The sequence below is a fragment of the Bos grunniens genome, chromosome 7, assembly GCF_055505025.1.
Source record: "Bos grunniens cultivar Pamir isolate PY7600 chromosome 7, Bosgru_T2T1.0, whole genome shotgun sequence".
Taxonomy (NCBI): Eukaryota; Metazoa; Chordata; class Mammalia; order Artiodactyla; family Bovidae; genus Bos; species Bos grunniens.
Genome location: NC_141171.1, coordinates 37,573,428 through 37,861,785, shown reverse-complemented (window position 1 = coordinate 37,861,785; position 288,358 = coordinate 37,573,428). Strand labels below are relative to the sequence as shown.

The following is a 288,358-nucleotide window of genomic DNA, read 5'->3' as shown; positions in this document are numbered from 1 at the left end:
GCCCTTGTATTTCCTTGGAGCCCCATCATTAACAGTTGGGAGAAAGTTGGAAAGGCTGTTTAGAGGGCTGATATTGTCTGCCATGTTTGAGTCTGTAAAAAGTGAAACTCTCTCAGTTGTATGCAGTCTGGGAATCGAATCAGGGTCTACTGCATTGCAGGTGGATTCCTTCCCATCTGTCTGTAACAACCTCTTTCTCAGTGTCCTGGCTGTTTGCAATAATAGCAGAAACTACTGGGTTGGGAAGATCCCCTGAGAAAGGAAAGGCTACCCACTCCAGTACTGGGCTTCCCTGGTGGTCAGACAGTAAAGAATTTGCCTGCAACGCAGGAAGACCTGGGTTCGATCCCTAGGCTGTCCCCTAGAGAAGGGAATGTCTACCCACTCCAGTATTCTTTCCTGGAGAATTCCATGGACAGAGGAGCCTGGCAGGACAGAAGACCCCATGTGTCCATGGGGTCACAAAGAGTCGGAAATGACTGAGTGACTAACATACTTTTTCACAGGGGTATTAATTTTATTTAGGGGACTTCATTTGTGGGGTTGAAGATTAAGAATTTTGGTGGTCTTCCTTCTAGGTGACTCAGGTAGAGTGTGAGGGCTGGTTTGCCAGATTACCTCAATCTGGAGGGGACACAGTTTCCTACTTCATCTTGGTCCTTTTATTAGAAGGGAAGGGACCTGGTTCAGCCCACTAATACAGAGTTAAAAGTTACCCATGGGGGATCAACAGCTGAAAGAAGATGAGAAATGTTTCAAAAAAATAATCTGAAGTTGATTGTAGTAGTCATGAATAGGTTCATCAGATTTTTGTGGGCAAGTTTGAATTTTGTCTCAATTGATATGCTTTGAAAAAGCCCTAGAAATTGCTTGATGAAGTCACCTAGCAGTTGTCCAAAAGTGAAAAGTGCAAGTGAAAGTCACTTAGTGGTGTCCGATTCTTGGCAACCCCATGGACTATACAATCCATGGAATTCTCTAGGCCAGAATACTGGAGTGGGAAGGTTGTCCAAGCCTAATCATATAATAAATTAGTGGACTCCCAGTTGTCATTCTAGAGACCATTCATGATTTTTCCAGTTTTTTATCCAGGTTTTCATCCAGTGCTGGGGCCTGGCCTTCACTGACAAGCATATGAACTAGCTAATATAGGTCAGAGAAACCAGGTAAGTAAGTTTGAATGACTGTATTAAATTCCTCAGCAAATCTGTAAGGTTTTTCAGTTACTCGGGAAAATCGTTAACTGAACTATGAAAAATTGAACTATGTTCAATTAACCAGTTCAAGTAAAATTGAACTATATTCAGTTAACTAGTTCAAGTAAAATTGAACTGTGGCTTGAAGTTCAATTTAAGTCCAGGGAATATAAGAAATTAAGTGTTTAACCGCTGGATCCTCAAGAGGTTTAATTTTAAAGAGATAGGTTTTGATAGGTTCAAAGGAAAAGCAGGTATAGAGAGTTTCAGAGAAAAGAGAAAGGCTGGTGAGAGATTTAGCGTGGGGGACTTGCGAGTACAGAGGAGGTATGAGTTACTCATATGAGGGAAGGAGGAAGACAGCGCTGGAATGGAACCAATGTAGAGAGAGTGCATGGTGCCAGAGGCAGAATGGGAGACAAACCAAGGAAGAAGAATCCCAGGCTTTGGGAAACATTCTGTTTTTCTTTGTTTGCCTCAGTTAATCTCAAAATCTTATTTTGCAGAGAGGTAATTTCAGACTCCTGATAACATTGGGAACCCTCAAAATAGACCTACTACTCAGTTCTGGAAATTTTTTGAGCTATTGTAGTCCAATGTGGTTTTAAGGAAATTAAGTCTGAGGATTTCAAAAGTTCCTCTAAATGGTCATTGCTACTCTAAATTGCCTTTGGTCAGGTTGGTCCATTTTTGAAATGTGGATGAAGAATTATCCAGTTTTTATTTATTTTTATTACTTTAAAAAATATTGTAGTTAATTAATTTATTATTTGCTTGGCTGCACCGGGTCATAGTTGCAGCATGCATGCATGATCTTCAGTTGTGGCATACAAACTCTTCGTTGTGGCATGTGGGAATGAGTTTCCCAACCCGGGATCAAACCTAGGCCCCCTGCATTGGGAGTGCAGAGTCTTAGCCACTGAACCACCAGGGAAATCCCAAGGATGATTCAGTTTTTAAATATAAAATCATCCAGAGTCCCTATAGTGAGGATACCCTCACAATATTCAGGTAACTGATATCTGAGAATAACTCACAGGTTTTTCTGTAAAGGGACAATTTCAAAACAGCTCGAACAACTCAGTTCAAACAACTTGCAAGATGATATCATCCAATTCTAAGGAAATACCTTGGTCCCAGAGAAGCCAGGCTAGAGACATTCTGAGTTTCCAGAGAAGTGCCCCCGTTCCTAAAGAATATGCTGACAGTGGAACTGGCAGTTTCAGTGAAGCAGCTTCTGTTCCCAAAGGAAAGGGCCCACAGCCTCTCAGCCAGCTTCAACTGAAACACTGTGATCTCAAAAGTCAGACCAAAGGGCCAAGCAAGGACTCACATACAGAAACAAGACCTTAACCGCAAAGATGAAAGCTTTAAGTAGACCCCCACTCCAAAGCCTGAAGAGTGTCAAAGGCAAAGAGGTTGTCAGCTTGATCCAGGAGAAAGATATACCTTTCAAGTCCAGGGTTGGTGAGAAAGACAGCAAGTGGCAGTGGGCTCAATTGTGGGTGCTGCCCCTGTTTGCTCCCCAGTCTCAGAGTCAGCATGGGTCATCTCTGGCCCCTCTATGGGCCACCAAAATGTTGACTTAAAGCAAATAGACTGCCAGATATTTCTCCAGCCAAGGTGGGCTTATTCAGGATCAGCAGAGAATTGCAATTTGGGGTCTGTGGGAATTTACTGGGGGAAGCCATGTACAAGTCTTTGCATTGCAAGGGAAGAAGAACTCTTTTATAAAGGGGAAAAGGAAGCTGGGATGGCTACAGTAAACAAAGAGTCCATGGCTTTTCATTGGGTAAGTCTTTGTCAGGAAGGAAGAGGAATCTTTCTTCTTCCCTTTGGGCTCTGCTATCATCATCAACAGAGTGTGAGTCTCCTGTGTTTGGTCTCCTGACTATTTATTTGAGATTTCTGTTTATTAATTTTTTACACTGGAAATAAATGCCCAGAAGGTTCCCTCTTCTACTTAACTTTGACCTCATTACTGGCTATCAGATCAGATCAGTTGCTCAGTCATGTCAGACTCTTTGCGACCCCATGAATCGCAGCACGCCAGGCCTCCCTGTCCATCACCATCTCCCAGAGTTCAGTCAAACTCACGTCCATCGAGTCGGTGATGCCATCCAGCCATCTCATCCTCTGTCGTCCCCTCTTCCTCCTGCCCCCAATCCCTCCCAGCATCAGAGTCTTTTCCAATGAGTCAACTCTTCGCATGAGGTGGCCAAAGTACTGGAGTTTCGGCTTTAGCATTATTCCTTCCAAAGAACACCCAGGTCTTATCTCCTTTAGAATGGACTGGTTGGATCTCCTTGCAGTCCAAGGGACTCTCAGGAGTCTCCTCCAACACCACAGTTTAAAAGCATCAATTCTTCGGTGCTCAGCTTTCTTCACAGTCCAACTCTCACATCCATACATGACCACTGGAAAAACCATAGCCTTGACTAGACAGACCTTTGCTGGCAAAGTAATGTCTCTGCTTTTGAATATGCTATCTAGGTTGGTCATAATTACTGGCTATACTGACCCCTATGTCCTCAAGTCCTGGCTGGGAGCCATTATTTGTGCAAAGAAAATTCGTCTTGGAGTCAGCAAGACTTGATAAAGCAAAGCATAGTGGTATCAGAAAGATCTGGGCTTAGTTTCTGGACCCATGGGGCTTCCCTGGTGGTCCAGAGGTTAAGACTCTGCTCTTCCACTGCAGAGGGTGTGGGTTTGATCCCTGCTTGGGGAACTAAGATCCAACACGGTGCATGGTGTGCCTAAAAAGTAGAAAACAAAGCAAAAAAAAAAAGACCTCAATTTCTAGACCCTCGATGGCCTTCCTCATGCCACATAACCTCCCTGAACCTGTTTCTTCAACTGCAAAATGAGGATAGTAATTGTGGCAGACAATGTTGGTGGCCTACCCAACAGCCATTCCTCTGTTTTTCTTGCTAACAGAATCCCAACTCTATTCTTGGTATGTGACCAGCCTCAAGAGGAGTCATGATTTAAAACTAGACTGGAGCCTTCCAATTCCTGTTGATCAGTGTCAGTTAGGGGTGAGCACCTGGCTCAGTTCTGGCCCAGGGGATGCAGGTAGAAGACTGCTAGCCTTCTAGGAAGTAGTATCCTTTTCCCTTCCCACAGAGAGTGCTGTCATGTGAGGAAGGTATGCTTTGTGAGCTGGGGCAACCACAGTGCAAACATCAGCTCCAAGCCTGCAAATGAAACCCTTGCTGAGGGAAGGCATGAGTGGGAAGGAAAACCCAAGTCTCTGAGGACATCATGGAGCTTCCAAACCAATTCTAGGTCTAATTTCCTAGACTCTTTGGTGAGTAAACAACAAATACCTTTCGGCCATTGTTAGTTGAGTTTTCCTCTTGATTGCAGCCAAACGTGTTGTAACCAATATAATGATGCTTCTGGATGAGGCAGTGTATGTAAGTCTATTCTTGTGCATGATGTAGGCACTCAAATGATGTTAACTTCCTCACCACCTTTGATCCTTCATCCTGCCCATCCTTCTGAGAGTCAATTCCTAGGCAGATTGATAAGAAGTCCAGGTATCCCCAAGGAGAGAGGGGTCTGGGGTTCTCGAGGAGGAGATAGGGGTCTGGAATTCTCAAGGAGAGGAAAGGACAAACTTTTTTTTTTCTTTTTCTCTACATTCCTTAGTCTTAGTCACATAAAAACTTTTTTCTTCAGGCCTGGAACTGATGATTACACAACAAACAAGTAAGCCTGGAACTGATGATTACACAACAAACAAGTAAGCCTGGAACTGATGATTACACAACAAACAACTCAGTTTAAACTCTGTACTAGGGATTATACAACAACAATGGATCCTGCTTGAGGACAGCTTCTTCCTGAAAACCTTCTGACTAATCTGATATCTTAGAATGTATACTATGGGAGTGGGTCTGGTAAAATTTTACAACCTTGAGACATTCTTTTGATTTATTCTAATAATTAATTTAAAAGTGTATAACTCCCTTGCTAACACTAGCAACGGGGGCATTCTTCGTCCCCGGTTGATGTCTATGTCAGAAGTTTTCTCTGTCCCTTTCATACTCTAATAAAACTGTGCTATACAAAAGCTCTCGAGTGATCAAGCCAGGTCCCTGGTCTTGAAGCAGAATCTTCTTCAGAGATCACAAATCCGACCCTGTTCTCTGTAAGCTATCACTACTGAACCCCAAGCCCTGGTGAATCCAGGAAAGTACTTTCTGTTCCAGCTTCCAGACTGACCGTGCTCCTGAAGACACGCCACTAGGCAGACTGGTTACTCCTGGTGACCTGGGTGCTCACCTGGGTGCTCCCTGCTTTCCAGTCCGTCTCCCTCCTCCTCTCTGAAATGGCAATTTCAAATCTTGATGTTCCTCTCTCTGCCCTTCACCTCCCCTCCCCTTCTTGGCTCACAGACAGAAGAAACAACTCATCTCCTACCTCACAGAGAACAAAAGAGCCAGCAGAGGGGGGCTTGCCAATCTTTTCCAACAACCCCCGTGAAAACTTCCTCCTCTCTCATGCCGGCCCCTCACATGTCACATGTCACATGCTCTGCCTACTGCAGGCTGTTTTTTTAGGTCTCCCCTGGCCTTTGTATGTTCTTTAGGACATTCCACTACAGACTGTACCAAATATATTCAAATGTGTTTACTTCCCATATAAAACACACACACACATACATACATGTTTGCTGTAAAACTTTAAAATAATTTAAGAAAGTTTTTCTTTAAAAATTACTTAGCTACAAATAACTTGTCTAATTTGTGATTGACTGTGTGTGTGTGTGTTTTTTGAGCACTAAGATGCTCATCAGGCTTCCCTCGGTGGCTCAGGTGGTAAAGAATCTGCCTGCCAATGCAGGAGATGCAGATTTGATCCCTGGGTAGGGAAGATACCCGGGAGAAGGGAATGGCAACCCACTCCAGTATTCTTGCCTGGAGATCCCCATGGACAGAGGAGCCTGATGGGCTACAGTCTATAGGGTCACAAAAGAGTTGGACACGACTTAGCAACTAAACAAAGATGGTCTTTGGGTGTATTTTTCAAGATGAGAAAAATCTAACTCCCAAATTGTTTTTAAATACAATGCCATCTTTATGAAAGTTAAATATTATCAAAAGAAAGTTGACATAATACTCCATTGTACATACATTTAATTAAACATATTTTGATTCTGCAGTTAAAAAATTTTTTTTGAGCCAATCCTTTAACTTTTAGTGCTCAAAGATTTTTTTTTTTTTGGTGAGTCCCTGAAAAGCCTGCAGCCTCTAGGTAATGGATCAAATGCCAGGTGCCACTTCCTGGGTCTCAACCCCTTACTCGCCTGCATCTTTCACACTTTCTTCTTTGCTGTTTCTTCCCAAATGCATTTAAATGTGTTCAAACTGCCATCAAGATAAACCCCAACCAACTCTAATAAAACCTGGCCTAACAAAGTCACGCCTGGCAAATCCCATGGACCGAGGAGCCTCGTAGGCTGCAGTCCATGGGGTTGCTAGGAGTCGGACACGACTGAGCGACTTCACTTTCACGTTTCACTTTCATGCGTTGGAGAAGGAAATGGCAACCCATTCCAGCGTTCTTGCCTGGAAAATCCCAGGGACAGGGGAGCCTGGTGGGCTGCTGTCTCTGGGGTTGCACAGAGTAGGACACAACTGAAGCGACTTAGCAGCAGCAGCAGCAGCAGCAACACAGTCACACCAGGGCCCACTGCAACTAACCTTTCTAACTCTACCTTATGTCCCCACTCAAGCTGACTACAGAGTTGCTTACACTATATCCACTTCCAGATGGCCCCTCACCCCCATTGCTCTCAGGGTAAAGACCAAATCCATACCTTCATCTATAAACCTTGAGCTGGTGGGGACTCTGCTGAGCTCAAGGACTCTGCAAATTGTTTCCCACACCCCCCAATTCTACCTCCTCTGAGTTTCTCAGACACAAGCTTTCTCCTGCTTTCAGAAATCTTTGCCCTTGCTTTGGTGCCCCATGTGTAGCACCTTCTTCCACTCACTTCCTCACCTCTGTAGCTCACAGTCCTCTGGGCACCCTCCCCTGGTGTTTCAAAGTCAGACTCCCTGTTGCTATTGCTTCATGATGTTTGACTCTTAATTATGTATAATCCTTCATTCATTGTTTCTTTCCTCCTTGGCTCTGTGCTGTGTGCTCATTCGTGTCCGATTCTTTGTGACCCTATGGACCCACTAGGCTTTTCTGTCCACAGGACTCTTCAGGCAAGAATACTGGAGTGGGTTGCCATGCCCTCCTCCAGGGGATCTTCCCAAGCCAGGGACTGAATGAAGGTCTTTCGCATTGCAGGCAGATTCTTTACTGTCTGAGCCGCCAGGGAAGCCTAAGAATACTGGAGTGGGTAACCAGCCTATTCCTTCTCCAGGGGATCTTCCTGATCCAGGAATTGAATCGAGGTCTCCTGCATTGCAGGTGGCTTCTTTACCAGCTGAGCTACCAGGGAAGCCCATTAGTTTGGTAGGGCTGCCCTAATAAAGTATCACAGACTGGGTGGCTTCAACAACAGAAATTGCTTTTCTCACAGTTCTGGAGACTAGAAGTGCAAGCTCAAGATGCTGGCAGGTGTGATTTCTTTTGTGGCCTCTCTCCTTGGCTTGCAGACTGTCTCACTTTCACTGTGACCTCACATGGCCTTTACCCTGTGCTTCTGTAACCCTAGGGCCTCTTAAAAGGACACCAGCCTTATTTGAACCTAATCACCCCTTTACAGACTTTACCTATAAATACTGTTAGTTCTGAGGCACTGGGGTTTGGGACTTCATCAGATGAATTTTGGGCAGACACCATTCAGCCTATAACAGCCAGGGACTGTATCTTTCTCCCCAGTGTATCCAGAGTACCGTGCATAGCAGCTGACACAAAGTAAGACACAAGAACACATTTCTATCTAGCCAACTGCCCAGGACTAGCTGTGTGACAGTTCCTGGGTTCCTTCTGTTCTCTTCACCTTAGTAGCATTATCTATGATATCAGGTGGCCGAAGGGGGTTTCGAAGGACAGTCTGACAGTTGACCAAGCATCCTTAATTTCTTCAGTGGAATCTTTCCCCACTCACCACTAGAGGGCAGTGTTATTTCTTATTGCTTCTTCCTTGGGACAGTGCCTTCAACTGTCTTGCACAAGCAACCTCAAAGTGAAGATGCTGAGGTCAAGGACAGCCAGCCTCCCAACTATCAGCTGGGCGTTCAGCCCTGGGCTTGAATTTCAACTCTGCCACTTCCTGGCTGAGGTATCTTTTCCGAAGTCCCTTCGAGAGTGTTAGTTTCCTCTGCTGCTGAATGGGCAATGAAAATGGACAAATCCCCGGGCACTGCTAGGTGGCATGCCTCATCCATGATGTTATAGGGGGCAGGTTTCCATATAGAGTTTCCAGGATAGAGACCCCTAGAAATGAGAATGCCCCACTTGCTGCCATCCCAGGGGCCAAGTTTCAGTCTGCTGATGGGTGGTGAAAATGCTGGCAAGTCTATCTGGGGTTGGACCTATCTGAGTGCTTGGACTGCCCAGAGACAGCAGATGTCCAGAGGGAGGCAGGTGGGCAGAGTCTGGTCCCACCCTCTGCCCTTCTTCTGTGAAGTAGAAATGCAGGACGATTTGGGGGCATCCTGGCTGGGTATAAGAGAGATTCTGGTTAATTTCAGTTTCTGGGGTTCCGAGTTTATTACAGTATGAAATGCCCAAGGAGGTGCAAAAGAAAGTTCTGAGTCGAAAGTATTTAGAAAATTAGTTTCTTGCTAAGTGTATGTTGTAAACATACGTAAAAAGGCAACCAGATTCCCTGATGAGCCACACAGAGAGACCCTCGACTGTTCTCTGCCCCCAGATGAGAACCAGTAGTCAGACCTCGAAGATCAGCTTCCCAACAATGCTGCCACCCTTGGGGAAATGAAGTGGCCATGACAGAATTTAAAAATAGGCTTAGCTGAGAACCACAACTGGAGTCAGAAAAAAGAACAGAAAAGGCAGTGGAGGGGAACATCTGTTGCCACAAGAAATCCACCCCAGGAGCTGAGAAAAGTGGCCTTGAGATCAAACAGCTCTGAAAGTACCCTTCTTGGGCCTCATGGAACAGCATTACCTAACAGGAAGGGAAGGAGGTGTTATGCCTGCTTAAGGACCAAGGATGCAGAAGGTCATAATTTCACAGCCTTGTCTAGCTTCAGTAGTTATGGCAAGCAGATTCTTTACCACTGAGCCACCAGGGAAGCCCAGTTTTAGGTATATGGAGAAGGAAATGGCAACCCACTCTGGTAATCTTGCCTGGAGAACCCCATACAGAGGAGCCTTGCAGGCTACAGTCCATGAGATTGCAACGAGTCAGACAAGACTTGGCGACTTAACCACCAGTGCTTTTGCTTATGGTTAAGGTGATGGCACCCCACTCCAAAACTCTTGCCTGGAAACTCCCATGGACGGAGGAGCCTGGTGGGTTACAGTCCATGGGGTCGTGAAGAGTTGGAGGCAACTGAGCGACTTCACTTTCACTTTTCACTTTCATGCATTGGAGAAGGAAATGGCAACCCACTCCAGTATTCTTGCCTGGAAAATCCCAGGGATGGGGGAACCTGGTGGGCTGCCGTCTGTAGGGTCACGCAGAGTTGGACACGACTGATGTGACTTAGCAGCAACAGCAGCAGCAGCTTTTTCTTAAGAAAAAAAAAAGGAATGTAATGTATTAGGAAAAATTCCATTAAGAATGGTTACATTTTTAAGTAAAATTTTTGTAGAAGGAAGTTAATAGCTTTCAATCAGCTGTTCCTTAAAACTGGCTTAGGTTGGATATTACATTACCCAGCATGCTGGAAGAATGGAACCTTACTCTCCGTGACAAGCCTGACTGCCCTGGTAAGGGTACATGTTGCCTGAATTTCCCAGGACACATTGCCTTATAATGTTCTGAAGTATTGCTGGGTCATTTTTAGGGTGCTGCTTCTTCAGAGTAAAGGGAGTTTATTTAGGAAGATTGCCAAACAAAAATCTATTCTGAATGCACAGGCCTGTTGGTGGTGGTGGTTGGTGGTTTAGTTGCTAAGTCGTGTCTGACTCTTGCCACCCCGTGGACTGTAGCCTGCCAGGCTCCTCTGTCCATGGAATTCTCCAGGCAAGAATACTGGAGTGGGTTGCCATTTCCTTCTCCAGGGGATCCTCCTGACCCAGAAATCAAACCTGAGTCTCCTGCATTGCCGACAGATTCTTTACCAACTGAGCTACAAAGGGAACGCTAACTGTCCTGTTAGCGTCGTTCTTCATTGCGGAGTCATGGAGAAGTATGACAAAAGCGGCAGGCTTACCTGCAACAACGCGGACCTGTGGACTGCCTGGGCTGCTTCTACCCCTGCCCCAAGCGTAACTCCAACAAGCGTGGCCCGAGTGCCGCTCCAGCAGCGCCATCGTCACCGAGTCTGGGGAGGTCATCAGCATGCTGCCATTCGATGTCCCCGACTAGGAGCTGCCCTTGGGGTGGATCGGTTTTTTCTTTTTTGCATTGAAACCAGCCTCTTTCTCCTAGGTGAATTTTAGGCCTGGGAGAAAACGTTTTAAAAAACATACTTAAGACTTGTGTTCTCCGAAGCCATAGACCCACACAGAATGCGCCAGTTTTCTCTAACCTTCCTGTTGTGATGTCTGAAATTCCTCCCCCCGATAACTCAAGAGCGTGCCCATGGATGGATCTCAGTACCAGCACCTCCATCGCTACCCTGCTCTGAGATTAAAAATTTCTTTCCTCTTTGCTGGTACCTTAGGAGATGGAGTTTGAGGATTTTCAGAATTCTGTATCTGGGAGCTTGTTTTGACATAGAAGAACATAGATTCAGACATTTCTAATAGCTAGTTACCCTTAGAATCTCACATATCACCAGTTTTAAATCAGAATTGCTATTTGGATTGATTTGGCACTGTATACCCATAGTTTCATTTATTATCATTACTATTTTAATAATTTAAAAATGAAATTTGGTAATACTTGGCAACATTTTTATTAATAATTTGTATTTTACTTGTAACATGGAAATAGTAAGACTTGAATATCCTAAAGGTCATTGGTTTACATTGTTTTTTCATTTCAGGACCAGTATTTCAGAATTTTTTTTTCCCAAAAGGAGGAAACTTGAATTATTCTGTGGAAGTATGTTTTGTGTGTTGACTAACAGAGTGTATGGATACCCAACTGAGTAGATACATGATGTGGTTTTTTTTTTCGATTCTGATTCGTTGTTGGAGCTTTATAGAAACTTGTACTCAGCTTACTTTGCATTTGTTTTTATGAGTCCTGTTTAACTCAGTGGTTCTCATCCTTCAGTGTACATCAGAATCACCTGGGAGGCTGGTAACATGCTAGATTTTTCTGCCCCACCCCCAGAGTTTCTCATTTGTTAGGTCTGGGGCAGAGCTCAAGAATTTGCATTCCCCAGGTGGGGTTGATGCTGCTGTGTGGAGACTGGAAACATAGTTTCCAGAGTTTATTTTTCCTGTTTAATCATTTTCAAAAGTACTTATTACTGTACAATCCACATGCCAGGGAAGGTTCATGATAATTCTGGACTTGTTACTTAACAGTATGTTTTGGGACTAAAGTAACAAAAATCCTGCAAGTTTGCTGTGAGGCCAGTATTCCTATGTGTGCAGCAGGAGAACTGACTTTGTTTTTCACAGAATTTCCTGGATTTTCTAGACTCAACTTTGTACTCTGTCCTCCCAATTCACTACCTTTAACCATCACAGTCCTGGGAGGAAGAAATCAAATCACCCTAGTCAGGTCCTTTGAAATGCCCATCAGGAACATACAGCCCTGAGACCAGTCCAACGAAATGGGGGCCTTTTTTTTTTGGTTTATATTATGTTTTGTTTTGAGAATAATTGTTATTTTGTAAATGACTGACCAAGTGAATTGTTTCCTTATTTATTTATTTTAGAATCATGTAATTTTAAAGTCGAAAAGGAAACTTACGGGTTGTCTTTAACTAGGGATTTGTCAACAGGTAATAACCAAGAGTCTGCTCTGTGCCAGGCATGGGGAGGGAGCTGTGAGTAGAACTCAGCTGGCCCTGTCCTCAGAGTCTATAGACTGAAAACAGTCTTCCTTTTTTTTTTTTTTTAAAACAATTGAGGAAATTTAGACTCAGATTAAAATGACTCAGTTAAGGACTAACAGAAGCCCTGGCAACCCCAGGGTTTTGAACCCTAAGACTAGGTCAGTTGTTGTCATGACACCACATAGGTCCCTAATGGACCTGATTGTAAAGCTCATCCAGGTGCTTCTAATAATGTGCATTCCTTAGCCCCACCCTGTACTTTGGGAATCAGAATCTCTAGGGAGGAGGCCCGGGAATCCATACTTTAAAACCAGCACCCCCAAGTAGGTCTCAAGATCAGGTAAGTTTGAGAAAACTGCCTTATTATATATTTTTTTAATTTAAAAATATTTTTATTAACATACATGTATTTGGTCACTTCAAATCTAGAACACTTAGAATCAGCATGAACATGGTAAACTACTTTTCAGTGATAAACTTTTGAAATGGGGGAGTAGATACTGAACTGGTTCATATTAACCTCACCGTTCAATCTATATCTGTATCTTGTCCAGTGAAAACTCATTTTCATATTAAAAAATAATCGGGCAAATGAACATTAAACTGCCCTTCCTTTTTGTCTCCTCTTGTTCTACTGTCTTAAACATTAGATGAGTGGATCTGGTTTAAAACATGTGTTGGCAAATTACATTGGTAAGTTTTCCAAGTAAAGCAAAAAATAAATAAATGCACATATTTATTAAGCAGACATCTCATACTGCTGTTAAGGAAGCCTAGTAAAACCTTTGGTGAAGTCTTTTTTGTGTGTGTGTGTGTGAATCAGTTTATTTCATCTTGATCTAATGCTAATTCAATGCATTTTTTTTAAAGCCTCTTGCACTAAATGATTATTGCAAAAATAAATTGATGTGAATTGTCAGAAACTTATTTTGTAAGTGTCTAGTTCTATCCCAGAGTGAACAAATCTCTTTAGTTCTCTGAATTCAGATTAACAAGGAATAGAGCTGTACCATTTGATTACATTAAGGAAATTGTCATGTCAGTGTAATAGGATTTTTTCTTTCTGCTTGGTGATCTTTCAGTGTTGACTGTGTGTCTTCATGAATATGTATAGAAATTGTAAGGAAAGTGGTTCCACATGTTGATTAAAATATTAACCAAGGGATTTAAAGTCACTCAGTACTCCTTTACACAAGGATTTATTCCAATGCAAATAGAATGTCATAGATCATTGATTTGCAGAATAGTTTACCTGTATCTAATTTGTAAGAGAATCCATACAGCGTCTGAGACAATCCATCCACACCCAACCCCAACCCCCAAATCCAGTATCCTGGATCTCTTACAGGTATGAACGTTGGGATGTGAACTCAGAAAAATCCCGTAAGCTCTCCTTTATGTATTTATTTGCTTGTCCTGGAAAATGAACAATGCCAACTTGGACATTTTGTAGCTATCATGGATTGTAGTTCTATTATGCATTGGAAGTGTAAACACTTATGTGGGCAGGACTGCAGTGTGTGGCCACGCAAACAATCGGCTGCTTTGTCCAGGGGTGACTTTCATGTGGACGACGCTGCCACCACTCCCCTGGGAGCGCAGTAAAGCGGCTCTTCTATTATAGCAGGTGCCCTTGATGTGTGACTTTCTTGATTGTCTAGTATTTATGGACATTTGGTATGTTCTCAGCATTGAGTGCTTTCTGTTAGCATATATCCTGTATAAAATAGGATTCCCTAGTGGCTCAGATGGTAAAGAGTCTGCCTGCAATGCGGGAGACCCGGGTTTGATCCCCGGGTTAGGAAGATCCCCTGGAGGAGGAAATGGTAACCCACTCCAGTATTCTTGCCTGGAGAATCCCATGGACAGAGGAGCCTGGGGGGTTACAGTCCATGGGGTCGCAAAGAGCCGGACGTGACTTTCACTTTTCATTTTGTATAAAATAATTAAACATCCTACATCTTGCTTTTCCGCCTTCTACTGTTTTTTTTTTCCTTCATTCTCTGTGGTGTCTCTAATGACATACTACAATTTCCAGGTTAGTTTGAACAGTACTCCAAATATATTATGTTGCCAAACCAGTTTTCATACTTTCTTTTTCATAATTTATGCTTTAATCCTAGATATGGGAAATTCTTTTTCATATTCACAGATTTACTAAAATTTTGCTTTTTCCATAATAATTTTATTTTCACTCTGTGGAAGGAATATGATTGTTTTATCTTCAATGTTCACGTCTAACAAATAGCTTATTTTGTGTTTATAGTTTGTAGTTTTGGCAGCATTTCCCTCCTCACTCTCTATGATTCTTTTAAAATTGGCCAATGCTTAAATCAGTTATAGTAAATTCAAAGAGATCAGGGACTGACTTTAATTGTTTTTTCTTTGATAGTGAATTCAATGGCCCTGAGTGCTTAATAGATATGCTACTTAGTGACCATTCATTTGTTCGTTCAACAAGTAGCTATCTGCCAGTTACTTTACTACAGATGGTGACTGCAGCCATGAAATTAAAAGACACTTACTCCTCGGAAGGAAAGTTATGACCAAACTACATACCATATTAAAAAGCAGAGACATTACTTTGCCAACAAAGGTCTGTCTGGTCAAGGCTATGGTTTATCCTGTGGTCATATATGGATGGGAGAGTTGGACTGTGAAGAAGGCTGAGCGCCGAAGAATTGATGCTTTTGAATTGTGGTGTTGGAGAAGACTCTTGAGAGTCCCTTGGACTGCAAGGAGATCCAACCAGTCCATTCTGAAGGAGATCAGCCCTGGGATTTCTTTGGAAGGAATGATGCTGAAGCTGAAACTCCAGTACTTTGGCCACCTCATGCAAAGAGTTGACTCATTGGAAAAGACTGTGATGCTGGGAGGGACTGGGGGCAGGAGGATAAGGGGACAACCGAAGATGAGATGGCTGGATGGCATCACTGACTCGATGGACGTGAGTCTGAGTGAACTCCGGGAGTTGGTGATGGACAGGGAGGCCTGGCATGCTGCGATTCATGGGGTCGCAAAGAGTTGGACACGACTTAGCGAATGAACTGAACTGAACTGAACTGAAGGATGAAATGAATAAGAAAAAAATTTCTTAAACCTGGGATATATGAAGTAGAAAGAAAACCCAGTCTATTTAAACTGTGTCATTTCTTGGATCCAAGGTCCCTATTCAGTCTGCCTACCTCTCTATTTTTCAGAGTCATCCTTTGTTTTATTAATCATGTCCATTCTTTTAACCTGTACTTACTGAGAGAAACAGAAAAAGTCCTTCTACTCATCTCTCTGGAAGTGGAAGTCCCTTGTGGTCTTCGATATGGAGGTAACGTTCATCTCACAAAAGGAATTGTGGGTTCCTATCCATTTTTTCTTCTCTGGAAGGCTTTGTTTCAGATGACTGTGGTTTCCTTAAATATTTGCTGGAACTTACCAGTGAAACCATTGGACCTGAGGTTGGCTGGTTGGTTGGTTTTGATAGAAGGTATTTAATAATATATGCATTTATAAAAGCAGTTATATTCTATTTTATTCTATCTTAATGCCAATTTTGGAGAGTTTTATTTTTCTAGGATTTATCCGTTTAATCCATATTTTCAAATTTGTGAACATAAGTTAGTTCAAAATAAACTCTAATTATCATTTTCAGTATAAAATATTTCCCAGATTTTAGTTATAAACTGTTCAAAGGATAGTAGAAACCAATACCCTTTCAATAAACTCTGTTCCCCTCTAAGTTAGCCAAAGTCGGATTTTCTTGCTTATAAACAAACTATCCTAACGCACGCACATCCTATGCAGAAAATGGAAAGATGTCTATTTAATGGCAGCAATTTTTTAAAAACCAAACTCCCACTAGAAATGTTTCCCCTCTCTTTCCCAAGTTATACCTGAAACCTGAATTAAGAGGTCTGAGTCAGACCTGTTTCTTGTCAACATACCTCTAACCAGTATGCTCCCTGTAGCAGTGGCTGAGAACGTGTTGATACAACTCACAGAATGTTTTCACTGAAATGGAATACAAATGACCTAGCTTTGGGGAGTTACTACAGCCCAGCCCCAGAGAGAGGAGAGAGAAAAAGAGACAGGGAGGGAGGCAGGGAGGAACGCCGTTTTTTTGATCTACTTGAGATTCAGAATTCTCTTCTAGTTTGAAATTTTTTCTAATGTATTTGGCATCAGAGTAGCATTAAATTGTATGATTTCTACAACTTTTGCATATATTCTTGGAAGATGAGGCATTTGCATTTTGCAGTTTTTAATAATTCACTTTCCTAAAAAGCTTTGCAGAAAAAGTTGTATGCTTGGTTTTGGCTCCCTCTGGTGGCCAGTCATATATACTTTAAGTTTTATGCAGAGAACAAAACTGAGACGCCACTATTGAAACAGATTTGGGGTTCCCAAGAGTTGACTCATTGGAAAAGACTGATGCTGGGAGGGACTGGGGGCAGGAGGAGAAGGGGATGACAGATGATGAGATGGCTGGATGGCATCACTGACTCGATGGACGTGAGTTTAAGTGAACTCCGGGAGCCAGTGAGGGACAGGGAGGCCTGGCGTGCTGCGATTCATGGGGTCGCAAAGAGTCGGACACGACTGAGCGACTGATCTGATCTGATCTGATCTCCCCGCAAAGTTTATTGCAATTTCTCCATTTAATGTTTCCAAATTTATGACAGTCTTTCAGTTTGGTAAACACATTTTTATTCTGTTGTTTTCTTTTGCTTCTAAGTTATAACTGAAAACAAAGGCTGTGCTGTGCTAAGTTGCTTCAGTCGTGTCGGACTCATTGTGACCCCTTGGACTCTAGCCCGCCAGGCTCCTCTGTCCATGGGATTCTCCAAGCAAGAATACTGGAGTGGATTGCCATGCCCTCCCTCCAGGGGATCTTCCTGACCCAGGGACTGAATCCACATCTCTTACATCTCTTGCATTGGCAGGTGTGTTGTTTATCACGAGCGCCATCTGGGCAGCCTGAAAACAAAGGCTACATTTAGCAAAAATATCAAGTTTAGAAAATATTTCAAATAAAATGTGTGACTCCATCTATGTCTCTTTCTCAAGCTGTCTGTGGTGAAGGTACCAGTTATGCAGACTGATGCTGTTGCCTGTTCCCATGGCAATGCCTCCTTTGGCCAACAAGCTCCTTAGTCATTCACATGGCAACCATTTAAGCTTTAGTCATCTAAACTCACCATCTCTTCATCATCTAAGCAATGTTTCATCTTTCTTAGAAAGGATAGAGGTCTCCGAACACAGATATCTTTGACATCCTGATTATCTTCCGTGCCTCAAATCTTCATAAAAATCTCTATTTTCTTCTTGCCCCCACTTTTCTATGTTCTCTCCTACCAAAGTCCAGTCACTTGGAATGACCTCTGGATCCAGTTTCCCTCGATTCATCTGGAGCCCCAGTGTATTAATCTTTGTGATTTCTCTTTCTTTTCTGTATCTCTGCACTCTTAGTCTTTGTTGGCTTTTCATGATCAGCATTTATACATGCGTACGTCAGCTACGGTTTTCAACTGCAAACAGTTCTGGCTAATTTAGGCCAGAAAAGGGCCCACCACATGTGAGGTAATGAACTGAACAAGAGCCTGCCTTGGAAAGAGCAGGTGCTCTGTGGAGCTGGGGATCAGTGCACAGAGGACAGTGTCCTCAGGACAAACTGCTAAGAGCTCACTGAGCTGGGAGAGAGAGCTGAGTTGTCAGGAGTCAGAGCAGCCGATTAAGGAGCCAAAAAGTTAAGTTAAGTCATTATCACTTACTGTGATGGTAAAATGGTGGTGGTGGTTGTTTAGTCGCTAAGTTGTGTCCGACTCTTGAACCCCATGGACTGTAGCCTGCCAGGCTACTCTGTCCATGGGATTTTCCAGGCAAGAATACTGGAGTAGGTTGCCATTTCCTTTTCCAGTGGATCTTCCTGACCCAGGAATTGAACTCAGGTCTCCTGCATTATTGCAGGCAGATTCTTTACCAACTGAGCTACAAGGGAATATGCAAGGGGTATGTTCCCTTGTACGGTCATATGCAAGGGGCTAAAACCAAACAAAGCACCAGCCTCCTGCCACCCCATTCTCTTTTCCCCACCGTGGAGGATTAGGTGGATCTAGGCAGTCTTGGGGGGCATCTTACTGTCCACAAATCCTGAACAAGAGTCTCCTACAGCTTTATGGACCCTGGGTTGGGTAGGGGATAGTGGGTGAGGATTAGGAGTAGACGAATACTGGGTATTGAGCCAGAGTGGGGAAATCTATCTTCAGGATTCCCTCCTCCTCCCAGGAAAGAGAGTTTGGCAGAGGTCTGCTCAAGTCCTCAGATAAAGAGACTAAGGATTGAAGGCCCTGGGGCTAGGAATGCAAATGTGCAAAGCACAAGGTCTGAGAGGCTCTGACTCCAAAACCCAATTCTCCAAGCCAGGCTTCAACAGTATGTGAACCATGAACTTCCAGATGTTCAAGTTGAATTTAGAAAAGGCAGAGGAAACAAAATTGCCAACATCCATTGGATCATCGACAAAGCAAGACAGTTCCAGAAAAACATCTACTTCTGCTTTATTGACTATGCCAAAGCCTTTGACTGTGTGGATCACAACAAACTATGGAAAATTCTTAAAGAGATGGGAATACCAGACCACCTGACTTGCCTCCTGAGAAATTTGTATGCAGGTCAAGAAACAACAGTTAGAACTGGACATGGAACAACAGACTGGTTCCACATCGGGAAAGGAGTATGAACAAAGCTGCATATTGTCACCCTGCTTATTTAACTTATATGCAGAGTACATCATGTGAAATGCCAGGGTGGATGAAGCACAAGCTGGAATCAAGATTGCTGGGAGAAATATCAATAACCTCAGATATGCAGATGACACCACTCTTACAGCAGAAAGTAAAGAAGAACTCAACAGTCTCTTGATGAAAGTGAAAGAGGATAGTGAAAAAGTTGGCTTAAAACTCAACATTCAGAAAATTGAGATTATAGCATCTGGTCTTATTACTTCATGGCAAATAGATGGGGAAACAATGGAAACATTGAGAGACTTTATTTTCTTGGGCTCCAAAATCACTGCAGATGGTGACCACAGCCATGAAATTAAAAGACGCTTGCTCCTTGGAAGAAAAGCTATGACCAACCTAGACAGCATGTTCAAAAGCAGAGACATTACTTTGCCAACAAAGGTCCATCTAGTCAAGGCTATGGTTTTCCAATAGTCATGTATGGATGTGAGAATTGGACTATAAAGAAAGCTGAGCACCGAAGAATTGATGCCTTTGAACTTTGGTGTCGGAGAAGACTCTAGAGAGTCTCTTGGACTGCAAGAAGATCAAACTAGTCCATCCTAAAGAAAATCAGTCCTGAATATTCATTGGAAGAACTGATGCTGAAGCTGAAACCCCGTTTGGCCACCTGATACGAAGAACTGACTCATTGGAAAAGACCCTGATGCTGGGAAAGATGGTAGGCAGGAGGAGAAGGGAACCACAGAGGATGAGATGGCTGGATGGCATCACCGACTCAACGGACATGAATTTGAGTAAGCTCAGGGAGTTGGTGATGGACAGGGAAGCCTGGCGTGCTGCAGTCCATGGGGTCACAAAGAGTTGGACACAACTGAGCGACTGAACTGAACTGAATTGACTGTGTACCCAGGCCAGGAGGGCAGGGAGGGCAGCCTTCCCCATGAGGCACCCAGGGAGAGCTCTTGTAACTACCCATGGTCAGGCCTGAAAAGTCACGTGTAGGTTTTTTTTTCAAACAGGAGCTGGACTCCTCATCTTTGTGGGGGAGAATCAACTCTAAGCATTTTTGGTTTTTGGTCCTGGTGTCAGTTAGTCCCTGGGTTCAGAACCTACCCAGTACAGCAGGCCCATCAAACAGCATAGAGTGGGAGAAGGGGATTAGCTCAGATAAAATCAGGGGCTGTTGCAAAAAAAGGTGAAAGAGAAGCGAGGCAGGTTAACTCAGTGTCATCACACTACCCATGTTCAAGTCTCTCCCTTCTTAGAAAAACCAAAGCAAAACCTGTTATAGAAAAGTCTCTGATCCTGTCTATTGACCCCTCCCCTTTTCCCCAAAACTAAGCTTCTAGAAATAATATTCAACACTCACGGTGTCCATTTCCCAGTCACTTATTTACTCATTTCTCAACTCACTATCTGAAATCAGTTCTGCCTTCCCCCTAGTCAACCAAAATTCCCAAGGACAGCACTGTGGTTAAAGTCCATGGACCTTTGAAGTGAAGTGAAGCCGATCAGTCATGTCCGACTCTGCGACCCCACAGACAGTAGCCTGCACCAGGCTCCTCTGTCCATGGGATATTCTAGGCAAAAGTACTGGAGTAGGTTGCCATTTCCTTCTCCAGGGAATCTTCCCGACCCAGGGATCAAACCCAGGTCTCCTGCATTGTAGACAGATGCTTTACTGTTTGAGCCACCAGGACCTTTAAATCTTTTATTCTGGTATTTGACTCTACTGGCTCTGTTCTGCCTTTGAACCACCTCTGCTGCTGCTGCTGCTGCTGCTAAGTCACTTCAGTCGTGTCTGACTCTGTGAGACCCCATAGACGGGAGCCCACCAGGCTTCCCCATCCCTGGGATTCTCCAGGCAAGAACACTGGAGTGAGTTGCCATTTCCTTCTCCAATGCAGGAAAGTGAAAGTGAAGTCGCTCAGTCGTGTCAGGCTCTTCATGACCCCATGGACTGCAGCCCACCAGGCTCCTCCGTTCATGGGATTTTCCAGGCAAGAGTACTGGAGTGGGGTGCCATTTCCCTTCCTTCCTCTCGACTGTTATTTCCTAGTCTCTTTTGTGGTCTTTTTGTTATTCTTTCATCACAGAGTTTCTGTCTTCAGCCCACTTGCATACTCTTTGTTAGATTCAGTCATTCTCCATCTCTCAGCAGGACCAAGGTTAGGAGTCCTAGGTCTTGAATTAGCACATGGGATCCAAGTCCTGGCTTGACCCACAGCTTACTGAATCACCGTGGGAAAACCACTCAGACTCTCATTGTGAGTTTCCTTATCTGAGAGTGGACCTGCCAGCAGGGTTGTTGTGGGATTTAATGAAACAATGCTCACAAGGCATTCAAAACAATGCTGGGCACACAGTAAGCGTAGCTTGATAAATGGTGGCTATCATTGTGTATTCAGAACATCTACCCTGCCCCATGCTCACATCAATCCTGGTACTTCTTTCTTTGTATTGTCTTTTTTTAGACCTCACATTCATTACATCAGTTTGTAACTTCCTTATCAGGAGGACAGTGTTTTTTGTTTTTTTTTTAGTTATTTATTTATTTTATTTTTGGTATGTGGGACCTCATTTCTCCAGCCAGGGATCATACCTGTGCCCCCTGCACTGGAAACAAAGAGTCACAACCACTGGACCACTAAGGAAGTCAGTTCAGTTCAGTTTAGTCACTCAGTTGTGTCCGACTCTTTGTGACCCAATGGACTGCAGCACGCCAGGCTTCTCTGTCCATCACCAACTCTTGGAGCTTGCTCAAACTCTTGTCCATTGAGTCCGTGATGCCATCCAACCATCTCATCCTCTGTTGTCCCCTTTTCCTCCTACCTTCAATCTTTCCCAGCATCACGGTCTTTTCCAGTGAGTTGTTCTTTGCATCAGGTGGCCAAAGTGTTGGAGTTTCAGCTTTAGTACCCGTTCTTCCAATGAATATTCAGGACTGATTTTCTTTAGGATTGACTTTTAGGTTTGATCTCCTTGTAGTCCAAGGGACTCTCAAGAGTCTTCTCCAACACCACCATTCAAAAGCATCAATTCTTCGGTGCTCAGCTTTCTTTACAGTCCAACTCTCACATCCATACATGACTACTGGAAAAGCCATAGCTTTGACTAGACAGACCTTTATTGGCAAAGTGATGTCTCTACTTTTGAATATGCTGTCTAGGTTGGTCATAGCTTTTCTTCCAAGACACAAGCGTCTTTTAATTTCATGGCTGCGGTCACCATCTGCAGTGATTTTGGAGCCCAAGAAAATAAGTGTCTCACTGTTTCCATTATTTCCCCATCTATTTGCCATGAAGTGATGGGATCAGATGCCATGATCTTCGTTTTTTGAACGTTGAGTTTTAAGCCAGCTTTTTCAGTCTCCTCTTTCACTTTCATCAAGAGCCTCTTTAGTTCTTCTTTGCTTTCTGCCATGAGGGTGGTATCATCTGCGTATCTGAGGTTATTGATATTTCTCCCAGAAATCTTGATTCCAGCTTGTGCTTCATCAAGCCCATCATTTCACATGATGTACTCTGCATAGGGAAGTTGGGACTGTGCTTTTTTGGACACCAGAGCCTTAGCACAGAGGCTGCATAAATGCAGCACAGTGCTGCATAAATGCACGTTGGATGAAGGTGATAGACATCATGGATTATGTATTAAGGGGAATATGAAAGTAAAGTTGGCATGGTTAGGAAAGGTCCTCTGGATTTCCTAGAGAGTAACATAAATTCTTTTCATTAAAATGCTTGGCTATCATTTTAATTTTTTCAGTCCCACCTGACAAATATCCCAAATCCTTGTTCAAATAAAATTCAAGAATCTATCAGACAAAACTTTTCCTTTCCGTTGTCTTCCCATCACCATAATCACCACTACCACCATCATCACCATCAGTATTGTCTTCAAGTGCCTGATGCAACCACTGAGTAATAATCTTGAAAATTTGTTCAATAAGAATCTCTGCTGCAATTGGGTTCGCCGGGAAATAGAATTTGAGCTTCAGTTGGTATGTAGGAAGTTGGTTAAGAAAGGCTATTGAGTTCAGCACCTGGAAAGGGGTGGGAAGAAAACAGGACTAGCTGGAGGGAGACGGAGGACCGTGATGCAGGCAGACCAAGCACTCAGCGGGCCCCAGGAAGCTCTGGAGCGGAAATGGTGCTCTGACCTTGTCCCCGTTTGACCTCAGGGAGACACAGAGGTGTCCCGGAGCAGGAGAGGAGACATTGCAGATGTGCATTCATTGAGAAGACTTTGGTTTGAAATGGGCCATGGTAGGAGCATTTACCTAATAGAAATTGGAGACAGGCTGCCCTGAGAAATGGATGTGACCTTAAGCTGGATGGGGCTCTTTAGGAGAGGAGATCTCTGGAGAAGGCTGACAGCTTAGAGCAATAGCAACCTTCCCAGCAGCTATCCCAGGAAGGGGATACAGCCCACCTTCCTGGGGAAGGAAATGGCCTACTCAGCACATCACCCCCAACAATCCCGGTGCTCTAGTGATGCTGCTCTGAGAAAGCACAAGGAGATGATGATGTTTCTAAGTTTTATATGTGTCGTTTTGACAGCAGTGTTTCATTTATAATTCAAAAAGTTGCTAATAGTTAATAGGTTTTTTAAAAATAATTTTTTCCTAAAAGAGCTTTATAAAACAGAAAAATTACAAGAACATTACAAAGAATTCCCATGTACCTAACACCCAACTTCCCCAGTTATTAACATCTTAGGTTAATATAGCATATTTATTACAGTTAATGAGGCAATACTGATACATTACTATTAACTAAAATCCATACTTTATTCAGATTGCAAAAGAGAAACTACTTAATTCTAGATATAGAACCGAGAACGGACAGGTGTGTGGTTGGAACAAAGGAAACTGGGCGAAGAGTCAGACAAACCCCTTGCTGTTACATGTGACTCTAACCAGGCAGGTTGGGCCGTCTCTGGCTATATGGCTGGTTAGAAGCTCTGCTTTGTCTTTAATAATACTATGCTGACTGTTCTGGGGGATAGCAACTATGCCGTCTGGTCAATTTACTAATCTAAACAGTGTAGAGAAAGCTTTTAAAATCTTGTGTAAATAGCAGGTAGTTATACTGGAGAGATGTACAATTGCATTCTTTTCAATTCAAGTAGTATTCATCATTTATTTTGGACCTTTCCTTGAACACAAAATCTTAAGTAAATTTTGACAGTAATTAATAAATTAATACTACTTACAAATTACCGTGAGAATGGTGTTAATACTTGGGTCACTCAAAGAACTTTTATTTATATGTGACCTCTTTTAGTAATATATTAAAAAATAATCTGAATGCACAACAAATTCACTTTGTTTTCATTATATTTTGAAGAACGACTTTCTTATTTTTATATTGATTAGAAATTCAAGCAGTACAGAGTGCAAAGTAGAAGGTAAAAAATTATAGAAAATCTTACCAACCAGAAATAATACTGTAAACATTAGCCGAACCAAATTCCAGTAACCTCTAGATGGATATTTTTCTAGATCTCAATCTATATGTAGTGTTTGAAAGCTATATATGGCTATACAGAATCTTTATCAAAGTGGATAAGGAAGGAAAAGAAATGGAAGAAATTGCTCTTTTTAAAAAGTTGTTTCTTTAACAAAGCTATGTGTATTCCTAAAATATTCTTCTCAGGCAGAGGTCACAAACTCAAGTGGCTTTAGAAGCAGTGGCAATATGACTTGTGAAGCAAGCAATGGATATTAAATTGCTAGTATTGTTTTCAAAATAAAAATCTCTCTGATTACATTGCCTATGTCATCACTGAGTAAGTCAAAGAAAATGAGGGAGCAAAATATTTTCATAGTCCATTAGCCATATTCAGATGACAGCTCTCTAGGTTGTTACCCTTGCAAAAATTAAAAAAAGATTAAGAAGTTATAGTTAATTTATTTTTTAAGTGATATAGTTCACTTAAGATAGAATTGATTGATACCATGTCATGAAAGATTAAGAAATCTGTACTCCTAAAATTTTATTTCACTTATCATGTGCATTATATAAATTAGTTCTCTTAGCTATATATTAATTTTACATTTTCAAACATTAAAATATTTAGATTTAATTTTGTAAACATAATTCCCATTTTAACTCTTATTTCTAAATGGATTTAATGTTCACTACATGTTATCGCATATTCATTCCTGTGTTCTTTATTTTGTTAATCTTTAGGTTGGCTTATTTTTAACTATCTGCTTTCCCAAAAGAACTCTGAGAATTACAAATACAATCATATTTGAGAATATTTGACTTTTGCTTTAATAATTGGATAGCATCATGGCTGAACATAATACGCCTTTCTCAAGACTTGATAAACATTGCTGTGGAGCAGTCTGAGACTTGTTGATTTCTTTTCTCTTTGATTTACTTTCCTCACCTAGATTACTGAAGAATGTCTCCTTTTACTCAGAGTGTGATAATTTCACCAGAATTTTTTTTTCCCCTCCAGTATCATCATTCTATAACAGGTTCTTCCTGATAAAAATTTTCTCTTTCATCAAAGTAAAGAGTCAGTTTCCCCCACATGATAGGGAAATTGTGTTCTAGTGTATATCTGTTGTGCCTATTTTACAGAAGAGAGATAGACTCCCCAACCCAGTTTTCGTTTGCTGTTGAGACTGATGGTATCATACACACACTCTAAGAAGACATGAAAAGGTTTGTTACTCACATCATGTGGCTTTCTGGGGTGAGCAGAACAGGCTCCCAACAGGTCCAGCAATGTCTGGAGGGAGCAGGGAAGGTGGCTGGCTTGGAGTTTTATTGTGCTTGGGATGGGGGGTCGGGAGGACAGTTCTCCCACACAGGTGGGGTCTTGCGTGGTTTGAATGTCCTGCCAGAGCCAAAGGAGGGAGGGATGGGCCATCTTCATCAGTTTGCCCAGATGTGGGTCAGAAGGGAAGAGGGCTTGAAAGCTGTCAGCAGTCACATAAAAAATGGAGTCAGACTTGTCAGACTCCTTATTACAGTGATTGAATGTATCTTTGTGTCTACTTTTGTTCGTTGTTGTTTTTCAGTTGCTAAGTCGTGTCCAACTCTTTGCAACCCCGTGAACTGAAACACACCAGGCTTTCCTGTCCCCCACAATCTCCCAGAGCTTGCTCAAATTCATATCCATTGAGTGGGTGATGCCATCCTACCATTGTCTCCTCTGTTGCCCCCTTCTATTTTCCTCAGTCTTGCTTTAGGGACGCAGTTATTCCCAGGTTGACTTTTCTTTGCTCTCAGCATCTACTTTGTGTTTGTCTTTCTCCTTTGCATTTGCTATGGTTAGCCCTTCCTTTCTGTCAATATTTCAATTTGCAATTGTGCCTACTCTCTTCCAGTTTCTTACTTATGTATTAGGAAATGATGCACTTTTAGTCCTCAACTTCTTTCTTTGCTTTTGCAATGTATTTTACATCTAATTGTGCTGTTTCATCAAGTTTGTCTTTTAGCTCTTGTTTCACTGAATTTATTTTCGTAGTAAGTTCTATCTTGAGCAATTACATGGCAGATGGCATTTTCTTCTATTCCATTATATCTTATTCTAGACTGAACTTTTCATCTGTTTCTTGTATGCCATATATTTCTGCTTTTTCTGCCTTATTGTTCTACTTTTCCACTCCGCCCGGGGCACCAGAAGACTAGTTCCTGGATGTTCCTCCATCTCCCATAGCATCCTGCATCTGTCTTCACAGATACATATTCTCTAAGGATGTCCCACGATTCTCCTTGGCTGGCAATTTACACAGCTCCCCAACTTCTCTTCCTCCCCAAGTTGGAGGTTATTAGGAGGGTTCTCCTGGCTTGTAGATGTCTTCTTTCCCTAGCACTGTTTCAGCAGTTTGGGGATCACCTCTAGGATGCATGTTAGGCAATACAGACGCTCTTTCTTGTCTTGGCAGACATTTCTTTCAAGTGTGTTATTAAATGCTGCCTGGTGTTTCCCTGTTTGCTTGCTGTTGATGGATGGATTTTTTTTTCCTATTGCCTATTTGTGGTGTTTACTGTTTTTATTTCCTTTACTAGTCACTGAGTAAAGGGGAGTCTGCAGTTGCGCCTCTGTAGACATGTTTATGGAGAAGGCAATGGCACCCCACTCCACTACTTTTGCCTGGAAAATCCCATGGACGGAGGAGCCTGGTAGGCTGCAGTGCATGGGGTCGCTAGAGTCGGACAGGACTGAGCGACTTCACTTTCACTTTTCACTTTCCTGCATTGGAGAAGGAAATGGCAACCCACTCCAGTGTTCTTGCCTGGAGAGTCCCAGGGATGGGGAAGCCTGGTGGGCTGCCGTCTCTGGGGTCGCACAGAGTTGGACACGACTGAAGCGACTTAGCAGCAGCAGCAGACGTGTCTATATGGGAAGCACCATCTAATTCTTTTCAGACTGTGCTCACTGGTGAAAATTACTGAAGAAACCACTCAATGTTTCACACATCCTATGTGTAAATATCAATCCTGAGAATGGCACAGGTCTCTGAGAGGTTGAGAGAAGAAATTAGGTGCAAATGAAAATGGAGGGGTGATAATTTCAGATGATTTTCAACTTTAAGCTTGAGAACAGATTAGGGAAGGGAACTGTTCGTATACCACAAAGTATATTTTTATTACTTTTTAAAAAAAGTTTCCCTCCCATTCCCTTCCCCAGTCTCCAGTTAAGGGTGGGTGAATATAAATACTGTTTGTGTGAACAAATGTGGCCTGCACCCTTGATATTATTCCTTCTTTTAAAAAAATTGTACTTAAATTACTTGATTTCTTTACGGCTGCAGTAGGTCCTTGTTGCTGCGTGTGGGCTTTCCCTAGTGGCAATGAGTGGGGGCTACTCTTCGTTGCAGTGCGCAGCCTCCTCCTTGCGGTGGTTTCTCTTGTTGCGGAGCATGGGCTGTAGGTTCACTGGCTCAGTAGTTGTGGCGTGTGGCCTCAGCAGTTGTGGTATATGGGCTTGGGTGCTCTGCAGCAAGTGAAATCTTCCCAGACCGGGAATCAAACCCCGTCCCCTGCATGGGTGGGGACGTGCTATCCACTGTACCACCAGGGAGTCTGATACTATTCCTTCTTTTCTCTTTCCCCCTAAGCTTCTTGCTTCCTTCTACACCACAGCCTGGTATGCAAATACTCAGGCAATAGTTTACGTTTATGCTTTCTTGATTCCTATCTTACATTAAATAGGAACAGTCACATAACCAACTCGTAAACTGGAATATGTGACTTTAAAACTTCATTCCCCTGAGAATCTGGGGAGAAAATGTGGAAACATTACATGTTTACCATCTAGGAGGCTGTTTGTCCCTTATACCCCAACTGATTCACTTACACTTATGAGGCAAGTGCTGAAAACAGAGCTAAAAATAGGGCTAGAAAGTGGCACTGAGGCTGGTGTGGGAATGGGGAGGTGGCAGGAAGGAAGAAAACTGGGCCAGTGGCTGCTGCAAGTGCCTGTTCCAAGCAGCTGAATATGGCTTTAGTATTTGCTCGTCACCTGGGGATGGGGCATGGGTGGCAGGCAGTTCTTGTCCTCTGCCCTGATGCAACTCTAAACAACCTTTGATAGTTACCTGAGAAACTCAAGGTGAGTTGTAGGATTACAGGCTTTTACATAGTTAAGGACCTGGGCCAGATCCTTAGCTAAGCCATTGCCAGAATAATCTGAGGTTGTAACAAAATGCCTGTACCCCTCAATTTGATAATATAGATCAAGAGCTTGCTTAAAAGGTCATTTCAGCTAGACTGGACTCCTTGGGCTCAGATGCTGTTCTAACGGTTGAGTAGGTGTTACTCTTCCTCCAAAGATAATTGTTCACATTTCTGGCTGGAATGGTTTTGGGCTGGATTCCTTGATGTACTCAGGGTTTACATAAGTTGGAGAAGACTTCTGGGGAAAAAAGGCCCATATTTTGGCTCTACTTCATTGAGTGATGAAGATATAGGTCATGCCTAGTGGGCAAACTGAGGTTACATTGCAGGACACTGCCATGGGGCCGTTGAGAAGGAAATTATCAAAAAGGAGGGGCTCCAGGGTCTTCCCTGGCTGTCCAGTGGTTAAGACTTTGCACTTCCAGTGCGGGGGGTGAGGGTTCGATCCCTGGTTATGGAACTAAGATCCCACACGCTGTGCAGCACAGCCAAAAAAAGGGGGAGGGCTCTAAATGGGACAAAGTCATACCTAGTTCTCAGAACACAGGGCAGCGGTGTAACCAACCTCACTCCAACCTATGTTCTGATATTTTGGTAAAACAGCTAGGCATACGTGAATTGAAAAAGCTGCATCAATTAAGATGAAGCACTCAGGGCCCAAGCCAATTCTTGTGTTGAGAGTCCATTCGAGGAGTAAAACTGTCTTCCAGCTATATATCTCCACAGATACATTCAGCCCACTGTGTCCCAGGCTTCAGGCTGTTGCTGACTTTCTAAATAATGTGACCCATGGGAATGCTGAATTATTCTTGTGATCTTAAAGCCCCTGCCACTTGCTTCCAGCCTTGGTAGGGCAGGGGCTGGGGAGATCTTCAAGGTGGGTGTGGGCAGGGATTGGGCCGTGGGCCCTAGGACAGTTCCTACCCAACTTGTGGAAGCTCTGGATTTTCCAGTGACTGTCTAGAGGCTCCAGGTGACATACCTCAGGAGCTCAAGGGTGGCGTGAGCCATTGGACAAATTTGGACCAAAATAAGATGGCAGATTAGAAAGAGTTTGCAGACAAAAATTTCCTCTCCACTGCTATCTTTTGGCTATTGCAAGATACAGTACCTTGAAATAGTTTCTCTCAGAAATAAACTAGGTTTTGAAGCTGTAATAAGCTGGATAACATGGAACCTTGTATTTGCTTCCCTCCTTCCTTCCTCTACCCTTGTTCCTGAAAGTGAAAGTGGCTCAATGGTGTCTGACTCTTTGCGACTCGATGGACTATACAGTCCATGGGAACTCTCCAGGCCAGAGTACTAGAGTGGGTACCTGTTTCCTTCTCCAGGGGATCTTCCCAACCCAGGGATCAAACCCAGGTCTCCCGCATTGCAGGTGGATTCTTTATCAGCTGAGCCACAAGGGAAGTCCAAGAATACTGAAGTGGGTAGTCTGTCCCTTTTCCAGTGGATCTTCCCGACCCAGGAATCAAACCTGGGTCTCCTGCACTGCAGGTGGATTCTTTACCAACTGAGCTATGAGGGAAGCCCCTATGATGGAAAGGACACTTGTTCCTACTTTCCTACAATTACAGCCCCCAGGGAAACACTAGCATGTAGCTCAGTCTGTTACATGCTGAGTTATAATACAAAATATAATTTTATGTTTTATAAAACAAATATATAGAATATAAAACAAAATATACTTTGTTCTATAAATATATTTTATTTATATTATAATAATATAAAAACAAAGGTGAATTTGGCAGAAGTTTGCAATAGCATCAAGAGTATGGAAGAAACTTTGGGGCTCTGGGCAGGTTTAGTAGACATAATAGATCAGAGGCAGCAGATCTAGGCTCTGGATCCATTCTAAAGATGGGTTGACAAGTTTGGGGGTTAGGAGTAAAGTGTGATTCACACTATGCCTTTGCTACCTTACAAGTACAGGGGGCCATTAACTACAACTGGAAAATAAATAAAAAAAATAAAGAGGAACTTCTGCTGCTGTTGGAAGCAGTATGGGAACCTGCTGCAGTGGCAGTAACGTACCCTCTGATGGGGCCACCAGAGGGTGAACACACCTTAGGCGAAAGAGAACCATCTGGCTGACCAACTGGCACAGGAAGCAGCCGCCCAAGACAATATAGCAACCAAACTTATGGTAACACCTGTGGTGTCTAGCCTACTAACTGCCCAAGCAGTCTGAGTCTATGACAAGGAAGAAACCATCTGGGCACAAACTGAGCAGGGAACAGTGCGGGAGGACGGATGGTGGGAACTCTCAGATGCGAGACTCTTCGTCCCCTCTAGGTTGGCATTTCAACTGGTGACAGATCTCCATCAATCCGCCCATTTAGAGAAAACAAAGACTTGTGAGATTTTAGCCCTCTATTTTGTCATGCCACATCTAATAGCCTTGTATGCAGATGCTGCCCATGGGTGACCTGGGCCAAGAATAACCCAGCCCCAAAAGAGACAGCGCCAACTGGAATACAGTTAAAGGGGACCGCTCCATTTGAACATCTAGAAGTGGACTTCACTGAGGCAAAGCCATGCTGAGGATACAAATATTTACTGGTGATGATATGTACTTTTACGGGATGGGTAGACGCTTACCCCACCAAGACTGAAAAAGCGAAGGAAGTGGCCTGATTCTTGCTGAGAGACATTATTCCTAGGTTTGGGTTCCCTCTGAGTATAGGATCAGATAATGGGCCCGCATTTGTGGCTGACTTACTCCAACTGGTCTGCAAAGCAGTAAATATTAAATGCAAGCTACATACAGCGTATAGGCCACAAAGCTTAGGAATGGTTGAGAGAATGAACTGGACCATCTAGGTGACTTTGGCAAAATAGGTGCAAGAAACTGGTGCCCCCTGGATGGACGTGCTGCCATTGTGTTAATGAGGATCAGAATGACCCCCCCCAGTCACACGGGTGTTCTCCCCATGAGATAATGTTTGGGAGGCCTCCCCCACTTATTTGGGAAGAAAAGGGAAATTTATTACAAGGAGGAGGGGTTGAGGTGTGGCAGCAGCTGGAACAGTTGGGGAAGGTAATCCATGATATCACTCCTTATGTTTAAGAAAGAATTCCCTTTTCTTTAGTTATTATTATACACCCATACTCATCAGGAGATTTAGTATGGGTAAAGGATTGGAAATGGCAGACGTTATCTCCCACCTGGAAAGGGCCATACGCTATTGTACTAACCACTCCCACTGCAGTTAAAGTTGCAGGTATCACTCCCTGGATTTACCACACTCAGCTCAAGACAGCAGCGGAGGAAAAGGGACACCTTACCAGTCATACTAACCCAGAGGAACCACTGAACACCCGACTCATCTGTTGACGACTACAGATCCAGGATGGAACCACTGCAGATGATTCTGCTGTTCCTGATTGGCATGACCACCCTACCGGGACTGCAAACTCAGGATAATGTGTTCCTGTCCTGGGCCCACTCGTATGTGAACTTCCATAACACTTCTAACTGTTGGGTTTGTGGGGCCATGCCTTTGTCAGTGATGGATGGACTTCCTTGGTGGGTGTCTCCCCTCCACAGAGGGGACTTTTGCCCCCTCTGTTCCTTTTTGAGACAACAATGAGAAACGTTTCTTTCTTTGGTAACTCATAAACTGTCACTTCTTTCTTGGTGCAAACTGGACTCTAATCTGATTGATCAAGGCCATGGGGTGACATCTGAAGTAAATGCAAGCTTTACAAAAGTAACAAAAGCCTATACTTTTTACTTAAAAAAAAAAAAGATAAGAACTCTATGGCCAGTAAAAAGGACCAATCCATCAGGTACTTTGAACAATTTTACCAGATATGGGATGAGTATTTTTGGATGACTCCAGAAAAAGGCCAGCCTGTTGTCCCTGCCCCTATCTGTTGGGAGGAAAGGGAACAGAATATTGGATTTGGTGACCGTCCTGTAGATCCAAAATAATTAAAATATGTGGGATACTTGTCCTCAGAGCAATGTGAACAAGTATTAGAGGTCACCTATCGCCCAGATTTACCAGCTCACTGGCCTGGCTCAGACTGGAAGAACAACCCTGGGATCTGATGGATGGCCCCTAAAGGCACCCAATGGCTGTCTGGATCGAATTTATGACCTTGGCTTCCAGCTGGTTGGGTTAGCTGCTGCACTTTAGGATTTGCCTTTGCTCATGGACATATTAAGCCATCCTTACAACAAGCCGCAGTAAATTTGCCTTATTTACATGCGTGGTGGGCAAGGTCCATGTTTCAGTGGTATGATTACATAGCTGCCTTGTTTGTACCATCTATAGGAACAACAGACATTATGATTAAAGTAGAAGCTCTAACTAACTTCACGAAACACACAAAGGCAATCCAAGGCAAAGGCAATCACGCAAAAGCAATCCAAGCTTTAAATGAAGAACAGATACAAATGAGAAAGGCAGTGATTCAAAATCGGATGGCTTTAGACATACTTACAGCCGCCCAACGAGGGACTTCTGCTATAATTACAGTTGAATGTTGGGTATATATTCCTGGTTTATCTGGCAGTGTATCAGCCACTCTAGATAAGCTATGTCTAATGATAATCCTCCTTTTTGGACGTCGATATTTTCTTGGATCAAAGGTGATTGGTGGAAAAATCTTTTTGTAATTATTTTGTTAATCATTATGTTAATTTGGAGGCCTTGTATTCTCCAGTGTATAACTCAATGTGTAACCTCCAGACTGATAGCCCTGCTGCAGTTACGTAGTCCCCGTGTACAATACATACCCATGACTGATCCCCATCATTAAAGATAAGATGAGCATCAGGAGGGGGGAATGTTGGGGCCAGTGTGGGAGAAGCAAGAGAGACTCCATCTTGAAGCCTGTCATCCATCCTAAAGACAAGATGTGAAATGGGCATGAACTTTGCCCAAGAGTGAGGAAATAGTTGCTAATGAAAACCAGGTCTCCTGGACATCTCTCTCTCTACAGATGACAAATGGAGATTGTAGTTGAGCTCAGGCTGCCCCTGTTAGATTAACCAAGGAGACAGCCCCCTTGATGTATAATCATTGTTTCCCCCCTTTTACCTTAATTGTTTGTTCTCCTGGCACCTACTTGTTGTAAAACTCAGTCATATACAACAGAGAGGTTGCTAACATGTAACCTGTCACATAGCGGGGGGTATAAAACTGGGCCTCTCAGAAACATCAGGGTCCTTGTTGGGAACTGATTCCCCTTGGACCCTCTGGCATAATAAACTGTGCTTCACCGCCTTGAGTGTCCTCCGAGGTGTGTTTTGCGACTCCAGATTCCGCAACAATCTAGGCTCTGGATCCATTCTAAAGATGGGTTGACAAGTTTGAGGGTTAGGAATAAAGTGTGGTTATGGAATTACGCTCCAAGAGGTGCATATCCTGTTCTCTAGCATGTGGCAACATGAAGACAACTACAAGGGCTTGTCCATGTAGTTTTGGATATGGATGCCTATACTCCAGAGACTGGGGCTTCTCTGGTGGCTCAGATGGTAAAGAATCTGTCTGCAGTGTGGGAGAGCTGGATTCAGTCCCTGGGTTGGGAAGATCCCCTGGAGAAGGGAATGGCAATCCACTCCAGTATTCTTGCCTGAAGAATTCCATGGACAGAGGAGCCTGGTGGGTTATAGCCCATGGGGTCACGAAGAGTCAGACATGGCTAGCGACATGACTTAGAGCGACTAACACACACACACTCCAGAGATTACAGAAATATTTTGGCTGACAGTCTCATTTAGGGGGTGGAATTATTCACTGCATCAAGCCTTTATAGGAAAAAGTAGTGATAAGAAGTGATCACTGCAATCAGTGAATATGAAGAAAAATAATGAGAGGCCTTTCTGCATCCACTGGACACTATTTTGCTAAAACCTTGGAAGTCTGTGCTTTGTTTTATGAGGGAAAGTAGAGTGATTCTTGTACATACAAATCAGGCTGTTTAATTCTCACCACAGCCCAGGGGAACAAACGTTATTCTCACCTCCATTTTGCAGATCAATAAAAGGAAATTGGTGCAGTCAACTGTTTTGTTCCAGGTTACATGAATTCAGTGCTCAGACGATGTTGGATTCATGATCTCTGAAGAAGAATTAGCTTCAGGACCAGGGACCAGGCTTGATCACTCAAGAGCTTTTGTGTAGCAGAGTTTTATTAAAGTATGAAAAGGGAGAAAGCTTCTGACATAGACATCAGAAGGGGGATGGAGAGTGCCCCCCTCCCTAGTCTAAGCAAGGGAGTTATATACTTTTTAAATTGGTTATTACAATAAACCCAAAGAATGTCTCAAGGTTGTAAAGATTTTACTAGACCCACTCCCATAATTTACATTTTAAGATTACAGGATTAACCAGAAGGTTTTTAGGAAGGAGAAACATGTCCTCAAGCAGGATACATTGTTGTTATATAATCCTTAGTACAGAGTTTAAATAGTTGTTTGTTGTGTAAGCATCAGTCCTGGGCTTAAAGAAAAAAACGTTTTATGTAACTAAGACTAAGAAATGTAGAGGAAAAAAAAGATGTTTGTCCTTTTCTCTTCCTTGAGAATTCCAGACCCCTCTCTCCCCCTCTCAGAGACCCCAGACTTATCAGCCTGCCTTCGAGTTGACTCTCAAAACTGCCCTGATGCTCCTTGGCTGAAAATCCCAGCTATTGTTTTGATGGGAACTGAGGAGGAGATAAACTTCACCTCTTCCTCCTAGAGATTCAAAATAGTTTTAGTTGTTAGCATCTCTATTTTAGGCAATAAATCAAGACATAAGGGAAATGATTCAAAAGTTGAGGGAACTGGAACTCTATTAAAATGGTGTCGGGTAAGGTAATCTATGTTTGTATCAGAGACCTATAATTTATGTAGATTCACATGCACTTTTTTTTTTTTTTTTTCCAGATACTGCATGAATTGGAAAGTGTGTGGAGTGTTGTGGAACCAAATGTATTTGTATGTGTTCAACACGCTGTATAATTGACTCAATTATCCATGTGGGGATTATTCACTTTTAATTTGCAATCTGGCTTCTCCTTTCAGTTAGGATGTTTCAGGGCTGCTCTAGGAATGCCAACTAATTTAAATAATTTAAGTAAAACATAATTAGGTACGGAAATTAAATTCAATCTTTTCTCAGCTCCTGAAGATTCTGCAGCTGAAATGTGACTCTAATTCATCCACTGTCTTTTCATTCTCCAATGCCATTTTGCTACAGTGAATTTTACTGCTTTCCATAGGTTATTGCAATAGTTCCCTATCTGGCTTTCCTGCTTACCTCTTCCCTGTCCAACAACCATTCTGCTGACAGTGATTTTCAATAAACAAACAAATGCAGCTCTCATCACAAAACTTTCTTTGCTTGAAAACACTTAAGGCTCCCCATTTCTCACCAGATTCAATGTACATGCCACAACCTAATATTTAAGGCTTCTTCATGCCACCTGCCCCAGGAAGCTTTCCTGATCATACCTCGGGGATGTCTTATCACTCCTCCCACCTCTGAATCCTCATAATGCACTTGGTATTTTCCTCTAAGGGAGACTAAGGTATTCCTGAAGTCGTGCTGTCTTTCTACTCTCCCGTGAGTTCTTTTTATCTAATTAAAAATTATTTTTTTTGAAGTTTATTTGCTTTACAGGGTTACTTTCTGCTGTACAGCAAAGTGAATCAGCTATGTATAGACGTGGATTGCCTCTTTGCCACTGCAGAGCACTGAGTAGTGTTCCTTGTGCTATACAGCAGGTTCTCACTTGTTATCTACTTTTTTACATAGTAATGTATACCTGTCTACCTCAATCCTCTAATTCATCCCAACCCCCCACCCCCCTTCCTCTCTTGGTGTCCATACATTTGTTCTCTACAGCTGTGTCTCCATTTCTGCTTTGCAGATAGGTTCATCTGTACCATTTTTCTAGATTCCACATATATGCATCAATATTAATTGAAGTCTTGATAGCTTATGGTGAACAATATCAGATTCATGATCTCCAAAGAAGATTTAGCTTCGGGACCAGGGACCAGGTAAAGAGCTTTTGTGTAGCAGAGTCTTATTAAAGTATGAAAGGGACAGAGAAAGCTCTTGAGTGACTGAATGCAGTCCCCAAAAGAGGAGCCTTGTCAGGGGTTTACGCCGACCTGCCAACGCCAAGACACACCCAACGTCCCTGCGAGGGGAGCAGCCAGAAATGGACGAAGTGTGTGGACTGAACTTTCCTTTCTTGGTCACCTTTTCCTGGTCTCTTTGACCATTTCGTAATTGCATGGGGAATTAGAACTACTAACCTAATCTGTCAGATCATAGACTTTCAAGGGACTTGTGATCCATGTTGTTACTCTGTACTTTTACTTAGACTCCATGTATGGAAGTGCCTAGCCTTCCTAGGAGCCAAAAGTTACAAGAGCGAGGTGGAGCTCTAGCTCCAGGAACTTCTCTCAGGGTAGAGGTCACTCTCTTGGCTGCCTGCCTCAAGGGCCAGTGACCTAAAAGTGAGACTTTTTCACAGCTGTGCCTCTGATCTATGTGGATAAAAGCCCTGCTGGTGACCATGAGGACACAGATCGGGAACTGCAGAATCTGGTCAGATTGGAAGTGCAAGGGGTTTCTTCCTTTGGTAGCACTAGCTCTTAGTGGGCCAGAGGAGGCTCTCTGGTGGTTTTTGTCTCAACTCCTTAGATATTCCTTCTGTGGAATCTGTGGAAATGAACTGGAAGGATTGGCCCTAATAGCTTGAGGACAAAAATCACTTTTTCCTCGCTGGCCAACCCTTTCGCTCTCACATATAGTGATGTGGCAACACTCAGAGGAGATATCCTGGTTGTTGTTCATTCCTTTATGACTCACTGCTTCTACTGTGGTCAGGACTGACTCAGGAGTGCACACAGGCACAAATAAGATGGAAGCTTCCCCCAGTAGTCCCTTGGAAAATATTCTGGGAAAGCTACTCTGCTCTACCCCGGGTCACATCAGAACAAAAGGGCATATCAAACAAAGATCTTGGTGGTAAGGAACTAAATCAACTTGGGATGCCATCAGGTCTAGCCTTGGTGCATCTCCACCCCACCTCAGTGGTAGAATCGGGAGGGATGAGCAAGGCACCTGCGTTGGTAAGCGACAGACTAAGTCCAACAAGGGAAGGAAATCTTCAGTGGAAAGTCTGTCTACACCCCCATCTAGACGAGGGAGGGATGCCTCTGGTGGAAAGAAGCCACAGCTGTGGATGCCACTTTTTTCTCTCTTACAGATTGGAGCTAGCAGTTCCAGAACCACTTCTTTAAAATTTATTTTAAAAAACTGGGACAAGTTTGATCCCCAGAGTTTAAAAACACATGTCTCATCTTCTTCTGTGATACTGAATGGGCACAGTATCCTTTGGAAGATGGGGAACGTTGATCTGTTGAAGGGTTTCAATCATATTACTGTTTTACAATTAGATTGGTTCTGTAGAAAGCAAGAGAAATGGGTAGAAGTAACATATATGTTTCTCTTTATCTCTCTGTGAGACATGCCAGGCTTATGTCCTAAGAGTACAGATTTGGGTGTGAAACCTTCAGCTCTCTCCTCTTCTCTTACTTTGCCCCTGGATCTGGGGCTCGCAACTGAATAGGCTGAGAATCAGGACACCTTTCCAGGAAGGGTTGCTTCAGTCTTGGTAGAAATTCAAACAGTACCAATTCTGGTCAAACTATCTAGAAGATCCAACAAGTACACAGAAGCCTTTACAGGACTAACTTTATGAGCTTACTTGGAGATGTATGTCTTGGGACAGATGCTAACTCCTGACTCAAGAGCTTGAGTTTTGGGGGAAGCTACTGCTTTTGGAGATAAATGGTTTGAATGTGAGACAAGGGGAAACAGGGTAAATGAAATAGCCCTCCTCCCTCAGTTCATTTTAATCGCTCAGTCATGTCCAACTCTTTGTGACCCCATGGACTGCACCACGCCAGGCTTCCCTGTCCATCACCAACTCCAGCAGCATACTCAAACTCCTGTCCATCAAATTGGTGATGCCATCTGACCATCTCATCCTCTGTCATCCCCTTGTCCTTCTACCTTCAATCCTGCACAGCATCAAGGTCTTTTCCAGTGAGTCAGCTCTTTGCATCAGGGGGCCAAAGTATTGGAGTTTCACCTTCAGTATCAGTCCTTTCAATGAATATTCAGGACTGATTTCCTTTAGGATTGACTGGTTTGATCTCCTTGCAGTCCAAGGGACTCTCAAGAGTCTTCTCCAACACCGCAGTTCAAAAGCATTAATTCTTTGGCGCTCAGCTTTCTTCATAGTCCAACTCTCACATCCATGCACGACTACTGGAAAAACCATAGCTTTGACTAGACAGACCTTTGTTCGCAAAGTAATATCTCTGCTTTTGAGTATGCTATCTAGATTGGTCATAACTGTCCTTCCAAGGAGTAAGCGTCTTTTAATTTCATGGCTGCAGTCACCATCTGCAGTGATTTTGGAGCCCCCAAAAATAAAGTCTGACACTATTTCCACTGTTTCCCCATCTATTTCCCATGAAGTGGTGGGACCAGATGCCATGATATTCATTTTCTGAATGTTGAGCTTTAAGCCAACTTTTTCACTCTCTTTCACTTTCATCAAGAGGCTTTTTAGTTCCCCTTCACTTTCTGCCATAAGGGTGGTGTCATCTGCATATCTGAGGTTATTGATATTTCTCCCGGCAATCTTGATTTCAGCTTGTGCTTCTTCCAGCCCATCATTTCTCATGATGTATTCTGCATAGAAGTTAAATAAACAGGGTGACAATATACAGCCTTGATGTACTCCTTTTCCTATTTGGAACCAGTCTGTTGTTCCATGTCCAGTTCTAACTGTTGCTTCCTGATCTGCATATAGGTTTCTCAAGAGGCAGGTCAGGTGGTCTGGTATTTCCATCTCTTTCAGAATTCTCCACAGTTTATTGTGATCCACACAGTCAAAGGCTTTGGCATAGTCAATAGAGCAGAAATAGATGTTTTTCTGGAACTCTCTTACCTTGGACGTTACCTTGGACGAGGGGTATCTCCTCCCCGCCACCTCTCCTGATGTTGAACGTGGAGTTCCCTCATCCAAGGTAAGGAGCAAAGGCTGTGCTTTTCTGGAGCAGCCATGAAGAGATACCTCACGTCCAAGGTAATAGCGGTGGAAAGAAGAGAAGCAAAAAGCAAAGAAGAAAAGGAAAGATATAAGCAAGGAGAGATAAGAAAGCCTTCCTCAGCGATCAATGCAAAGAAATAGAGGAAAACAACAGAATGGGAAAGACTAGAGATCTCTTCAAGAAAATTAGAGATACCAAGGGAACATCTCATGCAAAGATGAGCTCGATAAAGGACAGAAATGGTATGGACTTAACAGAAGCAGAAGATATTAAGAAGAGGTGGCAAGAATACACAGAACTGTACAAAAAGATCTTCACGACCCAGATAATCACGATGGTGTGATCACTGACCTAGAGCCAGACATCCTGGAATGTGAAGTCAAGTGGGCCTTAGAAAGCATCACTACGAACAAAGCTAGTGGAGGTGATGGAATTCCAGTTGAGCTCTTTCAAATCCGGAAAGATGATGCTGTGAAAGTGCTGCACTCAATATGCCAGCAAATTTGGAAAACTCAGCAGTGGCCACAGGACTGGAAAAGGTCAGTTTTCATTCCAATCCCAAAGCAAGGCAATGCCAAAGAATGCTCAAACTACTGCACAATTGCACTCATCTCACACGCTAGTAAAGTAATGCTCAAAATTCTCCAAGCCAGGCTTCAGCAATATGTGAACCGTGAACTTCCAGATGTTCAAGCTGGTTTTAGAAAAGGCAGAGGAACCAGAGATCAAATTGCCAACATCCGCTGGATCATGGAAAAAGCAAGAGAGTTCCAGAAAAACATCTATTTCTGCTCTATTGACTATGCCAAAGCCTTTGACTGTGTGGATCACAATAAACTGTGGAAAATTCTGAAAGAGATGGGAATACCAGACCACCTGACTTGCCTCCTGAGAAATCTGTATGCAGGTCAGGAAGCAACAGTTAGAACTGGACATGGAACAACAGACTGGTTCCAAATAGGAAAAGGAAGTACGTCAAGGCTGTATGTTGTCACCCTGCTTATTTAACTTAAATGCAGAGTAGATCATGAGAAATGATGGGCTGGAAGAAGCACAAGCTGGAATCAAGATTGCCGGGAGAAATGTCAATAACCTCAGATATGCAGATGACACCACCCTTATGGCAGAAAGTGAAGAGGAACTAAAAAGCCTCTTGAGGAAAGTGAAAGAGGAGAGTGAAAAAGTTGGCTTAAAGCTCAACATTCAGAAAACGAAGATTATGGCATCTGGTCCCATCACTTCATGGGAAATATATGGGGAAACAGTGGAAACAGTGTCAGACTTTATTTTTGGGGGTTCCAAAATCACTGCAGATGGTGACTGCAGCCATGAAATTAAAAGACGCTTACTCCTTGGAAGGAAAGTTATGACCAACCTAGGTAGCATATTAAAAAGCAGAGACATTACTTTGCCAACAAAGGTCCGTCTAGACAAGGCTATGGTTTTTCCAGTAGTCATGTATGGATGTGAGAGTTGGACTGTGAAGAAAGCTGAGCGCCGAAGAATTGATGCTTTTGAACTGTGGTGTTGGAGAAGACTCTTGAGAGTCCCTTGGACTGCAAGGGGATCCAACCAGTCCATTCTGAAGGAGATCAGTCCTGGGTGTTTTTTGGAAGGAATGATGCTGAAGCTGAAACTCCAGTACTTTGGCCACCTCATGGGAAGAGTTGACCCATTGGAAAAGACTCTGATGCTGGGATGGATTGAGGGCAGGAGAAGGGGACGACAGAGGATGAGATGGCTGGATGGTATCACAGACTCGATGGACATGAGTCTGAGTGAACTCCGGGAGTTGGTGATGGACAGGGAGGCCTGGCATGCTGCAATTCATGGGGTCGCAAAGAGTTGGACACGACTGAGTGACTGAACTGAACTGGAACTCTCTTGCTTTTTTGATAATCCAGTGATGTTGGCAATTTGATCTCTAGTTCCTCTGCCTTTTCTAATACCAGCTTGAACATCTGGAAGTTCATGGTTCATGTGTTGCTGAAGCCTGACTTGGAGAATTTTGAGCATTACTTTACTAGCATGTGAGATGAGTGCAATTGTGCAGTAGTTTGAGCATTCTTTGGCATTGCCTTGCTTTGGGATTGGAATGAAAACTGACCTTTTCCAGTCCTGTGGCCACTGCTGAGTTTTCCAAATTTGCTGGCATATTGAGTGCAGCACTTTCACAGCATCATCTTTCCGGATTTGAAAGAGCTCAACTGGAATTCCATCACCTCCACTAGCTTTGTTCGTAGTGATGCTTTCTAAGGCCCACTTGACTTCACATTCCAGGATGTCTGGCTCTAGGTCAGTGATCACACCATCGTGATTATCTGGGTCGTGAAGATCTTTTTGTACAGTTCTGTGTATTCTTGCCACCTCTTCTTAATATCTTCTGCTTCTGTTAAGTCCATACCATTTCTGTCCTTTATCGAGCTCATCTTTGCATGAGATGTTCCCTTGGTATCTCTAATTTTCTTAAAGAGGTCTCTAGTCGTTCCCATTATTTTGTTTTCCTCTATTTCTTTGCATTGATTGCTGAGGAAGGCTTTCTTTCTTTCTTTTTTTTTTTTTTTTGAGGAAGGCTTTCTTATCTGTCCTTGATATTCTTTGGAACTCTGCATTCAGATGCTTACATCTTTCCTTTTCTCCTTTGCTTTTCACTTCTCTTCTTTTCACAGCTATTTGTAAGGCCTCCCCAGACAGCCGTTTTGCTTTTTTGCACTTCTTTTCCATGGGGATGGTCTTGATCCCTGTCTCCTGTACAGTGTCACGAACCTCTGTCCATAGTTCATCAGGCACTCTGTCTGTCAGATCTAGTCCCTTAAATCTGATTCTCACTTCCACTGTATAATCATAAGGGATTTGACTTAGTCATACCTGAATGGTCTAGTGATTTTCCCTACTTTCTTCAATTTAAGCCTGAATTTGGTAATAAGCAGTTCATGATCTGAGCCACAGTCAGCTCTAGGTCTTGTTTTTGCTGACTGTATAGAGCTTCTCCATCTTTGGCTGCAAAGAATATAATCAATCTGATTTCGGTGTTGACCATCTGGTGATGTCCATGAGTAGAGTCTTCTTTTGTGTTATTGGAAGAGGGTGTTTGCTATGACCAGTGCGTTCTCTTGGCAAAACTCTATTAGCCTTTGCCCTGCTTCATTCTGTATTCCAAGGCCAAATTTGCCTGTTACTCCAGGAGTTTCTTGACTTCCTACTTTTGCATTCCAGTCCCCTATAATGAAAAGGACATCTTTTTTGGGTGTTAGTTCTAAAAGGTCTTGTAGGTCTTCATATAATCATTCAACTTCAGCTTCTTCAGCATTACTGGTTGGGGCATAGACTTGGAATACTGTAATATTGAATGGTTTGCCTTGGAAACGAACAGAGATCATTCTGTCGTTTTTGAGATTGCATCCAAGTACTGCATTTCGGACTCTTTTGTTGACCATGATGGCTACTCCATTTCTTCTAAGGGATTCCTGCCCACAGTGATAGATATAATGATCATTTGAGTTAAATTCACCCATTCCAGTCCATTTGAGTTTGCTGATTCCTAGAATGTCGACGTTCACTCTTGCCATCTCCTGTTTGACCACTTCCAATTTGCCTTGATTCATGGACCTAACATTCCAGGTTCCTATGCAATATTGCTCTTTACAGCATTGGACCTTGCTTCTATCACCAGTCACATCCACAACTGGGTATTGTTTTTGCTTTGGCTCCATCCCTTCATTCTTTCTGGAGTTATTTCTTCACTGATCTCTTGTAGCATATTAGGCACCTACCGACCTGGGGAGTTCCTCTTTCAGTATCCTATCATTTTGCCTTTTCATGCTGTTCATGGGGTTCTCAAGGCAAGAATACTGAAGTGGTTTGCCATTCCCTTCTCCAGTGGACCACATTCTGTCAGACCTCTCCACCATGACCTGTCGGTCTTGGGTGGCCCCACACAGCATGGCTTAGTTTCATTGAGTTAGACAAGGCTGTGGTCCGTGTGATCAGATTGGCTAGTTTTCTGTGATTATGGTTTCAGTGTGTCTGTCCTCTCGCAACACCTACCGTCTTACTGTAATAACCTATTGAAAAAGTATATAGCTGCCTTGCTTAGACTAGCAAGGGGGCATTCTCCATTCCTCTTCTGATGTCTATGCCAGAAGCTTTCTCTGTCCCATTTTATATTTTACTATAACTCTGCTACACAGAAGCTCTTGAGTGATCAAGCCTGGTCCCTGGTTCTGAAGCTAAATCTTCTTCGGCAATCAGGAATCCAACATTGTTCACCGTAAGCTATCAGTCTCTGCAGGAATTCACCTGCCTTACTATATACAGTACCTAGCTCAGTGCCTGATCCCCAATGAGGGGGGCAATGAATACTTGCCCATTTAACTGCTGATGAACCCCGAGGTCAGGAATTTTGGTCTTCTGTATCTTGAGTGTCTAGCATAGTGCCTGGCACACAGTAGGTGCTCAAAGAATACTGCTGTTGCTTAGTCCTTCAGTTGTGTCCGACTCTGTGTGACCCCCATGGACTTTAGTCCACCAGGCTCCTCTGTCCATGGTGATTCTCCAGGCAAGAATACTGGAGAGGATTGCCATGCCCTCTTCCAGGGGATCTTCCTGACCCAGGGATCTAACCCAGGTCTCCTGCATTGCAGGCAGATTCTTTACCACTGAGCCACGAGGGAAACCCCTCAGACAACACTACTGAATGAATAAAGGTATTAAGAGCACAGGTTTCGCTAGGGCACTGCAGAGCTCTAGGGGACAGGAAGGGCTGGTGGCACCGGTCATTCGCTGGAGCCGCCCTGGGCTCCTTCGGAGAGCGTTCCACCGCTCGCCCAGCTGCAGCGCAGGCCAGACACTGCAGGCGGTGCTTAAACTTTTCCTCCCCCACCAAAAAAATTTATTTGTATATGTTCAGTTCAGTCGCTCAATTGTGTCCGACTCTTTGCGACCCCATAAACTGCAGCACGCCAGGCCTCCCTGTCCATCACCAACTTCCGCAGTACGCACTCCTAAATATATGTTTATACACATACCTAAAATACCTAAATATCATAAATAAAATAATACCTAAAAATATTCACACTCCATATCCAGGTATGTGTATATATAAAATAGGTAAATATATATCTACAAGTAAATTAATATGTGTACAGCCTTAACTCGGAACTGCGAGAGTGGCGCGGAGTAGGACTACTGAGAAAACCCCTTCGCCCCTCCAGGACTGCAGGAGCAGAGCGGCGCGGCCCGGGCGAGGCTTGGCCCTTCCGGCTTGCCGTCCGCCGCCGCCTCCGCCATTGGTTGGGCTCCAGGCATCTGACACGGGCGGCGGGGCCAGGGAGCTTCAAGGATGGCGGCGTCCGCGGCGCTGATTCTGCGGGAGAGCCCCAGGTAGCCCAGGCTGGGCGCGGGGGGACAGCGGTCACCGGGGTGGCGCGGGCAGGGCCGGCCCGAGGATGCTGCTGCTGTCTGTCGTCGGCGCGCCGGGCCGGCGGAGTCGCTGTGTGGGCCCCGGGGGAATGCGGGACCCTGGGCGTCTCCACCTGCACCGTGGTTCACTTGCGTGGGCTTACAGTCTGTCCGACAGCTGAAGTCAGTGCGTCAGTGTCTGGTCACTGTCACTGTTCCCCGAGGCTGGTATCACTGGTACCCAAGCCATCCTGGAGTAGTTCTGAAATCACGTGAAGAGGTGTTCCCTTTCCTTTTTCAATACTTTTCAGACTTTCTGATTACGAGAAAGACTCCCATTGGTCCTGAGTGGTCATTAATACTTAACACGTGTTAATACATCTTTTCAATCAAGATCGAATAGGCCCCAGGCCAGGAGTTTTTTGGCTGGTAACAGCATCTGACCACAATTTGGTAACATTGCTTTTGTTTCCCCTTTATTTACCGTTTGTTCATTTATATATTTAGTTCATATCTATTAATGGTAGGTAATGTCGGTGGTCTATAGTGGTGATATAAAGTTCTGTTTTAAAATTAGGCAAAAATGATTCCATGTAATGAAAGATAAATAATAGTGCACGTGGTGTGTGGATGCAGAAAAGTGCAGAAGTATCACTGAATCTGGAGAATAACTTCTTTGTGCATGGTGTTAGTTGTTCAGTCGTGTCCGACTCTTTGCACCCCATGGACTGTAGCCCACCAGCCTCCTCTCTCCATGGAATTCTCCAGGCAGGAATACTGGAGTAGGTTGCCATTCCCTTCTCTTGGGATCTTCCCAACCCAGGGATTGAACCTGGGTCTCCTGCATTGCAGGCAGATTCTTTTTTTTTTTTTTAATTTCTTTTTTTAAATTTTATTTTATTTTTAAACTTTACAATATTGTATTGGTTTTGCCAAATATCGAAATGAATCCGCAACAGGTATACATGTGTTCCCCATCCTGAACCCTCCTCCCTCCTCCCTCCCCATACCATCCCTCTGGGTTGTCCCAGTGCACCAGCCCCAAGTATCCAGTATCGTGCATCGAATCTGGACTGGCGACTCGTTCCATATATGATATTATACGTATTTCAATGCCATTCTCCCAAATCATCCCACCCTCTCCCTCTCCCACAGAGTCCAAAAGACTGTTCTATACATCAGTGTCTCTTTTGCTGTCTCGTATACAGGGTTATTGTTACCATCTTTCTAAATTCCATATATATGCATTAGTATACTGTATTGGTGTTTTTCTTTCTGGCTTACTTCACTCTGTATAATAGGCTCCAGTTTCATCCACCTCATTAGAACTGATTCAAATGTATTCTTTTTAATGGCTGAGTAATACTCCATTGTGTATATGTACCACAGCTTTCTTATCCATTCATGGGCTGATGGACATCTAGGTTGCTTCCATGTCCTGGCTATTATAAACAGTGCTGCGATGAACATTGGGGTACATGTGTCTCTTTCAATTCTGGTTTCCTCAGTGTGTATGCCCAGCAGTGGAATTGCTGGATCATAAGGCAGTTCTATTTCCAGTTTTTTAAGGAATCTCCCCACTGTTCTCCATAGTGGCTGTACTACTTTGCATTCCCACCAACAGTGTAAGAGGGTTCCCTTTTCTCCACACCCTCTCCAGCATTTATTGCTTGTAGACTTTTGGATCGCAGCCATTCTGACTGGCTGCAGGCAGATTCTTTACGGTCTGAGCCACCAGGGAAGCCCATCTTGTGACGGGACAAGAATCTTTTTGAAGAGAGTTGTCATTTTGAAGTTTTTCCTTCTTTGATTGCGTTCTGACAGCCAATTCCTTTTCTCACACCAGTGTCCTGGGTAACACACCACATCAGTAAACCATATCCAGTGTGGTGCAGTAGAATTGTTCTTATCACATAATTTAAAGTTGATTACAGTTTAAGCATTCCCTGGAGAAGGAAATGGCAACCCACTCCAGTATTCTTGCCTGGAGAATCCCATGGATGGAGGAGCCTGATGGGCTACAGTTCATGGGGTTGCAAAGAGTCGAACATGACTGAGCGACTTAACTAACAGTTTAAGCAGGATTTTAAAACAACTGTGCACTTAGTGACCCCGAATTATATTGTATGTTAATTTTTTTTTTTTTTTAATTCCCGTATCTGCAAAACATCAGTCTTTTTATCTGTTTTTGGTGTAACTGCCACTTCCCTCCCCCTACTCTTTTCAGAGTTCTGTTTTGAGTTACATGGATACATAAACTCCCACTCCTAAATTGATATTGTCCCCCACAGAGTGCAAGTTTTCCCAAGTAGTTTGTCTGGCCCAGAAGAAAGAGAAAATTTGCCAAATAGACCTTTTCAACAGAGATACTTATGGGGTATCTTTTGGAAATGTCCTGTCTTCTTCGCTGGCCATCATCTGTTTTTCTTTATTTCACTCAGACTTAGCTTAATAGCAATCAGTTGTTGAAATGAAAACTTACAGTCACCTGTACTTAGAGCAATGACAGTACCACTTGAGGAAAACATATTTTAAACTTTGTTTTATGAATTTCTTTAGCATGAAAAAAGCAGTATCCCTGATAAATGAAATAGATATAGGAAGATTTCCACGACTGCTCACCCGAATTCTTCAAAAACTTCACCTGAAGGTTTGTATGTTTGCAATATTATCGCTTATAATTTGTTCTTATGATTCTACTGCAAATCCAGGTTTCCACTTGAATAACTTTTTGCATGGTTTTTTTCTCCAGAAATACTGGAGAACACTGAGTCTCCAGAAAATTTGATGAATATCCTATGGTCAAAAGTTTGGGAAGTTCTGTTTTCATTCAAAACGATTTTTTTTTTTTTAATATTATGGAACTTATCAGAGTATATTTTATGGTAGCATTAATAGTGAATATTTAAGGGTGACTATTGTGTGTAGAATTTTCCATATGTATTTTTTTTCCCATATGTATTTGACCATGGAATTGTTTTATCATGGTATTTATTTTGGGATTAAGACTCTGTGGAACATGCTTTGGGAAAATTCTGATATCACGATTTCATTCTTCCTCTTAAAAATAATTCTGTAGTCTTGCTGTCAACCAGTATATAATCTTTCTCTTCCACTTTTATTTCAAGGGTGTGGTTATCTTGAAAATATTGATGATTAGTAATTCACTACTTGGTCACCAATCTTAGTTAACTTCTTTATCAGGTTCTAGAAGAATTATGAAAATCAGACATAAGAAATACTTGATTCATTACAAGAAACTAATCCAAATGAATCTTTGAAATATAACTATTCATTCAGAGAAATAAAACCTGTAGCCTCTGGAGTTTGGTGTATTTGGAACATCACAATGAAAATTTATTGGCAATGGAGAAGAAAAGAGTTAAAGACTATTGATATGTCTTTTTTTTAAATTAAAATATAGTTAATCTACAATGTTATATTTCAAGTGTAAGGCAAAGATATTGATATATATATGTATTGTTCCAAATACACCAAAGAAGTTAACTTTTGATTTTTATCTTTCCAGATCTTTTTTCAAGTATTAATAAATACAGATGTGCCCATGTATGTGTTTGCATGTACACATAGAACTGTTTGGTTTGTAAATAAATGTTTTCACAAGTGGCATTGTACTGTGTGTATTGCCCTGCTGTTTACCTTTTCCGCGTATCACTTTTACCAGAAATCTTTCCTTGTCAGTCCATATAGTACTTATTCTTTATAAGTATTGGTTTTACTTTTTACCTGTATATATATATGTTTATGTGTGCTGTGCTTAGTCACTCAGTTGTGTCCGACTCTTTGCAACCCCACCAACTGTAGCCCACCAGGCTCCTCTGTTCATGGGATTCTCCAGGCAAGAATACTGAAGTGGGTTGCCATTCCCTTCTCCAGAGGATCTTCCCAACCCAGGGATCAAACCCAGGTCTCTTTCCTTGCAAGCAGATTCTTTACTGTATGAGCTACAGGGAAGTTCTATGTTCTGTGTTTATGGTGTATGCTTTTTAAATATATAGAAAATTAACATCCACTTTCCATTAAAAATTTAAGTTTCTTAGACCCTTGATCTCTGATTTTATAAACCTGGGTCTTAAATTTTTCTCCCATTGAGAGCATAAAAATGAATATATCTCTTTAACTTTTTCAGTGCCCAGATATGTGTGGGTTACTTTTGGTATAGAGGAAGAAGTTAACCTGCTGCTGTTTGGAAGCAAATACCATGACTTACATTTAATTTTTATCTGCCCAGGGTTGTTGTTAGATCAAGATGTTGAATATGTGTTTGGAACTTTGTTTTAGAGCTGTATTCTGCATTTGTTGTTCTGTTCACATATTTTAAGCTCCACCTTATTTTAAGAATGCATATCTCATGTACTAGTGGTTGGGGGGAGATAAATGTTCCCTTGTTCTCCTTAACTCCAAACCACTTTATGAATATAATGCTACTGGAGATCTTGAGAATGTCCCTTTTTTTGCTCTCTTTTTAAGAAATCTGCCTTTCTTGTACATATTGAGGACACTGAAGTTTATTTTTCTGTGTGCCCAGTCACTGTCTTTATTTTGTCAAAAACACCTCATTTGTTGTATGTTAAAAGGAATCAGTTCGACACACTTGGAAGTTAGATTGTACATATCCACTGAATTTAATGCAACATGTGGTTCAGTGATTATATGTGAGTAATACTGTTATTCTGTTCCTTATATTGATAGAACTCTGGTACTGTAGGTCATTATTTCAAGAAGGTATGTGGTAGTCACAGAAACTCTGGAACTTTAAAATCAAAACATTGGTCTTGAGGTAAGTGACTGACATTTTAGCCAAATTGGGTTCATGCTTTTCTTAGTCAGAAAATAGGTAGAAGGGACTGGAGTTCCGGTGACTGACCTCCCCAAACCAAAAATGTGACAGTTCTGAGCTGCGCTTCTAAGAGTTCTAAGCTTCACCTCACTGCTGCTTCGCTACAAGAATGCAGTTGTAAAATTGTATCTCATCCTAAGCCATCAAGGCAGGGACTCATGATACTTCTGAAACTTCTCCATGTAGCTGTTGGGGAGAGGCAGCAACTAGGAAAGTTGTTTTTGGTATGTGGGGATAAAGTATTTTTATTTGAAAGCAGTTCTAATAGTGTACATTTTTCATGTGTGAAAAACCAGTCTTTGGATCAAGGAGATTATTTTGGAAATGGAAGGAAGACTAGCCATGAGGTTGTACTCAGATGCCTCACTTCTGTTTTTCACATATTGCTTATGAAAGTAATGTATGTAATGTGTAAGTTTTGGAAAATATTAAAATTATCAAAAAGATTTCTTGATTTATGTGTACTCTTGTAGTAACCCATGCTTTTGCAGAACTCATTAAAATGGAAATTAGTGGAATACTTGTTTGTAAGGTCTTTCTAACTAGAGCATAGAACACCTGAGGACACGGACCATCTGTGTAGTGCATAGAAAATACTCAGTAAATGTGTTTGGTTGTTCAGTTGCTAAGTCATGTCCAACTCTGCGACCCCATGGACTGTGGCACGCCAGGCTTCCCTGTCCTGATTGTTTGTTTTACTTGTTTGTATTTCTGCAGTAACAGTTGTGATTTCTCTCTTTGATTTCTTATGTTGTTTATTTGGGTCTTCTCTCTGTTCTTCTTGATGAGCCTGGCCAGAGGTTTGTAAATCTTGTTTACCCTTTCAAAGAACCAACTCTTGGTTTTATTCTTTTTTTTTTCTATTAAAAAAAATTCTTATGTATTTTCTCTCTGATCTTTATTAGCTCCTTCCTTCTGCTGACTTTACATTTTGTTCTTCTTTTTCTAATTCTTTTAGGTGGTGGGTTAGATTGTTTATTTGAAAGTTTTATTGTTTCTTAAAGAAGGCCTGTATCACTGTGAACTTCTGTCTAAGAACTGCTTTTGCTGCATCCCTTAATCCACTGACTTTTAACAAAATAATACTAAGGCTCAAACTAGTTGCCACCTCACTATCTGATGGGAATCTTGCTGCTAGGTAATGGAGGATGTAGATAAAGGTTCTTAAGGTTAACAGATTTTATCTCTTTAATCCTGCCTCTTATAAATGCTGACAGGGGCTTAATGCTGGGTAAGGTCATATATTGGGAGAGGTTTTGGGGTGTGTTTAGGGGAGGAAAGAAAGAGCTAACAAGGGAAAGGAACTCCCAGGTATTTTCTATCTTAAAATGCTATTCTCTTAAATGAAGATTTTGCTTGGGCTCTTAGAAAAGTTGCTGGGACCCATTATAATTGGTTAGTATTAGTACAGAGAAGGTGCTCTCTCCCACAATGTTTTATTTATTTTTTAAAAGATTTTATTTTATATTGGAGTATAGTTGATTTATAGTGTTACAAGTGAATGATGAAGGTGAAAGAGAAGAGTGAAAAAGCTGGCTTAAAACTCAGCATTCAAAAAACTGAGATCATGGCATCCAGTCCCATCACTTCACGGCAAATAGATGTGGAAAAAATGAGAATAGTGACAGACTTTATTTTCTTGGGCTCCAAAATCACTGCAGATGGTGACTGCAGCCATGAAATTAAAAGACTCTTGCTCCTTGGAAGAAAAGCTATGACCAACTTAGATAGGATATTAAAAAGCAGAGTCATCACTTTGCTGACAAAAGTCCATCTCAGTTTAGTTAAGTTCAGTTCAGTCGCTCAGTCGTGTCCGATTCTTTGCGACCCCATGAATCACAGCACGCCAGGCCTCCCTGTCCATCGCCAACTCCCGGAGTTCACTCAAACTCAGTGTCCATCGAGTCGGTGATGTCATCCAGCCATCTCATCCTCTGTCGTCCCCTTTTCCTCCTGCCCCCAATCCCTACCAGCATTAGAGTCTTTTCCAATGAGTCAACCCTTCGCATGAGGTGGCCAAAGTACTGGAGTTTCAGCTTTAGCATGATTCTTTCCAAAGAACACCCAGGACTGATCTCCTTTAGAATGGGCTGGTTGGATCTCCTTGCAGTCCAAGGGACTCTCAAGAGTCTTCTCCAACACCACAGTTCAAAAGCATCAATTCTTTGGTGCTCAGCTTTCTTCACAGTCCAACTCTCACATCCATACATAACCACTGGAAAAACCATAGCCTTGACTAGACGGACCTTTGTTGGCAAAGTAATGTCTCTGCTTTTGAATATGCTATCTAGGTTGGTCATAACTTTGCTTCCAAGGAGTAAGCGTCTTTTAATTTCATGGCTGCAGTCACCATCTGTAGTGATTTTGGAGCCCCCCAAAATAAAGTCTGACACTATTTCCACTGTTTCCTCATCTATTTCCCATGAAGTGATGGGAGTTCATCTAGTCAAAGCTATAGTTTTTCCAGTAGTCCAGTAGTCATGTACGGATGTGAGAGTTGGACCATAAAGAAGGCTGAGCACTGAAGAATTGATGCTTTTGAAGTGTGGTGCTGGAGAAGACTCTTGAGAGTCCCTTGGATAGCAAGGCGATCAAAGCAGTCAATCCTAAAGGAAATCAGTCTTGAATATTGATTGGAAGGACTGATGCTGAAGTTGAAACTCCAATACTTTGGCCACCTGATGTGAAGAGCTGACTCATTGGGGAAGACCCTGATGCTGGGAAAGACTGAAGGCAGGAGGAGAAGAGGGTGATGGAGGATGAGATGGTTGGATGGCATCACTGACTCAATGGACGTGAGTTTGGGCAAACTCTGGGAAATGGTGAAGGTCAGAGAAGCCTGGCATGCTGCAGTCCATATGGTGACAGAGTTGGACATGACTTAGCCACTGAAGAACATTTTAGGGCTTTACTTTGTAGTATTGTGTTTTCTAAATGTCTATTTTTCATGTTATTATTTTCCACCTCCTATACGTCATAGAACTTAAGATTTTTAAAAAAAAATGAAATTTGTTTGGCAAGATCCAAATAATGAACTGTTCTGTGATTTTAAGATATTGAAATTTACAGACACATCAGTTTATTTCAATGGTGGATTTACTTTTTTCTTTCAAGTTCTCATTTTCATATGAATAAATGAATCGGCTGTTGAGTATCTGCATTTTGAATACCTGAATGTATGCTAATAGATTGCTTTTTGTGTTGTAGGCTGAAAGTAGTTTCAGTGAAGAAGAGGAAGAAAAACTTCAAGTTGCATTTTCTCTAGAGAAGCAAGATCTTCACCTAGTTCTTGAAACAATATCATTCATTTTAGAACAGGTATTTTTATTGCCCCCGAACGGCCTAACCATGATTTTTATTTATTACATGTTTGCATTGCTGTGACATCTATAGCATTTTAGCTTATTTTTCTAAAGTGTACAGGTAAAAGCTGTGAATCTGTTTTATCAAAAATTTTGATGTGGTAAAAAAGTATTTGAATGTGTGTTTTTTTCTCATGGGATTGCATTCTACAACACAGTCTTAGTGTTGAATAGCATGAGTAAAGTATTAATATTTGACATTGTAAATCAAGGCTTCACTGACTTAAGACAGTTGAAAAAGATTTAAATTTATTGTTACTTGGTATAGTAATTTGCAAAAATGCACACATTTTATTTAAGAAATTTAATAATTGATTCTGAGAATTTATTTGACTAGGATGATAAATAAAACATTTAGAAAAGAAATAGTTGTCAAAGGACGTTTTGTTATATAGTATTTCTTCCTACCGAGCTGCCCTTCTGCATCCCTTCTTTACATCTAAATTCAGTTCATTGTTTAAGTTCCCTTCAGATCACATCTCCTTCCACTGCAGCCTGGACCCCTTATCCTCACAGTCCTCCCGTTATTTTGATTCCTTTTATGCTTGACTCATCATGGTTGAGCCCATTGTTAGTCTTTTCATGAGTTCATGTATGTCAGTTACATCTCCTTCACTAGGTTTTGAATTTGCAGGGGGCTAGGATCACGTTTTTGGTGCATTGTAGCACATTGTAGGCTAAATCTATTAAGAATCTTAAAGTAGATTCTTAATAAATTCCTGTTGCTTGATTAAGTAGAAGAATACTTGTGAAATAAAAATTTAAACAGTACTGCAGCTTTTGGGCATTCTAGTGAACAGATACAGTTGAGGACAAAATGCTAGGCTCTACTACATGCAGACTTACACACATTACAGATCTGTCCTCAGTGGACCTTCCATAGAAGAAAAGGATAACCAGACAGGACAGAGCAGCATGGGGTTTATGAGAAAATTGTTTCATCATAATGTAAAAAAATAGAACAGGTATCACTGTGAAAAAAGTTTTCAATTTTTTATTATGTATTTACCTAGGAAATTGGTAGATGAAGATGGTTTTGAGAAAGTGTTCTTGGAAAAATTGTGTTAGTTGGGAAACAAAACCACTGTGTACTTATTTGAAATAATTAAGTGAAATAAGGAAATTAAATTTTAACTAGGATACCATTTACATAACTGGAGCAAAGAAGTTTTTCTGATAAGTAGATTTAGTATTACTTAAACCACAGGCAAAAATGAAGTTTAGTGTGAATAATTTGGGCCCTTTAATTCTGAATTTTCCACCCTTGGTTGTGTATATTGTTATTGGTAAAATAATAAAAAATTTATGCAATAGAAATATAAAATTTTTAAACATTTAAATTATTTGAAGTAATGTTGTATTTAATTATAGCTCAAGGTCTCTGTGTGAACATTAGGGATATATGTAGCTTTTTTCCTCTTTACCAGGCAGTGTATCACAATGTGAAGCCGGCCGCTTTGCAGCAGCAGTTAGAGAGCATTCATCTTAGACAAGACAAAGCAGAAGCTTTTGCCAGTGCGTGGTCTTCTATGGGTCAAGAAACAATTGAAAAATTCAGGCAGAGGATTCTTGCTCCCCACAAGGTACAGGATATATTATTCAAAGGATATTTTAAAGTAATGTATGGCATAAATTATTATACCTAAAGTTTTTAAAGTGATAATTTTTGTAAAGAGGTAAATCAGGCAATAAAAAGTATGTATATGATATTCCTATAAAAGTATTTCCATGCATATTTGCTACCACAATGTGATTTAATTTTAATTCCCAATTTCAAATATGCTTCTGTAACTTTAGGGTAGGAATGAGACCATTTTTTCCTTCTGAGCCCTTGGTCAGAGTTGGTTATTCCGTTAACTGTGTATCTTATGTATAAGACTTATTATAATTTTTAAAAGCATTTATTTATTTATTCGACTGTGCCAGGTCTTAGTTGCAGCATGCAAACTCTTAGGTGTGGGATCTAGTTCCCAGACCAGGCATCATACCAGGGCCCCCTTAGTTGAGGGCTTAGAGTCTTAGCCTCTGGACCACCAGGGAAGTCCCAGACTTATTATTACTGAATCACATGCCTATTTGTTTTTGTGTGTTGGTATTAGGGCTTAGCAGAATGCCTTGTATGCACAAAGTGCTCAGCATTTGTTGAATAGCAAATAGTAAGCAAAATGAACTCTTTGGGAAAAAATATAAAATAATAGCAGTACCACAAAGCTCCTTAATAACCTCTGCGTGTGTGTGCATGCTAAGTCGCTTCAGTCATGTCTGACTCTTTGTGACGCTATGGACCATAGCCTACCAGCCTCCTCTGTCCATGGGATTCCTCAGGCAAGAATACTAGAGTGCATTGTCATTCCTCCTCTAGGGGATCTTCCCCACCTTGGAATCAAACCAGCATCTCTTAAGTCTCCTGCATTGGCAGGCGGGCTCTTTACCACTAGCACCACCTGGGAACCTCCAGGTTACTCTTGATGGAGATTAAGATGATCATATAGATTTTGCCCCTTTTTCTATTAATATGTTGTTTTACATAATTGATTTTCAGATTTTCAACCATTTTTGGGATAAATTTAACTTGGTTCTGGTATATAATCCTGGTTGTATATTGCTGTATTTGCTTTACTAATATTTTGGTAAAGATCTGTGTTCATGCGGGATATTGGTCTGTAGTTTTCCTGTGATGTCTTTTTTGGCATCTGGTTACAAAGTGAGTTCCCCTCTCCTCTTTTATTTTCTGGAATTATTTGTGAAGGTTTGGTATTAGTTTGCATTTTCACCAACATTATATGAGAGTTCCAGTAGTTCCAAATCCTTGTCAGCATTTGATATCATCAGTTTATATTAAAGCTATTCAATTAGGTTTGTAATAGTATCTTATGTTTTTAATTTACATATCCCTAGTAACAAAGTATGATGATCTTTTTATGTACTTGTCATCTATAGAGCTTCTTTGGTAAAGTGTCTGTTCAGACCTTTTATGTAACTGTATTTCTACATTATGACAGATGAAGAATGATAGTAATATAAATATAAAGGACAATTATAAGTGTAAATCCCAGCATATCAAAATGCATGGGCTTTGGTTTTGTTCTTGGTTTTTTGGGTGTTACACTTTGTAGAGGGTGTTTGGTTTCTTTCTGTTAAGTTTTGTGAATTTTTAAGTCCTCTGTCAGATACGTAATTTGCAGTTATTTTCTCCTAGTCTATAGCTTTCCTTTTCAGTTTCTAATAGTATCTTTTGCAAAGTAGAAGCTTTAAAATCTGATGAAGTTTGATTTATCATTTTTTTTCTTTTATTAATACTGCTTCTGGTTTTGGATCTAAGAATTTGTAGCATAATGCAGTGCCACAAAAATTTTCTCTGTTTTTTTTCTTCTAAGTGTTTTATAGTGTTTCTAAGTGTTTCTTCTAAGTGTTTTGTGTTTTACATTCAAGTCTAATATCCATTTTGAGTTAGTTTTATGTAGGATATAAGGTATAGGTCCAAGTTCTTATATTTTTTCTGATATTAATGTCTCATTTGTTTCGGTGCAATTATTGATAACATCCTTTTGTTATTGAATTGCCTTAACTCCTTTGTCAAAAATCATTTGACATATTTGTGTGTCTCTTTCTGGACTCTCTTTTTGGTTTCATTGATCTATTTGTCTGTCTTTATTGCTGGTATCATGCTGCTGTAATTACTATACCTTTGTTGTAAGTCTTAAAATCAAGTATTGTTAATCTGCTAACTTTGTTCCTTTTAATAATTGTTTTGGGTATTCTAGTTTCTTTACCTTTTAATGAAAACCTTTAAAAAAAATCTGCAAAACACCCTCTGGAATTTTGATTGAGAACTGCAGATGGTGATTGCAGCCATGAAATTAAAAGATGCTTACTCCTTGGAAGGAAAGTTATGACCGATCTAGATAGCATATTGAAAAGCAGAGACATTACTTTGCCAACAAAGGTCCGTCTAGTCAAGGTTATGGTTTTTCCAGTGGTCATGTATGGATGTGAGAGTTGGACTGTGAAGAAAGCTGAGTGCCGAGGAATTGATGCTTTTGAACTATGGTGTTGGAGAAGACTCCTGAGAGACCCTTGGACTGCAAGGAGATCCATCCAGTCCATTCTAAAGGAGATCAGTCCTGGGTGTTCATTGGAAGGACTGATGTTGAAGCTGAAACTCCAGTGCTTTGGCCACCTGATGTGAAGAGCTGACTCATTGGAAAAGACCCTGATGTTTGGAGGGATTAGGGGCAGGAGGAAAAGGGGACGACAGAGGATGAGATGGCTGGATGGCATCACCGACTCGATGGGCATGAGTTTGGGTAAACTCCGGGAGTTGGTGATGGACAGGGAGGCCTGGCGTGCTGTGATTCATGGGGTCACAAAGAGTTGGACATGACTGAGCGACTGAACTGAACTGATGTTTAATTATAGATCACTTTGTAGAGAAATGACTTCTTAAGAGTATTGAGTATATCTCCATTTTTGTTAGGGTTGAACACTCTTAACCTTTTTTTTTCCCCCTTTGGAGTTGTTGTGAATGGTCCTGATTTAAAAATTTGGGTTTCCATTGTTTACTGCTAGTATATAGAAACACAATTGATTTTGTTTATTGTTATTGTATTCAAGACCTTGGTAAACTTACTCTTTAGTTATAGCAGTTTTTTTGTTTTTCCTTGTGATTTCTCTACAGTCAGATTGTCCATGAAGAGAGAGTTTTCTTTCTTGCTTTCCTGTTTGCTCAGCTTTTGTTTTTCTTCCCGTATTGCACTGACTAGGACTTCTGGCACGATGTTGAATAGGATTGGTAACTTTAAACTTTGTTGTGCTTTGTTTCTAGTTTTAGAGAGAAGGCATTCAGTGTGTCACCCTAAGTAAGATGCTAGCTGTGGGTTTTTACAAAATGCCCCTGTGTTGTTTTCATTCCTTTCCTTTTCTTTTTGTTGACTTCTGCATTCAAGAGCTCTCAAGAAGGATGTGAAGCTCCATATCACTGCTTCATTTTTCATCATTTAAATTTCTGCTTTCTCCTATCCTATTTTAAAGGTTTATCCAGATTTTGTTTTCCATTCTTTGTTCCTGAAATTTTTTTAAACATCTTCATTAAAAAAAAAAAAAAATCCACTTGCCTTGGAGTATTTTCCTGTTTTATATTTATATAATTTTCTTCTGTTTTTCTTTCTTGTATTTATATAAGTACAGTATACTTGTATAGTTAAAAGTGGTTTTTTTTCCCACTTCTTTTTTGCTTCTTTTTTGTTTTTAATTTTTACAAAACCTTGTGTCAAGGGCTGACTTTAAATAGATCACAATGAGGGAGCTGCTGTCCTAGGTATGAAACCCTAACCTAGAAGCAGGTCAGCTACAGATGGTTTAGCACCAAGTTGCCCATGAATGCATGGTGTGTGATGGGCCAGGGGGTAGCCACCTTTCTGGCCATGCTTTGTGTCCCACGGTGAAGGGCTGTCCACACCAGACCCCAGTCCCAATGTGTGGTGTGGCACACTGTGCCCCAAGGGATGCTGGGTATGCAGACAGGCTTGCTTAGGATGACTGAGGCTCCCGGGGTGCAGCCATATCAATTGACCCGGGGTCGGCTTCTGACCTAGAAGTGATCATAATGCTACAGATGGTGGCTTCCCCCTATTGGCTCTTCAGCCAAGCACATATGCCAAATGTCTGAACCTGTGGTTCCTCTCCTACAGAGTGGGGTTACCATGGCAACAGCACATCATTAGTAGAGTAAAATTTACCTATCTCATAACAGTCTAAGCCCAACTCACGTTCCATATTAGTGAGTGAACAATCCAACACTTGGTGAATCCTGCCTCTCAGTGATAGGAAGAGCTGACAAAGAAGGATCAAAAAGCGACATTGCTGTGAATGCTTAGCCACTGCAAGCCAGTTATCCCTGTGTTAACTTTTCTGACACTTCCTGCTTAAAACCCCAAAGGTCAGAAGGATGTGAAGCTCTGCTTTCAGGGTCTTTATTCATACTGAAAATCAAGATCAAGCGAACTCTTGCCCTTCTTCTCCATGGGAGGTTTCTGTCCTCCCTGAGCTCATCTTAGGACTCTTTTTCACTTCCAATAGTAAGTCATTGTTTAATATCTTCTGGATGATAGTTTGTTACTCTTTAAAGAATAATATTTCTTCCCTGTGTTATGTTGTATTACATTAACTTCTGTCTTAAGAAGTGGTTTGATCAGTTGTCATACAAATTATGCAAAAAAATAGTTGGAAGAGCATGATTAATTGTGCATTGGTCCCTGAGAATGTAGAAAATTACCTTTTGCCAATACAGAGTATATGAGAGGATAGCTAATATCAATGCATTATTTTAATGCCTTCAATGCTTAATTAAGATTGTATAATAATAGCAAACATCTCTTGTGTTTATTGTGGGCCAAATATTCTACTCAGTGCTTTATAGTAATAGCTTGTAAAACTCATTAATAGTTCTAGTTTATATTTAAAATTAAACTGAGACTTAGATTAAATAACTGATCCATGGTCAAGCTGCTAAATAAGTGGTAGAGTTGGGATTTGACAAAGTAGTTAACATTTCTAAACCACTGTGTTTTTCTCCCACCTAGATGTTAGCAGCAGAATTTTTCTGTCAGGCATTATGCACAGTGGTTTACACAGTAGGTATGTGTTTTGTATTTTTGAAAAAGAAATAAAACTTGAAAGTGTGCCTTAACTGTGTTAACCCAAGTGGTCCATGGTGAAGCTGAGATGGTAGTCAGATTGGCCCCTTTCTTAATTAAGCCTTGTTCCTTTTATGTCATGGCATCTCTTGCAGCTATAATGTTATCTTTCTTTTTTTTTTTTTTTGCCCTGATGACTATTTAGGATATGGGACTAAAATAGCCATAGATGAAAATAAATCATGTCATATATTAAATTATAACAAAAATATATGGCAGTAGTTTACAGTGCGCAAAGGTTGTATTTACAGAGACTGATTGTTGTTTTATAGTAATTTAGAGGGTCTCAGGAACTGTCTGTGCCATGCTTGCAGTGGAACATCTATGAAAGTAATTATCAATTCAGAGAGAGTCAGATTCAATTAAATAACAAGCTAAAAAATCAAAAAGAGCTTATTTTTAATTCAATTTTTTAAAACACCTCTTTCATCTTCTGTTACTTAAATCTGATAAGTGAGAAGCTGATTAAAAATTAATCTGATAGCTTTTTTCAGGATATGATTGAAAGGATTTTTAAATTTTATCCCATCTCCTTTTTCTTTTTTAATACACTTTGTCTTAACCTCTTCAGAGACTGAAATGTTACCACAGCTTATTGGAATTTGTATTCTTCCCTCTTTCATCAGTGTTGATTATGTTAGCAGTGTCCTTCTACCAGGGTTTTCTGTTTGATTTTTGTTACAATGCCTGTGTGGTAACAAATTTATTAAATTATGAATACTCTTTCAGACAGAACTTGAATACTGTGTTTAATTGTAGTCCTAAAATTCTGGTAAGAGTTTCTTTATGTATATTCCTACTATACAAAATGTAGCCTATATGTCAAATATTATTGAGACACATCTCTTTTTTTTTCTGAGACCTTAAGGAAAATAATTGAGTTGTTTTATGATTTTTAAAAAAATATTTTTGTATTAGAGTTCACTTGTTCCTTAGTAATAGATTTGATAATGAGAAATATATTTAAGGCATATTTTTAGCACTGTGAGTAGCCTGCTCTTTAAAGCCTACATATCCCGATTCTTTTTCTTAAAATGCAGTTGTATATTTATTAGGGAGTTTTTAAAGATATATTTGACAGTTGTATTTGCTTTGAATGCTCAAAATGTGTGTAATGTGATTTTCTCCTCCTGTTAATAGTGTTCTTAACTTTACCAATTATATGACAAATTTATTTATAATATTTACTCATCTCATTATATAGTGAAAATTCATCATGGCTTCTCTCACGTTCTTGAGAAACCTGCATTTAGAAATGGATGGGTAATGTTCTTAAGATAATAATGTTCTAAATAGTCTTTTAAAAAATTCTCTTTAATTCTCTTCCCCCCATTGTAGTAAGATTTACTTCACTGTTAAGTTTAGCAACTAATTGTTTGCTTTATTAACTGTTAAATATCTGTTTTTTAAATGCAATATAAGAAATTAGAAATTTCGATTTGACCTTTTAAAAATTTGATGCATTCTTTTAGTTTTATTGTTTTCTTTAGTATTCGTGTTTCATTTCTTTTGGAATTCTAAGAATGGATGAAGGGCTTTACTATAAAGAGAACAGAAAAAGCATACTTCATAGAGCTAAATCTAAATATATAGCTATGAATGCATATCTGAGTGCTTTTTTCAAGATTTATGTATTTATTGGCTGCATTGGATCTTAGTTGCAGCACATGGGCTCAGTAGCTGTGGTGCACTGGCTTAGTTGCTCTGTGGCATGTGTTCTCTTAATTCCCAGACCAGGAATTGAACCCGCATCCAGAGTCCACCTGCCAGTGCAGGAGATGCAGAAGACACGGTTTGATCCCTGGGTCAGGAAGAAGGATCCCCTGGAGTCTTGCCTGAAAAAATCCCATGGACAGAGAAGCCTGAATGGCTACTGTCCATTGTGTTGCAAAGAGTTGGGCACGACTGAGCGACTAAACATACAGGCACCCCTTAACCGGAAGGCAGATTTTTAACCACTGGACCATCAGGGAAGTCTCCTTTTTCAAGATTTAAATGCTTCTTAACATTATCATCTGCATTTATAGGAGAGGTATTTTGTTGTAATTATATCCATATACAAGTCAGATTTCTCCCTCTTTGTTACTTTAGTTGTTGACATGTTAAGAATCAAAAGAAAACCATAGTTTTTCCATGTGCTGGAATTGACTGAACGTCAATGTTAGGTTTAAATGCTCCTATATTCATTTGCTGTTTTTTATTGAAATATAATTTACCTGCAAAAAATGCAGATATTTTAAATGTTTAGTTTGATGAATTTCAGAAATTATATATGTCCTTTTAGTCATTATTCTTATCAAAAGAGGAGAAAATTTTCATCACCTGAAACGGGTCCAGTTTTAATTTTCTCCACCTTCATACTCACTTTCCATCACAAAAAAATTTTATGTTCTTAGTCTTATTAATAGTATAAATGAATTTAAATAAATGTGTCTGTATAGTATCTCTCAACATAATGTTTTTTTGGATTCGTTTGTGTTGTTAGTTGTATCAGTAATTCTTTTGTTGCTGAGTAATATTTCCTTGTATGAAAACAATTTGTTTATCTGTACTCCTGTTGATGGACATTTGGATTGTTTCCAGCTTCTGGCTATTATGAATAAGAGTACTGTTAACAAATGGCAACCCACTCCAGTATTCCTGCCTGGAAAATCCCATGGCCAGAGGAGCCTGGTGGGCTACAGTCCATGGGGTCACAAAGAGTCAGACATGACTGAGTGACTAACACTTAACATTTGTGTACAAGTCTTTTTGTGGACATATGTTTTCATTTCCCTTGAGTAAATGTCTAGGAAGGGGGTGATTGACCCTTTAGCCAAATCTAAGGCTTTCTATATGAGTTTCAGCCACCCCATGCTGCATGGATTGGGAAGAGTCATAAAAATATAAAAAGGCAAAGGAATGTGAATCTGTCATGTTGTGTGGATCCCTTCCCTTTAACTTCTGCTTGCTTTTTAGTTATTCTCCAGTGCCTTCAAGTCTCTCTTTAAGCTAGCTTGTTTAGAGGTTGTGCTTTGTATTTGCAAGGGAAGTTTATGTCATATAAACTATTTCCTACCATTATCAGATTAGGAACTCCAGAAGTGCTTCTTTTAAATTGTAAGTCTTATTCTGTCCCTCCTCTGTTCCACATCCACCAGTCTTCCCATGTTGCTTATGATAGAAGTCCAAGTTCTTACAGTTGCCTTTAAGACCCTACGTGATCAGTAACCCCCTCTTGGTCTGCTATCTTGTTGACCTTCACCTGGCTCACTTGGGATAATTTTATTCTTTTTACCTCAGAAGCTCTTGGGTGTTCATGTGGTTGGCTTCCTTATCTTTTTCAGCCCTGTGCTCAAATATCATGTTTATCAGTGAGCCTTCTTGTAATCATCATAGTGAAAAGTGCTTCTACCTTTATGGTAATCTCTTACTTCATTTTTTTTCTACCATACTTATTATTCTTATCTGACCCACTATGCATTGTACTTACTTTATTTTTTTTTTATTGTCAATCTCTACTACTAAACTATAAATTCCTGAAGGACAGGAATTTTTGTCTGTTTTGTTCACTACTGTATTTTCACTACTTTAAATGACCCTTGGGACTTGGTTCTCAGAAATTGGTTGTTGGCTGAATAAATGGACAGTATCCCTGCTTTTACAAATTGTGCTATTTTGAGGTTCTGTGTATAAGGTTTTCTCTTAAAGAGGAATATCTGTGTTTATAGGTGGAGGAAAGAACAGTAAAGAGAGAAGGGTATGGATTATATTTTGTGTTTCCTAGTCCTCTTTTGGAGAAGACAATAGTACTCCACTCCAGTACTCTTGCCTGGAATATCCCATGGACCAAGGAGCCTGGTGGGCTGCAGTCCATGGGGTCGCTAAGAGTCGGACACGACTGAGTGACTTCACTTTCACTTCTCACTTTCATGCATTGGAGAAGGAAATGGCAACCCACTCCAGTGTTCTTGCCTGGAGAATCCCAGGGATGGGGGAGCCTGGTGGGCTGCCGTCTATGGGGTCGCACAGAGTCAGACATGACTGAAGCGACTTAGCAGCAGCAGCAGCAGTGCTTTTTTGTGTTTTCAATTTGGTGTACTTGAAACTTTTTGTGGTTCATTTATCTCATGATTCTTGAGTTTCACTGGAAACTATATTCAGTCATTTATATTTTTCCTCTTTAAAAGTGGGAATGTATATAATAAGAATTGCTTTAGCTTGGAATGAAAATTCTCCAGGGAAAAAAGGTGATGTCATTAGCTGTTGCTGCAGCAATCAGTTTAAAGAACTTTAGATCTAAAAGACCCTTAATCAGTCTAATTTGAAACAGAAATGTGTTCTATGCTTTATAAATAATTGACTAAAACCAGAGCCATTAACAAATTAAATAAAGATTTTACTAATGCCAAAGAACTGGGCTATTAGCAAAATTACTCTTATGTCATAGTATTCAAAGATGTGCACTTGCTAAATAGAATTGATGTACTTTTTCAGAGTGTGCCAATAGTGAGAGCATTAGTTGAATGACATTTCAGTGTCCTCAATCTTGTACTGTTGTGTTATATATCCATGGTATGCAGAGGTGGAAAACAGGCTGAAAGATAATTCATTGATGTTTTCCCTCATCACCTTATAACTTGGATATGATGACCAGTTAAGGTATTTTGGCCAAGTCTGTGAGTCAAGGAATATAATTTTAAGTTTCATACCACCCTAGCAGTGATGCTATGTTGACTTTGGTAACTTGGATATGATGACTAGTTAGGTATTTTGGCCAAGTCTGTGAGTCAAGGAATATTGTTGTAAGTTTCATACCACCCTAGCAGTGATGTTATGTTGACTTTGGGAGCATCTAAACTTGAGGGTATAGGTTAGAGAGTATCCCTATGTTGCAATATTTGTAATGAAGCATTTATACCTCTTATGATGTCAGTACTGAATTGCACAGTGGTCATCTCTGAGATCCTGACCTTGTCTTTGTATGCTTATAGATGTTACAGCGTAGAATTCTTTCTCAGGGAGGCTAGTAGTAGTGGGGCTTCTTTGAAGCTTATTGCCTCCCCTTCTTGCCAATGACTAAAGGATGGCAAGGAAGTTGAAGATGTTCTCTGAATGCATCTATACGGTCCTCTGTTACAGCTTTTCGTATATTTCATCTGTCTGTTAAGAAAAAATGTTGTGTGTTGTTGTTCAGTTGCTCAGTCGTGTCTGACTCTTTGTGACCCCATGGACTGCAACACGCCAGGCTTCCCTGTCCTTCTCTATCTCCTGGAGTTTGCTCAAACTCATGTCCATTGAGTCGGTGATGCCATCCAGCCATCTTGTCCTCTGTTGTCCCCTTCCCCTTTTGCCTTCAATCTTTCCCAGCATCAGGGTCTTTTCCATTGAGTCAGTTCTTCCCATAAGGTGGCCAAAGTACTGGAGCTTCAGCTTCAGTGTCAGCCCTTCCAATGAATATTCAGGACTGATTTCCTTTAGGATTGACTGGTTTGATCTCCTTGCAGTAATAAATTATAATTTACATAGTAAAATCTATATCCTTTTAATTGTACTGTTCAGTGAATTTTGATAGAGGTATATCTATGATATCATTGTCATAATCAAAAGGCAGAGCTTTTACATCATTCTCAAAAGTTACTTCATGCTCCTTGGCAGTTCTTTCTTCCTCTAACCCTGGCCCCAGGAAACCACTGATTTGCTTGGTGATGTTTGTTGGATTTTTAATCCATGGAATCATATACATGTACTTCTCTCTGGCTTTTTCCAGTGAGTATGATTTTGAGGTTCATTCTTGTTGTTGAATGTGTTAATAGTTTGTTCTTTTTTTTAAATCGTGGGTTGGTATTTTTTATTGCATGGTATTCTATTATATGAATATATCACAATTTGTTATCCATTCACCTGTTGATGGTATTTGTACTGTTTTCAGTTTGGGGTTATTTTGAATAAATCTGTTAATATTCTCATACCTTTTTATGGGCATATATTTTCACTTTGCCTGAGTAATTTCTTAGGGATGGATTGACTGAGTTGTAGGGTCAGTGTGTATTTAACTATGAGGAAACTGCTAAAGAGTTTTCCAAAGAAGTTATGCTATTTTACATTCCAGCCAGCAATTTTTCACATCCTGGCCAACACTTGGTATTGCCATTCTTTAAAATTTTAACATTTTAATGGGATAAGGAGATTGAATATCTTTTAATTTGTTTATTGTGTTTATGTGTTTATTGGTTTATTTGTTTTCTTTTGTGAATTATGTATTACAATCTTTGCCTGTTTTTGTAGAGTTTTTTTTTGTCTTATTGTGGTAAGAATTCTTTATATAGTTTGCATACAAGTCCTTTGTCAGGTATATATATGTATTGTGAATATTTTATTAGTCTGTGGCTTACCTTTTTCTTAATGGTGACTTTTGAAGAACAGAATTTTTAGTTTTGATGAAGTCCAGTTTATAGCCTTTGTCTTTTATGGTTCATTCTTCTATGCTGCTGCTAAGTCGCTTCAGTCGTGTCCAACTCTGTGCGACCCCATAGACGGCAGCCCACCAGGCTCCCCCGTCCCTGGGACTCTCCAGGCAAGAACACTGGAGTGGGTTGCCATTTCCTTCTCCAATGCATGAAAGTGAAAAGTGAAAGTGAAGTCGCTCAGTCGTGTCTGACTCCTAGCAACCCCATGGACTGCAGCCCACCAGGCCCCTCCGTCCATGGGATTTTCCAGGCAAGAGTACTGGAGTGGGGTGCCATTGTCTTCTCTGTCATTCTTCTATGGCTGTCTCTAAAATCTTTGCCTGTCCTAAGATCACAAAGGTTTTCTTTTCATGTTTTCTTCCAGAAGTTTGATGGTTTTAGCATTTGCATTTAGGTCTGTGATCCATTTTGAGTTCATTTTTGTGTGTGGTGTTTGTTAGGTGTTAGTCGCTCAGTCACGTCCGACTTTTGTGATCCCACCAGGCTCCTTTGTCCATGGAACTCTCTAGGCAAAGATACTGGATTGGGTTGCCATTCCCTTCTCCAGGAGATCTTCCCCACCCAGGGATCGAGCCTGGTCTCCCACGCAGGCAGATTCTTTACTGTCTGAGCCACCAGGGAAGCCCATTTGTTAGGTAGAGGTTGTTTTTTGTTTTGTTTCTTGCAGATATCTAGTTGTTCCAGCATCATTTACCTTGGTGCTTTCATTAGAAGTCACTTCGTGAGTCTTTAGGTCTATCCTTTGCCTTTGTCTTTATTGCTGTAGCTTTATATTCTTCAAGTTAGGTAATATGATTCCTCCAAGTCTTTGAAAAAAAAATTGGTTTAACTCTTTTAGGTCATTTACATTTCCATTTAAAATTTAGAATCAACTTGTCAGTTTCTATTAAAAAAAAATTCCTGCTGGGAATTTAATTGGATTGCCCTAAATCTGTAGATCACTTTTGGAAGAACTGACATCTTAGCAATATTGAATCATTAAATTCATGAACATGGTATATCTCTCCATTTATTGATATCTTCTTTAATTTATTCAAGCAATGTTTGTAGTTTTCTAATGACCAGAATTTTCACAAATTTTGTTAAAGTTATCCTTACTATATAGACTGAATGTGTCTCTTCAAATTTCATATATTGAAACTTCACCCCCAACGTCATAGTATTAGAAGGTGGGGCTTTTGGGAATTAATTAGTTAATAGGAAGGGACGTAATCAGGGAGATTAATGCCCTTATAAAGAGAGAACTCCCTTGCCTCCTTCTGTCTTGTGAGGATACAACAAGAAGTCTGCAGTCTGGAAGAGGGGCCCTCACCCAACCTTCCTGGCACCCTTATCTTAGACTTCCAGGCTCCACAACTGTGGGAAATAAATGCTTGTTATTATTAAGCTATACTGTCTGTGGTATTTTGTTTTAGTGGCCTGAACAGACTAAGACACTGTGTATTTGCCTGATTTTGGTTGCTACTATAGATAGAATTGCATTTTTGTAATTTCCAGTTGTTTGTTTCTAGTATGTTGAAAACTGCTGATGTTTTATGTTAATCTTTTGCCATAACTTTCTTGAAATCAGCCATTAGTTTTAGTAGCTTTTTTGCAGATTACCTAAGATTTTTATGTACATGTTATGGCAAAGTTGTTTTTGCATATGCTTGTCTTCATCACATGGCCTGGAGCAGAGATTTTAGTTTGATGATTTTTATGTCCCCAGCATCTGTGATGGTATAAAGGTCAGGTTCATGCTCTTCTGATTTTCTCCTTTCTGGCTGCATCTTTTAGTCAGTCATACTCATTACTGTCTTCTCATTTCCACAACCTCTAAGTTTTGTATTGTGCGAGGACTCAGTCCCCAGTGCTCTTCTCTTATTCTTTTGTACTTGCCTGGCAATCACATTCAGGCTTCTGAGTTTAAAAACTATTTTCTAATAAAACATTTTTTTCTCCAGCCTATTTGATAATTTCATTGGATGTAGAATAGGCATCTCAAACTTAACTTTTAAAAAATAAACCGCTCTTCGGATCGTTCCTCTTGAAACTGTTCCTGTAGTTTTCCCGTCTCAGGTAATGGTTAAGTTTTTTTTTTTTTTAATTTGCACAGGTCAAAATGATCTCATTTTGCTATTATTATTTAAAAATGGATAGAAAACCAGGATGAAAGTATGGTTCTACTGAAAAGAAGCATAGGTTTCATCAACTTACAGAATTCACATAAAGATGGGAATCTTCTGAAAGCGACAGGCTTTTTTTCAAACTGTATGCTTGTTGAGTTAAGGCTGATATCTGATGTAGATAATAGTTAAGAAAACCACATATATAAAATGCTGGAGATTGATTTGTCTTAATGCCAAGGTATTATTTACTTTTAGCCATTAGGGATTGGAATTTACTTCATTAGTTTTTGAATTTTAGATATTCCTCTGGTTAGAACAAAAGGAGGAAAGCACTTCTATTCCTTCTGTTAAATTACTTGGTAATTTAATCCCCATTTACAATTTCATTGTATTTGCAAATTTGTTCTAAGTTCTAAACAAATAGATTTTTTTTTTTTGGAATCTGACTTTGTAAATTGGGCATTGCCAGCTTAAAGATGGGGAGTAAAACTTGGCATCTCCTGGAGGGCCTCCTAGTGACAGGTTGTTTAAAATGTTCCTGATTTGATTAATGGACCTAAATACCTGATTTGATTAATGGACCTAAATACCCTTCTTCATTTCTTCGACAGCGTTTTCTTTTGAAGGAAAAAGGTAAAAATTTGAGGTATAAACATCAGTGCCCCTATTGTTCACTGGTTTATAGTAATAGAACGTTTCCAATAAAATGTACTTCTAAATTGATGCTGTCGTCTTGTGTCCTTTGGCAGACTCTGTAGGTACATATATTGCTTAAGAAAATAAATCTCTTATTGATTGTAATGGAAATACTAGAAACTTCTCTATTTTAGACAAATGTAAAAGTACTCTGAATCTGTTATTTTAAAGGTTTAATTATATACACATTCATATACACATGCCATTATTGAGGGATCATAATTATGACCTCTTATACATTCATAAATTGATTTTCCCAGCAGGTATTGCTTTCTTGGTGATACAGGTTTATAAGGAGAAATGCTTCTAAAAGCTAACCTTATTAAGCAGATTACATTGAACTGAAAAATGCCCTTCTCCCCTGTATGAAAGATTTAGAAAAAGTTCTTATTTTATGTTTCATTCAATGTGTATAATTTTAGAAAACACAGAATAAACCAACTAGAATTTTTTTAAAGTGGGGAATTTCCTATAATTAGTCAGTAGATTGTATAGGAAGAAATCACTGAGGTTAAGAGAAGTGGTCAAGGAAATTGGGGAATAAGTATTTAGCTAAGCTTAAAAAATAGATTAATGTTCTTGTATTAAATGTTTAGTCAACTTCCAGTTTTTACATAAGTATAAATAATAATGTATAGTTTCTGTAATAAGCCATATATATATTGTATATGGAATATCTGCTTATAGTATTTACTAGTTATAAATGTGGATTATAGCAACAGAATATAGATAGTGCTTTCTCTTTTAGCAGTTACAGTTCTGTTTTTATGTATTTTCATGATTTATTATAGTAAACAGTAATTGTTTCATGAATACACACACACATAATTCCTAAAACTCATTTCAGTATTTCTGAGCAATATTTTTCCTACTTTAGATGGCCTGACCTGTTAGAGGTTTAGTGGGTAATAAAATCAATATGGAGGGTTTTTGAATTAGTATTTTAAAAGTGAAATTTAATAGAATATATGTATCATTGCTCTGGGTAAAAAATTGTCTTGTGACGCTTTTGTATATTTATATCAATTTGCAACATAAAAAAGTGTTTCTTACTATGTGATATGATCCAAGCAGAGGCTACTATTATAGGAAACCAGTAGTTAAAGTATGGTGATTAACTTTACGTTTTCATTTTAAGAGAGTAATTTTGACTGATTTTGCATGTACTTGGAATTGTGATTTACAAAGCAGTTACCAGAAGTTAAGCTTGGAGTTGTTACCTGGATGTTAGAGGGAGAATGAAGTCTTTATACCTATTTTGAACTGACATCTTAGTGACATTGTCAGATAATAAGTAATGTAAGCGAGATGCCTAAGAACTATCATTTAAACAGTTTTGGCATGGGTTAGAAAACATTAAAAATATTAGTGGCTCATTTTCCTTGTGTTTTATGTTATGTAGGTGACATTTCAATGTACAATGTTGATTAAGGTGGAAAGACCCTCAGATTTAAATTTGGATGTGAGATGTCTAATTATATTCAAATGATTCCTGGTATTTTAATGTACATATGTTCGATATACACAATACAGAATTTTCTTTTAAATAGAAGCAATGTAGTTTAGCTAACTTAAGTAAAAATTCAATCTAGATTTTGTTTCCTATGTAATTAAAATATTGATAACTTTCGTATTTGTTTCTTAGTTATGCGTCTCAGATGAATACTTAAAGTGTACTATAACATTTTCACCTTGATAAAAGGCTTTTGTTTTATTCATATTTATATCACCAGTGTCTATTATAGATCCAGAAAATAATATATGTTTTAACCAGTTTAAGAAATTTCTTCTTTCTTCAACTTTTCTTTGTCTTTTAGGACATTGATGTTTTTCAAGTGTACATTCCTCTTGTGTCTATCTTTATATTTTCTGTTAGTTTCTTCAGGATCAAATTTAGTTATACTTTGGCTAAAAATGTGAATGGTATTTGCAGGATATCACACCTGGAGGCACAGCTTGTCTGTTTGCCACTGCTTGGTGATGTTAATTTTGATCTCTTGGATTTAGATGTTTTGCTTTTTTTTCTACTGCATAATTATTTTTTTCTTTTGTACCTAAAAAGCAATTGTGGGCAAGAAGCTTTGTGACTATTCATTTCAAATCAGACCTTCTCCACTTAAATTTAGTATCCATTGATGATTTTTACTAGAATTAATTTTTGTAACTTTTGATTTTGATATAATTTCTGGCTTAGAGAAAAGTGGCAGTAGTAACAAGCATAAGGAGCCTCCATCTACTCTTCTCTTCCCCAGTTGTTTACTTTGACACATTTTATCTGTAAAATGGGGATAATAAGAGTAGTGCTGGTATTGTCTCCTAGTTTCACTGGAGAGATTTTGTTAGGTTTGTTTTTCTTATTGCTCTGTGTAACTGTAAAATATTAAAAAAAAAAATTGTAGTTCTCCTTTATTCCCTCTTCATTTGAGGTTTCTGGATACTGCTCTTTTTATATGAGATTTTATGTATGGGTGTGTGTATGTGCATATGTCTACATATGAGCGGCTTAGTGGCTGAACAACAACTACATATTTCTTTTTTTTAACTTTTTAAGTTACTGTTTCTTGTGGGCATGGGATGAATGCTTTTAAATCACAAAACAATAGAAAAGGCTCTAAAATTTAAGAAAGTCAGTCAACAATGTTTGTAGTTATGATGCTTTTATTTATTTATTTTTTTGGAAAAAATATAGCATTTAATGATCAACAGATACAAGACATGCACAGGAATAAATACAAGTAGCAAAAAACCAAATGAATTTTTTTTAAAATTATTTTTTAAAATATAAATTTATTTATTTTAATTGGGGGCTAATTACTTTACAATATTGTATTGGTTTTGCCATACATCAACATGAATCCACCATGGGTGTACACGTGTTCCCCATCCTGAACCCCCCTCCCACCTCCCTCCCCGTACCATCCCTTTGGGTCATCCCAGAGCACCAGCCCTGAGCATCCTGTATCATGCATCAAACCTGGACTGGCTATTCGTTTCATATATGATATTATACATGTTTCAATGCCATTCTCCCAAATCATCCCACCTTCTCCCTCTCCCATGTTATGATGCTTTTAAAATTACCTTTGCTGGTATTTTTTATTTGCTTCAGTTCAATTCAACATATAGAGTGTCTACTCTATTTAAAAGATACTATTAAAAATACTATAGGAAAAATTAGGTAATCAAAATGCCTTATATTTATAATGCTTTGGAGTTTCCAAAACAGTTTGAATATGCATTTTCTTATTTAGTATTGCCAATAACTCAGGAAAAAAGCAGATAATTCAGATAGATTTATTTCCACTTCCTATGAGGAAACTGAGATCTTGAAAGATTGTGACTTAATTATTAGGGCCACCTAGGTAGTGAGTAGTGGCTTAAGTATGAACTAAAGCATAAGCTTTAAGTTCAGTGATCTTAATTGCCCCATCCCACCTCTATGCAGTGACTAAGTATACATTCATTTGTGCAAAGACCTGACCATAGTGGGACCATATTTTAATTTATTCACTTAATATTTATCTTTGTCGTTTATCTTAAGTGCTTAAAGGACAGGTATACGATTAGTTAAATGAGATCAAAACAGTGTCTTATAGGTTCATATGAATACCTACAGGATGTTTTTCAATTAAGACTGTGTATCAAAATGCTTGGATATATGAGAGTAGTTGTGTCGTGTTTTTTCCTGTTATGTTGGAGAATCTATTGCCTGTAGATTCTGTTGAAAATAATTGTTGTTCAGTCTGCTAGGTTGTATATGAGTCTGTGTTTACCCCGTGGACTGTTGAAAATAGTAGTGAGCTGGTGTTAGAGACTGTTTTACTATAGTTAGTATTAAAAATCAGTACATTACGGATCCTTGCTTCATGTGTACCATTAAATTGATTTTTTTACTTATGGTATTATGGATTATGTCTCTGCAGTATCTTTGCTCTTTTTACCCATAACCTCTTAAAGGTTCAGTGCCAGGAAGAACAGAACTGTATCTTTATTTTCTCATCACATCCTCTCTCGAATAGATAATACTTTCATTGCTCTCTTTCCAATTTGGCTTTGAGTCATTGCTGTGATTCTAGCTGTTGAACAGTCTTTCAAGTTAGCAATTAGTATTCCAGTTAAGTAAAAATTGTTTTGAGTCTGCCATTCTTACCAGTGTAGCTGAGGTAGTTTCAGTAAATCAATGACTAGAGTCGAGTTGTCAGAGGTATATGACAATTGCATGTCACAAAACTACCCTAAGTATTGATACTTTGGATTTGCTGGAAATAAGATTTAAAACTTTATACTTACAGTTTTGATGTTGGAAAAATCAGTAATATGTCATGTTCAATAAAGCTGCATTTATGTTGCTTAATATTTTGAAACTTAAACTGCTTTAGTCTCTTTGCTGTCTTTGCCTTCCTGATTAAATTTTGCTGTTGTGTTAATTAATAAATTCAAAGGAAGTATTCTAATTAGTTTCTGTCATAACTGGGAACCATAGTAGGTTAGAATACTTTGGAAAGCATGATAACACCTGCTCACTAGTAAGTAGATATCAATTCTTTTTCTGGCTCTCTTCCCGTCTCACTAACTGTGTCTAAATGTGTGAACCTCTTACCATCTGGGCACTTCAGTTTCCCACTAAATTAAAAAAAAAAAGTTTTACCTTGTTCTACTTATTGCAAAGAGTTTTGAAAGATAATGGGAGGTCATTTAGAGTAGTTATCACATATATATGCTATAACTATTTTTAAACACCATTGGCTTTAAAATACACTGTTTTAAAATAGTAATTTACTGTTTAAAAACCATTGACTCCTTTAGTGTATTTCATTGCCTAGTCTCAGAACTTTTATTTTTAGAACAGAATGTATTTGAAGACCAGTTTTCGGCTTGAATTTGACAGGCATGGCATGAGGCCAATCTAACGAGCCCAAAGGGAGAATGTGCAGAGCGTGCAGGTTGAAGGAGCCCAGGAACTGACTTTCCGCAAAGTCCAGGCTATCCATGTTCATTCCTGCTGACTGGAGATTTGCTTTAAGTTGAGTGTTTTCTTCCTTCTGTACCATCTGATTCCAATCTACACTTGTCTTTTGTAGCTCGAGACGGTTGGATGGCAGCTTAACCTTCAGATGGCTCACTCTGCTGAAGCAAAACTAAAATCTCCTCAAGCTGTGTTACAGCTCGGAGTGAGCAATGAAGATTCGAAGGTGAGAAAGAGTATCCCATTGAAATGATGTATTTTGTTTCCTACGTCTTGTACTTTATTGTTGGCAGGGTCTTTGCTCTCTGGATTGAAAATTAAAAAATAATTTAATTAAAAGTAGACAAGGATTAACAAAATGACAGATCTTTATTTGTGCAAGTTTTGATGTCAGATTTACACTTCACTTTTTTTATTTGAGAAACCAGATTCGCTTACAAGGTGGTGTTCTTGTAAGAACATGTTATAACATATTCTTTTGAATTCTGCAATGGGAAAAAATTGGTGGTAGTCATAATAAAATTACAACTTTAATGTTTTAGGTATTTGTGAATATTTCTGGTTTTGTGTTTTAACCTGCATACATATGGCAGAGGGAGTATTGTTGTCCAGCCAATGCCTGGAATATGAAGGTGACCTGAATTGTGTTTGTGTATGTATAGTATGTTTGTGGCTATGTTTAAATCTCAGCTCTTACAAAATAGAGTTTTGGATTAGTTTTATACTGCATGGTGATTTCTTCCTTAGTATTAATTTCAGAAAACTTCAACATGTTATCAGAGGTTAAAGAGTTGCTATGGAATAGTTTTTATTGTTATAGCATTTAAAGAAATGTATATTTCACATGTCAACCAGAGCTATTTTTACATACATATATTTTTTACTATAATTGAGTATCCTTAATAGCGAGAAGAGGGAGTGACCTTTTTTCCTCAAATAAATGAAAATGTTCATTTTAAGACAAGTGAAATAGAGGTGAGAATGAGTTAGGAAGATATGAAGAAGAGATTATTATGACTGTATGTGATCGGATAATAATGAAAGAAATATTATTTATTGAAATAATGGGCATTGAAGGGTGTGTATATTATTATTTATTTGTTAGCACTTTCACTGTTTATTGGGTTGCCCAGAAAGTTCGTTTGGATTTTCCCAGATGAACTTTTTGGCCAACCTACTATTATGGATTGTATGTTTCTGTCTTTCGTAAGAACTGGCATAAGTGCCTATCTCTAGTTACATGTCAACAGAATTTTGAGGCATTTGAGTTGGATCTTAAGACACACAAGCACATACATACATAAAATTTGTTAATTTATTACAATGTTTCCAAAGAGTCATTTCATTTCACACATTTTCACCAGAAAATAACATAAACGTAACAATTAAGTGTTGAATTGACTGGTATGTTAAATATGCTCTGCAATTTAGTAGCTGTCTAACCTTGGGCAAGTTACCTAATCCTTATGAATTTTAGTTTCTTCATCTGTAAAATAGGAATAGTATTTTCTGCCTCACAGAGCTCTAAGGAAGATCAAATACTCATTGTTTGTGAAGTAAGTACATTATGTTCTATAAATGCTGGCCGCTGCCATCTTCATCATCATCACCACTAAAAGTTTTTTTGGGCTAATGAATAAATAAATCTCTTTGTTTTAAACCAAAGCTGTTACCAATTTTATTTCTTAAGGAAATTAACCTTTCCTCTTTTCTTTCAATCTTTCTCCCTTTTATTTCTTGATCATGTTTTTCATATGTGTGCTTAGTGGGCACAGGGAGGTAAAGGATGGCCTGGGAAGTCCTTTATTTTTTTTTCCCCCTGTGAACTAAGGAAAACATTCCTTTAGGTTTAGGGTACTAATCTGGAGCTCACTGGTACGGACTGGGACTGCTCCATGAGGGAAAACACGCACCTATACATTCACACACACATGTATGTGTTCTCCAATGTACCTTCACTTTATTTCTCATGACTCTTGTATGTGAAATCTGAGTAGCTATGTGGAATTTATAGGTTGGAAGGGTACTGTCTTTGACCCTCTATTGGGTATCTTTTAAACATCATCACTTTGGCAGGGATGGACTTTGGGATGCTTGACTTTGGATTGCTTTAGTCCTCCCAGCTTCTTTATTATGTCTTCAAAATGTGTCTGTGTCAGTTACATTTTTAGGCAGTAGGCATGAACGAGTAATGCTTCAAGTAAGAGAGTCAAGTTTTTAATTCATATTATTCAGGAAATTTCTACATATGTGAGATCCAACTCATTTGAGACATAGGCTTGAGTACATTTGTATTTTTCTGTTTGTTGCTGTTTTAAAATTTTGAACAGACATTTGATTACCCATAGGCTAAGTTGTAGGGAGAAGGCAATGGCACCCCACTCCAGTACTGTTGCCCGGAAAATCCCATGGATGGAGGAGCGTGGTAGGCTGCAGTCCATGGGGTCCCTAAGAGTCGGACACGACTGAGCGACTTCACTTTCACTTTCCACTTACATGCATTGGAGAAGGAAATGGCAACCCACTCCAGTGTTCTTGCCTGGAGAATCCCATGGACAGAGAAGCCTGGTAGGCTGCAGTCCGTGGGGTCGCACAGAGTCGGACACGACTGAAGTGACTTAGCAGCAGCAGGCTAAGTTGTAAAGAACCCTCCTGCCAGTGCAGGAGACCTAAGAGATGCTGGTTTGATCCCTGGGTCTGGAAGATCCCCTGGAGGAGGGCATGGCAACCCACTCCAGTATTCCTACCTGGAGAATCCCATGGAGCCTGGTGGGCTACAGTCCATAGGGTCACAAAGAGTCGAACACGACTGAAGCGACTTGGCACTCATACACATGCATGACTTATACAGCTAGAGAACGATTTTCATTAACAGGCGCCTGGGAAGAGAGCTGCAGCACACAAATATACAAGTTATTTTCTTTTTGTATGCAGATTTAAGTGAACCTCTTTGTCTGTATTGCCTGTCTCTCCTGTGGCATTTTTATGGATTTGGCCCCTATTCCTTATACCTTGTAAACAGTAGACATGTAATGGAAGGTACGGTTATGATCAACCTAGACGGAAACATGCCCTCTCCACGTGATGTGTGCCCCATCTCTAAAGGGACAGTGAGCTACCACACCACTGTGCCCTCCATGAACTGATGCTGGGAGGCTTTGCTTTTTCTCCATGTTTTTATGATCTCTCATTCTGTTCTTTTTTCTCTTCTGAAATGAGAATTCGGAAATTCTAGACAGGTTAGAATATTAGGTTAAAGGAACTATGAGTATGGAATGTGTTTTAAATACCAGATTGGTTAAAGGAAGGGAGAACTTTTATTAAAAGGAATATTGAAAGTTATCATTGGTTAGTGTATGATGCAGAGTATCATGAAGAACAAAGTTGTCGTGCTTAAGAAATTGTCATTTTTTTTTTTTAAACAGGAAACAGGTAAAATTCTTTCATATGTATGCTTTATAGTGTAGTTATTTTGAAAGTACACATTATTAAAATAATTCTGAGAGGATTAGAATCAGTGCAAATTATAAGAGAATATTTTGGTAGTATTTACTTTTAATCTGCTAAACTGAAAACTTACTGTAATTCAGTGTAAAGTGTGGTTTCTAAGAATCTCTCTCTTCTTCCCTTCCAACATACACATGAAAAGGGTAGCCTGCAGTGAAGTTTTAATTGCTATCACTTTAGATAACATTGTTGTACTGACCTCCTTTCTCTTAGAACATTTCTGTCTCAAGGCTTTCCTGTTTTGCTACTAATTTTATCATGGAAACTGGATGATCCTAGCTTTTCTTATAGTATGTTGATAGATATTCTAGTCGTTTTCAGTTAATTTTCATAGTGTTTGTCTATTGCATTTAGCAAAGTAAGATTATTTTCCTGTTCCACACATAGCTCAAAACAAGTTTTCTGAGTTTTTTGGCTTTTTTTTTTGGTTTATTTCATTAGGGGGCAGTAGAGCTCTTTGCTTACCTAATCTCTGGCACTCAAAATGTTATTTGAAATAACATTCAAAGTAATTTGTGAAGTCAGTAGTTGTGGGAAATGCTAAGTGTTTACATTTCTAATCTGTATATAACAATAGAGTTCTCTTGTTTCCATCAACAAAATTAGTGCCTGTTAATCAGATATGTACAGAACAAATAAATGAAATCATTATGATTTCAATGTTTGCTAATTTATATGTGATCATTTCCCAAAATGAAATTTATTAAAAAGCCTTCCACACTGTTGATTTTTTGGTTACCTTCTGTCACTTGTATTAATTTCTTTATGAGAGAAGAGAATACAATATTCCCAAAGATAGTTGAATGACTGTATTAGAGTATAACTAATTCCAGACTAGTCATAGACAGTTGAAATTTCTTTGTTTATAGAGAATAGCAATTTATACGTAACAGATCTGGTAATTTTGAATGGCATCAGCACTTTAACTTTGAATATCCTAAAAACACTAAAATATTTGAATTTTATTGTTAATCTTTCATTTTCCTCAGTAAATTTGCTGTTGAGAACAATCATATTTTGTTAATACAGCAATTCTAAATTCTTTCTGTACATCTTTTAAGAAAGAATCCTTGTGTTTCATTCTTTTTTTCTTCTTTATTTTGAAACAGCTGAGATAAAATCATATTGACAAGAAAGCTTTCTAGACTTTTATCTAACTGTTCAGTTGGATTGTGCTCACATTGTAGAAGGTTAATTATGATCTCCAGTGAACTTAGGACTTTTAATACTAATTTTAAAAATTAGAGGTCTTCATTCTTATTTGCAAAATGTATGACAAATTCTATTTAGATTGAGAAAAGGGGGAAAAGCCTTTTTTTAGTGCTTACTCTATGTAGATGTGGGCTTGCCTCTTTTAATATTTAAAACATGTCTTCCACGAATAAATTCTTATTATTATCTGTATTTTATAGATAGATGGAGAAATGGAGACATGTATAATTAATTTATTTTCCTAGATTATTCCTAACTAATAAGGCTTCCCTAGTAGCTCAGTTGGTAAAGTATACACCTACAATGCAGGAGACCTGGGTTAAATCCCTGGGTCAGGAAGATCCCCTGGAGAAGGAAATGGCAACTTACTTCAGTATCCTTGCTTGGGAAATGTCATGGACAGAGGAGCCTGGCAGGCTGTAGTCCACGGGATCACAAAGAGTGGGACATGACAGAGCGACTAACACACAATAAACAAAGTTGGGATTGGAAGCCAGGCAGTTTTATTTCTGAGTCTTATGCTATACTTATTGCTAGGATACTGTATCATTTTGCTTATTTAATAATTTAACACTTATCCTGTAATATGTATATATGTTTCAGGGTGTTGAGGGCTTTTCTAAAATGCAGTGATTGTTTTATTATTGTTGTTCTTCATGAAGCTATAGTTATGTGGATTCTAAATTTCCTTTGCATTTTCTTTTTATTTGATTAAGTTGAAACAATCTTACACTTAAGTCAATGAAAGACACTAATATATTCCTTTGTATAGTAAGTAAGGTTGTATGTTTTGATGTTATCCCAGTCAGTAGAGGCTGTAGGTATTGACAGACCTTACTGTAAGGGCTGTGTGACATCATTGATGTTGATGTGTTATGAGCAAAGAAATAGGGTATATCATTAAAAACACATCCTTAGCTGTGTATATATCAGGTTTTTCAGTAAGAGAAAAGCATATGTGGTTCAAATCATGAGCTGTTTGTATTAGAAGTTTATTTTGATTTCCTTAAGGACAGTGTTCATAGTGACTGATTTTGAAGGACCTTCAAATTTTTCTGAGCTGCTTTGATAAGCAGGTCTAAATTTTACAAATGCTGTATTTTTATTAATATATGTATAGTGAATATGTTTCAACATATTCTCTTGATAATTTAAGTTCATTTTTTCTCTGTTACAGTAGATGTACATATATTTATAACTGACATTTTGGAAAATATAGGAAAAAAGCCAGTTAAAATCATGTATAATTCTAGAACCCACTTCACTTTTCACCCATAGGCTTGTTATTTTTGCTGTATGACCTTCCAGTTGCTTTTTCTTATACCTTTGTTATGAGTGATTTTTAAAAAAAATAGTGATGCTTTCTTTTGGTTTGGGAAAAAGAATTGAAGTTTTGTTATTACTATTTAATACTAGATGTGGTATGAGAAGATAATCACTTTCATCAGTCAGAATTTTTTCCCTTTTTACACAGTATACTATCTTACGATCTGAAAAGTTACTCTGTAAAGTCTTGGGTATTTTACTCACTGATTTTGACCAGAAATTTATAAAATGAGCTTTGTCTAATGAGCAGGTTTGTATCAAGATACTAACTTTTATTTGTGTCATTTGGGATGGTTTTATTCAGGGTTCATAAAAATTTTGAGATCGGTCGGTGGTTTTACTTTTGACATGAAATGATTGATGAATATTGCTTATCTTTTTAAAAGATTTTTTGGGGTCTTTTTTAATTACCTAAGTTGTAATTGTTTATTGTGAAAATTTTAGAGATATAGAAAGAAAAACTCAGATTTACCACGACTATGCAGACGTCTTTTATTTCAGTTTTTGTTCAATAGATACTTTCTTTTGCAAGTCTTCTTTGATTTTCTATTCTGCTTTTTTCACTTAACTCTGTAACAGATCTTTTCCATATTCAAATGAATGAATGAATGAATGAATGAATGAATAAAGCATCTTTGGAATTTATGGTTATTCTTCAGAAGTATAATTGCTGGGTGAAGGGTCTAAATAAAAAAAAAAAAGATCTGACTATAATTAGATAATAGGCTTTTCATAATCATTTTAGGAGCATTTTAGGTTGCCTTTGAGAGATTTAAAATTTTCTAGAGAAAGGTATAACATTACTATCTCAAAAAGAAGTTCTTTGATAACTAGTTAATTTTTATACTTTGGATAATTTTAGGAGACCAGTGAAAGCCCAGGTATTTTTATAATATTATAGAGCCCTCTCATTTATAATTTCTTTATTCCAATAGTATACACATTAAACAAGCTTTTGTTATATGTGTTCTATATTATTAAATAACATGTGGAAGCAATCTTATGAAATATTCTAGCAGCTTAGAGAAAATAAAACAGCCCCTGTTTGGTAGACAATTGAACATGTACTTTGGAACAAAAAAAAAAGCTTGATTCTTTGAAATCATATTTACTTATTTAAATATTTCTAAGACTTTGTAGCTCTAGTTTTCTGATTCCTAATTTTGTTTTCTATCCTTTTTCATTGTGATGAATTTCTCAGTGATAGTATCCTTTAAGGTGTCATGTTTTCTAAATGAGAGCAATACAGAGATGTCTTTCCTCAATTTAGTGTTTTTTTTTTTTTTTGGCTTATTTTTAAGTTTCCTGATAATGTGACTTTCTAAAAGATCTTAAGTATTCAAGTATATTGAAGTATTCACATTATATGTGTACAACTCCTTGATATCACAAAATGAACCCCTTTGTATGTGTGTGAAGAGTGTGTATGTGTAACCCTTTATCTGTATTTTAGGCTGCCTCATGGAAAGTCCATATTTATCCATAATAAGACTTTCTAAGCTAGCAAAAATATTGTTTTAGACACTATATATCTTTGAGTGAAAACAAAGTATTAGTACAAAGAGTATGGTGATAGTTAGATAAAAATGTCTTGTAGGAGTAAATCCTTTTAAAAAAAGAATACCCCATTCATGCATTTCATAATTTAAAAAAAATCATCTTTTTACTGAAATTCTTTTCAAAAATTTTGTGAAATTCCAAAGTAGGGAAACAAATAGTATTACCCTCACTTGCCTTTCCTAGCTTCTGAACCTCTTTATTTTTTGAAATCCAGTGGCAATTGATAATTGTAGAATTCCTCAAATATAGTATGTTTGAGTACCTTTAAATTTTCTTTAAAATATTTTTATGGGTTAGAAATAATACTAATGTAAATGAGTGGCTTAAGTATTTTGAAATAAAAGTGTTAACAATGAATTAGACATCTAAACAAATAAAATGCTGGTAAGTTCAGTAAGTTAAATAAGCAAACTTCTAAAATATCTCAAATTCAATTCAAGAAACACTGTTAAACACATTTATTATTCATGGGATGGGCCTAGTGGTAAAGAATCTGCCTGCCAATACAGGAGAAAGCAGGAGACATGGGTTCGATTCCTGGGTTGGAAAGATCCCTGGAGGAGGAAATGGTAACCTGCTCCAGTATTCTTGCCTGGGAAATCCCATGGACAGAGGAGCCTGGTGTCCTGGAGCCCATAGTGTCGCAAAGAGCTGGACACGACTGAGCACCTGAACACGTACACACGCATGCATGGGATACTAGGCAAGGTATTTTTGATATAGACAGATTTTACTTTCCATCGTGGGGCTTACGGTCTAAAAGGGAGTGCATATTCTAAGCCTGTAAGTGTAAGTTTAGTGACTGTTACAAAGAGCAAATACTGAAACTGTGGAAACTGACAGGAAGGAGTTGGAGACTGCAACAGAAAGGGGAATTTGAGGTGGAGGAAGAACACATGAAAAAGGAGAGCCTTATCTTTTGGGCTTGTTGAGTATGAGATAGCTGAGAGATGCAGGTAGAGATTTTTGCATGGCAGTTGGTGAGGTAGGGGGCGGGTGATACATCAGAAATTGAACCTTGGAAATCATTGAGGTTTTGATTATAATTTCAGTTATGAGATGGAAGAGCTTAGTTGCTTAGGGAAGGAGTATAGAACCTTATGAATTCCCAAATTTAAAAGGCAAATAGAGCTGGAGGAGCTTTTCACAGTGATTGGGAAAGGAGCAGCCAGCAACTGAAGGGAGAGAGCAGTTCTTGGAGGGTGAATTACTTTACATGCTGTAATAGGTAAAAGAGAGAATGAAAGTTACTAATTTAACCCTCACAGCTGGGAATTAGGTACTAATATTTTTTCCTAGTTTGTAGATTGAGAACCTAGTCTCAGTGGTTAAATATCTTTCCCTAGATTGGAGACCCAGGTTCAGTCCCTGAGTTGGGAAGATCCCCTGGTGAAGGGAATGGCTACCCACTCCAATATCCTTCCCTGAAGAATTCCATGGACAGAGGAGCATGGCAGGCTACAGTCCATAGGGTCACAAAGAGTCGGACATGACTGAGCAACTGACTCTTTCACTTTCAGATTGGATTTTAAAAAGTGATGTAGGCAAGATTTGAACTTAGGTTCATCTGCCACAATAGCCTGAACTTACAGTCACTACATAGCAGTTAAAAAAAAAAATGAACTTAGCACCATAGGGGTCACTGGTGATCACCGTGTGGGGCAGGAGAAGGAGGTGTTTCAAGATGGAGGGCGATATTGAATACTATTCAGAGGTCAGAAAAGAAGAGCAGACATCTACATGACTGTTGGATTTGGTTAGATGGACTTCGCTGATAACCTTGACAATTGTAATCTCAGTAACAATTGAGAGGGAAAAGAATCCTGATTGGAATAAATTGAGGAAAGAAAATGAGATAAGAAAGTGAAAGCAAAATAGAATAGTCAGTGTAGAGGAATGTGGATTCAGTGGCAGAAGATATTAGAGAAGGTTTGTATGCCAGTGCCACATCTATTGGGGGAAAAATTGATGCTCCTGGACAGAGAAGGGTATGAGTTCCTTAAGAAAGTGAGAAGAGAACCAGAGCACAAATGGAATGGTTGGACTGTGATGAGAGTAGGAACATACTATTTGTTGTAACAGAAAAAACAGAGAGAATGGACCAGGTAGGTCGTTTTGGTGGTAGGAGAGAAAGCTGTAACTGATTGCTTCTGTTTTCTGAATGTAGTTATTTGTTGGGGGAGTGGATAGGTCTTGGAGTTTTGAGAACAGAGGAAAAGGTATGAAGTAGTTATTTTGGATCTTGGGAAAATGAACAACCTAGTTATTTTAGACTATTTCACTGTTACCTACCAGTGCTCATTGCCCATTTGAGCTTGTGACCATGAATTTGAAATGAGAACTGTTGGAAGGGTATACACTTTCCTTCATCCATTTTTAGTTGCTCTAGTGCAGATGTGAAGTAGGTAGATACTTAGGTTTAATCAGGGTTTCATCTTTGCCAAGTATATCAGATGAAGAGAGAAAGGGACAAAGGACTGACTTTGCATACAAGGGAGTGATTTTGGTGATGGACCATAGATTCTAAATCGGGTCAGTTGGAAAGTGAGGATTTGGTGTATGTTGGGGGTGACATGATGGCGAGTGAGAAATTGCCTGATGATACAACTGGAACCCTTGCCACACCCTCGTCAGAGTCATTTGGGGTACAGAGGACCCTCAGACGCCTTGGTTCCAGGATCATGCAGGAATTTTTTGTTTGAATCTTTAGACCTCTGAATAGTATTCAACACCGCCCTCCATCTTGAAACACCTCCTTCTCCTGCCCCACACGGTGATCACCAGTGACCCCCATTATGCTAAATTCATTAACATTAACTCAGCATCATCAGTTCTATGTTTTAATTCTAGAGCTGAATGGTGTTTTTGAGGATCTGAAGATAGTTGTTCAGTTAGTGCACAGAAAATAGCCAATTTCAGTCACCATATCATTTAATGGAGAATGGTATCCATAGGCAGTGGGAACATAACTAGGGCCATAGATGGAATAGGGTTGGTAGAGCAATTATTGTGTCACTTATCTCACCTCCTGCTACTAGCAAATACAGAGAGAATTAATATAATCTAATTTTTTACAAACCTTGATAATCTGCTTGTTTCAGGAAGGTTTGATCCCCATGTCTAATTAATGAGGTAACATATCATACACAGTTTTTAAAACATCATATTAAGCTTTTAAAAATTCTTTTGTTGGTGTTCTCTGGAGTTTACGTAAACTTTACGTATATTCTGTAACTGTGCTGTTAAAACTTCGGTGAAACTCTGTACGTTTGTTGTTGTTATTGTTGTGATTAGTTAACCAAAACATATAGCTGACAGATTACACATAATGGCTGAAGATGAAATGTAATAACAAGTAAATGTGTAGACAGAAATTCTTACTTATTAATTTCATCTTTAAAGGGCAATTTACCCAAACTTATTTTAGGGAATTTTAGTTTTATCTCTTTTTTTTTATTCCTTTGTATTTTGCTGGATTTACTTGAGTAATTTACATTGTAGAAAAATCAGAAAATGTAAGAAAATAAAATTCGTCTATAATTCTATCTAAAGATAATAATTTTGAATGACATACTTAATTGGCATATAGCTTTCCAAATCTATCAATTATAAAGTATTTCCCACCCCCTCATGGAATATTACATTATAAATATCTTTTTCAAGAGATGAAGTTTTAAATGGCTGTGGAATATTCTATTTTTTGGTAAATATGGTTTATTTTGTCTAGTAATTCTTTAGCAGTATATTTGCTTTAAAGCCATGTTTAAGCCGGTTGACAGATACTAATATATTGGCTGAAGTGAGGGAGGTAGATCATGGAAATGCTATCCATGTATTAGAGACCATTTTGATAGCTGCTACAGTATTTACTTTTTATTGCAGGATAAACTGTTTTTTCTAATAATCATGTTTCAACATATAGTTTAAGGTGCCTTTTAAAATTGTCTATGTGTGATTACTAACTGATGACGTTCTCAAATGAAGAGAATTTGCTTCCTCCTTTCCTTTCTTTTCCCCTCTTTCCCCTTCTTTCTTTCTTTCTTTTTTTTAATAAACAAGCAAAAGTGCAGTTTCTTTCAGAGTTACTCCATTTTATCTGAAGGAGTTCCAACCTATCCATCTTTAAAGGGCAATTTTATCCAAACTTAAAATACTGCCACTTCTTTGGTAAGGGCAATATAATAAGAGCTCTGAAAATCACCCTTTAATAACTATCAGCAATAAAACAAATAGAATTATTCATATGCAACTTTATTTATAGAATGAGCAAAGGCTGATGGAATTTTCCAGCAAAAAAGAGACCTTAAGTGGATTTGGCAATGGATTCTTAGATATAATCCCCAAAGCACAACAAAATAGATAAATTGGACTTCATCAGAATTAAAAATTTGTGCATCAAAAGACATTATGAAGAAAAAGGAAAGATAACCTAAAGAATGAGATAAAATATTTGCAAATTATATATCTGATAAAGAATTTCTATCTAGAATATGTGAAGAACTCCTAAAACTCACCAACAAAAAGATAAACAGCTCAAAGAATGGGCAAAGGACTTGCACAGACATTTCTCTAAAATAGGTATACTAATTGTCAACATGCACATGAAAAGATACTCAACATCGTTAGTCACTAGGGATACACAAAACAATGAGATATCACTTGACACCCATTAGGATGGCTATAACTAAAAAAATAAAATAAGTGTCGGTGATGATATGGAGAAATTAGGGCCCTCATATATCACTGGTGGAAATGTAAAGTGGTGCAGCCACTATGGCAAGTCGTTTGTTACTTCCTCATAAGTTTAAATATAGAATTATCAGATGACTCAGCAGCTTCACTCCTAGATATATACCCAGAAGAAGTGAAAACAAGATTCAAATAAGTACATCTATGTGCATGTTTATAGTAGTACATAATAGCATCCCAAAAGGTGGAAACAACTTAAATATGCCCATCAATGGATGAATGAATAAACAGGTAGTATCTGATCTGATATACATAAATGGAGTATTATTAGCCATAAAAAGAAATGATGTCCTGATTCATGCTACAATATATTCAGTTCAGTCGCTCAGTCATGTCCGACTCTTCGCGACCCCATGAATCACAGCACGCCAGGCCTCCCTGTCTATCACCAACTCCCGGAGTTTACTCAGACTCATGTCCATCGAGTCAGTGATGCCATCCAGCCATCTCATCCTCTGTCGTCCCCTTCTCCTCCTGCCCCCAATCCCTCCCAGCATCAGAGTCTTTTCCAAAGAGTCAACTCTTTGCATGAGGTGGCCAAAGTATTGGAGTTTCAGCTTTAGCGTCTGTCCTTCCAATGAACACCCAGGACTGATCTCCTTTAGGATAGACTGGTTGGACCTCCTTGCAGTCCAAGGCACTCTCAAGAGTCTTCTCCAACACCACAGTTGAAAAGCATCAATTCTTCGGCGCTCAGCTTTCTTCATAGTCCAACTCTCACATCTATATATGACCACTGGAAAAATCATAGCCTTGACTAGACGGACCTCTGTTGGCAAAGTAATATCTCTGCTTTTTAATATGCTACCTAGGTTGGTCATAACTTTCTTTCCAAGGAGTAAGCGTCTTTTAATTTCATGGCTGCAATCACCATCTGCAGTGATTTTGGAGCCCCCAAAAATAAAGGCTGACAGTGTTTCCACTGTTTCCCCATCTATTTCCCATGAAGTGATGGGACCAGATGCCATGATCTTCATTTTCTGAATGTTGAGCTTTAAGCCAACTTTTTCACTCTCCTCTTTCACTTTCATCAAGAGGCTTTTTAATTCCTCCTCACTTTCTGCCATAAAGGTGGTGTCATCTGCATATCTGAGGTTATTGATATTTCTCCCAGCAATCTTGATTCCAGCTTGTGCTTCTTCCAGCCCAGAGTTTCTCATGATGTACTCTGCATAGAAATTAAATAAGCAGGGTGACAATATACAGCCTTGATGTATTCCTTTTCCTATTTGGAACCAGTCTGTTGTTCCATGTCCAGTTCTAACTGTTGCTTCCTGACCTGCATATAGGTTTCTCAAGAGGCAGGTCAGGTGGTCTGGTATTCCCATCTCTTTCAGAATTTTCCACAGTTTATTGTGATCCACACAGTCAAAGGCTTTGGCATATATATATATATATATATGTACCTTAAAAATCTTTTTCTTAGGGGAAGAAAAGCCACTGACTTGTATACTTTAAAAGGATTAAATTAGTACATTTTAGAGAGACAGAGGCTGACTAGGAATAGTTTAACCCTCTCAGTTTACTGATAAGACTCAGACCCAATGAGGTTAAATGATTTATCACTTGATTAGTGGCATAGCCAGATGAGACCCTAGTCTGACAGAATTGGGGGGCGGAACATAAGATTTAAAGTGAGATGATTGAGTTTAAATTCTAGACTGTGGTCAAAAATCTGAGTTTTTCTGCAGTAAATTTCTCAATTTGAACGTGTGGTTGGTAATACCTGCCTCTTAAGATTATTGATAGAATTACATGAGATATCTCTGAAATGCCTATTAGAATGACTATCACATAGTAGGAACTTAGTGTAATTGAATTTGAATTTGAAGTCGTATAGTTTAACATTGTGTAAGGAATATAAGTTATTCTGGAAAATATTTTTAGGAAAAGATTACTTTAGAAGACAGTTGAGTACTGGCTTGATGGCTTATATAGTATTTTGCTCTTACTTAAAAAATTGTTCAGTGTTACAATATTGTCCTTTGTAACCAGGCTGTTGGAATTGAGATTGAATTATCTGTAGCCATCATTTTTTTTTTTTTTAACAAATTACTGTTTCTTTTCTTTTAATTAGTAGAAAAGATTCCCGAATGAATATAGAGGAAGAATGCCACTTCCTTAATTACTCATATTACGTTATAGTCTACTTGAACTCCCTGTGGGATTTTTTTTTCGCCCACAATGACGTTTTATAGAGTATGTGCTCTGAAAGAACAAGCCCACAGGGATAGTATGGCATTGTGCCAATTACAAATGTAATTTTCTATTATATTAAACCATCTTTGCTTTTATATAACTAGTCTCAATTATAATACTTTGTATTTACTTGGTAGCTTTTAACTACGAGGCTCAAAACTCTACAGAGACTCAAAGCACTCCAGTGAGGTAGGCATACTATAATCATCCTTTTTAGTTAAGAAAAGAGGAGGATGATATTATTTGTGAATGCTTCAGTAACAGAAGAAATAATCTACTAAAAATCTGTCACTGGTTATAGGATTTGTTGTTCAGTCACTAAGTCGTATCTGGCTTTTTTGCAGCCCCATAGAGTGTAGCCTGCAAGGCTCTTCTCTCCGTGAAATTTCCCAGTTAATACTGGAGTGGGTTGCCATTTCCTTCTCCAGGGGATCTTCCCAACCCAGGCATCTAACCCACATCTTCTACATTTTCAGGTGGATTCTTTACCACTGAGCCACCAGGGAAGCAGTTATAGGATAGTCTTATTTTTAACAAATGAAAATTTCTTCTTCCTCATGTAAATAATGTTTAGATTTTTATCCACATTTTATTTGTTTGGGTATTTTCTCTACTTTTCAACTGATTGTACTGTATGTTGACTTTCTTTGACTCTAAAGTACAAGAAAATATGAACACTGTAAGCGTGTACCTAAAGTAGTTTGATTGAATGATTTAGATTTATCAAATATTTTGCTGTAGACAGGTAAGTAATTTATAGATTTATTGACAAATTTATATTTAGATATAACTTGTACATTTCTTAGCTTTGAGATGGGTATTGTGTATTCACTTGTGAGTTAGTTATAGTCAAGTCCTTAGGTATTTTAGGTTGGCATGCTAATGACTAATAATATAATAAGACTGCTGCCATTAAGTGTATTTACACTTCTCTTTTATGGTACATATGTTCTTTATGAATTAAGTACTACCTATAGGACTATTCAGAGAAGGCAATGGCAACCCACTCCAATACTCTGGCCTGGAAAATCCCATGGACGGAGGAGCCTGGTGGGCTGCCATCTGTGGGGTCGCACAGAGTTGGACACGACTGACGTGACTTAGCAGCAGCAGCAGCAGCATAGGACTATTACATAGAATAATAAGAACAGTTTAAAAATATGTTTTAAAATGGGATCTAATTAATGGTAATTCCTAAAAAAAAAAATAAAGATTTCTCATAGAGAAATTTTGTTTATTTAAGAAGTAAACTCATAAGTTGCCTTGGGTCAGTTCTTATGAGAGGACAACTAATTTCTTTATGAAATTATATGAAATTTGCAAGTGGCCAAGATATCTCATTGTCTCTTTTGTAAGTACTGCCACTTTATATTTTTCTGAATTCTAGACGTTCTAGGTAGATCGAGCTCATCAAAGCTGAGTGTCTTGATGGCTGCAGTGCATAGAGAGTAAGCACTATGTCTGGTAGTACCACATTTAAACAGTTAAGAAGATAATGATAATAGATAACATTTATTGACCATTTAATATATGCCAGGTATCCTATGTGCTTTTATACTTTGTCTCATTGGACCCTTGAAATTAATAAACAATAAGTCACGTTTTTAAATTTGCTCAGAAGGACTGAAAATAATGTACAGTTTAATAAAGTAGCCACTCTGCTTCCACAGTGATTCCTTTGCCATCTGTCTTTAATGAGGTCCATGAGTAGTGCCTATTCTCATAGTCATTATGGTTTTATCTTGTTCTTAAACAATTTTGTTTTGATAGTCATGAAACTCTCCTGAGGGTAGGTGATTTATCTCCATTTGCCATGTGTGAGAGGTGAGAGAATGACCTTGATACAGGATTGCATTGAGAGTTGTTCCTGTTCTTTTCTGGCAGGGCTGTCTGGGTGAAGTACTCATAGTACTCGGGAATCAGGGCATTGCTGGTAGTAAAATAGAATCTGTACTGGATTTTTCTAGATTATAACTGCTCAGTTGAAGTGCGAGTAGGTAACAGGTTAGCTGATTGACCTCTTCTCTCTTGGGGCAGTCAAGCAGTGTGTGGGGGACCTGGAGGCCTTAGCCTGTCACCTAACCTCAAGCTGCCTTGTTGGTTAACCACATTGTAGAGTACAATGAAAAACCTGTATATGGGTCAAGAAGCAGCCATTAGAACCGGACATAGAACAACTGACTGGTTCAAAATTGGAAGAGGAGTACGATAAGGCTGTATATTGTCACCTTGTTTATTTAACATACGTGCAGAGTACATCATGTGAAATGCTGGGCTGGGTGACTAACAAGCTGGAATCAAGATTGTTGGGAGAAATAACAGCAATCTAAGATGTGCAGATAATACCACTATAATGGCAGAAAGTGAAGAGGATCAAAGAGTCTCTTGATGAGGATAAAAGAGGAGAGTGAAAAGCTGGTTTGAAACTCAGCCTTCAGAAAACTAAAATCATGGCATCTGGTCCTGTGACTTTATGGCAAATAGAAGGGGAAAAAGTGGAAGCAGTGACAGTTTATTTTCCTGGGCTCCAAAATCACTGCAGATGGTGACTCCAGCCATGAAATTAAAAGATGCATACTCCTTGGTAGGAAAGCTATGACAAACCTAGACAGTGTATAAAAAACAGAGACATCACTTTGCTGGCAAAGGTGCATATAGTCAAAGCTGTGTTTTTTTCCAGTAGTCAGCATGGATGTGAGAGTTGGACTATATAAGCCTTCTTTATGAAGGCTGACTGCTGAAGATTTGATGTTTTTGAATTGTGGTGGTGGAGAAGACTCTGGAGAGTCCCTTGCACTGCAAGGAGATCAAACGAGTCAATCCTAAAGGAAATTAACCTTGAATATTCATTGGAAGGACTGTGCTGAAGCTCCAATACTTTGGCCACCTGGTGTATAGGGCCAGCTCATTGGAAAAGACCCTGATGCTGAGAAAGATTGAAGGCAAAAAGAGGGATGACAGAGGATGAGACGGTTAGTAGGTCTCACTGACTCAATAGACAGGAATTTCAGCCAGCTCTGGGAGATAATGGAGGACAGAGGAGCCTGGTATCACAGGGACTTGGACGTGACCTAGTGACTGAACAATAACAACAAAGAAGTGTAAACATCATCATTTTTTGTCAGTGCTGGAATGTGAGTTAGGCCTCAGGAAACTGTTTCAGAAATGTGAAGCCGTAGAAATTATATAATATTTTATCCTTTTTAGTATATAATTCTCTCCTATTTAATTGCTGATGAGATGTTGAATTTAGAGCTTGAACCTTTATACTTAGCAGCTTAACGGTAGCCACTTTGCATAAAAGTATAAACATTTCCTAACCGGATTGTGTTTACCAATCATTTGTGTCAGTTGATGGAGGACAAACTTGACCTGTTTACTTGAGAATGCTTTTCACCTGCAATTTTCTTTTTGGGGAAGTTTGGTTTACAAGTAGTTTTAGCTAATTATTGAAACTCTGTGACATAAAAATTCTTTCAGATAGTTTATAATTAATTTGTGTTAAGCAATTCGTAATTCAGGTTGGCCCAAGTCTTTACATTCAAAGAGTGCCTTTATTAACCCACATAGTTTCCCCTAATCCTCATTTCTCTCAGGTTCTCCTATAAAACTTATTTTTCTTTTTTGCATATTAATGTTAAAAAGAGTGATGGATGGTTTCTTCTGTTTTATTTTTTTCTTTTACATATACAGAGGCTTATGGAGAGATGGATTTTACGGTCTGTAAGGTCAGTGGAGAAGATGGTGATCTAATAGAGATAAGACTCTAATATGAGGAGGGAGAGGAAATTCCTTAGGAAAGTACCACATGGGCTGTCGACATAAGATTTCTTAGTAAGTCAGTTTCAGTCATATTATTTTTCTTCAGAAGTTTGTTGGAACTGTTTGCTGTTTCTTTAGTTGGTCATTTAGATTTGGAGTGCATTTTTGTCTTTTAGCCCTAGAATCACCTTAGCACACATGAGATGTCAGCTAGCATTGACTGAGAAAACAAGATTCACATTTTCCATCTCACACTCACACTGACTCCAGGACTTACCCTTGTTCAAGGAATGGTGGATCTAATTGCTTGCATTTTTAAATTAGTATTCTATCTCTGTTTGCAAAGTGTATAGTTGAAGTTATGTAAGTGAATTGTGGTTAAATTCACATAAATATGTCATTGTGTTTTATTAACTGATGACTCGTATGTGCTTTGTCCCTTTTATGTTTTACTCACTTACGCATTCAGATTCTTCAGGTTCTCTTGTCTTAGAATTTAAAAGTACTACTATGTACATTAAAGAAGGTCACCTACCTGTTACCAATCTCTTACTGATTTATAGGATTAGAGCCTGTTAGAGAAAAGTTTCTTAAACATAAATTCACTGATAATCTATATTTGTCAAGTAAGTATAATCTTATAAAAATCTTGTAGGTAAACACATATTCAGTGTGTCCAAATGAAAAATGGAAGGGATAAGATAGTATAGATGATAGGTACTAACTTTAAAATTGACTGGGAGACATGTGACTGTATTGACCTAGTTGGTGCCAATTTGAAGAATTCTAGTATGATTCCCTGTTTTCCTTCAAGTTGTATTGAGTAGGGTTCTGTTGCTGCAAGCCAAGTTGTTTTAATTGGATTTAGATTCAGGCATGACTATCTCCCATGGCTTCTGTTCTTGTAGGCGCTACTTATACTGCTTTGTACAGTAGGGGCTTGCCTTTATATTCATAGTATTAATCACCTATTAATTTTTCATTTTAGGTCATTAAAACATGTCACATTCATTAGTATCGTAATTAGAAAATCAATTATCCTCCTAACTTAAGGACCAAAAGATTTGAGAACAACTGTGGTATTTAATTTCTTATATTTAAAAAGGTCTGACTGAAGATTTTAATTTTAATTTTGTCCCCTTGTTAATATTGTTGTAGGGAGGTTTAGTCTTTGTTACTAAATACACACCTTATTAAATCAGTGTGTGTCCTGGGACAAGACATTTTTCTGGATCCCAGTGATTTCTACCATCCAGCTAAAAACTATTACATTTGATAGATAATAGAGAATAAGGTGGAGGACTTTGGAGTTGGCATTGACATGTAGTAAAAAGATCACAGACTTTGGGATCACATTCTTTACCTTTTGGGGACTAGTTGAAGAATCTTGGGCAGGTTACTTACTTGATTGAAACTCAAGTTCTGGTCTGAAAGTTTGGACAATAATAGCAATCTCCCAAGGTTTTTCTGGAATTAAATACAGTGTATGTGCACTCAGTCGTGTGCTCCTTTGCGACCCCATGGACTGTAGCTAGCCAGGCTCCTCTGTCCATGGGATTTCCCAGGCAAGCATACTGGAATGGGTAGCCATTTTCTCCTCCAAGAGATCTTCCCAACCCAGGGATCAAATCTGCCTCTCCTTTGTCTCCGGCTTTGGCAGGCGGATTCTTTACCACTGCACCACCTGCTGCTACTGCTGCTAAGTCGCTTTCAGTCGTGTCCGACTCTGCGAGACCCCATAGATGGCAGCCCACGAGGCTCCCCCATCCCTGGGATTCTCCAGGCAAGAACACGAGTGGGTTGCCATTTCCTTCTCCAATGCATGAAAGTGAAAAGTGGAAGTGAGGTCGCTCAGTTGTGTCTGACTCTTCGTGACCCCATAGACTGCAGCCCACCAGGCTCCTCCATCCATGGGATCTTCCAGGCAAGAGTACTGGAGTGGGGTGCCATTGCCTTCTCCGCTGCACCACCTGGGAACCCCTTAAATATGGTAGGAAGTGTAAAAGCATCTGTTACAGTATAGCACATTGATATCTTCATTTCTTAAAGAGATCTTTCCAGTTTAGGGCAGGAGAATCAAAATGCCTAGCTCTTTATAAGGCCGTTATAAGCTGTTTATAAGGCCTTTTTATTGTTAAGTTTTGCCAAAAGTGGAACTAGTTGTGAAAGTAGAAAGCATAAAGAAAATAATTCCTTCTTATCCTTTTTTTTTTTTTAATATTCTTTTTATCTTTTGGATAAATTTAGGGACAAAATGTTTAAGGGAAGATTAGGTCTATTAGAAGACCTTACTGAATTTTGTTCTTTGGTGCTGGTGACCTTTCGCTAGCAGTTTGAACCAAGTGAAAAAGGTTAATAAAGCTGTACAGTAAAACAATCTGACTAAAAATAAAGCTGCATGCTTAATAGAAAGCCTGTGCCTTTGCTTATAAGTGGGAGAATATAACTTTGAATGTTTGATGAATGGAGAACTTTCATAAGAGTTGTGACTTTACCTGTTCAATTTTAAAATAAAAAAGTTCAAAATGTACAGATCAGGTAAGAGTATAAATTATTATGGGAAAGTGTATATAAAATAGAAATTAGAAGGTTATGGTCAGCCTAATGTTACATCTATAATGAAGATATAAAAAATTAAGTGAAAGTATCTTCCAGTTTTGTATTTTTAACCAGAGAAAAGTTATTTTCTGTGACTACTTTTATTTACAAAAAACAGCCACTGACTTGCTTCTAAAAAATTTAGATTATTTAAGTCCTGTAAGAACTTCATCTGAAATAGTTTTAGCAGCATGCAGTGTCAGTAATTATCATGTGAACTCAGCATGACGTTTGGCTCTTCTGAAATTGGTTTGAAATTTGCTTGTGCAGTTTTACCCAGTTACGTTAGTGACCTTGAAAGACAATACCAGTCACAGCAGTGTTCTGTGAAAGAAGTTTCAGTAAACTGCAGTTAATTTAAAATTACTTATGATTGTCACTTAGTCAAGAGAATTGTTTAACATGGCATTTCCCTCAATTGAAAATAACATAAGCTAAGAAGTAGATTTTAAAAATATTATTGGTGAATTTGCTTCCATAAAACCAGGAGAGTAAAATTGTAATGTTCTGTGGTTGGTATAAAGAAAATGTTTAAACTTAAAATGTAAATTTCAATTTCTCAATAATGTTCTGCAGAAATACTAACCCTTAAAATATACACTAAAACGTGGGAATAGGGGACACATTTTTCTTTTAGCCTCTAGTTCCGGGAACTGATAAGAACTTCACAGTACACCCATTTCCCTCAACCCCTAGCCTTTTGCTCTTATTATCCTACATTTTTCTTAAATATGTTATAGGCCTTTCACTATACTAATATATTTGTTAAAACAAATAATTGTCTTTACAGAAATTTAAAGTCCCAAGTCAGTTGATTTAAGCTATGGAGATTTTTTCTGGGTGGGCCTGGCCCAATCAGCTGTTCACTTTAAAAGCAGAAAACTTCCTCTGGCTGGTAGCTGAAGAGAAATCAGAAAGATCTGAGGTGTATGAAGGACTCTGTGTGTTGCTGGTTTGAGGATGGAGACACTGGTGAGAAAGAATGAGGGCAGCCCCTAGGAGAAGAGAGTGTTTTCTGGTTGACGGCAAGGAAACAGGGAACACAGACCATTAGCTACAAGAGCTAGGTTCTACCATCAACCTGAATGAGCGTGGAAGCACATTCTTTCCTGGAGCCTCCAGGTAAACGCCCTACCTGCCTGACACCTGATTATACCCAGTGAGAGGCCAGCCAAGCCTGTCTCAACTACCGACCTGTAGAACTATGAACTAGTAACTGCATCTTGTTTTAAGCCGCTCAGTTTGTGGTAATTAGTTATATAGCAAAAAAGAAAAACAAATATACTTTATAAGGCCTTTTGTCAGTCTGAACATTTCTATGAGGCTCTGTCTTAGCTGTTTCAGAAGTCTTAACATAGCATACAGCCCTACTCTGGATTTGATCTTTACCTGAAAGCCGTTTCATTATTTGAGAATACTTTTGTCACCTGGAGGTGCTTGTAACTTGGCATAGCTTTACTGTTTAACCCAACAAGTCCTCGCTCTTTTACAAGTCCTCACTCTTTTGGAGCTAATAGTTCATTCTTTTTTTTTTTTTTAAAGATGTATTTTATTTATTTTTGGCTATGCTGGGTCTTCGTTGCTGTGCAAGGGCTTGCTCTAGTTGTGGCGAGCTGGGGCCACTCTCTAGTTGTGGTGTGTGGGCTTCCCATTGTGGTGGCTTCTCCTGTTGTGGAGCACAGGCTCTAGGCACATGGGCTTACAGCGGTTGCAGCACACAGGCTTATTTGCTCCTACCCATGTGGGATCTTCCCAGACCAGGGATCGAACCCATGTCCCCTGCATTGGCAGACAGAGTCTTAACCACTAGACCACCAGGGAAGCCCTAAAAGTGCATTCTTTAGTTCATCTCTTTCTTCTTGTGTGTTACATGCAACGAGAAGCCCAGTGGCACTTTTAGTCATTGAGTTAATTAGGAACATTTCCCACTTTCGAACATTTCCCATTTTCTTCTCCAGGGAATCTTCCTGACCCAGGCATTGAACCTGGGTCTCCTGAGTTGGCACATGGATGTTTTATCCCTGGCCACGAAGAAAGCCTTCTCGGCCTTTGAGGTTCCCACTAACACTGTACTCAGTGCCCTTAAGGCTTTAACTCAGTCTCCACCTCAATTCAGAGAAGGCAATGGCACCCCACTCCAGTATTCTTGCCTGGAGAATCCCATGGACGGAGGAGCCTGATAGGCTGCAGTCCATGGGGTCACTAGAGTCAGACACGACTGAGCGACTTCACTTTCACTTTTCACTTTCATGCATTGGAGAAGGAAATGGCAACCCACTCCAGTGTTCTTGCCTGGAGAATCCCAGGGACGGGGGAGCCCGGTGGGCTGCCGTCTGAACAGCCGGCATGACTGAAGCGACTTAGCAGCAGCAGCAGCAGCCACCTCAATTCAAGAGCAAGCATCTGAAGGTAGAAGTGCGTGACATTTTTATGACCTTGACACAGAAGTCACATAAGCATAATTTCTGTTGTTCTCTACTGGTTGAAGCAGTCACAAGGTCTGCCTTCAGCGGGGAGGGGAACTGACCACACTTCTGTACGGGTGAAGTGTTGAGGTCATATTGAAAAAGGGGCTTCTCGGGTAAAAGATACTGTGTTTATATTTGGAGAATTAAATCTACCACAGAGCTCAGCATTTTAGCTTGCATTTTAAAATTGCATTTTATTTGATTTGTAATGGTCTTTCAGAATATAATGCTACCAACCCTGTAGCCCATTTCACAATTAAAGATTTATAGGAAAATCTAAAGTTTTATTTATAATAGTCTTATAGCATATCCAATACTAACATCAGCTAACTGGTACATTCTTTAATTAAAAAATTAAAAATTAAATTTAATTAAAGTTATTATCTGGTAATTCAAGCTGAAATTAGTCAAAGCTATGGTTTTTCCAGTAATCATGTGTAGATGTGAGAGTTGAACCATAAAGAAAGCTGAGCACTGAAGACTGGATACTTTTGAACTGTGGTGTTGGAGAAGACTCTTGAGAGTCCCTTGGACTGCAGGGAGATCAAACCAGTCAATCTTAAAGGAATTCAGTCCTGAATATTCATTGGAAGGACTGATGCTGAAGCTCCAATATTTTGGCCACCTGATGCGAAGAACTGGCTCATTGGAAAAGACCCTGATGCTGGAAAGATTGAAGGCAGGAAGAGAAGGGGACAACACAGGATGAGATGGTTGGATGGCATCACTGACTAGATGGACTTGAGTTTGAGCAGCTCTGGGAGTTGGTGATGGATAGGGAGGCCTGGCAATCCTCCCTATCCATCCATAGGGTGCAATCCATGCAATCCATGGGATGACAAAGAGTCGGACACAACTGAGTGACTGAACTGAACTGAGCTCAAGCTGATTTTTTCTTGTTTAATGAGTTTAGATTTTTAAAGAAAAGTATTCTCTTAACCGAGTCAATCTGTAACTCTCTTTTATACTTCGTGTTACAGATTTCAAAAACTGTAGAATATAAACTGAACAAATACAAGTTCTGATGCATGATTTTTCAGCTTTTTTTTTTTTACAATGGTGCCTTTTTCTTTAAGAGAAGTTTCTAAGTGTAGCTTATTATTATTTTGTATTACACATATCTCTTCTCACCAAAGTCAGGCTGATCGTCAGCTATGGTACCTACTGAAACCTTGAGGGAAGGTTCTCTCAATCTCTTGTGGCTTCTCTCATTTCTGGACTTTCCCTGGTCGAAAAAGTCCAGGACTTTTGCTTTCAGCTCTAGTGGGCCTAGGAGGCAATTCTGCTCAAACGTTTCTCATCACAGTAAGATTTAACAAGGAACTTCTGAAGAAGTAGATAAATGATGGAGGAATAATATTTAGCAGGAGTTTTTGAATCACTGTTGAACACACATCTTAAAAAAACTATTACTGAAAGTGAATGGTGCTCCTGATGAGAGACAGTGACAGTTCATCTCATATTATAGTGCCTGCTAGATTTTACTGAATCGTTAAGCAAACACAGGGAATCCTCTTTGCACCTTCAGTCTTAAACAGGCTGACAGAATGAATCAGTGTTGCTTTGATTACATGAATTAAATAAAATCTCTGCAGAGCATGTCATTTAAACAGAATAGTTCGGTCTAACGTGCTCTCGGACCTGGACACATTCCTAGTTCTTTGGCTGTCGCAGTCTGTCCTGTGGCCTCTCTGATGCACGTCTTTTATGCATGCTGAATTATGTATGTACAGAAAAGCGCATAAAAAGCAAATTTACAGTTAATCACAAAGCTGACATCTGTGTAACTACCATCCAGCTCCATTCCAGATATAACTTATTGCCAGCTTTCCAGAAGTTTTCTCGGCCTGTCCTATATAGTTTCCTCTTCTTTTTCCCTCTTACGTAGTGTACCTTCTATAATATTGTTTGTTTTTATTGACTGTTTTATTTTTGACATTATTTAAAAGGTATTACATTATTTTCTTGTGTTGCTTGCTTCAAAATTATGTTTTTGATGTTTATTCTTATTGCTGTGTACACAGTTTGTTCATTTTCATTGCTGTATAGCATATTATTATATGAATAGATCACATTTTATTTATTCATTACAATTAAAACATTTTATATTCATTACATTGTTGATAGGCATTTGGGTTGTTGCCAGTTTTTAGCTATTATGAGTACTGCTGCTATGAACATTCTGATACATGCCTTTTGTTGCATAGGAGCATCTGTTTCTGTTGGTATCTGCCTGGGAGTGGAATTGCTGGGTGTTATGATATATGCCAAAGTCACACTTAAAATTGTTTTGAGACAACATTTCTTTCTCTAGACATATTTTGGGTTTGTCAGATTGTGAGACAACTCCTTTAAGACTATAGAAGGCTTTTTATTTAGTTGAGAGGGTCTTGTAGGCCCCTTCATTTTTCTCGTAGAGACATTTACAAGGGGTTTTTACATTTTGATTTGGCCTGCAGTCCCAGACTATATGTTTGGAAAATGTTTTGCCAGCTGAGAGACTGGAGGTAAGAAGCACTTGTTATTTTTCAACCCAACAAGTCCTGGCCCCTCTTTATTCCTTCTAAATTTTGCTTGTGAGTTGATCACATTTTTCTTTAGCTCATCTCTTTTTTGCCCTGTTACCTTATCATACACAGCTGGGAACAGCCAGCTGACTTTTAACACTTGCCTGGAGATCTGAGACAAATCTAAATGTTTATTAAGTAACTTTTTCATCTTCGGAGTACTATAGGCAACACAGTTTTTGCCATTTATTTTGTTACTACATGGCATAAGTTTCCATTTGTTTTCAGCCTCCAGCGAAAATTTTTGTAACCTTTTTCAGCTTTTGCTAAGAGTTTGCTCACCATTTTTTAAGCCTTAGGCCACTGTTTGATTTCAAAAACAGTATTATATACGTTATGTTTAAAATTATGGCTGTACCTCTTTCTGGTACCATCAGTTAGCTATTGCTGCAGAAGGAACCACTCCAAAACAGTGGTTTAAAACGGTACCCACTTATTTCTGTTCGTGGGTCTGTGTATGGGCAAGGTAGTTTGAAGCTCATGTGTCAGCAGTTTGCTGGCAGCAGGCTAGTTTACGATGGCTTTAGTCACCGTGCTGACTCAGGTCACCGTGCTTCACGTCTTCCACCATTTGGCAGGTTAGCCTGGGCTTGTTCGCTTGATTCACAGGGAGCATGAACTGGCACAAGGCCTCTTGAAACCTTGGGGCTGAACCAGCACACTGTTATTCTCAACATATTCTATTGGCCAAAGTCAGTCACACCTACAGGCCAAATCTAAGGAGTAGGGAAATAGATTCTAATTATTGATAGGAGATGCTGCAGAGTTACATTTTAGCAATAATGTCTGTAGTAAAGGGTGGAGAATTGGAGTCATCTTTGCAATCTTCCGAAGCATATACATGTTTAATTTTAAAGTAGTTGTAGTTTATACTCATATCAACAGTGTGTAAAAGTTGTGTTCTACATGGTCATCAGAACTTAGTAATGCATCTTTGTTACTTTTAGCTATTTTGGTGATTGTCCAGTGGTATTTTATTGTGGTCTTAATATTTCTTTACTTGAATTTCTAATAAGATGGTTTTCCTTTTTTCCCCCTTTTATTGGCCATTTGAGTATATACTTGTTTTAAAGGGGAGGGGAGAAGTGCCTCCAAAGGCTGAGTTTATTTCTAGGCTGCTCCTGGATCCTCGACTGTAAATCATTACTTTGCTGTTAGCCCTCCAGTGCCTTCAAGTAAATGTTTTTAAATTTTTGCTTTTAATTATCTTTTGGTAAATTTTCTTAGTTAATCCTTAGTGGGAGGGTTAGTCTGAGTCTCCCATTCCTAGAAGTAGAATGTTTGTATTCCTGTGTCTTTGGAGTTTTGACTTTGATGAATCTGGGAGCATTGGGGGTGCACATCTAAAGTTTTAAGGGTTAATGTACAATACGGAAAGACCTTTTGTAAGTGAGGTATCATTTGCCTTGCAAACAGTGATTTTTTTTTTTCTTCCTGAGGCCTGACTGATTTGTTGGCAAACAGTTTTGTTGTGTTTGACATGTAACAGGTGCTAACGTCTTTTGCAATCTTGTCTCTGGGAATAGAGGGTCTAGGTCACTATGTTCATTAATTAAGTCCAGGAAATTTTATTTCTCCTGTGGCTAATCATTTACATTTGACGTGAGTCTGTCTTTTGTGCCTCTAGCTTCCTCACTTCTACCTTTGTTCTGTGTACTTTATTTTTCATGTGGCAGTCAGAATTTTTAAATGTAATTCAGATTATGTTATATCTCTGCTTAGTATACTCTAAGGGCTTCTCTTAACTCAAAGACCCAAAGGCCTTAGTATAGCCTGTAAGATCCTATCAGATATAACCCCATGTGTGCTAACTCGCTTCAGTTGTGTTCAACTCTTTGCAACCCTATGGACTGTAGCCCACAGAGGACAGGCTTTTCTGTCCATGGGGATTCTCCAGGCAAGAATACTGGAGTGGGTTGCCATGCCTTCCTCCCGGGGATCTTTTTGACCTAGGGATTGAACCCAGGTCTCCCGCATTGCTGCTGAGCCACAGGCAAAGCCCTCATGACCCCATGCTGCCTGTTTAATTAACTTCATCTGATACCTTTCCTGTCTGTTCCTTCTGCTCTATGCACAGAAGTTGCCTTGTTTTTCCTGGTACACTTCATGGCCTTTGCACTTTCTATTTCCTCTTTTAGAATGCTTCTTCCTTTGTTAGCTACATGGATTGCTATTTCCCCTCTCTTAGGTCTCTGCTCAGATATTTTTCTTGAAGAAGGCAATGGCACCCCACTTCAGTACTCTTGCCTGGAAAATCCCATGGAAGGAGGAGCCTGGTGGGCTGCAGTCCACGGGGTCACTGAGAGTCGGACACGACTGAGCAACTTCACTTTCACTTTTCACTTTCATGCATTGGAGAAGGAAATGGCAACCCACTCCAGTGTTCTTGTCTGGAGAATCCCAGGGACGGAGGAGCCTGGTGGGCTGCCGTCTATGGGGTCGCACAGAGTCAGACACGACTCAAGTGACTTAGCAGCGGCAGCAGCAGCAGATATCTTTCTAGAGAGAAACCTTCCCCAAACACCTTACAAATAATTGCAGCATCTCTCCCATCACTCTTTATCCCCCTTAACTCACTCTGTTTTTCTTTACATTACTGTCATCTCCTAACATAACTATTTATTACTACTTTTATTTTCTGTGCCCCTGTCTTAGAAAGTAAACTCCATGAGAGCAGGGACATGCCTAAAACAATGTCAGCCACACAGTAGACCTTCAGTTAATCTTATGTGTGGATTTAAAAGCAATATAGTTATTTTAATTAAGCAGTTACTATTAAGAGAGCTTGTTGTATAAACAGCTATTTTATTGAACAAAATATGTCTAATGGTAAATAGAAAATTCAAATTTTGCATGTTAACAAATCAAACATTTTGATTATTAATAAATGGAGTTGCGGATGGACTCATATGAAAGGTTTAATAAATTTAATATTTAAAATAGTGTTTTCAAAGTCATTGGAGGGTCGTTTTCTAACTCTGTGTGCCTATACCCTACTTCCTCTCTTCTTCAACAAACAACAAATCTCAGAATGAGGTATGGGATGTAGGTTATATTTTTATAAGTTGTACAAGTATTTTTTGTGTTCTTTGTTAGACACATCTGTTTGAGTACCACTGGTTTAAAGTAAAACTATAATCATTGCTGAGTTAGGGACAAATCTATATCATAGCAACAGCAGCTGCCTATTTCCTGAATGTTTACTATGTGCCCTTGCTTAAAATATTTCATCTGATTTACTCTTCCCAGTAACTCTGTGAAATAGATATTATCTCCATTCTATAAATGAGGAAACTGAGCAGGATCATATGGCTGCTGAGTCAGCTAAGCTGAGATTTGAACACAGGTCTGACTCCAATTTAACAAAGTGTTTAATATGTATAACCCTCTCTGATTTAGAGACAAAATTATTTCAGCAATTGATTTTCTATATAAAATGGGAAAAAGGTCAGAAATGAGGATATGACATGTAGAAAACATGTTGAAGCTAAGCAAATATTTATATAAATTTCATTTTTTGAAGAAAATCAAGAACCAAATTTTGCATTAAAATAATAAAACTTGAAGATTCTGATCAAATTATAGTCTTTATATTTTAGATGAATACAATTATATATTTCTGTTAACAAAATGTGTAGTCTTTTTTTTTTTTAACTGAAGTATAGTTGATTTACAGTATTAGTTTCAGGTGTATAACTTAGTCATTCAATATTTTTGCACACTATACTCCATTTTAGGTTATCATAAGACAATGGGTATAATTCCCTGTGTATACAGTGTATCCTTGTTGCTTATCTGTTTTACATAAAGTAGTTTGTATCAGTTAATCCCAAATCCCTGATTTGTCCCTCCTCATTTTTCCCTCCCCTTTGGTAACCACAAGTTTGTTTTCTGTATCTGTGAATCAGTTTGTGTTTTGCATATACATTCATTTGTATTATTTTTCAGATTCCATGTATAAGTGATATTATACAGTATTTGTTTTTCTCTGTCTGACTCATTTTTGTTGTTGTTGTTCAGCCTCCTCGTCATGTCCAACTCTTTGCAGCTTCTTTTACTGAGCATAATATTCTCTAGGTCTATCCAGACTGCTGCAAATGGTAGTATTTCATTCTATTTTTTTTAATGACTAATATTCCTAAAATCTATATTCTTAATAAAGTATGAATGTTTGTTCAAAAAGCATTATGTACCAAGCTCTGTGATAGGTGCTGAGTGGATAGAAATGTATATTCAAGTTTTTCTTTTGAATAGACTTAAATTTTTCTTTTGGATATAATAGATAAAGGCTTGGAAACAATACACTTAATTGGAAAATATGTTAAACACCTAAAATGGTGCCTGACATACTGCTGCTGCTTCTACTGCTGCTAAGTTGCTTCAGTCGTGTCCGACTCTGTGCGACCCCAGAGACGGCAGCCCACCGGGCTCCCCGACCCCCGGAATTCTCCAGGCAAGAACACTGGAGTGGGTTGCCATTTCCTTCTCCAATGCAAGAAAGTGAAAAGTGAAAATGAAGTCGCTCAGTCGTGTCCGACTCTTCGCGACGCCATGGACTGCAGCCTACCAGGCTCCTCCGTCCATGGGATTTTCCAGACAAGAGTACTGGAGTGGGGTGCCCCTACTAGAAACTTACAAATAAGTGTTGAATTAGGGAGGTTTATTCATAGTGCAGTCTGATATACCATGTGTGGTACTGATTTTATATAGATTCATAGGGACATGTCTGCTGTGGAGTATATATTTGAATTAGGCCTTAAAATGTGAGTGAAAAAAGAAACGAATAGTCTGAGTCAGGGAAGACTATATCCAGTGACTAAATTTCAGTAAGATGAAAACCTATATCTGTTGCCCACAAAGATTTACCTCCCTTGTAGCTTAAACTAAAAACCCAACCAGTTAGAAGGCATTTCATTTTCTGTATGAGTAGATTATTTCAATAACATTGTATTATGACCTTAAAGGGAATCACTGACAAAATCGGGATATTATATATATGTATAAAATTTGAGAAATGTAGATGCCTACTGTAGGCAGAAATGTAGATTGCTTTGAGAAATGTAGATGCATAACCCAATTGCACCATATAAAATGTAGTAAAGCAATCAGGATGCTCTTTAATCCCTAAAAGAGAGGATTTGCCTAATATTGTTGGCCTAAAAGAATTATTTCATAAAACTTTGAACTTTATTGCCAAGTGATCATTTAGAATTTTCAAGTGTGTAGTGAGTATGCTCCTTTCTTAAGACTTCTAGGACAATTCAGGGTAGAATAATGATGGAGCAGGGATTGGAGGCTGTAAAGTACCTAATGTGATGTCTGATAGATTCAGTTCAGTTCAGTCGCTCAGTAGTGTCCAACTCTTTGCGCCCCCATGGACTGCATCACACCAGGCTTCCTTGGCCATCACCAACTCTTGGAGCTTACTCAAATTCATGTCCTTCCAGTCGGTGACGTCATCCAACCATCTCATCCTCTGTCGTCCCCTTCTCCTCCTGTCTTCAACCTTTCCCAGCATCAGGGTCTTTTCCAATGAGTCAGTTCTTCATATCAGGTAGCCAACATATTGGAGCTTCAACTTCAGCATCAGTCCTTCCACTGAATACTCAGGACTGATTTCCTTTAGAATTGGCTGGTTTGATCTCCTTGTTTTGCAAGGGACTCTCAAGAGTCTTCTCCAACACCACAGTTCAAAAGCATCAATTCTTTGGCGCTCAGCTTTCTTTATGGTCCAACTTTGCTCTTAAATGGTAATGAATTATATAAGTCAGTTCCAAGTGCCATTGGACAGCAAAGAGCAAGTTATCTTCCTCTGTCTGTCTGCTTCCCACCTTAGACTCTTGATCCTATCCTCTGCCCATTGAGTACATGAATTAGAAATAGAGTATGGAAGAGATGGGGGCAGGGTGTTCAGGGCTGGTGCACTGGGATGACCCTGAGGGATGGGATGGGGAAGGAGGTGGGAGGGAGGGCCAGAATGGGGAACACATGTACACTCATGGCTGATTCATGTGAATGTATGGCAAAACCCACCCCAATATTGTAAAGTAATTAGCCTCCAATTAAAAAAAAAAAACTAAAAAGAGAGTATGGAAGAGATTATAGTACTTAGGTTATATGTGTCTCAGATTTATTTTGATTTTTCCTGTTGGTCACTGTTGAAGGACAAACTATGAATGTTTTTAAAATGTAAATTTATTATGAAAATTTAGTTTAAATTCACTTATTTATATTTCATACTTTTTCTGGCATTGAGCTAGTCAATTCATTGTATACTGACCCTCAAATGGTAACTTAGCATCCAAATATCAGATCCTGCCTCAAAACGTGAGAAAGACAAGGTCCTTGCACTCTTTAATTAAGTGTGGTAGATAAGGCTGGAAAGACAGGAAAGCACCTGAAGATGGATGAGTCTCTTAGTAAGTGTGAGGTAATAGATCTGTATTCTTTAACCACTCTTTGAATTGCTTCAGATATAAAGATTTTGTTTGAAGGAAAAAACCTGTAAGAAGGACTGCTCTCTGTGAAAATACATAATAATACTGCAGATGCTGATCTCTTGATATCAGAAGCTTCTTTAACTCACTTTTAAGCCTCTGAAGTTGCCTTTGTGCTCAGGGTCTTGGAGCATAAGAGCCCTCTGAAAGCCCATGGCTTTAGTCAAGGACGCGTGCGTTCTTTTCACTTTGTGCTTAAGTTGGGGAAAGTGAGTAGGGCACTGTTTTAGGTTCTGCTTCACTCCCGTGGGAAGCAGCTTGCTTTAGTGCATTTGTTCTCACTTGCCAGTTGGAGGGTCCGTTGTGTGGTGAAAATATCTGTAAGATTGTCAACTGTTCTTTCTTCAGAAGGCTTGCATCTTATTTTGAGATTGTCTTTCTTTTCCTTTTTGTTAAATGTTAATATCCTTCTCTTTTATACAGTAATGCTGATGGTAGATAGTAGGACTTAAAATACATATAAATTCTTAGAAAGTAAAATGTTGCTAGCCACATGAGGACCACCGGTGGAGTGTGTGTGTGTGTGTGTGTGTGTGTGTGTTGTTCTGGTTTATGAATCTGAAAATCCGGAAAGTGCTATCTTAGTAGAAAGATCGTAGGCTTTGCATTCAGCAAACCTGGTTTAAATTTTTTCTCTGCTATGGTTGTTATCTTTTTTTATTTCTAAAATGGGGTGTGAATACCTGTCTCCTATGGTTGTTGTGAGGATTGTCTGAGATAATATAAATGTAAATGTAGTGCCAAGTGAATAATAGGAGCTGAATAAATTTAGTTTCTTCTTCTTTTTTTTTTTTTAGTTTCTTCTTTCTTAACTGGTTGGGCGTAGAGGGAATCTCAAGTAAAGTTACCACTTAAATTGAATGTAAATCCAAGAGGAAAAAAATGAAGCAAGGAAAAAGCCTTGGCATTCTACAGTTTGATGAGCCTCTTAGTAAATGGGTATGAGATGGTACCTTGTACATATTTGGAGTTTAATACATATGTATTGATTTTAAAATGTTGAATAGTGGAGTTAATACATGTTTGAGTCATAAAGAAAAATCCAATTTTGAGAAAAGTTGGAAGATTTAAAATTTTATTGTTGTAGTGAAGTGAATCAGGTGGTGGTCAAAACACTGTGGTGAAGAACCCATCGTTTATATTGCTGTGCTCAGTCTCTCAGTTGCGTCCAACTCTTTGTGACCCCATGGACTGTAGCCTGCCGGGCTCCTCTGCCCAAGGGGCTTTCCAGGCAAGAATACTGAAGTGGGGTGGCATTTCTTACTCCAGGGGATCTGCCTGACACAGGGATCAAACCCACCTCTCACATCTCCTGCATTGGCAGGTGTATTCTTTACTACCAGTGCCACCTGGGAAGCCCCATTTATATTACACATTTTAGGAAAGTATTACAAAAATTTCCAATCTCATTATTATACTTATAACAGTAACTTACAGTAATTCACATATGTGTTCTTTTTTGTTTTATTTATTTATTTTTTTGCACTGTGATTCAGTATTTTTGTGGATTATATTCCATTACAGGTTATTATAAGATATGGGTATAATCAATTCCCCATGCTATGCTGTATATCTTTGTTGTTCATCTATTTTATATATAGTAGTTTGTATCTGTTAATCCCATACTCCTAATTTGTCCCCTTCCCTCTCCCCTTTGGTAACCAGAAGTTTGTTTCCTATATCTGTGATTCTTTTTCTTTTTTTAATATACATTTATTTATTTTAATTGGAGGCTAATTGCTTTACAATATTGTATTGGTTTTGCCATACATCAACATGAATCGGCCATGGGTACACACGTGTTCCCCATCGTGAACCCCCCTCCCCTCTCCCTCCCCATACCATCCCTCTGGGTCATGGGTCATGCCAGTGCACCAGCCCCGAGCATCCTGTATCATGCATCGAACCTTTTTGTTTTTTGTTTTAAAGTGGTTTCACACGTTATTACCATTGATGTTTCTAACTATGTATGTACTATGAATGTTAATACTTTATTAAGATTAATAGATGAGAGAAAGCTGAAAGACGGTTAAGTGACTAGCATAGTTAGTCATGGTTAGAAAGTGATAATCAGAACCAAATGCTAAGATAGCTAATATCATTGTCTTTCATTTTTGTTGCTATTATTATGACAAAGACAACTTTATGAGGACCCAGTGCATTTTAACTGTTTTATTTTCTCTTTGTCTTCTATGGAACATTTTAATCCTTATTTTATAAACTCAGAGTCTGATAAAAAAAAAAAGTATGATTTCCCCAGGGTCACATTAATGACCTTGAATTCTGAAGCAGAGTATATCTAACCGCTGAAGTCCCTGTTTGCACTGAGTTGCAGTGACAACAGTTGATGCCATGGCAGTTGGATAAAATCAGTCAAAGGAAATGTTCCTTGGTGTAGACAGTTGAAATAGATGACCTAGATACCCTTTTTCAGGTTTATGAGCAATTGTGTTTCTTGATTATTTTAGAGAACCTTTTCAAATTGCTTTAAACACCCGGAAATTTCTGTGTAAAATAATTTTCCTGGACCAAACATATGCAAAGTAGCTCTCATTTAGTGACATACATATAGATATAAATATGTATATACAGTGTCAACTGTATCTTGTATGTAAGATATATATGTATCTTACATACATATCAGAGAAGGCAATGGCACCCCACTCCAGTACTCTTGCCTGGAAAATCCCATGGATGGAGGAGCCTGGAAGGCTGCAGTCCATGGGGTCGCTGAGGGTCGAACATGACTGAGCGGATTCGCTTTCACTTTTCACTTTCATGCATTGGAGAAGGAAATGGCAACGCACTCCAGTGTTCTTGCCTGGAGAATCCCAGGGATGGGGAAGCCTGGTGGGCTGCCGTCTATGGAGTCGCACAGAGTCGGACACAACTGAAGCGACTTAGCAATAGCAATACATACATATAGTGTGTATGTTTACAATTCAGTTGAGCTTTGGTAGCCATTGTCTCTATATGGCAACCCACCCCAGTGTTCTTGCCTGGAGAATCCCAGGGACGGTGGAGCCTGGTGGGCTGCCGTCTATGGGGTCGCACAGAGTTGGACATGACTGAAGCAACTTAGCAGCAGCAGCAGCATAGGCTATGATCTAACCTAGTAGCTTTTTTGGTAAATTTCTTTGCTCTAAGAAAGAATGTATTTGTTGGAGGTGGAGAGTAACCATGCCCAAGCCCAGCTGGATGGATTATGTATATTCATCGTTCTCCATAATTGAAGTTGGTTAATTTAGAACTAATTTTGGTTAAAGACTTTAACGTATGGATATCACAGCAGTATAATGAGCAGCAAAAATGTGCACCTTGATATCTGAAAGGACAGTTTGTACGCTCTCATCAAATCTGCCTGAGATTTAAGAAGCATACGTCTTTTGGAAGAGATACTAGTGCGTGTCCTGATCAGTGTTTAATTATCGCAGGAGGACAACGTGTAGGATCTAATTTGGAGCATCTATTTTAGATGCAGCACCTTGTCTCCAACAGTCATTCATCTTCCCCCGCCTCGCGCCCCTTCTGTGTGTGTGTGTGTGTGTGACAAAAATTGAGCAAATGTTGTTGGAGTGAGGGGGCCAGGCAGCTGATGGTAATTTGGCCTGTTCATGTTGTTGCTGAATTGCTAAACTGTATCCAGCTCTTTAAGACCCCATGGACTGTAGCCTGCCAGGCTCCTCTGTCCATGGGATTTTCCAGGCAGGAATACTGGAGTGGATTGCCAGTTCCTACTCCAGGGGCTCTTCCCTACCCAGAGATCAAACCTGTGTTTCCTGCTTAGTCACTCAGTCATGTTCTACTCTGGCCAATTTATATTCCTCCCTTAATTCCTAGAAATCTCTGCCTCCACTGGGACTCCTTACTACTTCTTCAGAGGTTCAGATAAGAAAAGAGGAATCTTTTTACTTAAAGAATCAGTTAAAGGAAATAATTATTTACTTCAGTGAGAAAATTTTGAAATAATACAGCAATTAAGATATATACAAATGCTTTTAATGTCAAAAGATAGACCATATCTGTTAGAACATCTTGTCTAGTGGTCTGCTTAGATCTTTTTAAAGTATATTCCTAAGTTTTATTTTTTAAATGTTGTTTTTTTCTTCTTGAAAGCATCTTATAATAAATAAACACACACACTCTAAACAAAAAACCCTTGAACCAATGTGAGGAGAAGGTCTTAATTATTTTGTGAATAACTTGTAGTTTATGGTTGGGTTTATTATGTGACATTACATTCTTGAACTAAAAAGTACTTTCACCAAATAGTGCTATTTTACTTTTAAAACCATTTTTTTTTGGTATAGAATACTTTCTGTGTTTTCTAAGATAGATTAAATGATGTATTTATTTTAATTCAGAAACTAAATGATGTGCAAAGAAAAAAACCCACCCAGTTTCTGTTTGAATGAAATTTATGTTTAAGTTTTTGGTTATGTCTTGTATGTGAGTCAATGACTCCTCCCACTGAAGTAATGGATTTATAGCTACACAAGGGTTGATTGAGATTACTCTATTTTCCCTCACTAATAGAAACAAACTGTGGGTTAATCTATATTTTAAATTACTGATTAAGTTTCCCTCTACCTCCAAGTAAGTGTGGGTAATAGATAACGGTTTGTACAAAGCTTTGGGTAGATCTGTGATGAAATTTCATTAATTTAGAAAAAGTCCTAATGAGCATACCCAGGTTATAAAATCTTCATGTCATGACTGCTAATGAAATGAAAACAGTAAGTTAACTAGTACCTGTCTAGCTTTTAAAACTCTGATTATAAAAGCTGTCATTGTTTACAAATGACCACAGATATCTTTATTTCAAGGAAATTTTGGGATGCTTCATTTATTTACTCATAATATATAAAGTAGTAAAAAAAAAAAAAAAAAAAGGAAAAAAAGTGTTTTTCTGGGCTTTACTGCTTACTAAGAAACTCAGTTTTATAATTTTGTGGGGGAAAAGTATATACATTCTTAGAAGGGGTTATGTTGTACAGATCAAATACAACATTTTACATATTATACAACCACTTAATAAGCTATAACATACTCTTGGTAAACTAGAATGAACAAAAGTTGCAGTCTGAATGCTGGAATCTTTAAAGTTCTTGGAGGCTAGACTGAAGCACCCCCTACAAACTTGGAAATGAAGAAAATACTTTACCCTCTGAGAGTTATCTTCTGTGTACACAAAATGAATCATGGCTAAAATATGGAAAGTCACTGATAAAGTCAATATTTATCTTAGTCTGTAGCTTCTAACTTCTTCAGTTTATCAACATATTTAAAGAAGTATGTGCTCCTTTGAAGCTGATGAAGTGGCTTTGTACTGCTGAAGCTCAGAGAGATTTCTGAGACAAGAACTATAATTGTCAGTGCATGAGGAGAGGAAATTTAACTCAGGAAAGTCTGAATAATCTTCTTCCATTGTTGAGGGAGTTGCCTGTGGTGAGAAGGATATTTCAGGCCATTAAAATACCCTGTTCATCAAGCTCCCCAGGTTTTGTTTCTTGGCTCTAAGGACAGTCTTCACTAGGAATACAGTTGACCACATCATAGTTTTGGTAAATGTTCAGTTCAGTTCAGTCGCTCAGTCATGTCCGACTCTTTGCGACCCCATGGACTGCAGCATGCCAGGCTTCCCTGTCCATCACCAACTCCTGGAGTTTACTCAAACTCATGTCCATCAAGTCGGTGATGCCATCCAGCCACCTCATCCTCTGTCGTCCCCTTCTCCTCCCACCTTCAATCTTTCCCAGCATCAGGGTCTTTTCAAATGAGTCAGTTCTTTGCATCAGGTGGCCAGAGTATTGGAGCTTCAGCTTCAGCATCAGTCCTTGCAGTGAATATTCAGGATTGATTTCCTTTAGGATGGACTGGTTGGATCTCCTTGCAGTCCAAGGGACTCTCAAGAGTCTTCTTCAAAAGCATCAATTCTTCGGCACTCAGCTTTCTTTATAGTCCAACTGTCACATCTATACATGACCACTGGAAAAACCATAGCTTTGACTAGACGAACCTTTGTTGGCAAAGTAATGTCTCTGCTTTTTAATATGCTGTCTAGGTTGGTCATAACTTTTCTTCTAAGGAGTAAGTATCTTTTAATTTCATGGCTGCAGTCACCATCTGCAGTGATTTTGGAGCCCAAGAAAATAAAGTTTGTCACTGTTTCCACTGTTTCCCCATCTATTTGCCATGCTGTTGCTACTGCTGCTGCTAAGTCGTGTCAGTTGTGTCCGACTCTGTGTGACCCCATAGACGGCAGCCCACCAGGCTCGCCCATCCCTGGGATTCTCCAGCCAAAAATACTGGAGTGGGTTGCCATTTCCTTCTCCAGTGCATGAAAGTGAAAAGTAAAAGTGAAGTTGCTCAGTTGTGTCCAACTCTGTGCGACCCCATGGACTGCAGCCCACCAGGCTCCTCCATCCATGGGATTTCCCAGGCAACAGTACTGGAGTGGGGTACCATTGCCTTCTCCACTATTTGCCACGAAGTGCCTCTTATTACTAATTAGCTATTCTTATAGGTCTTATGTACATATATATTAGTTTGCTAAAGCTGCCATTACAAATAGCCCAGAGTAGGTGGCTGAAGCAACAGATATTTATTTCTAGTAGTTCTGGAGACTGGAAAGTTCGAGATGAAGGTGCCAGTAAATTTAGTTTCTGGTAAGAGTCGGCGAGGAGATCAAACCAATCAATCCTAAAGGAAATCAGTCGGACTGATGCTGAAGCTGAAGCTCCAATACTTTGGCCACCTGATGGGAAGAGCTGACTCATTGGAAAAGTCCCTGATGCTGGGAAAGATTGAAGGCAGGAGGAGAAAGTGGCAATAGAAGATGAGATGGTTGGATGACATCATCGACTCGATGGACATGAGTTTGAGCAAGCCCTGGGAGATGGTGAAGGACAGGGAAGCCTGGCGTGCTGCAGCTTGTGGGGTCGCAAAGAGTCAAACATGACTTAGTGACTGAACAGCATCAAGAGGGCTCTTCCTGGCTTGTATACATCTGCTTTCTCACTAGGTCCTGCATGGACTTTTCTCAGTGTATGTGCTCAGAGAGAGCAGGGTAGCTCTCTGGTGCCTCTTAAAAGGACGCTCATTCTTTCAGATTACGGCCCCACCTTTATGGCTCCATTTAACTTTAATTACTTCTATAGGGGTCTCATCCAGCTACAGCCACACTGGGGTAGGGCTTCAGTATGTGAATTTGGGGGCATAAACATTTAGTCTGTAACGCTTGGTTACCATGTGTCCGTCCCAGAGACCCGCCCTTATAGCTTTTTTTTGTTTGTTTTTAATCATATTAGGTTTGGGGACTTCCACTGCTAAGAGTGGCAAACTCTGGTGGCACACTTGCTATGCATATCACTTTTTTGCTCTTTGGAAGCTATTCTGCATCACTTGTGTCACACTTACACACTATATGGCTGGAAAAGCCAGCACATTAAAATATTTCTGCTTCAGGTTTGACTCTAGAACCTGTAGCTCTATGAACTTGAGTCTGTTTTTATTGGTCATGATTCTTTAAGAGGAAAATATGTTAAAAACTGTAAAGTAAGATGCAAAGATGAGGTTTTTTTTGTAAAGATGGGCAGTGTTATTTTCTTATTATTTGTAGACTTAAGGACTTGAACCCAGGCCTCCTAATTCCAAGAGTAGAACTCTATAAGTGATCAAATATGCCTATTTCCCCAGAAATAATTGTAATTCTCTATGGCCAGTTCATCTGGGGAAAGTCCTCTTTAATTTTGTTTATACCATCTCATGCAAATAAACCAAAATGCTGTGCTTTGTTTTGTGAATTTTATCTAAATTTAGCTGCTGGTGATTAGTGCTCAAAATAGTAATGATATGTCTAGAGCTTATAGAAGAATAATCCAAGACTGGGAAAAAGCATCTCTTAGCCCAGCCACTTTATATATTGCATTGAGAAGTCTGTAAAATGTTAAGGCAGTATCCCGTATTGGCTTACTAACTGGCACTTTTATAGAGAGAAATCTGATTTAAGTTAATATCTCAGGCTGGATAGAAGTGGGGAGAAAAGCAGAGAAAAGCTTTTGATTATTACAGGAGTAGGAAGCATATTATTTAACTACCTCAGTGATAGCAAGAGTGAGCGAGGTAGGGAGAGGGAGAGATATTATATGAGGAAAAATTCTATTTTGATGCTAGTTATATTTTGCAGGAATGTTGATGCTGCCTTTTTTTCCTTTCTCTAAACTTGCTACCTTGAATTATAAGGCCTTTTTAGCTTTTTGGTTCTACAGAAGCATAGGACTTCCCTCAAATTTAACATATTTGCTCAGACTGACTACTTCATGGTATCTGTCCTAGGTAGAAAATATTTAAGTGCTTTTTCTTTAGTCCTACAGTTTTAGGGTGATGCCTTAGGAAACAGAGCTGAGTTCCCATTTGGAGAAAAGCTTTATTTGAATAAATAAACTCTATCTCTGCACACTTAGCTTTAAATACTCACTTGTCATAACTTAAAATTGAAATGGGCTTCCCTGGTGGCTCAGCTGGTAAAGAATCCACCTGCAGTGTGGGAGACCTGGGTTCGATCCCTGGCTTCAGAAAATCCCCTGGAGAAGGGAAAGGCTACCCACTCCAGTATTCTGGCCTGGAGAATTCTATGGACTGTATGGTCCATGGGGTCGCAAAGAGTTGGATACAACTGAGCAAACTTCACTTTCATTTTCATAACTTAAAATTCAGAAGAATACACCCTATAATTGAGAAGTATTTGAGTTCCATTTGTTTATACCTGTAAAGAAATAATACCTTAATTTCTGTGAAAGTGAAAGTCACTCAGTCAAGTCTACCATGGAATAGACTATACAGTCCATGGAATTCTTCAGGCCAGAATACTGGATTGGGTAGCCTTTCCCTTCTCCAGGGGATCTTCCCAACCCAGGGATTGAACCCAGGTTTCCTGCATTGCAGGCAGATTCTTTATCAGCTGAGCCACAAGGGAAGCCCAAGAGTACTGGAGTGGGTAGCCTATCCCTTCTCCAGGGGATCTTCCCGACCCAGGAATCAAACTGGGGTCTCCTGCACTGCAGGTGGATTCTTTACCAACTGAGCTATGAGGGAAGTCCACTTAATTCTCTAGTTCTTCCATTTCCCTAATATTTAAATGTATATTATTACTATGCGATAGGGAGAGCAAGTTAGAAGTGAGGAAAATGAGGTGAAAAGGAGACAACTGCTTAAGTGAAATGGTGGAGTTGAAATTAGAAACCACCTCTTTTTGGATTATCTTCCTTTACTCTTCCCAGTACTAAAAATCAAATCAGTTCAGTTCAGTTCAGTCGCTCAGTCATGTCCGACTCTTTGCAACCCCATGAATCGCAGCACGCCAGGCCTCCCTGTCCATCACCAACTCCCAGAGTTCACCCAGACTCACGTCCATCGAGTCAGTGATGCCATCCAGCCATCTCATCCTCTGTCGTCCCCTTCTCCTCCTGCCCCCAATCCCTCCCAGCATCAGCATCTTTTCCAATGAGTCAACTCTTTGCATGAGGTGGCCAAAGTACTGGAGTTTCAGCTTCAGCTTCATTCCCTCCAAAGAAATCCCAGGGCTGATCTCCTTCAGAATGGACTGGTTGGATCTCCTTGCAGTCCAAGGGACTCTCAAGAGTCTTAGGTCTTATTATGTGATGCTTTCTTAGATCTGTGACTCTAGGTTCTCTTCCACATCTAAGATTCTGTCATTACTTAGTAATATTGAAAATAAAGAAAACGTATTTAAATATTTTTCTAAAGTAGGTGGTTATATCAAATGTTTGAATTACTTATAAAATTATTGTAAAAGTATCACATATTAAATTAAATACAGTAAAGTTATATATATATGAAGTTATATAAATACAGTAAAATAAAATACAGTAAAGTTTTATAATATACAGTGAACTCTGTGCTACAGCACAGATATCCTGAAGATATCCCCAAATGTTTGTTTATATGTTTGCATATGCACATTTATTCACATATGAGTGCATATTTATGATTTCCTATTTCAGTTCCGTTGCTCAGTCATGTCTGACTCTTTGCGGCCTAAATGATTTCCTAAATTGGCATATAAATTTATGATTTTTGAAATTAGCATGTAAAGTTTGCTCCTTGGAAGTAAAGCTAAGACAAATGTAGACAGCATATTAAAAAGCAGAGATGTCACTTTACCGACAAAGTCCGTGTAGTCAAAGCTGTGGTTTTTCCAGTATATGTACGGTTGTGAGAGTTGGACCACAAAGAAGGCTGAGTGCTGAAGAATTGATGCTTTCAAATTGTGGTGCTGGAGAAGACACTTGAGAATCCCTTGGACAGCAGGGAGATCAAACCAGTCAATTCTAAAGGAAATCAATCCTGAATATTCACTAGAAGGACTGATGCTGAAGCTGAAGCTGCAATACTTTGGCCACCTGATGGGAAGAACTGAATCATTAGAAAAGACCTTGATGCTGGGAAAGATTGAGGGCAGGAGGAGAAGGGGATGACAGAGGATAAGATAGTTGGATGGCATCACTGACTCGACAGACATGAGTTTGAGCAAGCTCTAGGAGATGGGGAAGGACAAGGAATCCTGGCATACTGCAGTCCATGCAGTTGCAAACAGTCAGATGTGAATGAACGACTGAACAACATAATATGGATAATGGTGCCTTTTTTTTGAGTTCCTGTCTCTGAAGATATTGTACCATTCTAATTCCTAAGAAGCACTTGAAATTATGGTACCAGGAAATACAGCCTCTATGGCAAAATTTGTTTTCTAGCCTGCTGAAAGTGCTGCAAGTGTCTCAGTAGTGTCTGACTCCCAGGGACTGCAGCATGCCAGTCTGTGGAATTCTCTAGGCAAAAATACTGGAGTGGATGGCCATTCCCTTCTCTAGGGATTTTCACAACCCAAGGATCAAACCTGGATCTCCAGCATTGCAGGCAAATTCTTTACCACCTGAGCCACTAGGGCAGTGTGCTTTCTAGCCTAGATAAGGCTTTTTGTAGTTGGTTCTGCTTTTTCTAGTAACCTTAAGGAGAACTGGTTTGATAATAGGATTTTAACACAAAGTTTGATGCCCTGACTTTTTCTCAGGGGGGGTCAGGTACAGTTAATTGATGAAAGCAGTCACCAGAATGTATTCAGGGAAATATCTCCCTTTCCTAAGAGTTCAAAAACGTAATATTGTGTCTTAATGCTTCAGTTGCATGGTATTCTATAAGGCACCTAGACCAGAGACATACGGATTTCAGATATTCTATGTTAAAGGGATACAAAGTAATGAAGTTTTAAAATGTAATCTTGTCTCCATGTTTATATGTGTAATTTTATAATCCCAGAAACAAAATAATTGAAAGGAACCAATATATAAAGAACAGTGTTTTGCTATAGAAATTCCTAAAAAAGGTGAGCTACAGTTTGCCTCTCTTTCCACAGAGTTATTTTCTGAAATACTGGTTATAATTAAGCATTAGCAAATACATTACTATGGGCTTCCTAAAAAAGAAATTCTCAGATCCTGTTTTATCTTTTGCTTCTTAAATTAATTGAAGAAAACAGAAGAAAAGGAAAGGAAAAATATAAACCCCTCCTCATACCCTGATTTCATGATTTTGAAAATTATGAAATTATTTTAAGGTTTTATTATTTAAAAGGGTATTAGTTACCCTAAAAGAGTTAATTAGTCACAAGTATTTATTAAGGATCTATTTATCAACACTATGCTGTGTCTTGTTGAGTTTGCAGAAACATAGAATACATAATTTTTATCCTTGGGAAGTTTATAATCTAGTAAGGAAGATTAAATAACACCTTTAATATATTATTAAGCATTAAAATAGTAAGACAGTGAATATTGTTGGAGTTAAAAATTTTTTAAACCAAAAAAGATTTTATAATTTAATTCAGCTTCTCATTTTACTGATGAAGAAATAGCAGTCTGGACTAGTTACCTCAAAAATCTGCCCAGAGTCACACTCCTGGGTCATGCAGAACCAGGGTTGGAACCCACATTTCCTGACTGTAGCTGAGTGTTTTCTGTTTGGAAACACCTGTGAGCCTATGTGGAGTGGGCTACATTCAAGACATGTGGAAAAAGTGAGATGCTGAAGGGAATGGGTAGGTGGTGGAGTGTTCCCTAAGGCAGAGAGCTTAGGAGATTTGGGAAGAATAAAGAGAGCAGCCTAATGAGAGTGGAAGGCATGTAGTAGTAATTGTTAGTAACCTGGGGTTGGATTAAGGAGATCCTTGAAAACCATGTTGTTTTTATGCTGTAGACACTGGAGTGCCTATATAGACTTCTCAAACAGAAGGACTTGATACAAATTGTATTTGGGGAAGATCCTTCTGTGATGGTGAGCATGAAGGGGGCAGAAAGGCAGGGTAGGTTGAGTTATGAGGTTGTGATTGTAGGAATGAAATAGAAAATTCAAATCCACAAGACATACCTGGGGGAAAAGCAATAGATTTTAGTTTAATACAGAGAATGAAGGAAAGAAGAACATAGAAGAATAGTATTTCCATGGATAGAAACAATCACTTGGATGAGGACTAAGATGAATTGGGTTTTTTGTGTGTGTGAAATTAAGTTGTAAAGGACTTTGGAAATCATCTGTGCTGAATTTGAAGATAATATTAGGTTATATAGGTGAATATATTCCTTTGGGAATTAGAAATATAGCAGTAAATTGAAAGGACCAAAGTATAGATTTTTAGAATCTTGTCTGTATGATCATGTTGAAATTGTTAAGGTATATGAGCTTACTAAAGAAACGGATAGAAATAAACAGTAGAAGATATTGAAGGGGCGAGGGAGAAGTAAAGCAACTAAAAAGGAGACAGAAAATGTGGAGGGAAAATAGTTAAGAGCACCATCGACTTCAGTCCCACATAGACCTAGGTTGAAGTTCATCCTTTACCATCCTTTATATTGAGTAAAGAATCTTATTTTATAGACTCAGTTTTTTTCTTATGTAAAATGAAATAGTAATAGTACCTACCTTTTTAGGTAAGAATTACTGTGATCATTAAATAAAGTCAATAAAGAGCTTAGTTCAGTGCTTGACACTCAAGTATAGTCAATAAACCTTATAAGGTAGAATCTACCTTATAAAGAATCTTCAAAGAATAAAGGAATGCCACTGGGTCTGAAAAATAGAAAAGAGACTAACAAATAATTCAGCTAAAAGGTGAATTTTGGATAAAGCAGTATAATAGAGTCATTGTATAGTTATAGCACATTTCTATGTAGGTTGTATAGTGGTAAGTCAGCTTTGAAGTATAATTAAGTATATTTTGAATCAAAGAATAAGGACCAAGGAAGCTTTTCTTACTTGTTTGTTTTCTTGATATTAAAAAGATTAATGCTGAGTGCTAATGAAGGCTTACCGTAAATGTATTAACATTTAATCAAAATAATGGTTTTAGGTTTTCATTTGAGAGTTTTCTTTAATCTGTGGACAATCAGTAATGAAGTTTTTTTGTTGTTGTTCTATTTCAGGGTTAATAATCATTTGTACCAGTTGTGTACACTTAGAAACTGACAGGTTATCTGTGTACATTTTTCAGTTATACAAATAAATGTTTTTGAGTGGAAGGCTATTTATACTGAGGTTTATAAAAAGTGGTATGGAATATGATTTAAATTTAATAGCAATGGTGGTGGTTTAGTCGCTAAGTTGTGTCCGATTCTTGTGACCCCATGGGCTGTAGCCTGCCAGGCTTCTCTGTCCACAGGATTTTCCAGGCAAGAATACTGGAGTGGGTTGCCATTTCCTTCTCCAGGGGATCTTCTTGACCCAGGAATTGAACCCTGGACTCCCCCATTGCAGGTAGATTCTGTACTGACTGAGCTATGAGGGAAGCCCTTAATAGCCGTAATATAGCTGAATTTGTAATTGTCAGGGCTCTATTGCTTAGAATGAACTTTTAGCACCAAATTCCACTGGAATAGAGGTGAGTGAAATAGGAGAAATGGACATTTTTTTCCAGTTCCATTTTTATCCTATATTTTCTGGAATATATGGATTAACTTTTTCACAGTAGACTCTAGTGGTTCCTCACATTGTTAATAATATTATCTAAATGAGATTACAACTTGTGACATTTTCTATTAGTAATTCTTTCATAAATGTTTCAGAAATCATGAGCTTTTTATCTTTTTGTGGCATCTAATCATACAGTTTGTTTGAAAAATAAACATAGTAAAAATAAAACAAAAAAGAGAAATTTTCCTGACTAAAAAACAGTGAGTTTTTAAAAACTATTTTCATAAAGTCAGTCCTTTTGATTTGGGACATTTAGGGGGATTTGGAGAAGGCAGTGGCACTCCACTCCAGTATTCTTGCCTGGAAAATCCCACGGACGGAGGAGCCTGGTAGGCTGCAGTCCATGGGGTTGCGAAGAGTCGGACACAACTGAGCGACGTCACTTTCACTTTTCACTTTCATGCATTGGAGAAGGAAATGGCAACCCACTCCAGTGTTCTTGCCTGGAGAATCCCAGGGACGGGGGAGCCTGGTGGGCTGCTGTCTATGGGGTTGCATAGAGTCGGACATGACTGAAGTGACTTAGCAGCAGCAGCAGGGGGATTATGTATTTTGTAATATCCTATTGGCTGACTGTGTTTTTATTCTTGTCATATAAAAGGGAGTTTTTTGTTGTTATTTTGAGGAGAAAATGGAGAAATGTTTGTTTAAACATCCTTATTATTCTTGCCATTCATCTATTTTAATCACAAATTAATTTTATTTCTCAACTTTACTTCTTTGTTAGATAAATTGAGATCTTTAAAAATATGGCCTTTTTACAGACCAAGATTGTGTTTTGTATCTTTCATGTTTTGAGATTGTATGAAACAGCAAAATAAAGGGAATTAGAACTAAGCTAGTAATTTGTAACTAATGTGAAAGAAATTAGTAGAAGTCACTATAGTGTAAACCTATGCAGAGCAACTAACACACACATACGTACAGTGTGTATTACTTCTGAGTCACGAATTTTAAAGGCATGGAGCACCGTTAATCATGAAAATCCACATAAAGAAAGAAGGAAATAATAATAGGAGGTCTGTTCAGTTGAATTCAACAAACATTTTTAGAGAACTATCGTTCTGGAAAAGCACTGTGATCCTGATGCTGCTGATCCAGGAACATACTTTGAGGACCACTGTTACAGGTCTTGACAGACCTATTTGAAGTTATCCAGATGAGACTGAGAAGGAAGGCTTTTTAACTTAAGAAAGTGATCTTCAACTTTCTGGGCATGCGTGGTCTTGTTTACCACAATGGTATTGTGTTATGAACCTGGCCACCATCTCAGTATGTTTTCATCTAAACTTTCTATTCTTTGTTCATTTATTCAGTAAATGTTCACTGAATATCTAATAAGGGCTAGGCATATTTAGAACTGGAGATAAAGAGTAAGACAGACATAGCTCACATAGCTCTTGCTGTCATGGAGCTTACGTTCTCCTGGGGGCCATATATAGATAAATAGGGAATCAGGCAAATGATGTAGTTGCCAGTCGAAGTGTGTCTATGAAGGGCACAAACAAGGGGAAGAAGGCTGAGTGTCAGAGACCAGACTCTGTTAGCTATGGTGGTCTCTGAAGAGATGACATTGAAGTTGAAACTTCAAAAGAGAAAGAACTAGGTTTACTGATAGGAGCGGGGTATTATTTTAGTAGACACAGTTAAATATTTATAGACCCTAAGGCAAGATGAAAATATTCTAGGAACTGAAAGTAGACTAGCCCGCTTGTAAATTTGGGGAAGAGGTAAGGCAGAAAGAGGAGAGAAATTAAGGGCAATCCTTGGCTTTCTGGTTTATGTAAATGGATGAATGGTGGTCTTGTTTATGGAAATGAGAAGTGTGTGTGTGTAGGATCAGGGAGAGCTCAGCTGTGTTTTGAAACTTTGGTCAAAGAAGCAGTCAGATAAGGTAATTAAAATCATTGCTACATTAAAGTCAGATTATACAGTAAGATTACACAGAAAGGGCTTTCATTATTGCTAGGAAGATTAAGAAATTCCCTAATTTTGGGGGTGTTTAAAGCAATATTGGTACCCACAAAGATTAAAAAGTTTAAAAGTCAAGTGAAAGATTAAAATTCTTAATCAAATGGAAAAAAGGCAGATTGTCCAGAAGGTAAGTGAAAATATAAAATAATATGTAATCACATAGATTTGGTAAGAGAGGCCTTTGGCTCTTCAGAGAGTATAGAAAATAATTACCATAGATACAGAATATCTAACATGATAGTTAAAATATGAAATGTTAGTATTCATAGAGGATACTAAAGGGACAGTGTCAGAATTGAAAGGAAAAAACAGTTTCTATGACCTAAAAATCTTAGCAGACTCCTTGAGAATAAAATGTAAATGCCTAAAATAGTTTTTAAAAACTAGGTTTAGCTCAGTCAATGCTTTAGAATTTCAGTGACTACTCATTAAAATGAAAATCAGTCTTGTTTTTATTTTTCATGTGATATTTCCCAGATCTCCAAGGGACCATCGAAGGATTTAAATAATCCATATCCTTATGAAAGTGAATTATAGGCGTCCTTGAATTTAATAAGGGTAAAGACTTTCCAAGTAGTCTTTAAACTCACAAGTTCAATTTAAACTTGTGACTTTCTTGCAGAAGAAAGCTCTGTTCTGAGAGAACACTGTTTACATTTAAAAGAAATAGACATTGGTGTTTTGTTCACAAGAGTATGTATTCATCATACTTAACCACAATGCCATGAAATTAAAAGACGCTTACTCCTTGGAAGGAAAGTTATGACCAACCTAGATAGCATATTCAAAAGCAGAGACATTACTTTGCCAACAAAGGTCCGTCTAGTCAAGGCTATGGTTTTTCCAGTAGTCATGTATGGATGTGAGAGTTGGACTGTGAAGAAGGCTGAGCGCCGAAGAATTGATGCTTTTGAACTGTGGTGTTGGAGAAGACTCTTGAGAGTCCCTTGGACTGCAAAGAGATCCAACCAGTCCATTCTGAAGATCAGCCCTGGGATTTCTTTGGAAGGACTGATGCTGAAGCTGAAACTCCAGTACTTTGGCCACCTCATGCGAAGAGTTGACTCATTGGAAAAAACTTTGATGCTGGGAGGGATTGGGGGCAGGAGGAGAAGGGGACCAGAGGATGAGATGGCTGGATGGCATCACTGACTCGATGGACATGAGTCTGAGTGAACTCCGGGACTTGGTGATGGACAGGGAGGCTGGCAAGCTGCGATTCATGGGATTGCAAAGAGTCGGACATGACTGAGCGACTGAATTGAACTGAACTGAACCACAATGCCAGAACACATAGTAAACATTTTGTCTATAGTTGAATGATAAGTGAATGAATAAATATAAATTTTAATTCGTTCAGTTTTGGACTTTCTGGAAAGCTGATAATCTACAAAGCAGTTCATTTGTGGTATGTGAGGAGATCTCTTTCCCTTTAGTGTGGTCAAGTATTGTCCAGTAGTAGGGCTATACCTAGGCTTCCCTGGTGGCTCAGATGGTGAAGAATCCTCCTGCAATGCAGGAGACCTGGGTTCGATTCCTGGGTTGGGAAGATCCTCAGGAGGAGAGCATGACAACCTACTCTAGTAATTCTTGCCTGGAGAATTTCATATACAGAGTAGCCTGTTGGGCTACAGTCCATAGGGTCGCAAAGTCAGACATAACCGAGTGACTAACACTTTCACTTTTGGTGCTATACCTAAATAGTATTAGTGTTGATGAGAAATGGGGTAGAACATTTTTGAGATTGTATTTCCATGCATTACAGAGGAGACTGGTCTTATTTCAAGCCAAATGTAAATTCCTTTTAGAATTTGTATAAATTTTAATTATTTTGATCAGTTTCCTATTTACAGCTAATAATATATAGTTGACTGTCTTGTTCCTACGTTCCAAATATGAAAAGATTAAATTCATGATGCTTTTGAGAAGAAATACTATTGGAAGTAGTTATATGGATAATAAGATAGCCCAGGACCTCATTTTACTTGAATTATTTTTGAAAGTTCAGTAGATGTATTTATTACTCTAGTCACGTGTAAAAAAATGACAGCTATTCCTACCTGGTCCATAGTTCTACATTAAAAAAAAACCTAGCATGTTAGTTCTTTTGTGTTTACTTCCTAGTTATGTATCCATACTTCCTTTATTTTGCTTAGTTATGTATCTGACTTTTTTTCCCTTGAAGCTCTTGATTAAAATCAACTTTCCTCTAGAATAATTAAAATTAACTTGGGCTCCTTTTTCTCATGATCTTGTTTTTTAGTAATTATTTCTCAAAATTTGTTTCCATGAATTTTGTTAGTTTTATATAGCCATATTTTACTGGTTGTCATTTCACCTCCAGCCAGCCTTTCTGGATTAATGTTGCTGGTTTACCCTCACCTCTGGGATAGAACCTCATAATCATGTAGATGTAGAACAGTACATAAAGAACACTCTTTAGTGTTTAGCAGCATCAACTTTTATTCTAGCAGCAGTGAAGAGAATCATTATTTACCAAAAGAAAATAGATTGAGCAGAGATCTGTTAGAATGACTATGTTTTGTGCTATTATTAGATTTTAAAAGTTACATGATAATTCTCAAGGATTGAGCTGCTTTTAATGTTTTTTAATGAGAAAACATTTTATGGGCTTTTAGCCAGGGAAGTTTATATATAAATGGTAATAGAGGAACAGTGTAACATTTATGAACTTGGAGGCAGTCTGATGTAATGGACTCTGGGGCTTTGGGATCAGATGCTTTGAGTCCTGACCCTTTCACTTAATAGCTTTGTAACTGTGGGCCAGTTACTTGACCTCATTGGACCTCAACTTCTTGTTTTGCAAAATGGAAATAATATTTATTTACCAGAATCTTGAGATAATTAAATGCAAGTATATACATAAAATGCCTAATGAAACTTTGGGCACATACAGATTTTTCTGCAAAGACAAATAGATCCTATTGGTAGTATAGAAAGGGAGGTGTGAAAATATTTCTTCATGATTTACTAGAGGTTTATGCTCATAGATCTCTATACTATCTTAACCTAATGATCCGTAATGACTCCAACAAGGAAGTGTGTTTTAAGAAGGTGTGGAATTTTTACTCTTTTGTTCACTTTGAACAGAAAGTCAATTTGTGCTCTAAGGTCTCTGGGAAAGATGGAGGATGGGCAAGGGGAGTTTAATGGGCCCCTGGTTCCACTTCCACCTTCATTTTCCTGTTTTACCTTTTGTATTTCTGTAGAAGATATTGTTTGAACAAAAGAATCAGTTCAGTTCAGTTCAGTCGCTCAGTTGTGTCCGAATCTTCGCGACCCCATGAATCATAGCACGCCAGGCCTTCCTGTCCATCACCAACTCCCGAGTTCACTCAAACTCATGTCTATCTAGCCGGTGATGCCATCCAGCCATCTCATCCTCTGTCGTCCCCTTCTCCTCCTGCCCCCAATCCCTCCCAGCATCAGGGTCTTTTCCAATGAATCAACTCTTCGCATGAGGTGGCCAAAGTATTCAAGTTTCAGCTTTAGCATGAGTTCTTCCAAAGAAATCCCAAGACTGATCTCCTTTAGGATGGACTGGTTGGATTTCCTTGCAGTCCAAGGGACTCTCAAGAGTCTTCTCCAACACCACAGTTCAAAAGCATCAGTTCTTCGGCACTCTGCTTTCTTCACAATCCAACTCTCACATCCATACATAACCACTGGAAAAACCATAGCCTTGACTAGACGGACCTTTGTTGGCAAAGTAATATCTCTGCTTTTCAATATGCTATCAAGGTTGGTCGTAACTTTTCTTCCAAGGAGTAAGGGTCTTTTAATTTCATGGCTGCAATCACCATCTGCAGTGATTTGGGAGCCCAAAAAAATGAAGTCTGACACTGTTTCCCCATCTATTTCCCATGAAGTGATGGGACCAGATGCCATGATCTTCATTTTCTGAATGTTGAGCTTTAAGCCAACTTTTTCACTCTCCTTTTTCACTTTCATCAAGAGGCTTTTGAGTTCCTCTTCACTTTCTGCCATAAGGGTGGTGTCATCTGCATATCTGAGGTTATTGGTATTTCTCCCAGCAATCTTGATTCCCGCTTGTGCTTCTTCTAGCCCAGCTGGAAGAACGATATACTCTGATGATGTTTCTCATGACGTACTCTGCATATAAGTTAAATAAGCAGGGTGACAATATACAGCCTTGATGTACTCCTTTTCCTATGTCTAGTTCCATGTCCAGTTCTAACTGTTGCTTCCTGACCTGCATATAGGTTTCACAAGAGGCAGGTCAGGTGGTCTGGTATTCCCATCTCTTTCAGAATTTTCCATAGTTTATTGTGATCCACACAGTCAAAGGCTTTGGCATAGTCAGTAAAGCAGAAATAGATGTTTTTCTGGAACTCTCTTGCTCTTTCAGTGATCGAGCAGATGTTGGGAATTTGTTCTCTGGTTCCTCTGCCTTTTCTAAAACCAGCTTGAACATCAGGAAGTTCATGGTTCATGTATTGCTGAAGCCTGGCTTGGATAATTTTGAGCATTACTGTACTAGTGTGTGAGATGAGTGCAATTGTGCGGTAGTTTGAGCATTCTTTGGCATTGCCCTTCTTTGGGATTGGAATGAAAACTGACCTTTTCCAGTCCTGTGGCCACTGCTGAGTTTTCCAAATTTGCTGGCATATTGAGTGCAGCACTTTCATAGCATCACCTTTCAGGATTTGAAATAGCTCAACTGGAATTCCATCACCTCCACTAGCTTTGTTCGTAGTGATGCTTTCTAAGGCCCACTTGACTTCACATTCAAGGATGTCTGGCTCTAGGTGAATGATCACACCATTGTGATTATCTGGGTCATGAAGCTTTTTTTGGTACAGTTCTTCTGTGTATTCTTGCCACCTCTTCTTTTTTTTTTTTTGCCACCTCTTAATATCTTCTGCTTCTGTTAGGTCCGTACCATTTCTCTCCTTTATCGAGCCTGTCTTTGCATGAAATGTTCCCTTGGTATCTCTAATTTTCTGGAAGAGATCTCTAGATCACAAAAGAATCAGTGTTTTTTAAAAAAGTTTGGAAAAACAAGAACAGACTCAAGCACACTATTCCTTGACTTCCCTTTCTTTCAGGTGCTACTCTGTTTTCTCCTTAGCCTTGGTAGCAAGGAGGAAGGAGGAGTTTCCCAGGCTGTCTTCTTGGTTTAGTTCTCAGCCAACAAACCATCATAGAAGAAGGTTTCTATGCAAAGAGGGCACTCCTGGTGGAAAAGTTCCTTGACCTGCTTAGCTCTGGGACTGATCTCCACACATGCAGAGGCACATTGTGGGCCATCATCAGAAATTTTTCCAACTTTGAAATAACTAAAACAGACATCTTGCCTCTGATTACTTTCTCCTAATTGCCCTTCTTGAGAACTCTGTTGTTGTTTAGTTGCTTAGTCGTATCCAGCTCTTTGCGACCCCATGGAGTGCAGCACACCAGGTTTCCCAGTTGTTCACTATCTCCCAGAGTTTGCTCAAACTCACACTCATTGAATCGGTGATGCCCTCCAGCTGTCTCTTCCTCTGTCGTTCCCTTTGCTTCCTGCCCTCAGTCTTTCTCAGCATCAGGGTCTTTTCCAATGAGTCACTTCTTTGCATCAGGTAGCCAAAGAATTGGAGAAGGAAATGGCAACCCACTCCAGTGTTCTTGCTTGGAGAATCCCAGAGACGGGGGAGCCTGGTGGGCTGCCATCTATGGGGTCGCACAGAGTCGGACATGACTGAAGTGACTTAGCAGCAGCAGCAGCAGCAGCAGCAGCAGCAGCCAAAGAATTGGAGCTTCAGCTTCAACATCAGTCCTTCCAATGAATACTCAGGGTTGATTTCCTTTAGGATTCACTGGTTTGATATCCTTGCTGTCCACTGAACTCTCAAGAGTCTTCTCCAGCACCACAGTTCAAAAATCTCAGTTCTTTGGGACTCAGCCTTCTTTATGGTCCAACTCTCACATCCATACATGACTACTGGAAAAACCATAGCTTTGGCTATATGGACCTTTGTTGGCAAAGTGATGTCTCTACTTTTTAATATGTTGTCTAGGTTTGTCATAGCTTTTCTTCCAAGGAGCAGGCGTCTTTTAATTTCATGGCTGCAGTGATTTTGGAGCCCAAGAAAATGAAGCCTGTCACTGTTTCCATTGTTTCCCCATCTATTTGCCATGAAGTGATGGGACCGGATGCCATGATCTTAGTTGTTTGAATGTTGAGTTTCAAGCTAGTTTTTTCACTCTACTCTTCCATCTTCTTCAAGGGGCTCTTTTTTGTTCCTCCTCACTTTCTGCCATAAGGGTGGTGTCATCTGCATATCTGAGGATACTGATATCCAGCTTTTGCTTCATCCAGCCCGGCATTTCACATGATGTGCTCTGCACATAAGTTAGATAAGCAGGGTGACAACGTACAGCCTTGACATACTCCTTTCCCAGTTTGGAACTGGTCCATTGTCCATGTCTGGTTCTAATTGTTGCTCCTTGTCCTGCATACAGGTTTCTCATGAGGCAGGTAAGGTGGTCTGGTATTTCCATCTCTTTAAGAATTTTCCATAGTTTGTTGTAATCCACACAGTGAAAGGCTTTAGCATAGTCAAGCCTGCCAGGCTCCTCTTGTCCTTGGGGATTCTCCAGTCAAGAATACTGGAGTAGGTTGCCATACCCTCCTCTAGGGGCTTTTCCCAATTCAGAGATCAAACCCAGGTCCCCCACATTGCAGGTGGATTCTTTACCATCTGAGGCACCAGGGAAGCCCCATGAAGCAGAAGCGAAAATTTGAATTGACCCTTACTGTTTTCGTTTTCTTCTTTATCTAAGACTCAAATCCGTCACTTACTCTCTTTTCAGTGTCCTAGTCTTCCCTGAACTCACCAGCAAGAATTCTGCTTCTGAATAAATCTATCTGACTTTACTTTGCCATCAGGCATTAAGTGTTGGAGAAAATAATACACTGACTAATGATGATGAGTTGCCTAATAATTTCTTGAGCTCTGAGTTCCTTCTCTACCAGTTACTTCCCTCTCCTTCATTATTCTCTCTGTTGGCGTCATACCATCGACATTTAAGTGTGTTCAAATGAATCCAGGCATCAAATGGAAGTAAGGAATCCATCTGCTATTTGAGATCCCACCCTCTTTCTCATAGTCTCACAAACTTTTTCAACACAATGTTTATTTTCATGGTCTTTAGACCATTCCAGTGCTGTTTCTGCTTTGTAAATTTATTTTACCTTCCTGCTTAATAGTGTTTAACAACTTTATCTTTACTTTATGAGAGTCTCATATCCCCAGTGTTATATTCATATCATTCTGTTTCCTCTTTTCTCGTTATATGTACTCCTTCACTTCATCAGACATACCTAAATTTTTTCTTGCCTCTCTGGGTTTTACAGGTTCTGTTTCTTCTACCTAGAGGACTCTCTCCTTGACTTCCCCAAGTCTTTGAGCATACTGTTCAGTTATCAAAATATCATTTCTTAAGAGATTTTCCGTGATCAGATCTGACCTGATGTAGTCCTCCTACTTTATACCTTTCTCTTTATAGCCCTTGTCACAATTCTAGTAATTTATTTAATGTCTTTCTTTGTATATCTTTTAATCTTAGCTTCTAGAGAGTAGGTATTTCATTGGTTATGGAGCCTGATATTTGTAAGGAGCTCTAGAAATATTTGTTGAAGAAATGACTGAATAAGTGAACAACTTTATTTCTCCATAGCTCTGTAGATCACTGACATTAAGAACTTCTTTTTATTGACAGCATAATAGGTTTTAAGTGGAAGTTCAGAAGTTAGCTCCTCTACTGGAGGTACTAAGCAGTGTACTGTAGTGTGTAATGGCTGCATAGCATGTACATTCTTTCTTTACCATCCTCTGCTGCTTTTTGCTTTTTAAAAAGCTAGAAATATGTAATAATTTCCAACTTTTTTATTAGGAAGCTGAGTATTTTGTTACTTTTAAATGAAATCATGTGTTTATGGACTGCAATTTAAGTGTATGCCCCTAAATGAAAAGCTAACATATAGATAGAAGATTTTTATCTATTTAAAATTTTTTCCCTAAAAATAAAATATACTTTAAAAGCAGTTAAGAAATGTATATATCCAAAAGAGACAACAGTAATTCTGTTTTATTCCTATATTTTAGACTTTTATTAGACTTTTTCAGCCCCTAATACTCTAGTAAATAAAATGTTATAGAACTTTTGTAATGAAGAACTATTTGACAGCTGAAAGTATAGCTACAAGTATGTAAGATAAATTAATGAGTATATAAAGGAGTGGATAGCAGTGATGTTGTACTCATTTTGTAAATTTCTCATTTCTGCCCAAAATGATAATAGTATGTACAGTTAAGTACCATTGAATATTGCACATATGTAGAGATTGCTTCCATGTATTATGGATTAGTAAATAGTGTCAGGTGAAATTCTGAAGATATTTAGTGTTTAAAAGTAACCATTATATTATTTCCACAGCTCCCTTATTGCTGTAAAAATAATCGCTATCAACCTATGTACATATGACTATGACGAAGAGGAGTGACAGAATTTGAACTATCACCCCTAAGTAGACTAAATGATCTCTAATTACTTCATGTATTGGCATTTACATGTAACTGTATTCCTAGCATATTCTAATTCAGACTCACAATAGAAATGTAGGAATGAATGTAGTTTATTTAACTGAGTTGAGAAAACATACTGTAGTAATTAAATTCTGTCTTTTTTTTTTAAACATAGCTTTTCTGTAAGTTAAATTGCTGGCTTCCAAGTACTTTAAAACGACTGTATATTGTAAGTCAATTTTTCCTCTTAAATATTTCCTTTATATCTTATACTTTATTTTCTTTAAATTATAGCTCCATGTCTTGGGTGAAATTCTAAGAAAATAATAATAGACTCTTATCCTGTAATAATAAAAAAAAGTAGTGTGGTAATATAGGAGCCAAGTGACAGCTTTTCCCTCTAAGTGTATAGATCCATCCATGTTCTGGATGGGTTTCTTTACGAGTGAGATACATCTTTTTGTCAGATTACAACAGAATGTTGACTCGGTCAGTTTCCAGTAGCTGTAATGGAAACTAACCTAGATGAACATTGGTACTTAATTTGCAGTAAGTGACTGGCTACCTTACCCCCCGCCCCCATTATACTCATGGTGGAGAAAGAAATATTAATAACTTGTCCACGACCTGCCATAATCTACCCCAGAAGGTCAAATTTTGATTGTCTCCTGCTTATTGTTTGCCCAATCCAGAGATCGAACCAGGTCTCCTACATTACAGGTGAACTCTTTACCATCTTAGCCACCAGGGAAACCCCTTATTAAGCTTATTTGACTTAATTATGTTGTAGAGGCAGAATATGTTTGGAGGGGAAAGAGATTGAATTTATTTTTCAGGAATTCTTTCTACTGGCATTGGAGCCAAGAGTTGATTCAGAATAATCAATTCTTGCCTATTTTTTTTTGGCCATGCCATGTGGCATGCAGGATCTTCCCTAACCAGGGATTGAACGTAGGCCCCCTGCACTGGGAGTGTGAAGTCTTAGCCACTGGGCCATCATGGAAGTCCAGTTTTTACCTGTTTTTTACCAATAGTTATGTGATTTGGGAAATACCTTTGTTGTTTTTAATGAAGATGATCTATCAGTCATATAGTATCATGTTAAAAACATTATTTGCCACATAGTGGTTTAAGCCATGCTTTTATGAGAATAATAAATCACATTTATCAAGGGCTGTTTATATGTTAGGGTTTATTCTAAGTGCCTAAAGTCTTACTTCTACTGTGGAAGCCAAAATGCTACAGATCATCCCTCTCACAGCTGTTGATACGGCTAGAGTTATGGCACATGATTTATGCTCAGATGGCTAGAAAACTCTGCGTGAAACTTCACATCTGAAAAAAGCAATACAGAGAAACAGGGGACAGTTACAGATGAAGCACTGGGACCAGCAGTGGGAGTGGTGCCAACATTCTCAGCAGAGGCTTCGTGAGCCAACTTTTCTTTCCTTCAGCGTGGATTTTGGTGGCAGTTCTAGCCTCCTAGTGCTCTTTAGTTCCAGCTTGTTTCCCAAGTCTATTTCTTCAGCTTGTTTATGTGTCCTTTTCTGCTTAACTTAACAGAAATTGCACTGTTCTTGCAGCCAAGAACTCTGGTACAATTATTAGTGGCAATAATTGGGCTTAATCTTTAACTATTTGGAAATATATTCCATTTGTTTTGGTAGCCACAGCTGTCAAAACCCTGAGTTTCAGTTAACACAATAAAAGGGAATTTGAAAGGGGGAAAATATAAGTTTTAATTATTTCAGTAGTGGTATCAGAAGGAAACAACGAGCATCTAATTAAGAACACTTCTCAAGAAATTGTGCATATATTTTCAGCACTCTAAAAACCTTCGCATTGTTTTTGTAGTTGTTATTTTTGTTCGCATCATTTTTATTTTCCAAAGAGGTAATTTGTATTGGGGATGTATTTCTGATATTCTGAAAAATGTCCCTTTGATTTTCCTTTGAAGAATCCACCCCTTCCTTGCTCTTAAGGGTAAGGCCACACCTACCAGCTGACTCAGACATGGTGTGTGTGACCTACACCTAAGCAGGCAGCACACTGTGTCTCGTTACAGGCACCGAGGGCTGATTGGATGAGTATATATCAGTGTGCATTGAAAGATGGCTGTAGCAGCTTCAAGTACTACAGTGCCTCACACATCACATACAATTTGAGAAGGAGGCCAACATATCAGAAAGTAGAACTGAGAGGATGGGGAGAGAGAGCCATGTGGGACATATGTAGTCTATAGGGAGTACTTGCTGGAGAATAAAGTCATCACGAAGGAAAGCAAAATCGAACATTGTGGAGTCCTGATGATACATCTTGAAGCCTAAATCCAGCTATGCCTGAAGCCGTTCCCATTTCTACACTTTTAATCCTTTGAGCCAGTACATTACCTTTTTTTGCTTATGCTAGTTTAGGGGGTAGGTATCTGTCCTTGGCAACCAAGAGTCCTAGTTTCTTTGGAATGTAAATGCTAAATTATCTTGAATTGGAGTCATGGATTTTTGCCACCATATGTTTAAGGTTAACTTTTTATTTATAAGTTGCATATACCTTTTGTACATGAAATATTAATAAGAAAAAGCAACTAATACTTGAAGGTGAAGAACTAATCCAGAAAGAAATGAGCATGAAAATTCACACCTTAAATTCTAGAAAACTTTGAGCTAGGTGCATTTTTGCTTTCTGTATGACTTCCTTGTAAAATACAAGTTGAGAGACAAAAACTTAAAAAGAATATTTTAAGTCCTATAAAATGTATATTTTAAAAAGTCAAATTAGGTAGTGTGATATTTTCACAGTCCGTCGGTCGATGCCAGAGGGTTTGGGGAGGAAAAGACAAAAAGTAGTTTCCCCCCTCCTTCCTCTCCAAAAAATAAAAAAAATAAAAAAAATAAAAAGTCAAATTAAACACATTTCAAACATTTGCTGAATTTGATTCGTGATAAGCACTTTGCTACATTTTATGCTCTATTATTGCCTTTTATATAACTTTCTAAAGTTTTGACATTATAACATTGTGGTTTTCTGTCAAACGTCATGACTGAAAATATGGGCTTACAGATGAGAGTCATGGCTATTTCCAGATTTTTGCACATAAATATTTTAAATAGGAAAATGTATATATTAATATTGCCTTTAACAGTCCAAACTGTATTCAGTATCCTTATATTTTCCCTTTGCTAATTATCCTTAATCTGAAATTGGAAGTAATTTTATTTCCTTCTTGCTTGGAATGGATAAAGAAAAGAACTAATGAAAGCACTCCAGGAGGAAGATGACCTCACGAGCAAACTCTCAGAAACCCATGTTAGTAGAGATTGTTTTGGGTTTGTGTGTCAGAGATCTGACACACATTAACTTAATCAAAATTTACTGGCTCAAATAGCTACTAGGAAACAAGGGGTGAATCTCTAACCTAATCATGGCGGGATGCAGGGGTTCAAGCGATATCACCAGGGCTTCGTCTCCACATTGTTCAATTTTACTTTCCTCTGTGATGACTTTGTTTTCTGGCAACTGCTCCCTGTGGACTGTGTGTCCTAATGTCTGTCATTCTTACAGTTCCAGGCTTCAGATGAATGTGAATGACTATTCAATACCGTGACAATTAAATATGTGGGGGTGGGGACCCAAATAACTATTGACCTTGCTTAGTTCTCATGGCCACCAGGTTTAGGGGATGGAAGGCCCCATGACTGATGGCTTTGTCAGTATCGCACTGAATGGAATTGTAATATTTCCCAAAAAGAAAAGATGCTAGTCAGACAGGTATGGATGTCCTCTTCCAGAAGGGTTCATCTGCTTCCTATTGCAAGCTATTCTGGTTACTCTTGTTTCACTATCTAACATAACCATTTTTAAGTTCAGTTGAATTAAATTGCCTCCTTTTGAAAAGATGAAAATGCTACTTCTGGTAGGATTTGGTTATTTATATCCAGTGCAAATTAGATCAGAAAGGTTTCTTATAGCGTGTAGCTGGTATCACCTATTCTGAAGGGCTGGAAATTTTGATTCTGAAAAAGAAAGTAAGTATTTTGAAACTTAGCAATGTTGCAAAGTGGTAGAAAGCATGAAAGCCGTGTGGACCTGGGTGTGACTTTGCAACTTCCTAACTATGTGCCCTTAGGCAAGTCACTTAGTTTTTCAAATCCTCATTTTTTTTAAACTATAGGATAAAAATAATACATATATCATAGAGTAGCTATGAAAAATAAATGAGGCAAGTAAAGCATTTAACACAATACCTAGCACATAGTGGGTACTTGGTAAGTGATAGCTTCCTGGATATTATGATTCCCACTAGTAGTAACAATAGTAATAAATACTGTCCTTGGCCACCCTTGTTCTCAAATGGTTCCCAACTACCTAGGATTAGGAGTTTGAAAAGGTTCTGTAGTTCAGTTACATTAAGGTTCACATCAGATTTTACAAATGAGTCAGAAAGTCTAACTGCTGTTCATAATATTGGTTCTATGGGGAAAATGGTCTTGAAATTGAAGAAAATATATTTTGTATAAGTCATTCTTCAGAGGAATTTGCTTCTCTTTGCTCTGTTGTTGTTGTTTATATTTAGTTTTTCCCTTTATGAGGGCCAGACAAATAAGTAAGGATCAGAATCTATTTCATAAAATACTAGAATTAAAGTGTACCTAGCAGAATGAAATATATTTGCAGAGACTGTTGATGGCCATAAGAAGTTGTGTCATAGCCATGTGACTTGTTTGTGGAGGTGTTGCTTGATCTGAAGCCTAATTAAGACACAGATGAAATTTCAAGGCTTTTTGCTTTGTTTTTGTAGTCAGGTGTTTAACATTTGGCTTTAAAAGTCCTGTCATAACTTGTGGCCCTTTACAGTGATGGGGTGATTGACTCATGAGGAAAAGTGGTTATGGTAAGCAGGCAGAGAATTCAACTGCTTTGTTATTAATGAGAATAAATTCATAGATGAATAATCTAAGACACACATAGCTAAAATGATGATTTTCTAGTATAAAAAACTTAATAGCCAACTCTCAATAGCCAACTTAGTAGCCAACTCTATCTTAATAGCCAACATTCCCATCTCTGGTTAATTTACGTGATTATCACACAATATTAAGAAGTCAGAGTTATGGAGTTGATATTGTAGTGGCTTACTTGTAAGAAAGATATTTTATTTATGGCTATAGACAGTACATGGCATACTTCTGTTCAAGGATCCTTCCTGCTATTATTAATCACAGAAATACTATATCTCTGTGTGTGGATGGCTTCTCACCACCTAATATAATGATCAGAAAAATAGTGATATACTCTAAATGGTGATTAATTTTTATCTTTATATATAAAGGATACCTTTTCTATATATATAAAAGGATAGATTTTCAAATTTACCAGGGAAAAGGAGACACTAAGCAAAACCTAAGAAATAATGGATATTATTTGTGTGACATATGATTTTCTAAATAAAGCTTAGAAGCATCACTATACCTGTTCTATAAATATGTGCAAAAATAACATCTTGATAATAGAAGTTTTCTTTTTATAGATTGTCAGTAATTTATACCAGAAGTTGATAATTAAGGAAGGATAATTGTTCTGCCAAATAAATACCTATCCTTTTTTAATCTTTCTTGCAGTAAACACTTGTCAAAGTGTTAGTCCCTCAGTGATGTCTGACTCTTTGTGACCCCATCGAGTGTAGCCTGACAAGCTCTTCTGTCCATGGAATTCACCAGGCCAGAATACTGGAGTGGGTTGCCATTTCCTTCTCCAGGGTTATCTTCCTGACCCATGGATTGAACCCAGGTCTCCCGCATTGCAGGCAGATTCTTTACTGTCTGAGCTACCAGAGAGGTCCAAACACTTGTGGTATTTTTAATACGTGGGGTTGTTTGCCACATTTTGCAGAGTCTAGTTCACAATCATAGTCTTCAGTTTTAGAAGAGACCATAAAAGGTCATTCCATTCATCCCCTTCCACTTGATGGTAATGTACTTTGTAGTTTAATCTGAAATTAACACCTTAGGCAACATTTTTTTTACTTTCTAAAGTGTCATTTGATTTCACGTACACAAGTTTTTTTTTTTTGTCTTTCTTGGCAATAAGAATTATAAATGTTATTTTTATAGAAATAGAAAAATCTGTGAAAGAACTCTGCTACTTTTCCTATCTTTTCTAAAAGTGCGTTCAAATGTAGGCACCTATGGAAAGAGCCAGTCAGCCTTTGAGTAGAATCCAGTTCAGATACTGAAGCACAGAGAGATTACGTGATTTGCCTGTGTTATATATTGAACTATTAGTAGAGTAGAATTGAAATTGTTGTGTGCTGGAACCAAACTTGGGTCTGCTTGCACTAAGGCCAAACTGTGAACCCCGGGTTGTGGCGAAGTGCAGTCTTTATTGTAGGGCTCCAGGCAAGGAGGTCAGGACAGCTAGGCTAAAGACACGCAAACTCCCCAGGAGTTTCAGCAAAGCATTTTTAAAGGTGAAGTGAAGGAGGGGCATCCCAGGGTCTGTGGTCATCTCGTGCACAATTCTCTGATTGGATAATTGTGAGGTAAAAGGGGTGCTATCACAGGGGTTAGCATTATTAGCCCTTAGGCACTGATTGATCTGAGGAGGGGTGGCGCGGGAGGAGCTTTGTGGTCACGATCATCAAGTGGTTCTTACTTCTTTTTGTGGTGGTTTTAGCATTTGTCAAACAACTCAGAAAATGTGCATCAGATACTCTTATCTAGGTACTTCAGAGAGTAACTAGAGCAGAGGATAAGGGTGAGGTTCTGTCTTGGGAACGCCCCATAAGGTCCTGCTCCATTATCATAGACTCTAATCCCCAAGTCAGTTCAGCTCAGAGCCAGAGCCATGGATGCTTTCCTCGTGGTTATTGTGTGAAAGGCTTGATTACCAGAGATGTAAAGAGAGTTGTCTCAGATGGATCTCTTTGCTTCTCTTCTCTAACTTTCTCTTCTCTCTCACACGCATAGTCTTAGCTTGAGACATACATATGTATATATGTATATATCTGCAACCACATATATGCATTACCTTTTACAGTTTTGATGAGTTTTTTTTTAAACTTCGTTTCACAGCCTTAAGTCAAGTTATCCTCAGAAATGTCCATTGCTTGTCTTAAAGAGAAAGACATTAATAGTAGTCATAGCTGGAGAGATAAGAGGAACATAGAAGGAGCAGGGTAATTTCAAGTACATTTTGGTATTTTCCTTGCTGTATATTAGAGGTGTATGCTTTTAGTAGGTGATTACCTTTAGAAGTCAGTCTCTTGCCTTTGACTGAATATAAAGAATTGTAAATATACAGTATTGACACTGATTGGCTGCTGTGGAAATCATTTTACTGTCATGAACTGACACTCTGACTACACTGCAAAATTAAATGAGAAGAATGACAGCTTGCTGTTTGGTTTTAAGTCTTTAAAGCAATTGCCAGGAAGGTTTTTGGTTTACACAGAGTTACACATTCAGTATGACAGTAATTCAAGTCTATGTCCCAACCACTAATGCTGAAGAAGCTGAAGTTGAATGGTTCTATGAAGACCTACAAGACCTTCTAAAACTAACACCAAAAAAGATATCCTTCTCATCATAGGAGGCTGGAATGCAAAAGTAGAAAGTCAAGAGATACCTGGAGTAACAGGCAAATTTGGCTTTGGAGTACAAAATGAAGCAGGGCAAAGGCTAACAGAGTTTTACCAAGAGAACGCATTGGTCAAAGTAAATACCCTCTTCCAACAACACAAGAGATGACTCTACATGTGGACATCACCAGATAGTCAACACTGAAATCAGATTGATTATATTCTTTACAGCCAAAGATGGAAAAGCTCTATACAGTCAGCTAAAACAAGACTGGGAGCTGCCTGTGGCTCAGATCATGAACTCCTTGTTGCAAGATTCCGACTTAAATTGAAGAAAGTAGGGAAAACCACTAGGCCAGTCAGGTATGACGTAAATCAAATCCCTTATGATTACACAGTGGAAGTGAGAAATAGATTCAAGGGATTAGATCTGATAGACAGAGTGCCTGAAGAACTATGGAAGCAGGTTCATGACACTGCACAGAAGGCAGGGATCAAGACTATTCCCAAGGAAAAGAAATACAAAACAGCAAAATGGTTGTCTTACAGATAGCTCCTAGGAGGAGGCCTTACAAATAGCTGAGAAAAGAAGAGAAGCAAAAGGCAAAGAAGAAAAGGAAAGATATACCTAACTGAATGCAGAGTTCCAGAGAATAGCAGGGAGAGATAAGAAAGCCTTCTTAAGTGAACAATGCAAAGAAATAGAGGGAAACAATAGAATGGGAAAGATTAGAGATCTCTTCAAGAAGATTAGAGATACCAAGGGAACATTTCATGCAAAGATGGGTCGATAAAGGACAGAAATGGTATGGACCTAACAGAAGCAGAAGATGTGAAGAAGAGGTGGCAAGAATACACAGCACTATACGAAGAAAGGTCTTAATGACCTGGATAACCATGTGGTGGTGTGATCACTCACCTAGAGCCAGACATCCTGGAGTGCAAAGTCAAATGGGCCTTAGAAAGTATCAGTATACTCCACAAAGCAAGTGGAGGTGATGGAATTCCAGCTGAGCTATTTCAAATTCTAAAAGATGCTGCTGCTAAAGTGCTGCAGTCAATATGCCAGCAAATTTGGAAAGCTCAGCAGTGGCCACAGGAGTGTAAAAGGTCAGTTTTCATTCCAGTTCCAAAGAAGGGCAGCGCCAAAGAATGCTCAAACTATTGCACAGTTGCAGCACTTCACATGCTAGCAAGGTAATGCTCAAAATCCTTCAAGCTAGGCTTCAACAGTACGTGAACCGAGACACTCAAATGTACAACATGGATTTAGAAAAGGCAGAGGAACCAGAGATCAAATTGCCAACATCTACTGGATAATAGAACAAGCAAGGGAATTCCAGAAAAATATCTACTTCTGCTTCATTGACTATGCTAAAGCCTTTGACTGTATGGATCGTGACAAACTAGGAAATTCTTAAAGGGATGGAAATACCATACCTCCTTACCTGCCTCCTGAGAAATCTGTATGCAGGTCAAGAAGTAACAGTTAGCATCAGACATGAAACAACAGATTGGTTCCAAATCGAGAAAGGAGTAAGTCAAGGCTGTATATTGTCACCCTGCTTATTTAACTTCTATGCAGAGTACATCATGCAAAATTCTGGGCTGGATGAAGCTCAAGCTGGAATCAGGATTGCCGGGAGAAATATCAATAACCTCAGATAGCCAGATGACAACACCTTTATGGCAAAAGCAAAGAGGAACAAAAAAGAGCCTCTTGATGAAGATGAAAGAGTAGAGTGAAAAAACTGGCTTGAAACTTAACATTCAAAAAACTAAGATCATGGCATCTGATCCCATCACTTCATGGCAGATAGATGGGGGAAACAATGGAAACAGTGACAGACTGTATTTTCTTGGGCTCCAAATTCACTGCAGATGGTGACTGTAGCCATGAAATTAAAAGACACTTGCTCCTTGGAAGAAAAGCTGTCACAGACCTAGAGAGTGTATTAAAAAGTAGATACATCACATTGACAACAAAGGTCCATATAGTCAGAGCTATGATTTTTCCAGTAGTCATGTATGGATGTGAGAGTTGGACCATAAAGAAGGCTGAGCACTGAAGAATTGATGCTTTTGAACTGTGGTGTTGAAGAAGACTCTTGAGTCTCTTGGACAGCATGGGGATCAAATCAGTGAATCCTAAAGCAAATCAGCCCTGAATATTCGCTGGAAGGACTGATGCTGAAGCTGAAGCTCCAATACTTTGGCTCCCTGATGGGAAGAGCCGACTCACTGGCAATGACCCAGGAGGAGAATGGGATGACAGAGGATGAGATGGTTGGATGGCATCACCGACTCAATGGACATGAGTTTGAGCAAACTCCTGTTTTCACAAACAGGGAGATTGTGAAGGACAGGGAAGCCTGGTGTGCTGCAGTCAGTGGAGTCCCAAAGCAGTGTTGGATACTAGTGAGCAACTGAACAACAGCAACAAAGTTGCCCTGCCTGTAAGTAGCAGAGATGGGACTAGAACTTGACTTTTGCATTCTCAGTCAAATTCTCTTTCTACTGCACTAAATTCACTTTCTTGAAAGTGAAAGTGAAGTCGCTCAGTCGTGTCCGACTCTTTGCAACCCCATGGACTGTAGCCTACCAGGCTCCTCTGTCCATGAGATTTTCCAGGCAATAATCCTGGAGTGGATTGCCATTTCCTTCTCCAGGGGATCTTCCCAACCCAGGGTCAAACCCGGGTCTCCTGCATTGTAGACAGACACCTTACCGTCTGAGCTACCGGTAATATGAATGGTTCATATTAGGTAAATTTACAATGAGTCTTAAGTTATTGTTTCTTTCTTTTTTTTTTTTTAAGTTATTGTTTCTTATCTCATATTCACTTAGATATTTTCTCATCCCTTCTTTTCTGTACCTTCTGCTTTAAGTTTTCTTTTGGATCTTATTCCTGATTATGTTGATTATTTAGAGAAATATCTGCCATCATTCTCTATATTATAATCAGAAGGAGAGTTGGAACATAAATGTTTTCCCTCTTAAATTCATTTGAATAACAGAATATGTTAAGTCAATTGTAACATGCAAACAGAACCCTCATGCGGTGAAACTGCTTACATGCTTAATAAGGATTCAACACCATAGTTGCAAAATTGAACATCATTGTACTCCATCTTAATGTTAATATTTGCTCTTACTCATAAAGGTTGTTTGTATGTAAACTTTTCATTTACTATAGAGGTCGTAGTATAGGATATTAAAGAAGACATTCGACTAAAACTTCATTTTTCTTATGAGCTCCCACGTTCCCATAGCAATTTTAGACAACACATGCTGTTTTACTGGAAGAGTAACTAGAGGATATAGTCTGATCACTCTGTACCTCCCATGGTAAACCTTCTGTTTGTTTTGTGAATTTAGTGGTTAAAGATGCATGATAAAACTTGTCATCTCTGTTAGATGCTGCTAGATCAGATGTTAATAAAATGGCTGCCTAGCTTCTGTAGTTCTTCTTTTTATTTCATTAAATAATCAGTTTCCTAGATGGTCATATATCTGGTGTGTCCAGAATCTTCTTTCTCTGAAACACTCAAATCTACAACGTAAGTTTTAAATTCCAAATTAAAGGGAGGAGGAGGATTATTCATAAGTGAAAATGTTCTTCAAACTTATGAAAGAAAACAGAATTTTTCGTGGAAATTTATTTTCACATTTCTGACCATTGTATGGTTTTCCTAGCAGTACAAAACAATTCCGTGCAGTCCTCTCATTTAATTGTTGAAGCAGAAAAGTACATTAAATCTTAATTAGCCGTACTACTGTTGGGGAAAAAGTTACATATTCAGTTAAGATGATTTGTTGAGAAAATACACATATGTATACATATACATTTGGATATGTGTGTATTTGTATATGCACATATATGTATATATACACACATGCATATGTGTGTGTTTTGTTTGTATGTATATACTTAATATTCCTTTCCAAATACTATTCTGTTTCATACCTTGGAAAATATAAATAACAAAAAAAATATAAGGTGAAGATAAATTTAAGTTGTTAAACCACTTTTTTTTTTTTGCCTTTAACATCACAGATATTAAGAAAACTTGAGGACTTTTAATTTGGTTTAAAAAATTTTTAGCATCTATTTGTTTTTTATTTTGTTTTCTTGACCTGCTCAATTACATATTTGCTTCCTGTTATTCTCAGGGTTTTTTATTTCTCTAAAACGCTTTGATTTCCCCTCCACTGATTCTTTTGCCTCTGTTGTTTATGTACATCACTTACATGGTAGTATCTAAAAGACAAAAAGCAATTTAGACATAAAGTTGAATAACATTTTATTGTTCTTAATTCTGGAGATTGTTTATTGAGGTTATTATTTGTTGCCCAGTTATCTGCATGTCAGGTATTCAGGATGTCAGTCACCAGACACTTCACATTGAGTTCTGGTGGGCTTATGGTTGTGTATTTTGCAGAATTCATGAAGGCATTTTCTACAGATTTATCATGAATTTATGGTCATTGGAACTGTCTATACTTCCTAATCCATTTGTTCCACGGAATAGTCTTCGAGTCAGAACAGCAGTTTCCATTTCCCTTATGGGTAAATGAACCCACACATACATTTATCATTGATCTCTAGCACTGGAAAATGTAGAAAGTGGATGTTTGCTCTGTATTCGAAGGAGGGAGAATATTTGGGGAGAGCTTTTCTGAAAGCAGAATTGGTGGAATAAAAATTTATATTCACCCTAAGGGAGATAGACTGTCAAAAGCAAACTAACCTCTTTGGTGGATGTTTGAATCAGGGATTATAGTCCAACCACAGTAGAGTATTTGGTTTGACTTTTCTTTGAGAAGCAGGGGAAACCTGTGGTTTTGGGCTGGCAGGCATGAGGACGCAATCACCCTCTCCTCTCCCTTCCTTTCCCCCAAATTATAAATAGAAGTGTGTCCAAATAACTGCAGAGATACAATCTAGCTTCTCCCTTTTCCTGTTTTAATATGCTTTTTTATTTTTTAAGAATTAAAGTTAGCAAACTTGAGAGAGAATCTAAAAGTACTTTTTCATTTTTTTTGACTTTTAGTTGAGTTACTCGAATTAGATGCAATTATTGCATTGCCATGTCTATTGTATTATATGCAGTCTAGAATACTTGTTCTTTTTACTCCTGTAATCTTGGAATAAACACTTCATTTTTAGCCATTACAAATAACAATAGCTGTATTTTTAATTAATGTGAATTGTATTTTATTTTAACTAATAGTTTAGATATATCTATATATCCAAGTCAATCCACTGAAATGAATAATCCTCTATATCAGGAAAGGACATCAGTAAGATTCGAGATTTCTTGACTTCCTTGATCCTTCTTATTAGTCTTTCAAGAGATTGCATAAAGATGATACAGGTGTTTTATTCATCAGGTTTTCTTCATTGATTTTTTGGAACATTGCATTATCAGAGAGAGAGGGAGGGAAATCAGTAGTTTTTCTGTATCACATTGCCCACCTTTATCATTCCCATTCTTTCTTTTGGCCATTATTTATCAGGGACCTACTGTGACCCAGACATTATACAAAGCTCTGACAATAAGTGACCATAATCATTTCAGCCATTATGGACCATTAGTAGAGAAGGTCCATAAATCAGGATTCCTGAGTCTCACTGCCTGGGTTTTACTCTTGGTTGCACCACTTCCTGGTGATGTTGGACAAGTCTCTTCATCGTTGGTTTTGATTTCCTTCTTGCTAAAATGAATATAACAGCTCTAAATGAGAAAAATGTGTGGATTAAATGAGGTAATACATGTAAAACATTTAGCACAGATGTTAGGAGAGGAAACTTACAGTTTAGTATCTCTAACCCTGTTTAAAAAAGTGATTTGACTAGCTTTATTTATTTGGTTATAATGTTTCTATTTCACTTTTAGAGCCTTTTCCCAGTGTAGTGCCCTCTGAAATATACTCTGGTCAACTTTTCTGTTTCGAAAAGCTCCTGAAAGTCTATCATGTCTTGGAAGCTTCCTCATTTAACATCTCTTGGCCAGACATTTCTATCCATGTAACACTCATGACCCTTGTCACATGCTGGCAGTGATGTACAGTTACTTCTTCCTTGACATGTTGCTTCTTTGGATTGTTCATTTGCTTATTTGAAGTGTGACTCCTGGGTATCTTTTTCAGTTATTTATTATCTGTTTCTTGTTGTAAATACCTTGAAGGGAGGAAACCATAGCAGTCCGCACAGTAGACATTTAATAACTGAAATAAGTTGAAACAATTTCCATTCTCAATAGAGGAGAATATAGCTTTCTTTCACCAGGCTGTGTGGTTGAGAATAGGACTATCAGAACTGTTCTACTGTCTTAGCCTTTAGATGCAGGGGTGTACCAAGTTCAACTGAACCCTTTGTAAAATGAATTAACCTCTTTCATTCTTAAGCGTCCACAGTTTAGACTATATTTTACGGTTTCAACTGTGTACTGTTTCTCCAGTGTAGCTCATTTGTTGGATTAAGCTTTGTGAATTTCTTTTATTGTGAATAGTAATTTTCTAAATTTTTTACTTTTGTTTTGCTTTTTGATTCTGTTTTCTGTGATGTTAGCATGCTCATTTTTGACTTCTTTCCCATAGCCCCTTGCTTTCTTCCAAGTCTTACTCTGAAGCCTTTTGAAGCTCTACAATTAGATTACATTTATTGACCATCCTATCATTAAGCCATATTTTCTTTTTTCCTTTTTATTTGCAATTTATATATTATATGCTTTATTTTGACTCATTTAATAAATGATTAAGTCTCCTGCTTATAATTCTGTATGGAAAATTTCATTTTCATTTATTTTTCTTCCTTCTTGTACAAAAACTGGAGATCGAGTGTAAAACTTTCTGGATAAGTACATCCTGAGGTTTTGTATGTGTGTGAATGTATACTCAATTGCTTCAGTCTTGCCCGACTCTTTGCAACTCTGTGGACTGTAGCCCACCAGGCTTTCTGTCCACGGGGATTCTCCAGGCAAGAATACTGGAGTGGGTTGCCATGTCCTCCTCCAGGGGATCTTCCCCATCCAGGGATCAAACCTGCATCTCCTGCATTGCAGGCAGATCCTTTACTGCTGAGCCACTGGGGAAGCCCACAAGACTTTGTATACTTGGCCCTTAATATTTTCATTGCTTTTTTTTTTTTTTTAAAGAGCAAAAGGTTGTCACCTGATTACCAATCATATAAGATGCCTGTTTGATGTGACAAATCTGTCTGTTAAGACTGATTTTCCACTTAGTATTTCCTGGCAACACAAAACCAAGTATAGAGCACTCTGTGCCATTTTTAGTTCTTAGAATGTAGCATGCGAGACAATTCTCATTTTTAAGAGCAAAAATAGACTAGGAGAATCAAAAAGACTTATGTGTTATTTCTCCATTCATATGGTTAATATAGGCTACTGTGTGTTGGTATTATTGAATCTCAACCCAAATTTCTTATCTCCTGTTGAATTGTTATGAATTCAAATAAAAACACTAAGAGAAAAAGTTAACATTAAAAATACAGAGGCAATTGGTAATTAGCACAGGGAGTGAAATTTTACCTTAAGTCATAGTATGCTCATTAAAACATTTAAAATTTTAACTTCCTCAAGGTACCACTTAAAGGATTTGTAATTTTGTACTTAAAAAAAATTTCTTTTTATTGATCGATCTGTTTGTCAGTCTTTATTGTTAGCTACTCATTCATTGAAATAGTGACATATTAACTAAAAAAATAACTTCTCGGGGACTTCCCTTGTAGTCCAGTGGTTAAGAATCCACACTTCCAGTGTATTGTTCTTGATATTTCATTCCAGACATTACATATATCAGTAGTTTGTTGCTTTTTTGTTGCTGAAAGTATTCCATTTTATAAATGTACCAGTTTGTTTATTCACCTGTTGAAGGATACTTGTTTTCCTTTTTGTTGTTCAGTTGCTCAGTCGTGTCCAACTCTTTGCAACTCCATGAACTATGGCATGCCAGGCTTCCCTGTCTTTCACCATCTCCTGGAGCTTGCTCAAACTTATGTCCATTGAGTTGGTGATGCCATCCAACCATGTCATCCTCTGTCATCCCCTTCTCCTCCTGCCTTCAGTCTTTTCTAGGATCTTTTCCAGTGAGTCAGCTCTTGGCATCAGGTGGCAAAATTATTGGAGCTTCAGCTTCAGCATTAGTCCTTCCAATGAATATTCAGGGTTGATTTTTCTTAGGATTGATTGGTTTGATCTCCTTGCAGTCCAGAGGATTCTCAAGAATCTTCACCAGCACTACAGTTCAAAAGCATTATTAGTTCTTTGGCACTCAGCCTTCTTTATGGTCCAGCTCTCACCTCCATACATGACCACTGGAAAAACCATAGCTTTGACTAGATGGACCTTTATCGGCAAAGTGATGTCTTTGCTTTTTAATATGCTTTCTTGGTTTGTTATGGCTTTTCTTCCAAGGAACAAGCATATTTTAATTTCATGGCTGCAGTCACCATCTGCAGTGATTTTGGGGTCCAAGAAAATAAAGTCTATCACTGTTTCCATTGTCTCCCCATCTGTTTGCCATGAAGTGATGGGACCGGATGCCATGATCTTAGTTTTTTGAATGTTGAGTTTTAAGCTAGCCTTTTCACTCTCCTCTTTCACCCTCATCAAGACTCTTTACTTCCTCTTCACTTCCTGCCATAAGGGTAGTGTCATCTGCACTAGCTGAGATTATTGATATTTCTCCCTGAAATCTTGATTCCAGCTTGTGCTTCATCCAGCCTGGCATTTCACATGATGTACTTTGCATATAAGTTAAATAAGCAGGGTGACAATACGCAGCCCTGACACACTCCTTTCCCAATTTGGAACCAGTCCGTTGTTCCATATCCGATACTAACTGTGGCTTCTTGACCTGCATACAGGTTTCTCAGGAGGCAGGTAAGGTGGTCTGGTATTCCCATCTCTTGAAGAATTTTCCACAGTTTGTTGTGATCCACACAGTCAAAAGCTTTAGTGTAGTCAATGAAGGAAAGATAGATGTTTTTCTTGAATTCCCTTGCTTTTTCTATGATCCAGTGGATGTTGGATCTCTGGTTCCTCTGCCTTTTCTTAATCCAGTGTGGATTAAGACGCTGGATTATCTGGAAGTTCTTGGTTCACGTATTTTTGAAGCCTAGCCTAGATTTTGGCAATTATAAGTAAAATGACTATCAACATTAAAAAAAAGAGAATCCGCACTTCCACTGCAGGGAGCATGGGTTCGATCCCTGGTCAGGGAACTAAGATCCTGCATGCCATGAGGCACTGCCAAAAAAAAAAACAAAATAAAGAAACCTTCTAAGCACTTGATGTTATTAAGATTATAGATATATAATCTTTATATACACACACACATATGTATACACACACATATATATATGTAAATACATACAGATATGCTGCTGCTGCTAAGTTGCTTCAGTCGTGTCCGATTCTGTGCGACCCATAGACGGCAGCCCACCAGGCTCCCCTGTCCCTGGGATTCTCCAGGCAAGAACAGTGGAGTGGGTTGCCATTTCCTTCTCCAATGCATGAAAGTGAAAAGTGAAAGTGAAGTCGCTCAGTCGTGTCCGACTCTTATCGACCCCATGGACTGCAGCCTACCAGGCTCCTCTGTTCATGGGATTTTCCAGGCAAGAGTACGGGAGTGGGGTCTATGTTTATTTGTGGTATTTGTAAATTTTTTCCTCTAAGAAGAAGAATATTTATTTACAGAGTTATTGTTGACTGATTGTTGGAATGACAACAGAGGAAGATTTGAAATACATTCTAAGTATTACTATAGAAGATATACTCAGTACTTTAACAACTGTCTAAAAACCACCTAATAAATGAGTGTGTATCCGATGGCAGGTATTCATACTACAGACTTATTATTAGATAGAGTTATTCATCCAAACATGTATGAATAACTATCATAATTATTGTATTCACACCCCATACCCATATCAAATCTGTCAACAAATCCTGTTACCTTACTTTCAGAATATGTGCTAAATGTAATTATTCTCACTACCACCTACTTCAAATCAGATTTCACTTTTTTTTAGAGATACCTGACACATTTTATCAAAATTGGGACCCTGTTTCCCATCTCCACATTCTTTCCCCTTATTTCATTTTATTTTTTTTAGTAGAGCTTTCCACTTTTTGATATTATATCTTTTTTAAAAAACTTATTTATCACCTGTGATTTATTGTTTGTTTCCCATTAGAATGTAAGTACCGTGAGGGTGAGGAATCTGTCTTATTAATCCAGTGGTCACTAAATGTAGAACAGTGCTTGGCACACCTTAGGTATTTAAGAAAATGAATACAGGAAGGAACAAGTGCTGTGGAGACACAGAAACTTGATGTGAGCCATCTAACAATTTTCTGCTTAGCATATTTTTTTTTAATTAGGGAATGAGTGAATGAATGAATGAATTCAAAAATTAGGCTTTGGTAGTCCACTTCGGAAAAATTATTTGTCATTATCTACTAAAATTGAACATACATATACCATATAACTCAGAAATTCCACTTCTAGGTATATACCCAACTGAAATGCAGATATATATTCACCAAAAGCCATGAATGACAGTGTCCATAGCAGTGCTATTCACGAGAGCGCAAATGTAGAAACTGCCCATATAAACAGTAGAATGGATAAATTGTAGTATGGTCATATAACAAAATACTATACATCGTTGAGAATATATGAAGTATAGTATTGTTAGATTGTGAATGAATTGTATAAATATAATGTTGACTGAAAGAAGTCAGAGGCAAAATAACACATATTATATAATTTTACTTATATAAAGTTCAGATCTGTTTTTAGATGTCAGGATAGTGTTTATCCTTGAAAGGATGGCCCTGGAAGGGGAATGAGGAGGGACTTTTAGGGTGCTCTGGTGTTTTATATCTTAAAGATAGTACAACATGCCGTTAGTGCAACATGACAGTCCTAGCCTTAAAAGAATTAACTTAATGAAGGAGCAGCTAACATTAGGCTAAGTGAAATAACTGATGTATAAACTGCTTTGAATGAGCAGAGGATGAAATAATTTCTTTTTATTTAATAGTTTCCTCAAAAACCAGGTAATTTAATGACGAAGAGGTTAAACTCTTTTTAACAGATATAGTCATAACTTATGGCAAACTAGAACATTCCTTAAGAGAGAAAAATTTTATTTCAAAAGTTACAAACTGAGTTTTTAAATGTTTTGAATCACAGCAAGTTGGAAGTGATCAATAAAAAATGTAAACACTATTACAATACAGTGTCAACACTAAGAAAAATAAAATTTTATATCAATAATATCATTGATGAACCAATGGAATGTCAGGTGACAAACATGGATGAGATAGTGTTGGCACAACCATCATATTGACAGAGATGTGAAGGTCTGCTGCTGCTGCTGCTAAGTCGCTTCAATTGTGTCTGACTCTGTGCGATCCCATAGATGGCAGCCCACCAGGCTCCACTGTCCATGGGATTCTCTAGGCAAGGGTACTGGAGTGGATTGCCATTTCCTTCTCCAAGGCATGCACACATGCTAAGTAGCTTCAGTAATGTCTGACTCTGTGCGACCCTATGGATAGCAGCCCACCAGGCTCCTCTGTCCACGGGTTTTTTGAGGCAAGAATAATGGAGTGGGTTGCCATTTCCTTCTCTGATGTGAAGGTCTGATATTTGCCAAATACTTATGCAGGGAAATTAGAACTTGTATACATTGCTGGTGTCAATGTAAATTGGTACAGTCCTCTTTGAAAAGCAGCTGTATGATGCCTAGTAAGTTTGAAGATGCACAAACCCTATGGCCCAGCAGGTTATCCTTCCAGATGTCAACCTGAGCAAATATTGTACATATATGGTGGAACTGAGCAGAACCCTGCAGGACTCCCCAAAGTACAAAGGCTTCTGTTTGTCCCTGGCCTCTTGTTTGTAGAGAAACAGAAATCTCTCAGTCATCCCTGAGTCACAAAAGAGCAGGCTTGAGCAGTTAATGGTTGGGACAATAGAGTAATAGACTCAGTGTCTGATGCACATTCCTTAGTTGTTTTAAAGATGCTATCACCACCATCAGAGGGAAAAAGCTAACTACACCATGACCAAACTGTAACTGGAACATAAGCTGCTCCATTGTAAGCAGTACTGAATCTATAGCTAGCACTATTTGAAGAACTGATCTTCAGAGAATGAAATTAACACAATTGCTCTTAATAATCTATATGTTTGTGGGCATCAAAATAATTATACCTTGTTTTGCCTGTATATATAAGAAGGCAACTAAAATTGTGAGCAAAGAGGCACCACAGACCTGTCTTCCACTCTAGTTATACAACATCATATGTCAGTGTGAAGAAATTATGGAAGATGGACTTTTCCCCCTAATCGCATAGAAATGAAATGTTGTCTGACAAGTAGGGATTTGTAAGTAGCTCTTTTAGCTCTTTGCCCCTTTCCTGTTTGTCAATTTTTGTCCCTGTTAAGCCTTAAGTATAAAAATGAGATCACTAGGTAACATTTAACCTAACTCCTGATTTACATTCTACTAAATGCACACAATACCTTGCCTAACCAGTTGATTCTTTCCCTCGACTGAAAGAAGTAGGAGTGAAGAATTAAGTAGTTAATTAAAGAATGCCTTGCTCTCTAACTCCAGCAGCCCCCTTAGCAATCCTGCAGGCAGACCACATGGGCATAATAACATCTGAAGAAAGATAGTTAACTGTCAGCCATCCTGCACACAATGGAAAATGATGCAGAACCTAACCATCTGCTTCAATGATTAACTGAGATCACTTCCCCCTTTTCCCTTTAAAAATCACATAGCTGAGCAGAATCTTTAGAGTTGGTTTTGGGGACATGAGTCCACCATCTCCTTAGTTGGTAGGCTTTCTTATTAAAGTAACTTTCTTTCTGCCAACATTTGCCTCTCCACTATTGGCTTTTGAGCAGTGAGCAGCTGAACCTGAGTTCAGTAACAATAGGATGATTGTTACATTTGCAATAGTGACAAAGTGAAACCGTATTATGGCCTATTCTAGCTGGTTAAGTAGGTTTCTTTAAAAGTTGACATCATATAACAGTCAGAATGGTAACATGACAGTTCCATCTTGCCAAGATTAATAAATTTCAAAAATCAGTGCATATTAAAAAGAAAAATTGCAAAGAAAAATTGTGTAAAAATTTAAAATACAGTAGTATTAATTTTTAATGTAATGAAAATATTTGCTAAGTCATGTCCAACTCTTTGAAACCCCATGGACTGCAGCACACCAGGCTTCCCTGTCCTTCACTGTCTCCTAGAGTTTGCTCAAAGTCAGTGATGTTATCTAACCATCTCATCCTCTGCCATCCTCTTTTTTTGCCTTCAATGAAAGTATAAAGACTAAAATATTCTCATACCTTATAAAGTATCTCTACTGAGAAAATACTGTACTACAGTTTCTTTCTTCTGCAAGAGTATAACTGGAGGTATGGGGAAATAAAATGAAGTATAAAAGTTTATGTTATTTGAAATTGCCATTAACTAAGCAAATTCAGTTTTAATGCCTGATACATTGCTAAGAAAACTCAGCAGCAGCCACAGGACTGGAAAAGGTCAGTTTTCATTCCAATCCCAAAGAAAGGCAATGCCAAAGAATGCTCAAACCACCACACAATTGCACTCATCTCACATGCTAGTAAAGTAATGCTCAAAATTTTCCAAGCCATGCTACAGCAGTACGTGAACCATGAACTTCCAGATGTTCAAGCTGGTTTTAGAAAAGGCAGAGGAACCAGAGCTCAAATTGCCAACATCCTCTGGATCATCAAAAAAGCAGGAGAGTTCCAGAAAAACATCTATTTCTGCTTTATTGATTATACCAAAGCGTTTGACCGTGTGGATCACAATAAACTGGGAAATTCTGAAAGAGATGGGAATACCAGACCACCCGATCTGCCTCTTGAGAAACTTGTATGCAGGTCAGGAAGCAACAGTTAGAACTGGACATGGAACAACAGACTGGTTCCAAATAGGAAAGGGAGTACGTCAAGGCTGTATATTGTCACCCTGCTTATTTAACTTCTATGCAGAGTACATCATGAGAAACACTGGGCTGGAAGAAGCACAAGCTGGAATCCAGATTGCCGGGAGAAATATCAATAATGTCAGATATGCAGATGACACCACCCTTACAGCAGAAACTGAAGAAGAACTAAAGAAGCTCTTGATGAAAGTGAAAGAGCAGAGTGAAAAAGTTGGCTTAAAACTCAACATTCAGAAAACGAAGATCATGGCATCCGGTCCCATCACTTCATGGGAAATAGATGGGGAAACAGTGGAAACAGTGTCAGACTTTATTTTTGGGGGCTCCAAAATCACTGCAGATGGTGATTGCAGCCATGAAATTAAAAGACGCTTACTCCTTAGAAGGAAAGTTATGACCAATCTAGATAGCATATTCAAAAGCAGAGACATTACTTTGTCAATAAAGGTCCGTCTAGTCAAGGCTATGGTTTTTCCAGTGGTCATGTATGGATGTGAGAGTTGGAGTATAAAGAAAGCTGAGCGCTGAAGAATTGATGCTTTTGAACTGTGGTGTTGGAGAAGACTCTTGAGAGTCCCTTGGACTGCAAGGAGATCCAACCAGTCCATCCTAAAGGAGATCAGTCCTGAATGTTCATTGGGAGGACTGATGTTGACACTGAAACTCCAATAGTTTGGCCATCTGATATGAAGAGCTGACTCATTGGAAAAGACCCTGATGCTGGCAGGAGGAGAAGGGGACGACAGAGGATGAGATAGTTGGATGGCATCACTGACTCAATGGACATGGGTTTGGGTGGACTCCGGGAGTTGGTGATGGACAGGGAGGCCTTGTGTGTTGCAGTTCATGGGGTTGCAAAGACTTGGACATGGCTGAGCGACTGAACTGAACTGGACATTACCAGGAAATCATGTTATGTGAAAGAGCTTGGTAATGATTATTTAGCTTGCTATTTTTATTCATTAGTGTATTAATATAAATTTATGTAAAGGAATTTCTAGTGAGGCTCAAATCACATACATAGATGAAGTTTTTCAGTTGCTTTTCAAATATGTGGAAATTTTAAAATACATCGATTTTGAAGGTCAGAAAAGTTTGATGCATATCTGTTTGTAACTGCATTTTATATACACACTTGCATGCAACAATTCATGATATAAGATTATATTATACAGTGATATTTGAAACTTTAAATATACATATAAGATAATGAAGTGTAGTGGCTAAGAGCAGAGACTTGAACTGCATTTGAATTCTAGCCCTGGCAAGTTGTTATAATTTACCCATTTAAGCCTTGGTTTTCTTAGGTCTTGTTAAATAGAGATAATTTCTACTTCATTTTGTTGATTAAATGAGAATTTGTGTAAACTACTTAGTACAGTTACACAGCATACTCAGGAAGCCATTGATATTTTAATTCTAACTTCTTTCTCCTGAAAAACAATTAGATAAATATGATTTGAGTTTCTGATTTAGCTCTCAAAGTTGATGAGATTCATAATGTAACTCAGAGTAATATAAATAGTACCTGGAGTGAAACAAGCATCTGTAGCAGTGGTTTGATGGAAAAATATAGCTAGAGTTTCAATTTGAAAAGCCCTAAACTTTGTCCTTTGGTTACCAGACTTACTGTGGATTTCAAAATCTGCGGATGCTCAAGTCCACTGTATAAAAAGGTGTGGTATTTCATGTAACGTACACTCTTCCTCCCATACACTTTAAATCATCTCTAGATTACTTTTAATACCTAATAGAATGCAAATGCTATGTAAATGGTTATGAATACAATGTAAATGCTATGTGAATAGTTGCTGGTGCATGGCAAATTCAAGTTTTGTTTTTGGGGACTCTGTAATTTTTTTTACAAGTGTTTTGATCTGGAGTTGATTGAACCCACAGATGCAGAACCTGCTGATATGGAGGGTCAACTGTACTTTCCCCTCTTAAAGTTCTAGGAGTAAAAGTGGTAATCCTCTCCCCAGGCACCCTTCTATCTTGTGAGGAGTAAGAATGAATATACCCGCATATCTAAGCCTGTGGTGGTGGCCCTTTTTGCTTGGGGCTGGGGCTTTTTGGGGCTTATAAGAGGAATGAAGATTAAAAAAAGAGGTTCCAGTGACAGGAGGCACTGAAGTGCCATGTTGTCCTGGCGGAAAGGATCTTGGGGTGAGGAGGTGAGTAACGGAAGATATAAAATGGTAGGCCAGGGCTATAGGTGCAATAGAAGCTCTGATTTTTAAAAAATAATCATTCCAACTGTACACTATTGCAAGAAATACTCTGGGTATTTTGTTGAAATTATGATAGATAATGAATATATCACATTTTGGACTTCCCTGGTGGCTCAGATGGTAAAGAATCCACCTGCAGTGTGGGAGACCTGGATTTGATCCCTAGGTCGGGAAGACTCCCCTGGAGGAGGGCATGGCAACTCACTCCAGTATTCTTGCCTGGAAAATCCCCATGGACAGAGGAGCCTGGTAGGCTACAATCCATGGCGTTGCAAAGAGTTGGACATGACTGAATGACTAAGCACGGTACAGCAAATCACATTTTCTCATCCCAATCTTCTTTAAGAAAATTAAATGGATTTCTAATTGTTTTAACATGAAATTGTTGTGTAAGTTAGAACAGACATTGAAGGCTATCAGTAAACCCAATTAGAACTTTATAAGAAATAAAGAATTGTGTAAATATATCTGATATTTAACTTGTTTTAGGGTGTCTATAATAAAATATCTGTCACAGTTCTTTGTGGTCAGTGTTTTCAGGAATAAACTTGGTGTATCATATTGATTTCTCTTAGAATATTGGGTTTGTATCTTTTATCTCTATAAACTACACTATGATTAAAGTTCCTTCTAGAGGATGTGAATTTAATAAATATGTTAACAAATAGCTATCTATGGAGATCGTATACTTTATTTCTTGTTATCTTTTAGAGACTCGTCGTGATATTACTTGCCAAGGAGGCTTAGGATATGAAAGCACAGTGTACTCTTTTTATTGTGAGAAGTTCAAAGACCTTCTGAATATATTAATGATTAGCACCAAGCACTCCTTGATATTTATTCTACTAATAATGAGTTGTAAAGATGCCAGAGTCAAACTGAGAGGTGAATGCCAGGCTCCTTCACTAGCTGGGTGATTTGCTATTTCATATCCGTTTCCAGCTTTATTTTAGTTTGATTCAAATGTGGGCCTCTACAGAATGGCCAGTTACCACCGGCCTTGACCCTTTGGGTCACTGTGAAAATACTCACTGAATATCAAAGGTCTGTGTAAGGATATTTAATCTGTATGGGTTCTGTCTCCAGAAGGTCTGTGAAAGTCCTGAAATTGCTACATTTTGTGTATGTGCACATACACATTTTTTTTCTGAGAAGATGTCTGTGTCATTTATGAGTACTGTCAAGTCTGTAACCCAAGAAGGGTTAAGTACCAGTGGGTTCATTTTGAAACCTTTTCAGAAGTGTCTTATATAGAGTAAACGTTTGCCATCTCATTTCCTTGATATACAGCATGTACCTCTGGAGAAATGAGGATACCACATGTGTTTATTTATCAATCTTATTTTAATTTTACAGTCCAGAACGTTTGTGGCCTTTTCATAATGGTATTTCTTTTTATGTGCATTCATATTTTAATGCAAATGCAGTGTCACTGAGTGAATGTGATTGATAAAATGTGAATGATGCTTTGCATAGTTTTATTATTTATGTACCTGAGTTCATTATTAAAGGGGGAAAGAAGGAATTTATCATATTTTGCATGCAGTTTTTTCATGGAGTAGAACAATTTTAAAAAAGTTTTGGACTGTATAAAATTTTCATATTCAGAAAATATCCTTTTTTTTATAAAGAAAATACTGGCTTTTATGGAAGTGCTAAACCCTAACACGTTCTGTAGAAATAGGATCTTATACAGAAAATGGTAGTATCATATATAGACTAAACCATGGTTGATTATTATGAGGGTATGTGAATATTTTGTCCTATTTGAACTGGACTTGGTGATAGAATCAGAATTCTTTAAAACTTAGCTGTTGCTCCTTGGATCTTTGTGTTGCCTAAAGGGAAACAAACTTCCTAGAAAGTGGAACTCTAGAGTTGAAGATGAACAAGAAGATTAGAAGATGTAATTATGATCTGAGATTAATTAATATTTTTAATGAGACAATGAGTAATTTATTTCAAAATTCGAACACCCAAGGTCATAAAATTTATCACTACATTAATGAGCAAATGTGGAGTTATTTTGCTGACTTAGGAATTAAAATTTTAAGGACAAGATTTTTATTCTGTCACCAAACAGAGCACAATGGTTGTGTTAATTAGTGAAAATACTAGAATTAGTAGGGGTGTTGACTTGTTACTGGCACTTTATCATATTACTTCATTTGAGATAAATAATACTGCCATTTTGATGAGGAAACTGAAACAGAGTAGCTTGTTCAAGGTGTTCTTTGAGACCTTTAAAACCAGGCAGTAATAGGTGCTCAGTATTTGTTAAGTTGAATTGCATTGATATCTGTGAATCTCTGCTGCTAAGTCACTTCAGTTGTGTCCAACTCTGTGCGACCCCATAGACGGCAGCCCACCAGGCTCCCCCATCCCTGGGATTCTCCAGGCAAGAACACTGGAGTGGGTTGCCATTTCCTCCTCCAATGCATGGAAGTGAAGAGTGAAAGTGAAGTCACTCAGTCGTGTCCGACTCTTAGCAACCCCATGGACCGCAGCCTACCAGGCTCCTCCATCCATGGGATTTTCCAGGCAAGAGTACTGGAGTGGGGTGCCATTGCCTTCTCTGGTGAATCTCTGATCCCTTCCCTTTTCAGTGTTTCCATTTCCCCATTTATCTGTGGTTAAATCAAGGTCTAGGCTCCCAGGCCTTTATATATATATACGGAAATGTTCCCAGTGAAATATATGCCATCCTGTCAGCGAGCTTTTCTATCATTTGGGAGAAATGTGACCTATATTACATAACTCTGTGTAAAAGGTGAGTGCAGTAGATTTCTTATACCTCTGTTTCTTCTTATTCATCACCAATTACTAGACTGAAAATTGGTTGAAATACTGAAGGTCTTTTCTATATAGCTTTTTTTTTTGTCACTAGAGATGTTTCCTTATTTTTCTTAATAATTTGGGTAGTTAAGCCATCTGTAATATAGTTTTTACTTTGATTTGGTTTCTTTAGAGAGAGTATATTTTGTAGATATACCATAATTCTACTTTTGCACTCTCTAGTTTTGCTGTAACCTTGTTTTAAAATAGTGGTTAGTTAATTCTGTGAATGATATCAAATTTGTGTGTTGTGGAATATGAGAAAAAGAAATGAAAATGTTGTATAATGAGCATTTTATAAAGATCTAAGCCTATGAAGAAAGTCTATATAATAGATAATACCTCAGCATATTTTAAATGTTATAGCTAGTATTAGTGCCTTATAGTCAAGTTCATTTAGTTGAAGGGAATATGATAGAAAATACTATTAAGTGATACCCTACTCCATCTAACTTTTATAGAAGGGAGCAGTTTTTAAAAGTTTGTGAAGATATCATATTTTGTTTATGCAGGTGTGTGCTTAGTTGCTCAGTTGTGTCCGACTCTTTGTGACCTCATGGACTGTAGCCTTCCAGGCTCCTCTGTCCATGGGGATTCTCCAGGCAAGAATACTGGAGTGGGTTGCATGCCCTCCTCCAGGGGATCTTCCCAACCCAGGGATTGAACCCAGGTCTTCCGCACTGCAGGTGGATTCTTTACCGTCTGAGCCACCAGGGAAGCCTATGCAGATGTAGTGCTGGTGCTGTATTTAAAAATAAATGGCTTTTTTCCTTATTCTCATTTCCTTATAATCACTATTTTAATATGGCCTAATTGTTTAGGTCAATCTAGTGTGTGTTTTTTTATTTCAAATGAAGATTTCCTCTGTGAAGGAAATTTTGGTTGAGTATTAGAAGATAGACTGAGTATATAGAAGAAAAACAGTATTTTTCCTGTTTAATATAGAGCTCAGACTGGAAAAGTCACTTCTGAAGTTGCCCCTGGGGAAAGGAGAAGCCTTATCATTTACAGAATTGATGCCACAGGGACAGTTGTTTTAAAGTAAGGCAACCCAGACCATTATAGCATTAATAACTTTTCCCAGTTAGATTAGAGGTTTAATCATAAAAGAACACAGTGTCTAGTATTTTTGACACAAGGTTTTTGCATATAGAAGAAGCATTTTTTAAGGCAATTCTTTTTCCTTAGATTTATATTTTTAGCCATTATGTAAAAGTTTTTATTGTTGGAAAAGGAATAGATAGCAAACTGATCAGAAGATTTTACATTGAGGGGAAAATTTGAATTTTTAGTGTAAGTTTTGTAGTATTTGTTAGTAAGATTTTCTGTTGATTCAGGAGATTTTTTACTTCTGCATGATATACTTTACAAGAGTGAGGAAAGGCTGATCACATAAAATACACATAGCATGTATATAATATTTATATGAACCAGAAAGTTTTGTTCTTATGCTTTCAGTAGAAACATAAGACAAATCTCATGTTCTCATTGAAACAATTTCCAAAATATTAGGTTGTGTTTTTAATTAAGACTTGTATTTTCACCAAAATTATTACAAACTTCATAGTTAATCACCAGTAAATTTTATACATGTCCAGATAGAACTTTCTAAAGTGGATATAAATTAAATATAGCAGCTCTATATTTTATTTAAGTTTTTATTATAGCTTATAATTTCTGTGCTGTATCTTTAGTACAAAAAAGATGAACATTTAAATTAGGGCTAAGATTCAGAAAGATGCAGAGGGGGGTGCAGATGATAGATTTTAATAGATCCTTTTGAAGGTCCTTTTGAGTAAACATAGTCATTAAATAGCCATGTAAAAAACCCAAAGATGTGTATATTTTTATGAAAGAGTTTTTAAATTCTGAGATATAAAAGAAAAAAAAATCCACTCTGATTCTACCACCCAAAATCAACTGCTTAACAGTGAACTTACAGATTTTGATTCCTGTGTAGATTTGGGTTGTTTATAAATTTTCACAAAAATGGTTTTGCTTTACACAGTTTCTGAAGATACTTGCTAATGACAACATAACACAGTTTTCTAAATAAATTGACCCAACTTGGTAGACAAAACCTACAGTATTTTTATTTGAAAGTTCATGAACAGAATATGGGCTAGCTTTAGGAAGGAGTTTTTCTGATTGAGGTTTGGGAAACATTTTCAGAAAATAGGAAAAGTGGAACCATATTTCCAGGAAGCAGTATCTTGATGAGAGAAGGATATAAGAAGGAATAGATACCGTAAGAACCCATTAGGCCCAATCTTGGGTAGTAAAGTATTAAAGACTCAAATAGAACTTCCATTCATTCTTTTGTGGTTAGAAAATTTTAGCTAGCCTTGAGTAGGTCCTTGACTCCTCCCTGATGTGAACCTACTTAGAGAGCTTTGTGGACTGAATTCTGTTCCCCCCAAATTTATATGCTGAAGCCATAGCCTCTAATATGATTGTATTTGGAGATAGGAAGGGGCTTTAAAGGGTTAAATGAGGTTGTAAGGGTGAGTCCCTAAACCAATATAAGAGATGTCCTCATAAGAAGAGGAAGAGACACCAGGATTGCATGCACACAGAGAAGAGATCATGCATGTGACAGAGAAAAGACCAAGCGAGAAGACAGCTGTCTGCAAGGCAAGTAGAGAGGCCTCAATAGAAACCAACCATGCTGGCACCTACATCTTGAGCTTCTAGAACTGTGAGAAAGTAAATGTCTGTTGTTCGGGCCACCCAATCTGCAGTAGCTTGTTATGATAGCCCTAACCAACTAATAGAGAGTAAAATTGCTTTGTCTTTTCTTTTTAAAGAATAATGGGTCCCCAAAGAGATCAGTTGCTAATCTGTGGACCCTGTAATGTTATAAGGAAAAAAGATCTTTGTAGTGTTAAGTTAAATGTCTGGAGATAGATTATTCTGGATCGTCTGGATAGGCCCTAAATACAGTAAAAAAATGTCCTTATAAGAGAGGGCTGAGGGAGATTTGACACGAGCGGACATAAGAGAAGCTGGTGGTGTCCCTCAGGTAGAGACCAGAGTGATGATGGCCACAAGTCAAGGAATACTGTCTGTCAGTAGAAGCCAAAAGAGGCAAGAAATAGATTCCTGGAGGGAGCATAGCCCCCCGACACCTCGATGTTGGCTCCGTGTCACTGTTTTCAAGTTTTGTGAGTGAATAAATTCCTGTTGTTTTTAGCCATCAAGTTTGTGGTAATTTTTTATAGCAGCCATAGGAAACTAAAACAAATAGCTAGTAAAAATACCAAATAATTTTTAGCATCTGTTGAAGCAGTCTTAGGATTTTGTGCCCTGTGATATTTGCTTCTTATTTTATAAAGTAGGGAATTATGTTGGTTATTTTTCTCTTGTTGAGCCATCATCTTATTCTTGGGTAAACTCAATTTATATTTCTGATTTTTTAAATATACTAGTGAATTTGATAATATTTTGATAGTTTACTTAGAATTTTTTTTAATTAAGGAATGAAATTAGTCTCTATTTTTCCTTTTTTATACTGTTTTTTGTCAAGTTTTGGTCTTAAGGTTATCTCAAATTTGTTGAATGTGTGGCTAGAATCCAGATTATCCTAATTTTGAAAGCCAGACATCAAAGCTGAATCTTCTGATGTAGGCAATTGTGAGAGCTATTGTTGGTTCTTAATCAGTAGAAGCCTCATGAAAGGGGTAGTTTAGAAAATAAGACATAACAGTGCACTTAATAGTTGTCTATAGTTATCTATAAAACAAGAGTCAAGTCTTACAGTCTCATATAAGAAACCCAGGAACTGAGTTTCTTGAACATATTCCACTGTGTTCATGTTCTTTAGGAGACTTACATGGGTTTTGAAACATTCCATTGGGAAGCCAAGGAATTCTAAGCTACTTAGGAGTGAATGACTGCAAGGTGACCGTACTTATCTTTGCCTTTTGATTCTTTTTTTCCCTTTTGTTTTTGGAGAGAATCATAGGAATTATAGGCATCATAGAGTCATAAACTTTGGGAATGTTAGGGGATGATACAAAAATGTCTGTGTAGATCAGAGTTTCTGAACTGTGGCCTTGGATTCTGTGAGAAAAGCAAGAGAGAGAGATTACTGAGGATCCATGGATCCATATGTAACCCAAGCCTTCAGTTCGGTTCAGTTGCTCAGCCATGTCCAACTCTTTACGACCCCATGGACTGCAGCATGCTGGGCTTCCCTGTCCATCATCAACTCCCAGAGCTTACTCAAACTCATGTCCATCGAGTTGGTGATGCCATCCAACCATCTCATCCTCTGTCGTCCCCTTCTCCCAAGCATTTATCTCAACACTAAATAAATAATATTAACATTCACCTGTTAGTCCAGATTTTCAAATATGCACAATTATTTCATTAAAAAATCTGTATCATCAAGTGAACAATCATATTTTAAAATTTGTGGTATGTTTGGTTGTTAATATTTTGAAGTACCGTTAACCTGCCTACTATCCCATGATAGTTTGTAAATTTTTGGTTTGTTTTAAAGGGACTGTCTTCTAATTAAACACCAATTGCTTTATCTTACTGTTGAGGATGTTCATGGTTAGGCTGTCACTCTTGTTTACACTGCTAGTCAGTCAAACTCCTGGTCAGAGCCTCTGTGTTCAAGATTCCTTAAAAGTTTTATGAAGAAGCGTTCCTAGATTTGTAGTACTAACTATTAGTCTTTAACTGAAAAAGTAAGGATATCTGCATCTTTTGACCTTGGGCTGTGCATAGTGAATTTTATATTGCTGCATTTTGAAAGTTAATGAGATATCTTCTGCTTTTATAAAATTATTCCTAATTTTTTTTTTCATACTTTCAGTTTAGTGAACTCTTTGAGATGGTCCAGCTGATTGTTTTGGATGTAATGTTTTAGTTCTAGGCACCATTCTTTGTTTAAATGGATAGCAAGTCAAGAAGCAAATAAGGGTGAATTTTTGGAGTCTTTTGTTTATTTTTCAGAGTTTTTCTTACCAGAGAGAAAATAACTAGGCAGGAAGACAGTTCAACGCCCCTCCAAAAACAAAACAAAACAAAACAAAACTGTGTAGCAGGTTTGTGAGATGTACTGAGTCCATTGATCTGTGCATGCCCTTTAGCGAGAAGGTGGATATGGGCAAGCCTCAGCGCATCAGCCAGCACTGATAAGTGTGTGATAATTCCAAAGAGAGATATGGTGAAAGGGAGAAAGAAAATGTTAATGTTCCCTGGGATACTGAGGAGGGCATAGAGCACAGTTAAGAAATTATGATGACTTACTCTCTAGTGATAGTTAAGTCCAATTGAAACCTCTTTGTTCTCGTGAAAGTATTCCCAAAGTTGTAAAGAATAAATAGTAAGACAGCTTATGTGGATCTTAAAAAGGTTAGTTTTGAGTATTGGAATTAAATTTTTCTTGCACTGTCTTCTTATTAATGAATTATTACAGTTCTTTACATATTCTAGATACAAGTACTTTATCAAATTTGCAAATATTTTCTCCCAGTGAGTGGTGTGTCTTTTCACTTTCTTTATGATGTCTTTTTCAAAAGCGGAAGTTTTTAACTTTGATGATCCAGTTTATCAAATTTTTCTTTTATATGATTGTTTTTAGTGTCTTATCTAGAAAATTTTGCCTAGCTCAAGATCGAAAAGATTTTCTTGTATGTATATTTTCTTCTAGATGTTTTATAGAGGAAAAGGTAGTCTTTCAACAGGGAATGTTGGAACAGTTAGATGTTTACATGAATTAACCTTTTCTCCAGATGATTTTGGGTTTCACCTTTGTCTAAAATCAATTTGTCATAAATGAAAGAGTTTGTTTCTTGACTTTCTCTTCTGCTGCATTGATGTAGAAGTTCATCTTTAGACCAGTTCCACGCTATTCTGATTATTGTAACTTTATAGCAAGTTTCTTCAATTGGGTTGTGTAATTCCTTTGACCTTGTTCTTTTTTTTCAAAATTATTTTGCTTGCTTTACATTAGCATTTCCATATATAAATTAGAACCAGCTTGTCAATTTCTAAAAAAAATATACTTATTGTGATTTTGTTAGAGATTGCATTTAATCAGATGAAGTGGGGAAATTTTCCACTTTAACAATATTGAGTCTTTCAGTGTATAAATATGGAGTGTAGCTATGTATTTTCATTTTCTTTAAATTCTCTTAATCATGTTTGGTAGTTCCTAGTGTGTAGATCTTGTGCTTTTGTAGCTAAATTTATAGCTAAGGAATTTTTTTAAAGCTCCTGTGAGTGGAATTATTTTCTTAATATCACTTCTGAATTGTTGGTAGTATATAGCACTAAAATTTACTTTTTAATTTTTATTGGAGTATAGTTGATTTACAGTGTTGTGTTAGTTTCTGCCATAGAGCAAAGTGAATCAGTTACACATATCTACTCTTTTTTATTCTATTTCCAAATATATTATTACAAAGTATTGAGTAGTGTTCCCTGTGCTATACAGTAGTTTCTTATTAGTTATTTAGTATCTCTATAGTAGTGTGTATGTGTCAATCCTGTTCTCCCAATTTATACTTTAATATTGACCCTGTAGCCTGTGACTTTGCTAAATGCATTTCCTGGTTCTAGTGTTTGGTTTTGAAACTTTCTTAGGAGTTTTTACATATGTCTGAGAATACAGACATTTTATTGTTGTTGTTTTAAAGACGATTTTGCTTAATGTTAGGATTGCTGTTGCACCAGTTTTTTAAAAATTGGAGTCATGATATAATCACCATTATATTACCTTATGTCAGTAATTAAATTTTATAGACTTTATTTTTATAGCAATTTTAGGTTTACCAAAAAACTGAACAGAAAGTAGAGTTTCCATCTATTCCATCTCTCCCTGCATAGTTTCTCCTATTTTAATATCTTGCTTTAGTGAGTCCTTTTGATTCAACTGATGAACCAACATTAATACTTTATTATTAACATAAACTCCATACAGTGAGGTAACGTTTGCTTTAAGTAATCATATATCTTCTTTGAATTAAGAGAAGAAAGGAAAATTTTTGCATACTCTTATTTTTACCCATATTTTACTCATACCCATCTTTTCTGTAGACCTGAGTTGCCTTCAGTCATTCAGACTGAAGAATTTCTTTTAGTGTTTCTTGTTATTCAGGCCTGCTGACAACATATTCTCTGTTTTTGTCTGAACATGTACTTATTTTATTTTTATTATTGAAGGATTGGACTTCCTGGAAATAGAATTCTTGGTTTCTGTACTTTGACTGTGTTGTTGCAGTATCGTTGGCTCCATAGTTTCTGAAGAGAATTCAGCTGTCAGTCTTATCATTTTCCCCTTAATGGAATTTCTCTGGCCCCTTTCAAGATTTGTTTTTTATCTTTGACTTTCAGCAGTTCGTGTTATTTTTAGTATAAATTTTCCTTGTGTTTACCTTAGCCTACTATATTTTCCATCAAATTTGGGAATTTTCCATCCATTATATCTCTGGATTTTTTTTTTCTCTTTTATCACCTGTCCTGCTGAGATTCCAGTTACATGTATTACATGTACTATCTCATAGGCCTCTGATGTTCTGTTCATCTTACTTCAGTCTTTCTTCTCTTTTACCTTTGGCTTGGGTAATTTCTATCACTCCAACTTCAGTTTTACTGACTCTTCCCCTACCATCTCCACTTTGTTGTGGTGCTCATTTGGGGGTATTTTATTTCAGTTACTATACTTTTCAGGTCTGGAGTCTCTCTCTCTTTTTTTAAATTTTTTTTGTTTCCTTTTTTTCCCTTGAGATTTCCTCTGTATTCACTCACTAATAGCATGTTTTCCTTAAATTTCTTGATCATAGCTTCTTTGAATTACTTATCTGCTAAATTCACCATCTGAGACCAGGGTATACATTTTTGCTGAGTATTAATTCACATGTCTGGAAATTCTTGCTCCTATACTGGATATTGTAGGTTCTATGTTGAAGTAACTCAGCCTTCTGTCATAGTCTTTAGAGGACCTTGAGTTTTCAAACCAGTAGGCTTGCTTGATGGAGTAGGAAATGGCATCCCACTCTAGTATTCTTGCCAGAGAATCCCGTGGACAGAGGAGCCTGGGCTCACAAAGAGCTGGACATGACTGAGCAACTAAGCATACAGGCTTGCTTGAATTGAAATTGCAAATATTGTCTTCTGTGCATTTTACAGCTTCCTGTTAGTGTTGTTCTTGTTGTTTTTAAATAGCCCAAACCCTTGTAGGTCTCTCTTGTGACTACAAACTTTGGCCATTAGCCCCAAGATTTGGGCTAAAATGGTGCTCATCATTTGTATTGTTTCTTTGCTTCTAAGGGTTCCCTCCTAAATGATAGTAGCTGTGATGACTTTGGGCTCTCTCCTCTGATAGTTAAGTCTGTCCAGAGTCATCTTTCTCACACTCAGACTACAAATAACTGATGAATTAACTCAGTGAATAGTATCATTACGAAGACAAATCTGACTTTTTTCTCTTTCTTCTTTTTATCAGGCTTTATGGGCCTCCTGTGTTCGTGTGTAATTTTGATACCAGCCAGGAATTTGTGTAGCTTACGTTCTGAATTTGGGTCTGAGGTTGACTTTCTGTCAGGATTTCCTCTTTAAATTTTCAGTTGCTTTTCTAGCCCTAAACTCTTAATTTCTAACATGTTTAGCTAGAGTGGCTGCCTTTTCCCCCCCTCCATTTTCTGCAACTATAGTTGTAGCTGTGAGGCTTGATCAGTGCCTGGGAATGAGTAAGCCATGAACTCTTAACCATTCTACTTTCATTTTTCAAAATTAAAATGAACTCTCTTCAGCCTTATATATGCTTTTGAATACTTTCCAGTGTCTTAATGTAGTTTGTTTGTTTGTATTAATCTTATATTTTATCAGTGTTATCTTTGACACTTAGTGTGACCAGAAGTTGAACATATTAATCTCTATTGATTTTAATGATACTTTTTTTTTAAAGCCACTAAACATTCAGTGAAATTTGAGTGAAGTTTTAAAATATTCATTTACACCTCAGTTCTCCCAGGTTCATGTTGACAGTTTATATACTTTCAAGGGACAGCAAATTTATATTTTAGCTAGTAGACTCTTAAGTCTCTGTAAGGTGTGTCTGTACGTGTGTGTTTGCGTGCATGTTCAGGTGTGTGCGTGTGTGTTTAATAGTCTAATTAATTAAGGTCATTGTTCATTCTTCACCTCTGTCAGATTTCTAGGCCTGTGATTGGAAGTTGCTTGGCATTGGTCTTGGTGATATTAATTGGGGGAGTTAAAAAACAGTGCAAATATTCTTATTCCTAAAGGAACATTTTGTGTCACACTGTGTTGTTGGACACTTTCTTCTATTAGCAGTTCAGTCGCTCAGTCGTGTCCGACTCTCTTTGTGACCCCATGAACTGCAGCACGTCAGGCCTCCCTGTCCATCACCAACTCCCGGAGTCCACCCAAACCCACGTCCATTAAGTTGGTGATGCCATCCAGCCATCTCATCCTCTGTTGTCCCCTTCTTCTCCTGCCCTCACTCTTTTCCAGCATCAGGGGCTTTTCCAATGAGTCAGCTCTTCGCATCAGGTGGCCAAAGTATTGGAGTTTCAGCTTCAACATCAGTCCTCCCAGTGAACATTCAGGACTGATCTCCTTTAGGATGGCCTGGCTGGATCTCCTTGCAGTCCAAGGGACTCTCAAGAGTCTTCACCAACACCAGAGTTCAAAACCATTTTTATATTTTCTCTAAGGTTAGCCGTGTACCTACTAATATGCAATCAATTTATTGAATTGATGCTAAGTCACTAGAGTCGTGTCCGACTCTGTGCGACCCAATAGATGGCAGCCCACCAGGCTTCCCTGTCCCTGGGATTCTCCAGGCAAGAACACTGGAGTGGGTTGCCATTTCCTTCTCCAATGCATGAAAGTGAAAAGTAAAAGTGAAGTTGCTCAGTCATATCCGACTCTTAGCGACCCATGGACTGCAGCCTACCAGGCTCCTCTGTCCATGGGATTTTCCAGGCAAGAGTACTGGAGTGGGGTGCCATTGCCTTCTCCGAATTTGTTGAATTACTCCCAGTTTAAATCAGTAAACAGTATGTTACTATCCTTAGTATTTGATGTAGATTAATCCTCCCATTCACATGTGGGAATGTGCTTTTCTGATGAAAGTGGGCCTTTTGTCTCTCTAGCTTGTCTAACATGTTACCTCTATTAATGTAGTTTCATAAAAAGTGTTACTTTCATAAAAAGAGCTACTTTCTATTTGTGGTGCATGGGATTCTTATTGCGTTGGCGTCTCTTGTTGTGGAGCATGGGCTCTAGGTGCGTGGGCTCAGTAGTTGTGGCAGGTGGGTGCAAGCTTAGTTTACCCCTTCTCCCCCCAGTTTGCGGAATCTTCCCAGTCCAGGGATTGAACTCCTATCCCCTGCACTGGCAGGTGGATTCTTAACCACTGTACCACCAGGGAAATCCTGCAAGTTCATATTTTAAACTTTTACTTAGAATGAAACATCAGTAAGTTTGTGGTTTTTCTAACAACTGTAGAAGAAATTAATTCCAACATTAATTTTCATTTTAGAGCATGCTTACTTTATGCAAATTATCTGTAAATGGAAAATAAATATGGAGATGAGCAAGTAAGTAACAGGAATCAGCTTAGACATGATTGTGAGGTATGGTGGGGACACTGAAATGCCCCAAATGATGGAGGGATTCCACTCTGTCTCCCTCTTTCTTTCTTTCCCTTCCTCCTTTTGTCCCCTTCCTTTCCTCCTCTTCCTTCCTTTTCATCCTTCTTTATTTAATTAGTGGGTTATTTAAAATACTTGTTCTAAATCTTATTTCTTTTCCTAAATGACCCTTTGAGTGTGCTAGGATTTGGATATTTGTCATGAAGAACTTTTGGTATAATATTACCTTAAAATTACTCAAGGCAAAAACCTAGGATTTATTCCTTATGTCCTTTTTTCTGTATCTCCGTTCATTTCTTAGCTTTATTTCTTCTTTCTTCAGATTTTGTCTTGAATCTACTCTCATCTTTTTGTATCTCCTGACACCTATTTCAAAGTATTATCATTGTTTAACTTTCCTGACTCCTACTGGAGCCCCTCTAATTTGTTTATACACAGTTTATGCACAGTTTAAAGTTGACTTTCTTAAAATGTTATTTAAATCACATTACTCCCTGCATAAAACACTTTTCAGTAACTCTGTATTGTCCTTAGTATAATAACTGGATTCTTTTCTGTGGCTTATGATTGAGCCCAGTTCTCTAGCTCCCTAGCCTGATCTTGTTCATTGACCACAATCACACTGATGTCCTTCTAGTTCCTCAAATGGTAGTATTTTTCTTCTGTAGTTTATTTCACATCCTTTTTCATCTGCCTGGAACTCTTTTTCTGGCCTTGCACATGGTTTACTTCTCTCACTTTCTCAACTCAGATGTTATATTCTTAGAGAGGCATACCCTGAGCACCATGTCTGTCCCAGTTCATTGTTAGTTTCCTGCCTTTTTTTTTTTTTTAACCAGCTTGCACTTACTTTGCCTATTTTCTTGTATTTTTGTCTTTCTAAAATTTAAATTTCATGAGAGTAAAAGACCCTAAACACTCTGTCAGGTTCATGATAAGCGTTCGGCTTTTAACCAACTGCTTGAGTGAAAGTTAAAGTTTTTGGGCAAGTAGCTCAGCTTAAGCTAGAGTCTGTGTGTGGGGGAGAGGAGGGGATTTGTAAAGTGTGATTAATTAATTGAAAGAACCTATAAAAGGTAATCATCTAGTCTTACATATTGGATGTGACCATAATTTAATTTTACCACTTAAATTTGGCATTCAGAATGTAACACTAGACTATAAATGTATCTTAAAACTTTAAGTGCTAGTGTTCCAGACTACTTAACAACTAAAAAATTTTTTGCTTGAAGGTGAAAGAATTATCATTTTTAAATGATTGTGCGTAAATTAGCTTGACCATTTTGTATTCGATCTTCTCATTTGTAGCATTTTGTGTCATGTATGCTTATCATTTATTACTTATCTTGAGGCTGTCATGTAGTCTGTTTCCTATGGACTACTAAGAGAGTTTTTATAATTCAAATGATAAATAATTTTCTAATTTTCACTTTTTTAGAAGCTGAGGAGTGGTTGGGTTTGAAATGGATACAGACAGTTGAATATATTAGTGTGATTTGGTTGTGGGAAGGATCTTGAAGTTGTGGGATCCACCCTCTCATTCATTCATTCAAGATGTGGAATGTTGAGTTCCTAAGGTTTGAGGAGAAACAAGAGGTAAGCCCGATAAGACATAAGTGATCTTCCTTTCTTACCCTCACTCTGAGTCACTTGAATTTGAGCAAATTCATCTTCTGCCCTTTTTCTGAAAAGTACTGACTCTTCTTGCTATGGGTAGAAAAGTTGGAAAATTGCAGCATATAGCAGAAACACTTTAGGTACTACACAGCTCTATGCAGGGCACTTGCAGTTCACGGTTTAATTTCATAGCTCTGTTGCTGCTTCTAGCTTTGGCTGATGATATGCTCAGGTTTCCCCTCTGTGCACTCTCAGAGAAGCTGCCGAACAGAATGCTTCTGGGGCTGTTGTTGTTGTTCAGTCATGTCCAACTCTTTGCGACCTCATGAACTGTAGCCTGCCATGCCCCTCTGTCCATGGGGCTCTTCAGGCAAGAATACTGGACTGGGTTGCCAGAGGTCCTGCCAGAATGCCCCTAAGCTGCTGCCACCACCACTTACCTTTTATGTAAGGTAAATTCTAAGCTCAGCTCCATTATTAATTAAGGAAGTTTAATAATAGCACCACCAACAACACCATAACATTATTGTGAGAATTCATTGAGTTAACGAATAATAAAGTATTAATATTTTTCACAGCAGCTGGCACTAGGCAAATATCATTTGTTATGGCTGTTATCATCATTAAGATAACCATTCCCCTCCTCACCACCTCCCCCCACCCCACTGCCAGTACCATTAAGGATGCTATCAAGTGGTCATAGGGGAGAAGACTGCTTCTCTAAGCATTCTGGAATAATACGTCTCTTGTAGGGTATGTACTCCTTCCCTGACTTCTACTCTTTTATAAATCATCCTTTTAACTTTGTCACATCTGTCAGATTAGAACATTCTCAGAGGTTCAAGACATACATTATGCCCAACCTCAGTGTCTCCATGCCTCACCATTCTGGAGATCCATGCACAGTCATGTTAATGGTAATAACTCAGGTATATTGGCTCATGTTCTGCATGAATGATGCAAGGCATCCGCCTTCCTGTAAGAGTAAACTTCCCTAGTTTACTCTGATAGTCCCCAGGGCTCTCTCACGAGTGCACACAGGCTCCACACTTTCCTTTACTCTTGTCTTCTCTTGCAGTTGCGTGAGGGCACACCCTCACCACCACCTCTGTAATGTATGCCCTGTGTAGCTGCTTTCTTATTAGAGACGCTGTCTCTTGATAATCTCACAGATATAAATTCTGGAGCATGTAAAATGGCATTACATTTATCATAGTTTATCATAACTATGCTTGGACTCCATGTTTCACAGAGTCCTTTCTGAAAACAACTTTTGCTATAGATTCATAGACATAAACATAGTCTGTAGACATAGACATTCCCATAGGTTCGGTCTTATCTTTTCTCTACCCTCCCCTACCACCCTGCTCTCAAGTCTGCTTCCCTTAGGCTTCTGGTCCCTGTGCAAGTCAGGTCAGTACACACAGCTTATATATGTCGCCAGCTCTACTATCCTGCTATAGACATCAAGGTACCTTTGAATTCTAAAGTAACTTTAGCACTTAAATTCTGTGTCTGTTCATGAGAATAGTAGTTGTATGATTGATTATAATCCCTAATATGGTATTAGGGGCTTTACATATAGGCAAATTGCTGATTTTGACAGTTAAACATTAAACATTATTTTCAGATTTTTCTCTAATTTCACATCTATTTCACACAGATTCACATTGTTTCTGTGCCCTAGGCCAAGGTACAGGTAAATTTACTGCTCTAACGCATACTCTATCTGCCTCCCTCTAACTCTAAAAAGCCTTCCTGGTTGACAGCAGTGGTAAACGGGATCCATTTATATCTGTATTACAATTTCACTTATCCTTGGCATAAGTTAGAATGATACTTGAAAAGTGTCTACTTAAGTACTGAATCCAGTCCACAGACAGAAGATGTTTTCTCTTTATTTCAGGGCACTGAGCCTCTTACCTAATTTTCTCATTAATGGAGCTTTGCATTTTCAATCAACATGTCTTGGATTCCTTTGAGAAGACATTATTATTCCTACTAGTAGTTTTAATAACTTTCTGGCAAATTGTGATTACTCATCCTCTTTATTCTCCAGCAGTTCATTATAGATATTTTTCAGTTTGCCTTTTTCTATCTTTCAGAGTTTCTTTGAAAGACTCCTTTATTTTATATCTTTAATTTGGTGCTATCAGCACAGAAATGTTGTTCAGTTCATAGTCCCTGATAATTTAACATAGAATAGTCAGTCAGTTCAGTTGTTCAGTTGTGTCTGACTCTTTGCGACCCCATGGACTACAGCACGCCAGGCTTCCCTGTCCATCACCAGCTCCTGCAGCTTGCTCAAACTCTTGTCCATCGATTTGGTGATGCTATCCAACCATCTCATCCTCTGTCATCCCCTTCTCCTTCTGCCTTTAATCTTTCCCAGCATCAGGGTCTTTTGCAGTGAGTGAGTTCTTTACATCTGGTGGCCAAAGTATTGGAGGTTCAGCTTCAGCATCAGTCCTCCCAATGAATGTTCAGGACTGATTTCCTGTAAGATTAACTGGTTTGGTCTCCTTGCAGTCCAAGGGACTCTCTGGAATCTTCTTCAGCACCACAGTTCAAAAGCATCAGTTCTTTGGTCCTCAGCTTTCTTTATGGTCCAACTCTCACATCCTTACATGACTACTGGAAAAACTGTAGTTTTGACTAGACAAAGTGATGTCTCTGCTTTTTAATATGCTGTCTAGGTTGGTTGTAGCTTTTCTTCCAGGGAGCAAGCGTGTTTTAATTTCATGGCTGCAGTCACCATCTGCAGTGATTTTTGAGCCCAAGAAAATAGTCTGTCACTGTTTCCGTTGTTTCCCCATCTATTTGCCACGAAGTGATGGGACTGGATGCCATGATCTTAGTTTTTTGAATGTTGACTTTTAAGCCAGCTTTTTCACTCTTCTCTTTCACTTTCACCAAGAAGCTCTTCAGTTTTTCTTCGCTTTCTGCGTAAGGATGGTGTCATCTGCATAGTTGAGGTTATTGATTTCTCCCAGCAATCTTGATTCCAGCTTGTGCTTCATCCAGCCCTGCATTTCACATGAAGTACTCTGCATATGAGTTAAATAAGCATGGTGACAACATACAGCCTTGATGTACTCTTTTTCCAATCTGGATCCAGTCTGTTGTTCCATGTACGGTTCTAACTGTTGCTTTTTGACCGGCATACAGATTTCTCAGGAGGCAGGTCAGGTAGTCTGGTATTCCCATCTTTGAAGAATTTTCCACAGTTTGTTGTGATCCACACAGTCAAAGGCTTTGATGTAGTCAATAAAGCAGAAGTAGATGTTTCTCTGGAACTTTCTTGCTTTTTCAATGATCCAGCAGATGTTAGCAATTTGATCTCTGGTTCCTCTGCCTTTTCTAAATCCAGCTTGAATATCTGGAAGTTTTGGGTTCACGTACTGTTGAAGCCTGGCTTGGAGAATTTTGAGTTATTACTTTGCTAGCACGTGAGATGAGTGCAATTGTGTGGTAGTTTGAACATTCTTTGGCACTGCCTTTCTTTGGGGTTGGAATGAAAAGAAATTCCATATTTATGTTTTGTGTCATATGCCTCCCAGACGCAGGTCCACTATTACTTGTGTGGAGTAGGGAATGTGACCCGAAATACTAAGACCACCCACTTATGTGATTTCATTTCTTTTATCTTCATTTCCCAAGGTATTGGCCTCAGGATTTTTTTTTTTTTTTTTTATCTTGTGATACTTCAGGGCTTAGCTTTCTGATTTGATTGGTGATGCTGAACATTCATAGCTTTTCAGTTAATAAGCAAGAAACTTTAAAAGTCATTATCAGTGCCTTTTGTCATGAAAAAGACAAGTAGAAGGAATTAGTCTTTCTCACCCTAGGATGTCAGTGTGTGTATACCAGTGGGAACCAGACAGCATGTCTAGGTAAAATCACTTATCACAATGCAGCTACTTTTTTACTATGGTAATTTTAGCTCAACTAGGTCATGTTATAAATGTCAACATAGTGAGAGAGGGAATAAAGTGTCATCCGAATAATACACACGTGCTTACATTTCAGTGGAACTTAAAATCTTTTATGGGAATCAGGATTAGAAGGGTGTTTTTTTCATTGTAGCAATAAATATGAATATAGTTACTGTCACTGTGACTCTCTTCTTAACTGTTCAATTTGGCCTCATCCCTGGTTACCTTAAATTAGAAAGAAATTCTCAGTTTTGCCATGGGAGGTTAGTATAGATAAGAGTTTTTCAGCCAAATCATTGTAGTTGCTTGATAGAAAAATACATTTCCAATTCACCTTTAAAAACTGTGTTAAGGGAAATGAGATCTAATGTAAGCCACAGAACCACCACTTGATATTATGTTAACATTATTCATATTCTAGGCCAGAGTTTAAAAAAAAATTTTATTCATTGTTGATTTTGTACAACACTAACTAGATGTTAATTTTAAATTATTTAGGCAAAGTAATTGAAGAAAGGAAAATCTCATTTTTCATGTTCATATATAGTAATTTTTTCCATTATTTCAAGAGAAAGAATTATATATATAAAAGGTTCAGTAAAATAGATTTGTCAAAGAACCTTTAATAGGCCGATACTTCTTTTTTTCCTTCAAAGTTTCAATTAAACCCAAGGAAATAATATAATCCCACTATGATTTTAAATGAATCTTTTCATGGTTGCATAAATTGTGATTTGTCATAAATTGTAGGATTGTGAATGACAGTTATGTCTGGATTCTGATCCTTTTGCTTTTCTGATTCATGCTTATTAAAATAGGACCTCTAGGATCACTGTGATTAGTTACATGTTATATCTTTGTTAGTTACATGTTATATATTATAACTTAGCCTTGATTATAAGCAAGCTTTAACTATTTAATTCAGTTTAATCTTTGCATATGTAGAGAAAAAATTCTTCACTGCAGTAAATAAGCAGTAAGACATACCTTATATTTTGAAGATTAACTTAACTTGAGAATCATACTTTTGATTTTGACTTCCAACTTCTGATAGGATTAAGGTTGATTGTTTTATCTTCCTGTGAAATAGTATAAAATAAATGTGTACTTATGGATGTTGCAGTTTAGAGTAGAAGAATTTACTTTATAAGAAACTAATTTGTCTTCACATTTAGGCATAAAAATGCCAGTATGTAGAGGACATTTATAATTTATTAACTTAAAAAATATTTTTATTATTTCCCTTTTTACTATTTTTTTTATTCCTACTTACAGAATGAGATACAGATAGTGAACTTATATTTAAGATTGATCATTTGTTTTGAATCAGGTACAGACTAATAATGACTCTATCTAACGTAGATATTTTGGGTTCAATCTCTAGGTGATGGATATTCATGTGTAATAAAACTCACTGCTTGATTTAGCATTGATTGTCATTGTTGTTGATAATCCTGGCAGGAGCAGCATTGATTGAACAAATGTGAAGATTGAATTTGCCTTTTCCTAGCAAGGTAGTCACAGAAGCAGGATGAAGTATAAAGCTGACAGCACCACAGCATTAAATCTATTCAACTGTACTTCAGAAAAAAGAAATGGCAGTGATTAAGGGTACCATTCAATTCAACAAGCATTTATTGAGCAGTTCTATAGCCCAACACAGTGTTAGCTGCTAATAGATACAAAAGGAAAAGACAGTATAATTTGCCCTAAAGAAGTTTATCATGTAATTTGGGAGACAAGTCATTCATATATGAAACAGCTGGAGAACAAAATATGACAATATATAATCACGTGTGGATTTGTTTGTGCAACAGAAATACAAGCACAGTTATTTGTCCAGCACGTGAAAAGAAATACCTGTGTGATGTGAAATTCTGTGTGGTGACATAAAGTTAAAATAGCCTTCTCTCTTTGCTTCTAATATCCTAAAAACTCATTCACTCTATTTTTGCAGTAAGTCTTCTATATATTCTAAATACAGTTCATTTTTCCAATATCTAGGTATTCTGGATCGTATTTTTTAGAAAGTAGGCCTCAAAGAGCACAATCATCTGCTTAACTTTGTGTAATGAGACCATGTAGCAAAGCAGCCTCATTACGTTCTGTTTATGTTATTTTTTTATTGCTTTCTCAGTGGTAATGGTCTAGAAGATTTTTGTTGTTGTTGATAATCATGGTAAAAACAGTTAACGTGAGATCTACTCTCTTAACAAATTTTAAGTGTGTAATACAGTATTGTTAACTGTCTCATTATGGTTTTGATTTGCATTTCCTTGATGACTAGTGATGTTTAACATCTTTTTATATACCTATTGGCCATTTGTAGTATTCTTTTTAAAAATTTTTATTAGAATATAATTGATTTACAGGGTTGTATTAGTTTCTGCACTACAGCAAAGTGAATCAGTTATACATATAAATTGATTTACTCTTTTTTAGAGTCTGTTCCCACATAGTTTATTTCAGTGTGTTGAGTGCAGTTCCTTGTGATATTATATAGTAGGTTCTTATTAGTTATCTATTTTATGTATAGTAGTGTGCATATGTCAATCTCAGGCTCCCAATTTATCCCCCCCCCACCACACATATTTTCCACACCTTTGACTCTGTTTTGCAAATAGGTTCATTTGTACCTTTTTTTTTTTTTTTTTTTTAAGATTCCACATATAAGTAATATGTGATACTTGTCTATCTGACTTAGTTCACTCAGTATGGTAATCTCTAGGTCTGTCCATGTCGTTTGTAAGTATTTCTTAGAAAAATGTCTATTCAGATCCTTTGCCTTTTTCTTAATTAGTAATTTATAGTTTTGGGGTCTTGTTTTCTGTTTCATTGTTTTTGCTAGTAAGTTAGAGTTTCTTTTATATTTTGAATATTAACTCCTCAATCAGATACATGGTCTGCAAATATTTTTTCCTATTCTGTAAGTTGCTGTTTTCACTTTTTAATTCCTCCCTTTACTGTACAGAAGCTTTTTAGTGTGATGTACCTGCATTTGTCCATTTTAGCTTTTGTGACCAGTCTTTTGGGTGTCCTATCAAGAAATTATTGCCAAGAAGCGTTTTTTTCCTGAATTTTCTTTTAGTGGTTTTACATTTTTGGGTCTCATGATTAAAGCATTACTTCTTTTCAGTTGATTTTTGTATACAGTGTGAGATAAGGATTCAGTTTTATTCTTTGGCATTTGGATATCCAGTTTTCCTAACACGGTTTACTGAAGAGACTCTCCTTTTCTCCTTAGTACTCTTGTTGAAGATTGGTTGACCATATATGCATGGGTTTATTTCTGGACTCACTGTTCTCTTCCATCAGTCTGTATATGTGTCTTTATGTTAGTACCTTGCTGTTTGAATTACTGTAACTTTATCATATATTTTGAAATCAGGAAATGTGATGCCTTCAGCCATGTTCTTCTTTCTTAAGATTGTTTTGGGCCTCCAGGGTTTTTGTGTTTCCATACGAATTATAGGGTTGTTTGTTCTATTTCTGTAAAGACGGCATTGGTATTTTGAAATGCCATTGAATCTGTGACTCACCTTGGGTAGCACAGACATTTTAACAATATTAAATGTTCCGAGTCTTTCCATTTATTCGTATCTTCTTTAATTTGTTTCATCATGCTTTGTGCTTTTCGGTATACAAATCTTTTACCTCCTTGGTTAAATTTATTCCTAACTATCTTATTCTTTTTGATGGTATTATAAATGTTTTGTTGTTGTTGTTGTTAGTTTCTGTTTTGGATAGTTCCTTTTTAGTGTATAGAGATGTGACTGATTTTTGCTTTTTTTTTTTTTTTAATCTTGCAGTCTTATTCAATTTCTTTATTCTCTTCAGTTTTTTTTTGTGCAGCCTCTAGAGTTTAGTCATTTGGAAACAGATAATTTTACTTTTTCCTTTAGTATGCTCTTAAGATACTTTTAAGACTCAGCTTTGACTGGGAAGCACTCTCTCTTCTGTGCCTCTCCTTAGGTATTTCTCCATTGTCCCTCCAGACCTGTTGTACATTTATCATATGTCATTGTATTTTAATAATTTTTAATAAATTAATCTGTCTGATTCATTAGATTGACATTTTTTTTTTTTTACCATATCACTAGAACTTCACTTATTTCTCAGTACATCGTAGACTCTTAAACACTTATAGGATGAATAAAATATATGAATTTGTTATTTATTAGAATACTAGTCCTTTGGCCACCTCATGCGAAGAGTTGATTCATTGGAAAAGACTCTGATGCTGGGAGGGATTGGGGGCAGGAGGAAGAGGGGATGACAGAGGATGAGATGGCTGGATGGCATCACTGACTTGATGGACGTGAGTCTGAGTGAACTCCGGGAGGTGGTGATGAACAGGGAGGCCTGGCGTGCTGCGATTCATGGGATTGCAAAGAGTCGGACATGACTGAGCAACTGAACTGAACTGAACTGAAAAAATCTGTTATTGCATTTAGTTCTTACAGTAAACATGGGGTACATTCCTATCGTTAAATGTCCAGTGGATATGGATCTTTAAGATCCAATGATGTATACAAGTTAAAAATAAAAAGCCCACCTCTTTTACAGCCCCATCTCTACCATATACTTTTCTCCAAGAAAACTAATATAAAAAACCGTGTTGTTCATTTCTCCACACCATCAACAGTTCTTGAAGTTACTTGAATCAGTTCAAATATCAATGTGATATGTAGGTATAATATGTGTGTGGTATATCATCCTCATTAGAAACAGCTTTTCTTTTTTTTTTTTTAGAAACAGCTTTTCAAGTGTTAAATGACATTGCCTTCCTCCCAGTTTACCACTTAATGATTTCAGATACAGTTTTAAATTGCATTAAAAAAATTTTTTTTTTAGTCCTTAATTCCTTTTTTTTTAAGGTTATTTCTGAGGCTGGCTTGGAATAGTACTCCCTATTACTCCATACTCTTAAAAATGGTTTTGCCAGCTCTTCAGTTCAGTTCAGTTGCTCAGTTGTGTCTGACTCTTTGCAACACCATGGACTGCAGCTCTCCAGGCCTCCCTGTCCATCACCAACTCCTGGAGTTTACTCAAACTCATGTCCATCGAGTTGGTGATGCCATCCAACCATCTCATCCTCTGTCGTCCCCTTCTCCTCTGGCCGTCAGTCTTTCCCAGCAGCAGGGTCTTTTCTAAGCCAGCTCTTAGAGCCTTGTAAAATAAGATCAAGCTGATTCTACAGCCTATTTGTGGTAGATATAGTGCTATAATTTTGGCTAAATATAATTGACATGAAATAACTATAATTGAAATAGTTAATTGCTAGTTCATCTGGAATTTTCTGTTGCAGTTTTTCATAATAAGAGTTTTTTAGTGTCAGCTACTTTATTTTTGGCCCAACTGTATTTCTTAAGTTCTTAAACATCAGATTATTTGGAGAATCATACCCTCTCTGGCAAATGGGAATTCTTCTATTTTATTGTTTTGAACTGTATTTTCCTCAAAGTCAGTATTTCAGCAATGAAGGTATCTAGGTTTTCACTTCTTAGGTGGTTTTTCTTGGCAGTGAATATAAGAAATTCTCCAGTTCAATTCAAAAGAGTGAAATTTAAAATTTGTGTTTTTGTTAACTATGCTTTCCCTAATCACATGGTTTTTGGCTTTCTTCTAACTGTAGTATGGTGGTTTAGTCACTAAGTCATATCCAACTCTTTTGACCCTATAAACTGTAGCCTGCCGGGTTCCTCTGCACATGGGATTTCCCAGGCTAGAATATTGGAGTGGATTGCTATTCCGTTCTCCAGGGGATCTTCCTGACCCATGAATAGAACCTGGGTCTCCTGCATTGCAGGTGGATTCCTTATCAACTGAGCCACCAGGGAAGCCTTAGGGTAGTAGTCTTAAAAGCTCTGAAATCATATCTAGGATACTGTGTGTTGCAATATATAGTAGCTGCTGCTGCTAAGTCGCTTCAGTCGTGTCCGACTCTGTGCGACCCCATAGACGGCAGCCCACCAGGCTCCCCCGTCCCTGGGATTCTCCAGACAAGAACACTGGAGTGGGTTGCCATTTCCTTCTCCAATGCATGCAAGTGAAAAGTGAAAGTGAAGTCGCTCAGTCGTGTCCGACTCTTTGCGACCCCATGGACTGCAGCCTACCAGGCTCCTCCGTCCATGGGATTTTCCAGGCAAGAGTACTGGAGTGGGGTGCTATCGCCTTCTCCGATATAGTAGCTACAACTTCACTTTTCTCAGTTTATACATAGTATGGTTAGTATCTATTATAATTTTAAAATATGTCAAGTTTTTTCTCTTTTTTTCCCCAAAAGTTCTTGGATATCATAGTCACTTCTGGCTGTGTCCTTAATTCCTGTCTATAGCATTATTTTATAAACATAAATGAGAGGATTAAAGGAAATGTTTTTTTAAAAACAAACATTTTAATTAGTATTTGAAAATTCAAGCAGTTTCATCAAATGTGGCTCCCAGTAAGTTCCTTCAACTTAATCAGAATTTTATCAGCTTATTAAGGTCCACCTTAAATGGACCTTCAAATATTTTTTGAAGGCTTTCCATTCTTTTTGCTTTTTCATTTTGTTTTCTTTTTGCCCTCCAAATCTCTCCTTTCTCTTCCTGTGTTTTTTTCCCGCTTATCTATCTTTCTTTCTCCATCTTACCTCTTCCATTTCCTCCCCTATTTTTCTGCATTCGCCTCTGTTCAGCTCCTTTCTCACATTGATGCACTTCATTCATTTGCCGTCTGTCCTCCCTTTGTACAATGTAAGAACGTACATGCCCTGTCTCGTGTCATGATCTCTTTTTGTTTGTCTGCCCTTCCTTGTGCTCATTTTTATGAAACAAAGTTGAAGGGGAATAGGTTTGGATGGGAGAAATAGAGGTTTGTTTTACAAAAATATGTGTTATTAATTCCAACAAATCTTGTGAGAATTGTTAACTACAAGTATATAAAATCTACTGTGATCCTTGCATGAAGAGTTATGTTAGTATTGCATTTTTGGTTGAAAGCCATGATTCATACAGACTGAGAATATGTTTGACATTTAAAGACACACTTTACTGTTCCCTTCTCTTAAAGAGACAACAGTTAAAAACATTGATCTCTATATAGAAGACATTGTTAAAAATCAACTTGTTGTTGCAATGTGTTGCTATAGGATGCTAGAATTACTTTAAGCTTGAAGCAAAACCAGAACCAAATACTTGGAAAGCTAAATGCAAAGGCTTCAAGGAAGTTTAGGATCATCTAAATGGTTAGCCTAAACAACTGAAGACGTTAAACAGACCTGTATTTGTAAACAACAGAAATGATGTCTGGTTTAGGTATTATTCAGTGGTATTTTATCAAAGCTGTCTCCCTCACAATCCTGGTTCTGTGCTTTGCTGGGCTTATTCCCTGGGAGTTGCCCCATGTAATACGTTTTGGTTTTCATATTGTTGCCAGTGGAAATGGGTCTTTATGGCTTAAGTGGGTTGATATTGTTTGGTTGAAAATGAACTCCTAGGGAGCCTACATATTAAAAAAATTTTCCAAACCAACATAATGTGGAAATGTACTGCTAATCCTGTTATAGAATAGTGGGTACTTATGAGGTTCTCAGAGCAGAATCTTGAGATTTGTTGAATAAAACTTAATGGGAATTTAAGCTGGTTTGTAACTATTAACAGATGTAACTTTTAGAGAAACATTTTCAAATTACTTTAATCTAGTTAAAACTGGTCAGGGCAATTATCAAAGAATTGAAAGTTGCTCCGGTTAGTTCATTGAAAACTCCTGCCTTTTAAACTATTAATCATAAAAATGCTCTGTTCTTAATTGTCATGTGGTCCAGTAAATATGAGCAGTTTTTCTATGTCACCAGTGCTGTTAACAATCAGGCTGATGACTTAATGTTTCATTATGGTGGTTGCAAGTAATTCTGGAAATAGTATTTTAAGAAATGTCTTGCTCAGAAGCATCATTTCTTCCAGGAAATAGACTTTCATTTTGATCTAAAAAGTTCAAGGATATGGCATCCTGTTGGAGCTCTGGGGTGTTACTATTTTCAGACCTTATTTGTGTGCAACATGAGCCATATTGATTTCCAGATAATATGAATTTATTCAAAACAGGAGATTATAACATTCTAGGGGCAGATTGTTTCTAGCTTTATTAAATTTATTTTGATTACAACCGAGAAAATTGCTTTGAAACAACTAAGATATTCTAGTCTGACCCCTTAGCTTTGCTGTCATTTAATCTTTCCCAAGGTTTCTCCTGTTATCCTCTCTTTTCAGTAGGAGATGATGGTATTGGTACAAATCGAGAGATGTAGGATTTAGCATCACTGCTGATTTACAAAAAATGCAAAGTGTCTTTTTTTCTAAATAAATATAACCAAATGAACTTTACTGAATAATAATTTGACCATGTAATAAAAAGCAGGGAATATTTTCTCAGAGTAGTTAAGTTTCAAATATTGCATACATTTTTTTTTCTTGTAACATCTATAGTTTAGAATAAAAGCATGATGGGGTATTGTTTTTTGTCAAAATTCCTGAAATTACAGTGGAAATAAAGTAAAAATAAATCATAATTTTTATAACTGGAACATTAAATCTGTTTTTAATAATACTACCAGTCAAAGGGGAAATGCTCAAATTTAACCATTACTGTTCTACCATGCAGTGAAAGTGAGAGTTGTTCAGCCGTTTCAGACTCTTTGCTCCCCCAGGGACTACACAGTCTATGGAATTCCCCAGGCCCCTTCTCCAGGGGATCTTCCCAACCCAGGGATCGAACCCAGGTCTCCCACATTGCAGGCGGATTCTTTACGAGCTGAGCCACAAGGGAAGTCCCTTTTACACATACTGGGAGGTCTCTGCAGTAGTCTACAAAATCCTAAATGACGTGGTCCCCTCGAGGTTTTCTCTCTGGTCTTGTTTTCTACCACCCTGTCTCCCTCACTGAGTTTACTTCAGTTGTGCTGGTCGTCTTACGGTTCCTCCAGCATTCCAGGAACTTTCTGCTTTAGAGTCTTAGTACTAGTTGTATCTCTCGCTGGAATCTTCTTCCTTTAGACAGCCATGTAGCCTTTTCTCAGTGCTTGCACGTCAGCTTCTTAGGCAGGCCTACCTTGATCATCCTGTTCAAAAATCACAACCTTTACTCTCCCACTGCCTCCAGCGCCTGAACTTACTTCCTGTGCTCCACTTTTTCATTTCAGTAGCATCTCTCACTTGCTAACAAACTGTAACATGTTCTTATTTTTAAAGACCATAAAGTGTGAAATAGAACAAAACACAGAAGCGCATTCAAAGATAATGAATGGGCACAAATAATGTATGTCAAATCCATAGAGGAAGTTAAGGAAATAATAATTACAAAATCATAAGATCTAAACAAAGGTATTAATCTTTAGATAGAAGGGCTGAGCAAGTATCAAACAGAATGAATGAATATAAAATACTCCCTTGTAAATGCATATTTTGGGCATTTTAGTCTACTGACACTAAAGAAGAAAGTCCTGAGACCCTGAAGAGAAAAATAAGTTACGAACAAAAAAACCTGAATTAGACAGTTATTAACACGTCACAGTGGCAGCCCTGAATACTAGGCCATAGTGGAGAAAATGTTGTTAGGGTTCTATAGGAGAATGATTTTGAAACTAGAAGTTTATATACTGAGCTAAACTGTCCGTGAAATGTGAAAGCAAAGATAGATGAGGCAGACTTGCAAGAACTCTAAAAGTGCATCTCCAATAAAACATACTAGGTGATGAGAGGAAAGCAGCAGTGACTCTAACCCGAGTATACAGTGAAATATCCCAAAAATATAAGTGACAGGTAAGCAGTTATTATCCAGGAAGGCAACTGATTCAAATTGAAACTCAAAATCTAACAAACAAGCAGCAATCCTATGATTAGCAGTCAAAGGGAATTATAGCTTTTATAATGCTGAATCCTGAAGAACCAGAAAGCTTCCTCAAAGGAATTAAAAGTATTCATTATCAGCCTGTTCTCCATTTAATGTTTTTAACCGATGAGCTTCTTATTATTAGCTCATACTCTCTCTTCTTCATTGTACCTGTGTCGTTTTTTTTTTTTTTAAGTAAATGAGTAGATTTTGGCACATTTCACAAATGGAGAAAACTGCAAAATAGGTATAAAAAGCACAGATCTGAAATATAGAAATGATTGACCTCTATGTCGTCTTACAAAAATAGTACCTTCAAGGTGGAAGTTCACGGTTGGGATGTAGACAGTTGGTTAGTTGGTTAGACCAGGGGAGGGTTTTCCAGCAAAATGAAAATCTCAGACCTGCAGAGATGGCCGAGACCCAGACTCTTTGCTGAGTGACTGAGTTAGTAGAGGTGTGTCCTCTCTTTCCCAGGACTCCCAAGGCTCCACGTCAGCTTCTTCCTGTGCCCCTACCAGCCATTTATACTTCAAAGAATCTCTTCTTGAAAGGAACTCTAAGACCCTTTTAAAATCTGCGTTCTTTGTCCTTAGAGCTGAAATTATCCTTTTGGGTATGCTTTCAGAACTCATACTTTTTTTTTTAGCTAGTTAATAACTCGATCTGTGTGTAAATTATTTACAGATGAATGCACTTCCAGCCAAATTGCCTTATTTAAATGTATCATTACTGGACACTTCAATAGCTTCTCCATTTGAACACCGAATTTTACTTCATTTCAAATATATTTGCATAAGCAGCTTATATCATTCCTTACTCATCCGTTTTATGGTATTAAAGTAATAATTTTACCCATCTTCAAAACAATATGCATTAGATTATTACTCCCTCGAGAATTTATATGTGAACTGGGGGTATTTTTTTCTCTTTATGTGACCTTTTTTTAATGATTATTACAAAATTGAAATCGTATTCTTTTTCATGCTATCTAGGACTTTTTGCCTGTTTCTAAAGCAGGCAAGTCTTTTAAATGCCTGGCTTGCAAGTGTTAGCTAGCAAAGCTGCCTTGTTGATTGGCATTGCTGTTCAGTGACACTCTCTGTCTTTCCCTGTAAGTATTTCCAGGAGGAACCCATTACATGACTCTCATGCTGCTGGGAGTTTCCCTATCTTCCTTTGTCGTGTCTGCCTCCACTGTCTGTTTGGCTTCCATAGCAGATGTTATTCAGATTGGATTCTTCCCAGCCACAGTGCTGGTGGAAATTTTAGCCTCTTTTCTCTCCCTTTCTCTCTGTCAGTAAAGACCCTGACCCTTTAGAAATGTTAACCTCACTGATTATGACCCTTCTGTTTTTGTTCATTACTTTTCACCTCTTAACGTTAATGCAAAATATTTCTCCCGTTACCACAGATTCTTCTAGAACCCTTAAAGCCCCAAGTTCAGTCTTGGTTGTCTGTGCAAATCCCTTAAATGGCTCCCTATCTGAAAACAGTAGCCAAAATCTCACAGTGCCTTTATGTAAATAAAGCCTCTCCCTCTCCCTCTCTTACCTCATCACCTCCCTCTTACTTAACTGTATTCCAGACATTCTTTCTCCTTGTTGTTTCTTGAAGATACCATGCACACATTCTCCTCAGGAATATTGTACTTGTTGATATTTCTGTCTAGAACGTTCCACTCCCAGATATTCTCATGGTTTATCCTTTCACTTCTTGCAGATCTTTACTCAGATGTCACCTCATCAGCGAAACCTTCTCTTTACACCCTAAGAATAACAGTGCAACATATTTCCAGTATATCTCATGCCCCATGGCTTCAGACAAGCCATATGTTTTATTAGACAGATTATGTATTTTACTTATTTATTGTCAGCTTCCACCAAATGAAAACTTCCACAGGAGCAGGGAACTTTAGTTTTATAAACTGTTGAATTTGAAACACCTAGAGTAATGCCTGGCCTGTCTTAAGCACTCAGTTAAGTATTTGTTGAATGAATGAATATTATGAATGCTCCTGTGTTCACTACTTTATATGGATATACATTTTAGCTAGAGTTGACCAGTCTTTTCTGTTATGAGCAGAAATTACAATCGGATTGCCTGGGTTCAAATGTCATTTTTATTACCTTGCACAAGTACTTAATTTCTCTGTCTCATTCTGTATCTCATAGGTTGCTTGAGGATGAAATGAATTAATGTATGTAAAGCAATTTTAATAGTATACAGCACACACAGTACTCTATAATTTGATATTAAGGAAATGTTCAACAACGTCAAAGTTGGTTTTGTCTTTTCTTTCAGCTTACTTAGCATTGTTATTTCTGAATATTTACACTAAGGCTATTTTAAGGGAGAAGTCTGAACACCAGGGATTGAATTTTTTTTTAACTAGATGGAGAAAGACAAATACCATTTTTAAATCATGATTTTGATACTTTAATATAAAAAACTTTTTTAGGACAGAGATATTCAACTTGTATATGTTCAGTATATACCCACTACTGGGCCCCCACTTGTGACACCTCAGAGCCCTTCATTTCTAATCACAGTTGCTTTGGTTTGACTCAGTTTGGTTCAAACCAGTATGACAACAGATAAATCACAAAGGGCAGGTTAAACTTACTTACTGCTGGTAGCAAAACAACTATGCAAACATAACCTGGACTTCTGAAATATAATGTATAGTCCTGACAGGCTGTGTCATGTCAGAAATAGGGTTGCTACCTTTTGCAATGTGGCGGTGAAATCTGTGGTTCTCCAGCTCCCATATACAATTCAGTTCAGTGTGAAGGGGCTTTTTAGCTTGACACAGTTGTATACCACTGATTAAGATAACCTCTTTGCATTGGAGGGAGTGTCCTTCAGTTTCAGTTCAGTTCAGGTCAGTTGCTCAGTCGTGTCTGACTCCTTGCAACCCCATGAATCACAGCATGCCAGGCCTCCCTGTCCATCACCAACTCCCGGAGTTCACTCAAACTCATGTCCATAGAGTTGGTGATGCCATCCAGCCATCTCATCCTCTGTCGTCCCCTTCTCCTCCTGCCCCCAATCCCTTCCAGCATCAGAGTCTTTTCCAATGAGTCAACTCTTCACATGAGGTAGCCAAAGTATTGGAGTTTCAGCTTCAGCCTCAGTCCTTCCAATGAACACCCAGGACTGATCTCCTTTAGGATGGACTGGTTGGATCTCCTTGCAGTCCAAGGGACTCTCAAGAGTCTTCTCCAACACCACAGTTCTAAAGCATCAATTCTGTGGCGCTCAGCTTTCTTCACAGTCCAACTCTCACATCCATACATGACCACTGGAAAAACCAATACCTTGAGTAGACGGACCTTTGTTGGCAAAGTAATATCTCTGCTTTTCAATATGCTATCTAGGTTGGTCATAACTTTCCTTCCAAGGAGTAAGCGTCTTTTAATTTCATGGCTGCAATCACCATCTGCAGTGGTTTTGGAGCCCCAAAGAATAGTCTGACATTGTTTCCACTGTTTCCCCATTTATTTCCCGTGAAGTGATGGGACTGGATGCCATGATCTTAGTTTTCTGAATGTTGAGCTTTAAGCCAACCTTTTTACTCTCCTCTTTCACTTTCATCAAGAGGCTTTTTAGTTCCTCTTCACTTTCTGCCATAAGGGCAGTGCATATCTGAGGTTATTGATATTTCTCCCAGCAATCTTGATTCCAGCTTGTGCTTCTTCCAGCTCAGCATTTCTCATGGTGTACTCTGCATATAAGTTAAATAAGCAGGGTGACAATATACATCCTTGACGTACTCCCTTTCCTATTTGGAACCAGTCTGTTGTTCCATGTCCAGTTCTAACTGTTGCTTCCTGACCTGCATATAGGTTTCTCAAGAGGCAGGTCAGGTGGTCTGGTATTCCCATCTCTTTCAGAATTTTCCACAGTTTATTGTGATCCACACAGTCAAAGGCTTTGGCATAGTCAATCAAGCAGAAATAGATGTTTTTCTGGAACTCTCTTGCTTTTTCTGTGATCCAGCGGATGTTGGCAATTTGATTTCTGGTTCCTCCGCTTTTTCTAAAACCAGCTTGAACATCTGGAAGTTCGCAGTTCACGTATTGCTGAAGCCTGGCTTGGAGAATTTTGAGCATTGCTTTACTAGCGTGTGAGATGAGTGCAACTGTGCGGTAGTTTGAGCATTCTTTGGCATTGCCTTTCTTTCAGTTTAGAAGAAATTATTTTTCTATATATCTCAAACAGTTCTATATATCTCCAACTGAACTTTTCTGTTAAAAACATTTCGTTTTTATCGTCTTTATTTTTTAGTTTCTGAATTATATTCAAGTAATTACTCCAGTATTCAGGTTCAACTGTTATTTCCTGATTGATTTCTTTGGAAACTTTTTAAGTAATATAGACTTTAAAAGACTTATATAAACTTTTTAAGTTACATAGTAAAATAAATACTATACTTGCTAATGATGATTTTTAAAGCATGAGGACATTTTAGCTGTTATACTAAAACAATTCTTGCATGAGGACATTTTAGCATGAGGACATTTTAGCTGTTATACTAAAACAATTCTAGGATTCTGTGAAAAGTTGGAAGAAAAACTTGCCCATGTTTAAGAAAATAATAAATTCATCTTCAGAGTAAAGCTGCTAAAGTTAGCTTTTGGTCTCCGTATGTTTTAAGGAAGTATGACATACATACAGCTCAGTGAGTTATCACAAAATGAACACTCCTGTGTAACCACCAACCACTGAAGAAGGGAAGTGTTATCTGCATCCCTGGAAGCCCTCTTTCTGATTCCTAACCACTGCCCCTTTCCTGCTTCCCAAAGTTAATCACTCTCCCATCTATCCTAATATCGTGGATTAGTTTTGTGTAGATTGAATCAGTCAGAATTCACTGTTTTGTCTCTGGGTACTTTTTCCCCACAACATGGCATGTGTGTAATTCCCCCATGTTTTGTATAGCAGCAGTTCATTCCTGGCAGCATAGTATTCCATTGTGTGACCATACCATGGTATGTGTAACCATTTTTCATATTGATGGAAATTTGAGTTTGTACTATGATTGGTACACATACACATGCATCTCTGTTGAACATATACTTAGATGTGAATTGTTAGATCATGGGTTCAATTTTAGTAGATAATCAAGTTTCCCAAAGTTGCTGTACCAATTTGCTTATTACCAGATGTGTATGAGAGCTGTGGTTGATACATTTCTTCTCCAAAACTTGATATTATCACTGTGTTTAATTTCAGCCGTTCTGGTGAGTTTGTAGAGAGACGTTGCAATGAGCTTTCAATTTGCTTTTCCTGATGGTTAGTGAGTTAAGCACTTTTTGATATGTATATTGACCGTTTAGAAACCCATTATATAGAGTGCTTTTTCAAGTCTATTATCTATCAAGTTGCTGTTTTTCATATTTATTTGTAGATATCCTAGACACATCCATTGTTGATTGTAGATTATAGTTTCATGCTTTGTGGCTTGCTTTCTGTCTTAAGGCATTTTTTTGAGGAAAATAAATTTTTAATTTTAATATGATCTTATTTCTCTGATGTATTTCTCAATCTTTTCCTTCATGGCTCCTACTCTCTGTGCCCTATTTAAGAAGTAATTACAATCTTCTGTCATGAATATTTTCCAATGTTATAGTTGGAAAATTTTATTGTATTACTCCAGTCTTCCCTGATTATATACTCTATCAATAAAAATTTAGGTGTATGCCCCCTTCTATATACGTGTAATTTATTTATATGGATCATATGTGTACAATATACTCACTTTTATATAAAAGAGGAACAAAAAAAAAGAAAATAGAAAATAATTAGGTAAGTATGTAAGGAGTTGTGTCCTTTTTTCCACACGCTAGTATTATGATTGGAGAAGGCAATGGCACACCACTCCAGTACTCTTGCCTGGAAAATCCCATGGATGGAGGAGCCTGGTGGGCTGCAGTAGAGGGGGTTGCTGAGAGTCGGATATGACTGAGCGACTTCACTTTCACTTTTCATTTTCATGCATTGGAGAAGGAAATGGCAACCCACTCCAGTGTTCTTGCCTGGAGAATCCCAGGGACAGGGGAGCCTGGTGGGCTGCCGTCTATGGGGTCGCACAGAGTCAGACACAACTGAAGCGACTTAGCAGCAGTATTATGATACAACCAGTATTATGCTTTTTCTGATTTATACACACTACATTTATGTCAGCCTTTTTAGAATCAAATAGTATTATCAAGTAAGTTATTTAAACTGTTGAGTAGGAAACTTAACCTGTTGATAGTCCAATCAGAAAACTTTATTTGGAAATTTTTAATTGATATAAATTTGAGAAAACATGTTTTCTATAAGGCTGTCTGCCTTATAGAGAAAATTTATTTCCTCAATTTTCACACACCATAATTTAGGTCTCAAATTAAGCATATGGCAGACTCAGCAAATACTTGATTTTTTTTTCCAAAATGTAGATTTAATCATTTTATTTCCCTGCTTTGAGTTCTCAAATTTAACAGACATCTCCTTACATTAAATATTTGTCTAAAGGTTTTCTTATTTTTATAAGATTTGCTCAGATAGAAACTAATCACAAAAAGTTAAAGAATACAAATTGCACAGATTTCCTTCTTTTTTATTTAATAACTTAAAAAATTAAAAAAAATTGTTCTATTTTTCAGTATGTAAGTTTGTGGTTTAAGATGGCTTTAGTCACTAAGCCAAATAAATATCCTCCAACTCTCTCTCTCTGTCTCAGAAAGCTTCTTATATGTGGGATTGGCAGTCCCCATATTAAACTGTTTAAATGGTGTTTTAGAATTAGATCACATATTTTTTTCTGCAAGAATTGACATATTTTAAAAGAAAAGAAATGCAGCTCTAAACACTCAGATTTGGCTGTTTATTCGACCTTCTAATCTATACATATATTGACAATTTAATTTGAAATCTTTACCTCCCTCCCCACCCCCGGCAAAAAAAAGAAAATAAGGAGCTATTCTGGTTCTTAAATTATTATCCTTTTAGTGTTAGAATATTCCTCTGTATCAAAAATAAAGTCTTACGAACTTTTTCTTTAACCTTTATGTGAATGTAAGGTCCCAAGAAAAACAGTTTGAAGAAAACCTATTAATTAGGTTTCACGGAGAAGGCAATGGCACCCCACTCCAGTACTCTTGCCTGGAAAATCCCATGGACGGAGGAGCCTGGAAAGCTGCAGTCCATGGGGTCCCTGAGGGTCGGACACGACTGAGCGACTTCACTTTCACTTTTCACTTGCATGCATTGGAGAAGGAAATGGCAACCCACTCCAGTGTTCTTGCCTGGAGAATCCCAGGGACGGGGGAGCCTGGTGGGCTGCCGTCTATGGGGTTGCACAGAGTCGGACACGACTGAAGTGACTTAGCAGCAGTTAGGTTTCAAAACAGTCAAGAATGAGATAAATTTCCTGGAATTATTCAAGCATCTGGTTTCCTAATAACCTCCACTATGTAGCCATTAGTTTTCTTTGTTTGTTTGGAGAATAATTGCTTTACATCATTGTGATGATTTTTGCCATATTAGGTATGAGTTTTTAAAAGTTAAACAGTTATCAGAAAAATTGAATTCTGAGGAGGTGCAATTTTAATGCATTTGAGCCGGAGTAAAAAGTTTTAAGTTTGGATGTAAAGAGTGGAAAACAAAGGCAAAAGTTTGATATGGTTAAAATTTATTGTACTAAAGGCAACTTCAAGAGTATAATACATTTTTTAATATTCATACATAGTCTGAAAGTTGGTAAATTGTGTATGTTAGTGTCATAAGAGCAGTAGTAGTTATTAGGATAGTGAGCTTACTAATTGCAAAATAGGTAAGAAATTAGGAATTACTGAAGTAAAATGAAATCTGTTGGAAAAGCATTGTAAGTATCTCAAAAATGTAAAACACAGATTTGAAACACGAATTTCAAACTGAACTATGATGCATCTAGCCATTTCTAGACCATGTAATCTTTTTAACTCCAAAGAGGGGTGCTCATGAAAGGCCACTGTAAGAGATCCCCTGTAATAACTGATGAAGACTTTCTTATCACTGAGAGATTGCTTTTGATAAAAAAAAGATTGTGTTTTTTTTTTCCTTCAGATTGTTTCAAACCAGTATATTTTGGGGTACTGAAGTCTGCCAGGTATAAATTGATCTTTGAATTCACCTGTGCTACTTTTCACCAGAATTTCATGCTTTTTGTCATGTATTGCTTTTCTTCAATGAATAAAGGATCAAAACCTGAGTATTTACCCCTATGTCCTGTGCTCACATCAGAATATTCATTAAACAGTTATACCTCTGTGACCTTGAATTCTCCATAAATAAAAGTTTAGAGTGCATAAATTGACTTCCATGTAGCTTTGGGACAACACTGAAAGTTTCAGTTCTGATACAGATGAACTGCAAGGCACCTCTGTGAGGAATAGTTAGAAAAAATGTAACATGAAAGTTAGGAACGGAAACTGGATGACAGACACAGAATGGAGATTTTTACGACAAAGACTTGGGAAAGGTTAAGAGAAAATAAGTTGGACCAGGTGTGCCTGCTCCTAGATAGGCATCAGGATAGCCTTCTGCAGCTTTCTTTTTGTTGATGTAATTTTGTTTTGTCTTGATACATCTGCCCTGGCCTCAAGATGCACAGCATCTTTGGGAGTGGCTCGGAGGACAGAAAAATTGTATTACAATTTTTGGTTCTGTTAGAGTCGAAGTTGAGAACTGTTGTAGCATGGCTATACAAGTCATCTTATTTTTTGTTTTTTTACTTTCCCACCAATCTTTTAAAACAACACTAAAACAAAAACTAAAAAATAGTACAATATCCATTATTACAATTTTATGTTGTGGTAAATTTCAGTAATACTGTCTTTACCAATTTTTATTGTTTGTAGTGAAGGAATATTAGACTAGTTAGTTCATTATCTTCTTCCTTTAGAGTCAAAATTCCTACCCTGTTATTCTGTTTACTTTAGTATATTCAGGACTCGTGTGGTTGGGGCTGTGTCAAATATATGAATGATTACAGGTCCTTCCTTTTTATTGAAAAATTCTTTACTTTTTGTCTTATGACAACAAGTAGGTTCCGAAACATTATTCCAGTGATTACTGTGCCCTAGCATTCTGTCAGACATCTGGGTAGATCAGATGACCTGGCCATGGTGAACTGCTGAGTCTCATATTCTAGTGTTCATTTGTCTTAACATTGGGTTTTAAATCTAAACATATTTGTCTGATGTAGGATTTTGAAGTTATCATGATATAAGTAAAAAGTAACTTTTATTTGTAATGGTAATAAACTGTTGAAGTATTAGTAAATAAAGAATTGAGAATGTGAAGTTGACTAGAGAATTTTGAAATGAGGAAGATACTTGAGGTCAGTTTATCCCCTCTCCCCAGCCCCACCATGGCCCTCCCTCCCTCTCCACTGCATAAAATTTGAATTCTAAAAGATTAATAGATATTCCAGTGTGGCTGAGATGGTCTGTGGATTTACATCAAGTAAACTATATTATTTTGTGATTTTAAAAAACAGTTTTTCTCTTTCTATACTTAATTAAAATCTTAAAGTGTTTAATACAGTGCAGATTTTAAGCTGCCTTTAGATGACTTGTGCTTCTTATTATATTTTTGTTTCTTTGTGGTTTCTGGGCTTGAGACCAGTTCCACATCTGATTTTATGAACCAGCAATGAGACAATGGCAGTAAAGTTTAAATCAACATATTGATTCAATTAATTGTGCTTCACATAAGTCACTTAACAGTCATATTTGTTATTCAGTGGTATGTTTGTCATAAAGTTAATATGTTTCCACAGTTTTTAAGGATTGTACTATTGCTATTTTTTCAAATTTGATTTTATGAATAATGATACTATATATTCCCCCCAAACTTCCCTAAGCAATTGTAGTTGATCCTTTTTACTTATGCCTTCTTTTGGTGGGGGGAGCATAATTTTTACTTTCAGACATCTAGTTTTCATTATCTTGCAGCTTATTGATAATTATTCAGTTGTTGAGATAATTGGGAAAAAATGCATTTTATCTTTTAGTTTGTAAGGAATCCTTTGAACTTGAAACAGAAGCTGTCTTTTTGAAATTCACTACATGGATTACGTTTTCTTAATTAAGCACTGAGTGTCATAATAGTAAATTTTTACCCTTCAGGTATAAAAATGCCTGATTTCCCATTGGTAGACAATTTATATTGAATTGAAATGCTGTGAAGTTTTAAATTTTGGGGGGATCTCAGAAAAGTTAGCTATTCTATTATACACGTGAGCAGGTAAGGTTTTTGTGTATAATTATATTCACCAGATGGAAGTAGTCTTGTTGACAAGCTCAAGAAGTAGTCCTACGTAGGGTAAGATGGAGGCCTGAGCACACATGTTGATTTTCCTGTCCCTCCTGAGATGTCACTAAAATAGAAGCGTAGAAGCACAGAAAGAACAGATTGATGGAGCAAAGAAAATCAGAGACTCACTAGTACTTGTTAAGTTTTCAACAAATGACGGGAGAAGGAAAGATGGGAGTGAGATGACTGATGAAGCAAGCTGTGAGGAGGCTACAGAGGAGGTGAGAGGAAACTGACCAGCCTGTCTGAGCCTGAAAGAGCCTCTGAACTGAGAATCTGCCAAGTATGAAGTCGGGCAGGAAGAAGACGTAGAGCTGAAACAGGAGGATTAATCAAAGGTCTGTCCATGAAACCAGAACAGTTGGCTCCCCTGCTGCACTTCTCATCCCCAGGCCAGAAACCAGAGCCTCATCTCAGAAGGAAGGCAGTGATCCATATGGGAAGGAGTAAGGTTTCTGTTGTGCATCTTGGCACTCTACAAGTAAGTCTGCATTATTCTGGCCTTTGAGGGACTGCAACCTCACAGCTGGCTTCCTGCACGCTCACTGTAGCTCTAGAGTGAAGCTTGCCTATGTCCAAACACGCTGATGTATACAGGCCTCAAGTTAATGCTGCCAAGGAGGCAAGAAGACAGATGAAATCTGTTTTCATTATTATGTGTCTATTGTCTCTGAAGCCCTCGTATTATTACAAGTGCTTAAATTTCTATGTTATCATCATTTTGATTGTTCATTGAATATTTGTCCGCAATGTGACAGATTTTTCACAAGTGGAAGCAGATTTTATTTTCGAGAGTAATTCATTTTTGGTAAATCAGTCTTAGAAAGCTACAAAAAACTGCTTTTTCCTCCCAAGATGTTTTAATTTTGCTAATATATTAGTGGGATATGATTTAGGAACAATTAGTCTTTATATTTCATAATCTTAGCTTAAATTTAATGATAGCATAAGCTAACACTGATATTTAATAATGTGCACATATTATTCAGATTTATTTGGCCTCTTGGGATATATCATTTTTTTTTGCCTATAAGAGATATAGAATGCTTTATTAAAGCAGTGAAAAATGTTGATCTCCTTAAGTGGAAGACAAGAACATATTTCTTGTCTTTAAAACATTTAGTTATGTGAATTGAATTGTAGTGTTCAGAAAATTGCAGTTAGACTCAATCTTAATTTTTCTCATTTCCTTAAATTTTCGTGGCTATGCATATGGACTTATTTTTGTATTCATTTTCAGCTAAATAAATTTGTCCAACTATGCATGACAAATTACCTTCCATAAAAATTTCCAAAAGCATTTGAAAAATATCCCAAGGGTGGTTAAGTCTATAATATTTTACTTGATTTAAATGTTGTACCTAGCTTTCTGGATGGATATATGATCAGAAGAAAGAATCTAAAATTTAAAGAAAGTTAATTATACTGTTGTAAAAGTCCAAAATGATCTTGTATCACTAAATGAGACGGACCTTGGAGACTAGTGGAAACTTTAAATGGTAGTTTCCAACTTCTATTCATTTTGGAGTTATTCAGTGTATGAAAAATATAGTTGTTCCTAAAGGTCAGTAAACATGGACATGATCATGCTGAAGTATATTTTGGATATTGGTTTTAATCTGTAATAGACTTTTGTATTCTGTACTTTGGGTGCTATAGAAATTACCATTCCCATGCATTCTCATGACAGTTGAGATCTGAAAAGTCTTAATTAATGGTCCTTAGTTTTATGTTTCAAGAAGTTGGAGGATAGGCATTTCCCCCCTCTGTCTTATTTTGACTTTAGAAACAAGATACAAACAAGTTCTTTAGATCTTGTGAAGACCCTTAATAGATACTTGAAAATATGGCTTGTTATTGTCTACTGAGTAGAAAGATCTTTTTTCTTCTATTTAATATTTAAAATTTCTGTATTAACCCATTTCCAGACACCTTGTGCTGTAGAAACATTTATTTATTTTCATCTGAAATTTATGAAAGGAAAATGCACAAGAGGGCACATTTTAACAAAACAAGGAAGACAAAACAGCTTTTGACACTTGGCCTGTCCTTAATGAATACATTGCAAATTGAAGGTTTGTTTAGATCTTTAAAATTAACTTTCATGAACATTCTTAGCAGTGGACCCTCTGCCTGAAATCATGGTGCCAGTTTAGGTCTTCGAGTTCTTTTTTGTAAATACAAGTGCTTTTCGGAGAAGGCAATGGCACCCCACTCCAGTACTCTTGCCTGGAAAATCCCATGGATGGAGGAGCCTGGTAGGCTGCAGTCCATGGGGTCCCTGAGGGTCGGACACAACTGAGCGACTTCACTTTCACTTTTCATCTTCATGCATTGGAGAAGGAAATGGCAACCCACTCCAGTGTTCTTGCCTGGAGAACCCCAGGGACAGGGGAGCCTGGTGGGCTGCTGTCTATGGGGTTGCACAGAGTCAGAAACGACTGAAGTGACTTAGCAGTAGCAGCAGTTCTTTTCAAAATTAGGTAAATTTCTTAGGAAGAAAAATAAGACATCAAATTTATTTACTGAACAAAATGAAAACTATTGTTGTAGTTCAGGTCAATTCTAATCGGAACATTTTAAGAGATAGTTTGAATATTCTCATATATGGACTGTTTTAACATAATGTAACTCTAATATAAAGCTTCTGTGGTCAAATGAACTTTGGGGGAAGTAATTTTCCAATAATTATTACTGAAACTTTCTGAGTTAGAAATTCATATACCTGATTTCATTATATGGTTCCATTCCATATAGGATATTCAAAGCCGTATATAACCATTTTGGTCTAATTAGTTTTAAAGAGGGTTTAGAACCTTTTGGAACAGTACAGTGGTGACGTTTACTCATCAGTAAGGGCTTATTGATGTACAAGTGTGGGTATATGTAAAGAAAAGCAAGTTCATATTAAATCTAAAGGCATAGAAATTAGATCCTTTTTTCTATTGTCAAGCATCTCTTTGTGTAAATGAATAAAAGGAATATTTTGAGAACATCCAAAAGCTTTTCTCTTACTCTGTATTCTTATTCTTTTCTAAAAATGTCTGGAGTTTTAATATATATGCTTGTATTCCTCCCTGACAGTCATTCTAAAATACTTTTGTACTTTAATTTCAGATTGTTATTTCTTTTTAACATTATGTATCAGTAATGATTTAAATTTAGTTTTACAAAATTTAATTTAGTAATTTAGTAAATTTGGTTTTACTGCTTTGGGACATTACAGTTTCTTGTATTTTTACATGTTCCTCATTTTTTGGTTTTCTAGAATTGATTATTTAATAATTATTTTTTATATTAAAAAATATTTATTTGTGGCCGTGCTGAGTGAATAAATATTTGCAGTGCTCTGGCTTTCTCTAATTGTAGAAAGCGGGGCTCCTCTTCATTGTGGTATGTGCACTTCTCGTGGTGACTTCTCTTAGGGAGCACTGGCTCTAGGGTGCGTGGGCGTCAGTAGTCGCAGCTCATAGGCTCTAGAGCATGGGCTCAGCAGCGGTGGTGTATAGCTTAGTTGCCCCACGGCATGTGGAATCTTCTCAGAGCAGGGATCAGGTCCGCACTGGCAGGCGGGCTCTCAACCACTGGACCACCAAGGGATTCCAATAATTCATTTAGATTGTACCTGAAGGTTTTGAACTAGTCTGAGTCTTTGAAAGAAAGAAAGAAAGTGAAGTCGCTCAATCATGTCCAACTCTGCGACCCTATGAACTCTGTCATAGGAGAGTTCCTATGAAGATAGGCTCCTCTGTCCATGGGATTTTTCCAGGCAAGAATACTGGAGTTGATTGCCATTTGCTTTTCCAGGGGATCTTCCCAACCCAGGGATTGAACCCAGATCTGGATTGCAGGCAGCCTCTTCACTGGCTGCAATGAAGAGGTCTGAGTCTTTGCATGACTAAAAATGTGTATTTAATCTCTTGCTTGATTTCTAATAGGGCTTGACCAAATTCTACATATAAATAATTTTGTCTGAGAATTGAAGACTCCTTTATTGACTTCTGACTTCCCTGGTGGCTCAGATGATAAAACGTCTGCCTACAATGTGGAAGACCCAGGTTCAGTCCCTGGGTCAGGAATATCATCTGGAGAAGGAAATGGCAACCCACTCCAGTACTCTTGCCTGGAAAATCCCATGGACGGAGGAACGTGGTAGGCTAAAGTCCATGGGGTTGCAAAGAGTCGGACATGACTGAGCGACTTCACTTTTCACTTTCACTTTTTATTGACTTCTGTTACCTGATTTTGCTAGAAATAATTCTGATAGCAATATGCTTTTATACTTTTGTAAATAACCATTTTCTCCTTCCTTCTGCCTATTTCCCCCACTGAAGATTTTGAAATTTATATCCATAGCATCCTGATAGTACACTTAGGATATGATTAAGTGTAGTTATTAATTTTAATTGTTAGTGTTCTTCAGATGCCTCTGCCCCTGAATCTATCTTTAGGTAAGAAGGAACTTTTCTTCCTTTATTTCTCTGAGTACTTTTTCATCCAGTTCTTTCTGTTTTGTCATTCTGCTAGGTAATTTTACTGGAGTTTCTAAATCTACTGGAGCTTCTAAATCTACCTTCCATTTCTCTTTATATGTTTTCTTCATTTTACATTGGTTATGGAGGATCTCTTGTCCTTGTCTAATGCAGTAATTTTTCCTTTAGCTGAACCCTTTAAATTATCAGTCTGTTTTTTTAGGCTTTGTTTTATCATTGCTTTATCAGGCACGTTTTTAATTACATATAACTCTTTTTCAAAATAGCCTGTTGTTTTGTTGTTGTTGATGTAGTCTTTTCATTCCACTGAGAATGCCAACTATATTTAAAATTTTCTTCTGTGTCTTCTACTCCGCCTGAATGATATTTCCTCATTTTAAATTCAATGGCGTTGTTGCTAATTTTTCTTTAAATGGTTAGTGATTCTTGGTTATTAGTATGTGTGGTTGAAAGCATAGATGGAGGAGTTTTCATGCCTGGAGAGTATTTATACTCTTCAGTCAGATGAGACTCCATCCCTCGGGGGCGGGGCGGGGGCGGGTAATTCTTATTACAGAAGTCTTCATCCAGTGACTGCAGGGCCAAAGGAGGAAGCACTGCTGGGCAGGGTGTTCCCGTTGCAGGATTTTGACCTGTAGGTTTGGTAGTGTTTTCCCATAAATTGCTTGCCTTTATTTGCTTTGTTTCTCTCATCCCACCATCTACTCTGGGACTCTGCACAGATAGAAATCACATTTGAGAAAAGACACACATGCTTTTGTCGGCTGTACGCTCTATGTTTCTCTGGGGCTCTACAATCTTTTTTGCTTGTTTTAGATTTAGTTTTGCTGATTTGATTTTTTTTTCTTTTAATTAAATCTCCTCTGATTTTTAGTTTATAGAATTTCCTCAGATTTTCTGGCCTGCAGTGGTATTCTTTCTTGTTTTACTGCACTATCAATGTTTCTTCCTTTAAAAAATATTTTTTGTGTGTGTACAATTTGAAGGAAAGGGGAAGAGGTAAATGTGTCCTTATTTTTTGTTAAAAGTACAGATTTCAAAATGAAGACAGACTGAAAAAATAAAACTATTTAATGGAGACTAATCAACATTTTAAAAGAAGGAAAATGTACTGAATGTTTATAGTACTTAATGAGTTTATAAAAGCCATTTATTTGTCATTAACCTTCTTCATGAGTTCATTTTTCTTCCCCCCAGAAAACAAATCAAAGCTTACTGACTTTGGAGTAATTTCTTGGGCAATGTTTATTGTTCATCATCCTATTTAAGAGGAACTTGCATAAGTGGTATTTTTATTATGGTAACAAATGGATCATTTTGCTATATTCAGTATTGATCCATTTTATTAAGTGGACATGTTATTTTCAAAAGTCACATGACTTGTCAGCATTTTTATTGATGAATTTTAACTTAGCAATGTTAAAAGAAGTAAACCTTAGGAAGTTTAATGGGGATTATAAAAGAACTTTACTGTTTTGTCCTAGACAAGATTCAGTAAAAAACAAAAATCAGGTATTATATTAATAGTCATACAAAGTAATAACCATCTGTACAAGTAAATTAACTACCTATTAAAATGGAAAGATTGATTTTTATAACCTCATTTTAACTAATTACATTTTTAAGAAAATGAATGTAATTTTAAATTAGGACTTGAATGTCATATTTTTCATAATTGTTTTTGAAATAAAGTTTGCTAATAAGTGTTTAGAAGAGAATAAACATTATTTATGTAGTTGTGTTTTATTTATTGTATATGTACTATATGTTTTTTCATTAAATTCTTTAAAAATAGGAAGACGTGGAGTAGCGTTCTCTTTTAAAAGTTAGAAATTATTAATAAATCATTAAGATTGCTTTTGTATGTGAATTTCATGATTTCATTTTTGTCTTTTACATTTTTTTTAGCAAAACCAATTCCTACTTTAGAGACCTCAGTAACTTGTAGAAATTTGTTCCTTTTCTTTTGAAAGTGCACCTGCATCCAAAACTGATTAAAAACATACTTAAAAAGGAAACTGCCGTAATGAATCACATTTTTCAGTACTACCTAATTTGTCAATATGACTGCTTTTGATTAAAAAGAAGTTGATTACAATGTTCAAAACTGTTTATTGAACAGAAAAGCTGGATACAATCAGAAATAAGAGGTTTGCCTATGGAGATACTGAATCTGAAAATCTTGATGTGACAATTGCTATTTCCTTTTAAGGTTTTACTAATCCTTCTAGGGTAATACCAAGTATAAATGGTTCTTCTACAAGTTTTGGGAGGATATTCTTGTTGGGGTAGGGGGATGGTGATGCTTTTATTTAACATTTATCATTTTAGTAAGATTAGGGTAATGTTCAGTGTATTTTTATCATATCTTAGTAAAACTCTTTTATCAAATTGATCAGTATAGCCTATAGCTGAGTATTTCCAAAAATATATTATCATGACTAGAAATTTTTTCATTTCGTTGCATTTATTTGGCATCTTTCTGATTATTGACAAAAATACTTGACTCTGGCCTCTTCTTTTCTTTGTATCCTTTTCTCATTTTATTTTATTTTCTCAATTTTATTTTGATTTTTAACTTTCACAAATATGGACATATTTTATATAAATCCATATCTCTGGCTTCTTCATTCCTATCAATCAGCATGGATTTTTTAGTGCCTGACTTTTATCTTCACTTATTAACTTAAATTGTTCTTATTTATAGTTACAGCAAACCCAGTGCTCCTGTTCTGCATCTTCTTGATGTCTCATCAACCTCTGGTATTTCTGGCCAGTCATTCTTAGTGTTTTGACTTCAGAAATGTTCTTTTTTCCTTAGTTTTATAATAACTTTAGTTAATATTTGTTGAGCACTTAGTTTGTGTCATTCACTATGCCAAGCATTTTTCATGTCATATAATCATTGCTACAGTCCTGAGATTAGTTACTCTTATTATTCCCAGCCACAGAAAAGGAAAGTGAGGAACTGAGAGATTAATTACTTAGGGTGAAGCCATTCAGCTAACACGTGATGGAGCCAGGATTGGAACACAGTCAGCCTGATTCAAGAGCTGGTACTTTCAACTTCTAGATGTTACATTGCTTTCATAATCAGTGTTTCCTCTCATCTTTTTCTGTTTGAGTCTAGGTGTTGATGATTTCATTTCTCCCACTCTTACCTATTATGTTAAGTATTTCTGTATTCCTCAAAACTGTCCAAATAGCAGTTAATGGAGTTTTCATCCCACTTGGAGTTATGGAAAAATTTATTTTTGTTGTCCTTTGAAATTAAATTTTAAGAGAGCAATCATTAAAGGGTTCAAAGTTAGACCTAAAAGGATGCATAAGTGACCTATATAGGTGTTTTTTTTTTTTTGAATCATATCCATAATTCTTCAGTTTCCTATTTGCTAGTACTATAACAAGACATTTTTATGCTTCGATTTCATCATTAGCAGTTAAGATTTGATCTTCTTAGAGTTGTGGAGACTGAATTTAGGGCCAGATTTCTCAGTGTTAATTATTTGAGAGTGTGTAACTCAACTCATTATAAAATGGATGACTGTCTAAATGTTAGTTGTCAAGTTCTTGGCTTTGCATCCCCATTCTTTTACTTTAACGGAGCTGAAGATAAAATGCCTATTAATTCTGTTCTTTACATTTTGCACCAACTGAAAGAAAATAATTTTTTATGACTTCAGTGCTTATTTCCAAAATAATTTAAGGTACGAGTTAGGCCCATTTGTACAATATTTGGCAATATTTCTATGTCAAATATTTTACAACCTTGCATTTAAAATGTACCATGTATTATCAGGAACCATTGTTTCCTTTTTTAAAAATGAGTATAAAATTAATAAACAGTGCTTTGAAAATTATTTCTTTAGTCACTGTAATAGGAACAGTTAATGTAGCGAGGAAAAAAAAACTTGAAATAAGCTTTCATAGTTGGCTGTCATGACTAAAAATTTCTGTGTTTTTATAGAAATTTAGTAATATATAAGCAGGCTTTTATTTATATACACACACGTTTTAGAAAGTGAGTAGTTCTTACTTTGCTCTTTGAGGACTTTTAAAAGCATGTTTTAAAAACTGGATATATTTGACTTACTTTAAAACAGTCCTTGAGACGATTAAGAGTAGAGAGAGCTGGACATTGTCCAGAGTGTGAGCCTATACCCTGGTGTTTAAAATACTGCCTTCAGAGCCTTTAACTAATAATAGCATGGTCCCTAAATCAAATTAACAGTTTCAGGTCCCAACCACTTGCTGGCATTTAGGATCCTTCTGGCTCTGCTTTCTCAGGTATACATTTTCCTTGGATGAATCCTAGTGATTAAAATGCAGGCTGTGGTGCTGGGGGAAAAGAAGGGTTTTATTTTGTAGATTTATTCAACAGTAATTGAGGTCAAATTTTGAATGTATATTTGAAGCCATAATATTGTTTAATATTCTAGTTCATTCTTTTTAGTATTTTAAAAAATTACTGCTTAGTGAAAGTTCACTAGTCAGAATATTCCTTCATTAAAATCTAGCTCTGTCATGTTACAATTCATTCCACAGCACCACACATCACTGTTACCTCCACCATAGCACTTAGCATGCAAAGATTTGATTTTCTACTATTCTCAGTCTCCTGTCTTATCAGGAGAGAAGAGGGCATTAGCTGCAGTGCCAGGTAAAAGACAAATCAAAGTTTAATTTGAAAATACCAGCCTGCAATCTTGAGACCCACCTGTTGGCAAACAGGAGACAGCATTATGATCTCCTTCATGACTTTTGGGTCTGGGCCTTGCACCATATTGCTAATTTCTCACTTGCTTTTCTTAGCATGTTTTTTGCCTAGCTAGCTTGGTGGGGAGAGAGAACATTTCTGTGAGATTTTGCAAAACGTTTTCAGCAACTTGAAAGATGTGTCATCTAAATGCAAAACATGGTCAGTCCTGTTACTCTAAGGCTTGGTTGAATGATTTGTCTTGCTATTGTAAAGAATATTTACTTCTTTAAAGCAAGTCTGTGCCAAAGCCTTTGACTCTGTGGATCACAATAAACTGTGGAAAATTCTGAAAGAGATGGGAATACCAGACCACCTGACCTGCCTCTTGAGAAACCTATATGCAGGTCAGGAAGCAACAGAACTGGACATGGAACAACAGACTGGTTCCAAATAGGAAAAGGAGTATGTCAAGGCTGTATTATTGTCACCCTGCTTATTTAACTTCTATGCAGAGTACATCATGAGTAACGCTGGGCTGGAAGAAGCACAAGCTGGAATCAAGATTGCCGGGAGAAATATCAATAATCTCAGATATGCAGATGACAGCACCCTTATGGCAGAAAGTGAAGAGAAACTAAAGAGCCTCTTGATGAAAGTGAAAGAGGAGAGTGAAAAAGTTGGCTTAAAGCTCAACATTCAGAAAATGAAGATCATGGCATCCGGTCCCATCACTTCATGGGAAGTAGATGAGGAAACAATGGAAGCAGTGTCAGACTTTATTTTTTTGGGCTCCAAAATCATTGCAGATGGTGATTGCAGCCATGAAATTAAAAGATGCTTACTCCTTGGAAGGAAAGTTATGACCAACCTAGATAGCGTATTCAAAAGCAGAGACATTACTTTGCCAACAAAGGTCTGTCTAGTCAAGGCTATGGTTTTTCCAGTGGTCATGTATGGATGTGAGAGTTGGACTGTGAAGAAAGCTGAGCACAGAAGAATTGATGCTTTTGAACTGTGGTATTGGAGAAGACTCTTGAGAGTCCCTTGGACTGCAAGGAGATCCAGCCAGTCCATTCTAAAGGAGATCAGTCCTGGGTGTTCATTGGAAGGATTGAGGCTGAGGCTGAAACTCCAATACTTTGGCCACCTCATGCAAAGAGTTGACTCATTGGAAAAAACTCTGATGCTGGGAGGGATTAGGGGCAGAAGGAGAAGGGGATGACAGATGAGATGGCTGGATGGCATCACTGACTCGATGGACATGAATTTGAGTGAACTCTGGGAGTTGGTGATGGACAGGGAGGCCTGATGTGCTGCAATTCATGGGGTCTCAAAGAATCGGACACGACTGAGCGACTGAATTGAACTGAACTGAAAGCAAGTCTGTACTGTGTAAATGACAGATAGTGCTAATATACATGAGTTCATGTCTTAAAACCTAAGATACTATGTTCACAGTATTTGGCATTTCATTTTGTTTTCGTATATTCATGAAAACACGTAGTGAAAATATTTCTCATACTAACATTATGTTTTAATCTCTGGATTAGGTCACCAGTGAAAATGGATCTAAATAGATTCATCGTATTCAAGACGTTTTATCTACTTCACAAAACAGTAACACACTTTTGCATTGTTTGGTAGTCTGTATACAGAAGACATTACATCTAAGAATAACTGGAAGATGTGGTTTTAGTGTGAACCAGTGTCATGTGTAGCTCAGCTGGTAAAGAATCTGCCTGCAATGCAGGAGACCCCAGTTCGATTCCTGGGTCAGAAAGATTCCCTGGTGAAGGGATAGGCTACCCGCTCCAGTATTCTTGGGCTTCCCTGGTGGCTTAGATGGTAAAGAATCTGCCTGCAATATGGAAGACCTGGGTTCAATCCCTGGGTTGGGAAGATCCCCTGGAGAAGGGGATGGCTACCCACTCCAGTATTCTTGCCTGGAAAATTCTATAGGCAGAGGAGCTTGGCAGGCTGCAGTCCATGGAGTCTCAGAGAGTTGGGCACGACTGAATGACTTTCACTTTCAGTGTTATGTGGGAAAGGAGACCTATCCTCCACATACTCCTGCCTAAAATGTGATTCTCTACCTACTGGCTTTTTATCACTCTCTTGGAAAGTCAGGATTTTTCATGCAGTTCTAATAGTACTGTTGAAATCGACCTTCATTATAGTACAGTTGTCTCTTGGTATCAATGGGGGATTGATTACAGGATTCCCTGCGGCTCCCAAACTCCGAGGATACTCCAGTCTCACAGTGTGCTCTCAGTATCTGCTGATTCCACATCTGCAGTTGGCTGAACCCTCGGGGTGCAGAACCTATGGATAGAAACCCTCCAATGGAGAGGCCGACTACATAGTGTTTGAAAAAACTCCATGTCTAAGTGAAGCCGCTTAGTTCAAATCCTAGTCCTTGAAGGATCAACTAATGTATATGTAAATGTATCTGGAAAGGGCCTCTCTGACAGCCCACAGGTATGAAAATAGCTGTCAGAACTGTAACCTGCATTTAGGTGAGATCTAAAGGTTTTTACACCCTTACTGAAAATGCAATTTATTTTGGCAATGTTTACATAACTCTGAGTATTTAATTATTAATCTACTATTAATACTTGCTCATGTAAAATGTTACATTTAAGAGAGATTTTGGTTTTCCCTGATCAGTATATTCCACATGGCTTTATTTCCCACTTGACTTGAAAAGACAAAAAAGATTCCATTCAATTTAATAAGCATTTTATTAAACATTTGTTATATTCAAGGTCCTGGGCTAGGTCCGTGTGTAGAGCATAAAAAATGATGGGGTGATGGTGATGACAAGCATCATTGATTTCTTACTGAATACCAGGCCAGGCATCTGACCTAAGTGCTTCTATACATAATACGTATTTCATCCTCATATCCCTGTCCAGCACAATCTGGAATCAAGATTGCCTGGAGAAATTTCAATAACCTCAGATATGCAGATGACACCACCCTTATGGCAGAAAGTGAAGAAGAACTAAAGAGCCTCTTAATGAAAGTAAAACAGGAGAGTGGAAAAGTTGGCTTAAAGCTCAACATTCAGAAAACTAAGATTGTGGCATCTGGTCCCATCACTTCATAGGAAATAGATGGGGAAACAATGGAAACAATGACAGACTTTATTTTGGGGGGTTCCAATATCACTTCAGATGATGACTGTGGCCATGAAATTAAAAGATGCTTGCTCCTTGTAAGAAAAGTTATGACCAACCTAGACAGCATATTAAAAAGCAAAGGTATTAAAGGTCCATCTAATCAAAGCTATGGTTTTTCCAGTAGTCATGGAAGGATGTGAGAGTTAGACTATAAAGAAAGCTGAGCGCCGAAGAATTGATGCTTTTGAACTGTGGTGTTGGAGAAGACTCTTGAGAGTCCCTTGGACTTCAAGGAGATCCAACCAGTCAATCCTAAAGGAAATCAGTCTTGAGTATTCATTGGAAGGACTGATGCTGAAGCTGAAACTCTAATAATTTGGTTACCTGATGCAAAGAGCTGACTCACTGGAAAAGACCCTGATGCTGGGAAAGATTGAAGACGGGAGGAGAAGGGGATGACAGAGGATGAGATGGCTGGATGGCATCACCGACTTGATGGACATGAGTTTGAGTGAACTCTGGGAGTTGGTGATGGACAGGGAGGCCTGGCGTGCTGCAGTCCATGGGGTTGCAAAGAGTCAGACATGACTGAACTGAACTGAACTGAATCCCTGTCAAGTAGGTGCTATTACTACCCCCATGTTACAAATGAGGAGACAGGCAGAGAGCATTTCATAATTTGTTCAAGATAGTGACTTCTGAAGATGGCTTTGAAACACAAGCAGTTTGATACCAGTGGTCACACACTTAAGATCCTATCCTAGAGCAACTTTCGTCCTGCTAGACAAATGATGGTACATTCACAGGGAAAGTACAGGACATGGTAGAATGTGTTAGGTGCCGTACCACTAGCTGAAGTGTGGGAAGAACTCAGAAGGAGACCTGTGTGGGAGATGGGGGAAGGCCTCATGTAAGAGGGGCTTCAGTTGAGCCTTGAAGAATCACAGGATTTTGCCATGTGTAAGTTAGAGAAGTACATTCTCACTGAAGAGGAAGTGGGGATAAAGGCATTGATTTAAGAAAATACACAGGTGTTCAAAGGTAGTAATTGGCACATTTGTATGGCATCTTTGCAGAGGGAGCAGGAAGAAGATGATTCAACTTGCACTATATAAAGACTAAAGTGGCAACCTGGGAAATTTGAACTTTTGCGAATAGTGAAGAATCTTTGGAGGGTCTAAACTCTAGAAAAGAAGTTCATGATCAGAATTGGATGGCTTGAAGGAGGAAGAGAAGAATGGCCATGAGACATTGAAACATGGTCAGAGAGCATATTTAGTAATTGCATCGAATATTTAAAATATATTTTTACTCTGTAACTAAATGAAAACTTAAGATGGCCAACGTTAAATTGAATATGTGGAAAAGAAAAATCTTTGTGCTTACACAGACCCTTAAATAAAATGCGTAGATTTTCATTTAAACTTGAAAACTCAATTTTCTGGTATTAAGTTATAGATTCAAAATATCAGTCAAAAGTCTAAGTGTTAGTTGTTCAGTTGTGTCCTACTTTTGCGACCCCATGGACTGTAGCCCACCAGGCTCCTCTGTCCATTGGTATTACCCAGGCAAGAATACTGGGGTGGTAGCTATTTCCTCCAGAGGATCCTCCTAACCCAGGGATAGAACCCAGGGCCTCCCACATTGCAGGTGGATTCTTTACTGCCTGAACCACCTTCAAATTATAGATTTTTTTTAAAAATTATAGATTATTTAAAAATGGAATTTTTACATTTTCTTTTTTAACTGTAGGCTACTATTTGAATGGAAAGTGATTATCCAAAATGAAATCTCAACAAGATTTAACATTTCTTTTTTTATAATGATGTTATAAAATATTTTATAGATTTTAGTGTTTTACATCTATCTTAGAAGATACTCCTTTAAGCTGAATAAATAGGTCTGAGTTGATGCAACAGAAATAAATCTACCTTCTAAAGAACTACTCCTATTATGCTCTTTAAATCTCTTTCTATAACCTGACAATATTTAAAGTACATCATTAAAGTAAGTTGTACTCAGAACAAAATTTTATTTTTAGTCATGTGAATGGTCACACGTGAATATCCTGTACTTCAAAGCAGTGTAATAGTGTTCTCTGAACATAGTATTTCTAGAAGAAAGACTTCCTACATGCTTGCCAGTTGGAAGGCTGATACAGTTGGACAAATTTGGGCCACTCACCAAACTTATGATTTCCTAACCCATTTTGTGAACCAAGTTATACTGAGGTCATTATGCAGACTGTGATTTCTCCTTAATGATTTTCACATTTTACTTTATAGGTTATGTTGACCTTTGGATTTCAGGCAGTAAATAAAAATCTTACTTAGATTAAGTTAGAAAAAAATGAATTATTTTGAACCATATTTTTGTCCAGTATCTTTTTTCAGACATTTTCATGTTGCTTTTTATGATTTTTATGTAATAAAATGATGTCTTTTTAATTTTAGATTTGTCCCTTATCTTTTTATAAAAGCACCTCTAAATACAGTATGTTGATTCTTTTCAGCTATTTTAGCCTCTTCCTAATAAGCACCTCCCTCTCAACTTTCCATGAATGTGCTATGTACTGAGAAATGCTTTTTAACAATTATTTTGGTTCTTTAGATTGTAATCCATCTTTGCTCATATACATATAGATTATTAAAGAAGATAATGATCTTCTACCCCTAATGATCTATGTCTTGCCAGTGTTAGTTTTTTACCTAGAGAAATAAGGAACAGGAATGGGAGAAATAGTGAATACTCTTATTTATTCCATTTCTGTATATTCAAGTCCCATCTCCAAATACTAGGTCTAATTTTACCTCTATTACAAATTTGAAGTGAAGGTAAAAGATATTAATTTCCATTTTTCCCCTTTATTTTCAACTTTCTAATCTAAGGTTAATAACTAGAGGGCATTTAAAAAATCATTCTTCTAATCTTGATGTAGTTAAGAATTATATTTGTACATTTTTAAGTCTTTTGTTTGTTTCTCATTTCCTTCTTTGTATTTTTGTTTCTGCCAGTTTTTATCCTTCTTCTAAAGGTAAAGAGATGAGATGCTTGGTGGCAAATTTAATTGTATTCTTTATCTACTCTTTTTATGGGCAAAGTCAGTCAGTTCAGTTGCTCAGTCATGTCCGACTCTTTGCGACCCCATGAATCGCAGCACGCCAGGCCTCCCTATCAATCACCAACTCCCGGAGTTCACCCAGACTCACGTCCATCGAGTAAGTGACGCCATCCAGCCATCTCATCCTCTGTCGTCCCCTTCTCCTCCTGCCCCCAATCCCTCCCAGCATCAGAGTCTTTTCCAATGAGTCAACTCTTCTCATGAGGTGGCCAAAGTACTAGAGTTGCAGCTTTAGCATCATTCCTTCCAAAGAAATCCCAGGGCTGATCTCCTTCAGAATGGACTGGTTGGATCTCCTTGCAGTCCAAGGGACTCTCAAGAGTCTTCTCCAACACCACAGTTCAAAAGCATCAATTCTTCGGCGCTCAGCCTTCTTCACAGTCCAACTCTCACATCCATACATGACCACAGGAAAAACCATAGCCTTGACTAGAGTGGGAACCTAAATTATATTTGGGTGTTGGATTACTTGAATATCAGCTCTGTTAGTCCCTGTAAATTTTAAATATTTCATAGTTAGAAAGGAAAAGGTATACTGGGAGAAGTTTATGGAGAGCTTTGACTTCTAGTCAAAAAAAGATAGACCTTTAAGTGTTGGTAATGAGGGAGATACTGACCATTTTTATTAGAAGAGCAACTTGATAAAAGTGGCACTTTAAAAAACTGAATATGGCATCTGTATTTAGCATGATCTAGAGAATGATGAGATTGAAGGAAAAAAATGTATGCAAATTCAACATTCTACATTTGATCTTAACCAAAAGGTCAAGAAGCAATGCAAATACAGCTTTCTAATTTTTGAGAAATTGGTGCTTAGACCAAGTAGTGGCTTGTGAAATGGGAAGGAAAGGGGAAGGGTTGCTGCTTTCTTTAATATAATAATGTTGGTAAGCATTCCCAAATGCAAGTGTTACTAATCCTGCCTAATGTACTTCATATACTTCAGAACCTATCTCATATCTAGTTCCTGCTGCATAAATGTAAGTGCTCTCCATTTTAAACCAAGACCAAACTGAGAGCATGATCAGTAATGTGGTTCTTAATCCTAAGCCACCCATGTGGAAGATCATCTTTTATGAAGGGCATCAGTTAGCTCTGTTACCATTAATATGCTTTCCAATTAGTCTGGCCCATCTCAAAAGAGCCTTTGTCTGTTTGGAAGAGTTCTGATTTGCAGCATTGTCCTTGGCTACTTCTACAAGTTTCTGCAAACTTTTATTTAAGCCAGTGTCTTCATAAATGTCTAAAAGAGAAACTCTTAAATGATTGTTTCACCCCACTTTAGGTAACATTGCTCCACACAAATAATCTGTATTTTTACAAAATCATTAACTTTTTCCAACTACATGACACAACTCAGTCTTTGGTCACAGCTTTTGGGTAAATTCCACCAGCCTTATTGATTTTATATTTGTTAGAGCTGACTTGAAAGTGAAAATCACTTGTTATAACTTTCAGTTTAGTTCAGTTTAGTCGCTCAGTCATGTTTGACTCTTTGTGACCCTATGAATTGCAGCACACCAGGCCTCCCTATCCATCACCAGCTCCCAGAGCTTGCTCAAACTCACATCCATTGAGTCGGTGATGCCATCCAACCATCTCATCCTCTGTCATCCCCTTCTCCTCCTGCCTCCAATCTTTTCCAGCATCAGGGTCTTTTCCAATGAGTCAGTTCTTCTTATCAGGTGGCCAAAGTACCGGAGTTTCAGATTCATCATTAGTCCTTCCAATGAATATTCAGGACTGATCTCCTTTAGGATGGAGTGGTTGGATCTCCTTGCAGTCCAAGGGACTCTCAAGAGTCTTCTCTAACACCACAGTTCAAAAGCATCAATTCTTTGGTGTTCAGTTTTATTTATAGTCCAACTCTCACATCCATACGTGGCTACTGGAAAAAACATAGTTTTGACTAGATAGACCTTTGTTGGCAAAGTGATGTCTCTACTTTTTACTATGCTGTCTAGGTTGGTCAGGAGAAGGCAATGGCATCCCACTCCAGTACTTACGCCTGGAAAATTCCATGGACAGAGGAGCCTGGTGGGCTACAGTCCACGGGGTTGCTAGAGTCGGACACGACTGAGCGACTTCACTTTCACTTTTCACTTTCATGCATTGGAGAAGGAAATGGCAACCCACTCCACTGTTCTTGCCTGGAGAATTCCAGGGACAGGGAAGCCTGGTGGGCTGCCGTCTCTGGGGTCGCACAGAGTTGGACACGACTGAAGCGACTTAGCAGCAGCAGCAGCAGGTTGGTCATAGCTTTTCTTCCAAGGAGCAGGCGTTTTTAAATTTCATGGCTGTAGTCACCATTTGCAGCCCCCCAAAATAAAGTCTTTCTCTGTTTTCATTGTTTCCCTGTCTATTTGCCATGAAGTGATGGGACTGGAGGCCATGATCTTATTTTTTTGAATGTTGAGTTTTAAGCCTACTTTTTCACTTTCCTCTTTTACTTTCATCAAGAGGCTGTCTAGTTCTTCTTCGCTTTCTGCCATAAGGGTGGTGTTATCTGCATATCTGAGGTTACTGATACTTCTCCCAGCAATCTTGATTCCAGCTTGTGCTTCATCCAGCCAGGCATTTCTCATGATGTACTCTGCATATAAGTTAAATAAACAGGGTGACAATATACAGCCTTGATGTACTCCTTTCCCAATTTGGAACCAGTTTGTTGTTCCATGTCCAGTTCTAACTGTTGCTTCTTGACCTGCATACAGATTTCTCAGGAGGCACATAAGGTGGTCTGGTATTCCCATCTCTTGAAGAATTTTCCACAGTTTGTTGTGATCCACACAGTCAAAGGCTTTTGTGTAGTCAATAAAGCAGGAGTAGATGTTTTCCTGTAACTCTCTTGCTTTTTTGATGATCTAACCAGATGTTAGCAATTTGATGTCTGCTTCCTCTATCTTTTCTAAATCCAGCTTGAACATCTGGAAGTACATGGTTTATGTACTGTTGAAGCCTGGCTTGGAGAATTTTGAGCATTACTTTGCTAGTGTGTAAGATGAGTGCAATTGTGCAGTCGTTTGAACATTCTTTGGCATTGCCTTTCTTTGGGATTGGAATGAAAACTGACCTTTTCCAGTCCAGTGGCCACTGCTGAGTTTTCCAAATTTGCTGGCATATTGAGTGCAGCTCAACTGAGATTTTATCACTTCCACTAGCTTTGTTCCTAGTGATGCTTCTTAAGCCCCATTATCTTAAGGCCCTTATCACTTTGGAGCTACACAAAATTTAACCTGTTCTTAAATAAAGTTATATTCTAGTCACCTATGGAATAATCTATGTATTAATTCCCTGTTCCATTAATCTGTGATTTTTGAAGCAGCTGTATGTGACCTGTCAAAAAAAAAAGTGATATTTGATGGATACTCTTAGCATTCTGTCATTTTTTTCTCGTCCAGGTTAAGAAATGTCTTTGAAACCCCTGTTTATTTTCTAGAACTGTGAAATGCTAGAAATTATATAGAACGGTTTCAGGTTCACAATTAGTATTGAGAACTTTTTAATATGTTATTTAAAGGTTTGTTTTATTGGCTTGGCCTAGGTCACAAAGCTCATTAAGATTAATGACTAGGCTTCTGAGGCATATAGCTTCTCTAATCATCAACAGATACAAAATGTTAAACCAGACTGTATAGCTTTATTATGTTATGAGTCATTTCAGGCAGACATCACATGTAACAGGCAAGAGCCGAACAGTCCAGTTTTAATGTTTCTGAGTCAAACCTTTGGCTTTTATTTCTCTTTGTAGATAAACTATAGAGTGTTAAAATTGACATGCAAGCATATTTTATAGACTTTATATGAATATATAATTCATTAAAATGCTTGGAAATACTCATTCAAAACATTTTTTGTTAATCAAATTTAGATAAAGGATAAACCTGGAGGCACAACTTACTTTTTTAAAACTACCAATTTTAAAATCACGTTTTTCTTCTCTTAAAGAAGTTTGCATGATGTGAGATGTTACTGTTGTTTGAAAATTTATATAAATAGGAGCTGCTAAGTGATACATTCTGTTTATTCCAAAGAGATGATCTAACAGTCTGTAGCTGTCTCTAGCTTTTCCTATAAAACAGCAGTGCATCAAATGGTAGTGAAGAGGGCCTGAAATTTCATCCTTGAAATGAATAATTATGCTTTATTCAGTACAGCTGATTTTACTTCTACTAGCATATAAACAACAGGTCCTTTTAAACTAGTAGTAGTGAACATAATTTGGAATAGGAATGCTTATTAGGTCACTTTTGTTAAGTAGAGCTAATAATTTGAGGCATTTGTGTACAGTAGGGATTGGCAAACATCTTTTATGCAAGGGGCCAAATAGTAAATATTTTTTTAACACAAGAGCAACCACAGACCGTACATAAACCATACATAAACAAATGAGTGTGGCTGTGTTCCAATAAATCTTTATTTATAAACACTGACAACAAGCCACATTTAGCCTGTGGACTATAGTTTACCAACCCCTGGTCTACATTCATTTGAATTCTTCATTTTCTATGCACCTCTTTAATCCACTGGTGTTGGCTTCTTCTTACCAAAACACCAAAAATACTTTGGCCAATGTCAGTAGCATCTTCCTTACCACTGAGTCTAAAATAAAAACTTCCTAGTCCTTTTCTCAGTTGGGTTTGGGGAGCCTTTGACACTTGAATTGCTCCTTCTTAAAATTCTTTTATCTTTCTTTAGGGTCCATGATAGCACTTTTTGAGTTTTTATCCTACCTCTCAAGACACTTGTAAGGTTTTGTTTTTGCAAGGCTCTACTTTTTTTTTTTTTTAATAGCCAGTTCCTTAAATATTAGCGTGCATTAGGAATCGATTTGTTTATATTTTATATTGTTTCCAGAATAGGCAGTCTGTAGGCACAGAGAGTAGATTGCTGTTGGGACAAGGGGTTAGGAGGGAGGTTTGGTAGATGATAGCCGAAGGGCCCATGGCTTCCTTTTGGGGTGATGAAAAGGCTCTAAAATTAATTGTTGTGATAGTTACCTAGTTTTATGAATATACTAAAAAACCAATGAATTATACACTTTAAGTGGGTGCATTGAATGGTGTATGAGAGTGTCTTGGACAGCAAGGAGGTCAAACCAGTCAATCTTAAAGGAAATCAACCATGAATACTCATTGAAAGGACTGATGCTGAAGCTGAAGCTTCAGTATTTTGCTCACCTGAAACAAACAGCCAACTTATTGGAAAAGTCCCTGATGCTGGGAAAGATTGAGGGCAGAAGGAGAAGAGGGCATCAGAGGATTAGATGGCTGGATGCCATCACCGATGCAATGGACATGAACTTGGGCAAACTCCAGGAGATGATGAGGGACAGGGAGGCCTGGAGTGCTGCAGTCCATGGGGTTGCAAAGAGTTGGACATGACTGGGTGACTGAACACACACAAAATGATGTATGATCATCTCCATAAGGCTGTTAAAAGACTATAAGTTAAATTCTCCAATGTTGTTATTTTTCCCAAGTTAAAAATTAAGCTCACATTCCACCCTTTGCTCAAGTACCATAGTACAGACTGAACAATCTCCCAGTGCTATCTATTTTGAATTCATAGTAATAACCCCTAGACACTACATTTTAAATGTAAAATGAAAATCTTATTTATGAACTCCAGATACACTTAGGAGTATAGAAAAATACCAGCTTGTTAGAACCATTTCATTTTTAGAGTATGCATTATTAGTTCATTTGATGATTCCAAGAGGAATTTGCAAATTATAATCAGGTAATTAGGTTAGCAGGGAACTAATGTGGATGGGAAAAAATCAGCTCAGTCTTCATCTGTCAGCATTACAAGTTAAAAATTTGTAATGGAACAACATGGTTACAAGTTAACAATTTCTTCTAGATGGTTGTTGCCTTAAATTAACCTCATAATCAAATTAGTTACTGTGCCTGCCTGTCTTTAGGGTTTTGGGCCCACATGTGTTGAGGGTGAAATAGGGGGTTTCCTATTATTATGCTGCAGGTTAACAATAGGTTTTCAGATGCCCCTTACATGAATCCAATGACGAATCCAATGCCCTTCATAACATGAAACAAATGTTGAACCTACATTTTTTAGTATGCAGACGCAGAGCTTCAGCTAGGTGGTAAGAACTGTAAATTGTAACTGAATTGTGAAATTAATGCTCATTTAGGTGCACGTGTTGGTTCTTTTTTAAAACCTTGACAACTGACCTGACAGTATGAGATGGAAAAAAAATTAAACCAACATATGTTTTTAATTGCTTTTTTTTTTTTTTAGCACTGTGAATTACGTTAGGTTGCTTAATTTAGGATGCAAAGTGTGCAGTAGCTGCTGAAAGTACACACGCACCATCCAAATTTCTGTGAATTTACTCTCGGTATGGTAAAGTGACTTTATGAACAAAGGAGAAACCCAGACTTCGATACTGAGCTCATAGTCTTTAAAACTACACATTGAAAACATAATATGATTTCCATTTGGTATCTAGTTTACCCGGAATCCCTCAGCTAGGATGCTAGCATATGTTTTGAGAAATTAAGTAATGTCACTACTCCTAAATCTGTAGTGATAATGCTTTGGTAATCAGATAAGTACTTATAATTAGAATAAAGTATAATTTTCAGAAAAAGATAACATCACCTATAATATTTATTACAGGAAAAAAGCTCCATTTTTTGCTATCAGTGCTCTTTTTAACATAATTTCTTACTGTATTTAAGAAGCTTCATGTAATCATATTCAAAACCTCTTATCTTGCTGATTATATTCAGCAACCATAGCTAAATATTTCAATACCAAAGCTGAAAATCATAGTGACATATCAGCATACACATAATAAATTATAGTTAATGAATACTATAGGAGCCACATTTTGATTGGTTCCAAGTTTGTGATCTGCTCAGGCATAGCACATTGTTAATTTGTAAGAGGAGAAAAAATATGGTGATGATATGATTGCCAAGCATATTGTTCTGTCTACACAAGAATGAAGTAATATTTTAGCCAGAATGAAGAGAGCATATACAGATAACAGAGTAAATGTTCTAAAAGCTGCAGTATATATCCCTGATTAAACATTTAGTGACAATATTTCGTATATATTTTACATGATTTTTATATTAAATAAAAGTTTCTGGCCAAAAATGGTTCATTGTTATGTTGAGAGCCACAACTACTGTGTTTTTAGCTGAGTATGTATTTACAAAACCTCCTGTCTTCAGCTTTCACTTGTTTGAGGAAGAGGCCTTCAAGCTAAGTAGAGAATCAGTTCTTAGAATTTAATTATTGTACTACTTGGTCCACGTATTTACTGAGTATGGGAGAGTTATAAGACCTGGAAAACTACTCTCAGCATAGGGGGCAAACACTGTAGAATACTTGGAAAACATTGTCGTCAGTTAGACAAAATCCATTTATTCTGATACTCTCCATATATATTATTTTCCTCTCCCAGTGGGTGAAAGGGAACATATTTAAATTTAGCAACCTCCCCTTCTTAAAATTAAGCTTAATAAACATCTATTAAGTTATTAAGTACTATGATCAAGTACTGTACTAAGCTGTTAGATGCAAATAAGGGCAAGCCCCTCTCTTGAACAGCATACCATCAACGGTATTTGATTGGCCAAAAGGTTTTCCTGTAAGATAACGGGAAAATCTGAACAAACTTTTTGGCCAACCCAATATAAATGTAAGTGATTGCATACAATGGGAAGGGAGTTTGTGGGAGAATAGATACCTGGTGGGCTTCCCAGGTGGCTCGGTGGTAAAGAGTGTGCCTGCCAGGCACGAGATGTGAGTTCAGTCCCTGGGTGGGCGGATCCCCTGGAGAGGGAAATGGCAACCCACTCTAATCTTCTCACCTAGGAAATCCCATGGACAGAGGAGGCTGGTGTGCTACACCGCGTGGAGTCGCAAAAGAGTTGGACATGACTTAGCGACTAAACAACAGTGATAGATACATATATATGTAGGGCTGAGTCCCTTTGCTGTCCACCAGAAACTGTCACAACATTGTTAATTGACTATACGTCAAAACAGTATAAAAGAGTTAAAAAATTTGTTTCAGTTGCTAAGTTGTATCCTACTCTTTTGTGACTCCAGGGACTGTAGCCCGTCAGGCTCCTCTGTCCATGGGATTTCCCAGGCAAGATTACTGGAGTGGGTTGCCATTCCCTTCTCCAGGGGATTTTCACAACCTAGAGATCAGACCCACATCTCCTGCTTTGGCGGGTAGATTCTTTACTACTGAGCCACCTGGGATACCCTTTAAAATAAAATAGGGAAAGGGAAAGATAGAAATATACATCGGGTGCTGCAGTGTCAACTGAGCTGAGTGTTAAAGAATCTAGCCAAATGAAATAGCTGGTATATGTCCATGTATGTATTTCCACACGCACACCCAAGAGCAACTGGAGCATTACTGGGAGAAGACAGGGAACAACATGAACAAAGACCTGAAGCATGCAGAATGCTACAGCTACTGCTGGGGCATACAGTGCGTGAGGAGGATGTTAGGAGATGAGGTGGAGTCATGGGTCAGGTCGTGGAAGTCTTGAATGCCATGCTCATGACCTTGAAACTTGCTTTCGCTGTTTGTATACTGCCATTATTCCTAAACATATAAGCATTTGGTCAAACCTTACATTGCAAAGATTGGAAGAAGACAAGTTATAATTAGGTTGGTTTGACCCTGTGGAGATGCTGTTCATGGCTTGGATTCCATGTGTTTGTTGCAGTTGTCCTTTTATAACTTCTGTCAAACTTGGATACAAGCTCAGGGTTTTCAGTTTGCCCACTGCCCTCCTCAAACAGCCGGGCCAATGCCTGTGAGATTTTGGATCCTGCTAGGCCGGGCAGTATTGTAATGAAGAGACTTTGGAATCACAGGACTTGAGGGAGCAACAGAAATCAGCTCCATATGCAGGTGAAAGTAGTAATTTTTCTTGCTGTGTTTCTCTGTATGATGCATTATATTTGTCGGGCTAACATTGTTTGTATGTTTCGGACTAACATTGTTTATGTGTTTGGAATTAGAATTTTAAACATGGCAATTATGTTAACTTTGTGAAATTTTCACAGATTTTTTAAAAAATAATATAACAGAGACAAAGAGTTGCTTTTTTTTTTTTCCTGGAAATTTTTGAGAAATTTAAGATCTTAACCTCACATTTGGACTGCAAGAAGATCCAACTAGTCCATTCTGAAGGAGATCAGCCCTGGGATTTCTTTGGAAGGAATGATGCTAAAGCTGCAACTCCAGTACTTTGGCCACCTCATGTGAAGAGTTGACTCATTGGAAAAGACTCTGATGCTGGGAGGGATTGGGGGCAGGAGGAGAAGGGGATGACAGAGGATGAGATGGCTGGATGGCATCACTGACTCAATGGACGTGAGTCTGAGTGAGCTCTGGGAGTTGGTGATGGACAGGGAGGCCTGGCGTGCTGCGATTCATGGGGTCGCAAAGAGTCAGACACGACTGAGCGACTGAACTGAACTGAACTGAACCTCACATTTTACATCTCTTACTTGGCACCTTATCAGCCATGTTTATTGAACTATTTACCCTCAGTAGAGCATTTATGTATTTCTGTATATAATGAATTAGAAAAGGGAAATAATTGTGCAAATTCATGGGGAGAAGTCTTTTTCTGTAAGTTAGCTTGATACACAGGTGAAAGCGCTATTTTATCTTGTTACCATAACAATGTAGTGGAAAGAACAATGACTAGTTCCAGTGCTGCATACTTTGCAGGAGTTACTTCAACTTTGTGAGACTAGTTTTCTCATCTGTTAAATAAGATGGTTGAGTTAGGTTACTGCTAAAGCTTTTTCTTACTGACATTTTGTTGTCCTCTACCTCAGTTCCCCAGTTTACTTTGTTTATGGAGGTTGCCTGTCAGCATCCTTAAGTCATAGAATTGATAAGAACCTTGGGCAATTGTGTAGTTCAACCACCTTGCAGAAAAATGGAAATTTGCTCTTTCCCTCTACCTAGAATGTTTTACTCGCACCTTTTCAAGCTGGCATCCTCTGAATCAAGCTGATTATAACATCTAGTACCCCTTTTGTTGCCAGGATTAATTCCATTGGTCTGATAATGGATAGGGAATCCTTTTTTTCTCACTATTCTATGTACATTCTTATAGTTGGAAGCTTAGCTATAAAGGACAACCTGCCTACCTAGAAAAGGATCTTTCTTTGATCAAGAGTGTACTCATTCCTATGGCTTATCCATTTCTGCATCAGTACTGTTTAAATGTTTATTGAATTACTGAATATTATGGGTGGTAGAAATGGTTAATGCTCATATATATGAGTAGAATGGCACTGACTATTCAGTAATAGTGTAGATAGTCAGCAAATAATAAGAGACAGTGGAATATTTTTACAGTGATCTGTAACTGTATATAGTTATAGAGTATAATTTATAGATATATTTATTTAAAAAATGGTGTCTAATGATTTTTGTTTTGTAAACCACTCAGTGGAATTTAAAATATTATTTAAATTTTATATCTGTCCATTTCTGTAACTGAGGAGAAAATTTCTTTAAGTACCTAGGAAATTATTTTTAGGTTTAACTAAGACAAGAGATTAGTAGTATTTCTTTTACTGGAATCCTCTACTCCTGATTTTCTAGGTATAAATATAATTGTATGGTTTCTAATTCTGATGTCCTACTTAATTTTAAAAGCTAAGCAATGTAAATTTGGTTTAATTCTTATCTAGTTTATGTCTATATTATTTAGAGTTTATTATTAGATAATTTGTGATATGACTAATGCATTTCTGTCTTGAAAAATATGTATATTTTCCTAATTTCTAACAAATGGGAAAGCAAATGATATTCTTACTGTCAGCTTCCATCAAGTTAGACCTCTCTGAAGACCTTACTAAATTTTATTTCCATGGGAATTTTGCTAATGGGTATAAGCAACATTATCTAGGTACTCATAGACAGGATTACAAATCAAAAATAGAGGAAATAGGTGAACAAATACATTTTCCTTCTCTTTTCAGAAATGGGCAGAATGTCAGTCTTTGCACCTTTATTTTCACTTTGCAGTGTTTTCAGATAGGGTGCGGAAAGTCTGTTTGGTATTAATGCATGAGACCAGCTTAGACAACATAAGTCATGCATTTCCTAAATGGGCTCTTGGTTATATTCTCATATATATAAAGCAGAAGAAAGAGAGTAAATCTTCTAGTCTGTATGTATTTAGTTAATAGTATTAGTGACTTTAATGAGTCTTACTGGAACATTGAAGGCAGGCCACCCAGTTTTATTGCCTGTGTGCCAACTTACTAAATTATTTGGATTCATGTAATAAATACCTCCAGTTTCACATGCCATGCAAAAAACATTTATGAACCTGGTGATAATCATCAGTTATGGAACACCTACTTACCCTAAATATCGGTGTTCTGAAGGGGTCAGTCCCAGGCTGCCCTGCCTGTTCACACTGCTTTCTTCTCCTGGCAGTCTTCTTTGGTTTAAATAGCAATATATCATTAACTCCCAAGTGTGTATCTTTTTCTGGCTTCCCAGGCTTATTTCACATATTTTGGCGGAATATCACATATTTTGGGGGAATATCACAGACTATCAAACTAACTGTCTGAAACTGCGCTTTTGAGTCTCCCTTCAAATCTGCTCCTCTGTAGAGTTTCCTATCTCAGTTGCATCCGCCAGTTTCTCTTGCTGGAAACCTGAGAGTCATTCTGACTCCTTCTATTCCTTCACCTCCTTCCCCAACCCAGATCTGTTCCTGAATGCTATCTCTTCTACCTCTAAACCATTAAAATTTTTTTTTCACTTTTCTCTATCACTGCTGCCGTCGCTATCTTTGCCTAGACAAATGCAATATAACCTCCTAGTTGATTCTCCACATCTAGTTTGTCCAGCTCTAATCCATTTACAAATAAAAGCTGAAGTGAGTTTCTAATATGTAAATACAGTTACATCATTCTTGAAGTTCTCCAACGACTTTCCATTGCTCTTAGGCTAAAGATCTTCTCTTCTTTCTATCCCAGAAGAGACAGTGGGGCCTGTATTAGTTTGCTAGGGCTGCCATAACAGTGCCATAGACTGGGTGGCTTATAATAACAGAAGTTTATCTCCCCACAGTTCTTGAGGCTAGAATTTTGAGATCGAAGTGTCCTCAAGATTAATTTCTTCTAAGGCCTCATTCTTTGCCTTATAGATGGCCATCTTCCTCCATTGTCTTCATAGAGCCATTCCTTTCTGTGTCTGTATCCTCATCTCTTCTTATAAGGAAAGGAGTCATATTGGATTAGGACCCACCCACAGGGGTTTTTCTTTTTATTGTTGAATTGTAGGATTTCTTTATATATTCTGGGTATCATATTCGTATTAGGTAATGATTCATAAATATTTTCTCCTATTCCATGGGATAGAATCTTTTCTTAAATCTTCAATGTTATCATCCCTTTGAGACCCTTTTTGACCACGTAACCTTGAATCTCTACCTACCTACTCCCAGACACACATGACTTCTTGCTTTTTCTTCCCAGCACTTGTCATCAATAAACATTTCTATGTGTATGTTGTGAATTATGGTGATAATTTTATTATTGTTGTTATTGTTTTTTATTACATTTCTTATTGTCTGCTTTCTTCAACTAGAATGTGAGGGATTTTGATTTCTATTGCTCCTTGCTATTTATGTAGTATCTAGAACAGACTTTTTACACCTTTAATAAAAACTTATTGAATAAAAATGCATGAATTTAACACATAACAGTGCTTTTTTTTAATTGGTAAAATATAGCACACATGCAGAAAAATAGCACAGTAATTTGTCAAAAAAAGGAGACACCCTTATATCCAACACCAAGATCAAGAAATAATTATTGCCTAATTTGTAATAATAATAATCAGAAGAAATGAGAAGCCTCCCTTATGCTTTCTCCCAGTTACTGCCTCCTCTGTCGAGTCACCCAGAGGTGATCAGTGTTGTGATACTTCAATAATATTTTTGTTGCTTCATTACAGTTTTACCACCTAAGTGTTTCTAAAACCTTTTCTGTTGTTTTTTTAGAATCTTCTTATGCATGAAATTAGTCACACATGTTCTTCTGTGCCCACTCCTAATGTTCAACATGGTTTTGTTAGAGTCATGAATGATCCTGTATTTGGCTGTAGTTTGTTATCTGTTTGAATAACATTCCATTGTATTCCTGTACTACAATTTACTTACATATTCTTCTGTTGAAACAAATTTTTATTATTTCCGGTTTTGGTTCTTTTGAATCATGATGCTGTCACTATTCTTGCATCTATCTCATGGTGCCCAAATGTGTATATTTCTATTGAGCTCAATATTAATATTTAGGACTGAATTTCTGGGTCATAGGATGTATATAAATATTCAGCTTTAGTAAATAATTCCAGACAAGTTTGCAAGATAGTTATACATAATTTTATCCCTTTCAACATATATTTTCATGTTTTTCTCTGTTTGGATATCCTCTTCTTGCAAGTGCCTATTCAAGTCTTCTTGTTGCTCTTTTTTTTTTTTTAAATCAGATCAAGCCTGTCAGTCCATACTGCCCATGAGTAGCCTTTCAGCTAGGAGAACTGCCAGGAAACCTCCCAAGAAAAAGGCTGTTCCTAATTATTTGTCCCTTACCCCCAGTCCTTGCATTCCATCACTGGCCAGACTTTCATATCATTCACACTGGCTAAATCAAATTTGGCCTCTAAGGGTCTCCTGATGATTTGCTCCTTCTCTCCAGCCAAATGCTACCACCCATGTGACTTTTTTTTTTTTAATTGAGATATAATTTACATAACATAATATTGGTTTTGGGTGTACAACATAATGATTTGAACCTTCTGTACATTTTCTGAAGAGTAAACAAATTAAAGAGTTTATTCTCGTTTGATAGCAAATTTGTGACTTTCTGGTTATATTCTCAAGGAAAGCTCAAGTGTGTGTTTTCTTCTTAAAAATGGTATAATCCCAGGAAAGATTTTGATCAGGTGTACTCATAATATTTGTGGAACCTGAAGGAAGAGTAAAAAGGGCGGCCATCGTTCATTCTAAACTTAAAGTCATAAATAAAGCTACCAAACTGTTAAATGAAGTGTGATCTATACTTTTTTCTCAGTAAAGTACTTCTATAATATCCTGAAAGGTCAGATTTGCATTTAATCTTCTTGGACTCTGTGGGCTTCCATGTTAGAACATGACATAGTGGGAAATTGGACCCTGGCCAGCCCCACCCCCCTTTCCTTTTTATCCTACACACCTCATCTCCATCCTTATTTCCCTAAAACTTTTAACCACTGCCCCTGGCTACCCCTTTGGTAAACACAGATTCTCAAAATCTAGGATAATCCTCCTTACATATAGACATGAAACAAAACCATTCCCTCACTTTTTCATATTCTCATGGTCTTCTCTAAGTCATTGTATGTCTAATGGGAAGTGATCACCATGGTTAATAGCTACCAGTTGTTATGCCAAACATAGGGAGTTTTATATCAAGGTATCAGCTCTTTTCCTTCTTGGAGCTATTTCAGTAAGGCAAGACGCTCAAGTTAGTTGACCTTTGAACAATACAGGTTTGAACTATGCAGATGAAAAAAATCCACATGTAATCCACTTACATGTGGATTTTTTTCAATAAATGCTGTGGCACTACATCATCTGCAGTTGTTTGAGTCTAAGATTGGGAGCCACAGAACTGGAGGGGCAGTTATGGGACTTCATCCACAAAATTTGGTATACACAGCAAGTCCTGGATCCAGTCTCCCAAGGGTACCTAGAGTCTACTGTTATGGATGGATGTGTGTGTATAAAAATAAACATCTCTCTATATATACGCACACTGTCATGCACATGCACACACACACACACTCATCACGCACACGCACACACACACATTGTTTCAGATATTGTTATTTTAAGAAGTATTTTTTTTAAGTTACCTTCCTTTCCTTTCCTAAATGTAACATGACTAGAAAATACCACCTTGAAAGATGGCAAAACAAAATAGAGGAAACAAGAGCCTAGCTTGGCTGCTACCTCTAAGTTACAGCAAATCAGTTGTTTACACGCTGATTCAGTCTTCAGTCTCTCCTAACTTTTGGCTGTGGGGGTAAAGAAATGAACTTGCTTCACTTTTCCCTAGGGTAAACCTAGGCTTATCATCTCTTTAACTGCTGGAGGAAATATGGAATAGCTGGATAATGCTGGTTCAGCCTTTGGAGGTTTCATGTTATGAGCCAATTAATCAACTGATTTTTCTAATATGATTGAAAAATTGATAGTTTTTAAAAAATCATTTGTAAAGGATACAGCTTTAAAGCCAGTATGCTGCTTCATTCATTTTAAAACTTAAGTACTTATGTGAGTGTGTAAGAGAAACCAAAGAAAGGAATTTGAGCCTGTGTGCTTAGGCTACATACATCTAAAGGGACGTGCCATTTCTGAGCAGAGCCCAATTGACTCTCCTGAAGTTAGCTAGAGAAGACCTGGTTTGAAAAATGTTGGCTTTCTAAATAGAAATGGAAATCATTAAAACAAGTAAAACCAAAAAACAGTGAGCCTAGAAACTTGGAATTAATATAATGTTGGCAATGACTATAGGCAGTTAAGCACATGAATCAATGTCTGTTGGCAGCAGTTTTCCACTTGTTCAGTTCATGGTGCCTGTTACGTCACATGAGCACGACAGTGTGGTCGGAGCAGGCAACACATTCCTGATGTTCTCTCCTCGTTAATTTTCACTTCCCAAAGGTACCTTGAGTAAAATAAACATGTTGGAACACTTTTCAGAAACTAGTTTGTTTCCTCAGTTTACAAAATCAACCCCAAGCAGATTGGGGTGGGTTGAGTTAAATGTTGCCCTCTACTCCACCATCCTGTGTACATACGTAATATCACTCAGTATCTGTAGCATCCTTAAAGAGTTCTCTATTGCATATGAGGGGAAAGGAAGGAGCATGTTTAAGTCCCAGCTTTGAAGCTGTTGTGTTAATTGTTAACTTTTGCTGAGTCTGTGCATTTAAAAAGGTAACCATCTCAGCAGGTTAAGATCATAACTGTTGGTTGATGCTTGGAGGCAGCAGCTGTGCTGGTGTGCGGCATTAATGGCTGGATGAGTTCAATCAGATAGGCTGCCGCCAGTGTCTTTGTGTAATGGTATTTACCAGATTTCAAATGGACTGCTGAGAAAGATGAAATATAATCTCATGTATTATCTCTGTCTTGAAAAAAATAGATAATGAAAGTGTTCCCTTGTTGGCCTGTATTTTGTTAACCTTTGTGGAAATCAACTTAAAGAACAGATACCCCTGTAGAGTTGAAACCTTTTGTTACAGTGGAGTGTTATTAAATGTGTATTTTGAGTCCTTGGAACAGTGGGGTTGAGTAGACCAGGTAAGGTGTTTTTTTTTTTTTTTTTTTCCTTTTTTAAACCACTCAGAGAATAATATGGCATATTCTGAGGCCAGCTGGAGAGAAAAGAAATGCAGTGTAAACTGTATAAAACTAAATTTTTTTTTTCTTTCTCCCTTCCTTCCTTTCTTTTCTTTACAGAGCCTGCAGAAAGTTCTTGTGGAATTCAGTCACAAGGAATTGTTTGATTTCTATAACAAGGTATGTATTTTTTTCAATAATTTCCTATATGGGGGTTTTTCACAATGTTTCCTCTATTTCATGAATTCTTATTTTTAAATGCCCTATTGTGGAGCTATGGAGCTTGAGTTCCTTAAACTTCCCTTGTGAATACCTCGTGTTTCACAGTAGGAAGCATTGATGAGATGAGGAAGATCTGACAGACTAAATCAGGAAGAAAATGGATATGGTTTTAATTAAAACAATAGGATTGTTGTTTTAATGTAAAGCATTGAGTAATAAACTGTGTAGTATCTAGCCACACTGGCCCTTAGATAATGTTAAATATTTTAATTTCTTGGCCCAAGGGAAAAGGAACAAACCAGGTCTATAAAGATTTATCTTTGAGGATATTTCATGTTTCTTTTTAAATGCTGATTTTTGTAACCCAGGAAAATGCACTGTTCCCTCTACCACCCTCCCCTCCAACACCCCATACAAATTTTATGTAGTGATCATTTAAAATAAAACAGCTAGGTGCATTTTAAGCAATAGTATTTAGAAATCCTTCTTTACAAATTTGGAAACTTCACAAGCTGGGGTTCTAATAGCTTCACATAAAAAGAAAAATTTTCCAAGTGGTGTATTTATTGCTCTGTGAGTAGATTTAAAATGCAGAGCTACCAGTTGCATTCTTTTCCTTCATTTGCATATTTCTAAACAACACTTCATATGAGTTTCTCTCCTTTCACCAACTCTCTCTCTCTTTTTTTTTTTGTCTCTGTAAACAGCTAGAGACCATACAAGCACAGCTGGATTCCCTTACATGATGTTCTTGAAGACTGGTTTCTCTATCACACTTCTGCCACCTCCTTATTTTACTTTGAAGATTAACTGCCAGGTTGTGTTTTCTGAAGGATTCAGTTGCTTTCTTCTTGTAAATTATATGGCTTATTGCTTCATAGACAAATAACAGCCGAGGAAGATCATTGTTCTGAGTACCGATGTTCTAATATACATTCTCTAGTTCTGTGTGCCAAAAGCAAGCAGTTGTTTAAGAACATTGTTTTAAAGGAAACAAAAGTGGCTATCATGTGGTTTTTACTGCTTATTTTTTGCTGTATTGCCTGACCTGTTTATTTTTTACATACTTGATGATACTTGGGTGTATTAAGGAGGACCTGTGGATACAATATAATGTGTACCTTAGAACACAGAATGTCATTAATTACATTAATAAACATAAGACAGTAGCCACATTCAATTAAATACATTATGGCATTTTTTTTCCTTTAATATAATGAGTATATTTTGAAATTTTAAAGAACCTAGTACTAGTTTATAAGTCAACTCTAATGAGCATCTCTGTGTGCTTAATTTTTTTCTCTGAGTTTAATGATTTAGTAACAGTTTATATTTTTGTGTGCTTTTCTTTGTACTGCAAATTAATAATAATTCATAGCATGGGAGACAGATTCAGATCATGAATAAAAATAATTGTAATGAGTGCTAAATGAATATCCTTAAATTTTTAAAACATTTTTATATTCTCTTTCTGTAAAGATGTTAATTAATTTCAATCAATGAGATTTTTATGTCTTAGAATTAGTTGAACTTAAGTGCACAGTATTTTATGCTATGGCTATATATACATATGAGTATAGTTGGCAGCAGAAAATAATCACTTGAAGTTTTTATGAATGAAAAGTCTGTACTGTATTTTTTCTAGGGAGACAGGCAGACAGCAAGGGAGGGAGGAAAGAAGGAAAACGGGAGAGAAGGAGAAAATGAGAGAAAGAGAGAACAACAGAGAGATTCAAATATGACTTCACATGAAAGAATTTGATTTCAGAAATAGCCTATGGTTAAACAGAACCATTGAACTTAAATCACAGTCCTTACATGAGGTATCTGAGTAATACAAATGTTAAATGTCTCCCAAATAAATGTTCAGTATATGGAATTTATGCCCTTATTTATTTATATGTGTGTTTGTATGTTGTTGCTTAGAAGGATTGGGTGTTTGGATTATTTCAGAATGTAAATATTATAGTGGCTGTCCATAGTTGATTGATTTGAAAAGTTGTTAAACCTCCATCGATAGCATATCTAGAAGACACTTTTATAATATAACAGGATTTGTTTCCATATATAGCTTGCAGGACCTGTCTTATATTTTTGTGCACTGTTCTGCTGGTCCCCAGAGGAACGTACCTGACTGCTATAAACATTTTGGTAAATATTCTTTCAGACTTCTTCCTATGTACAAATAGACATCCATCATTTCAAGCTGACTTTGTGAGGCCTTCCTGACAGTGACCATATGAATAGGTAGACATTTTCATTGGTATGATGCCGACTTAATTCCCAGTGTAGGTATCTAAGTGAAATGTGACACATCATAATGAAATTTTCTATTGTAGCTTAAAATAGTGGTAAATAGTTTTCTCTCTATCAGTTTAGTTCAGGAAAGTCTGACCAAAGGCATTGAAGGAAGGATAGGTCATTGGAGGTCTAATTCCAGCTAAGAACATAATTATTCTTGAAGCATATTTAGTTGCAGATAATTTTACTTCTTCAGTCACTACCATTGTTATGATACACAAGTAAAAAAGAAGGTATCATTCCCAAAGATTATTGTGTGTTATTTTTTCACAGAAATAAGGTGGGTGGAGTGACAAGTAGAAACCGAAACCTTCTTTCTCAGCAGATAAACATGTTTTATGTGAATGCCTGTCATGAGGATTGAATAAAAATATAATTACTTGTTAGAAAGAAGTATTGCAAATAATATTTGCAATTCTTTGATTAGAAAATCTGATTTTTTAAATTGGGAAACACCAAAAAATCATAAAGGAGTAACCTAAAGTTATATACTCTCATTTTTCAGAAATGGCCATTAATGACATTTCAGTAGATTTTATTGAAAGTTATTTTTTTTTCTATTCACATATCTTTCTCTACTATCATTAAGTAGTTCTTCATTTGAATGGATAATTATTAATTATCCAACCTATCAGTGTTGGCCATTTAGATGATTTTCAATTTTAAAAAATACTAAAGAACTCACTGGTGAAGATCATTTTAAATAAACCCTAGACCACATTTTTTCATTATTTTATTAATTAATACAGATTCCTAGAAATGGGATTATTATGCCAAAAGTATAAAGATTTACTTTTTATTTTTACTTTTAATGGAATTTTATTGTAAATATAAAATTGCCTATTTTTTTTAAATGTGTAAAAAAAAGGTTTCTCCCCAGGAGTACCCACCTAACTCATTGGAAACATTTGGTTTTTATCATTTCATAGGTCTCATGTAAATGTAAACACACATCCCTCTTTGTATTTGTTTTTTTAATTTATATTTATTTTAAGGCCATTTTTGCATACTGATAAATTACTTTCCCAAAGGTTCATATCAGTTTATGCTCATACCAACAATAAATGAAATTCACCTGCCTCAAGCCAACTTAATCAGCCCTTCTTCCTACTGTACGTTTCATTCTCAACATTATTTTCAGTTTGGGGGTGGGTTTTGGGAAGAGTGTGGAGTGAGAGTGGGTTGGATATTGGAGTGTCACTAATTACTTGGCATTTATTATGTTGATAATTCCAGAGATATAGAAGAGGAAAATTTCTTCTAAAATCAGGAAATGTGAAAAACAGTTGCCCAGTAGCTAAGTGAAGTCAGACATTTATTTATTTATTTCCTTCCTCAACAAATATTGTATGACTGCCTATGGTGGCAGGGACTGTGTGTACTCTAGGTACTGTGCTAACAATGATGAGCAAAACTAATACACTTCCTGGCTTCTTGAAGTGTAATGTGTTAGACAGTCAGTATAAAAACAAGCAAAATGTAATAAATTGTGAACAAGTATGGGATGAAAAATAATTGGATTCTTTTAAGAGAAAATAAAAGATAGGACCAAATTTATATGGGGCATCAAGGAAGGATTCTCAAACGAAGTGAGTTTTTGGTTGAGTCCTGTAGGATGAGTTAGAATGAGGCCGTAGCAGAATAGAGTGAAAAGCATTGTAGATAGAATGGCCAGTGCAAAATCCCAGAGACTGGAAAAGGCTCAGCACATTCCAGGAACCAAAGATGAGTGTGGTTGAAATGTCATGACAAGTGAATACTGGAGTGGTTTTCAGTTCAGTTCAGTTGCTCAGTCGTGTCCGACTCTTTGTGACCCCATGAACCGCAGCATGCTAGGCCTCCCTGTCCATCACCAACTCTCGGAGTCCATCCAAATCCGTGTCCGTTGAGTCGGTGATGCCATACAACCATCTCATTCTCTGTTGTCCCCTTCTCCTCCTGCCCTCAATCTTTCCCAGCATCAGGGTCTTTTCCAGTGAATCAGCTCTTCACATCAGGTCGCCAAAGTATTGGAGTTTCAGCTTCAGCATCAGTCCTTCCAATGAATATTCAGGGCTGATTTCCTTTAGGATAGACTGGTTGGATCTCCTTGCAGTCCAAGGGACTCTCAAAGAGTCTTCTCCAACACCACAGTTCAAAAGCATCAGTTCGTCTGTGCTCAGCTTTGTTTATAGTCCAACTGACATCCATACATGACCACTGGAAAAACCATAACCTTGACTAGACAGACCTTTGTTGGCAAAGTAATGTCTCTGCTTTTCAATATGCTGTCTACGTTGGTCATAACTTTCCTTCCAAGGAGTAAGCGTCTTTTAATTTCATGGCTGCAGTCACCATCTGCAGTGATTTTGGAGCCCAGAAAAAGAAAGTCAGCCACTGTTTCCACTGCTATCACCTAATGTCTTACACATGTATCCCCAGGGTACTGCCTTCTGCAGGCTACCATCATCTTTGCCCTGACTACCCTGCTTTCTCCAGCCCCACTTCAGTCCAGCCTCCACACGGAGCTAATATTCTTCTTCTTATTACTGGAGTATAATTGCTTTCCAATGTTGTGTTAGTTTCTGCTGTACAACAAAGTGAACCAGTTATACATATACATATATCCCCTCCCTCTTGAACCTCCCTCCTGCCCCTGCTCCGACCCCGTCCCATGCCTCTGGGTCATCACAGAGCACCAAGCTGAGCCCCCTGTGGCATATCGCAGCTTCCCACTAGCTATCTGTTGTACACAGACATTGTGTATGTACAGCATATATGTCAGTGCAGCTCTCTCAGTTCAGTTCACTCTCCCCTTCCCCCTTGTGTCCACATGTCTGTGTCTCTAGTCCTGCTCTGCAATAGGTTCCTCTGTGCCATTTTTCTAGATTCCATATATATGCATTAATATATGATATATATTTTTCTCTCTCTGGCTCATTTCACTGTATGACACTCTGATTCCATCCCTATCACTACAAACATTAGCCATGTTAATTTACACTACCTCCCTGCGTTAAAACTTCAAAGACTTCCCATTAAACTTCCAAGTAAAATTTAAGTGTTTAGAACCTCAGGACAGACTAAGAGTCATATACTAGTTTTATTGCCTTTTGTGCTACTTAATTTGCTTAAGCTCAGTTTCCTAATCTTTGTGATGGGAATAATAATAATCTAAATTACATGGAATTATTATGAATATTAAATGAGGTATTTCAAATTAAACATTTAGCATAATTCCTGATTTACAATAATCATAAGTGTTCACTGTCATTTTCATAATCACTAAGAAAATGACTAGGTTTTCTGTTGAAATTATTCCATGTAAAGTGTGAATTAAACCTGGAGAAAGCTTACTATGAAGCCCCTTCACTTTGAGGTTAATTAGTGTTCTAATAACAACTCTATCTTAGGATAACTAGATTTGAGCATATTGCCCAACTATCCCATTCTTAATTCTTTTAAATAACAAGGTAATAGGTGTGTTATAAGATAGTACCATCTTTCTTCATAGCTCTCCTAGCTCTGAGGATTCTTCCTCTCTAATGCTATTCAATGATTTCTTACCTCTTCTCACCTTAAACAATGGCTTCTGCACCTTATTTATTATACCAGGTGTCTGTAAACTATGCCCTGTGGGCCTAATCCCCACCATTTGTTTTTATAAAGTTTTATTGGAACACAGCTCTGGTGGACAAACGCTCAGTCATCCTTGTCTTTTGATATTTATACCCAGGTCAAATCCTGTCCCTTTGAGTGTGGGCAGCACCTGTTAACTTGCTTCTAGCCAATAAAATATGATAAAGGTAATGGGATGTCACTCCTGTGACTGTTACATTACATAAAATTCTGTCATGATACCAAACTCATTTAGAGACTTTCTCCCTTCTTGACTTTGAAGAAACCAGCTGCCATATTGTAAGAGGGGCTCTGGACAGAACCACATGGCAAGGAACTACAGGTGATCTCTAGGTGCTAAGGGCAGCCAGCAGCCACCAGGAAGCTGAAGCCCTAAGCCCTCAGTCTTGCGGCCACAAGGAAATAAATCCTCCAACAACCGGAGTGGGTTGGAAGTAGATTCTTTCCCAGTCAAGCCTCCAGATGAGAGCATACTCCAGTTGATTGTGATTGCAGCCTTGTGAGAGCCTATATGAAGGACCCTGACTCTGGACCTGATCCATGGTAATTGTGAGGTAATAAATGCATGTCAATTTAAACTTCTAATGTTATAGTAATTTGTTGTGTTGTAATAGATGACTAAAACTAGTCATGTTCTTTCATTTACATATAGTCATACAGTCCATGGCTGCTTTTGCAATACAGTAGTAGAGTTAAGTTGTTGGAGCAGAGAGCATGTACCCAGGAAGCCTGTAATATTTACTTGTTGCTTAGTTGCTAACTTGTGTCCAACTCTTTTTGCGACCCCATGAACTACAGCCCACCAGGCTCCTCTGCTCATGGAATTTCCCAGGTAAGAATACTGGAGTAGGTTGCCATTTTCTTCTCCAAAGGATCTTCCCGACCCAGGGATCGAACCCACATCTCCTGCTTGGCAGGTGGATTCTTTACCACTGAACCACCTGGGAAGCCCATAATATTTATTACCTGGCTCTTTACATGCAACAGTTACAGAGCCATTTCTTATATATCACACATTTTTAAGGTATCCCTAGAGGAATATTGCAGTTGGTAGGTACATAAATTTGTAAGACAGATATGGTATGTATTTCTGTAGCATCACTTTTATTTTCGTTTTTGCCAGCCACATGGCCATCCACTTAGACACTGTGGTTTTTCACAATCTGCAGCCATGTGACTAGGTCTCACCAATGAAAGTGAGTGGAAATTATATTCATCTTCACTTTTCTTTGCCCATTCTGACTAAAACATAGATTTGATGGGAGAAGGGAATGGCAACACACTCCAGTATTCTTGCCTGGAGAATTCCATGGACCAAAGAGCCTGACGGGCTACAGTCCATAGGATCACAAAGAGTTGGACATGACTTAGTGACTATCACACACACGGTTTTAACTGAGAAGATAAGGATGATGCCTTAAGGAATAGAGAGCAACAAGATGGAAGGAGGCTGGTCCCCAAATGTGCTTATGGGGCAGTACTGCTGATATGCCCTTGACAAGCTTTTGCCTCCAGACCCTTACATGAGAGAGAAGCATTTTGTTTAACAACTGTATTTGGTGTCATTTTAGTACAGCATCTTAGCTGGTAGCTTCAATGGGGTACCATGATTTTAATTAGCCAGTAATTTAGAGCATGTGTATTTTTAAAGAGAGATGAATATTTTACAGCATATAATTGGAAATGCTCTTCCCAGGTGGCACAGTGGTAAAGAATCTGCCTGCCAATGCAGGAAACACAGGAGACCGTGGGTTCAACCCCTGGGTCGGGAAGAGCCCCTGGAGAAGGAAATGGTAACCCATTCCAGTATTGTTGCCTGGGAAATCCCATGGACAGAGAAGCCTGGTGGACTGTAGTTCATGGGGTCATAAAAGAGTCGGACACAGCTTAGCAACTAAACAACAACAATCTAGTTGGAAGTACCTATAAAAGTTACAGAGAAAATGGGAAATTTCCAAAAAAACTTTGTGCTCACAGCCTGCAACTTCAGGCTAAGCTCTTAGGACTACTGGAGGACGTATGAACCCCTCCCTAGTGTGGTTATTTGGAAAGTTTAAGAAACCATAGGTATATGTTCTAAATTTCCCCCAACATTTTACATAATCTGTTTTCCACTGTTGAAGAAGAGGGCCAGGACAGTTCTGACTTGTTCAGGCTCATTAGTTAGAAACTGCTCAGGAATTAGAATTTAAGTTTCAAATGAGTCAATTTTGCTTCCCTAAAACTTTGATTTTTGTCATCATTATGCAAATAGTTCTACTCAATACACCAACCTCATTTAATGCTAATATTAGGAGCACATTAATTTGAGGGACTTTATAGTAAGGCTTAATGGAATTTATAATTTTGGAGAATTTCAAGGCTTTTTCATTGCTTCCTTCCTTCTCCCTCCCTGCTACCCCTGTCAAACATACTCTAGAATCTTATCAAAGGTCTTTTGCTTTTGTCTGAAGTGTAATAAGGTTGTACTAGCTGACTCAAGACCTATGATCCAAATCCGAGTGCTGAGAGTTTTCATTGCTTGCTTTCTTTGTTTTATTTGAAATAGAAAGTTATTAGTTTTCATTTCAAAAGAAGTGTGTGCAAAGACAAGAAAGTTGAAGCAGGTCCAGGCTGTGTATCTGTAAGGAAGAGGAGGTTACAGGATTAGAGAAACTGTTTTAATCTCCAAAGCTGGAAAAATAATGAATAGATAATAATGTTCCCTTAGTAAAACTAGAGTACAGTCATTTTTAGCATCTTTTAATGAGTATGAGAATCTCATTCTATAAATGACTTGGATTTAAAAAAATTTTTCTTCAAAGGAACCTAGGTAAAGGAAAGAAGGGGAAAGCATTTAAGAGTAAATTTAATAGTTGAATTTATTTCTGAAGTTTTGAATAATACAATACATCCTTCCTGAATTGTTTAAGGAAAAGTCAATGATACAGGTTTTTCTCATGTTCAATGTAGATTTGCTGGGAAGTGTGGAGCTCAGTGATATCTCAAGGTGGTTTCCCGTGTCTCTTTACTTCTAGAATAACCAGATTTTCTTGGTGCTCTTTCTAGTCCACAGTTCACATTCTTCCTACAGTTTCAACCAGGCAACCTACGAACAAAGCAAGAGGCTGTCCCCAGAAACAGGCTGCTGTAGCACTTCAACTTTGGAAGGTTCAGCGTTTCTCCTCCTTCAGGAATGCTGTCATGCTCTGGCAGCAGAGCACAGTAATTTTCCAAATGATCAGATAAAGTAGTGACTCATGCATCCCAGACCATGTGCTCTGGTTTGCACTCCAGCCTCTCTATTATGTGCTGATGTAAGTAGTCCTGGGAACATCAGGGTATTAAAGACATGTTGGCTGAATGAACTAATGGGGCCCACTAATAGTTCTTCTCCCTCTGCTTCTCTTATTTGCACTGTGCTATCTGAATTCTTAAAAACAAACAAAACCATCATAAACCTCAGATTTACACAAGTAGGTTTCAAATAGCTTTAGCCAAATATATTGATAATCTGCTTAGGGAGTAGCCACTTCTCTTCTGGGGAGGGTTGCCTAAAGTCACTGATTCTTTCCTTCACCACACAGGAAATATATATGAAGAAGAATAAAAGCCTGATAACCTGCTAGAGACCCAGATTTCTCCTGTCCAGAATGCTGGAGCAAGTTCTCCTGCTGCTGGGAGGAGATTTATGGTGGTCATGAAGTTGACTTAGACATGCTTCTGCTACTGTTGCTACAAAGTCTGAAAAACAATTATGTTCCCATGAAATTCAGAGGTGATCTATGTGACAGGGTCAAATGGCACGTGCCAGAAAGACATCGGCAACATGCTGACATTGAGATATTTGTTAAGTATGTATAGATTTTGTGAGCTCATTACCCAGATTTCAGTTTCCTATTGAAAAAGTTGTCTTGATTAAAGATACATATAAACACCCTGTTTACAAAGAAGCTTTCCCCACTCATCTGGGCAGTTCAGTGACAAAGTTTTAGAAAGGCATCTCCCCTTACACAACACAGATTGTCCAGCTTGTATTTGTGATCACTTAGAACAGAAGTCTGAAAAAGTTCATATAGATAATGCAGAAGCCAAGCAAGTTTCAGTAGAAAGCTGTTCAGTAACACTTCAGTTAAAAATTTCCCTTTGTTTCCAAGACTGTGTGTTTAGATGTAGAATCCCAGTGTGAGGGATCAGTTTCTTCTTGATAGAGTCATGATTTATAGCATCTGATTTTTCTACCTCATGGCAGAAAAATGACTCATGACTCTGTGTCAGAGTGTTGGTGTTCCTTACTGGAGAGTATGTCCTGTACTTGTGTGACCTGGAAGAACTAGAATGGTGATACATCATAGCCGGTTGGGTGCACCCACTTTCTGGACGTGAAAATCACCCAACACAGGCAGTCCCTACTCAGCAGGCTTGAGGGCCTCTGGGAGTGGCCCCCGCTGTCAGATGTGCTATTAATCTCCCTTGTACGTTTGCAATGCAGGAGGCACAGGAGATGTAGGTTCAGTCCCTGGGTTGGGAAGATCCTCTGGAGGAGGACATGGCAACCCACTGCAGTATTCTTGCCTGGAGAATCCCATGGGCAGAAGAGCCTGGTGGGCTAAAGCCCATGGGGTCACAAAGAGTTGGACACGACTGAGTGACTGAGTACATGTTTGGGTCAGCGGTCTTATAAAGTTCTTCTGGACTGACTCAGATGCATTGGTAGGTTCCCTGAGCTTGTGGGTCAGCAGGGTGTGACCACCATCTGTAGGGTTATTCCTCCAGGCACTCAGGGAGAAATTGCTCACATGTTCTGATTTTATAGTGCTATGGTTCTTCTCTACTGGCTTCTGGGAACCTCTCCTCCTGTCTCGGTTTCCTGGATTATTTTCCTTGAGTTAATGCCATTTCCATAAATACATTTGGATCCCTTTCCTTTGGGCTTTACATTCAATTAAATTTATAATCATTGTGGTCTCAAAAACGTTTTTATTATTTCTTATAATTAGCTTTGTAGTCTATGTTGGGGGGTCTAGGGTTACAAAAGTATCTACTTGAAAACGTGGGACCTCAAAAAGTCAAGTTTTCTTTCCATAGAAGCATATTTTTTAAGAAGTAAAAAATCCTCCTATAATTAAATGATTATTCCTTATTTCATCACCTAAGACTGAATTACATGTATTTTCAGTTCAGTTCAGTTGCTCAGTGGTATCCGACTCTTTGCGACCCCATGAACAGCAGCATGCCAGGCCTCCCTGTTCATCACCAACTCCTGGAGTCCACCCAAACCTGTGTCCATTGAGTCAGTGATGCTATCCAACCATCTCATCCTCTGTCGTGCCATTCTTCTCCTGCCCTCAATCTTTCCCAGCATCAGGGTCTTTTCCAATGAGTCAGTTCTTCACATCAGGTGGCCAAAGTATTGGAGTTTCAGCTTCAACATCAGTCCTTCCAGTGAAGACCCAGGACTGATCTCCTTCAGAATGGACTGGTTGGATCTCCTTGCAGTCCAACGGACTCCCAAGAGTCTTCTTCAACCCCGCAGTTCAAAAGCATCAATTCTTCAGTGCTCAGCTTTCTTTATAGTCCAACTCTCACATCCATACATGACCACTGGAAAAACCATAGCCTTGACTAGACCGACCTTTGTTGGCAAAGTAATGTCTCTGTTTCTTAATATGCTGCCTAGGTTGGTCATAACTTTCCTTCCAAGGAGTAAGTGTCTTTTAATTTCATGGCTGCAGTCACCATCTGTAGTGATTTTGGAGCCCAGAAAAATAAAGTCAGCCACTGTTTCCCCATCTATTTGCCATGAAGTGATGGGACTGGATGCCATGATCTTAGTTTTCTGAATGTGGAGCTTTAAGCCAACTTTTTCACTCTCCTCTTTAACTTACATCAAGAGGCTTTTTAGGTCCTCTTAACTTTCTGCCATAAGGGTGGTGTCATCTGCATATCTGAGGTTATTGATACTTCTCCTGGCAATCTTGATTCCACCTTGTGCTTCTTCCAGCCCAGCGTTTCGCATAATGTACTCTGCATATAAGTTAAATAAGTAGGGTGACAATATACAGCCTTGACGTACTCCTTTTCCTATTTGGAACCAGTTTGTTGTTCCATGTCCAGTTCTAACTGTTGCTTCCTGACCTGCATTAGGCTTTCCTAAAGAAGCTGCCTCTATTTCATAAGCTTCTCTGTATAGGTTTTCAAATAGAACATGTTTGTGGGTAGAGAGTGAATGTTTTATAGGGAAAGGAATGTTTCTCTACCTACTTTGCTATTGTCTCCCTTTCTAGCTCCCCCACAGCCTTTAAGAGTGAAGGATTTGCCATTCTGTTTGGTCAACAGTAAAATCCTGGCTGATGTTTACGGATGGGCAGGCTGCTATAAAAGCCCATGTTTGTGCGGTGATGGTCCTCTTGCACTTCCTGCTTTCACTCTGTGGGTTGGACTTGCCGGCAGCACCTGGAGAAAGAAGGCCTAGCCTTTCCTTCTCTGCCTCGACAAAGCATCATTGCTGTAGTTTTGTGCTATATGGTGGGCAGGGACTAGTGATTGTCCAGAATTTGAGCTGAACCTGAGGTGTTGGAGGGAGGTGGGGAGGGTTCTTAAGAGTGAACCATGTACTCTAACCCAGACTGAACAAGCTCTGAAAGGTAATACTAAAGTGTCTCTTTGTTTCTCATTTGCTATCAGTCTTTCTGTGTGTGTGTGTGCACCATTAAATGCAATCACAATTTCTCCTCTGTCCCTTATAACTCTTCTTAGCAAATGTCTTATTTTTCAGTGGTAAACATATGTAGAGAGCTATGGACCAAAATACGAAAGCATCATCCATACCTTAACTCCCAGGTAGGCGTTGAGTGAGAGAAGGCTTTAAAGTTAATAGCTGACTCCCTCTGAAGAAGACCAGCTTGACATTCCTAATAAAATACCCATGTCTCTGAAAACAGGGGAGACATTGCTAAGTCAGTTTCAAAGGCCACAATAGAACAGTGAAACCAGTTCACTGAAGGATGGAAATTGACCTCAACACTCACGACTTCCTCTGTGTTTCTAAAGACTTGAACCTCAGCCTCTCCCTGCAACTCCCTAGGAAGCTAAAGAGGTATGGAATGTACCTTTGATAGCCTGATGTGATTTTGTCTTTTGACCATTTGCTGAATTTGTGGAGGGAAAAAGAGCAATTGAAAAGGGCTCCTCTCTTTCCAGACCAAGCAATGACAAAGCAACACAGCTAAGTAGGAAACTGAGCTATGAGATATTAATTGACTGATCAAGTTACCCTATGTGCTCCAGTAACAGATGTCCAAGCCACTTCAGAGCTACCTTTTCTTAATGTGTTTAGTTATCTCTGAGTGGGGATGATTCACATCATATGAAACCCATGGGATTTGCCTCAGGTAGGGGGAATGACTGAATTAAAGACTTATTCCATGTATTAGTTTCACCCTGAAGTATCTAACCCATACCAGTGTGTGTCAAAAGGAGCACAAACCGATTTTGCAGCACCGAGTGGTTTCTGCCTCAAACAATTAACCATTGACATGCCCACATCTGTGAAAGTGCTGACTGGCTGGACGTCATCCACAAAATGTCTTACAGGCAGAACAACAACAACAAAAATTTCTCATTAGTGACGTTTAGCGTTAAAGAGCATGCAACATTTCAGTTCCTTTGTAGGGGACTCTGAAATGTCCCGGGATACGTTCAGAATAATTAAACTTGATTGCTTTTTCTTCCTCTTCAGGACTGCCATTGTGGGGAAGGAGAGGCAGATGGCAGGAGGTTGTCTCCCAGACCAGTCAGCGTGTCCTCAGTTTTCGTCCCTCCAGCTGTTCCCAGCTTGTTCCCAGCTTCCTCCCCACGTGAATCCGCAGCAGTCTTAGAATCAGGGGTGGGGGCCACAGACCACCAGGAACGGACCCTTTATGCAGAGACTCTTTAGACCTCAGACAGCAGTGCCCATGGTGTCCAGACAGAGCTCTGGTCTGTACTGCTGTGAGGTTTCTGCTGCAAAAGTACAATAAATAAATGAGTAAATTAGCAGTTGCTATGCACATATGCCTAATTTCTTCATTTATTTATGTTTTTAAGGAAGTAATGGAGAAAGGAATGCACAATGGCTTGTGTGCATATGTGCATTTAAAGATGTTGTATTTAATGAAAAATGGCTTTTGCTGGCCCTATGATTATCATATTCAAGTAGGATTCTGACAAGACCTTAGCTGGGCAACTCTGCCTATTTATTCATTCATTTATGTCTTTAGTTATCCTCCATCTATTTAATAGGCCAGCAAGTGAGGTCTTTCTAGAAGCTCCTTGAGCTGATACTACCATAAAGGCATTGCCCCAGGACCTCAGGAAGAGGCTGATCAGGGAGGGGGCAAAGAGGATTTCCCTATTGACTGCTCCAGCAGCTTTCTGACAATAGGAAGAAAGATGGGGAAATATCAGTGGGGGCCACTCTGAGGAGCTGAGGTTGGTCCTTGCTTGGTCAGACACAGCTTTACCTTCAGCTTCAGTTCCTCAGTTAATGTGATTGTCAGTGAGTAAGTAAAAGGGTATAGTTCTGGTGACTCCTTACTTTGTGCCAGTTCAAAAGATACAAGACAGGGTCTCATCTCTTTGGCCTTAATACCAGGGGAATATCGCCCCTTGGTGGGACAACACACGAAATACTGAATACAGTTAACAGCCATGCCCATTGGAAATGTGCAGTGCTTTACAGTTGACAAAGTCCTTCATACCCCTCATCTTATTTGATCCTCACAGTATTCTTACTTAGTCAGTTGGACAAGTGGTATTTCCATTTTATAGATGAATAAACTGCAACTGAGACACCTAAGTCACTAGTCCAAGGTTACACGTTGTGCTCAGAATTCTGACACCTGGTTTGGGGTTCTTTTGATACCAATTTTTGCCTCTCACCACCAAATGTCCCCTTCAGTACCTGCTCTGCAATAATGGTTGGAACCCCTCTAAGTTCCTCTCCTTTCCTGAAAGCACTGTGTTCAGCTTTCTCAGTGAAGGGCTCTAGAGGGACTGGGTGGGAAGAAAAGGCTTCTGCAGGTTCCACCAGCTGACCCACTGGTCACCAGTGTGGGTGTGAGGGTCTCTAGAGGTCTGTGCTCTGCCCCAGCCAGGGCTGCAGAGCACACAAGCCTTCAGCCACCTGCAGCCCTGGCCTAGCCTGTGGCTAGCCTGTCTCCTGTGGCTCTCCCAACAAAATACTACATCCCTAAGCTTCTGGCCCACAGCATCACCTCCAGCTCCTCTGCATGCCCGCTCACCTGTACCCTGGCAATGACTCACCCAAGGCCCCCTGCCCCTTAAGTTTGCCCTCCTGACATTGCATGTCCCAAGCCTCCTGCAAACAATGGTGTTCATTCTACAGCTGTACACATGTGGTCACTGGCTGTAGCTTACTTCCCAGAGGGCAGCTTCCTGCTATCCCAGTGACTGTAGACAAGCTCTGGTCTATAACAAATTTTTCTTCCATTCAATGGACGTCAGCTGCCTTCTCCAACCAGGTATGAACCCTAGCCTTGAGGTGGATGGGGGCTTCCCCTTCCAAGTTCATCCTTCCTTGAACTCTCCTTCAAGCCTGTTAGTTCAGTTCAGTTCAGTCGCTCAGTCATGTGTCCGGCTCTTTGCGACCCCTTGGACTGCAGCATGCCAGGCTTCCCTGTCTATCACCAACCCCCAGAGCTTGCTCAAACTAGTGTCCATTGAGTCGATGGTGCCATCCAACCATCTCATCCTCAGTCGTCCCCTTCTACTTCTGCCTTCAATCTTTCCCAGCATCAGGGTCTTTTCCAATGAGTCAGTTCTTCTCATCAGGTGGCCAAAGTATTGGAGCTTCAGTTTCACCATCAGTCCTTCCAATGAATGTTCAGGACTGATTTCCTTTAGGATTGACTGGTTTGGTCTCCTTGCAGTCCAAGGGACTCTCAAGAGTCTTTTCCAACACCATAGTTCAAAAGCATCAGTTCTTTGGTGTTCAGCTTTCTTTATGGTTCAACTCTCATATCCATACATGACTACTAGAAAAAACAGCTTTGACTAGATGGACCTTGGTCTGTAAAGTAATGTCTCTGGTTTTTAATATGCTGTCTAGGTTGGTCATAGCTTTTCTTCCAAGGAGTAAGCGTCTTTTAATTTCATGGCTGCAGTCACCATCTGCAGTGATTTTGGAGCCCAGAAAAATAAAGTCTGTCACTGTTTCCATTGTTTCCCCATCTATTTGCCATAAAGTGATGGGACCAAATGCCATGATCTTTGTTTTTTAAATGCTGTTTTAAGCCAGCTTTTTCACTCTCCTCTTTCACTTTCATCAAGAGGCTCTTTCGTTCCTCTTTACTTTCTGCCATAAGGATAGTGTCATCTGCATATCTGAGATTATTGATATTTCTTCCTGCAATCTTGATCCCAGCTTGTGCTTCATCCAGCCCAGCATTTCGCATAATGTACTCTGCATATAAGTTAAATAAGCAAGGTGACAATATACAGTCTTGACATATTCCTTTCCCAACTTGGAAGCAGTCTGTTGTTCCATATCCAGTTCTAACTGTTGCTTGTTGACCTGAATACAGATTTCTCAAGAGGCAGGTAAGGTGGTCTGGTATTCCCATCTCTTGAAGAATTTTCCAGTTTGTTGTGATCCACACAATCAAAGGCTTTAGTGTAGTCAATGAAGCAGAAGTAGATATTTTTTCTGTAATTCTCTTGCTTTTTCTATGATCTAGTAGTTGTTGGCAATTTGATCTCTGGTTCCTCTGCCTTTTCTAAATCCTCAAACCTATGGTACCCTATAAAGTTCTCTTTTGTCTTGGTGGTGGTTTAGTTGTGAAGTCGTGTCTGACTCTTGGTGACACCATGGACTGTAGCCTGCCAGGCTCCTCTGTCCATGGGATTTCCCAGGCCAAAATACTGGAGTGGGTTGCCATTTCCTTCTCCATGGGATCTTCCCTACCCAGGGATCAAACCCTGGTCTCCTGCATTGGCAGGTGGGTTCTTTACTGACTGAGTCACCAGGGAAGCCCTTTCTTATTAGAGTTACTGTTTTATTAAAACTTGATAATTCTTTATGTGAAACTTTCCCGATTTAAATCACTGTGTGGTTTCTCTCTCTCCTGATTGATATACTCACCAACTGTTGTGGAGTCACAGACAAGGTCCAAGAAATAGTTTAAGTGTCTTTTGGGCCAGATGTTGTCATCTGTCTTTGATCACTATAAACATGTGCCTATTTTGATGCCTGACACATAGAAGACCCTGCATAAGGACCAATTAACTAGCACATTTTAAGTTAAGTTCCATCCCTGTTTGATGGAAGTAAAAGCAGTCCACTGAGAGAGCTAATATGCAGGAAGGAGTCAGGAATTTGTTTATGCATGTGATTATTCACTCATTTGTTCAGTGAACTTGATCAGATGTCATTTGGGAACAGCAGCATTGGCTCCAAGGGCAGGTCAAAAAGCACCATTGACCCTCAACTGGGAGGCCAAGTAAATGGCTGCTACTAGAGGGCAAGCTAAAGAACATTCTGGAAGATGAACAAAAACAACATGGAAAGACCCAGAGGAACTAAGGAAACACCAAGTGGTCTAACCACTTGTGAGGCTCTGCGAAGGTAAGTGACATACCTAAGGTTATGGGGCCCCTGCTCAGTAGAGCCCATAGCAGAAAGCAGGTCTCATGCTCCTTCGCCATCCCATCACATTGCTTCTTCAAGTGAGATGAGAAGGAGTGGTGATATACACCATCATCTCAGGGAATGCAGGGAAATACCCCCCCAAATGATTGTCCCTTACCTGGTTAGTTCAAAAGAGTCTAACTAACTTCCAACTAACTTCTTGGATTTGGAGGATCCAAGAAGTTGCCCTGCTAATGCTTTTACCTGTTGGAACGCAACTAGCAGACTATCAAATACATTCAATTTAGGGTTTGATACCTTTCCAGGTAATTGTCCACCTGTTAACTCACAGCCTCCTGAGCATTTGGGGGAAACCCAAATGTTCCGTGTCCAACCCTCCTCAAAACATCACTGATTTTTCTGAGGTGGTCTTACACCCCCACAGAAAGCCTCTCCATCACTCCTTTCCAACATCTGCTGCCTAATTGTCCTAACGATTTTCCTTTGACATGTTGGTTTACTTAGCAGGACATTTAGCTATTTCTAATCACGTGTTGGTCCAGGGAGCCAAGGTATTTACTAAGGGGCAGGGGGAGCGCCATCAGATCCTGTTCTACATAATCCTCTACAGCTTTCCCCCAAGCATCATTTCTAACTTGAATTCTATTAATACAATGAGTGTATAGGCATATGTGACACATGTGTGTCATTAATATTTCATTAGCAGATGGGTCACATATGAACCAAGGCGGAGTGTGGACATAACAAGAGCTGTGTGAGTTAAGCCATGTATAGACTGTCTTTGTTGGCTGTCATCGAAAAGGAGCTCATGCTGGTTAGTTGATTTCAGATGTGCATACACCTATGTGGTGGGAAGCAAGAGACAACATGGGTCCAGAGAAAACAGTCCCACCTGTGAGTGTCCTGAGAGAGGCCAGGTTTTCTGCAAGGAGTAACAGTGAAATGCAAGTTGTACTTTGTACATTGTCTCTGGCTGGAGCTGCATTTTATTGGGAGTTACAGATACCCAGGAAATAACATTTCCCTCACTAGGGAATCTGCAATGCTCCAGTATTCTTGCCTGGAAAATTCCACGGACAGAGGAGCCTGGAAGGCTACAGTCCATGGAGTCACAAAGAGAGACACGACTTCGCGCGCGCGCACACACACACACACACACACACAATCTGCTACAGTGAGGATGGCTCTTTTTACCTGGCCCAGTGAGATCAGTGAGGAAGGATACTACCCAGATTTGCAAATGCTTGTATTTTGCACTTCATAACCTGTGCTTGCTCTAAGAGCCAGTATGAGGCACTTCCTGGCCTGGTGATCTGTCTTCAGGGTCACTGTTTTTCTTCCCTGTCTCCACCCCTGACTCTCTCAGTCCTTGCATATGTACTGCTCTAGAAATCTAAGGAGTCTCTGGGAATACAAGCATCCCACAGAGAAACTGCAGGTTAACTTGAAGATCAGCACAAAAAAGTGAATATCACAATAAAGCAAAGCACACACATTTTTTGGTTTCCCAGTGCATATAATAGTTCACACTATTCTGTATTATATTGTGTGCAATTGCATTATGTCTTTAAAAAATGTAAGTAACTTAATTTTAAAATAATGCTATTGGAAAAATGGTGCCAACAGACTTCCTCAATGCAGAGTTCCACAAAACTTCAATTTGTAAAAAAAAAAAAGCAGTTTCTGTGAAGCGCAGTAAAGCAAAGCACAATAAAATGAGGTATGCCTTTATTCTTTTACTTTTGTCTTATTTATTCCATCAAGAGACACTATGCTAAGCTCTAGGAATACAATAGCTTTTCATGGGACTTCTTTATTAGCCAAGTCCCCATCACCCTTTCCTAACAGTTAGGATAGGATTCTGTAAACAGAGACATTCCAAATAGTTGACTTCTAGACCTGGAGTGTTAATGTTTTTGAGAGAAAGGCTATGATCCAGCAGCTGGCTAGAGCTTAGGCTTTAGAATGGCCTAGCTTGTTTCATGCAGCACATCATCTTGGATGTTAAGATCCCGCTGTCTAAAAACTAAATATAAAAGTAACTAGGATTTATTTTTTATTTTTAGTCAAATTTTTTGAAATTTGATTTAAATTCAGTTCATGTCATGTCAGTCATGTCCAACTCTTTGTGACCCCAGGGACCACAGCAAGCCAGGCTTCCCTGCCCATCACCAACTCCCAGAGCTTGCTCAGACTCATGTCCTTCAAGTTGGTGATGCTATCCAACCATCTCATCCTCTATTATCCCCTTCTCCTCCTGCCTTCAAATGATTTACATACAGTAAAATCCACTCATTTTAATTGAACAGTTCAATAGATTTTGACAAATGTGTACACAATGTAACCACTATTCCAGTCAAGAGACAGATAGATACAGATATAGCTATCATCCCCAAAAGACGCCTTTGCAGTCAATCTCTGCAGTCCCAGACAACACTGATTTCTTTGCTGTCATTGTAGATTAGTTTTGCCTGTTCTAGTATTTCATGTAAATGGAAAGCATACAGTATGTGTTCTTTTGTGTCGAGCTTCTTTTATTCAGCATATTTTTTACTTTTTACTTTTATTGATTTTATTTATTTTTAGCATTTTTTTAGATTTATCTATGTATGTGTCCAAAGTTTGTTCCTTCTTATTGCTGAAGAGTATCCCATTGTATGGATACGCCATAAAATGTTTACCTTATGATGGGATTTGTATTAATTCCGGTTTGGGGTTATTATGAGTAAAGCTGCTGTGACTATTTATGCCTGTCTTTGGGAGCACACATGTTTTCATTTTTCTGGTGGAAATGCCTGTGAACTAACAAACAGTATGGAAAGTGTGTGTTTATAAGAAATTGCCAAGTTGTTTTCCAAAACAGTTGTACCATGTTACATTCCCACCATCCATCCGTGAGGACCGTCATTAAGTCACATCCTCACCAACACTTGGTGTTGTCAGTCTTTCTAATTTTAGCTTTCCTAGGTAGGTAGTGGTTTTAATTTGCTGTAATGACCAAAGATACTCAGCAATTTTTCATGTGCTTGTTGGTCATTCTTTTAAGAATTGTCCTTTCAGATATTTTGCTCATTTTTTGTATTAGGTTGTCTTCTGAATAAGAGCTCTTTGTATTTTCTGGAAACAATTCTTTTGTCTGATATATTTATTGAAGATACTTTCTCCCTGTCCGTGGCTTGCCTTCAAAAGCAGAGAGCTTAATTTTGAAAAAGTCTACCTTTACCAGTGTTTTTCTATTATGGTTTGTGCGTTCTGTGTCCTAAGAAATCTTTGCCTTCTTCAAATTCACAAATATTTTCTCCTATATTTTCTTTTAAAAGTTTCATAATTTTAGTGTTTATGTTTAAATCTATAATTCATCTTCAGATAACATTGATAAATGATGTAAGGGCCAAAGTTCATTTCTTCTATAAATAGAAATCCAGTTTTGCCAGCATCATTTGTTTAAAAGAGTATCTTTTCCACATTGACCGTTGATAATGATCATCTATTCTGGACTCTCTGTGTGGTCCCAAGTACGTGTTTATCCTCCAAATCCACACTGCTTGGTAACTGTAGCTATAGAGTAAATCATGAAATAAACTTCATTATCATTTTTCAAGATTGCAGAGTATTCTAGGTTCCCTATATTTGTCTCTAAATTTTGGAATGAACTTGTTAATTGCTCAAAGGAAAACAAAAAGCAGTGGATTTTGATATTGCATTTAATCTGTAGATCAACTTGCAAGAAAATCACATTTTAACAATACTAAATTCAGTTCTTAAATTTCTCTCAACAATGTTTTGTCATTTTCAAGGTACACATTTTATACTTGTTTTATTAAAATTATCCTTTTGGATTTTGTTCTTTATTCCTATATTAAATGGTGTTTTTGTATTTCAGTTTCTAATTGTTCACTGCTAATATGTAAGAATACAACTGATATTTTTATTTCAGTCTCACATTCTATAACCTTGATAAATCACTTATTAGTTCTAGTAGCTTTTTGAGAATTCATTTGTATTTTCTGCACATGTGATCATGTAGTCTGGGGAGAATGAATGACAATTTTACTTCTTCCTTTCCGATCTCTACAGTTTTTTTTTTTTTTTTCTTGTTGTATTAGCTATGAGCTCCAGGACAATATTAACTAGAAATGATGAGAACAAACAACATTGCCTTGTTTCTTATCTTTCAACCATTAACTATGATGTTAGCTTTAAGTTTTTGGCATATGCCATTCACAAGACTGAGAAAGTTCTTTGTTGAGAATTTTTATCATGAATGAATGTTCAATTTCAACCTATACTTTTTCTGCATTCATTAAGAGGAAATTATGTCTTATTTCTTTCTTATTCTACTGATATTATGGATTACATTGATTTACATTGATTTTTGAATGTTTAGCCAAATGTACATTTCTGGGACAAACCCAGGTTTCTCGCTATGTATTGTATAGGCTGGAGAAGGCAATGGCACCCCACTCCAGGACTCTTGCCTGGAAAGTCCCATGGAAGGAGGAACCTGGTAGGCTGCAGTCCATGGGGTCGCACAGAGTCGGACACGACTGAAGTGACTTAGCAGCATTGTATAGGATTAGTATATCGTGCTTAATTCATAGTGTATGTGAGTTGACAGCTTTCTCGGTGAGTCCATTTAAGATCTTACTCCATTGTCTTCTTGCTTGCCTGTTACTCACAAAACATTGACTCTAACTCTTATCTTTGTCCCCTTATTGGCAGTGTGTCTTTTTTCCTCTGGCTGCTTTTAAGATTTTCTCTTTGGTCTTTGGTTTTCAGAAGTTTGACTGATATGCCCAGGTTTTTGGGTTTCTGTTTTTATTTTAATCCTACTTGATGTTCTCTGAGTTGCTTGGATCTGGGTGTGATGTCTGTCACTAATTTTGAAAAATCCTGACATTATTTCTTCAAGTATTTTGACCTATTCTCTTCTTCTTGAGGAATTCTAATTTTGCACCATCTAGTAGTGTCTCACAGCTCTTTGATGTCTAATTATGTTTTTCTTTCCCATGTTCTTGTGTCTTTGTGTTTCACTTTGGATAAATCTTGTTGACTTATCTTCAAATTCACTGAGTTTTTTAGGTCTACTGATGGTATATTGGAGGCATTCTGCATCTCTGTTACTCTGTTTTTTATTCTTCTATTGCCATGTATTTTTTCTTATACTTCCCATTTCTCTGTTGACATTGTCTATCTGATCTTGTATAATATCTACCTTTTTTATTATGGCATCTAACAGTATCAATCATGTATGTGTGCTCAGTTGTGACTGACTCTGCTACCTCATTGACTGTAGCCCACCAGGCTCCTCTGTCCATGGAATTTTCAGGTAGGAATCCTGGAGTTGGTTGCCATTTCCTACTCCAGGGGATCTTCCCAACCCAGGGATTGAATCTGCATCTCTAGCATAAAAGCTTTAAACTTCCTGTCTTATAGTTACAACATCTGTGTCATACTTGAGTCTGGTTTCAGTCATTTCTTTATGTCTTTGTACGTTGTAAAAAGACCTCATGTGTTCATGATGAACAAAATATGCTGAGTTTTTCATTTGCTTCAGGTTTTAGTATAGCTCAGAATAGCACTATTACTGATCTTTATTTAAAATTTTGATATTTTATCATAAAATTTTTGCACTAGTTTTAAAAAATAATGCACTGTAATATTATGTATCTTGATGGCAGAATCCCCTTAATAAAACTTGTGCCTGAAGAAGGTGCTTCACTAGGCTACCCAGTTCAAGGACTTTTCCTTTCTTTATCCTGAAGCTGAAAATACTGAAATTTTAATAATTTACATTGAAATAAGTAAGCCTAATATCAATGCAGAGGGATTTTAAAATGGAAAACATTCTGAAAATTTCTGTTTTTGACAAAAAACAGTAATGCACACAATGCACCTGAGCTCTTAGTTCAGGAAAAGTGTGCCTTACTGGCTTCTCACAGAGGGGCCTCATAAAGGTTTATTTCACTGCCTCTGAGAATCTGTCAGTGAAGGCTGAGTCAGGTACAGAGTAATGTTTTTAAAGATTATCTATTAGCTCTCATTTGAATACAGCCAGAAAGATTCTGAGGCCTGTTCTCCACAGAAAAGGTACCCAGGGCCAGTCAGTTCCTACAGTTGAGAATGTTTGCTCAGTCACTTCAGTTGTGTCCGACTCTTTGTGACCCATGGCCTGTAGCCTGTGAGGCTCCTCTGTCCATGTGATCTCCAGGCAAGAATACTGGAGTAGGTTGCCATTTCCTCCTCCAGGGGAATCTCCCCAACCAGGGCATGGAACCCAAGTCTTCAGTGTCTGCTGTGTTTCAAGCAGATTCTTTACTGTTTGAGCGTATAAAGAAACCAGTGCTCTGTGACCACTTCTCAGCATCTGAAGCTTGAAAAGGCACCACTGTGGAAGAAAGTGCTCCGGATAATATCTTCACAGCTCCTAACAGTGAGGGGAATGAGGAGGAAGAAATGAGCCTGACGGTAGCACTTTGTGTCTCCTTTCTCTGACCTTCATGAGGTTTCCAGGCGCTCCCCACATTGTGGGAATCACAGAGTGGGATGGGAAGGGCCTGAGTGACTTTCCTCCCCCTAAAGCCCAGGAGGTCATGTTTTGAACAGGAATATGTGCAATTGCTTGTTATTTGGCTGTTGTGCTTTAGCACTGTAAGTCTCACTATGATTTTTCCCCCTGTTAACTCTTTACATTAGAAAAGATTCAAAGAGGGGAAAAAAAAAAAAAGCAAACACCTTTTACGTGTCAGTGCTGGTGAGATAACTGACAATATGAAACTGAAAAGGGCCACCTCCTTAACAATCCAGGAAGTGAGTCCCAGGACAGAAAAAGCCAAAGAGCTGTTTATGATTTGATAAAGGATTCTGCAAACATCATGGTTCTAGACACTGTTCTGGGGCTTCAGAGATAAAAGGACTCTCCCCACCCTCTAGCCTTTTAGTCAAATGTCAGGACACTTTGGGTCCAAAACACAAGGCTGTGTGACTAGAGGATTTAAGAAGTACAGTTAAGATTTCCTTTCTCCTTAAGTGACATTTTTCATCATTAAAAGCTTTCTTAGTTACAGGGATGAACTTTCTAGAACCTATTAACAGTTCCTCTGCTTTAGGATCAGTGACTGTCCCCACCGAATCTTTATGGCTGTGGTGGCTGAATAGGCACAAGGTTGGACACGACTGGGTGACTTCACTTTCACTTTTCACTTTCATGCATTGGAGAAGGAAATGGCAACCCACTCCAGTGTTCTTGCCTGGAGAGTCCCGGGGATGGGGAAGCCTGGTGGGCTGCCGTCTATGGGGTCGCACAGAGTCTGACATGATTGAAGTGACTTAGCAGCAGCAGCAGCAGCAGACTCCCCTTAGGAATTAGATTAGCTGTTATTAAAGCATTTTCTACATTATTGTAACTGTTTAATTAGAAAGTGTTTTTTCATTGTTCAGTTGCTCAGTCATGTGCAACTCTTTGAGACCCCATGGACTGCAGCATTCCAGGCTTCCCTGTCCTTCACCATCTCCTGGAGCTTTCTGAAACTCAAGTCCATTGAGTCGGTGATGCCATCCAACCATTGCTCTCTGTTGTCCCCTTGTCCTCCTACCTTCAGTTTTTCCCAGCATCAGGTTTGGTTTTTTTTTTTTCTCCAGAACTATAGAATTTCCCCTGATCAGAGCATGCTAGAGCAAAATTCAGTATAGCCTCTAAGGAAATGTTAACCTTTTTACCAAGTGTTACTATTGTCATACATTACTTACCTCAGTGCCTCCCAAAATTTTTTTCACATCATGCTATGCGTAGAAAATACTTGTCCATTGGAGTAAATTGTAGAGAAGGTATAAACCCTCAACTAGGCTGCTTACAGCTTGAAAAATGGAAAAGATGGACCTGCCAGTGGGAAAGAACTACATCCGTGAAAATACAGGCAGTTTCTCCCTCACTTAAATGCATGGGAATCTGGTTGGTGGTCAGGTACCTGCCAGATAAGTTGCTGAATCTTATATCCTGGTCCATCAATAAGGGGGCATAATCCTTGACGGACTTGTTATTTTTGTTTGTTTCTTTTTCAGTTGAAGTATAGTTGATTTACAATGTTGTGTTAATTTCTGCTGCACAGCAAAGTGATTCATATGTATATGTACGTATATATATATATATATATTCTTTTTTAACATTCTTTTCCATTATGGTTTATTACAGAATATTGAATATGGTTCTTTATGCTATACAATAGAACCTCGTTTATCCATTCTGTATATAAAAGCTGCATCTGCTAATCCCAGCCTCCCATTCCAACCCTCCCCCACCACCTATTGCTCCCTTGGCAACCACCAGTCTGCTGTCTATGTTCCTGATTTTGTTTCTGTTTCTTAGGTTTATTTGTATCATGTTTTGATTCCACGTGTAAGTGACGGACAGGGAAGCCTGGCACGTCGCAAAAAGTTGGACACGACTGAACGACTGAACTGAACCGAACCGACAAGTGATATCATACAGCATTTGTCTTTCTCTTTCTAACTTCACTCAATATGACAATCTCTAGTTTCAGTCATGTTGCTGCAAATGGCATTGTTTTGTTCCTTTAACAGCTGAGTAGTATTCTATTGTATTTATATGTATGTACCGTAACTTCTTTATCCATTCATCTGTCGAATCATGCTTCTGGGCTCTATTCTTTGTTTCTTCGTCACTGTGAGACCACCCTAAAGCCCTGCTTACCCTTTTTGGTTCACTTCAGAATTTGGCAAATGTCTTTGGAAAAAACTGAAGGTATGTTGAGGCCACTCAGATTCTTAGCCCTGTGAGACTGCCAAAAAATTCTTCTCCTTTCTCTCATTCTGCTCATGTTAAGCCTGAATCAGGTGCTTGACCTTTGGCCAAAATCAACAAGTCCCTCCACAGAAAAATAAGCTATAGAAGGTCAGTTCATTTCTCTTCCTTATTTCTCTAGAATCTTAGCCCCTATAATCCTCTCAGATGTCTTTATACAAGTGATTTTCTTAAAAAAAAAAAAAAATTATGTGACCTTTTGTTACAGGGGTTATCTGTTACAGTAGGAGCCTTAGTATGTCACAAACTAAAAGCAAGTCTATGGGAAAAAGTAATAAATGTGTAAATGAAACCAGAGAGAAACCCGAACAGACCAGTTACAATAATGTGCCATGAAGAGAGGACTATGGTTCACTTTAACCTCTGCACTCACTCTTGACAGGAGAAACAGGAAAGAAAAGAGAAAGAGACACAATAGTTAAACATTCTATACAATCTCATGTCTCCTTACCTCATCACAGGCTGTTCCCTCTTTTGGAAATGTCCCATAAGACATGAGGACAGGTGAAAACCAGTTAGACTTCACATTTTGACCATGAAGGTAGAAGACGAGTATATGAGGGAAAACATGTGTTTGAGAAGAGCAAGTGTGAGCTCCGTCTGTGTCCATTTTCTTGCCCACCACTTCAGCAAGGAAAGAGGGAGGGCACATGTCTTCTCAGAGAGAGGGCCCCTGGGGTTCTGCCATTGATCACGCATCACACGTGTTGAGCTTCTGCTCTGCCCAGCAGAGCACTAGGCGCTGAGGATACAGGAGTAAAAATGAAACCCAAGTCTCCACCCCTGAAAGAGCTCCCAGCTCATCACAGCTTGTTCTGCATTTTTGAGGACCTTGCTAGCGGTTGCTAAGGGAAGAGTTTTAGTAATATGCTTAGTGAGATAGCCTTTGTTTCTCTTCCTGCCGGTGTTGTCTGCCAACTTTCTTTCCAGCCAACCAGGCAAAAAGCTGTAAGCAAGAGAAATGAGAAAGTTTTGTGTTTCTCATAGCTTGAAACTGACCCCACAGGCCATTAGCCGCTGCTAAACATCAGTATCATTCTCAGTTTTGCCTCTGTGTTGAAAATGGGAAAGGAAATCTTTTATGGCAATCATTATATCAACCAGATACAATCATGCCTGGGTCCTTCTTTGCTAAGTTAAATGGGAGATTACTATCTAATAGTTTTCCGGGTAGTAATAGTTAAATTATGAATTTGTCTTTGAATAAAATGTTAACACAACTGGCACGCAGAGGTTTTAGAGATGTAAATTGTATCAAAGAGACAGTCCCAATTGTGTAGCTTAAAAAACATCAAATTCTACTTGCATTCATTGCCAGAAACTTAAAAATTAAGTTTCTTTCCCTGGAGTAGTTTAGCTATAAAAATGGATACTTCCAGTATCTGCCTATCCAAAATTATTCAGTTGATTTAATCCCCTCAAAATTAGGAGATTTTTACCATGGGATTTAGCCAGGAGATTTTTCCTCTGCTGATACCAACATTTAAAGTGATTATGTGTAATCTATTTCCTTTCCACTACCTCATTTCATAAAATACTATTTTCTCGGTTTCTCTATCTTCAGCAGAAAGGAGATCAGGATTTGGCTCGGTGCCATTTATTAGACAAAATAGCTCTAAGAATTGTTGCTGAGGTCTCTCTGGCAGTGGATTCTCTTTCCAAAATCCTGATATACCCTGACTAGAGCTGTTCACAGATCAGAGGAGAGTAGCTCTTGGTCTTGACCTAAGAAGATCTGGATAACCTGAGACATTTGGAGATATGGTCAAAGGTCTTTCTAATAATATATTTCTTGTGAATATTTCTGTTGTGAGTGACAGGAGGCAAGGAGAGGAGATGGACAGTGTTGTTTTGTTATCCCTAAATATTTTCACTGTCATGCCGTGATGGGAATTGACCCAACTAAGCCCTCTTCACAAAGGCATAGAGTCCACAATAGATTTTATAAAAATCTTTTTATATTTAAAAAGCTGGGCCACTTGTTGTGCTCAAGTACTAACTCCCTTCACCATGTAATCCTTGCTTTACATAGAGTAAGAGCCAGAGAACTGATGTTGGATATAAAGCAACTTAGATATGGCCTTGAATGGTATGTTTTCAGGAATATGGTCTAAATCTTCAAGACATAAATATTATTAAAAATAGCCTTTGGTTCCTTGTATCTTAGAGAAATGTGAAGTTGAGGGCAAGAACATGGTACAACATTTCTGTATCTCTTTCTATCCCCATTAAACGTAGATGGAGCAGCTTCTGTTTCTGTCCCTGAAGGATTAACTGCTACAGAAGTGCACATAGGGGTTTCTTGGGTTTTTGGTTGATTAGCAGTCTGTGCATGTTTGGTTCAAAGAATTAAAAGGAAGCATGAATGTAAGAGGAGAGAAATGGAAAACATCCCACAGAGTTAGACAAGAACAACCTCCAAGGTAAAATAATTACAAGGAAACTGTAGAGTAAGCAGTTCCCAGAGCTCACACAGGACTGAAGAGTGTTGACTAATGTCCAGCAAGAGTAAAGAGACCTTGTTGAATTGACATTTAGCAGAGACCTCAAAAGGGCCAAGTCTTAGAAGGGGGTTAAAAGAGCTCTAAACAAGGGCTCTTCTAAGCCCGCTTTAAAAGAACTTTTAAAAAGTACTTCAAAAGGGTCAAATCAATGTGAGAGTAACTTAATTACCTGCCAGGAAAAAAAAAAAAATTTAAAGAAACTGCCAAATTTTTTTCAAATTTGACAAAAATGTTGAACCCACAGATCCAAGAAGCTCAGTGAACCTCAAGCAGAAGAAACAGACACTAGTTGGGTTTTACCTCCAGGAGCCCTGCCAGGTTCTCATGGTGAATATTGGAGAAAGATCCCTCGTGCTTCTGGAAAGGGAAGTAGAAAAGTAACCATTTTGAGATATGCCAGAACATTCTCTTCTTAGTGAAGTCTGCCCTTAAGATAAAATATTTCACCAGAGACTAACTTTGCTGTTGTTGTTCAGCTGTTCAGTCATGTCTGACGCTTTGCTACCCCATGGACTGCAGCACACCAGGTCTCCCTGTCCTTCCTTTACCATCTGCTGGAGCCTGCTCACACTCATGTCCATTGAGTCAGTGATGTCATCCAGCCATCTTGTCCTCTGTCATCCCCTTCACCTTCTGCCTTCAATCTTTCCCAGCATCAGGTTCTTTTCTAATGAGAGTAAGGTCTTCACATCAGGTGGCCAAAGCATTGGAGCTTCAGTTTCAGCATCAGTCCTTGCAATGACTCTTCAGGATTGATTTCCTTTAGGATTGACTGGTTTGATCTCCTTGCAGTCCAAGGGATTCTCAAGAGTCTTCTCCAATACTAGAGAGCCTAACTCATTGGGACTTTATTACCTCTAAACCAACCTAGGGCTATGACAATTCCCAACTCCAGGCCCCTCTTAGCCATCCTGTTCCACCTAGGAGGGGAAAACAACTGAGAAGCCCTTGTGAAGTTCACAGTCACAGACTCACTAGAAGACTGAGTCCCACTCACAGAACTAGAGAATGCTTCCTCTTTCCTCATATTTTACCACATCATAATTAAAGACCTATTTACCAGAAGTTTTTTTGCCCAGTACAGCAAGTCTGGCTTTCAACAAAACATTGCAAGGCATGTAAAAGGCAAAAAACACAGTTTGAAGAGACAAAGCAACATTACAACCAGATTCAGACATGGAAGGGATGTTGGAATTAGCGGACTGGAAATGTAAAATAACTTATGATTAATATCCTAAGGATTCTCATGGAAAAAGGAGACCACATGCAAGAACAGGTAGATAATGTAAGTAAGCAGAGATCTAGAAATTCTCAGTAAGAGTGAAAAATAAATGATCGAATTTAAAAACACTGTAATGGAATGAATGAACAGTGCCTTTCATGGGCTCATTAATAGACTGTCATGGCTAAATAAAAAAAATCTCTGAACTTAAGGCTGTATGGATAGAAAATGGTGAAACCATAAGGCAAAGAGAAAAATGACTGAAAAAGCAGAACAATATCCAGAAACTGTGGGATGGCTACAAAAGAAAAAAGAAAGGAGCAGAAGCAATATTTGAAGTAATAACGATTGAGAATTTCTCCCAAATTACTGTCAGACACCAAGCCTAAGAACCAAAGTTCACAGAGCACCAAGCAGGATAAATGCAAAACTAAACAAACCTCCCCCTAAATCCACACATTCAAAAAAGTAAATGAAAAGACTATACCTAGGCAAATCATTTTCAAACTGCAGAATTTAAAAGAGAAAAAATCTTGAAAGAAAGCAGAGGGGGGCGAAAAACACATTTTACTTATAAAGGTGCTAAGATAAGAATTGTAGCCAATTTTTCCTCAGAAACCATGTGAGCAAGAAGAAAATGGAGTGAAATATTTAAAGTGTAGAGAGAAATAAAACACCAACCCAGAATTGTGTTCTGTGAAAATATCTTCAAAAAGAAGAAATAAAGCATTTCTCAGACAAGCAAAAATTGACGGAGTTTGCTGCTGGTGGACCTGCCTTGCAAGAAATGTTAAAATAAGTTCTTCGAAGAGAAGGAGCATGGTATAGGTCAGAAGCTTGAATTTAACATAAAGAAAAGAAGGACATTAGAGATAAATTAAGGAATTACAGAAGGAAAAATAATTAGAGAAGGAATTCCAATAGAGAAGAAATGAAAGAAGGTGAAAAGCATCCTGAGTAAAAATACATATTACACACGGAGATATAAAATATGACAGCAGACTTCTCAAAAACACGTTCAAATGATATCTTTAAAGTGAGGGAGAGAGCTGTCAACCTAGAATTCTAAACCTAATGAAAACATCATTAAAAGATGAAGGTATGGAGTAGGCAATGGCAACCCACTCCAGTACTCTTGCCTGGACAGTCCCATGGACAGAGGAGCCTGGTGGGTTACGACTTGCTAGAGTTGGACATGACTCTAGTGAGTGACTGAGCATGCTCGCATATATAAAAGAGGACATATCAACAGCACTTAGATAGATGGAGAAATATTGAAAGAACACTTCCAGCCCTCCCAGAGGATCTCTGTGTGCTCCTTTCCACTCACTGCCTCACAAAGGGAATCACTATCCTGACTTCTAAAACTATAGATTGATTTTGCAACTTCTAGAATATCATATAATTGAAAGTACACAATATGTAATCTTTTATATAGGTCTTGATTCACTCAGTGTTTGCACCCATGTTGTTGCATGTATTTAGAAGTTCATTTGTATTATTACCGAGTAGTATTCCATTATATGAATGAACCAGAGTTTGTCTATTCACCTGTTGATGGACATTTGCATTTGGACTATTTCTAGGTTTTCCAGGTTTTGATTGTTATGAATAAAGCTGCTGTGAGCATTTGGGTACATTAAAAATATATATATATGAAGATAAAATACAGAATTTCAGACAAACAAAAACTAAGAAAATTCATTGCTACCAGATCTGCTCTGGTAGAAGCACTGTTAAAGGAAGCTTTTCAGACAGAAGTGAAATGGTTTCTGATGGAAATTTGAAATCACACACATAGACTCATGAAGAACACTGGAAATGGTAAATAATGTGAGTAGATATAAAAGAAATACATTTTCTAATTTTTCCTGTCTTGTAAATATAATTATGTAAAACAAAAATAGCAACAGTAGGCTTTGAGGCTTATAATGTATATAGTAGTGAAATGTATGAGAACAAAGGCTAGGAAGAGGGAGATGGAAGGACTGTGTTGTAAGAGTCTTTCACCATATACAGATTTGTACAATATTATGTGAAGGTAGACTAGTAAGTTGGAGATATATATGGCAAACCTTAGAGCAGATACTAAAATTATTCAATTAATCCTGAAGAAGGCAGGGGAAAAAAGACAAACAAAAGAACAAAAGTTACAAACAGAAATCAAACAGGTATATTGTAGATATAAACCCAGCTATATTGATAATTGCATTAAATATAAGTGGTCTAAGCACTTAAATTAAATAAAACAGATTATAAAATAAATAAGAACCAACTTGGTAACAGTTTAGAAGAAACACACTTTCACTATAAAGACAGAGATAGGTTAAAAGTAAACAGAGAAAAGATATCCCATATAAACATGAATGACAAGAAAGTTAGAGAGGCTGCATTAACATAAGATAAAGTGGGCTTCAGGATGAGTACCATTCCAGGAATGAAGAAGGCTACTGCATTAAGATCAAGGATTCAATACAAGAAATAACAGTCTTATATGTAAATGTACCTAATCACCTTTAAAAAAAATGAAGCAAAAATTGATAGAACCAAAAAGAAAAAAACACAGATAGAGCTGAAGATTTCAGTTAATAAAACTAGTAGACAAATGAAATTCAGTAAATATATAGGAGATCTGAACAATACTATCAGCCAACTCAACCTAATGGATATGTAGATGATGTGCCATCCAAAATGAAACAGAGGAAAGAAAAGGTTTCAATGATTTTATGTGTAAAAAATAAAATTATAAAATTATGAAGAGAAATCAGATGAGTTTATTATATTTTTAATCTTAGGATAGAGAAAACTTAAAAGTATGTTGATGCAACTCATGGAGTTTAAAGAAAAGAATGATAAATATAATAACTGTAGGAAAGTAAAAATTTCTTCATGGTAGAAACATCATAAGTAAATTCAATGGTACATAGACCAAGGAAAATATTTGCTACTCCTACCATATAAGAAACTGATAGCCATTATATATAAAGTGCTTTTACAAATAAGAAAAGGACCGTAACCCAATAGAAAAATAAAAGACAAATAGCTCCTAGAAAAAGAAATGTTCTTAAATACATAAAAGTATAGTCAATATTATGCACAATATTAATTTTCACCTTCTGATGATGAAGATTGAAATGTTTGTTAACTTGCTGTGTGGGTGAGGACAATGTAAAGCTATAATGGATGTCTCTTCCCAACTCCTCCTATAGTGAATTCATGTTGACAGCTTAAAATCAGCCATGACGAAAGTACTGTTTGTATCTTGGAAACTGGCATATGCTACAAATCGAGTTTTTTCCTTCCATGAAAGTCTATTGTTAATCATTTACCAACACACTACCAGGTAAGAGTGGAGGCAAACAGCCTCTCTCATACTAATGTTTTTTTTTCTTTTAATTTGGCTGTGCTGTGTCTTAGTTGCGGCATGCGAACTCTTAGTTGCCCTGTGTGGGATCTAGTTCCCTGGCCAGGGATCAAACCTGGGCCTCCTGCATTGGGAGCGAGGAGTCTTAGCCACTGGACCCCCAGGGAAGCCCCTACTACTGTTGTTTTAAATATAAATAGCACAGTCTCCAGAAAGCATTTTATTTAAATGCAGCAAAGTTATCAACTGCACAGTTTTTAAAGCTAGAATGCTACTTCTAGGTACATGGCCTAGTTTCTTAAAATTATTTATATAATTTAGTTTTGGTTGCTCCGGGTCTTCATTGCTGTGTGCAGGCTCTCTGGTGGTGGTGAGTGGGGGCCTCTCTTCTCTGCAGGCCAGGGGCTTCTTGTTGCGGTAGCTTCCTTTGATGCACAGCACGGGCCTGGGCACAAGGGCTTCAGTAGTTTTGGTGTGAGGCTCGTGGGTGTGTGGGCGTCAGTAGTTGTGGCTCTCGGGCTCTAGTATACAGACTTAGTCCTTGTGGTGCGTGGGCTTAGTTGCTCTAAGCCCATGGGCATGTGGACTCTTCCTGGACTGGGTATTGAACATGTGTTCCCTGCATGGGCAGACGAATTCCCAGCCACTTCACCACCAGGGAAGTCCTGGCCTGGTTATTTTTGAACACACGTGAAATCATATATATATATATATAATTTTTTTTTTGGTGTGCTAATATTGACAGTATGTCTGTCAATAGAGAATTGTTTTTTTAAAATGTAGTACATTTTATACAATGAAAAGTAAAGCAACTGTTAACATAGATGAGAGCATCCTTTATGTCCTAACATGAAGTGAGATCCCTGCAATATTGTTAACTGAAATAAGAGAGATTTTGAGAGAGAAGCGAATGTATTTACATAGATTTGCTTCCAAAGTCCTGTTCACAAGACACGTCAATCACTTCTGGGGAGGACGCCTGGAGGATGGGGTGGGAGGGAAATTTCACCGTGTTTAAAGAAATGTTAAACTTTGTAACATTTTAAATTTTGTAAAATTCACAGTATTTCTTATTTAATAAATAACTAAAATTTAAATTTCAGTGCTATAGAAATGCTTACTGATATCCTGTGAGACAGGCTATTTTATATACTGTTGATGATACCGAGTTGGAATAGTCCCTATCAAAAGCAACTTGGTAATCTTAATCAAAATCATTAAGTAGTTCTTCCTCTGTAATAGAGCAGTTACACTTTTTGGTATCTATCTTGAGAAAATAAGCAGAGATGAAAACAAAGATTTATATATAAGGTGCTCATCATGGTGTTATTTATAATAGTGGAAAGTTAGAAATAACCTAGATGTTCAGTGATATGGAAATAGTTAAATAAATTTGGTCTAGTCATACAACTGAAAGAATAACCATTTAAAATAAAGTTTTGAAAAATTTTAATAGCATAGTCAAAACATTATAAATAGAAAAGCAATTTCACACAAGGTGACCCTAATTTTTCTGAAAAGCTACGTGTATACTTTCACATGTTTATATACATATACACATACTTATACACATACAGGGAGAGGATCTGCAGTATGTTAAGAGAATTATCTCTGGATGATAACAATACTGTGGAATTTTAGTCTCACCTTGATATGATTTTCAGAATCTTCTGTGATGAGCATGTATTATTTTTCCATCAACTTAAAGGGGTATTTAGAAAACTTTAATTTTTCTAAGTTTAAACATGAAATTCAAGTTTAAACATATTTAGTGTTTTACAGTATCTTAAATGTAAAGAAATACCTTGTGTCCTATTGTACACTCTGTATATTGTTACTAAATAAAATGTGTGGCACTACAAAACATCTATAAAAATGAAAACAAAAATACAAATATACCCCCTTTTTCCAAATTATGTTGTAAAAAGTAGGGGTTCTAGAAAGAGAAGAGTTCTGTGATCAAAAAATTAAAGAAACATTAAGCTATATTTCATGGTCTCTTCCTCCTAGAGACATGTAATTAATATTCAAGTTTCTGAGTGATCCTGCAATAAGGAAAATTATTTAACTGTTTATGGTTTCTTTCTCTTTCTCCTCCCTTCCCCGCTCTAAATATCTAAATATGATCTAGTGTTCCAGAGAGCATGGTTGAGAACACGATGACCTCAGGAATTTGGGAGACCCCTTTCCTAGATTGCTAATATTTTTGTCTGTTTCCTTAGCATCGGTTCCCTGTAACAGTGACCGCTAGAGTGAGAGCTCTTCCCCAAGGCAGGAAATCTCACCTGATCACTTCACTGTTCTGAGAACGCACCTCCACAGCTGTCATTCCAGCCCACCAGCATATCAGAAAGAAAGGACCAGAAAATGCTTGGATACACATTTAAACACTGCACTTGTGCTTCTGGTAGGACAAAAATTATTTGCATATAGTTTTTTCCCCATTTCCAGCATTTCCATTTCCTCTAAAAAAGGAATCTGGTTTTTCAGTTTCCTCCGCTCAGTTCTCTCCTTTTCCTTGCTCTTCAATGCAGTCTCTGTCATTTTTAGAGGTATTCTTTAAGCTTTAGAGATGCAGATTTGGGGGAAAGAAGGGGCAAGGTGTTGGGAGGAATTTTGGAAGAGAAATACAAGGTAGGGGGGATATGAAATATAAAAGAGAAGTAGGAGAGAGAAAATAGAATTTTAAGAATTTATGTTTTGAAATGTATATTGTCTTTGTAGTGCTCAAGAAATGATAAATGTGTGAGGAGGGAAGGAAGGAAGTTGAGTGGACTACCTTGAAAATTCTGTCTTGGTCGCTAAGCTAAAGTTCTTTGATTGTAACATATCCCTTAGATGGTGTATGATCAGGTCACCCAAGATGGTTGTTCTCTTGCTCTCTGTACATCCTCTGCTGACCAGTCCCTGCTTCACTTACACCTACTCACATGGCTGACCTTCCCTCTAAATCACTGAGCCTAATCAGGAAATGTCTACGCGCTGGCCCTAGCTAGTGACTGTTCTAATCTTTGATCACAGCCATCTCCACTCTATCTGATAGTTTGTTAAAGGGGTGGTGAAGTGCATACTCCTCTGCTGGTTTCCCTGGTAACAGATGAGCCAACCTGACATCCCCCTATGGTTGGTAACTTCCCTCTGCCCCTGTAGCAAGACCACTGCCGTATCCTGCCTACCATTTGCTGCACACGGTGGGGTGTTGTTCTAGGGCATTGTTTCAGACATGTGAGCTCCCCTCATCCGTTAAACCATTGATGTCTCTGTTGCTGACTCCAGGCTCTTTCTTGGGTCTTGAGGCTTGGCAGGCACAGGGCTTTCAGGCCAGCAGGGTGCAACCCAACAGATGGACTGCACCAGTCACCTTTAATGTTGTAACAGCTTTAAATGTACACTCTCTAAAGCTTTGCACACTGTAAATAGAAGAGTATCTGGGCTTGGGAAAAAACTGCTGAGATACTGCCAATCACTCAGGCTCATTGACCAGAAAGAAGAGAAAGGAAGTGAAGTGAGCAGATTCCACAGCATAAAGAGCTCTGAAATTAGCATCTTAGTCACTCAGGTAGTGGCATCCTAATCAGAAAATGCAGTTTAGGAGAGACTCTGAATAACCCTGCATCCTGAAATATTGCTTTCCATTCTGAAAGGAGACCTAACCAAAAAGTTGAATTTTCCATAGGACAAACTGATGAAGAGAAAAAGCAGGACAAAGCCAAGGCTGAATAGAAGAAGTCAGCAAAAGGGAATCCAGATAGCTCAGTAGACAGTAAGAGTTCAATAGCGCCATTTGAAAAGAAATGCAAATAATAATGCTCTGAGCATCAAAGAAGGAAAATATTGATAAAACTCAGTGCTAAAAAGGATGCCAATGCATAAGGCCATTTTATAAACTGGGACTGTGAATTGGTAAACCTTTATGGAATGCAGTTTGGCAGTATGTAACAAAATTTAAAATTTTAAATGTATATATCCTTGAAATGGTAATTCTCTTTGTAGGAATTTTCTCTGAGGACATAAACAAGTACATAAAGATGTATGGCGAGGAATGCATTTGACTCAGTTGTGATGAGGCGGATGAACCTAGAGCCTATTTTACAGAAAGAAGTCAGAAAAAAATATTGTATATTAATGCGTATATATGGAATCTAGTGAACTCCAGGAGTTGGTGATGGACAGGGAGGCCTGGCGTGCTGCGATTCATGGGGTCTCAAAGAGTCGGACACGACTGAGCGACTGATCTGATCTGATCTGATCTGATGGAATCTAGAAAGATGGTACTGATGAATCTATCTACAGGGCAGCAGTGGAGACGCTGACATAAAGAACAGACTTGTGGATACAAGGGAAGGAGGAGAGGGTGGAACGAATTGAGAGAGTAGCATTGAAACATATACATTGCCACATGTGAAACAGATAACCATTGGGGGTTTGCTGTATCACACAGGGAGCTCAACCCAGTGCTCTGTGACAACCTAGAGGTGTGGGATGGAGTGGGAGGTGGGAGGGAGGTTTAAAGAGGGAGGGAACATATATACCTATGGCTGACTGATGTTGATAAATGACAGAAACCAACACAATATGTGAAGCAACTATCCTCCAACTAAAAAGAATACATTTAAATTAAAAAAAGATGTAGGGCAATAGATTTTTTAAAAGCTATTTTTATGTAATAGTAAAAACACCCTGTGGATATTTAATTATCCATTGGTAGGAGCTTGGTTTAATAAATTAAATGCATCCATACAGTGGAAGTTATGGATGTTAGAGTTGGACCATAAAGAAAGCTAAACGCCGAAGAATTGATGCTTGTGAACTGTGGTGTTGGAGAAGACTCGTGAGAGTCCCTTGGACTGCAAGCAGATCCAACCAGTCAGTCCTAAAGGAAATCAGTCCTGAATATTCATTGGAAGGACTGATGCTGAAGCTCCAATACTTTGGCCACCTGATGCAAAGAACTGACTCATTGGAAAAGACCCTGATGCTGAGAAAGATTGAAGACAGGAGAAGGAGATGACAGAGGATGAGATGGTTGGAAGGGATCACCGACTTGATGGACATGAATTTGAGCAAACTCCAGGAGTTGGTGATGGACAGGGAGGCCCGGCGTGCTGAAGTCCGTGGGGTCACAAAGAGTCAGACACAACTGAGTGAGTACCACTTTCATGACTAGTATGATTTTGATTACATCATTTAATATCTCTGTGCCTGAGTTTCCTAGTATTTAAAAAGTTTTTAAAATCTCCAAAATAAGCTTCATAATCTGTAAAAGCTATTTCAGAAAGTATGACAGAGATTGAATGAATGAATATATTGAAAGCCCATATACATACTAAGTACACAATAAATGTTAGATATTATTATGCAAACATTATAGATAACATCTGTCTATATTAACATAGAAAATTATCATGTTGAGCAAAAGTTACAGACTAGTTAGTAATACAGGATTTATATTTATGTAGAATGTTTACCTTTATGTAGAATATGTTTGTATGCATAGAATTCTGAAAAGATGTTTACTACAATTTTAGTGCTGATATCTCTGATAGTGGTATTTCAGATTATTTTCTTTTCTTTATTTTCTGATCTGGTATTTTTTATTAACAGATAAGATAATAACTCCTGAAATGGCAAGCTAGGAAATTTAAATCAGCTTTTCTACTGGGAAAACAAAAACTCCAGATAAAATATGAAAATCACAATTTTAAAGCCCTAAGGAGCTAGTTAGATAGGGAGGAATTACCAAGCCAAAATCTTGGAAGAAGTAAAGTGACTCACTCAAAGCAACTTTGATTCGGAGAACATTTGCTGATATGTTAGGAAACAACTGCTAACTGAGCTGCGCTTTTGATGACTGCACATGACATGGGGAAGGGAGGTGAGAACCAAGGTTTTGAAGTTCAAGATAGGGGGTCTAACTCTCATTCTTGTTATTGTTGTTCAGTCACCCAGTCATGTCCGACTGTGTGACCTCATGGACTGCAGCATGCCAGGCCTCCCTGTCCCCACCATCTCCTAGAGTTTGCCAAGGTTCATGTCCATTGCATTGGTGATGCTCATTCTTACGTAGACCTGTTAGGCTGGTGTCTTGATCGGCTTTATCGTCAGAGTAAGGGTGCACTAAAAGTAATTCTCTCTTTATTCAGTTTCTTTCTTTGTTTCCTTCCTTCTCTTCTTTTCTTCCTCCCTTCCTCCATCTCTCTCTCCCTTTCTTCCTTCCTTTCTTATCCTGCCTCCACCTCCCTTCTCTTTCTCTGTTTCTTTTCTTCTAAGGTTTGCAGCCTGATTTAACATCATCTGGATAATCCAAAAAAACCATAAAGCCCTGAACTTGGATTCAGGTAGTTCCAGACTAGTGATGAGCAAAAGCAAACAAAAATCCTCTCTTAAAGGACCTTTGTAGCTTATTTTATACAGAATAGCTTGTATCTCCTAATCCCCTATCCCTCTGTTACCCCTCCCCCCCTTTCCCTTTTACCACTGGTGGCCACTAATTTGTTCTCTCTCTCTGTGAGTCTGCTCCTTTTTTGTTATATTTACTAGGTTGTTGTATTTTAAGACTTCACATAACGAGTGATATCATACAGTATTTGTCTTTTTGCCTGATGCATTTCACTTAGCCTAATGCCCTCCAAGTCCATCCATGTTGTTGCAAGAGGCAAAATTTCATTCCTTTCCATGGTTGATTAGTGTTCCACTGTGTATACATATGGAGAAGGCAGTGGCACCCCACTCCAGTACTCTTGCCTGGAAAATCCCACGGACAGAGGAGCCTGGTAGGCTGCAGTCCATGGGGTCACGAAGAGTTGGACATGACTGAGTGACTTCACTTTCACTTTTCACTTTCATGCATTGGAGAAGGAAATGGCAACCCACTCCAGTGTTCTTGCCTAGAGAATCCCAGAAACAGTGGAGCCTGGTGGGCTGCCATCTATGGGGTCGTACAGAGTCGGACACAACTGAAGCGACTTAGCAGCAGCAGCAGTGTATACATATCTTCTTTGTACATGCAGCTCTCTTAAAAAATGTTTTACTTTAAAATTTTTCATTTTATGTTGGAGTACATTTGATTCACAATGTTTTGTTAGTTTCAGGTGTATGGCAAAACGACTCAGTTATACATATACATGTATCTGTTCTTTTTCAAATTCTTTTCCCAATAGGTTATTACAGAATATTGAGCAGAGTTCCCTGTGCTATACAACAGGTTCTTGTTGGGACCATTCATCTCTTGATAGACATTTAGGTTGCTTCCATATCTTGGCTATTGTAAATAATGCTGCAGTGAACACTGGGGTGCATGTATTTTTTAATTTTTAAAAATTAATTAATTAATTTTAAATTAATGGTTTTGTTTTATTTGAACACATATCTAGGTGTGGAATTGCTGGGTCATATGGCAGTTCTAAGCACCAAGAGTATACAAAGTGAAAGTCACTCAGTCATGTCGAACTCTTTGCGACCCCATGGAATTCTCTAGGCCAGAATACTGGAGTGTATATCCTTTCCCTTCTCCAGGGGATCTTCCCAACCCAGGGATTGAACCCAGGTCTCCCGCATTGCAGGCAGATTCTTTACCAGCTGAGCCACAAGGGTTCTCTTTACTCTACATCCTCATACTTACTTGTGTGCTTTTTGATGATATACCATTCTGACAGGTGTGAGATGATATCTCATTGTGGTTTTGACTTATATTTCCCTGATGATTATCGATGTTGACCATCTTTTCATGTGCTTGTTGACCATCTGCATTTCTTTTTTGGAGAAATGTCTATTTGGGTCTTCTGCCCATTTTTAAATCAGGCTGTTCTGTTTTTTTTTTTTTTTTGCTGTTGAATTGTATGAGGTGTTTGTATATTTTGGATATTAACCCCTTATTGGTCATATCATTTGCAAATATTTTCTCCCACTCAGTAGGTTGTCTCTTCATTTGGTCCATGGTTTCTTTTCCTGTGCAAAAGCTTTTACATTTAATTAGGTCTCATTTGTTTATTTTTGCTTTTATTTTCTTTGCTTTAGGAAACAGATCAAAAAAACAAAACAAAACCTATTGCCACAACTTACGTCAAAGAATGCTCTGCCTATGTAAGATAGCCTTCTTGTGAGTTGAGACAGTATGGTGAGAATGTCATCTGTCAGTGTGGGGAGGGTGGGTGCATGAAAATTGTCTGAGGTACACCTGGAGCCACAACAGTCTTGGGAAGTATATTTAGAGAGAGATACCAGATTGTCATCAAGGAAGGTATAGCAGACATCACTTTTTTTTTCTTTTTTTTGCCTGTAATCACCCTTCCTTTCATCTTGGAATAACACTTCCCTTTGGGGACCTTATCCTACGCTCCATCTATGTTACTTTCAATCATAATACCCAGCAGTCATGGAGATGGGCACATAATCTGTTTGGGCAGGTGTAAGAAAACACCACAGATGGGTAGCTTATAAACAGTAGGAATGTATTTCTTCCAGTTCTGGAGGGTAGCAGATTGGAGTGCCAGTGTGATTGAGTGAGCAGCTTCTTCCAAGCTTTGGACTTCTTCTTGTATCCTCACAACAAGAGGGTAGGGGCTAGGGAATCTCTCTGGAGCCTCTTGTATAAAGTATAATGCCATTCCCGAGGGTTCCCACCTCATGACTTAAGCACCTCCCAACCATCCCACCTAGGAATACCATCACCTTTTCAGGTTCAGATTTCAACATATGAATTTGAGGGCGGAGACATAAATATTCAGACCATAGCACTAAACCAAGTTATTCAGAAGTCTTCCCCAGGGTTTTCTTTTCTTTTAATTGGTGCCGTAGAATGAGCTTAATCCTTCTTGGATAAAAAGATGTGAACTATGGGAGTGGCTGATGGCCTATTTTCAACCATGTGAAGGAAGCTGATCTTAGAAAATGAGCTGGACACCAGAGGGGATCAGAGAGGGAATTGGAGAAGGAAACACTTGGAAGTATTCAAGTCCTTTGTTCCATTAGCCCTGAGGGTCAGCTTCGTCCCTCTCTTTCCCTTCTGTTCCAAAGATTTACCTTTTTTGCCACAGCCAGTTGAAGTCCTAATTGTTCTGCCAAATCAGAGGGAAGCAGCAGGGCAAGCAAGAGAGCTGTGTCTAAGGGTGAGGTTATTAAAGCTGAGCTGCATAAACAGATCAGAAGCCAGGGAGTGGAGGCAGGTGACACTCACTGATTCGGAGGGGATCAAAGCAACTGAATAGTAATTGACTGGAGTTGCTTCAGGGCCCATTTTTTGGGTTGCTGGTGGTGGTGGGTTTTTTTTTTATTATTTATTTTGTTTTGTTTTGCCACCTACGTTTCATATGGGCTTCCCAGGTGGCACAGTGGCAAAGAATTCACCTGCTAATGCAGGAGCTGCCAGAGACTCAGGCTCAATTCCTGGGTTGGGAAGATCCCCTAGAGAAGAAAATGGCAACCCATACCAGTATTCTTGCCTGGAGAATTCCATGGACAGAGGAGACTGGTGGGCTATAGTCCATGGGGTCACAAAGAGTTGGATATGACTAAGCACACACCACTGATAAGGAGGGGATCAAAGCAATTGAACTACTGACTGGAGTGCTTCAAAACTCATTTTTCTGGGTTTTGTTGGTGGTATATATTTTTTTAATCTTCATTTTTTTTTTGTTTGCCACCTACATTTCATGGGGTAAAGCCTAAAGAAGCCTTTGAATGTTACACAGAACTCTCAGTACCGAGGCCACAAGTTATCTGTGGATAGTTACGGAGAAATGAGAGAACTAGATTTTAAAATAAAGGGTTTTCTGAGATGATACACAGAAAAACATAAATTGAGAGGAACAGTTGATGTTAGTCAGAAAGCATTAATTTATACCTATGAATTTTTAGTTACTAAAATCTTGCTGGATATCCATGTTGACTCTTAGGGGCTAAAATTAGCACTAATTTATGCTGTGGTTGTTAGGAAGAGTCAGGTATGTTTAGAAAATGTTGCCCTAGATGGGAATCAGTGTAACATCAGTCTCAGTTTAGCCCCAGGCTCCCTTAACGGCAGCCACTCACTCTGTAGGCGTGTTTCCCATGAGGGATTTGATGGAGACTTTTCTTGTAGAGTTTATTGCTGAGACATGGTATTCATGCCTTGGCTTTGTAGCTTGTGTTTCTTCCCTCATCACATGCTGCCTCTCCCTGCCAAGTTAGGGTGGCATTATTTCATAGCTTTTAAGAACAGACATTTCACCTTCCACATGGTTTTAACTGGGGAGAATGTCCTTGTAACACCCACTCCTCACAAATATTGATATTTGACAACAATACATGTTGTCAAGCACAAGTCCTAGTACAAGAAACTCTTAGTAAGAGGTAGGAACCCCAGCTAGCTAACTTGGGATCAGCAAAGAATTAAAGTCCTGATCAGCAACCAGAGTGCAGGGCCAGTTGGGAAACTGGCTGCATGCCTGGCATCAGGAAGGGAGACTGCCCTTAAGCCTCGGGGCTTGGCTTTTCCAAGAGCAGGAACTGGCTTCCCTCACCAGTGGGATTGGCAGATCCCAATATGCTGCCATGCTGGATGGTGGCGGGCAACATCCTGGCTGCATGGAAGGGACAGGCCGCTAGTCTTTGTTCTTAGCAGCTGGATTAGAAGGGCTGGGATAGACTAGGTTGATAAGTAACTCACCTGGAAATTCTAAAATTTGAGATCATCCTTTCTTTTTGGGTGCGTGCACAGAAAAAAATCTAAAATCCATTGTGGAAAGCATGATTATTTGTTTTTATAAAGCTATGACAGCAAACTATGACAGATCAAACTAGTCAATCCTAAAGGAAATCAACCCTGAAGATTCATTGGAAGGACTAGTACTGAAGCTGAAGTTCCAGTACTTTGGCCACTTGATGCGAAAACCCAACTCATTGGAAAAGACCGTGATGCTGGGAAAGATTGAAGGCAGGAGGAGCAGGGGGTGACAGAGGATGAGATGGGTGGATGGCATCACCAGCTCAATGGACAAGAGTTTGAATGAACTCTGGGTGATAGTGAAGGACAGAGAAGCCTGGTGTGCTGCTGTTCACGGGGTCTCAAAGAATTGGACACAACTGAGCAGCTGAACAAAATGAAGTGTTTCTCCCTCTATGTAGTGCTTTCAAGTATTTCTCCTTGTTCTAAACAAGTAAACACTCTGATAGTTGAGATCTCTTCTCTTCCGCTGGCATTTTTTTCAGTTCCCTACCTCTACATCCCTTCTGGACATCATTCTGGATTTGAAGCCCCATGGAGCAGAGCTGAAAATGTCTACCTGTGGTATCTCTTCCCAGAACTGTCTGTGTCACAGCTGCATCCACAGCCGCCCAGAGGAGTTTGGTCTCGCCGGGATTCACTGAGCACTTCTGAGGTCCCAGGCACCGGGGCAGATACTGGACACATGATCCTGGACAAAACAGGATTGTTCCCTGCTGTCACAGAGCTTATCTTAATCAGCTGTTGTTATGAAACAGGTGGCAGGCTTTACAAGAGGTCTGGTAAAATTCTGCCTTGAGCACTGGAGTACCCTAAGGATTTAGAAGGATGTGCCAGTCTCAAATACAATTGTGACTGTGCTTCACCCAGTCAGTTTAGAGTGAGTGATGTAGGTATTAGAGGCCAAAGTGGTTTAGGACCTGGGAGTCCTTCTCAGGGTCTGCCCAGTGCAGAACTCTTTTCTACATGGTAGGATGTGACTTCCCCTTTGGCCTCAGGGATGAACATACAAAAAGAGAAAACAAGGAAGACAGAGCTTCTGGGCTACTGTTCATCAGAAAAGTCAACTTTATATTTCCAAGCAGATTTATCCTGACAGTTGTTCTTTCCCACTGAACTCAAGCCCCTGTCTGGGAGACATGAAGTCCAAATTGGGTCTCAGAGCAGTTTGATCCCTAACAGATGGACTGCTGTTCCTTTATACTCTCCTGTTCAGTTTCTTGCAGAAAAAGATTCTTGCTCTGACCATTTTGCTGCTGGCCAGAGATGATATTTTGTTCTTAGTTTCTGAGTAGCTGCGTTTGGGTGATTCAGGATGGAATGAAGAGGAGAAATGCTATCAGGTTGCCCACTCATGGTTTGGAGGCCCATTGCTGTGAAGACTGAGGAGCCAGGCAGAGGCAATTGTGGGCAGAATCAGGGGCTGCATGTGTTGGGTGGGAGGGGAAGGGAGTGATCAGGGACAGTGCTTGAGCTTAGGGGTCTTGAGGAATGAAAGGACAGCACAGTAAGTCTGGCCAGATCCTATCTGTGAACTCAAACCAAAGGGAAGGGAATTCACTCTTCCTGAGCTGGGCTCTGTATACATGTCATGCTACTTAACTCTTTGCAGAAAGTTGAGCACCATGAGGACCTGAAGCCGAAGAGACTAAGTCCTGTTCCTGAGGCCACACAGAAGATGTTGGCCTCAAGTTTAAACTTGGGCCTACTGATTCCAAAACTGGTACCCTGTCTGCCCCACTAAGCCCTCTGGATGGAGAAGAGCCCCTGATCACCTGCCATTCAGAACAATACCAGTGATGTTGTCCTAGGGCACAGAGGACGAAGACTCAACTCCTTGCTGCCTTTCTGTCATTCAGGGGCTAGTCTCTGGCTGTCAGTTTCTGTTGACTCATCTCCCGGTGCAGAGAAGGCAATGGCACCCCACTCCAGTACTGTTGCCTGGAAAATCCCGTGGATGGAGGAGCCTGGTAGGTTGCAGTCCATGGGGTCGCTAAAAGTCGGACACGACTGAGTGTCTTCACTTTCACTTTTCACTTCATGCGTTGGAGAAGGAAATGGCAACCCACTCCAGTGTTCTTGCCTGGAGAATCCCAGGGATGGGGGAGCCTAGTGGGCTGCCATCTATGGGGTCGCACAGAGTTGGACACGACTGAAGTGACTTAGCGGCAGCAGCAGCATCTCCTGGTGTTTTTCTGGCAAGCAGCCAACCCATTCATTCCCTATAGTGGGACCACCATAGGGCCATGTAGGTGCCTAGAAAAAGCAAAATTTTCCAGATCAAGGTTCATTGTCAGACTGTTAAACTAAATCCTCCAATACAAGTGATAGCACGTGGCCTGGTTCACTTCGATTTCAGCAATGTGGTCCCCTCTATCTCTCGCTGTGAATGCTTGAGTTCTGTAGCTCCGGTCCACGCAGAGGAATGGTTTACAGACGATGCTGGCCATACTTGAGGGGCGTGGGGGGTGTCAGACATGGGCAGGAGTTGTGATCTTCCACAGCCCCAACATGGATGTCAGCCAGATTTTTGGGGTGTCACGACTAGCTCCTGAGACTGAGCCTCCTCTGGGACCCTTCCTTTCCAGGTGGGATCCACCACTTCCAAGGGGCATCATCTCTGTAACGAAGGGAGAGTAAACAGGAAAGAGGAAAGGCTGTCCTTGTGAATCAGAGGCTTGAGAAGGGGTGGGAGGCCAGCTCGGAGATTGGGCAAGGCTTTGGAGATGGTGAAGAACCACAGCTGGGTGATCCTGTCCGCTATGTGGATGCGACACAGTTGATTCTCCTGTGGGCCGATTTTCTTTTTTTTTTAAATAGAACACTTCCCCTGCTAATAAGCTAGCAGAGCTCTGTTCCTCTCTTTATAAGAGGGTGCGGATGACGTAGTTCTATCAGCACTTCCCTGTGTTTTTTCAACTGTAGCTTTTTCATCTCACACCTTGCAGCTACAGATTTATTCTTCATATTCACTCCTCTCCTGCCTCCTTGTTTAAATCTTTCTAAAAAACTCAGCACAAACGTGCTGCCGTTGATGGAGCTCCAGCTATGTGCCAGGGGTCTGTTTAGCATCATATATGCACTTAGCTCATTTAATCTTCCCAGCAACTTTAGGTGTACATCTCCAGTTCACAAATGAGAAAATAAGCCCAGAGAGGTTCAGCAACTTGCTCAAGGGTGCACAGCTTCTTATAAGTGGTAGAACTGGGATTTGAGCTTAGATCTGTCTCGTCCCAAGGACCGTGCTCCAGGCACCCACTTCTGGCAGTGTCCTACTCTGTGAGGTTAAGAGGCTCTTCAGGTCTCACTCTAGTATCTGTGATGTTGGTGGAGGGAAAAGGAACCCTACCTGCAGCGGGGGCTCCCAGGGAGTGGCAGGGCCATGTAACTGGGACTCCGGGTCTTGGCTTTTGGCAGAAGCTCCTCCAAACCTGCTTGATGCTCCAAGCAGGCAGTCAGGGAGCCTTTGCCCCCCTCAGGGAGGCAGCTGCTATTTCCAGCTCTGTGATGTGAGCAGGCCCCCCAGAGAAAGAATTATTGCAAACCTGGCCTTTTCCCCTCTCTGTTCCAGTGACTGCAACTCCTGGCTGCAGCTGGAGGTCTAGATTGCAAGATACGGAAAGAGTTGGGCCCATTTTCTGATCACTTCTTGGCAGTGAGTGCTCTTGTTTTTACAGCAGCCACAGGCTGCTTCCTGGAGTCTCCTTCCTGGAGACTCTAAGGTGGAAACAAGCAAACTCACCTCTTCCCACTTTCCTTGCCCCCGTCAGGCAGCTGTCTGGATTTGCTGTGGTCACAGCCTCCCTTCACTGGGCAGTGGCCCTCATTAGAAGAGGTTGATTTCAAGGCACTCCTGGAAATGTGTTGCAGGTGGGCTCTAGGGCACTTGGCTTGTCTGCTGCCTCTTCAGCTCTGTTTGCTTTGTCTAATTGTGTTTTCTCTGCCGATTTGTGTCTTCCCCACTTTGTCTGAGGTGCATCTGGTACCCATTTGGCTGGGGAGGGAGCAGAAGCAGGGTTGTTAATTGACTGCTTGGCACAGGGCTACAAAAAGTAAACTCAGGAGAAAGACAAGGTCTGAGAGCGTGGAAAATGTGGTTGGTTGAAGCCCTTGCACATAGCAGAAATCCCACAACCTCCATCCTTCTATCTAGGTTCTGTCCAGAAACGGGACCATGAGAAGGCCAAGTAAAGGACTGATGTGATCCTGAAACTGAGTGGCAACTCTGACTTCAGCAGAAGCCCCAAAGACGGCCCATCATCCTTTCCAGGGCTTCTGGGCAGGTGGCCAGGGTACCACGAGGCTTTGCTTGCTGGGAGGGGAGAAGGGAAGGGCTAGAGAAGATCACCTGTGTCTCTGTTCCTGCTTTCATCTGGTTTGCAGTTGGGCATCTGGTTCAGCAGGAATTTTGGCTCCCGACCCAGGTCTTGTTACAGGACGCCCGATAGAAGTAAAGGTGAAGCGCTTGGAATCCCCATTCCTGGCAGGGACCCAGGGCCAGCCCAGCCACAGCGGGGGCCACTCTCAGCCTGTTCACCTGCCTGCTTGTCTGTGTCTCTGACTTTGAGAGACCAAAAAGAGCAAGGGTCTCAGAGTCACACTATTTGGGTTTCAAATTGTGTTCCTGTTTTATGTGTGTCATCTGATAAGTGCCTATTCATTTTGGAGCCTCAGTTCCCATCTGTAAAATGTGACAAATCACACTTTTCTGAAGAGTAAATGAAATGCTTGAAAGCATACCTCTCTAAAGACTTCACACATATTACTTCATTTATTCCTTACAAACCTAGGAGGAAGTAGTATTATCATCATCATCACCATCCTGCTTTATGGAGGAGGAAACTGAGGCAGAGACAGGCTGGGACCTGGGACCCACCACCGAACTGCTTGCACCTGGACAGTCTTCTCCAGCAGCAGCATACAAAGAAACAAGTTGTTTATTAACTAAGTAGTGTCCAACTCTTTGCAACCCCATGGACTGCAGCACGCCAGGCTTCCCTGTCCTTCACTATCTCCTGGAGTTTGCTCAAACTCATGTGCATTGAGTCAGTGATGCCACCCAATCATCTCATCCTCTGCCGCCTGTTTCTCCTCTTGCCTTCAGTCTTTCCCAGGATCAGGGTCTTTTCCAGTGAGTCGGCTCTTTGCATCAAGTGGCCAAAGTATTGGAGCTTCAGTTTCAGTATCAGTCCTTCCAATGAATCTTCAGGGTTCAATCCCTTTAGGATTGACTGGTTTGATCTCCTTGCAGTCCAAGGGACTCTTTAAGAGACTAAAGAAACTATAAGGGACTCATGTGCAGCTGGGGCAGTTATGAGCCATAGGATACAAAAAGGCCACAAACCAATTGCTGTTTCTTAGGTGCCTGAAGCAAAAGCAGGGTACTGCACATGATCCCAGCACACAGCACCACCACGGGGGTGGGCAGACCATCCAAGCTAGCCAGCTGCTGCCCCACCCAGGGACCTGGCCCGTGTTACCTTATCTAAGGACCTAAGCAGCTCCTTTCCAGCAGCCAGCAAGGATACCTGTTTCTTGTCGCTCCCTCATGCTGCCGCATGGACCCCAGTAGAGGTGTGCCTGCCTGTTACCAATTTCTATTGATTGAAGAGTCCAAGGGCCCAGGTCGGTAACAGACCTAGTGGCTTATGGTCTCACCTCTAGGTAGTGGCAGAGCCCAGACCCCAGGCAGCAGTGACACCCTGAGCCTGCATCCTGAGGCTCTGCTCTTCTGCCGCTGGGAAAGCAGGGAAGCCCCTGGGGCCTGGGCAGGGAAGGCTCACGCTGAACACTGGCCCTTCCGCTTACTGCCTAGGGGCTGCTGGAGCTGCTCAGGGAGTCATCTTGGCTGCTCTCTGCAAGGACAATGATGTGGGGCCAGCAAACAGTTCAAGAACAAGCGTGAGGAGCCTAGGCTGCTGGCTCAGGAAGGACTTGCGAGGCGCCAATACAAGCAAGGTCAGTGGGGAGCCTGAGGGGCAGAAGCGGGGACTGGGGAACTGGGACTGCCCCGGCCTGTCCTCTTGCGGATGCTCTTGAAATCTACACCGTCTGCTTCTGATGGGCTCTGAGGAGTCGGGAGGTCAGACCTGATCACTTGCCTTGGTGGTGATGGCTGTGTTCTCCAGGCATCTCCAGACTCGGGGTCCCTCCAATGGTTTCTCCTGCCTCAGCCACCTTCATGAGAGTCACCTCCTCCCCTCTTAGCTTTTACCCCAGGCTGATGCTTTCACACTTCTTGCACCACTCTAGGGCCCTGTTGCCCTGAGGCTTGACTGCAGCTCACCTGCCAGGGAGGGCAGGAGGGGTGTGTCTGAAGCCAGGGCATCCATGGAAGTGACTTTCAGTGCTTTCTTGCCCAACAGCTACGGTGAAGAGGCGACTCAGCAGTCATGAGCTGGTAGGCGCAAAACATTGAGGATGAGACCTCACGGGGGATAAAGGTGTTTGTCATGGCCTAAAGCCATCAACTTACAATAGCTAAGTGTGGCCAGAGCATGAAGAAGATGGAAAATGGGTGGGAGAAACAGATGATGAGTAGCAGTCATGGCCTTGAGATCAGCTGGGGCAGGGGACCAGCATCTGTCTCACTCACCCACTTGCGTTAAAGGTCTGTCAAAGGTCACAGACTTGAGTAAAGACTCAGTTGGACTTAGAGGGTCCCTGACAGATACGAGAGGTGCAGGGGACATTCCTGTGCCTTCGTTCAAATCCCCTCAGCCTCACTTGCTACCTGGCTGACTGTTTCAGGGACCAGGTCTGTTCAGGCTTCAACACAGCTCAATCCATGGTAGGGTGACTGTGTCCTGCCCCAGGGCTTCCTGGAGCGGCTATGTGAATGTCAAGTTCACTGGGTGCTCACCCAGGGATAACCAGAGATGTAGGGCAGTTAGTGCTGGGGGCCACCTGTGGCCAATGGAAGACAGGAGCCTGTGGGTAAATGCTTACCCCTTTCATCCCCTGAGCAGAGAAGCCTGAGCTGCTTCCCATCAGGCTCTATGGAAAGTCCCACAGGATGAATCTTCTGTTGTCCATGGGGGTGGTCAACTCAGTCATGGGTCTTTGGCTTTCCTGCTCTTCTGTGTCACTTCTTAGGACCAGTGTCTGGACCCCTAAGGTCACTTCCCATATAAACTACCTTCAGGGAAGCCTGTGTCTCAGGCACCACTTTTAGGGGAACTGGAGCTAAGACAGCTTTGTGTAAAGTTGTAAGAGGGAGGGAAAGGTGTGGAACAGTCCTTTCACAGAGTGGAAACATGGGAACATTGGGGAAGTAGCACAGAACTGCCAGATGTGCTGGGGTCCTATTTGAGTGTGTGTGTTCAAGGTGAACCCCCAGCTCCTCTGTATTTTCTACCACAGCTTTGAGTATCTCAGTGTAATCACAAAATCCATGGATATGGATTTACTCTGGAATAGGCTCTTGCCAGATGAATTTGATGAAAAGAGAAAGGCAGGAAAAAGAAGAGAATTCCCAAAGCAGTAGTTTTAATGGTAACTCTTGGAATTAAGTAGAACAAGGAGGAAAGTGAGAATATAAGGGGAATATATATATATTTAAAGGTGGATGGTAGGTTGAGTGGATTGATATCAGAGAGTGGTGACGACAGAGTTTGGGACACAAGCATGAGAGTGTGGGTCAGATGGCATAGGGATTAAAGATTGTTAGAGGTGAGGGGTCATGGGTCTCAGAAGGCAAAGTATTGGATGGGTCACTATTCCACAGGGTTGTTAAGTCACCAAGAATGGTGCCAGGAATGGGGTGGAGAGTGGGATGAATTGGGAGAGTAGGACTGACATATATACACTATCACGTGTCAAATAGATAGCTAATGGGAACCCACTATAAAGCATAGGGTGCTCAGCTCAGTGCTCTGCGATGACCTGTAGGAGTGGGATGGTGGAGGGGTGGGAGGGGGGCCTAAGAGGGAGGGGATATATGTGTTCGTATAGCTAACTCACTTTGTTGTACAGCAGAAACTAATGCAACATTGTATAGCAATCATACTTCAAAAAAAATATTACTGGAAAAAAAAGGACAGTAGTTTGGGAGATAACAGTAGCAAGTCCAGATGGCAGGTCATAAAGTCTGGTGTGAATTTCAGAGGACCTGGGGGTTTTGAGGGAGGAAGGAAGATAACTGAATTGCAAGTACAACAGGACACCTCCCCCATCCTTGAGCCCCCTGGGACATAGTCTCCCCTACATCCCCGCACTTAGAAGTGAGAATGGGGGTGGGGCCGGAACGACCTCCACTTAAGAGGCTGCGGATGAGGTGGCATTTGCAGGGGACAGCCAAATTTCCATTAGGGCAAGATATGAAGGGACCTTACAAAAAACAATGAAAGATACAGGGTACTTGTTGATGACAGATCCCGAGTGTCAGGGTACATAGTATGTAAAGCTTGGAAACATGGACAGGGAGTGAGAAACAGAGAGAATACTCACCTTGTATTGTAGGAGTAGGATTATTGCAACTCTGAAAGAGAGTTTAATGTAAAGGGGCCAGTAGAATGTTTGGGGAAGATGCTGAGGCTGATGCTGATGACAGTGATTGTCAAAGTGGTAAAGTTGAATTATAGGGAATGTGAGAAGAAGCACTGGTCTGGGAGACCGTCTTGCATCTCATTCTGGCTCCACTGTTAGTTAACTGTGTGGCCTAGACAATCAATCACATTTTCTCTCTGGGTCGGGATTCCTCCATCTATAAAATAACATGGTTAGACAGCATCACTGGTTGTCAACTTTGAGGTGGCAGAGTGGTCATACATACAAAATAGATGATAAATTTTCTGAAACAACTTTTTAAAAACATGTGTATTTGTTCCTCCTCAGCCCCCATCCCCAAGAGGTTGTATCTCATTCTCTGGGGGCAAAGACCCAGAATGTGTATTTTGGAAAAAGCGCCCCCCCCCCGCCCCCCTACCCCCAGCCCCACTGGATGATTTAATAAGGGCCCGTCCCCCCAGCCCAGTGTTCTTTCTTCAGGGAATTGCTTTGCTGAGAAGCTAGTCTTTTCTCTCCCAAATGTCATCGCTCAGAAAGTGATAGTGAGAAAGATGTGGTTAGTCAGAGCTGGGTCAGGGCGTTTATCAGAGGCACCAGATGCCCTGAGCTCTGCCCTTGGTGGGCAGATGGCCAAAGAGCCGACAGCTTTATTTTTACAGCTTCATTCTTTGGGCCTGTCCCCATTCAAATGCATAAGGATGAGAACTGAATCTCAGTTCAGTTTTGTTGCTGTTTTTTGGGGTTTGGGGTGTAATATCAGGCCACACCATGCTGTTGACCAACCTAAGCATTGGCTCTGCTTGAGAAGGGTGCTCCCTTGGCCGGTAATTGGGGGAAGCACAGGATATATAGGCCCAAAGGTGGGGAGTGAACTCAGCGCACTGACTCACCCTATATCCATAACACCTAGAGATGTACTCAGCACATAGTAGGGACTCAACAGATACTTGTTAAACTGAAATCTAAGGGGAAAAAAAAAGGAGTCAGACATGACTGAGCAACTAACATTACTGCTACTACTAAGAAAAAGCAGTAAGAGATCAGAGTATAGCCATTTAGGAGAATTCATTGGCTTTCAACCACAGGAAAGAGAATGGCTTCAGAGAAGTACAATTTTATGCTAAGTCCAGCTAGCATTAGAGTTGAAGGACAGAATAAAATTTAGATCACTGACTTGCAAAGACTTGAGAGTTAATTATCTACAGAACTTCTCTGAGCAAATGTTTCTAGTAAGAAGAAAAATGATTAAGAAAGTGATCAACAAATAACAAAGAAACCATAGACCTGTAAGATTAATAGTTAAATCTGAAAAAGTTTTAGATTCAAGGTAAAAATCTTCTCAACCAAGGGACTGAATCCACATCTCCTGCATTGCAGGCAGATTTTCTACTGCTGAGCCACCAGGGAAGCCCTACTATAACTAAACTAAAATTAAAACCCCAAGTGATTTCAAGATGGTGGGGTTTGGATGGAGAAGACAGTTAGAGCTGACTAATACTGAAATTGTATCAAATCACTAGATAACTTTCAGGGAAATTATAGAGATATTAACAAATACCATAAGGTCATAGAAAACATACTTAAATACGTGTTAAAACATAAGAATGATCAACAGAAAAATGGAAATAGGTTATATAATGTCCAAAGTATTGGAGGAAAAAAATTCAAATTATTTAAAATCAATTTAAACATACAGTTTAAAAAAAAGGGAAATGAAGATTTTTTAAAAGTAGGATACATGGAAAAGATAAGGTTGTAGAAATCCATTCATTCATATTAGTAATCATGATACTTGTAAATGGATTATATTTCCCCTATTGAAAAAGATTCACAGATTGGGTGAAAGAAAATCCAGTGTGGGTCATGATATGAAGAGATTGGAAAGCACTACTCCCAGGTGCTGCTAGCGGTAAAGGACCTGCCTGCCAACGCAGGAGACATGAGACGTAGGTTGGATACCTGGGTGGGAAAGATCCCTTGGAAGAGGGCATGGCAGCCCATTCCAGAATTCTTGCCTGGGGAATCCCATGAACAGAGGAGACTGGTTGGTTACAATCCATGGGGTTGCGAAGAGTTGGACACGACAGAAGTGACTCAGCATGCATACAGCACACACATACTTTCAGGACATACACCCAGGAGTGAAATTTCTGAGTCAGAGAGTATGTGCCTATTTGGTTTTACTAGGTGCTGCCTCACTGCTCTCCAAGTTAATTGTATTAATGACCTGTAGAGTCATATTAGAGCCCCCATTGCCAAATCTCGATATTGTTAGGCTTCAAAATTTTTGCCAGTATATGAGGTGTAGATTTTATCTCATTATTGTATTCCATGTTACTTTGCTTACTAATGAGGTTGAGCATCTTTGTATGTGTTTTTTTGCTCTTCCAGTTTATTATTTGAATAGCTTGTTCCTATCATGTTTATACATTTTGGCTTGTTCTTACTGGTTTGTAGGATTTCTTTATAAATTTGAATAGTAGCCTTTTATTAGTCATATGCATTATAGTACCTTCTCTTTGATTTGTCTTTTCATTTTGTTTATGGTATTTTGGAACTCTACAAGTTTTAAATTTTAATGAAATCAAATTCTATAGATTAGCCTTATTGTGATTTGTTAAAAAGTCCTTTTGTTTCCTAAAGTCATAACCAGATTCCAATAAGCCCAAATTTTACTTCCTTAGGAAAGTCTTCTCCAATCCTTCAAAATAGATCATGTTCCACTGTTACGTGCTGTTAGGATTTTTTTTTTTTGGTCATACCACATGTCATGTGGGAATTTAATTCCCTAATCTGGGATCAGACCCATGCCCCCCATAGGGGAAAGGCAGAGTCTTAACCACTGACAGGGAAGTCCCTGTTACCTGCTTTTATGATACTGTTTTCTCTCTTTTATTACACTTCTCTCAGCTATAATTATACATTTATTTGCATGATTAAACAAAAGTCTGAAACCTCCACAAGGTAAACTCCACGAGGTCTCAGATCATGCCTTATATTCTCACTTTCATTACAGTAGCACCAGAATTTAACATGGTTCCTGTCACATAATGCTGCTGCTGCTGCTGCTAAGTCGCTTCAGTCGTGTCCGACTCTGTGCGACCCCATAGACGGCAGCCCACCAGGCTCCCCCGTCCCTGGGACCCTCCAGGCAAGAACACTGGAGTGGGTTGCCATTTCCTTCTCCAATGCATGAAAGTGAAAAGTGAAAGGGAGGTCGCTCAGTCGTGTCCGACTCTTAACGACCCCATGGACTGCAGGCCACCAGGCTCCTCCGTCCATGGGATTTTCCAGGCAAGAGTACTGGAGTGGGGTGCCATTGCCTTATCTGTGTCACATAATAGCTGACATTTATTAAGTTCTTACTATATGCAAGCATTTTTTCTAGGACTTTATATGTACTCATTTAATACTTAGGACCAACAACATGAGGTAGTGACTACATTAGCCACATTTTAATGACATAAAAACTGGGGCACAGAGAAATGAGTTGCATATTCAGTATCACACAGCTAGTAGAGAGCAGGGCCAGGATTCAACCCCAGGAGGTTGAATCTAGTTCCACCAGGCCCTGGTTCCACATCCTCTGCTCTCAACCTTTAATGCATAGGGTAAGAACTCAGCAAATGTTTCCTGGATGAAATGAGTGACAAGTATACAATTTTAGCATGTTTTTATCAGAAATAGAATTAACATTTTAAAAAGAAAAATAGTATATTTGAATAACAAACTACCAGCTATATCTTAAAAAGTTATTTCTAACAGAATAACACATATTCTTTCAAATATTCATGGAGCAATAACAAAAATAAATATTAAGAAACTGATTGTATTTAAATAAGTTTCCTGGCTAAATGCAATAATAGTATGAACTAATAACAGAAAGAGGGAAAAAATACACATTTTTATTATTGTACTTGTTCTTCTGAGTATAATTTCCACAGTTAAATGCATAAGTATTCTATGTACAACTCGAACAATTTTGACGTGTACACTTAAGTACTAGGTGTGTGTTCAGTCATGTCCAGCTCTTTGCGAGCCCATGGACTATAGTCTGCCAGGTTCCTCTGTCCTTGGAATTTTCTAGGCAAGAATACTGGGGTGGGTTTCTATTTCTTTCTCCAGGGGATCTTCCTGATCCAGGGATTGAACATGCATCTCTTGCAGCTCCTGCACTGACAGGCGAATTCTTTACCACTGCACCACTTGGGAAACCTGCGGGTTCAGTTCAGTTGCTCAGTCGTGTCCTACTCTTTGCAGCTCCATGGGCTGCAACATGCTAGGCCTCCCTGTCCATCACCAACTCCCGGAGCTTGCTTAAACTCATGTCCATTGAGTCAGTGATGCCATCCAACCATCTCATCCTCTGTCATCCCCTTCTCCTCTTGCCTTTAGTCTTTCCCAGGATCAGGGTCTTTTCCAGTGAGTAAATTCATTGCATCAGATAGCCAAAGTATTGGAGTTTCAGCTTCAGTATCAGTCCTTCCAATGAATATTCAGGACTGATTTCCTTTAAGATTGACTGGTTTAATCTCCTTGCAGTCCAAGGGACTCTCAAGAGTCTTTTCCAACACCACAGTTCAAAAGCATCAATTCTTTGGTGCTCAGCTTTTTTATAGTGCAACTCTCACATCCATACATGACTACTGGAAATGTATGGACTAGATGGACCTTTTGTTGGCAAATTAATGTCTCTGCTTTTTAATATGCTGTCTAGGTTGGTCATAGCTTTTCTTCCAAGGAGCAAGTGTCTTTTAATTTCATGGCTACAGTCACCATCTGCAGTGATTTTGGAGCCCAAGAAAATAAAGTCTGTCACTGTTTCCATTGTTTCCCCACCTACTTGCCAGGAAGTGATGGGACTGAATACCATGATCTTCGTCTTTTGAATGTTGAGTTTTAAGCCAGCTTTTTCAGTCTCTTCTTTCACTTTTACCAAGAGGCTCTTTAGTTGCTCTTCATTTTCTGCCATACGGGTGGTGTCATCTGCATATCTGAGGTTATTGATATTTCTCCCTGCAGTCTTGATCCCAGCTTGTGCTTCATTCAGCCTGGCATTTCATATGATATACTCTGCATATAAGTTAAATAAGCAGGGTGACAATGTACAGCCTTGTACTCCTTTCCCAATTTGGAACCTGTCTGTTGTTCCATGTCCAGTTGTAACTGTTTCTTCTTGACCTGCATACAGGTTTCTCAGGAGGCAAGTAAGGTGGTCTGGTATTCCCATCTCTTGAAGAATTTTCCACAGTTTGTTGTGATCTACACAGTCAAAGGCTTTGGTGTAATCAATAAAGCAGAATAAATATATAAAGTTTATATATATATAAAATATAAATATATATTTATATTTTATGTAGTTTATATATTTATATTATATATATAAATATATTTATATATTTATATTTTATATAGTTTATATATATAAAATATAAAAGATATATAATGATGGAAGCCCATAAATACCCATTATTCAAATGAAGATCTAGAACAGTTCCACCACTCCAAAAGGACTTCTCACACCCCTTTTCATTCCTCAACCCAGAGACAATCACTGTCTGTTCTTCTTTTTAAAAACCTTATTATTTATTACGTATTTCTGAGTGCGCTGGGTCTTCACCGCTGTGCCTGGGCTTTGTGTGGTTGTGGCAAGTGGGAGCTACTCCCCAGCTGCAGTGCGGGGGGCCTCCCACTGCAGTGGCTTTTCTTGTTTCAGAGCATGGGCTCAGTAGTTGTGGCACACGGGCTTGGTTGCCCTGCAGCACGTGGGATCTTCCCCGACCAGGAACTGAACCCATGTCCCATGCACTGGCAGGAAGATTCTCAACCACTGGACCATCAGGGAAGTCCCACCATCTGTCCTTGAACTTGATATAAATGGCATCTTGCTGCATGTACTCTTTTGTGTCTGGCTCGTTTCATTCAACATAATGTTTCTGAGATGCATCCATGTTAATTGTGTGTAGCAGCAGTTCATTCCTTATTTATATATTCATTTTCTGTGTAGTATCTCTTTGTGTGGATATATGACTGTTTGGTAACCGGATTTTCAGTTTGGGGTTATTGTAAATAAAGCGAATATAAACATTTGTGTACAGGATTTTTCTGAACATATACATTCATTTCTCTTAGCTATGTATCTAGTAATAAAATGTCTGGTTTGTAGGGTAGGGCCATGTTTAATTTTATTAGAAACTGCCAGAAACTCACTCTTTTCCAAAGTGGTTGTGTCATTTTATATCAATACTTCCATCAGCAATATACAAGAGTTTTTGTTCCAATTTGATCAAATACCAACATTTGATATTTGACATCATTTAAGTGACAGCCATTGGGTGGATGTCAAGTGGTATTTCACTGGAGTTTTAATTTGCATTTCTCTGATGACTGCTAATGTTGAATACCTTTAACATGTTTATTGGCCATTCAAATATCTCCTTCTGTGAGTTGCCTGTTCAAATTTTGCCCATTTAATAATAGGTTGTCTTTAATTTATCTTTGCTGCGCTGGGTCTTTGCTGTCGCACAGGGGCTCTCTCTAGTTGTGCGCACACAGGCTTTTCGTCGCAGTGGCTTCTCATTGTGGAGCGTGGGCTCTGGGGTGCGCCGCCTTCAGTAGTTGTGGCGCACGGGGTTAGTTGCTCCACAGCATGTGGGATCTTCCCGGACCGGAGATCAAACCAGTGTCCCTTGCATTGCAAGACAGATTCTTAACCTTGGCAGAGTTAGTGCAGAGTTAGGACTACTGGACAGCCAGAAAATTCCCAAGGTTTTTTTAATGAACTTATGAATCAAGAAGCTAGCTTAAAAAAAAAAGTTCAGGTAACACTCCAAAAAAGCAGAAGGAAAGAATTAATAAACATGCAAAAATGTGGAAGTTAATAGAGTAAATGCAAAATTGAAGTCGCTCAATCATGTCTGACTCTTTGCGACCCCATGGATGGTAGCCCACCAGGCTCCTCTGTCCATGGGATTTTCCAGGCAAGAACACTGGAATGGGTTGCCATTTTCTTCTCCAGGAGATCTTCCCAACCCAGGGATTGAACCCAGGTCTCCCGCAGTGTAGGCAGACGCTTTACAGTCTGAGACACCAGGGAAATAAATGCAAAAAAGAATAACTAATCAAGACTTTGCAATTCCAATTATGAAAAAAGGAAGAAATTAATGAAACATTAGAAATAAGAAAGCACATGTATTCTGTTAGCAGATTTAAAACATAAAAGCATACCACGCTCAACCTCATTAAATAAATTTGAGAAACTAGATTAAAAAACAGGTGGTTTCCTGGTAAACACAAATTCTAAAATTAAAGAGAGATAAATAATTACAGAAACATTTAGCAGTTAGTAAAAGTTAGTCATAAAGCTCAGATCATGAAGGCAGATAATTTGAGGGTTATATCACTTCTTTCTGAACACATAATAAACTTGGAAGCTTCTCAACTCATCTATGAGGCTTGGATAATGATATACCAAGACTAAACAAAGCTATCATGGGAAAATAAAACTATAGATCAATCACTGTTATGAACAAAGATATAAAAATCCTAAACAAAACATTACTAAATTAAATCCATTAATATACTAAGTGAATAATACATCTTAACTAAGTGCAGTTTATCTTTGGAATGCCAAGACATTTCAACATGAGGAAATCTATTAACATTAATTCATTTGATCAAGAATTAAGAGAGAAAAATCATAACATCATCTTGATAGATTAACAAAATTTAATTCAACAAAGACGATTTAAAAAACCACTTAACAAAATAGAAATTAAAACAACCCCTCTACAAACATCATAAGAAAGAAACCCCTCTACAAACATAATTTTCAATAGTGAATCACTAGTTTGAAATCAGAAACAAAGACGTGCCACCAACAGTAGCCTAGCAAATGGAATAGTCTTTTGGACTCTGTGGGAGAGGGAGAGGGAGAGGGTGGGATGATTTGGGAGAATGGCATTGAAACATGTATAATATCATATATGAAACGAGTCGCCAGTCCAGGTTCGATGCACGATACTGGATGCTTGGGGCTAGTGCACTGGGACAACCCAGAGGGATGGTACGGGGAGGGAGGAGGGAGGAGGGTTCAAGATGGGGAGCACGTGTATACCTGTGGTGGATTCATGTTGATATATGGCAAAACCAATACAATATTGTAAAGCTAAAAAATAAAATAAAATAAAAAAATATTAAACTGAACAGAAAAAAAGAGTAAAAAGAAAATATAAATATTGTAAAAGAAGAGACAGTTATTTTTACTTGCAGATAATATAACTATTTAGAAAATCCATGCAAACCAACTGAAAAATGAGTTGAACTAAGAAGAGAATTCAGCAAATTGTTCAGATACTATACCCCATTCGTAAGCAACTATGAAAATGTCATGAGAAAAAACGATGACATTTATAAAACTCTAAGCCACCCAGGAATGACTAAATGAAAAAATGTTTAAGATGTACCTGGGGGAAACAGAGCTGAAACAATTTCCTAAAGATTTAAGAAAGCTTTACTGAAGAACTGCTCAGACATCTGTGTAGAGGGAGCTGTGATAGGGCCCATGTGGGTGAGATGAGTCCACATTATCATATTTGACCAACAAATTCCTATCAAGATTGTGGGTTTACTTTTTTCTTGGATAGATTTTCCAAAATTGAAAGTAACAATTCCCTCTACCTGTCAAAATTAGATGTTATTTTAACCCCTTACCCTGACGAATCCAAGCTGTTGTATTTTCTATAATTTGATTTATAGGTTTTGCAGAACTGAAAGCTAACCCTCAAAATGACCTCAAGCCATTTATTCACTGGACAGTTGAAGTATGTCATACCATAGTTGAATCTTTTGGAAGGCGACTGCAAGGGTGAAGACGGCTCTTGGCTGATCTTTAGGCAGCAGGGGAAGACTGGTATTGGCTGCAACATGATTTGGAAAGACCAGTGATCACAGAGCTGTGGAGTTAACTGCATCCAAGAATGCAACTGGTTTCGAGGAACATCCATTCTCTGGTCACACAGAGATATTTTTCAACATGTCTTGAGCACTGAGATCATGTGCTGCTTTGCTCCTTCCAGAGGTAGGCTGGCATCAAGAACTGTAGCTGTCAAGCTCTCATGGGTTTATATGTGTGTGTGACACATTTGAAAGTGGCCTTGCAGACTAATCAAAACCTAACCTTCATGTCCCAGCTGGGAACTCCAAGAAATCAGGGCACACCTTGGGGGTCAGTTGAAGTGTTGGGGGAGAAA

The 288,358-nt window shown here is 38.7% G+C and overlaps 1 protein-coding gene and 2 long non-coding RNA genes across 6 annotated transcripts; 2 read left to right on the top strand and 1 right to left on the bottom strand.

Annotated features, from left to right (window-relative positions):
* The first annotated feature begins 12,488 nt into the window (after positions 1–12,488).
* LOC147369047 (uncharacterized) lies at positions 12,489–36,071 on the top strand. Of its 2 annotated transcripts, XR_015168471.1 has the most exons (3): positions 12,489–12,590; positions 31,847–32,085; positions 35,517–36,071. It is a non-coding gene; the product is annotated as an uncharacterized LOC147369047 (long non-coding RNA). The 2 variants fall into 2 exon arrangements; XR_015168470.1 differs by lacking the exon at positions 35,517–36,071 and having other exon boundaries at positions 31,847–32,281.
* Positions 36,072–45,022: 8,951 nt separating this feature from the next.
* On the top strand, positions 45,023–228,317 carry COMMD10 (COMM domain containing 10). Of its 3 annotated transcripts, XM_086410788.1 has the most exons (8): positions 45,023–45,095; positions 47,673–47,763; positions 53,182–53,292; positions 54,764–54,919; positions 74,366–74,476; positions 92,497–92,531; positions 226,337–226,396; positions 227,146–228,317. In XM_086410788.1, exons 1-8 carry the CDS (start codon positions 45,055–45,057, stop codon positions 227,147–227,149), a joined length of 609 nt encoding a protein of 202 aa, XP_086266914.1. In that variant the 5' UTR covers positions 45,023–45,054; the 3' UTR covers positions 227,150–228,317. The 3 variants fall into 3 exon arrangements, with proteins under 3 accessions (XP_086266914.1, XP_086266913.1, XP_086266915.1); XM_086410787.1 differs by lacking the exon at positions 92,497–92,531; XM_086410789.1 differs by lacking the exons at positions 92,497–92,531; positions 226,337–226,396; positions 227,146–228,317 and adding an exon at positions 107,493–108,418.
* An 8,979-nt stretch (positions 228,318–237,296) lies between these two features.
* LOC147369045 (uncharacterized) lies at positions 237,297–253,607 on the bottom strand. Its single transcript, XR_015167223.1, has 2 exons — positions 253,259–253,607; positions 237,297–240,340 (listed from the first exon to the last, which is right to left on the bottom strand). It is a non-coding gene; the product is annotated as an uncharacterized LOC147369045 (long non-coding RNA).
* Positions 253,608–288,358: the final 34,751 nt, after the last annotated feature.

Excerpts from the sequence above, each read along its gene's own strand:
- COMMD10 (XM_086410787.1), top strand. The coding sequence starts at position 45,055 with ATGGCGGCGTCCGCGGCGCTGATTCTGCGGGAGAGCCCCAG. Across the intron at positions 53,293-54,763 it reads TATCATTCATTTTAGAACAG|GCAGTGTATCACAATGTGAA; the intron begins GTATTTTTATTG and ends CCTCTTTACCAG. Across the intron at positions 54,920-74,365 it reads GGATTCTTGCTCCCCACAAG|CTCGAGACGGTTGGATGGCA; the intron begins GTACAGGATATA and ends TGTCTTTTGTAG.